This window comes from Natrix helvetica (genome assembly GCF_964273705.1).
Source record: "Natrix helvetica genome assembly, chromosome: 12".
NCBI lineage: Eukaryota > Metazoa > Chordata > Lepidosauria > Squamata > Natricidae > Natrix > Natrix helvetica.
Genome location: NC_138556.1, coordinates 16,620,573 through 16,906,967, shown reverse-complemented (window position 1 = coordinate 16,906,967; position 286,395 = coordinate 16,620,573). Strand labels below are relative to the sequence as shown.

At 45.6% G+C, this 286,395-nt stretch overlaps 5 protein-coding genes across 10 annotated transcripts in view; 3 read left to right on the top strand and 2 right to left on the bottom strand.

The window, feature by feature from the left end:
• The window catches only part of ADPGK (ADP dependent glucokinase), a 15,649-nt gene extending 2,534 nt beyond the window's left edge, over window positions 1-13,115 (top strand). The window contains exons 3-9 of one of the 3 annotated variants that reach the window (XM_081964658.1): window positions 623-848; window positions 3,390-3,452; window positions 4,070-4,190; window positions 5,079-5,275; window positions 6,467-6,565; window positions 8,091-8,683; window positions 12,977-13,115. In XM_081964658.1, the coding sequence (XP_081820784.1) occupies window positions 623-848; window positions 3,390-3,452; window positions 4,070-4,190; window positions 5,079-5,275; window positions 6,467-6,565; window positions 8,091-8,642 (1,258 nt within the window). In that variant the 3' untranslated portion in view covers window positions 8,643-8,683; window positions 12,977-13,115. Of the gene's footprint in view, window positions 1-622; window positions 849-3,389; window positions 3,453-4,069; window positions 4,191-5,078; window positions 5,276-6,466; window positions 6,566-8,090; window positions 12,398-12,976 lie in introns of those variants that run through there. The other 2 variants (XM_081964657.1, XM_081964659.1) reach the window with 2 other exon arrangements.
• BBS4 (Bardet-Biedl syndrome 4) overlaps window positions 1-45,992 on the bottom strand; it is a 303,820-nt gene extending 257,828 nt beyond the window's left edge. The window contains exons 1-16 of one of the 3 annotated variants that reach the window (XR_014176349.1): window positions 45,812-45,992; window positions 39,657-39,708; window positions 31,701-31,780; window positions 30,453-30,516; window positions 29,373-29,484; window positions 28,693-28,765; window positions 27,736-27,789; window positions 24,878-25,005; window positions 23,576-23,630; window positions 22,966-23,034; window positions 21,960-22,112; window positions 19,309-19,480; window positions 18,288-18,357; window positions 16,910-17,048; window positions 15,782-15,971; window positions 13,655-14,540 (exon numbers count right to left, since the gene is read on the bottom strand). Coding sequence is in view for 2 of the 3 variants with exons in the window: in XM_081964647.1 (XP_081820773.1) it covers window positions 14,395-14,540; window positions 15,782-15,971; window positions 16,910-17,048; window positions 18,288-18,357; window positions 19,309-19,480; window positions 21,960-22,112; window positions 22,966-23,034; window positions 23,576-23,630; window positions 24,878-25,005; window positions 27,736-27,789; window positions 28,693-28,765; window positions 29,373-29,484; window positions 30,453-30,516; window positions 31,701-31,780; window positions 39,657-39,708; window positions 45,812-45,835 (1,581 nt within the window). In the remaining variant the exon portion in view is untranslated. Of the gene's footprint in view, window positions 1-13,271; window positions 14,541-15,781; window positions 15,972-16,909; window positions 17,049-18,287; window positions 18,358-19,308; window positions 19,481-21,959; window positions 22,113-22,965; window positions 23,035-23,575; window positions 23,631-24,877; window positions 25,006-27,735; window positions 27,790-28,692; window positions 28,766-29,372; window positions 29,485-30,452; window positions 30,517-31,700; window positions 31,781-39,656; window positions 39,709-45,811 lie in introns of those variants that run through there. The other 2 variants (XM_081964647.1, XM_081964648.1) reach the window with 2 other exon arrangements.
• A 3,715-nt stretch (window positions 45,993-49,707) lies between these two features.
• Window positions 49,708-81,039, bottom strand: ARIH1 (ariadne RBR E3 ubiquitin protein ligase 1). Its single transcript, XM_081964642.1, has 14 exons — window positions 80,324-81,039; window positions 71,066-71,133; window positions 69,275-69,419; window positions 67,022-67,114; window positions 65,914-65,969; window positions 64,689-64,755; window positions 62,886-62,992; window positions 62,568-62,610; window positions 60,204-60,275; window positions 59,076-59,206; window positions 57,838-57,895; window positions 55,379-55,639; window positions 54,526-54,638; window positions 49,708-53,453 (listed from the first exon to the last, which is right to left on the bottom strand). Exons 1-14 carry the CDS (start codon window positions 80,726-80,728, stop codon window positions 53,369-53,371), a joined length of 1,704 nt encoding a protein of 567 aa, XP_081820768.1. The 5' UTR covers window positions 80,729-81,039; the 3' UTR covers window positions 49,708-53,368.
• Window positions 81,040-83,776: 2,737 nt separating this feature from the next.
• HEXA (hexosaminidase subunit alpha) lies at window positions 83,777-101,026 on the top strand. Its single transcript, XM_081964646.1, has 14 exons — window positions 83,777-84,116; window positions 88,092-88,184; window positions 88,945-89,010; window positions 89,110-89,156; window positions 91,509-91,619; window positions 92,911-93,012; window positions 94,224-94,356; window positions 95,341-95,521; window positions 96,964-97,050; window positions 97,433-97,505; window positions 98,909-99,089; window positions 99,759-99,849; window positions 100,254-100,358; window positions 100,896-101,026. The coding sequence occupies exons 1-14, from the start codon at window positions 83,801-83,803 to the stop codon at window positions 100,951-100,953; spliced, it is 1,644 nt and encodes a 547-aa protein (XP_081820772.1). The 5' UTR covers window positions 83,777-83,800; the 3' UTR covers window positions 100,954-101,026.
• Window positions 101,027-142,045: 41,019 nt separating this feature from the next.
• Window positions 142,046-273,097, top strand: CELF6 (CUGBP Elav-like family member 6; the record flags this gene model as incomplete). Of its 2 annotated transcripts, XM_081964651.1 has the most annotated exons (13): window positions 142,046-142,415; window positions 151,849-151,931; window positions 235,867-235,915; window positions 245,575-245,703; window positions 246,039-246,118; window positions 254,068-254,211; window positions 256,212-256,356; window positions 258,149-258,298; window positions 259,506-259,568; window positions 260,352-260,432; window positions 261,601-261,744; window positions 264,095-264,251; window positions 271,776-273,097. In XM_081964651.1, the coding sequence occupies 12 exons, from the start codon at window positions 142,046-142,048 to the stop codon at window positions 264,220-264,222; spliced, it is 1,566 nt and encodes a 521-aa protein (XP_081820777.1). In that variant the 3' UTR covers window positions 264,223-264,251; window positions 271,776-273,097. The 2 variants fall into 2 exon arrangements, with proteins under 2 accessions (XP_081820777.1, XP_081820778.1); XM_081964652.1 differs by lacking the exons at window positions 142,046-142,415; window positions 151,849-151,931 and adding an exon at window positions 194,940-195,043.
• Window positions 273,098-286,395: the final 13,298 nt, after the last annotated feature.

The following is a 286,395-nucleotide window of genomic DNA, read 5'->3' as shown; positions in this document are numbered from 1 at the left end:
TAATTAAAACAATTTTAAAAAAAAGAGTTGATTGCCTAGAATTATGGCACAAGGAAGGTGGTCTTTTTTTCATCATGGGGGATTTTCGGCGTGTGTGTGTGTAAGGCCTGGTCTTCGTTTTTCCAAAGTAGAACTGTCATCCATTCTAAGGCAGAAGACGCCGTGCGAATGGGAGGGTTTTTTTTTAATAAAAAGTTTTTTTTTATTTTTCAACTTATAAACACTCCATCTTTCCTTAAAGGGTGTGTCGTCTGGGTGCAAATACCTCTATGCAACAGCCTTCAGCATTCATAACATCATTCACATCAATATTAATTTTCTAATCTTAAAACTATAGTATATTAAGCAATTGAGCATCATTAATCTACTCCTTTTCCTCTTAACATATCTTCTAATAAAAATACAATAGCATTAAAGCATAGCTCTCCTCCTACTCCTACTCCTACTACTAACATCTTATTTATACCTCTATCTTAAATTGTTTTCTATTCTTCTTTCATCTCCTCCTTTTATTTCCATTTTCCCTTTTTGTTCTCTAACCATTGATAAAATTTCATCAATGAATGGGAGGGTTTTGTGTGGAGCCTTGGCCCGAGATGACCCCGTCTCCCCTTTTCTTCAGGGTCAACGCCTGCGTGGACGTGGTGCTGTCCGGGGTGAAGCTGCTGCAGGCCCTCGGCTTCCGCGGTGAGGTTGGGAAAGACCATTCGGTCTTGCGTTCCGCTGCTGAACTGGAAGAAGCCTTCCTCCATTTTATGGGGAAGGGGGCTGCTGCAGAACGGTTCTTCAACGACGCCGATGCCTTCCACCGCATCGCGCAAACGGCGTCCAGTTATCCTGGCGCACAGGTGAGCTCTTGGCTTGGCAAGGAAGTCCACCTGGTTCAGTTGGTATCTGTTGTGGCCTGCCAGAGGCCAGGGGAGCTGGCAGCAGATTCGGACAGTGAGGAGGTTGGGGAGGAAGATGGGCCAGTCTTGGAGTCTGGGGAAGGCTCTGATGGAGGCTCTGTGTTGGAGGCAGAGAGGGGGCCAGAGGCGTCTTGACAGTTATCAGCTGCCTTCGGAGTCAGACAGCAGTGAGGCAGACGAACAGCTGGAGCCTATTCCCAGAGTGCACATGCGCAGAGTTGCCAGACGAAGGGAACAGCTAAAGAACAGGTGCTGACTTGGGAGTAAGGCCACAGGTGGACGGTGAATGGCCCCTCCCAGAGGAAATAAAAGAGGAGCGAAAGGGGAGTGGAGTTTGCAGGAGAGACCATTAGTTCGCTTCATTGGTTCGTGACTCTCCGAGACTCCTTGCCAAGTTCTGCAGATGTCGGCCTGTCAGCTCTCCAAGCCAGATAAGGTCTGTGACTGTAAATCCTCCCTTGAAAGACTTTGCTGGATGGGAATGAGCAGAATTCACAGCAAATTAATAAAAGGGGATTTTGTCGGGACAAGGAGTTGCTTCCTGCTCTTGAGAAGCCTCGGTCAGAACATCCTATCCATACAACCAACACTCTGTGGGTATGAAATTGGTATCAGCAAATCAACTTTTTAAATTAAAACTTTAGCCGTTGTTCTGCTGGTTTAAAGGATGAAAATGTGAAACTGCCCAGCAGGGTGGATTTGATTTCAATCAACTCGCTTTAAATCATCATTTTTAAAGAGCGACTAACATCTCTGTCCCGCAGTAGCTCCTCCTCTGACCTGCTGTCGACTCAGCAACAGTCCCAATATTGCAGAATATACAGCCTCCTCATGCTACATAACTAAGCTCCACTTCATGCTGAATAAACTAAATTATTGATGTATCTTAAGTAGGAAACTAGATTTTTTTTTACTCCAAAAGCACTTTATTAAAATAAATTGGATAAAAATTTTAAAAATCTGATTTTTAAAAAAAAAATCCGATTTTTTGAATTATTTTTTTTATAAACATCGATTTTTATCCACCCTGATGCTACAGATCATGCTGGTTTTCCAAGGCTACCTTAATCCAGTGTTTCTTCAATAATTTCAGGCGGATAGTGAATCTTCTAAAATTTACAGCTACTGGTATGTAAATTTCTGCAAAGTCACGTTAGTTGGCGACTGCAAACTGCACCAGCAGCTCTAAATCCACTGAGTTGACAGTTTATCTTATCATTGCTCAATCTCACTTTGAATTTGGGTCAGGCTTTTAAAATTCTTCGTTTTTTCACACTTGCATTAATGAGATGTTTGAGAGGTTGGAGGGCTTTTGCACAAGCTTAAGGAACTGTGTGTGTGTGTGTGTCTGTTTTCCCCGGTTCTATACAAACAAGCACACAGTTGCCTCATTTGTACTTATTTTGGGGGGTTTAGTAGCAGACTGGAATTAGATGATATTTGATGCTGATCCAGAATGTGTTTCTGGAAGTAGGCAAAACTACTGGCCCTCTCTGGACGGTGGAGTGTTTGCTGTCAAGATTAGTTGTCTTTTTTTTTTTAAAAAAAAATTGAGTTTGCATTCTGTTCTTCATCAAAATAATATGCCCAGCAGATGAGAGAGCTAAAATAGAACTGAAAGCAATGAAGGACTGAAAATAGCTGCAAGAGTCAGCAAATATGTCAAGAAACAGAAAGCTTGAATAAAGAGATATATCCAGGAACTGAGAATTCATAATCAGGAGAACTTAGCAAACAATCTTGTCTGTTCTCACTATCCTCTCCCCCCCCCCCCCCCCCCGCCCCAATGTTCAACCCATTGCAAACCCATGGACAACGTTCCTCCAGGCCTTCCTGTCCTCTACCATCCTCTGGAGTCCATTTAAGCTCATGCCTTCTGCTTTGATGACTCCATCCAGCCACCTCATTCTCTGTCGTCCCCTTCTTCTTTTGCCCTCCATCTTTCCCAACATTAGGCTCTTCTCCAGGGAGTCCTTCCTTCTCATTAGGTGGCCAAAGTATTTTGAGTTTCCTCTTCAGGATCTGGCCTTCTAAAGAGCAGTCAAGGTTGATGATCTCTAGGACTGACCGGTTGGATGGCCTTGCAGTCCAACGGACTCGCAGGAGTCTTCTCCAGCACCAGAGTTCAAAAGCCTCAATTCTTTGGCGCTCAGCCTTCCTTATGGTCCAACCTTCACAGCCATCCATTGCAACTGGGAAAACCATAGCTTCGACTATCCACACTTTTGTTGGCAGGGTGATGTCTCTGCTTTTTTAATCTGCTGTCTAGATTTGCATCTTCAATGTTATGCCCTTGTAAAATTTCCTGTGCAGATATCTGCAGCACTGGGAAATGGCATTGACCAGTGAAACCTTATACTTGCATGCAATTGGTCAGTTTTTAAAATGCCACCTATCTCCTTGTATGCTGGTACCGGCCAAAGACTTAACAATGCCCCCTCACTGGAGAGTGAGGTCCAGTGACTTCTTACTCTCTTGCAGTTGTATGTTGGAGGAAATGCTGCTCTCATTGGCCAGAAAATCGCATCTCATCCAGACTTAAAGGTAAACTTCGTTCTTTTGCCTGTAACTGTACATTGTATTGTCCCACTGTGGTTTTTTCTACCCTGTTTCCCTGAAAATAAGTCCTCCCCAGATAATAAGCCCAATTGGACTTTTGAGCGCATGCGCTAAAATAAGCTCTCCCCCCAAAATAAGCCCTCCCTGAAAATATTGCAACGCAGCAGCAGCCATGAGGTGACCACGCTCGCCGCCTCCTGCACCTCAAAAATAATAAGCCCTCCCCGAAAATAAGGCCAGGTGCTTATTTTGGGGGGTCAAAAGAAAATAAGACCCTGCCTTATTTTCAGGGAAACATGGTGTAGTTTACCTGTATTATCGTAGTGTCTGTATTATCGTAATACCTGTCTGTATTACGATAATACAGGCAGTGACACCCGTCTGCTCACCAAATTTAGATCTTCAGCAACAGAACCCCGAAAGAAGAAATGTAGTTCTGCAGACATGCGTGATGGGCTTTTATGTCCTGTTTTTAATTCATCAATAGGGCAATGTTTTTGCCAGCATGCCCATCGCCTCGAAATGACCAGGATCGAAATGGGGGAATGCGTTAAGAATGCAGTTAGTTTGCGAGAAGTTATTACCGCTCTGTTTTCTTGTAGGTTCTACTTTGTGGCCCAATTGGGCCCAAGCTTCACGAATTGCTTGACGAGAACGTAATGGTCCCTCCGGAATCACTGCAAGAATTAGACGAATATCATCTTATTTTGGAGTACCAAGCAGGTGTGTGCTTGTTGAAGATCCCAAAATTGTCATTGGTGGAATAGCGTAAAGGACTATCGTTATTCATGTTTTATAACCACTAATGACCTTGGTTACCTGAAGGCTTAAGCACCCAGCTTCAAGTCCACATGTCTTCAAGTCGCCAAGGTTGAAAAACACAGCACTGATGTGTCCAATGAAAAACCCTGGTTGTAACCAGGACACCAACACAAATCCACTGTTTACCCATTAGATCTTAGGTTCATGTTTGATCCTCACATCACAGCTTGATTATAGCGATAGCAATCGCATGTAGACTTAAATACCGCTTTGCAGTGCTTTACAGCCCTCTCTAAAGTGGTTTACAGAGTCAACCGCTGTTGCGCCCAACAATCTGGGTCCTCATTTGAGCCACCTCAGAAGGATGGAAGGCTGAGTCAACCTTGAGCTGATGAGGCTCGAACTCCTGGCTGTGGGCAGATTGAGCAATACTGCATTCTAACCAGTGGGAAGGAAAGAAGATAGCAATAGCATGTAGACTTATATATCACTTCACAGTATTCTACAGCCCTCTCTAAGCGGTTTACAGAGTCAGCCTCTTGCCCCCAACAATCTGGGTCCTCCTTTTACCCACCTCGGAAGGACGGAAGGATGAGTCAACCTTGAGCCTGGTGAGATTCGAACTGCCAAATTGCAGGCAGCCCGGCAGTCAGCAGAAGTAGCCTGCAGTACTGCACTCTAACCACTGTGCCATGGTGGCTACATTATATTGAATTTCTAATAGGGAACTGCCCCTAGTCCTTCTTTTCTCTATACAAGAGTTGTCGCGAATGCAAGGGGTGTGTGCAAAGATTCCGCGTAATATGGGCTTTTTGTCTTTTTGGGTGTGTGTGTGTGTGTGCTCATCAGGTGAAGAATGGGGAGAGCTGAGAGCTCCCAACGCCAACCGATTCATCTTCTCCCACGACCTGTCCAACGGGGCCATGAACATGCTAGAAGTATTTGTATCCAGCCTGGAGGAATTTCAGCCAGATCTTGTGGTGCTTTCGGGCTTCCATATGATGGAAGGACAGACCAGAGAGCTACGCCAGAAGCGGCTCCAAGAGGTGAGATCCGAAGTGCTTTGCCTTCTCTTCTCAAAATTTCCCTATAACTATTTGGTTACTTAAAAGGACTACAGATATAGCTTTTATCGTCAGGATGCTGGGAGTGATACGTACTGCAGTCCAGAGATTGGCAAACTACGGCTTGCAGGCAAAATGTCGCCCATCCGGTTTTTATACGGTCCACGAGTTGGAATATTTGGGCGGATAGCAGATGGCCAAGCCTAAGCCTCAAGCAAGCTCCTAAGGTGAGGGGAGAGCCAGGATGGGGCAATTGGCCTGTCAGCTGCCTCCTCGCTGGTGCACCCATGCTGTCCAATGGCTGCCATGCTCTTTGGCCTAGGGATCTGTCAGCCATGCCCGCAAAGATGGAGGAAGGACAGGATCTGGTCCTTTACGGATAAAGCCTGCCGACTCCTGGTCCAATCCATTATCTTCCAGTTTGACTGACATGCTGGCGATGATGGGAGTGTGAATCCAGCATGATGGTCTAGGACAGAGGTCGGCAGTCTTAAACACTCAAAGAGCCACAAAGGTCCTAACCGGAAGCCCCCCGTTCAGTTCTGGAACGAACCCGAAGTCCGGTTCCCACACCATGGAGTCTCCTCCTAGCATGGCATTCTTTTTCCTCTGCCGACCGGAAGTCCCCACCATAGAGTCTCCTCCTAGCACAGCATCCTTTTTCCTCTTCTGACCGGAAGTCTGGTTTCCCCAACATAGAGTCTCCTCCTAGCGCAACGTCCTTTTTCCTCTTCTGACCGGAAGTCTGGTTCCCCCACCATAGAGTCTCCTAGCGCAGCGTCCTTTTTCCTCTTCTGACCGGAAGTCTGGTTTCCCCACCATAGAGTCTCCTCCTAGCGCGGCGTCCTTTTTCCTCCACCTGTCCTAACCGAAAGCCCTATCAATTGTGGAGCCGACCAGCAACAGGGAGCCGCAGCAGAGGGCGGAAAGAGCCACATGCGGCTCCAGAGCCGCATGTTGCCGACCCCTGGTCTAGGAAGATGAATCCAACCCTTTCTTTTGCTCCATAAGGAGATATGTTTGAATGTTCCCCAACCACTCATTGACGCAAGAGCCATTCGGTCAGAAAGAAGCTGACCCCATTTGATGGTTCCCCTCCCTCTGCTATCTTCCCACATGCCTTTGGTTTCTCCTAATCTGAATTGTTTTGGGTGTGTGTGTGTGTTTCTACAGGCCGTAACTTCCATTTCTGACATTCCCACCGACGTCCCGATCCATCTGGAATTAGCCGGTATGACCGACCCAGACCTCATGAGAGACATCATTCACCAGGTAAGCACAATGGTGGAGTCTCTTCTCACCTTCAGACGAGACGAAAGATGCGAGATGAATTTAAAGTAAATGGGATGCGGTAGACGGAGTTAAATTGTTTCATGTGGAGGGAAGACCTTGGTTGGGGATTACGACCTGCCTATTTTATACATGATGAGTTAGGAATCGGCATGGTCGTAGGTCGAGATGCAGGTGTACAGTGCCAAAAGGCAGGTCACCACAGACCCCACGGGCCCAAAGTCAATTATTCATTATTAGTCAATTAATTATTATTTGAACATTGGGCGCTATCTAACAAAACGAAATTCAGTGGGGAGAAAAATGAGGTTCTACAGTTAGGCAAGAAAAACGAAATGCACAGGTACAGTATAGGTTGTACCTTGATGAACAGTAGCAACTGTGAGAGGGGTCTTGGAGTCCTAGTGAACAACCATTTAAATATGAGCTAGCCGTGTGCAGCAATTGCCAAAAAAGCCAACACAGTTCTAGGCTGCATAAACAGTGGTTCTCAACCTTCCCAATGCTGTGACCTTTTAATACAATTCCACATGTTGTGGTGACCCCCAACCATAAAATTGGTGTCTCGGTTTCTAAGACCATCAAAAATATGTGTTTTCTGATGGTCTTAGGTGACCCCTGTGAAAGGGTCATTCGACCCCCAAAGAGGTCCCGACCCACAGGTTGAGAACCACTGGTATAAACAGAGGGAAAGAATCAAGATCAGGTGAAGTGTTCATACCACTTTATAAGGCCTTGGTAAGGCCACACTTGGAATACGGCATTCAATTTTGATCGCCACACTGTAGAAAAGATGTTGAGAGTCTAGAAAGAGTGCAGAGAAGAGCAACAAAGATGATTAAGGGACTGGAGACTAAAACCTGAAGAATGGTTACAGGAACTGGGTAGGTCTAGTTTAATAGAAAGAAGGACTAGGGGAGACATGATAGCAGCGTTCCGATATCTCAGGGGTTGCCACAAAGAAGAGGGAGTCAAGCTATTGTCCAAAGCACCTGAGGGCAGGAGAAGAAGCAATGGGTGGAAACTAATCAAGGAGAGAAGCAACTTAGAACTAAGGAGAAAATTCCTGACACTTAGAACAACTAAGTGAAACAACTTGCTTCCAGAAGTTGTGAATGCTCCAACACTGGAAGTTTTTTAAGAAGATGTTGGATAGCCATTTGTCTTAATTGGTAGAGGGTTTCCTGCTTAGGCAGGGGCTTGGACTAGAAGACCTCCAAGTTTCCTTCCAACTCTGTTCTTCTATTCTATTTCAGATGGTAAGGATATCCAGCTGTCTTTTGACATGCTTGATCCAAAGCTATGCTTTAATTTCCAGCATATTTTAGCCCTAATCAAGGGGTGTCCCACCTTGGACACTTTTTAAGGCTTGTGGACTTCCAACTCCCAGAATTCCTCGCCCAGCCATGCACGAATTCTGGAAGTCCAAGATTTGACACATCCTGCCTTAATCTTTAGAAGTTGGGATTCCTATCGTTGCCAACCTATCGCTTGGTCTGTCTGTTAGCAGATCTTCCCTCTCGTGAACTCCATCGGTTTGAACGAGCAAGAGCTGCTCTTCCTCACCCAGGCAGCCTCGGGTCCTCACTCCTCGTTGACTTCCTGGAACGGTGTCCCAGATGTGGGTGTGGTCAGCGACATCCTTTTCTGGATCTTGAAAGAACACGGGAGGACTTCGGCGAAGGCTTCGGACTTAACCCGGATCCACTTCCATACTTTGGCCTACCACCTCCTGGTTACCGTGGATGGGTATTGGGCCAACCAGGTGGCGGCGGTGGCTGCTGGAGCCAGGGTGGCGGGGACCCAAGCTTGTGCCACCCAGACCATTGACGCCGACAAGGTTTTCCTGAAGGCACCACTGGAGTTTGCCACTTCCAAGACGGACGGAGCCTCCAGAGTCTCCTTAAACCCAAAAGCGCCCATATCGGTGTGGCACCGCAATGACATCTCATTCCATTACACCCCCGTGCTGGTGTGTAAAAGCCCCCTGCGGACTGTGGGCCTCGGAGACGCCATCTCTGCCGAAGGACTCATGTATTCAGAAGTCTATCCTCACTAAGCACTGAAAGAAGAGATCACTCCAAAATTCGGACCAAGCAGGTAGAGACTGGACATCAGATGGGATCAGGAACCAGAGGGGGGAGGAAGGGAACAATCAATGCTATCCGGAACTTGGATTTATTCCCATAGGAATGTTTGTAACGCAACGGTCAGGGAGGAAGTTTCATCCGAAGGAGCCGGAGCGAGAAAGCAAAGTGGTCTATTTATTTTTGATTTAAGTCCATTTAATTTGCTATGATTTCTAAAAGGGAAGTTGTTTGTGGTGCCTGATTATTCCAGGTGGGATATAGGGATCCTTTTCAGAATACCCGAATACACCAAGACCTGTATATATATGTATATGTATATATGCTGGTCTTGTTGTATTCAGGTCTTTTCCCGTGTAAGATTGAGATTGTCGTGGCAACGTTTCGGCGAGGTCTCACTCGCCATCTTCAGGCTGGTGTTTTTGGCTTAAAGCGTGGTCGGAGCTGCCGTCTTTCTATAAATCTTGGTGGGTGGGTGTGGAGCTTTGTTTCAGTAAGTGGAATGACTAGTTGTGTGGTTGTATCATGATTGGTAGATTGGTGCTGGCTGTGTGTCCGTTGTTGTTTTGTGTTGTAACGGCCTGGGTGGTGGGTGGGGCTCGTTTGTTGACTCGGGCTGGTTTCCAGATGTCTGGTAGGCGGGAGGTATCGTCACATTTATTCATGTTGTGGGGGTGTTTCTCTATTTCGATAGCTTCCATAATTATTCCCTTGTTGAAGTGTTCAGTTTTGGAGATTAATTTGGTTCCTTCAAAATTAATTTCATGTCCTGTAGCTTTAAGGTGCTTAAAGCTTATTTTTTTCTTACTGCGTTCTTGTGTTCTGCGATGCGTGCATTTATTCTCCTGTTCGTTTGTCCTATGTATGTTGCAGGGCAGATTTTGCATGATATTTCGTAGACTCCTTGGTTTTCTAGCTGGATTTTGTCTTGGGGATTTCTTAAGATGTTGGCTATTTTTTGGCCAGTGTTGAAGGCTGTCTTAAGAAACAAAGCCAGCACTCCACACACACACCCCCCACCAAGATTTATAGAAAGACGGCAGCTCCGACCGCGCTTTTCTCACACAAACACAAAGCCGAAAACACCAGCCTGAAGATGGCGAGTGAGACCTCGCTGAAACGTTGCCAAAACAATCTCAATCTTACACGGGAAAAGACCCGAATACAACAAGACCAGCATACCTACCCATATATTTTATTTCTTCACGCATGCGCGGAGGTGATGCGTGTGCTCACATTTGCAAACTGGTAGCGAAGATAAGTAGATTTTTACTCCTGATACCACCTCTGGGCGTTGAGGAACTAGTAGCTGCAGACTTAGAAAACTTGAATATGTTGTGGGGTGTTTTTTTTTTGCACTTGTTCTTTTTTTACGAGAGAAATAGCGGCAGTTAAATGTGCAGCTTCCTTCTACGGATTCTGAGCTGCTTATAACGATGCACTGCTTTAATTCCACAGGGGCTACTATGTGGTGGCTACATGGGGGGAAAAAACACTCCCTAGTTGTCATTTCCGCTCCTTGTCTCAGTTCCTTTTAGATTTCACGTCTGTTTCATCTTGTTCAAACCTAGGGAGCGTTTTTGTTTTAGCAATTTAATCCTAGTTAAGAGTCATCCTGGCTAGATCACGAATCCTAGTTAGAGTCACCCATCCATCCTGTCCACGCTCACAATATTTCCTCATCTGTGGCCTTTCTGTTTCACTGCATTCCTTCCACTTTGGAATAACTAAGTTTACTGGAGATCTTTGAAAGTGTATTTGTTTGTACCCCAAATTGTTAAAACTAAAAGTGCCCATTTTTGGTAGATCATTGATAGCTTTCCCTACCCGTTCCACTGGAACTCTGCTTCTCAACGGTCAAAATGTGTAGACTTCAGTTCCTAGAATTCTGACAGAGGAATTTGACAAGGTTGAGAAACACCACAGTAGAGCAGAGGCTTCCAAAAATGGTCAACCTTTAAGACTCGTGGACTTCAACTTCCAGAATTCCACAGATGCTGGCTGGGGAATTCTGAGAGTTGAAGTCCATGAATCTTAAAAGTTACCAAGTTTGGTGAACCCTGCACTAAAGCAATACCAGCTGAAGATTTACACACCTCCTTCAAGTGTGGGGGAGTTAAAACTCCCAGCTGACACATGAGGTAGAAATTCCGTAGTTGCCCAAATATGTTTGAAGGGGAGAATTGAGCTACATGGTGATGACTCCTAGAGAAATTATAATGACAGATTTGGGAGCTTTTCTGAATCCCTGGAGGCTGCTCCCTATGGTTCCCTTGTAGATACCGTATTTGCCTGATCATTTTTCATTCAAATCAAAATTAATTCATTGCAATCATATTAGCCAAATTCTCAGGGAGTTGTTGGCTGGAGGTCCAAATGTCAGAGTGATTTAAACGGCGCAGATTCAATACAGTAGTGGCCAAAAGTTGTGGAAACCTTTTGGGAAATGCGTACAGTATTTTTAAGGGTTGATGGCTAATAACACCACTTTTTGGGGGGAGTAGTACAGAGGTGGTTGCTCCTGGATCAATCGAACCGGAAGTAGTGGCAGTGGGAGGATCCGCCCACCCACCCGGACGCTTCTGTGCATAAGCATCATGCGTTCCAGCGAGCATGCCTGAACCGGTAGTAGTAAATTGGCAACCCATCACTGGAGTAGTACCATAAAATTATATATCAGTGGAAAGATACTTTAATCAAGAATGTAATGCCATAACTTTTGTGAAGGATTTGCTATTAGAATAGAAAGAAGAAAAGTGAAACATGTAGAAAAAAATGAGATATACAAAAATTATCACCATGTCAGTTAATACTTAGTTGGGTAATCTTTAGCATGAATTACGGCCTTACAATGTCTTCTCATGGAATGAACCAAGTCTTTTAGTTCTGCAGCTGTTATAATATGAAACCAAAATTGAATGATTGCTTCTGATTTTATGGCTGGCTATATTTGGCTATAACTTTCCATAGAATACAGATAATTGAACAAACCTTGTTGCATTACATTCTTGATTAAATTATCTTACAATTGATGTATAATTTTGTGGTACTACTCCAAAAACAAAAGAGGTGTTATTAGCCATCAAACCTCAAAAATACACTTTTCCAAAAAGGTTTCCACAATTTTGGCCACTACTGTAGGTAAAATGTCCAACCTTGGCAACTTTTAAGTTAAGATGGGGACTTCAACTCCCAGAATTCCCCAGGCAGGTGGCTCGGGAATTCTGGGAGCTGGAGTCCATATGTCTTAAAAGTTGCCAAGGTTGGATCGCTCCCGGGGTAAAGCACTGGCATCCATTTTCTTGATGCCAGGCAGTTGTGAAATATAACAGTTGAAAAACTCAACTGTGACATGAAAACTGCATCTTTCTTTCAACTTCTTTCTTTCTTTCCTTCCTTCCTTTCCTTCCTTCCTTCTTTCTTTCCAATAAATGATAGCAGGGATTGAGTGGACCATATTAGAAGCCTTCTCTAAAGAGATGTCTTGAATTACTTTTCTTGCCAAAGTATTCTGCCTGCACAGTTCCTATGAAATAAGTATTTTTTTAATCATGTACGAGGTCTCTATTATATATATATATGGGCGTGAAACAAATCTTATGATGCTGTGCAACTGTGTTTTCAATAAATGTTGTTTTGCATTTAATGTACAAAAGTGGCCTCTTGGTTGTTGTTTTTTATACTTCACGGATACCCCAAAAAGCTAAGGGAACGAGATGCTGCTTCTCACCAAAATAGAGAAGCGCAATAGCATTTAGACTTATATCCCACTTCACAGTGCTTTACAGCCCTCTCTAAGCAGTTTAGAGTCAGCCCCTCAAATACTGGAATTCAGAAAGGTACGAGGGGAACCTTTACCTTTTAAGACAGTCTGGTCTCTGCTTTCCCTTTCAAACAGGTAGGCCAGATTTTCCAGGAAAAGCTTTGATCAAGGTAACCTGTATGGAAACTCTCTCGGCTGCTTCAGGAGTTGTAACTAATTTTAGGGGTGTCGTCAGCTGGATCAAATGTGTATATATTTCCCAAGGGTAATTTCTGTTGGCTGTTTTCCAGCCGTTTCATATTTCTCCGAGAGAGGTGTGGATAGACACAACCAAAGGATCTGATGCTTCTGTTAAAATGCCATCACACTGTGTACAAAAGGGTGTTATACACACCTGCCCCACAGCTACTTCTGGTTGTGCCCTAGCCTAATGACCATACTATATTCACAACTAGCTGATAACCTGGCGTTTTCCGGGTATTTATAGTGGGAAAATGTCTGGACCAAACGTGATTTCTAACGTTGGATTTTCCCCCTTACCAGAGGGAGCCCCCTTGTGGAGTACTGTGAAGCCGTTACCATGGCAACTCCACTGCGCTGTACAGCAGAAGCCATTTTACGGCAGTACGGTAGAAGCCACAACAGGCTGCATCTTAACAGAACACACACCCTGAGAGGTATTATAGGTCTTACCTCCACAGTATTTGTTTCCAGAGAGTAAGTCATCTGTGTATCAAGTTGGGTTGAAATTGCTCGAAGCGTTCCACAGTTATGCTGAAGCACACATACACACACACACCACACACCGAGCTGTTTATGCATGTATGTATGTGAGTTCAATAACATGGGGAAAATAATATATAGAAGGGATTTTAGTTAATTCATCACATTTTTTTATTTATACAAAACAATCCTTAACTCATCCGATACACATACTTCTCAATTTTAGTATATGTTCTGCTGAAGTGAGCACATACATATTTCTCTACTATGAATATCATCTAGCAGTAAATTCCACCATCAAGGGATTGGTGAAGGAAGATGAAATCTGCTCCTCTTCAGTGCTTCCACAGGGTTCAAAAGTGGCAGGAAACACAGAAGTCATACAAAAGCAGCTGGATCCTACCCAAAGTTATTTGCGGAATATACAAATAGATCCCTCTGGTTACCAGCCCTGTCTAAGCGGTTTACTATTGCCCCCAACAACCTCTTTTTACCCACCTCGGAAGGATGGAAGGCTGAGTCAACCTTGAGCTGATCAGCATCGAACTGTTGGCAGTGGGCAGAATTAGCCTGCAATGCTGCATTCTAACTGCACATCATGGATGGATGGATGGATGGAAGGAAGGAAGAAAGGAAAGAAGGAAGGGCAATAGCAATAGCACATGGATTTATATACCACTTCACAGAGCTTTACAGCTCTCTATAAGCAGTTATCAGAGTCAGCATATTGCCCCCCAACAATCTGGGTCCTCATTTTACCGACCTCAGAAAGGATGGAAGGCTGAGTCAACCTTGAGCCGGTCAGGATCGAACTGATGGCTGTCAGCAGAATTAGCCTGCAATACCGCATTCTAACCACTGTGCCACCACGGCTCGTAATGCAACCAAAAAGTAACTCGTACCTCACTAGAAAAATATTAGACTACAAAGAGCTTACTACTCTCAAAAATCTAAAGACATCTCGTAGTAGAAACTTAATAAACTCACTGCTCTTCCTGTTGGGAAGGTCCAATGGCTTCCAGGGAAAGCTACTCAAACCTTGCCCCTATCTTTCATTAGCCTTACGTGTGGAATGTTAAGGAAACCACCCAACTTCTGAGGATCTGCTCAGCTAATTGTGAGCGAGAGGACTGCTGCGCTCTGGTCTGGTGCAAAGTTTGTAGGACGCGAAATGCACTTTGTCTCTATGCATCCAATAGGTTGAATAGGCCGTTCCAAGTTCCAAGTTGGCCATCTCTTCAAGATTCCTCGGCTTGTGCGATGGGTTGAGTTTGCTCCTGCGGTTTTAGAGTAGAGAGTTCCTCAGGAGGAGGAGGTTCGTCAGGTTTAGGGGCCAAAGGTACGGAAGGAACCTTTGCCAGGTGTGTTGTTGAGCTTCCAATAACTGGAGAAGGAGAGAGAGCACAAAGCAGTGATACCAATATCCTTCGCTTCCGGTTAAAAAGCCGGTGAAATGCGTACTGATATTATCGCTTCTTTTATGATGCTGGAAGGTCAACATTCCTATCCTTCGTTCTTGATCTCCACCACTTATGTTTATATATGGCAAATGACCTAAATTGCCACAGATGTTTGCGACATCTGGCTGTCCCCTTAGGATTAGTTTATATTTTGCATTTCTTAACCGCCCATCACCCTCAGAGAGGGGGATGCACGGAAGGACACAATTAGGGCTTATTAGTCAGTGAAGAATTTTTCCACTTTCTCATTCTGTCCTGCCTCCCTTTTAAAAAAAATTTGCTTCCTTCTTTAATTAAAAAGTTCTCTTCTGCGAAGCCGAGATTTCATTGGAGGCTTTTCCCTCTTAGCCTTCCCCTTATTTGGGTAACAGCTCTGCTGCTTAATGTTTTTTTGACCCCTGTTGTGCTTGTGGCCCCAGTTGTGCTTAAACTGTTGTGGTTTTTAACATTTCTATGCTGCCGGCTAAGACGTTGAGTTTGTCGATCAGAAAGGTCGGCAGTTTGGCGGTTCGAATCCCTAGCGCTGTGTAATGGAGTGAGCTCCCGTTAATTGTCCCAGCTTCTGCCAACCTAGCAGTTCGAAAGCACATAAAAAATGCAAGTAGAAAAATAGGAACCACTTTTGGTGGTTCCGTGCGCTTTCGGCGTTTAGTCATGCCGGCCACATGACCACGGAGACGTCTTCGGACAGCACTGGCTCTTCGGCTTTGAAACGGAGATGAGCACCGCCCCCTAGAGTTAGGAACGTCTAGCACATATGTGCCAGGGGAAACCTTTACCTTATGCTGCCTGGAGTCACTTTTGTGAGATGGGAGGTGATGTGATTTAAATAGTTATTTGTTTTAAACACTTATATAGCCACCCATCTTTCAATCAACTCCGGGCAGCTCCCAACCGAAGTAGATAAATAAGTATCTGATATGAAGGAGAAGACACAGCTATGGAATCAAAGCAACTTTAAGACCTGTAGACTTTAACTCCCAGAATTCCCCAGATGTGCCAAAGTCTTAAAGTTTGCCAAGTTTGGAAACCCCTGGGCTAAAACCAGCCAACCAACCATTGGCAAGATATGTCAGGAGCCAAGCTTGATTGAGTAGGACTTCTTGAGAAGAATCGAGAAGGCAGGATGGATTATGCTTAAGTCAACGAGGGCCCGAAGACCTACCTTGACTCATGGTCTTTGCATAGCCGGCCGCAGAAGACATGGCCTGCCCCAGAGCTTGATTGGAACCCAAAGGCTGCGCACTGGGTGCAGCCCCTCGTGGCTTCGGTTTTGAATCTTTACCGGGTTTATTCCAGATCGCAACCTCTCCGAGCTGTAAGGAAGTGCCCAGTCTCTGGGCTATGTCCACCATCTGACCACGTAAGAGTAAAAGAAGAAGGAAAATTGAACGCCTGGTCAAATATGGCCGCTGTTCTGACCTAGGCTTCCCAAGAACCTGAAGGAAACTCCTGGTCCCAACAAAAACCCCTTAATTAATTAATTGTCTGAGAGTTCTGCTCCTTCACATCCTGCAAAGGCTTTTGAGGGAGGATTTACACCCACAGACCTTCTCTGGCTTGGAGAGCTGCCAGGCCGATCTCTGCAAAACCTGGCAAGGAGTCTTGGAGAGTCACGAACCAATTAAGGGAACTAATTGCCTCCTGCAAACTCCACTCCCCTTTCGCTCCTCTTTTATGTCCTCTGAGAGGGGCCATTCATTGTCCACCTGTGGCCTTACTCCCAAGTCGACCCTTGTTCTTTAGCTGTTCCCTTCGTCTGGCAACTCTGCGCATGCGCACACTGGGAACAGGCTCCAGCTGTTTATCTGCCAGATGCCTGACTCTGAAGGCAGCTGATAACTGGCATATGGCTCTGGCCCCCTCTCTGCCTCCAACACAGAGCCCTCATCAGAGCCTTCCCCAGCCTCCAGGACTGGCCCAGGTTCCTCCCCCAACCTCCTCACTGTCCGAATGTACTGCCAGCTCCAGTGGCTGCTGGCAGGCCACAATAGTGGCAGATTTTACCCAAGGCCTGTGCCAATTTTTGCCTTCACTGAAGGAAATAAGAGAACAATGAGAGATGCTTATATATCCATTCAGAAAAAGGTCTCAATTTATCGGCAGTTGCCAGAAGCCATTTTAATATTTGAGAGGGACACAAATTGAGTCCTCTGACGTGAATAAGGTACAGGTTTAAGATGCCCATTTTTGGTAACAGAGGTATCTTCTCTAACAGAACACCTCTGATATAAGTCAGCCACTCCGCTCCCCTGCTGTGGAAGTTCCCATTAGTAGTTTGCAATCAACATACCTCGGGGTCAAAATCCAGTGTGCTCCCTTTTAACGCATGGACCTTTCTTTGCATCTCGTAGTACTGGGCAACAGCCTCCTTCTTATCACCTTGATTGTATAGCAGGATTGCATAATTCAGACTGATGAGTGGGTTGACCCTGTAAAGAAGAAACACAGTCTTAACCTTGAAATAAGAAACCTCGGGTTTATTTGGCCAGTCACTAGCAAAAGTAGACAACTGCGTTGTAGTCACCAAATTTTTTCACACAGGAAGTATTACAGAGGCTTGATTTTTGTGATCAGGTTTGAGGCAGTGGATCAGAATAAGGATAGGAAGAGAGAGGATAGTAAAATAACAGAGTTGGAAGGGACCCTTGAGGTCTTCTAGTCTAACTGCGTTTGTTCTGACCCAGGCTTCCTTAAAAAGCAAGAAGCAGAGTCTTGGTCCCAGCAAAACCTCTTTGATTTAGACGACTGTGAATTCCTTACATTCACAGTCAGCAAAGCTTGACAAACAGTCTTTCAGAGGAATGTTTATGAACACAAACCTTATCTTGTTTGGAGAGCTGCCAGATAACTACTTTCCAATCGCAGGGCAAGGCAGAACTTGGCACAGAGTCTTTTATAGTCACAAATAGAACTTTCCACTCTTGAAACGACCGAAGGAATGAATTGTTTCCTGCAAAAGCCCCCTCCCCATTCGCTCCTCTTTTGTTTCCTCTGGGAGGGGCCAATCACCTCCAAGGTGTGGCTTTACTCCCAAGTTGGCCCTGCTTTCTTAGTTGTTCTTGTCTCCTGGCAGCTCTGCGCATGTGCACACTGGGAACAGGCTCCAGCTGTTCCTCTGCCTCACTGCTGTCTAACTCCCTCTCTGTCTCTGACGCAGAGCCCTCGTCTAAGCTTCTCTCAGCCCCCAGGACTGGCCCATGTTCCTCCCCAACCTCCTCACTATCCCACTCTGCTGCCAGCTCCGCTGACCACCGGCGGGCCACAACACTGGTCAAGTAGGAGACACTATACCATTCCAGACAAGCGGCTGTCCAGTCTCTTCTTAAAAAACCTTCAGTGATGGAGCATCCACCACTCTTGAAGGCAACTTCTGTTCCACTGATTAATTGTTCTGACTGTCAGGAAATTTCCCCTTAATTCTAGGTTGTTTCTCTCCTTGATGAGTTTCCACCCATTGCTTCTTGTCCTGCCCTCAGGTGCTTTGGAGAATAGCTTGACTCCCTCTTCTTTGGTGCAGCCCCTGAGATATTGGAAGACTGCTATTCTGGGAGTTGAAGTCCATAGCTCTTAAAGTTGCCAAGGCTGGACACTCCCTGCTCTAACAGCATCACTTTCCATTGAGTTCAGAGGACGCCCTCCCTAACAATAAGTAAATAGAGAAGACATACGTGTCCAGCGACAAAGCTTTCTGATAGGCTAGCCTCGCATTTTCAAGATCTTCAAGATTTCTCAAGGCAACTAAAATAAGGAAAGGAAGGGGGGGAAAAACAGAAGGGTTTATTATCTTCCTACTATGGAAGAGTATTGAATTATATTTTACATTTAAACCAATGACGCTTTCAATTTAAAGAATGAACCTCGTCCTCACTCGTACGGTGAAATGATCTTAGCACAATTGTTTTAAGAAGATCATTAAGAAGAACTGTATGTCTCAAATATTATTATCAATGCATCATCGTAGCAAAGCAGACATTTCTGGAGCCCAGGAATCAGAATTTTAAGTAAGGAGGCATGGAGGGCAGGTGCAGCATGGATACTGATACTGACCTAGGCTTCCCCAAAAAGCAGGAGGCAGAGTCCTGGTCCCGACAAAACCCCTTTCATTAAACGAAGGTAAATTCCTCTCATTCACATTCAGCCAAGGCCTGGCAAACAGTCTTTCAAAGGAATATTCATGACCACAGACCTTATCTAGCTTGGAAAGCTGCCATGTCAATATTTTCCAAATAAGATGCTGTGCAAGGAAAGACTTGGCACAGAGTCTCTGAGATTCACGGACAGATCTTCACACTCCTGAAACAAATCTAACGACTGAACGAACGAATTGTTTCCTGCAAAAGCCCACTTCCCTTTCGCTCCTCTTTTATGTCCTATGGAAAGGGCCAATCACCTTCCACCTGTGGCTTTACTCCCAAGTCGACCCTGATTTCTGAGTTGTTCTTTTCTTCTGGCAGCTCTGTGCAGGTGCACACTGGGAACAGGCTCCAGCTGTTCCTCTGCCTCACTGCTGCCTAGCTCCGTAGGCACCTGATCACTGCCAGATGGCTTCGTCCTCGTCTCTGCCTCTGACGCAGAGCCCTCTTCCCAGCCTTCCCCAGCCTCCAGGACTGGCCCAGGCTCCTCCCCAACCTCCTCCCTGTCCGGCTCTGCTGCCAGCTCCACAGGCCACTGGCGGGCCACAACAGATACCTGCTAACAACATATAAAGTTCTGCCAGTTTTGGCTGGAGATGGACAGCTGCGCTGATGAAGTGGAAGGCGGAGGCGTATTGGTGCATTGTCAGGTGGACCAGTCCGAGGTTGTACAGGGTCTTCCAATTAAAGGGCGCGAGGTAGTTGGCCCGTTTCAGGCAGCTGATGGCCTGTGAAAGAACATCATTTGGTCACTAGGGGAGAATCCCTGGATGTCCCAAGGCCCCTTCTGGGCCTTGGCTGCCTCTACAAAACATCACGGTCCTTCTCCAAAGGAAATCCTAATCTTCACTTGCAAACCGTGGCTAAGGTGAAGAGAAAATGAGATGTAATTCAATCTACTCTGATTGATCCATCCACTGAGAGACAGTTTGGTGTCGTGGTTAAGGTGCTGGCCTAGAAACCAGGAGACTGTGAGTTCTAGTCCCACCTTAAGCCTTAAAGGCAGCTGGGTGACTTGGGGCCAATCACCAGGAGACGGTGAGTTCTAGTCCCACCTTAAGCCTGAAAGGCAGCTGGGTGACTTGGGGCCAATCACCAGGAGACAGTGAGTTCTAGTCCCACCTTAAGCCTGAAAGGCAGCTGGGTGACTTGGGGCCAATCACTAGGAGACGGTGAGTTCTAGTCCCACCTTAAGCCTGAAAGGCAGCTGGGTGACTTGGGGCCAATCACCAGGAGACGGTGAGTTCTAGCCCTGCCATATCCATGAAAACCGGCTTTCCCCTTAAGAATCCCATCAGTGCCGAGAGTAAATCCAGGGGCATACAGAGGTACACGAGTGCCATGGAAGAAATACATGCCTTTCTGTCTTGTGCTGAACTGGAGAAGGGAGCAGGCAAGGACAATTTTCCTTGCTTTTCCTCTTCCCCAGTTCCAGGGTGCTCCCAACCCCAGCAACTGGGCAATCTGTGGATCTGAGTTTGGGTGGCACAGCAGAAGCTCCAAAGGTTATGTGTGACATACAGACCATAGTTCATTCATGGTTATATATATGTGTGTGTGTGTGTGTATGTTGTATTTGGGCTGGTAAATAAATAAAGGGAGACTAGTATAGATCTATTTCAAGCTATTTAGCTCTCATCTTAGCTCTCTCTTGGGCATACCAGGTGTTGTAACACAAATACATACATACATACATACATACATACATACATACATACATACATACATACTGCTGGAAAAGAGCCCCATCGAGTGTCGAATGTGGTCATGTAGCTAAATAGTTCAGATTTTTTTTAAAAAAGGAAAGAGATGTCAGAGTTAATTGCTTAGCGGGGAAAGGAATCCTCTTGCAACGCAGATCCTCGCTTGGAGCAGCTGCATAATCAAACGGTGCCTGTGCCCCTCCGAGGCGGATTCCCCCCCCCCCCCGAAGCCCTCAAGAACGAGGTTGGGGGTTCAGTGACTGAGAGGCTCTGGCGCCTGATCAAGTCTTCGCAAATCCTTCAAATCAGGAGACTCTGGAGAGGAGACGCCAGAGGCAGAAGGCACGGGGAGATGGAGAAACAGCAGGGGTCCCTTCCTTGTTGCTTCTCATTTTCTCCAAATGTCGGGGCGAGCAAGATATTCCCTCCTCCCCACCCTCTTCCTCTGTGTGTGTGTGTGTGTGTGTGAAGCCCACCCCCCCTTCCCCTCAGCCAGCGGCCTTGAAAGGAAAGCAATGCACCAGAAAACAAATGGGGTGAAGAAAGGGGACCCAATTTTCCCATGCCCAAGGAGTCCAGTCACAAGAGAAAAACAGGCAGGTAGTCCTCGACTTACGACCATTCGTTTAGCCGCTGTCAGAAGTCACAACAGCGTTGGGGGAAAAAAGGGACTTACGACCGGTCCTCACACTTAACGGTTGTCACAGCGTAGACACCGTCAGACGATCGACATTCGCTTGGCAAACCGGGGTGTTATTTAGGACGGTTGCAGCATCCTGGGGGTCAACATTTGAGCTTTTGGCAGGCAGGGTCAATGGAGGATGCGGGATTCACTTAGCAACTGCAGTGATTCACTTAACAACCATGGCATGGTGCGCAGTGGTTAGAATGCAGTATTGCAGGCTAATTCTGCTCACTAGCAGCAGTTCGATCCTGACCGGTTCAAGGTTGACTCAGCCTTCCATCCTTCTGAGGTGGGCAAAATGAGGACCCAGATTGTTGTGGGGCCAGAGGCTGACTCTGTAAACCGCTTAGAGAGGGCTGTAAAAGCACTGTAAAGCGGCATATAGGTCTAAGTGCTATTGCTATTTTCCTTCCTTCCTCCCTCCCTCCCGCTCTTCCTTTCCCTTCCCTTCTCATGGTTAGAATGCAGCATTGCAGGCTGACTCTGTCCACTGTCAGCAGTTTGATCCTGACCGGCTTAAGGTTGACTCAGCCTTCCATCTGTAAGGCACTGTGAAACGGTATATAAGTCTCAGTGCTTTGCTATTACTAGGGCAAAAAAAAAAGGTGTAAAATCGAGCACGTCTCCTTTAACTGCCTGGCTTGGCAATGGAAATTCTGTCCCCAATTGTGGTCGTAAGTCAAGGACTACTTATATACACCTCCCAGCCATAGAGGAGGAGAGAGAGTCCAATGGGAAACGGGAGGGAGAGCATTTCTGTTCTTCCTCCTATCGAAACACACAGGGAGGGAACAAGTCACAGGAAGGCAAGACCCTCACCGCCACATATTTCTTCTTGCCGAAAAAGCACATCCCGATGTTGTTCCAGAGCAGGGGGCTCTCGGGAACGGTACAAGCCACGATCCGGTACTTGCTGAGAGCCATATCGTAGTCCCCATGGGTTTGCATCATACTGCCAGCTGCCAAAATGGCCTTTGAAAGACAAGAAGCCCAATTGAAGTAGGCCAACAAGGGAAACCTTTAACAGATTAACAGAGTTGGAAGGGACCTTGTAGGTCATCCAGTCCTAGTAACACTGTTACCGTCCCACCAAAGGTGGTTCCTATTTTTCTGCTTGCATTTTTACCTGCTTTCGAACTGCTAGGTCGGCAGAAGCCAGGACAAGTTAACGGGAGCTCACTCCGTTATGCGGCCGGCGCTAGGGATTCGAACCGCCAAACCTTTCTAATCGATGAGCTCAGTATCTTAGCCACTGAGCCATCGTGTCCCACAAAATTATGCATATACCCACATATATTATATGCGTTTACTACCCTCTCGTTCTGGTTGTTTCGTTGTTACTGCATGCCTCAACTATCCCATTCTTGCTGTATCCCACCTACTTTCGCATTGCTGCTAAGATACTCAGCTCTGATTTTCCATGTAACAAAGGGGACAGAAACCCGTTTCACACATTGCCATTTTTCTGCTAATTCATCACTCTGAACGTTTTTACCCTCATTTGCACATGTTAATATTTCTCTGGTTCCCAATTTTTGTAAATAGCCTAGCAAGATAAATTAATGGACTTGTCATGTATGCATAACGGGCAGTTATTCATTCTCTAACCTCTAACAACCCATCACATTTGTACGTTTCATCATAAATACATTAAACCAACAAGGGGGTATAAGATATCTTAATTCCGTCTTCGCATCAAGCCATTTGTTAAGCAATCCATGCATTTTCATGCCTCCACCTTAGACTATTCCTCGGTGCACTCAACAATTTATGCATGTACAAAAACACTCATAACTTGCGCTTCTCTACCTATTCTCCAACTTACCTTATAGTTGCAGGGATCGAAAGTGAGGGCATTTCCAAGGTATTCAAAGGCCTTCTGATAAATCTCAAGCTAAGAAAAGGAAAAAAAATGCGTAAGGGACTTGACATATTTATCCCTGTGGATTATTCTACTGTCACTGCATCCGGAGAGAGGCATTCTGTTCTGACCAAGCCTTAATAGAACCACGAAACAGACTCCTTGTCCCGAAAATCCCCTCTTTATTTATCTACCGTGAATTAATGGCATTCACACACTAAATGTCCAGGCAATAATCCTTCAAAGGGTTAACTGCAGTAAGAGACCTTATCAGTTCTTTGGGATACTTGCTAGGCCGAGGGCATCCAGCCGCAAAGCTATAAAAAGGTTCTGGCAAGCAGTCTCTGAGGCATGAAACATGATAAGCAAATCTTCTGAAAGAAATCCGAACAGTTGTCTCCTACAATCACCACTCCCCTTTCCTTCTATTTATTCCCCAGCCAGGAAAGGCCATCCAATTCTGGACTTATCTGTGGTCTTCAGCTGAAGACTACCCTACAAGGTCCCTTCCAACTCCGTTTTCTATACTATTCTACTATACTATTCCAATCAATCAATTACCAAATTTTCATACCTCGAGGTAAAGCAAGCCCAGGATTGTAAGGAGCTCTGTGTTTTCAGGAGAGAATCTGAAAGACACAGAAATACAGATTGCAGGGTTTTAAAGTGTCTATTGCCATCATTACATCCAAACCATCATTCATTCTTCTGCAGGGGAAGGAAGAAGGTGACCCAAAATATCAGAGTACTTAAGGGATATCAATGTTTTCTATGCCGATAGTTTAAAGGACACCCCCCTTTTTAATGGCAACCGATAATTAGCCAGTCAAAAGAGGCCTGCCTCCGGGTGAAAGTCAATTTAATTGGCTTTGGATTAGAGGTTTACGGGCTTACCCACCCATGAGGGTGCCAAAGATTGTGCTTTGCTCTAGGATGGCAGATGGAGGAGGCTGTTGTCCCCCAAAAAATTTTTTTTGGGGGGGGGCGTTTTTCATAATCTTCAGGATTTAAAAAAACAACAACCCGTCTCCTCTCCTTTTCTCTCAACTGAGATATTGCGTTGGAAGAGAAAAGAAAAAAGTTGGCTGTGATTATTCTTCGACACATCTCATCTTTAGCGTGGAATATTTTGATGAAAATCCAATCCCAATTGGTTAGTTATTATGTGTATAACTATACACATTGCCTTGCCACAGTTCACTCCATTCGCCTGGTTGGGAGACCTCCAGAAGGATTTTTTTTCCTTTGGGGGATCTGTGGGACTTGGGCTTTGTGGCCGGTCTTCTCCGTGGTGGCCCCCATTAGCTCTGCTATTGAATTGGGGTATTGGGAAGGACTATAGGTCTGCAAATTAAGGTAAAGATAAAGCTTCCCCTTATACATATGTGCTAGTCGTTCCCGACTCCAAGGGGCAGTGCTCATCTCCATTTCAAAGCCAAAGAGCCAGCGCTGTCCGAAGACGTCTCCATGGTCATGTGGCCGGCATGACTCAATGCCGAAGGCGCACGGAACGCTGTTACCTTCCCACCAAAAAGTGGTTCCTATTTTTCTACTTGCATTTTTTACGTGCTTCGAACTGCTAGGTTGGCAGAAGCTGGGACAAGTCACGGGAGCTTACCCCATTACTCAGCACTAAGGATTCGAACTGCCAATGCTTCTGATCGACAAGCTCAGCCACTGAGCCACCAGTGTCCCTTCTGCAAATTAAATGTGAGGCTAAAAGGATTTCCTGGAGGATGGGAAGGCTCCTTGCTTCCTTGAATTAATAAAAATAACAACACAGCCAAAAGGAAGCTCTTAGCTGGAGCTGAACACTCATTGAAAAAGGAAGTCTCCCTCTAGCCCGTAGAAAGTAGAAACGAAGAAAATAGCTTACTCCACTGCTTTTTTATAGATTTCAATGGCTGCGTCTCGATCCCCCTCCATCAGGTGGATTCTCCCCAGTGTCATGTATGTCAGGTCATGTCGGTTGAGCTGCAAGGCGTTGTTCAGTTGATCTTTGGCCTGGATGCAAGTGAGAGGATGGGCTTGGTTTCGTCACTGTGACCCTGAGCCAGTCCGAACATGGGGCTCTTATTCTGGCTGGAGCTGAAATACCGTATTTTTTCGGAGTATAAGACGCAGCAAGGTTTTGAAGAATGAAAAAAAAAAGTTTTTGCACTCTGCAAACCTCCCAAAAATGCCACGTTTTTCGCAAAAATGGGCCCGTTTCCTCCCCCCCCCAAAAGGCATGAGTAGCCTTTAGGGAGCTCGCAGAGTGCTCCTGGAGGTGGGGGGACAAAAAGGAGCAAAAAGGAGCAAAAAAACGGTCCCATTTTTCGTTTTTAAAAAAAGGTATGAATAGCCTTTAGGGAGCTTGCAGAGTGCTCCTGGGGACTGCGGGGATAAAATTGAGCAAAAAGCGGGCAGTGTTTTGCTCATTTCTGCCCTCCCCAGCCCCCAGGAACACTCTGAAAGCCTCCTAAAGGCTGTGCACGGGCACTTTGGTGAAGGGGTGGAGTTTCGGGAGGCAAAAAATGCTGTATTCCTTGTATAAGACACACCCAGATTTTCAGGCTCTTTTTTTGAGGGAAAAAGGTACATCTTATACTCCGAAAAATACGTAGGTCTCTCCCTCCCCAACCATGTCAAGCAGCTGCTTGGGGGTGAGAAGGAAGGAACAAAATACATCAAATATATCTTCTAGTTCAACCCTTATCCCCCCAATCCTCCTGTAAAACTAATTAGGGGTGACATAGTATAGTCTTTATTGCCATTGTACAAAATCAATACAACAAAATTGGTGACATAATAGCAGTCTTCCAATATCTCAGGGGTTTCCATTTTTTCGCAAAAATGGACGTGCAGAAGGTTTGGGAGGCCTGCAAAGTATTCCTGGGGGCTGGGGAGGGCAAACGTGAGTGGAAAGGGGCCTGTTTTTCACAAACGGTGTGTGTGTGTGTGTGTGTTTGCCCTCCCAAGCCCTCAGGAGCACTTTGCAGGCCTTCCAAACTCTCTGCATGCCTCATTTTGGGCAAAACAACGTGCCCCGTTTTCATAAACGGTTTGAGACTAGAGCTGCAGCGAGTGTGAGGAAGAGACAAAAGATCCCAGCAGGGTTTTATAGGTCATCCTGCCCAAAAGTGCTGACGCCAGCATGAACTTCAGGATTGATGAAGGGCGCAGGGACAAAGCGGTTTCTTCCTGCTAAAAACTCTCCCCCATGGAAAGGCATCGATTGGAAAGCCTTCTTTGCAGACCCAGCTGGTGGGAAGGATGGAAAAGGTTGCCGGTTTTGATATTTCTCCCCCAGGCCCATTTAAAAAAATGGGGAGAGGGGGATGGAGAGGGAGAGCGAGAGAGCGAGAGAGAGAGAGATATGGAGACAGACAGAGAGAGGAAGGAGAGAGAGAAACAGAGACAGAGAGAGAGAGAGAGAGAGATGGAGACAGACACAGAGACAGGGAGACAGAGACAGAGAGGGGGGAGAGAGAGATAGACAGAGAGAGAGACAGAGAGAGGGAGGGAGGGAGGGAGACAGAGACAGAGGGGGGAGAGAGAGAAAGAGAGAGAGAGAGAGAGACAGACAGAGAGAGAGGAGGGAGGGAGGGAGAGAGAGAGACAGAGAGAGGGGAGAGAGACAAAGAGAGAGAAAGACAGAGACACACAGAGAGAGGGAGGGAGACAGAGAGACAGAGACAAAGAGGGGGGAGAGAGAGACAAAGAGACAGACAGAGCGAGAGACAGACAGAGAGATAAAGAGAGAGGGAGAGGGAGACAGAGAGAGCGAGAGACAGAAAGAGAAAGAGAGAGAAAGGATTATCATTTTCCTTTTCTTTCTTTTTTTAAAAGGATGACTTTATGTAACACAGCGTATTTGTTATTAAAAGGTATAAATAGCACAGCCCTCTGTAGACTTCATTATATTTTATGGGCTTGGTGTAAGTTAGCAAAAGAGGGACATAGAAAACTCCTCAGCCTGACAGCAAAATACACAAGAAGGCTTCCCTTTTAAAGGGTAAACAACACCCCAGAGGGAAGGGAGGGAGCCTGGTTTCCCCCCCCATGGCTCGAGTGACCCAAGCCAAGAATTCTCCCTTCATAAAATCTTGGCTTGGCCTTGGCAATTAGAACAAAGCAGGCAGGTTCTGACTCGGGGACCGCAACGTTACTGGAGGAGGCAAACCTCGGGACAAGGAACAGGGAGCATCATTTAACACCCGAAGGTCTGAATTGGGAAGAGACGGGAACCAGTCGGGCCCTTAAGAGGGACAGCTGAAGCTTCAAGACGGCGTAAGTCTCCCTTGGAGGTTCTCTTTCGCAGGGCAGCTTAAAGGCAAGGGTGAAATCCTCCCGGTTCGGCCAAACCGATAGAGACGGTTGTCCTTGGTTTTGCGAACCCGTAGTAAAAAAAAAAAGCTTCAGAGGATCGCGCTGCTCACAGCTGAGCCGCACGATCGTCGGAAGATTTCCCCATCCCCCCCAACACACACTTTTTAAAGCATTTTATCGTGCGAACCGGCAGGGGAAAAATGCGCTAAAATGAGACCTCCCCCGAAAATGAGACCTCCCTGAAAACATTGCAACACAGCAGCAGCCATGAGGTGACCACGCTCGCCGTCTCAACCTCAAAAATAATAAGACCTCCCCAAAAATAAGGCCCAAGCACTTATTTCGGGGGGGGGGCAAAGAAAATAAGACCCTGTCTTATTTTTGGGAAAACACAGGTAATATAGCTGAACGTGCGATTTTTACCTTGTTGAAATATTTCAGCTGCATGTAGCACACTCCCAGGTTATGGAAGATCTCCTGGTTATAAAAAGAAGGGAGGTTTACAAAGTGAGCGGAAACCATTTCTCGTTGTGTATCGCAAACTGCTGATGTGAAGCTGGCAATCGACCACAAAATTCAAGCAAGCACATGCCTTGCAAATCACTGAAAACCCAGGAACGATGCAGTTTCAGCCAAACGTGACCAAGACATTAAGATAAGCTTTTCCCAACCTGCTGCTCCCTTGAAAGACATCCTAGGTGAGAATTCTGGGTGTTGACATCCAACCTATCTGAAGGGCAGGAGGTTGGCAAAGATTGCCAGGACACAAATATAATGGAAAGAGCAACATAGTGAAGATTTAATCAAATAGGTCCATTAAACCTTCTTCTGAGGCCAGCAGCCTCTATGGTACAGTGGCAGGGGTGAAATACAGCAGGTTCTGACCAGTTCTGGAGAACCGGTAGCGGGAATTTTGAGTAGTTTGGAGAACTGGTAAGTACCACCTCTGGCTGGCCCCGCCCCCATCTATTCTCTGCCTCCCGAGTCCCGGCTGATCGGGAGGGATTGGAGATTTTGCAATATGCTTCCCCCAGGAGTGGGGAGGGAATGGAGATTTTACAGTATCCTTCCCCTGGAGTGGGGAGGGAATGGAGCCTGTTTTTTCAGGCCCGTCGTAACTTTGAACGGTCGTTGAAAACTGAAACGCTGTAAGTCGAGGACTACCTGCACAGCAGAAACTTTTGGGGGGTACTGAAACTGCATTTTCTCCTGCAAGCCACCCACCAGTTTCATCTGAGACGTTTCTCCACCCGAGTCATGTTTTTAAGAAGTGGCTGCCACTCATTTAAAGGAGGAGGAAAAAATGTGCATAAAAAGCAATTTGTCCCTATCCAATCCCGACAATCTCTTTCGCAGTAAGGAGAGCTTCTTCACACATACCCAGTCCTTCTCGTTGTGTTGAGCTGCGTCGTTGTAGACTTCAATAGCTGCTTTGTGCTTGCCCAGAAGGAACCTGCAACACATTTGTTCTTTCATATATTTTTCTTCTGCTTGTTTACTGGAGATTAAGGGTTTCTCAGAATGGGATCAAGGGAGCTTTGAGGGAGCCACTTGTATTCTCAGACATAACAGAGCAGCCAAGAGCTGCCTGAAGACTTATTTTCTTTTACCACCAGAAACGAGGGACATGGTGGCTCAGTGGCTAAGACACTGAGCTTGTCAATCAGAAAAGTAGGCGGTTCGAATCCCTAGCACTGAGTAACGGAGTGAGCGCCTGTTACTTGTCCCAGCTTCTGCCAACCTAGCAGTTCTAAAGCATGTAAAAAATGCAAGTAGAAAAATAGGGACCACCTTTGGTGGGAAGGAAACAGCATTCCGTGTGCCTTGGGCGTTGAGTCATGCCGGCCAGATGACCACGGAGACGTCTTCGGACAGCGCTGGCTTTGCCACACCCCGTTCACAGAACCGGTTGTAAAATTTTAATCTCACCACTGCTTTGGGCCTACATGCTAAGAAGATGATGATGCCCGTAGGGATGCCAATGCCACCGACACCCTCATGAGAAGTTCCATCCCACTCCGTATGACCTCTTAGATAAGGAAGAATAAAATGACACTTACAGGGAGCGAGCCACCTGCTTGAGGTTGTCGGCACATCGAGGCCTGAGAATAGCACAAGTCTGGAAAAACTCCAGAGATTCATGGATTTTTCCTTCCAAGCGAAAGATCAAAGCTGGAAGTAACATTGCCACAGCATGTTAATGAGGAGGCTCCGTATTCATATTTTAATGTTAATACTTTAATTTATGCTAATGCTTTACGGAACCATCCTGTCCTAAAGGACATCCTAAAAATGTTTCAGATCAGGGGTGAAATGCTACTGATTTGGGTGAATAGGCAGGAAAAAAATGCTTTAAAAAGGGGGGGGGAGCGTCCAACGATCGCAGGGATCAGCTGTGAGGCGCACAATTTTCGGAAGCTTCCACCCCCCCTTTTTAAAGTATTTTTTTCCTGCTTATTCGCCCGAACCGGCAGGAAAAAAATGCTTTAAGAAGTGAAAAAAAAAGTCCAGCTGTGCCGTGCGATCGTGGGTACCTTTTTTGCACTTTTTAAAGAATTTTTTTACTATCTATTCGCCCGAACCGGTGGTAAAAAAATGCTTTAAAAATTAAACAAAGTTGGCCACGTCCACTCAGTCACATGACACCCACCCCCATCAAGCCATGCCTGCCAAGCCACGCCCAGAGAACCGGTTGCAAAAATCTTTACATTTCACCACTGTTTCAGATGTATACGTGAATGAACAAGTAGCTCAGGTATCCTTCTCTTGGTTATACTTCTATTCCAAAATTACCCCTTCCCAGAACTATTTTTAATTTTGAAAACACACTGAAGTTGCAGCAAATAAGCTGATGAGTAACATATCAATTGCCCCAAAGCTGCATGGAGACGTGATCCAAGATTCTCTTAAGTCACTAGAGGTAAATCCATTTTTTAATTTTGAATTTCGTCTCTATCCTTCACCAACCAGCGAGACTTGTGCAAATATTCCGCTCTTGGGTTTTTCTATCAAACAGGAGGTGCTGGATTATTAAAGCACTGTAAACTCCGATGATCCCCCTAGAGGTGGCCGTGTCTTCTTACAAAGCACATCAAGGCACCTTGAAGCTTGTTTTAATCACGGAGTGGTTTATCACTTACCTTGAACGTAGACGGCGTATTCGCACATTCCTTGGGTTTCCTGCAGTTGCTCTTTTATGGCAATCTGAACCCCAAAAGGAAGAGAGATTCAAATCGTCAGCATTTAATTCCAGTGTTGGGGCATTCACAACTTCTGGAGGCAAGCTGTTCTACTGATTAATTGTTTCACTGTCAGGAAATGTCTCCTCCGTTCTAAGTTGCTTCTCTCCTTGATTAGTTTCCACCCATTGCTTCTTGTTCTACCCTCAGAGAACAAGAAGCACTACAATCATTAATCATACATTACGAACAACTTGATAAATCACAACAAACCAACAGGAGAGTAGGAAAGATGAGAAATAAGACAGTGCTGTGGGAATTAAGTGTTCAACAGAGTGATGGCCCGGGAGGGAAAAACTGATCTCTATGTCTAATTGTTTTGGCATGCAAGTGTTGTAAGTAAAAACAGCCCTTCGTCAGGAAAAAGGCCATTCGAGTGAAACACAACTTACGCGTCACATATTTCTTCCCCTCTGCCGTGACAGGTTTCATACTGCCACACAACACTTTGCAACTTGATGCCAGATATCTCTGACAAAGTGCTGGCTAGGGAAGACTTATTCCCCCCTCTTCCCTCCCCCCCCCCCACTGTATGGCATTACCCACAGATTTAAGAGTTATCCCAAAGAGTTTCCCAATTGACTTCAGAACATACACTGGCTGGCAATTCTGGTTAGTGCTAACCACACTAGTTAAGATTTTGGGGGGGGATGGGGGGGGGGGAAATGGATTGTGGATAAAAGAAGGAGGGGAAGCCAAATCCTGGTTTGGAGAGTCATGGGAAACGGAACTGAATGCCATCCTGGGAACAAGGACCTGGATTTTTTCCTCTTCTCTTGTTGAGAATGGTTGTTTTAAGGTATGACATGATCTGCGGATCACTGCTGGTCCGTGAGAACATTTTTGTGGTCTGCAGAAAAATTATTTATTTTGCACTAAATACTATTTATCTTTTTAAAAAAAAATCGTATTAGTGGTCCGCGGGATTTAAAATTATGAATTTAGCGGTCTCTGAGGTCGCAAATGCTGGTGACCCCTTGTCTAAACAACTCCCTGCGATCATCCTGGCAACCTTTTTTGCAAGTCATATTGTGGCCCTTTCCTTCTTTCTAGGGCTGAGAAAGAGTGACTGGCTCAAAGCCTCCCACCCGTGCCTAAGGCAGCGGTAAGCCCAGGAGATTTAATCACGTCGCCAAACTCGATCCTTACCTTACAGGCGTCGTAATCTTTGCGCACGTAGTACAGGTGGATCAGCCAGTTTCTCTTCTCCAGAATGGGAAGGTCGGGCACTGCGAAAAAACACGGGAAGAACACATCTTCAGAGCAGGGTTTCTCAAACCTTCACAACGTTTCAGATTTGGGGATTTCGACTCCCAGAATTTCCCAGCCAGCGATCTTAAAACCTGCCAAGGTTGCGATTGAAATAAGTCACTGACTCAGGCTTCTAACCAGGGCGACATGAAGCAAAATTTGCTTTTCTTGCTCCAACGTGGCAGAAGGCACCAGCAGGAGTCAGAGGCTGTGCTGCAGTATGTAGGGGGAGAAGGTTTTTGAAAGATTGGAGACCCAGTGATGCTGAAGATGTCCTGAAGTCATGATAACCAGTGCACTATTCCTATCAGAGACAGATTAAATACAGATTCAGAGTTGGAAGGGACCTTGTAGGTTATCTTGTCCAAGGGTCACCAACCTTTCGGACCTCAAGGACCACTCAATTCATAATTTTAAATCCCTCGGACCACTAATATGATCCGCCTAATGACTGGCTGGGTGGGCGTGGCTAGGTGGTCATGTGACTGGGCGGGCATGGCCAACTTGATGTCACTCACGTTGAGGGACACCATGTCGGTCTCTACTTGCCCCTTCCCTCCCAGCCACTCCTCGCCTGCCCGCCTGAGCTCCTTAGGACCCCAACAGGAAGCGGTTGCTGGAGCTAAGCAGCCACCATGAGAAAGAGTTGGCAGAAGAGCTCAGTTCAAATTGGATCTGACCGAGAAAGAGGCTCAGCAGAAACACCTCACAGAGGACTACGAGCATGGGCTTTCCAAGCAGAGGGAAGACCAAGGCCAGGTACCGGCGCCTGGAGGCTCAGCGGGCTGAGATGGTCAGCCAGTTCCAGGCCATGATGCAGTCCCACTGGAACGAGGCCCTCCGGCTCTTTGCCACCAGCGGCTCTTCCCTCCAGCCTTCGCCCAACGCCCCACACCAGGAGGCTGATGCAGACCTCAAGTTGGAAGGAGAGAGAGAGATGGAGAGAGAGAGAGAAAGAGAGAGAGAGAGAAGGAGAGAAAGAGAGAGAGAGAGAGAGAGAAAGAAAGAAAGAAAAAAAGAAAGAAAGAAAGAACGAGAAGGAGAGGGGGTGGAACTGTGGCTCACAATACAATCAATAGGCGAGAGAGCCCCCAGCAACTAATCCTGGTCCGATATGGCTTTTTTTCAACCACCTCTATGTTGGCTTTAAAGTTTTTAAGAAGGCGCCGCCATTCACATCCAACCAACATGACTCGGGAGTGCGCCAAACTCATCCCTGCATCCGAGAGGTTGATGAGCCAAGGTAACCATAGCAACTCACAGGGAGGCCAAAAAAAAAATGTGTGCAAGTGAATATGATGATAAAGGAGCTCAGCAGAAAACAAGGGGCCGGGGTGGGGGTGGGGGGGGGAGAAGAGCTGCTGAGGCCGCAAACGCAGAGGTGATGGGGAAGAAGGTCTAGGGCAGGTGTTGAAAGCAGGCAGCTCGCAATGCAAAAACCTTTGCAGAGAAGAGGAGGAGGGTCGAGCTGTTCCCCAAAACCCCCGAGGGCAGGTCAAGAAGCAACGGGAGGAAGCTTATCCAAGGGACATCCAACCTAGAATTAAGGAGAAAGTTCCCGTCAATGAGAACAAGGGGCTGCCCCAAAGAAGAGGGAGTCAAGCTCTTCTCCAAAGCACCCAAAGGCAGGACAAGAAGCAAGGGATGGAAAATAATAAAGGGGCAAAGCAACCTGGGATTAAGCAGAAATTTCCCGACAGATAGGACAATTAATCAGTGGAACAGCTTCCCCCCCAGGAATCGTGGATGCTCCAGCGTTGGAGGATTTCAATAAAAGATTGGACAAACCCTTCCAGTGAAACAAATATGTCAAAATATCCTTCGCTGCGTCCTTCTTCCTCAAGCCCGTTTCGGTCCTGCAGACGGGCCAAGAAATGCATCGATAAATCCCTCTAACGCGCAAAATCCTGGCAGCCTCCAGCTTTAGCAGCTCCAAATATGGAATCTTTGCTTTCCCGGTTTCAGAGAAAGCCAACTGTTGCTGCTTCTCTCCTTTTAGCTTTGCTTTGTTACGCTAAAAATGCGAGGAAATAAAATTTTAAAAAACAACAACAACAACGAACGTTTCCATTTTGTGCCGGCCTTTTGAGTATTCTAGGTCAGCGCGACTCGTGCTTCACCTTTCAAAGAAGCCAAGAGAACGGCAGGAACAAGGAGAGGGATGACAGCAAGAGAGGTGCGAAGGAAGGGTCCTGGCACACATTCAACCCAACCTCACACTTGTGTGAATTGGTCTTACGCTGACAGCCAGGTGCCTTTGATTCCCCGCAGCAAGGAACAAGGGAGAATGAGAACATGTGAATGTGTCGGTTGACATTTTCTTTGCAGACCATCATTTTAAAATCCCTGGAATATTGCATCCACTTTTGGACACCACCACGATGTGTACACAAGTGTGCAGAACAGAGCAACAAAGATGATTAAGGGACTGGAGGCTAAACCAGATGAAGAATGATAGCAGGAATTGGATATGTCTCTTTTCAGGGTAAAGAAGGACTAGGGGTGACATGAGAGCAGTGTCCCAATATCTCTGGGCTTGCCCCAAAGAAGAGGGTGTCAAGCGATTCTCCAAAGCACCTGAAGGCAGGAGAAGAAACAAATGGATGGAAGCTAATCAAGGAGAGGAGCAACCTAAAACGAAGGAGAAATATCCTAACAGTGAGAACAATGAATCAGCGGAACGACTTGCCTCCCGAAATTGTGAATGCTCCAAAACTGGAAGTTTTTAAGAAGAGACTTGGACAACCATTTGTGTGAAATGGCATAGGGTCTCCTGCTTGAGCGCGGGAGGGGGGGGTAGGACTAGAAAACCTCCGAGGTCCCTTCCAACTGTTATTCTGTTAAACCGATGCTTCTCTCAAAAGAAGGGAAAGTGGAAAAAAATCAATAAAGGTACCCAATATTACATCTGGCTGCTTTACAAGTGGCAAAGACCGGTGACTGGCGTTGCCGTCCAACATTTCTGCAAAGTTCCAGTTGGTAAGGGTGATTTATATGTTATTCCCTTTACCTAGGGCGGAGGTTAATCAGTGATGCGTAATCAATTCTCTAGCCGGAGGGGTCTTAGCTGCATCCCGCTGTATAATAATCCAGATACCGTATCCGAAGGTTAGAGGCATATTTCTTCCCTTAAGCACGCGGAGCAGGTAGCTTTGAAATCTCTGCATTCCCAAACCCCTGTTATTGTCTCCGTGCTTAATGTTCTCTTTGCTCACTTTTTTTCCCCCCCTTCCAAACAGCCACTGGAATCAACTCTAAATCAAACAATAAACCTGTATGGCTTACAGTTATTTACAGTCAACTGGGTTTAATAAAACCCGTCGTAAACAATTCTGAGGCTTGCACACAAAGCTGTAATTTATCGCGCTATCCTGTATTAAAAGTCCCCGTACACCAGAAAGGCAAAAAGTATGATTGAAATGGGAGCAGGAGGGAGGGGAGGGGAGGGAGAGAGAGAGAGAGAGAGAAAGAGCATTTAAGCAAACAAAGAAAAAGAAGTTATTTTCTGACTCTGTATCTCCCCTTAGTGGAAAACAAGCAGTGTGGCAAAATCTCCTTTTTCTTCCCAGGTTTCTGAATGACAGGGTACAGCAGGGAGACTTCCGCTGTTATTAGAAATCATTTATCTCTTAATATATGGCTGGTTCTCAACTTACACCCATTCGTTTAGCAACTGTTGGAATTTACAGCAGAACTGAAAAAGGTTATTTATGGCCGGTCCTCGCACTTGACAGTACGCACGGCACCCCCATTTGATCAGAATTTGGACGCCTGGCAACTGTCATGAATTTACGATGGTTGGAGTGTCCCCGGGACATGCGAGCATCATGTGCGACCTTTCCAGCCAGTTTGGGGGAAGCTGGGTTCCCTGTGAAGCGGTATATAAATCTAAGCGCTATTGCTATCTTCCTTCTTTCCTTCCTTCCTTCCTTCCTTTCCTCCCTCCCTCCCTCCCTCATTCGTTAGACTGCAGCATTGCAGGCAATCTCTGCCCACAGTCTGGAGTTCGATCCTGACTGGCTCAAGGTTGACTCAGCCTCCCATCCTTCCAAGGTGGGTAAACTGAGGACCCAGATTGTTGGGGGGCAAAAGGCTGACTCTGTAAACCGCTTAGAGAGGGCTGAAAAGCCCTGTGAAGCGGTATATAAGTCTGTTGCTATTGCTATTAACAACTAGGGTGACTTGCTTACAAGCTGTGGCAAAAAAAAAAAGTTGTAAGATTAGGTGCAATTCACTTAACAGCTGCCTTGCTTAGCAACTCCAATCCTGGTCCCAGTCGTGTCGTAAGCCTGCAGTTATACCAACAGCAGCATTTGCAAGTATCGAAATTATTTAGAAACATCCACCGTGGCTGAAAGCGAACTGAGCAGGTGGTCTTACGGTTAGAGCTACCCTTTTCGCCAGACGAATCACTTCCGTCTGACAGGGGCTCCTGTTCACACATCCCATTAAGCCTGTAAAAGCGATGGGGGCTTAGGGCGATATCTAAAGCCGTTTTACTCTGGCAGAAGATGGAGCATACAAATCATTTAAAGGGTTTCAAAACAGATCGGGGGGAAAAAAGGAAAAAAAGAACAGGATTTTCATGTAGGATTATACATTTATTTTCTTCTTCTTTAGGTCTGAGTGTTCCGGTAATATTAAGACAAATTTATAACTTCACATCTTGAATGGTGTTTTAAAAAAAGAAGGATAAAAAATATATATCATATAAACGGCAGTGCTTATCTACGCAACGGTTATTCTTACAAAGTCTCCACGAAGTTAAACAGCTTTCATAAGGCTTGTGTGGCAACATAAACCTCCCAAGTATACAATCCGGCCCGTTAAGCATACAGTATTTGTTTTCCACGGAAATCTGCCACTGTCTTAATCTTTCCACTGGAACAGAGTTATAAAACAGGCAAGCTCTACCCTTCAATGCTTCAAAAGGCCCAGAGGGTCTTTATAACAGAAACTTTTTTGTTGTGCTACAATCTCGCAAGACGAAGGTGGCAGCAGTTAAAATCCCCTATCACCGTTGGCCTTTTTTCGCTTGGCATGCTCCAAATCTCTCGGGGGGGATTGCTAACGCGTTGGATGTGGGAGATGCTATGAAATGCAGCTCTGGAAACGTATGCCAAAAAAATAAATAAAAATAAAACGCAGCAAAAAAAAAAAAAAGGCATTCTCATGAATAATTTTATCCACGGTGTCTGGGTTCACCCAGCGGGAAATTCGGTCCACCTCAACCGTATTCCATCGGAAAAAGATTTACTCCGCTCGGCTGTTCCGCATTTCTTTCGGTGAGGAAAAATTCAAACCAGCAATTCCATTGAGTCTTCTGCTTCTGTGTACAGTTAAAAAGGCTGGGATGAATCTGCCTGAAAACCCCGGATCCTTCGGGCTGATCCTTTCGTTGGGCTCTGAAACGGTTCACAGACTTTTATGGATAATGTCACCGTCTAATTGCCTTAGCCTGTGTTCTCCGACCGCTCTCTTACATTCATCTTTTCTTTCCACTGCAAATATCCAGCAAGGAAAATAAGGGACGTGTTTTTTCCCCTTGGATTTCTTTTGTTAATTTGTTCATTTCGGCACAGTCCATAACCTTTCTTATTCTTTCAACTTCGCTTGGTATTAATTTATTTTTGGGCCAGCCCTGGAGTCTGGGGAAGGCTTGGACGAGGGCTCTGTGTCGGAGGCAGAGAGGGGGCCAGAGCCTTCTGACAGTTATCAGCTGCCTTCAGAGTCAGACATCAGTGAGGCAGAGGAACAGCTGGAGCCTCTTCCCAGTGTGCGCATGCGCAGAGTTGCCAGACAAAGGGAAGAGCTAAAGAACAGGGGTCGACTTGGGAGTAAGGCCACAGGTGGACAATGAGTTGCAACTGATTATATGATCTTTTTTGTCCCCACAGTAGTTAAGCGAATCGGGTGGCCATTAAGTGAATCCAATGGTCGTTAAGTGAATCCAGCTTGCTCCATTGCCTGTTGGAAACTGGCTGACTACGGTGGTCGAAGTACTGGATGGCTTAAAGCAAGGCTTTAATACTGCATCCAGATTTTGGTCGCCATGCTGTAAAAAAGATGTGGAGACTCTAGAAAGAGTGCAGAGAAGAACAACAAAGAGGATTAGGGGACTGGAGGCTAAAACCTATGAAGAATGGTTGCAGGAACTGGGGATGTCTAGTTTAATAGAAAGAAGGATTAAGGGAGATATGATAGCAGTCTTCTGATATCTCAGGGTTGCCACAAAGAAGAGGGAGTCAAGCTATTCTCCAAAGCACCTGGGGGTAGAACAAGAAGCAATGGGTGGAAACTAATCAAGGAGAGAAGCAACATAGAACTAAGGAGAAATTTCCTGGCAGAAAAATTAATCAGTAGAATGACTTGCCTCCAGAATTTGTGAATGCTCCAACACTGGAAGTTTTTAAAATGTTGGATATCCATTTGTCTGAAGTGGTGTAGGGTTTCCTGCCTGAGCAGGGGGTTAGACTAGAAGACCTCTAGGGTCCCTTCCGACTCTGTTATTCTAATTCTAAGGCAAAATAGACTCCGAGTGATCTGAAGTTTTTACAGAACTTGGTTCCAGTTAAATTCTAGGCCACAAATGCCCAGAAGACAGAGTGGATTAGTACATTTCCCAAGCTTACTTCCAACAACTACGGTTTCCAATAAACTATTTCAGCCACAGTTATTTGCTCTAGCTGCTGCTAAGCTACAAAAACGTTATAACAGCAGAATCGCCCCCTCTTCCCCCCCCCTGCAACATTTGGTTTGAATTATTTCAAAGGGAGGAAGTTTATTCTTAATACTCAACTGCCTTTGCATTACTCATAAATTCCAGAAAGAGAGCTTTTCTCTGTTCCTCTTTGCCTGTTTGGATCAGCGCACAAAGCAGGCTATTGAGCTTCGAAATAAAACTGAGGTGGCCACCTCTTCCGATTGTGATACCGTACATTATGAAGGGATAAAACAGGCACTATTGCATCCTATCGCCCAATAAACCCATCTCACTGGGTTACTTATTAAAATCTTCATTTTTTTAAAAAAAAAATCATGTTTAATATACTGGAAAGGCAGGTAGGTAACATCACCGTTGTGAGTAATACAAGACCTTTAAAGCAGTTATGGACTTCAGTGAATAAATGGCTATAAAACTATACTGGCAATAATACCACTTATTAAGATTAACTGAAGCACCGACAAAACTAAGGGTTAAATAGCTCAGGATCATATGGCTGGGTGGGTATTCTGAGATTAAATGACCAAGCCCCTACCTCCTTGGTCTTGAAATCTAGGTCAGGGGTCACCAACCTTTCGGACCCCAGAGACCACTACATTCTAATTTTAAAACCCGGGGACCACTAATGTGATCTGACTAATGATCGTCTGGATGGGTGTGGCTAGGTGGTCATGTGACTGGGTGGGCATGGCCAACTTGATATCACTCACATCAAGGGGCATCTCACCAGCCTCTACTCACCCCTCCCTTCCCACTCTCTCCTCACCTGAACACCCGGGCTCCTTAAGGCCCCAATAGGAAGCAGTTGCTGGAGCTAAGCAGCCACTACAAGAAAGAGTTGGCAAAATAGCTGGCTCAGTTCAAATTGAATCTGACCGAGGCAGCGGCTCAGCAGAAGCACCTCACTGAGGACTAGGAGCATAGGCTTTCCAAGCAGAGGGAAGACCTGTGGGAGTGCAAGGCCAGGTACCGTGCATAAGCGTACCAGCGTGCCCACCGTCCCTGTCCTACTGTCCCTATTTATTTGTACTCCTTTCTTTTGTTCATGTCCATGTTTATACATATACCTGCTATCTTGTACATGTTTGACAAACTAAATAAATAAATGAATAAAATAAATCAGAACAAACCTCTTCCTGACCTGCCTCGGGGAAGTTCTGTTGCTGCTGGTAGGGTTGCAGTCTGAAATAATATTTAAAAAAAAGTAGCAAATGTCAGAATTATAAACTTTAAAGAAATCATCTTATTCACCCTCCATGAATTCCAAGCTTTAGATCAGAAAATAGAAACCACTATAGGAAATAACAAAGAGGAGAAAAGCCAACAGCCCATTCTCATGTCTATTTTTTTGTTGGAATTTTTTTGTGAGAATTTAAATGCATTGTAGTACTGCCTCTGGACACAAAGGTCCGATTTAGCTAATATATTTAAATTCTGGTGCCTTTTAAAAGTTATTTAACTCGAAGCGCCTCTTTTGCTCCTGCGACTTCCAAACACAGATGGCATTCTATATGAGACTGTATTTTATCTTGCCTCTTCTAAATCTCCCACATATTTGAATTTTGTTACTGGGAAGCAGAAACTCTTTGAACTACAGCAACTGAATTAGGCTACAAATTGTATCCAACTTTGCCATCTTATCACTTTATGTTTCCTTTTCCCAAATAACGTCCCCTTCCAAACACAACTATTTTCTTAGAGGGAAGATAAACAAACCCACAAGCTCAGTAATTGTGGGTGTTCTTTCCTACAGCTTGCCAGTTCTATAGAATGGATGCTTAGAAGCGCTGTAAGAGAACATACCGAAATGCGCTCTGTTAACAACAAAATTGCTGATAATCGGCTGGGTATTGGCTGATTAGCTATCATTAGCAATATAATAATTTAATTCCTTTCCGCTTGCTATCTTCCCTCTGTTATTATTAAATCTGAAGATTATGAGGTGCAGAATTTTCAAATGTGAAATAGTGTTTTTTCTTGCCTGGGGGCTACCAACAGAAAGGGCCTGAAAAAAATCCAGAAAAGTGTTGGGTTTTTTTTTTTCTTCATTGTGGAGAGCAGAAGTCATGTTTTCATGTGTTTGTGTGTGTGTGTGTGTGTGTGTGTGTGTGTGTGTGTGTGTGTGTGTGTGTGTGTATGCATTTGTTTGTGTATATGCACGTAAGATAAGAGTAGGATAGAATTCTTTACTGGCCAAATGTGATTGGACACACAAAAAATTTGTCTCCAACACATAAGCTCACAGTGTACATATAAATAGCAAGTAAAAGGTATCTCTTTCTCTCTCTCTCTCTCTCTCTCTCCCTCTCTCTCTCTCTCTCTCCCCCCACATACATTCACAACCAAGTTCCTTATAAAATTCATAATTGTAGAGCAGCTAAAAAATCAACTGCCAACTATGTAATTAAATATGCAAAGTGTCATTCTAGGCATCTACAAAACACACATCGAGGGGGATAACAATGAGATAAGATAAATGAAATGCCAAGAACACAGGGAGTGATAATTACCTAACTATTAATAAGGTAATTGTCACAGCCAATATTTCCTGCATTTCATGCCCTCTGACTTCGTTACTTTGAATAACATCTTGTATATATCATGGCACAATATAATCCTTAGACATTAAGGTGCCTTCGGACATTTCCTTGTTTGTTACTGCAACAACCTAATTCTGCTACCCGTTTGGAAATTGGGAACGCACACACACACATCTTAAGAACAGCCCAAAGTGCTGAGCTGCATTTCTTTTTAGCAAGCACATGCTGCTTTTTTAAAACCACCTCTGTTCTCCTCCGAAGGCTGAAGACCCACCAGGGATAAGAAGGGGCAGAACTGCTGATTAGGTTCAAAGCGAAGCGTTAAAAAAAAGAGTCGCTAATCTCTTTGTGAGCGAGTCTTCCTTTGGAGGCTCAGCATTCAGTTGAGGCCTGGCCATTTCGAGAAGAAACGGTGGCATTAATCACAGGCAGTGACGTCACTAACTCAGGAGAACAAAGCAAGCAGGAAACTCTTGTTTTCCTTTTCGGTTCAATTGATTTAGCCTTAGCCCCAAAGTTCCCATGAACAAGCTCTACCCCCTTCTCTAACAATACCTTGTTTTCCCCAAAATAGGACCTCCCCGGATAATAAACCCAATCGGGCTTTTGAGTGCATGCGCTAAAATAAGCCCTCCCCCCAAAATAAGCCCTCCTCTAAAATATTTAACCCAGGGGTGTCCAAACTTGGGAACTTTAAGACTTGTGGACTTCAACTCCTAGAATTCCCCAGCCAGCTATGCTGGCTGGGGAATTCTGGGAGCTGAAGTCCACAAGTCTTAATGTTCCCCAGTTTGGACACCCCTGATTTAACCGCATGCGCAGCTGGTCGCTATTTCCTGTGGGGGCAAGGGTGGGGGGACATACCTGGGATCCATGCGGAACAGCCTTACGGAGGCCGCTCCCACAAACTCTAGCTACTGCGCCCCTTCTCTTAGTGGCGGGTGCAAAAAGAGCGGCGGGCCCAGCCATGCTGCGGCTGGCAAGTGTGTGCCAGAAACAGAGACAGAACTTCCGGCTCTCTCTGAATCAGCTGATATGTGGGCTGCAGGCCGTGGTGAAGAGGCCTCCTGCACCTCAAAAATAATGGGACTTCCCTGAAAATGCTTATTTCAGGGGTCAAAAGAAAATAAGACCCTGTCTTATTTTTGGGGAAACACGGTGAAGGAACCATCACCTAGGTTTATAGCAGAGGTGGTATTTAGCAGGTTCTAACCAGTTCTGGAGAACCGGTAACAGGAATTTTGAGTAGTTCAGAGGCCTGGTAAATACCACCTCTGGCTGGCCCTGCCCCCATCTATTCTCTGCCTCCCAGTCCCAGCTGATCGCGAGGGAATGGAGATTTTTCGGTATCTTTCCCTGCCATGCTCACCAAGGTATGCCATACCCAAGCCGTGCCCGCAGAACCAGTAGTAAAAATTTTTGAATCCCACCACTGGTTTATGGGTGATATGTTTACCTAATAAAAAGTTATAGGGAATACACCTTGTCAACCACAAAGCAACTTCAGCTATTCCAAAAGCATTTGCGGTTTGCAGCTTGGTCTGCAATGACTGATTTAGATTAAAATCCTGTTTCGTGTGAGGCATCACCTTAAGGTGAGGGAGTGGAAGAATTCTTTTCAAAGAAAAGTTCGGCCTTGCAGTTTGGGGTGTGAAAAGGAAATGGCCTTATTTACAACCTCTCGCACAAACTTTCAAGATGCTTTCATTGCCGATGACCCCCGTAAAAGGGCTGCTTCAGTTGGGTTTCGCTGTCTATGGTGACATGATTTTTTTTCCTGGGCCGATTTTAGCTGGCAGCAATTCCATCTTCCATTTAAGACATTTTAAGAGGGCTAGTTTGGTGCGGTGGGTAAGATGCCAGTATAAAACCAGGAGACTGTGAGTTCCAGTCCTGCCTTAGGCACAAAAGCCACCTGGGTCCCGTTGGGCCATTCACTCGCTCTCCGCACAATCTACCTCACAGGTGTGCTCTTGTTGCTGGGAAAAGAGACCCGAATATTATGAATGTTCACTTCCTTGAACTATGTATTAAAAGGATGGGATGGGATAAAAATCTATAACCAATAGTAAACATTTAAAGGATGTTTCCCAGATTATTCTAAAATGTGAGATTTTGTAAGACTTCATATGCTGCTATGGTTTGTTGCTGTTTTACAAGATATATTCATTTATGATTAACATAGATTGATAGATCGATCGATAGATAGATAGAAAGAAAAGAATTATTTTCAAAATAGCTTGGAATTCAGGCAAAAGGATTTGTACCTAGGAAAGAACTCTGGAAACAAGAATACATTTTTGTTTAAGTAAACTGTTGCTTTGATTTCTTTCTTTTTTCAATTATATTTTTTTAAAATTTTCCAGTATGCTTTGATTTCTTATAGCCCATGTGTTTCAGTACTCAGAGAGGAATTTTTACATTTAAATTTCAACTTTTTTAGAATCTTAGCTGTTAAGCACTTCCGACTTAAACAGCACTCTAAGGTAATACAGAACAAATGAACAGAGAGATTTTTTTAAAAAAAAAGCAATTTGAAGCTTTTTCCATAATACCCTGAGATGCCAAATTAACTATGCTGGATGAGAATTGGTGCTCCAGTGAAAAATTCAGTCTAAAAATCTTACTCCAATTAAAATATCAAACTTTCCTATTGAGGCACCAAATATAGTCAAGCAGAAGAGATAATCAGTTGGCTCCTACATTGTAATTCTTTTGCCAAAGACAGCATGCTGTGCTGGAGCTTTTATTAAAAGAACTATTAAAAATCCTGGAATGTGTTCATGAAGAACCAAGATTCTAAGTACACTCTCCAACTGTGACCATCAGAAGAAAAAAAGGCACATCTATGAGTCATGTCTTTTGAAAAGAAATACCGAAAGAAATATTTTAACAAATTCTGTATTAAACCAGGTTGCCAAAACAGAGAGCAGAGTTTAAAAATTGCAAAGGTACAGATGGATTTGTGTGTGTGTGTGTGTGTGTGTGTGATCTTGTCTTTACTAAGGCCTGGTTTTTTATTCACAGCAGTGTAAAATGTAAAACTTCTGAAACTGTAGAATGGACTACAGTATTATCATTTTTGAAACACCACTGGAAAAGGGAGGGAAGATTTTTTAAAAAATTTACAGTACAGTACTGAGCACAGAGAACAATAAAAAGATTATCATCACCCTTCTGGGTATTACAATAGGAAAGCAGTTGATTTTTTTAAAACCATTTTTTGGGTGATTATCCAGCAACCCATTACATCAGATAGTGGGGAAAAATGAAATTTATGTAATACTGTGATTTCCCCGAAAATAAGATAGGGTTTTATTTATTTTTTTGACCCCCGAAATAAGCGCTTGGCCCGACTGCTCTTTAGAAGATGCTAGATCCTGAAGAGGAAACTCAAATACTTTGGCCACCTAATGAGAAGGAAGGACTTCCTGGAGAAGAGCCTAATGCTGGGAAAGATGGAGGGCAAAAGAAGAAGGGGACGACAGAGAATGAGGTGGCTGGATGGAGTCACCGAAGCAGTCAGCGTGAGCTTAAATGGACTCTGGAAGATGATAGAGGACAGGAAGGCCTGGATAAACTTTATCCATGGGGTCGTGATGGGTCAGACACGACTTCACAACTAACAACAATTGTTGAGATCCTTCCAGGAAAAGTGAGGAGACTTTGGCCTTTCCCTAAACCAAAAACTTCATTTTTAGGATACCACAGTACACTAATTTATCTATGTGCACATGATAATAAACAAATAAATACTACTATATATTAGTAGTATTCTAATACTCCACCAAATAAAGACTACTATATATTAGCTGTCAAAATCCAGAAGTCAGAACAGTGCGGCAGGAGGTTCACGCTTCTTTTCAGGTATCTGCCCCAAAGTCCACCTTTGTTATGAAGGCACACCTTTTCTGGCTGTAATGAGTCACAGTTTCCTGGTTTCTGGAACAGTCCCTTCACCACGACACCAAACTGACTCTCAAGTTTGCCAATCCCCCCACATCAATATTTCTCCTTTGTACTGTACTGCCACCAAAACAGAGGGTAAGCTTAAAGAGAGGGTTCCAATGGAATAAAACAAATAAAAGATGGAAAGGCTACTTTTTAAAAGACAGAGGGGCTTGGCAGGGGGACCGAGCAAAGAGGAAGCGTGTCTTTGAAGGTGTTGTAAAGAGAGAAGGAAAGAGAGAAAAGGGGGGAGACCCTCACAGGAATCAAGGGACCCCATAAAATCCCCCCCCGGGTCTTGCACCCCATATAAGCCCTAATCTGCCTACCCTGGGACCCCATAACATGCCCCACCAGACTCCTACACCCCACATAATCTCCTTAACCTAGGACCCCATAAACTGCCCCCCCAGGTCTTGCACCCCATATAAGCCCTAAACTGCCTAGCCTGGGACCCCATAACATGCCCCCCCCCTTCCAGGCTCCTACACCCCACATAATCTGCCTAGCCACGGTCTGCTGGAAAAGCCACAATGGGCCGACTTGGCACACAACGCTAAGCCACGGCCTGTAACTAAGAAACCATAGTTAGCCGGGATCCCACCCACCCAGAACCACCCCAACCCCAGCAGGGCAGGGCAGGGCCTGGTGGGTGAGGCAGCCCAGGAAGGCGGTGGTAGAAAGGGTGAGAGGCACAGTTAGGCCACGGAATCCCCGGGCAAAAGGGTCCCGTCCCTCCAGGGCCCTCCGAGAAGGGGAAAGAGGCGCAACAGTGGAGAACGGAGAATGCCGCTCACCGGCCGAGCTGTCACCTCCGCCATGGCGCCTCGGCTCCTACAAGCCTCCACCAAGAGGCCCCGTTGCCTAGGTGACCAGCCAGACCGGAAGTAATCGCTCCGCTCCGAGGACGGAAGGCCCGGATGTCTTGTTGCCAAGGGTAACCAGAACTTCCGGTCTCTCTGAGCCTCAACCTCTCTCCGGGTAGGTAGGTTCCGAACCCTGAAGGGGGCCGCGGCGGCAAGAACGGAAGTGACGTCGCGTACCTCGGTCTGGATTATGGCGGACTTGAGGAAGGGGAGTTTGGCTTCAGGTTTCTCCTCCCCCTCCGTTTTTGTGAATTGGACTCGCCCACCGTGATTGGTGGCAATGTGAGGGAATGAACTATTTTGAACAGCCAGAGGGGGAGGCGAAAAAAAAAGATCCAAAATCCCCTTTGAAGATAGAAACGCTTTGCCTTGCCTTTTGAGGATCCTGTTAACGTTTGAGGAATCGGAATTTTTTTTGTAGGCATTACTTTGCATTTTTATGGCTCCGTCTAAAATCCTTGCAAATGCCAAAAGGATTGCTTAAAAAAAAAAGAATTGCACTGGGATTTCCACACTTTTGCAAGAGTTTCTATAGCCACAAACACTGAGATGCCCTTCAAAGCACTTTTCCAAACTTGGCAATTTTTGAGATGGGTGGGCTTCAATTCCCAGAATTCCCCAGCCCGAAACCTCGGAGTTGAAGTCCATGTACCTAAAGTTTCTGAGGTTGAAGCCAGTTTCCATATATATTTTTTCAGTCTGAAAAGTCTTAGAATAGCCCTTTTAGGGGATCGCTCCACCTGGAGAGCTTTATATATATATATAAAGCTCTCCAGGTGGAGCGATCCCCTAAAAGGGCTATATATATGAAGAGACCTTGGAGGTCTTCTAGTCCAGCCTTCTGCTCAAGCAGGAGACATTCTCTCATATGTATGTGTGTGTGTGATTTCCTGCTTTTGGAAGGGGCTGGACTAGAAGACCTCCAAGGTCCCTTCCAGCTCTATTCTCATTCTGTATTGAAGTCAACCTGGTGTTTAGTCTGGATTTTTAACCAGACTAATTGGCATTTTTAACCACCTATTGAATCCTTCCCAAAGACCTGGGATAGGCAGAGGTGGACGTTTGATGGTGTGAAAGATATCGCTACAGGGTAGAAGTTGTTTCCAAGCAAAGCTGCCTTTGGCAATTGACAGACGGTGATCTCGTCAATGCTGCGATGGTACAATAATAATACAATAGCAGAGTTGGAAGGGACCTTGGAGGTCCTACAATGCCCATTGGTAAGCCTGGTGGTGGTGTTCAGCAAGGTATGTATTCAGTGCCCCCATTGCAAAATTGCATTTGTTCATTATTTAATAAAGTGATTAAAAATGTTCCAGCGTGTAAGGACGATGGAAACAATATTCCGATCAGCCCAAGAAAATGCTGCTGTTTCTATGGGAACAGGCCTGGACAATATGAATCACGCTGTCAGGGTTAAATTTGCTAGCTATTGAAAATTAAAAATATCCAAGGGCAGCTCTCAAAACTCAACAGCATTGCAAGCAAGGCAAGAGAAAAGTGAAGGCTCACTGAATATGGTTCAAGGTATCTTCAGATTCTTTCAATGCTGATGTAAAAGATTTTATGAGCCTTGAGAATTCCTCTTAACTGGAGACACATAGAAAATACAGGCTTTTTGAATTTGCCACAAGCGGATCCCATATCGTCATTCATAGTCATTATATTTCTTTTTCCTCAAAGTTCCTTGAGGTTTATTATAGAATGGGCTAGCTTTGGGTAAGTTTTTAAGAGTTGTTTACAACAGGGTTTGCCACAAGAGATATTTTAGATTTAGTCAAGTTACTTGCTGCATCGCTCAAGAGGCAAAATCTTAAAAAGCGCAAGATGTCCTGGCTGGGTGTCTAAGGGATAAATTATAAAATTTATCAAATGAAGCAGTAAGATGTATTGTAATGGTTGAACCGCAAAACGTAAGTTCCACGGTCTGTGAAGGTCCTCGATCAAAGCTTGTGCTAAGTTTAGTCTAGACTACAATTTGATTTTCTTTTTTCTCTCTCTTAGGATCCATATGGAACTTAAGATAAAGGTTCCCCTCGCACATAGGTACTAGTCGATCCCAACTCTAGGGGGCGGTACTCATTTCCATTTCAAAGCCCAAGAGGCAGTGCTGTCCGAAGATGTCTCTGTGGTCATGTGGCCGGTATGACTCAACACCAAAGGCACACAGAACGCTGTTACCTTCCCACCAAAGGTGGTCCCTATTTTTCTACTTGCATTTTTACATGCTTTCGAACTGCCAGGTTGGCAAAAGCTGGGACAAGCAACGGGAGCTCACTCCGTTACGCGGTGCTAGGGATTCGAACCGCCAACCTTTCTGATCGACAAGCTGAGCGTCTTAGCCACTGAGCCACTGCATCCCAATCTGGAACTTACAGGACCCAAAAAGAGTTTGTATATTTATCAATACATATTAAAATCATTGATTTTTAATCACTGCATTAAAATTAAAAGCGATACATTTGCTAGCATTTTTCACTTGTTTGATGGGATTTTAATATTGCATCATTTTTTGACATAGACTGGCAAATAATTCTGGCTCCCTGGGAGGGTCTTTGGGTCTTTTATGTCGAACCCCTAGAAGAAGAAATACCGGTTTAACCAAGATTGGGGTAATACTACAGGAAAAGTCAGCTACGCTCTTCTGAATTGGATGGGGGAAAAGCAGTTCCAAAATCATGTTAAGATAGATGTAGATAAAATGGAAGAGGAAATTGTGAAAGAACAAATCATAAAATGGGCACAGAACTTTGGCTATAATATTGAATTGGATAAATGGGAAAGACGTTGGGGAACAAACTTAAAAATGACACTATCAGTTGCATACAAGGAAAATCAGTACAAAATGTTTTACAGATGGCACCTGGCACCAACAAGGTTAGCTAAAATCTCAACAAACACCTCCCCCAAATGCTGGAAATGTGAATCAATACATGGAACATACTACCACTTATGGTAGACCTGTGAGGCGGCTAAATTTTTTTGGAAAAGGATCAAAAAGTGGCTAGAGGTAATAACAGGTGTTAAAATAGAATGGAAACCTGAAGTTTTTTTTTTATTAGGAATAATGACTGTGAAATATAAAAAAGAAATTCAGTATTTAATATTACATACAATCCTTGCCGCTGCCCAGAAATGGAAAAACAAATTAATTCCAAGCGAAGATGAAATAATAAGGTTATGGACTGTGCTGAAATGGACAAATTAACAAAAGAAATCCAGGGAAAAGAAGAAACAGAATACTACCAGATATGGGATAAATGGTGGATGGAGGAAAGAAACAAGGATCAATGAAGGAAGACAACAAAGCCCAAAAATAGTAGTTAAGGAGAATTAACACATATATATGTATCCAAGCGGTTTAAACTTACTAGAGGTAATCAGCCAATATAGCAGACAGAGGAGTAAGATAAGAGGGTTAAGAATGATGAAATACAAATGAGATATAATAAAAGGGGAAACAATATAAGGTGAGCAATATCGATTGGCAATTGCTATTAGAAAGAACAGGAAGCTCCTGTTTGTATTGTATTGTGTAAATGTGGTGCACGTCTAAGTTTTGTGTGCGTGTATTTTACATGTTTGTAAATAAAATTTAAAACTATTTTTTTTAAAAAAGATAGATGTAGGAAGGTGATGTGACTAAGGGGCTTATAGCAAAGCAAAAGGCAGATTAGGCTGCATGTGAAAAGCAATACATCCCAATGAGGTCTGGCATCTGTTTGTTTTCCAGCTGTTGACCTGCCCAAGATGTTTTTCCTTAAGGTGTTAAGGAAGATGCAAAATCACTGCAAGCGAACACTCTTTAAAAAAAAATACAAATGAAATAACAAAATAAAAGTTTATTAGAATTAGAACGCAGTTTCTCCCTCTGATTAGCTTTAACATGGAACAGTCCGCCAGTTACAATGAAGTCTAAGAACAGTTAATTCCACAGCATGAGAGATGGAGGGAGGGGGAAAAAAAAGAAATAAAAAATAAAAAAGAAACTTACAAGCCTTCAGTCATAGCCCAGTCCACTCATCCTATCAACTTTTCTTACATGCTGGATTACAGGAGCTTTCTATACAATGGAAAAGTTTGCCAAAGACCACACCACTCTGGTCTCACACAATAACTGATTTCTAATACAGCAGTTGTACTACAACACTTGTTGAGTTTAAATGGTTCTGAAAACTTTTTTTTAAAAGATGTTTTTGATACATTAGTGATAAAAACCCAAATGCGGTCACTTCAATGGGGTAGAAAAGAATGAGCATGCGATAAAAGGCCAGGATTGCCCATCTGGGGTGGCTTAGAGGAGGGGTCTCCAACCTTGGCAACTTTAAGGCTTTGTGGACTTCTGGGAGTTGAAGTCCAAAAGTCTTCAAAGTTGCCAAGGTTGGAGACCCCTGGTTTAAGAGGACTCTCACTCCATCTGCCCATAGGGAGGCAGCACAAGAACGTATCTTCAACCGTTTGCACCAACCAAGGTTTAAAAGTAGCCAAGAATGTCCTTTAACAAAGAAAAAAGTACTGTTTTGCTTTGTTTTCTAAAGGATCAGGAAGCAAGGAAGGAGAAGAGTATTCGGTCTTAGGAATAACCCTACAGAACACTGTTTCTCAGCAACGTGGAGATGCGTGTGCTTCAACTCCCAGAATTCCCCAGCCAGCATGGGCAGCCTGGGGGAATTCTGGGAGTTGAAGTCCACACATCGGCCCAAGTTGCTAGGGTCCAAGAATCACCGGGTTTAAACGATTTGCAAATCCCAATTTTAGGAAACTCCTCCCGTCCTGACCCCACATGGACACACCGGGTTATATGAGCTCCTGAAGTAGAAGATCCAGTGCAACAAATGCTTCTATAAACATTTCGTTAAAAACAACCATACTGTTATAATAATAGGAGGGGGGAGCAATGGCAAAAAAATATGGAGGAAAGGAGCCGAGCGCAAGACGCCACATTGGAAAGACAGATTGAGTTTATTCCATGATGGAGCCCACAAAGGAATGGACCACTTGTCCCGTCAAGCTAGTTCCAAGCAGGGATGATGATAAAAAGATCGATACACACACATATATACACACACACACACATTCTCATCTTAACTAGATTGGAAGCGCTTTGCCATGTCTTCTCGGGAGCATGCAAAGCACTGTAGGATAAAAATCATTCAAACAAGGGCTTGTACTTGAATGAAGACTTTTTTTGGAAGAAACCGTTGCACCTTTCCAAAACCGTGGACGAATTCCGAACTTTCATTCCAGGTAGGAAGTCACAAAGCAAAAACAACCTTCTTTCTCTCTCTCTCCCTCCCTTACATCGAAAACGATTATTTGGGGTTGTTTTGAGAATCCACAGGTTAAGCCAAAACCAGAACTTAAGTCTCATCCAAGGCAAAGCTGAGCTGCCGAAAACGGAGGGGAATTGAATCTCTACACATTTGCAGGAAACCCCTTAAAGATCCGATAGCGGGATTGTGCAAAAGTCTACAATTCCTGCACTATTTGGGCGAGCCGGACGTCCCTAACGCACAAACCACAAATGTCACTGGCACACATGGGTGGATTTAGCTGAATTGGAAACTTAACAATGGTTTCTTTTAAAAAGAGGGTAGGGGGAAAAGTATCAGAAAAAGCAGCCCTTTGGGAAATCAGCTAGAATTTGGGGGGTACGTCCAGCTTGTTCTCCCTCTGAATTTGAAAGTTAAGAAATACTGCCATATAAGCCGGCTGGGAAAACTCACAAGAAGCTCCCATACAGTAATAAACAGCTTGCAAAACCATGCTTGAAGGTAACTTTTATTACAAAAAAGAAAAAAAGACTATAAACGACTTGTATAGTTTGATATTCATGATTTCCTCCTCGTTTGGGGAAAAATAAGATTCAGTGGCTCCAGAAACTATAGATCAGTTTTTCAACCTCAGCAACGTTAGAGGTGCGGACTTCCAACTCCTAGAATTCCCCAGCCAGCAAAGCTGGCTAGGGAATTCTAGGAATTGAAGTCCGCCTGTCTCTTAACGTTACAAAGGTTGAAAAACACAGCTATAGGTTCTTGCAACTAGATGGAGTGTTTGCTACACCGAGCATTTTTTCCTCACCAACAACTCTCACGATTTTTCTCAGCGGTTGCCAAGAACCGACGCGTCAACAAGGAATGTTCTGCACAGACATTTTTAAACCCACGTGCCCAAAACATCCCATGAATGAATGAAGAGCCAGTCGTGGAAGAAGATAATTGGATTTTCGCACGGGCAAACGGCCGAGGTTTTAAAGAGGAAACGGGGCCCGTTCGAAGCCGAAAAGAAAAGGCAGCTGGAATTACACCACTTTTGATTTCCAAAACGGGGGAAACGCACACCAAGAAAGCTGGACGTGCCGAAGGGACGGTGTTCGTTGCCAGCAAAGAACACACCCGAAGCAGGGATCGGTTGCAAGGAGTGGGAGGAAGGAAGAGGAAACCCCCTCCCCACAAAATAAAGCCCCTCCCCATATCTATTTTATCTATTTTATCTATTTTATCTTGTTTGAGCCAGAGTTGTTTACAACAGCGCACACTGCCCCCTCCCTACCCACCCCTTCCCCGAATCAATAGCAAACTGGACAAAAAAAAAAAAAGAGAAAAGAAAGAAGAAATGCACGGCAAATAGACATCTTGAAGGTTTTTAAAGAATAAATATTTTTTTTTGTAATTAAACATTATGCAAACACGTGCCACGCTTGCTCCTTTTTTTTTTATCCATGCATATACGCTATTTACAATTTTGAAAAATACTGTGTTGTCCTTTTTTGTTTTTCATTTTTGTATTTTTTTTAAAAGTCATATACAAAGTGTTTTTTGTTTGTTTTGTTTTTCCTTGTTTGGTGCCCCTCCCCTCCCCTCCCTCCCCGCCCCCTCCCCAAAAATCATCTTTACAATAAGCCAAACAACATTCACCACCCATGAACTGGTGTGTATTTGTTACGGAAGGGTGGGGAGAGGGGGGGGAAAGGAGGGAAGGGGAGGGGGCGTGGGGGAGGGGGAAATCTCATATCAAAGTACATCGAAACGGCTGGTTGGACATGAACAGCAGCATCAAAAAAAACCGTTTTAAATTTCATCGGTCGTATGCAGAGGAGGAGAGAGAGAGAGAGAGAAGAAAAATAAAAAGTCAGCTCAGGGAAGGAAGCTACAGAGTTAAAAGTCAGAGGGGGGGGGGGCTGCTATTGTTTTTAGTGCGTCTGTCACACGTACTCTGGCCACCTAGAATACTGTTGCACAATGGTTTATCTACCTTTTTTTTATTACAATATAATTTACTTAATTTTTTTTCCATTAACAAAAAAGAGAAAAAGAAAAAAAAACGAAACAGAATTCCGGTTAACTACAGACCAGCGGTGTATAATAGGCGTGGCGCCCCTTTTGTATGTCGTGTGTGTGTGTGTGTGTGTGTGTTTTGTTTTAATGGTATGAGCACTCTAGATGGGAAAAAAGGTTTTGTCAGAGTTCGTTTTATGCAGGCCACTTTTCAGTCCTCGATATATTCCCACAGGTCCTTTTCATAGCCTTCATGCACATGTTGCAATAACACCCTTCGTCGACTCTCGCAGTATCTGCAAGGAAAAAAAAGAGAGAGAGAGAGTGTCGAGCGCCTTTAGATGCCAAGGCCAAAACATTTCCGGGCAACAATCAATTTAAAAGCAACGAGGTGGGAGTTGAGGAACTGGGCACATGGTCTTGCCAGTGACATGCAAATGAGTCCTCTCCCTGTGCAGTGAAAACGGTATATCTCAACCTTTAAGACTTATGGACTTCAACTCCCACAATCCTCCAGTCAGCCATGTTTGGCTCCAGCGCTGGGGTCTCTAAATTTGGCAACTTTTAAGATTTATAGACGTCAACTCCCAGAATCCCCCAGCCAGCATGGCTGGCTGGAGAATTCTGGAAATTGCAATCCATAGATCTTAGAAGTAGCCAAGGTTGAGAAGTACAGATTTAAGAGGCGCTGGTCCTGCTTTACAAATCTATTTTACTATTACTATTAATCTTCTCATTGTTCCTATCACCCAACTCCTCCCTCTTATGACTGTATGACTGTTAACTTCGTTGCTTGTATCCTTACAATTTATACTGATTATTTCTTAGTATGATTTGATTGTTTATGACTATCATTAAATTTTGTACCTTATGATTCTTAGCAAATGCATCTTTTCTTTTACGTACACTGAGTGCATCTGCACCAAAGACAAATTCCTTGTGTGTCCAATCACACTTGGCCAATAAAGAATTCTATTCTATTCTATTCTATTCTATTCTATTCTATTGACCTGCAAGAACAGACTTTCTGCAGATGCCCCCACAATGTATTTTATTCAGCCCAACAGAGAAGCCATTTTCATGATCAGCTTCCAGACTTATAGAATATAATCCTTCAGGAGCCAAACTGGCCCTTCAATCTCTCAATAGAGGAACAAAGCACTTCTTTCACCCAATTTTTAACTGTTAATTTAATTCCTATGTTGCACGTTTGGTTTTCTGTTTTCATTTCAAAGGGGTTTGAAGATTTGCTTGAATCAAAAGTTGGCCACAGAGGGAATATGTTTCCTGCCAATTCAAATGTTCTACAGGTGAATTCAAGATCAATGGTAAATATTTTGAGCCGTGCTGTCTGAAACAGAGGGGTACCTGTATTTATCTTGCACTTTCTGCTTTATATCCTGCAGTGAGTCTTGAGATATATCTCGTTCCAGATACCCAGAAAGGACCTCGGTAGCATTTTCCAAGTCTGCTTGATTATTCTAAAAATGCAAAAAATTAAAGTAACTCTTTCGGTTTAAAATAACACAGGCACACATCAGAATAACAATTTAAAAAAACCCTTAGTTTAATATTTCTATTAGGTAAAAGTAAAGGTTCCCCTTGCACACATATAATGCTAGTCGTTCCTGACTCTAGGGGGCGGTGCTCATCTCCATTTCAAAGCCGAAGAGCCAGCGCTGTCCGAAGACGTCTCCGTGGTCATGTGGTAGGCAAGACTAAACACTGAAGGTGCACGGAACGCTGTTCCCTTCCCACCAAAGGTGATTCCTAATTTTCTACTTGCATTTTTTACGTGCTTTTGAACTGCTAGGTTGGCAGAAGGTGGGACAAGTAACGGGAGCTCACTCCATTACGTGGCGCTAGGGATTCGAACGGCCGAACTTCTGATTGACAAGCTATATAAGTGCTATTGCTATTTTTTCCCCCTTCCTTCCTTCTGGGGTGGCACAGGGTTTAGAATGCAGTATTGCAGGCTTACTCTGCCCACTGCCAGGAGTTTGATTCTTACTGGCTCACGGTTGACAGCCTTCATTGCTCCTGAAGCCAATAAAATGAGGACCCAGATTGTGGTTGTGGGGCAAGAGAGACTGACTTAGGACTGTAAAGCACTGCAAAGTGGTATATAAGTCGAAGTGCTGTTGCCAATTTTTATTCTCCCAACCAAATCTCCCGGGTCTTCTGCCCGGGAGATTTCAAGGGTGCCGACGGGGCCTCTTACCTCAAAGATAATGGATTGGTTATTCTTTTTGAGGTAGAAGGCAAAGACGTAGGTGTACATGAGCGTGGCACGGCACTGGCAGAGGACGTCGACCGCTTTCTTCAGGAACTGGACTTCGATCCAGGACATGTTGTGCTGCTGCATCTCCTCCATCTTCTGCTTGACTTGGGCGTAGAGTTTGTGCTCAAAGCGCAGGCTCTGCATGTGGTTCATGTAACGGTTGCAGTAGAAGAGGTACCTCTGAAGGGCGGCTCTGGAGCGCTGCATTGGATTCCCCATTAGCGAAATGGAAGAGCGAGAATTAAAGCAGGGCAATCCCCAGGGGATCCCCCCGAGGGGGGAGGGGGAGGGATTCCCCCAGGCAATGGGGGACGGGGAGGCAAGCCTTGGCCTCGTTCAGCAAGTTCTCCAGGGGAAGCTCTGAACATGATACACCCCCTTCCCCCCCACCCCCGGGGCCACCACCACCGCCTGACCCAAAATCCCCTGCGGCACAAATCCAAAGTTAACAAATAACTTTTGAAGTGGCTCCAATTTCATAAGGTCAGAGAGAGACCCGAACAGATTTTTGAGCTTGCTTGCTTGGTGGCAAGATTTTATTTAGGTGCGGATGCAGAGGGGAAATCCAGCAGGTTCTGGAGAACCGGTAGCGAAAAGTTTGAGTAGTTTGGAGAACCGGCAAATGCCACCTCTGGCTGGCCCCAGAATGGGGATTTTGCAGTATCCTTCCCCCTGGAGTGGGGAGGGACTGGGGATTTTGCAGTATCCTTCCCCTGGAGTGGGGAGGGAATGGGGATTTTGCAGTATCCTTCCCCCAGGAATGGGGAGGAAATGATGATTTGGAAGTATCCTTCCCCAGGAGTAGGGAGGAAATGATGATTTGGAAGTATCCTTCCCCAGAAGTGGCGAGGGAATGGAGATTTTGCAGTATCCTTCCCCCAGGAGTGGGGAGGAAATGATGATTTGGAAGTATCCTTCCCCAGAAGTGGCGAGGGAATGGGGATTTTGCAGTATCCTTCCCCTGGAATGGGGAGGGAATGGGGATTTTGCAGTATCCTTCCCCCAGGAATGGGGAGGAAATGATGATTTGGAAGTATCCTTCCCCTGGAGTGGGGAGGGAATGGGGATTTTGCAGTATCCTTCCCCCAGAAGTGGCGAGGGACTGGGGATTTTGCAGTATCCTTCCCCTGGAGTGGGGAGGAAATGATGATTTGGAAGTATCCTTCCCCAGAAGTGGCGAGGGAATGGGGATTTTGCAGTATCCTTCCCCTGGAGTGGGGAGGGAATGGGGATTTTGCAGTATCCTTCCCCCAGGAATGGGGAGGAAATGATGATTTGGAAGTATCCTTCCCCTGGAGTGGGGAGGGAATGGGGATTTTGCAGTATCCTTCCCCTACAGCGCCCACAGAACCAGTAGTAAAAAATTTTTTTTTTTTTCACCACGGATTTATTTATGGGGTGGCTGAAAAAATGGTTGAGGCTGGGGAAAAGAGAGAAGGTGCTCCCTGCGTAACCCAAAAATCGTAGCAGGTGGCTCCCAGGGAGTCTGCCGCCTAGAGACAGTTTTCGCGATGAAAAAGATCTGTAAACTGCCAAGAATTCTTAAAAGATTGGGCGGTCTGTAAAATGGGAACAGAACAGCCTTTTTTGCAATGCTAAAGATTTAACAAATTAATCCCCCCCCCCCCCAAATGAAGATACATGAAAAGAAGATCTTCGGGGTAGAAGGGATGCAGCCAGAATGTCAAGTCATAAAAGAAGCCACATAAACAGCAACAACATCCAGTGTGCCAAGTCTACCCACAGCAAAAAAATCTCATTGCTTCAAGGAAAGAAAGGGGGAAAGCGTGACGGTCTTCAATGTCCTCACTGTACAGAATTAGCCAAGAACTCTGACATCAGGAAGCCATAAATACCGTATTTTTCGGAGGATAAGACGCACCAAGATTTTAGAGAGGCAAATTAAACAAAAAAGTTTTTGCACTCTGCAGGCCTCCCCAAAATGACCCGTTTCCCATGAAAACGGGCCCTTTTATTTGCCAAAAAAGGGGCGTGCATTGCCTGTAGGAGGCTTATCGAGTGCTCCTGGGGGCTAGGGGCAAAAAATGAGCAAAAACCAGCCCATTTTTTTGCTAATGTTTGCCCTCCCCGGCCCCCAGGAGCACTCTGGAAGCCTCCTAAAGGCTATGCACGGCCATTTTTGCAAAGGGAGCAGGGTTCCGGGAGGCCAAAAATGCTATATTCAGTCTATAAGATGCACCCAGATTTTCACCCCTTTTTTTGAGGCAAAAAGGTGCGTCTTATACTCCGACAATTACAGTAAATAGGACCACTTGTTGCGGGTTTCAGGCTGGAAGCTAAACCCTACTCCACAGTCTTCATCTGGTCAACCAGAGAGAGATCTAGCAAGCGGTCAGCAGCTTCTGGATGCAGAGGGTTGCCGAGAGTGATGAACTCACCTCTTGGGCATCTCTTGCTGCCTTGGCATCATCTTCGTTGTAGCGGTTGCAGTTGTACCTGAAAGAGGTTTGTGAATATGTAGATTTCTAAAACGATCCTTCTCGTTTGTTGTCTGTCGGGCCAAGTTCTGGGTTCATTCATTCGTCCGTTCAGTAGCATATTATTGTAAACAAGACAAATATCTCTTGTGTTGTCTTTGCTAGCCTTCAGGGCCTAACAGCTGACTAGAGAGGTGTTTCTCAACCTAGACCAGGGGACAGCCACCTGCGGCTCTGGAGCCGCATGTGGCTCTTTCATCCCTCTGCTGCGGCTCCGTCACTCAAAATATGCATCATAACCGCCCATGTGTGATACCTGCCGGCATGGGATTTACTGAGCTTTTCAACCCCAGGTAGGTCAACCATGGATAAATCCAAGAAAAGAAAACTTTCAGAAGAAAACAGAACAATTCGTTCAACTACATATGCTAGTTCTCTGGCCGCTCAGGAAATAGTCATGCACGGGAAAGATTTTGTGGCTCCCAGTTTTCTTTTCTGTGGGAAACGGGTCCAAATGGCTCTGAGTATTTAAGGTTGCCAACCCCTAATCTAGACAAGTGGACTTCAATTCCCAGAATCCCCCAGCCAGCAAGAAGAACCACTTCAGGTCCAAAGCATCCTTCTCAGGATGCCAAAAAAAAAAAAGACAGGAAACAGAAGTGAATTTCAAATCCCACCATGCTGAGTTGATCGTTCAGCATTTCTTCAGCTTATACGGAATGCTTTCTCCACGGAGGACTTTTGAATTATTCACGCCACACTTTCTTGCACGTGCTGGCTGGGGAATTCTGGGAGATGAAGCCCATGCAGCTTAAAATTGCTAAAAGGTTGAAACAAACCAGGCTAGGACTTCTCTGAAGATCCTATTGTCTCATCGCAGAGTTTTGAAAAATATTGTTTTCCATCAATTATGCAGCAATTATCTATTGAGGCTCACCCTTCAGACAGAAAAATGTTGCTAAGCATCCAACACAGTGGTGGGTTGCAGGCGGTACGCCCTGGTACGGGCGTACCGGAGCCTGCCCGGAGCACCGGATACCCACCCGCCTGAGCTCCTTACCTGTCCTTTAACGCCTTTGGCGCTTCCGCGCAGGCGCATACAACACCTGCGCGATGCTCCGTATCGGTTGGGATGGGATCCGGAACCCACCACTGACCCAACAGCTCCCAGACCCCCATAAGCATTTATTTAAACGTACCAGGCAGATCCATGCGGCTCCCATGGGCCGAGACACACCCAGCAAAACTCTGCTTTACAATTCTGGTTCCGACAGACCATGTGGTTGCAGCCGCCATCTTTTTCGATGGTCACGTGGCATTTGGGACACTCCTGCAGACAACAGGAAGAGGGGCGAGATCAAAAACCAGCAGGGCGTTATTTTTCTTATTAAAAAAAACCCCATTATTATTAATCACCCCTATTATTAGTGGAAGGGAGGGGCGAAATAAGACTTAAGGGAGATAGTCAGTGGAGGGCGGATGAAATTAAAAGGATCTTTGGATTGCAGATTTAGCCGCCAAACGGCTTCCCACCCACAAAAAGTTGCTCTCTTATAATGAGAACCCAACCAGTAAGAATTCCACTGCTTCCAGCTCAACTTTTATAGAAAAATCCTCATGTGGTATGCGCCTGTGTCAATTAGAAAAGGTTCCCCTTGCCTTCTCTTGAGGCCATTTTTCACCCTCCTCGGGTTCCAGAGGCTTTATAGGAGCATGGGGAGGGCGAAAACAGCCTCCCCCCCCTGGGAGGCTTCAGGAGCTGCCCTGGTGAATTTGTTTCTGGTTTGTCCGTAGGGCCATTTTTAGTCCTCCGGAGCCTTCAGAGAAGCCTCTGGAGGGGTGGGGGAGACTGTTTTCGCCCTCCCCAGGCTCCTATAAAGTCTCTAGAGCCTGGGGGAGGGCGAAAAAAGCATGCCAAAAATGGGGGGGGGGGTGTTGCTGGTCATGCACACTGCATTATGGGTGTGGCACACCCGCGCACGACCCCTCCCCCGCGCTCCCCCGGTTTTGGTACGCGAGCCAAAAAAGGTTTGCCATCACTGAGTTAAGACAATACTGCCTGATTTTTTTAAGCAATTAAAAACAAAACAACAACAACAATCCTCAAACCAGGCGCAATAGATATTGTTCCTTTTTTTTTCTTTTTTTTGGCTCTTCACTCCTTTGAGTTGGAAAGAGAGGAAACCAAAGAGCTATTGTTTACAGGGAAAAATGATCACTCCCTATATGCAAAAGGAATGGTCAGACTTCACAGAACGTTCCTGTAAGGGAGAAAAGAGACTCTGTTATTGTGAGGGGGGTCAAGCCAGAGAAACAAAATACCAAACCTTTGTGTTTGCCGCAATCCAATTCGAAGTTTCACTGTCATCATCACACTTCTTAATCCATTTCTTTAACCACTATCCGGGAAAGAGAAAGAGAGAGAAAAAAATCACAATTCTTCTAAGGGCACCATTCCTTAATTAAGAGTTTATCAGATGGAAGGGACTGTCACTGCGTTAATTGGTTTGCCTACTTGAGCTTATATTCTGAGTTACACTGTAAAAATGTTTTCTTATCTGACAATGACTTATTGCGCATGTTTTCATAATACGTCACACATTCTTGTACTTTCCTTCTGATCTTCCGTTTGCCTGCCGGAGGAGGGGGGCAACAATAGCTCTTGCCAAAATGTAAGAATTAGATAGTAAGATTTATTTTATTTTTATATGAAAAGTTTGTTTTCATTAGAACATGTTCTCGGGTTTTATTTTCTGCTTATTCGGAGATATGCTTCTTGGAAGGGCTGACGGTCCGCACCTCGTTAATCGAAGGTGGTGGTGGTGGGGAACTTCCCCTCCTTCACAGGGACTGCCTACAGAAATATGGGACATGCCCTCCAAGTTCTGTACATGACCGTCTAAAAGCAAAAGGAAGCAGGCAAGAAAGGGCATAGCAGAGTCTAAAACAAAACATCGTACAGAACGTAAAGTTTACAGCTGTCGCAAAATTCAAACTTCCTGGCCTCGTAGATGAAACCACTAGCTGAATATATACAAATAGACTCGTATCCTCTTGAGAAATAATTGTAAAAAAAAATATTTACCCTGTTTCCCCAAAAATAAGACCTCCCCGAATAATAAGCCCAATTGGGCTTTTGAGCACCTGTGCTAAAATAAGCCCTCCCTGAAAATATTGCAACACGGCAGCAGCCATGCTCGCCACCTCCTGCACCCCGTGAGACCTCCCCGAAAATAAGGCCAAGCGTTTATTTGGGGGGGGGGGGCTGTCAAAAGAAAATAAGACCCTGTCTTATTTTGGGGGAAACACGGTACTTATTCAAACCAATTCAGGTCGAAAACATCGCCAAAAAAGCAGTATGAAATAGTTAGGAGTGAGTTTCAAATCTCACCATGCGGAGTTGATCGCGCATTTTCTTCAGTTTATACACAGGGCTCTCTAAGCAGAGAACTGTGTGTTTGTTTGCTCACCCTGTTTTTGAATGGTTCATTCCAACTTCCTTGGAAAAGAGCTAGGGGTGGGCCATATAAACTATGACATGGGTGGGGCGATCTGAAGTGAAACCCTCTGGCTCTTGGCCTCTCCTTCGGAAGCCATATTTCCCAGTTATCCTATATTATCCCCTTTCGTGTACTGCTGCTGCTCTGCTGATCCCCTGAAGCAGGGGTGAAACCCAGCAGGTTCTGACGGGTTCTGGAGAACCGGTAGCAGAAATTCTGAGTAGTTTGGAGAACCGGTAGTAGAAATTCTGAGTAGTTTGGAGAACCGGTAGTAGAAATTTTGAGTAGTTTGGAGAACCGGTAGTGGAAATTCTGAGTAGTTTGGAGAACCGGTAGCGGAAATTCTGAGTAGTTTGGAGAACCGGTAGTAGAAATTTTGAGTAGTTTGGAGAACCGGTAACAGAAATTCTGAGTAGTTTGGAGAACCGGTAGTAGAAATTTTGAGTAGTTTGGAGAACCAGTAACAGAAATTCTGAGTAGTTTGGAGAACCGGTAGCGGAAATTCTGAGTTGTTTGGAGAACCGGTAACAGAAATTCTGAGTAGTTTGGAGAACCGGTAGTAGAAATTTTGAGTAGTTTGGAGAACCGGTAACAGAAATTCTGAGTTGTTTGGAGAACCGGTAGTGGAAATTCTGAGTTGTTTGGAGAACCGGTAGCGGAAATTCTGAGTTGTTTGGAGAACCGGTAGTGGAAATTCTGAGTAGTTTGGAGAACCGGTAGCGGAAATTCTGAGTAGTTTGGAGAACCGGTAGTAGAAATTTTGAGTAGTTTGGAGAACCGGTAACAGAAATTCTGAGTAGTTTGGAGAACCGGTAACAGAAATTCTGAGTAGTTTGGAGAACCGGTAGTAGAAATTTTGAGTAGTTTGGAGAACCAGTAACAGAAATTCTGAGTAGTTTGGAGAACCGGTAACAGAAATTCTGAGTTGTTTGGAGAACCGGTAGCGGAAATTTTGAGTAGTTCGAAAAACTGGCAAATGCCACCTGGTTGGCTGGCCCCCGGAGTGGGGTGGGAATGGAGATTTTGCAGCATCCTTCCCCTGCCACGCCCACCAAGCCACACCACACCCACCACGCCACGCCCACAGAACCGGTAGTAAAAAAATATTGAATTTCACCACTGCCCCGAAACTATAATATTTTTCTATACTGCCACAGGTGAGATGTACCCCAGAAAGCTGAAAAAGCTCACCTTGCATTTAACAGGATCATGCCAGTTTTCGCCACAGTTAAAACTGCAACAAATGTTTAAAATGGGTTTTTTAGACAGTTTTCCAGTTAAGCAATACTTAAAAACAGCGGAACGTTTAAGATACAGAGCTTTGCCCTAACCCTCAAACTTGATTTATGACCGGCAGTCAGCAAACAGTCTGCCTGTCCTCCCGAAAATATTCAGCAGCCCGTGTTCACTTGGGTTGGCTATCAGAGGAAGCCAAGGCTGATTTCCCCCCCACCACGCCAAGGTCCCAAAATCTAACCTTGGTGCTCTTTTGTCATCCAACCTGCTTACCAAAACTGCCGGCCACATTTACAGCGAACAGGCTTAGCATCAGGATACTGTACTTTGACAACATGGTGGCAATCTGGAGCAGGACACCATTTTAACAGTCGATTGCACTGCAAGAAACAAACCCGTTAGCACAGCCTCACTGCTTTCCATTGGGGAAGGGGGTGGGGGTGTTGCAGAGAAGGAAGGGACAGATTGTACTGAAAGATGTCTTGTTAAGAGTCCATCCTTCTCTTGCCAGAAATCCTTTATGCAAAGCTCCATCGCAGTGGAGGCTACCCTGCTGATATTTTCTCTTCGTATTCAATGATAATTGCACAGATTTAGTTAGAAGCAAAGCCATAACTTGTCCCAAAAGGTGCTTTTCCTAACGGCAACTGGACTTTCTCTGGGTTTTTTTTCCCCCCTTTGAAAACGTTTCACGTTTCATCCAAGTAGCTTCTTCAGTTTTACTTCGATGAAGCCTCGTGGATAAAAAGCAAAGGAAGGAGAGGGAAAAAAATAAAAGAAAGTCCAGTTGCCTTCAAGAAAAAAAAAAGTAAGTTAGTTCAGTTGCCTTTTGGAAAAGCGTCTTTGGACCAACCATGTCCTTGGATGATTGAGATTTTCCATAGACAAGTCTTAAAATTCTGGAATTGTTACATTTGGGTGGCACCCAGTTTAGAAAGGTTGAACCAATCATTTCATTTCTCCAGAAGCTTTCCAACTTCCACCTGATGTAATTCACAAGTAAACAATTTATCAGTTTACTCTTTGTTGGAACAAACTGGAAGTCAGAACGAATGCATGCACAGTGGGGAAAAAAATGAGGGAACCCTAGAGGTTCCTCCTAAAGACTTCCAGCCTTCTTCATGCTTCCTTACTTACTTAGGATTTAAATAAACGAATTCAGAACTGCAAGAAAGTTGCTTTGGAGAAGAATTGCTATAATCAATCAATCAATCAAAATAAAGCTGGAAGGGAGCTCGGAGGTCTTTTAGTCCTGCGTGATCTCTTGCACACCTCCGAAAGCAGGGGTCAGCAACCCGCAGCTCTGGAGCCGCATGTCGCCAATCAGCTCCACAATTGATAGGGCTTTCGGTTAGGACAGGTAGAGGATGCTGCACTAGGAGGAGACTCTATGGTTGGGAGGGGGAGGAGAGAGAACAGGACCGGACTTCCAGTTGGCAGAGGAAAAAGGATGCCACGCTAGGAGGAGACTCTATGGTGGGGGAACTGGCCTTCCGGTCGGCAGAGGAAAAAGGATGCCGCACTAGGAGAAGACTCTATGGTGGGGGGAACCAGACCTCCAGTCAGCTCCAGAATTGAACAGGGGCTTCCGGTTAGGACTTTTGTGGGTCTTTAGGTGTTTAAGTTTGCCGACCCCTGTCCTAGAGTTTTGAAGCAACCTACTTTTAGCGGATCTTATTAGCATCCACCTAGATCTAATGATGAATTTAACAGTCCTTTTGCCTCATTAAAAGGAGATGAGAAGCTACTAAGTGGTTTTTCCTCCAACAATCAAACAAACCAAGTGGCTAAAATACTTCTGTAAAACTGTGGCCTTCACAGGGACAGGGATTTTAGACTGGGAGCCCAAGCAGTATTGTGGCTTTTAAAATGCTCTCTCATTAGAGACAGTTAACTAAAGACACTCGCATCCGTGATGAGTACCTTGGCCATGAAACGCTGAGAGGGGAACGAAAAAGCGAACACATATTTAAACATATCTAGGCTTTTAACATATCAAGGATTCCTAAAACACATGAAAAAAAATTCCCCTATACTAAAGTCACCTTAGCATAGAGTTTTAAACCGAACACTCACCTCTACAAAACTATTAGTTATTAAATGCTGGTACTTTAATTTAACTTTTGAATCTGTGATCAGGCGCCTGCAAAGAGAAGAGAAAGATAATATTCCATTCAGAAAACCTTGTTCCCTTTTAAGTCCAAGCTTTTAATGTTTTCAAGGAAAACAAACAGTCTCACTTAGCAATAAAGCCTCAATATTTGAAGGAGTGGCTCTCCCCAAACTATCTTGCCCGTGCATTGCCCCCTCCCTGAGGAGATGCCAGCAACGACTCAAGTCAAATGCCAGGCCAAAAAAGAATGGGTTTGACTGAGGCAGTTTAAACTCACAGGGTTTTAATCAGACTATTTCAGATTAACGAATCAGGAAATGAATGGCTCCACTGTTTATATAGGAGTTACACGTGGGAACACCAAACTCCCCTGCAGTAATCTCCCCCCACCCCATTTAACATGCAAATGCTAGAATCATCGTTCCTATCACCCATCTCCTCCCACTTAGGACTGCATGCCTTTGTTGCTTATGTCCTTACAATTTATATTGTTTCTTGATTGTTTATTTGTCCCCTATGACTATCATTAAGTGTTGTTTGTACCTTATGATTCATGATGAATTTATCTTTTCTTTTATGAGAGCACATACATCAAAGACAAATTCCTTGTGTGTCCAATCACACTTGACCAATAAAGAATTCTAGTCTATTCTTTACATATTATATTTTATTTTATTCTTTCAATATTCTATTCTATTCTTTCCATATTCTATTCTATTCTATTCTAACTCCATTCTATTCTTTCAATATTCTATTCTATTCTATTCTATTCTATCCATATTCTATTCTATTCTTTCCATATTCTATTCTATTTTATTCTATTCTAATTCCATTCTATTGTTTCCATACTCTTTCCCTATTCTATTCTAATTCCATTCTATTCTTTCAATATTCTATTCTATTCTATCCTATCCATATTCTATTCTATTCTTTCCATATTCTATTTTATTTTATTCTAATTCCATTCTATTGTTTCCATACTCCTTCCCTATTCTATTCTATTCTATTCTATTCTATTCTATTCTATTCTGTAAGAGACTATTGGGAAAGGACCTCTGAAGTCACAAGAGTCCTGAGATGTTAACAACGCGGTTAACCCATCCCTCCACAGACGGTGGAGTCAAGCAACCGGCGTAAAAGCTCAGGAAAGGCAAGCATTACTGAAACTGCGTCAAGCGCAATACTTACATAACTGTATTGTCATCAACCAAGATATCACAGCCGTGAGCCGGGCATGAGATTGTCTAGCAAGGACATCCGAGAAACGATGGGAAGAAAGAGAAGACAGGAAAGAACACATCTGATTAGTTTAGGTATTGAGGTCTCTAAAAAAAAAAACCTCTAGAGAAGCATTCCCACCCCCACCCCCCAAAAAAATTCCAGACCAGTGCAAAACTGTGTTTTGTTTATTTTACTTATATTCCTCCAGTTTTCCCCACAACAACCCTGGGGATTTAGGTTGAGAGAGACTGGTCCAAAGTCATGCAACTGACTTCTGTACTTAAGGCAGGACTAGAACTCATAACCTCCTGGTGATTGGCTCAAAGTCATCCAGCTGGCTTTCACACCTAAGGCAGGACTAGAACTCACAACCTCCTGGTGATTGGCTCAAAGTCACCCATCTGGCTTTCACACCTAAGGCAGGACTAGAAATCACAACCTCCTGGTGATTGTCCCAAAGTCACCAAGTTGGCTTTCACACCTAAGGCAGGACTAGAACTCACAACCTCCTGGTGATTGTCCCAAAGTCACCAAGTTGGCTTTCACGCCTAAGGCAGGACTAGAACTCACAACCTCCTGGTGATTGTCCCAAAGTCACCAAGTTGACTTTCACGCCTAGGGAAGAACTAGAACTCACTGTCTCCTGGTTTCTAGCCTGGTGCCTTGACCACTAGCCTCACAATGCTTTCTTTCTAAGTATCTCCATAGACATTTAACCACTAGTCAAAACTGCCTTTCCTTCACCCGGCTTCCAGAGGCTCTCTGAGGTGGGCTTCGGTTCCATGCTTCCCTTCTCCCCATAGATCTTAATAGGAGAGGCCCAAGACATGCCAGCAAGACCCCACCCGGCTTTTCTCAGCAATGTCTCAAGTTTCTACTGCTGGTGATTTCTGAAAAGTGCCAACAATACAAATTCTCAGCTGCTTCCCAATATTTTTCTTTATTTGTGTGTGTGTGTGTGTGTGTGTGTGTGTGTGTGTGTGTGTGTGTTTCATCCAAGGAACAGTTGGAGGATGATGCAGCCCTTTCTTTAAAATCTTCATTTCTGTATAAACACAAGATGGGAGACTTTTACCTGTCCCATGCCCTCCTCCATTATTTTGGTAGTTAAATATTCACTCCAGCACTGCATGCAAAACTTATGTCCACACTCCAAGCCAGTGAAATACTGCAAAGACAAACCGTTGTTAGCGTTATTCGTTTTCACAGCTCTGAAACTGGACGGTAGCAGCATCTTTCTCAGGTCCAGAATAACACAGCCCAACCATTGAACCCCATGGGCTTCGGGGGAGGTCTCCCACCTCCCCCAAGGGTCTGCCCCAAATATTCATCCCAGCAGCCACTGACCAGGAAATGCACACAGAATTCCTGACCCCCTAGTATCCCAATCAGGCTGCCACCCTTCCTGCGCTTTTCGCACTAAAACAATGTAATTTAAGATGGCTAATGAACAAGCTGGCATATTTGCCAAAATCTCCCATTAAGGCAACATATTTAGAACATGTTCAGATGTTGGAACTTTTAAGCCCTGCTTTATATACTTAGAATAGAATAACAAGAGTTGGAAGGGACCTTGGAGGTCTTCTAGTCCAACCCCCTGCTTAGGCAGGAAACCCTACACCACTTCAGACAAATGATTGTTCAATCTCTTCTTAAACACTTCCAGTGTTGGAGCATTCACAACTTCTGGAGGCTGATTAATTGTTCTGTCAGGAAATTTCTCCTTAGTTCTAAGTTGCTTCTCTCCTTGTTTAGTTTCCACCCATTGCTTCTTGTTCTACCCTCAGGTGCCTTGGAGAACAGTTTGACTCCCTCTTCTTTGTGGCAACCCCTGAGATATTGGAACAATGCTATCATGTCTCCCCTAGTCCTTCTTTTCATTAAACTGAACATACCCAGTTCCTGCAACCGTTCTTCGTATGTTTTAGTCTCCAGTCCCCTAATCCTCTTTGTTGCTCTTCTCTGCACTCTTTCTAGAGTCTCCATATCTTTTCTACATCGTGGTAACCAAAACTGAATGCAGTATTCCAAGTGTGGCCTTAACAAGGCCTTATAAAATGGAATTAACACTTCATGTGATTTTTATTCTATCCCTCTGTTGATGCAGCCTAGAACTGGGTTGGCTTTTTTGGCAGCTGCTGCCCACGGCTGGCTCCTATTTAAATGGTTGTCCACTAGGATTCCAGGACACTTTATCCCTATCTACAGCATCTGCCAAACCTATTGGGCAATCCAGCACCTCTAATATTCTGGGGGTACAAGGATAGGTTGTCCTCGACTTACGACTGCAATTGAGCCCAGAATTACAGCTGCAAGTTGTTGCAGTCGTAAGTTGAGGCACACATGTGACCAGAAGTAATTTCCTGCGTTTTTTCAGTCGCCATTTAGAAACAAGTAAGTCATCTCCCAGGCTATAAAGCACTGATTCCGTGGCCATTGTAACTTTGAATACTTGTTTTCCGACTCTGCTGCTCCAGAAGCTCTGCAATCATTTTGAGGATCGCGAATTTCAACCATCTTATGTGAGCAGACCTACGTGCCTCTAAAGCCCCGTAGGTGGAGCATGTTTAAAGGTCTTTGAGAAGCAGAAATCGGATCACAAGACAGGCATGATAAGCAGAGAGAGACAGGAAAGGGAAACGAAATTAGGGAGGTATTTAACGAGGGGGGAAAAAAACCCAGAATCATTGGTATGTAATCATGTCTCTTTTACTGCAGAAGAAAAAGGCATTTGAACATCTCCGTTAACGGGTAGCTTCTCGCTGCATTCTTCTTCTTTCTCCCTCAAGATTTTAGAGATTATTTATCTGGCATTTATTGGTCTATTTGTGCAATCCTGGGTCTTACCTTTTATCTATAAGAGGACTGCAAATTACACACAGATACCGTATTTTTCGGAGTATAAAACGCACCTTTTTCCCCTCAAAAAAGAGGCTGAATATCTGGGTGCGTCTTATACACTGAATGCAGCATTTTGGGCCTCTCAAAACTCCGCCCCTTCACCAAAATGGCCGTGCATAGCCTTTAGGAGGCTTAGAGTGCTCCTGGGGTCCGGGGAGGGCAAAAATGAGCAAAAAACATGTCATTTTTGGCTCAATGTTCCCCCCAGGAGCACTCTGCAAGCCTCCTAAAGGCTATGCAGCCCTTTTTTATGACAAAAAGAATGGGCCGTTTTTGGGAGGTCTGCAGAGTGCAAAAACCTTTTTAAAAAATTTGCCTCTTCAAAATCTTGGGGCGTCTTATACTCCGAAAAATATGGTAGTTAAGGAAATATATCTATATGTATATATTCAAGTTATATAGGTTGCACAATTTGGAAGGCACTCACCGAATTCGGATAGTTGAGATAGCAGATCTGACACGGCATGTCCTGGGCAGATGATCTGGTATTCATCTGACGTGTTCGAGACTTTTTACTAGGATTAATGACGTGACATTCCGCAAAGAGCTTCTCCAGGTTGCCGTCAAAGTACCTACCCCAAGAAGAATGAAGCTTAATGAATAATGATGATCATAAAAAAACCCCACCTTAAAAAATAATCATGCTGAAAACAATTCCACCCAGCGATGCAGGAGCTCCGGGGCCTGTATATAAACTCAAACTTTCCTGTGTCTAAATTCCTCTGTTAGCTAGAAGAGGCAGAGGGTCTTGCTTATCTAAATTCACAAAACTGTTGCTGGTGTTTCTGTTTTTAAAATGGCAAAAATAGTAGTAGGCCACCCGGCTTCAAAGGGTCATTTCAGGGCACAGATCCCTGTTGCTGTGTAAGCAATCTAAAGCAGCGGTCCTCAACCTGAAGCAGCTTATGTCTCTATGCCAATTGTTTCTATTAAATAAAATAAAAATCCCCTTTATCTCATGTTACAAATATCTTAACTTTATTCCACAACCAATTCCAAACTGTTAGCATCTTTGGTTAAGGATGGGCCGCATAATGGTGCCACACACTTTTTAAAGTATGTGGTGAGAGATATGGAATTATACCACCCAGGTTGAATTTATGAATTGTGTAAGGAATTTTTCAAAAGAACCAAACCATGTAATTTTCCAATAACTGGCCCAAAGAAAGACACATTTTTCCTCCTCTCCTCCCAAGGGACCTCAATGGGCTTCTTTGATTTCTAAGTAGCCTCAAATGTCAAGGGCCTGGCTCACAAACATAGCCCATGTTCTACTCCTTATTTGTTTGAAGAATGTAAGGATCACGAGAGTTGAGTTCTTGCTATTCTGGCTACCCAGGAGAAAGACCAAGTGATTATCAAAGAGTTATTTTTTTTTCTGATCGAGTTTCTTTAACTATATTATTAGTCAGCTGCATCATTGCCTCATTGTAGCAGGATGGAGAACCAATTTTAGGAATGCATTTCTAACCAATAATGCATACGTTGCAATATTTATTGTGAAGCTTTCTTGATGGCTGCCTCCAAAGGAAGAAAATAAATAAACCCCTTACATATAATCGCTTGAGAACAACAAACTTCTCCTAGCCAACCCCTTGACTTTTCTGCCCATCCGGTCATCGACTACAGGACTGCAAAACTTGGCAACTTTAAGACCGATGGACTTCAATTCCCAGAATTCCTCTGCCAGCTATGCTGGTTGAGTACCGTATTTTTCAGAGACGCACCTTTCCCCCCGCCCCCCAAGAGGGTGAAAACCTGGGTGCATCTTATATACTGAATATAGCATTTTTGGCCTCCTGAAACCCCACCCACTCAGCAAAAATGGACATGCAGAAGGTTTGGGAGGCTTGCAAAGTGCTCCTGGAGGCTGGGGAGGGCAAAATCAAGCAAAAAATTGTTTTTTCTGCCCCAGCCCCCAGGAGCACTCTACAAGCCTCCCAAAACTCTGCATGCCCCCCCTCGTTTTGCAAAAAATGAGATGTGCAGAGGGTATGGGAGGCTTAAGGAGCGCAAAAACCTTTTTAAAAAATCTTCAAAATCATGGTGCGTCTTATACCTTGGTGTGTCTTATAGTCTGAAAAATACGGTAATTCTGGGAGTTGAAGTCCACAGGTCCTCAAAGTCGCCGAGTTTGGGGATTCCTTGACCAAAACCAACCTCCAGTCCATGTACACACAGAGGAACCCCCCCCCCCCCAAACACACCCAACACTTACCTCTCCATCAGCTTTTCTTTATCCCAGTTGAAATGGCTGAGGAGTATCCTGGTGATGGTGGCCGGATTCTAGAAGAGGAAGAAGGAAAGTCATTTTAAGAAATGGGAGCAGCAGCTCTGCCCTTTCTCCCAAAACTTCATTCCCACCCCTCCCAATTATGTCTGATATAACCGGCATAAATATTTCAAAGGCAAATCCAAGTTGAAACCAGTTGCCTCCTCAGCGCTGGTCAATAATGAGCAAAATCTAAAATTGTGGAACCTGAAAATTTTCTTAAGGCACTTTTCGCTGTGGAATATGTCTCACAGAATTCCCCACTCCGCTAAAACACACTAGAGACTAAGGATACTTGTGGGCTTTCTGAGCTTGGTGGTTTTCTTCCAGATGTTTCATGACCCAACTAGGTAACATCATCAGTGTCAAAAGGAAGTGGGATTTGCAGAGTGGAGAAGGAGGACTGCTGTGGGGTCCTTGGTAATCTCTGAGCTTGTTTTCCTTGCAGATTACCAACTAGGTAACCTCATCAGTGTTAGAAGGGGGAGGGGGGAGGATTGTGGGGTCCGTGGTGTTCCTGGGTGTTGTCTTGCAGATGTTTCATTTCCCAAACTAGGGCTAGAAGAGAGTGGGGGTCTGTGGAGGAGGAGGATTGTGGGGTAGCTTGGTTTTTATTCTTGCAGATGTTTCATCATTCATGTTAGGTAAGAAAGCTCCCCGTTAGGAGAGCGAGTGTGCAGAGAAAAGTAATGAGAGTGGTGTTGGAGAACACAAAAACCAGCATACAGGGACACCGAATAGTAAAAGGAATAGTATTTTACTTATGTGGAAAATAGAGATATTCAGAGTTCAATTTACACACGGTTCAGTCAGTCAGTTATCCATCGAACACAGTCCAGTATCATATAATCAGTTCAGCACATAAAGCAGCTAACAGTAGCAAAACTCACAGTAACTCACGATAGCAGTATTCACCGATCAGCATCTAACAAACAGAGAGCTAACAGTCATTCTGGCTCCCTCTTATGGCTGCTTGAGGTAACAGCAACCAATCACATTACAGCAGTACTTAAAAGCTACAGTACTACCATCATGGTTTATATATTGCTGACCCAACTGTTACATTCCTAACAATTCAGACTAGGCAACATTATCAGTGCTAATGCAACAATCTGCAGGAAGACCACCAAGCTCAGAGAGCACCAAGGACCCCCCATTTTAACCCTGAGCTACAAATAATTCTCTTTTATTGGTAGCTGGCTGGGGAATTCTGGGAGTTGAAGTCCACAAGTCTTAAAGTTCCCAAGTTTGGACACCCCTGCCCTAAATACACTAGATCTAGAATGCTTGGCTTTAATTCATTTTCTTTTTTAATACATTCAGGCAATGTTAAGACCAGACTCCAACTCAAGAATCTGACTACCATGTTTCCCCGAAAATAAGACAGGGTCTTATTTTCTTTTCACGACCCCCCCCCCCAAATAAGCACCTGGCCTTATTTTCAGGGAGGTCTTATTATTTTTGAGGTGCAGGAGGCGGCGAGCGTGGTCACCTCATAGCTGCTGCTGCTTTGCAATATTTTCGGGGAGGGCTTATTTTAGCGCATGCGCTCAAAAGCCCGATTGGGCTTCTTATCCGGGGAGGTCCAGGGAAACAGCTTTAAAAAAATAATAATCCAGATTTTAAGTTATTCTGAATGTTCCATGCTATTTACATACTCCACAGATCCCAATGAAACGAAAAAGGATTCCTAGTACAGATTTCCACAAATAGAAAGGCAGGTAAGACATATAAGTATAATCCTCTTAGCTATTAAATGTCAGTTTAATGTTTCATTGTGCAACTGGGCTTACTGTTGCATAAGTAAAGGACCATTCTCCAGGCACAACAAATAGCTCAGCCCAGCTGACACATACCAGGAACATTCACATCTCATCATAAACAAAATATCTGGGAAATTAAGGCTTAATGCAAGCAAAGCAAGCTCCTGCATGCAATAAGGTAGCTCCCACTTCGCTCCTCCTGAAAGAGGGAGCTGTAGAACCAACCAGAAATGCCTTCTCTAGTTTACCTATCCACCATGGTAATCTCTGGCAGAAGAATCCAAACCAAAGGAGGACACACCAGAAAACCAGAATTCTTGAGAGATTCCACCCAATCATGACTTACAAAGAAGCCCCAATATTTAGAGGATTGAGATTGAGGTTTGTACAGAGGAGAGCAACAAAGAGGATTAGGGGACTGGAGGCTAAAACATATGGGGAACGGTTGCAGGAACTGGGTATGTCTAGTTTAATGAAAAGAAGGACTAGGGGAGACATGTTAGCAGTCTTCTGATATCTCAGGGGTTGCCACAAAGAAGAGGGAGTCAAGCTATTCTCCAAAGCACCAGAAGGTAGAACAAGAAGCAATGGGTGGAAACTAATCAAGGAAAAGCAACCTAGAACTAAGGAGAAATTTCCTGACAGTGAGAACAATTAATCAGTGGAACAGAAGTTGCCTCCAGAAGTTGTGAATGCCCCAACACTGGAAGTCTTTAAGATGATGTTGGATAGCCATTTGTCTGAACTGGTATAGGGTTTCCTGTCTAGGCAGAGGGTTGGATTAGAAGACCTCCAAGGTCCCTTCCAACTCTGCTATTGTATTGTATTGAGATATAAGCAGTGTGACTTTGGTTTTTGTGATATTTGGCTTTATTTCACATTAAACAGCATTTACAATGTGAGTACAGGTAGTCCTGACTGCTCTTTAGAAGGTCAGATCCTGAAGAAGAAACTCAAAATACTTTGGCCACCTAAGGAAAAGGAAGGACTCACCGGAGAAGAGCCGAATGCTGGGAAAGACTGAGGGCAAGAGAAGAAGGGGATGACAAAGGAGATGGATGGAGCCACCGAAGCAGAGCTTAAATGGACTCCAGAGGATGGTAGAGGACAGGAAGGCCTGGAGGAACATTGTCATTGCCCTTTATTCAGAAAAAAAAGTATCTTTCAAGGATTTATTATTCATACAATAACGAAAAGCCTTCCCAACTTGGAAGAGTTTAACCTCTGCAATTTTTGACTTTATTCAGAGATGTAAGTATGTAAAAGTAATTAAATGTAACATCCATATGATGGGCAAGGATGCCACTATATTTGAACATCAGAGAATGCAAAAGGAACAGGAATACAGTCTGATTTAAATATAATTCGAGTCAATTTTTAGGATATGTAAGACAAATATGTCTGTAAAATCAGCTCTGGTGAACAAGTGGACATATCCGCATTCAGTTTTCTTGGCAAATATACAGAAATGTTTTGCCAATGCCTTCTTTGGGAATTTTGTTTATTACTTCTCAAAACAATGAACTGACCAGACAATCTTCCATCAAGTTTACATGAAAGATAAAATTTGGATGTTGAAACGATTTCATTCGATGCTAGCAACCGAAGCATTTTTTAAGAAAGATTCCCCCCCACCCCTTACAAAATTCTCTCCAGAATTCAGGACAAATGTCACAGGCCTTCACTAAATACAGCTAAAAGATCTGTTTAACTCTACTTGTTAACCAAAAGTCCTACCTATTTAGAAAATATTTGCAGCCTAAAAAAAACACATCCAAGTTCAGTCATTTTATTCTAAGGCAGCATGTTACATAACACTTCTTTTCTAGTTAGATCTGTGCTAGCATGATAATCTCTGTACTCTGTTGCTCTAAGACTGTGAGTGATTAAAGAGAGAGAGAGAGAGAGAGAGAGAGAGAGAGAGAGAGAGAGAGAGAGAGAGAGAGAGAGAGAGAGAGATCAGATGTCCAGCCCCCGCAGACAGCCCTTCTGAAGTTAAAAATATATCCAGGATCTGTAAGGCCGTTTGAACATTACAAGCGATAGCTTCAGTAATGGTATTAATTTCTGGGACGGCTGTCACAATTAGTTCCGGCTCTATTTTACAGCCACAGACACTAAGGAAAGCTCTGCGTGAGTGGAAGAAGCTTCTTGGGTGAGAAGCAAAATGTCTTCAAAGAAAAACCCAGAAACTCCAGTTGCCCCTTGAAAAATAGCACCTTTGGGACAACCCTGTGCTGGATGACCGAGAATCTCCATAGACATTTACCATAGAGGTGGTGGCTTTCCAACTTCGTTACAAGAGTTCTCCACTGTTCTAACGTTGCTTCCTCTCCCCAAAGAACATCAGCTGTTCACTTTAATCTCAAAATGTTCACTTTAATCTCAAAACTATGTGAAAGCCCAGTTGGCTCAAAGCCCACCCGTCACATCATAGCTTAATGAGAAACCTGCAGTTCAAGGCCAACCACCAAACCACCATTCCCCCCCCCCCCCCGCATCAACATATTGCTTTCCGATTCGCTACAAAATATAAATGTAATCGTTCTCACAGCCAATGCTATCAGAGGAGAGGAACGTTAGTCCACTTTCAACCCGCTGTAAGAAAAGAAAAGAAAAAAAATCCAGCTATATAAAAGGTAAATAAATTGAATGCAGGCTGACACAGAGGCAGCCACAGTGTTGCAATTTGTGCAAACTTGAGTGTTGCAATTTGCAGGACCAGGAAATCCTTCCAAATATTCAACCTAAATAATCAGGGTTATCGATTTCTGAGGATGTCATAGCAATAATGAAATCATAACCCCCTTTTTTTAAAAAAAAAAAATCAATACTTTCCCATTTGGGATAATATTTAGGCAGAGTAACACACTTGGTTAAAATCAAAATCTTTGATTTTGATACAATCTGCTACATACAGTAAATTGGCACACACACACACATTATGAATTAGTTCACAGCTGGATGGAATAATCTTCCACTGAGGGTCTTGAACCAAAACCAACCTCCCTGGTCCAGACAGATGTTTTTTTTCAAGTTTGCAATCTCGGGCAGAGAGTCAGCCAGCTTCCTTGCCTGCGGCAGAATTCAAATCTGAGTCTCTCGACTCCCAGCAACTCCAATGAGAATGGCAGAGAGAAACGCTTATTGCTCGATAGGGGAAAATTGCAAAATAAAAATCTCCAGTAGATTAAAAACACCCAAGTGAAAACAAATGGCTTCACATCAGCCCAGTAATAGTTTTAAGTGTTACTGGGTTGTTTTTTATTTTAATTTTAATTGGAAGAATTCCAAATGTCAAAACTTACCTCAAGTCACTTACGGAGCCTATGTACAAAATCAGGTCGTCCTCAACTTACAACAGTTCAAAGTTACAACGTCATTGAGAAAAGTGACTTGTGAGCGTTTCTCACACTTACAACCGTTGCAGCGGTCATGAGATGAGAATTTCAGATACTTCGCAACTGATTCACATTTATGGCGGTTGCAGTGCCCTGGGGCCATGTGATCACCTGACAAGCCAAGAGCCAGATTCACTTAACAACGGTGTTGCTAATTTAACTGTTGCAGTGATTCACTTAACAACCGTGGCAAGAGAGTTTGTAAAACAGGGCAAAATTCGCTGAACTGTTTTCACTTAGCAACAAAATCTGGGGCTGAAACTGTAGTTGCAAGTCGAGGAGTACCTGTAATGCCATTATTAATTAATCCTCTGTAGCCAGCATGTGGTTTTTACTTTCATACATACGGAGCAAAGAAAAATACAGAGAACCGGTAGCCCATCAAGCCACGCCCACAGAACAGGTAGTAAAATAATTTTTGAATCCCACCGCTGGGCACCAGGCCGTACATACCAAACAAACACACTTCATATTCAATTTTCTTCTTCTTTTCCGCAGCCTTTAAAAAATAACAATAATAAGGCAAATGAAATGTTCAGAGGCTTCGGTGTTTCCAAAATATTAAAACATGCTTTGGACTGCAAAGAGAAATCTGGCCCACATTTCATTTAGAAGGGCCAAAAACACAGGCTTAACTTAGCATCTTTTGCATTAGGTACTCCGGAAGACATTAAATGCCAGCTATTTAAAAGGAATGCACCTGCATTCACATATGAGGAGATAAAGCCACCTGACAATATTCTTTTCGCAGGGTTTCCTGGCAATATTTGAATCCTTCTCAAGCAATATAACATTTACAATTTAAGGACAAGTTTACCTAAATGCCACCCTGAAGTCCTTCTTGCGTGCCACCTCATTTGGCTAGAGTGGCAACTTGCTCCTCTCTCAATCCCAAAATGAACAAAAGAAAAGAAACAAAGAGACAAACCACGGAAGGGCCTTAATTCTAATGTTTATTTCGTGAATAAAATTTGACTACCCAGCAATCTGCAGCAAGGGTCAAAAGTTGAGAGACCCGTTCATATAAAGAAACAGCGTGATTCCAAGATAAGACAGTCCGTTAACCAAGTTGTCTTAACAAATAACGCCTTCTTAAAGCTGACCTTGGACCTGCCAGACACAAAGACATCCTTCACTGTCAATCCTTACACTGCGCCTCTGTATCGAAGATTAAGAGCAAGATAAGCTCTGGATTTGGGCCCGTTCAATTAGAACTGGGAAGCGGAAGGAATACGGCCCATCCACACCCACAATTACTCACCCAGCTTTAACTACCACTCAAGTTCTTGGCACCAGGGTCAAGCTGTTCTTCCCTTTCCTTTAGCAAATCTTCAGAGGATTAACGTCGCCTTGTTTGTGAGTTCCCAATGCAAAAGTAAATCACCGCCGTGTGTTTAGTTCAGTTGTTTTCCACCTTCCTAAAGTCAGAGCAAATCTCCAGGTAAGCACAAGGCTGTGAGTGCTATTAACCACAGAGGAAGACAAGGAAGAACTCATGTCATAGGAGAGTTCTTTAAAATACAGGCTAAAGTTCACCACCTCAGGCATTCTCGCCTAACACATCATGAATGACCCTTGGAAGTTTTTAAAATATATATATTTGGAGTTTCAGGGACATGAGCGCCAATGTCTGGGGCCATCAAGCCAATCCTGAAGAAACTTGGGATAGAAAGAGGGGGGGCTTATTGCAAGCCACTTCAACAGCACTTCAACAAGGTCTTAGGTATGCAATGTTACAGGTACACCGTGCAATATTTACATAGACAAGGATAGGAGCCCCTTGTGGGCTGTTTGAATGCTCACTCAAGAGAAGACCAGGGACTCTAGCTGCTCAGGTATTCTTGAGAACAGCTACCTGAATAGCTCTTGGAAGCAGAAATACAGCTTTCTCATCCGCTGAGCATTGATCGCTTACCTGAACTGGACATATTTGTGGAATGAAAGGATTACAGATTACCATCCTTCTTCGCAGGAAATGGTTATTTATTCCTGGAAGATGTAGACAACTATACGCACCACTTCCCCATCCTATTCTGACCTCAGTTTCTTGAACAACTGCTGAAAATGCTGCTAAAACAAGGAACACGTGTCCATGTTTCTATATGGACCTCTGTCTCAAAATAGCCATTATGCTAAACCAGGAGTTTTTCAAACAAAACCAGGAAATCAATTCAACCAAGCCTATCCATCATTAGCACTCAGCAATTGCCATTAGCCATGCAAATTAGAGGCAAAACTTTTGCGCAGCTTAAAATTTAGTAATTACAGTCCACCTCCCGACCGCGTTTGTCTAATTTGAATTGTCTTGAAGGCTAAGAGCACCTTTGATCCTTACAAGTCAACTTGACTATTCCAACCCATTGCAGGAGCAAGACTGATCTTTAGAGCAGACTCTTCTTTGGTCTAATTAACACCTTTGCTTACTTAGCAACAGGAACTGCAATTACACGCTTGTGCTAATAACCATTTTATTGTTTATAACTTGTGCAACTTTGGATGCCAATTTCAGCTGGAAGGTATAAAATGCCCAGATTATGAATAACTCAAGCCTTAATCTGGGATGTTCCTAGATTTGTTTTCAGAGCCGGCAATGTGATGTTTGGATGTGTGAACTGTAACCATATAATTGTAACTATAACCCTAATGTGAAATAATATTTATAAAGGCTAAAAAAATATTTGGTCCCCATTTATATCAATGACATCAACAGGAAGCGATACAAAATAGGCAGCCAATCCTATGCAAAATACACTTGCCCACAATAAGGGTTTGTTAAAAGTTCCAGGAAATAAGAAACACCGTCTCTCTAATCACATTTCTAGAATATTTTTGGTACCAATGGAAACGCCACTCCGTATTGGACTTCCCTTGTACCCAACCTGAGTCAATCCCTTTTAACAACTGGGTACACACAGTCCTGCCTCTCAAAAATGCCAAGACATAGGTACATTCCTGGGCCCTGCCCTTGTTGCCATCCTGAGCAGCTGCCCGGGGTCACCCAAAAAGGATTCATGCCAGTATCACTCAGCTGCAGACTGGGACGGCTGAGCCTTCCTACCGCACAAACCCTCCCAAGAATATGAAGTCAGATCCTACAAAGCCTGGGGTTCCCCTCTGGGTGATGCCAACAGGAGGGCGATGACTCTTGCCTTTGCCATGTTCCCATCCGGGTTGGCGGGGCGACTAGTCACTGCTCACCTGGCATGCACCATGAAGTGCCCCCCCCCCGGCCAAGCTCTTCTCCTTCCTGCATTTCTTGTGCAATTCAGCTGTAGGGTTATCCTTTCTTCTCTAAGGACCCCAATTCACCTCTCTGAAGGGGGGGAGGAGATCACAGTGCCCACAAAGCAACTGGGGGAGGGGCATGATTATCCTTCTCTGCTAAAGACCCCAATTCACCCCTCTGAAGGTGGGCGGCACCTTAGTGCCCACAAAGCATGGTTCAGAGGGGTGAATCGGGGTCCTTCTTAGTGGAAAGGATAGCCATGCTCCGCCCCCTAGTTGCTTTGTGGTTACTCAGATTTCCCCCCTCCCCTCTGAAGTACCCACAGAGCAACTGGGGGGGGGGCATGGTTATCCTTTCTCCTCTACTAATGACCCCAATTCACCCCTCTGAAGTGGGGGGGGGGCACTTCAGTGACCACAAAGGAGGAAAACAGGGCACCTTAATCCTTTCCTGGCCATCTCTAGAGCGCCCCCTCTCTTTCCAGGCAGGGACTGCAAGGCCGGAGATGTCTCCAGCCAGTGGAGTGGAGAGGGGCTGATCTCGGCCTGGCAATGCCGGGCAAAGGATCGCTCTGCCGCCTCCCCTCGCCCTTCCCTGCGGGGGAGGGGGAAGAAGAGAAGGGGGCTCTGGCTCCATCCAGCAGCATCGCCCCTTGAAGGCGTGGCTGGCGGGGTCCGCTCCCGCAGCTTCTCCCAGCGCCCCCTCCTCCTCTCCTTTCCCTCCCGCCGGGCCTGCTTCTTCTGTTCCAGCCCGCGCGGCCCTCTTTCTCTCTATCTCCTTTCCTCCATCGGCGGCGCGCGGCGGGCACGCGCACCTGGATGACCTCGTTGACCTCTCGGATGCACTCCACCATGTGCTGCAGGATCTGCTCGGCCGTCAGCACCTCGTAGCGGTAATCCTCCTCCTGCTCGTGGCCCAGGCCGCCTCCACCTCCTCCGCCTCCACCAGGGCCCGGCCCGCCTAACCCGCTGCCGCCGAGGCCTCCTCCTCCTCCACCGCCGGGCCCGAGGCCGCCCGTCTCGCCGCCCAGCAGCCCGTCGCGCTCGCCGCCCACGCCCAGCCCGGGCTCCACCAGCTCCACTTCGCCCAGGTCGAGGTTGTCGTCGTCGGGCTCGTCGTCGTCGTCGGGCTCGTCGTCGTCCTCCTCCTCGGCGCCGCTGTCCTCGCTGCACTCCTCGTCCTCGTCGAACTCATAGTTGTAGCCTTCGTCCGAGTCCATGGCGGCGCGAGGGCGGGGGGGGGGGCGGGCGGGCGCGCGCGCGCGCGGGGAGTGGGGCGGGGGGGCGGCAGCCGGAGCACGCGAGGCGGGCGGAGAAGGGCCCGCGAGCGGGGCGGCGCCCTCCTCCTCCTCCCCCCCCACTGGGATCCGAAGGCTTCGGGCCTTGCACGCCTCCTTTCCTGTCGGCGGAGCGATCGCCACACCAAGCCCGCCCGCCCGTCCGCCGCCGCCGCTCCTCACAGGCGCCGCTGAGCCAACAAAGGGACGCGTCCGGCCCGCTCCGTCACCTCGACGCACGCCACCACGCACGCACGCACGCACCGGCGCACGCACGCACACGGCGGGACGCGCCGCGACGAGCGCCGCGACGGCGGAGGGCGGGGCAAAGCCGCGCCCCGCCTTTTTTTCCCATCCCTCCTCCCCCCCTTCTTTCTCTCTCTCCCTGCCTCTCTCGCTAGGGCGAGTGGGCGGGCTCCCGCGTCCATCTTGAGCGTGGCTTGGGAGGGGATTTGGTCACGCGGGAGTCATCTCGGGAGGGTGCGCGCGCGCGCGCGCGTTCCCTCGCCCGCCTGCCTTTGCTCGCCACAAAGGGGGGGGGTAAAAATAAAAGAGGGATGGCGGCCGCCATCTTGGGTGTGTCAAACGCTGGTTGTGTGAGGGGGCGGGGGTGCGTGTTTGTGTGGAGGGCGGTTTGGTTTCCTCACGAGGCCCGCAGCTTAAATGCTGAGCCGGCTTGGCATGGCAGATTCTTTTATATATACAACATACATACACACACACATCCGGTTTTCTTTCGCTTCTTGGATGAGAAGATCTGGCAGAACTGAAGAAGCTTCTTGGATGAGAACCGAAATTTCTTCAAAGGAAAAAAAACAAGCTCTGACAGGATAGCGGGGATCCTATCCTATGAGAAGCCAAAGGTCTTCCAAAGGAAAAGCAAGATACTCCAGTTGCCTCCTGAAAAAGCACCTTTGGGACTTAATTCTGCCTTGCAAGCTGATCAAATTGGGTTATGGAGTAGTCTCGGGCAGCTTTTACCCATGAACCCAGAACATGGGGCTAAATAAACCATGGTTAAGCATCCTGGACAAATCTTAGTCTGGTTTGCTTCTCTCTCTCTCTCTCACACACACACACACACACACACAGCCGCTGCATTTATGCCCTGGAGTCGTTTTACAGTTTTCCTATAGTATAGCCTTTATTGTCATTATACATCATGTATTCAACGAAATTAGTTTTAGCCTCACTGGTGCAATCCGTGACAACAAATGCAAACAACATAAATCGTATAAGGAATAATCCTTATGCAAGTAATTAGAGGGAAAAGAACTAGACACGCATTTCCACATCTGCGTGGAGTGATTTGTGTTTAAGAGTATGACAGCCCAAGGATAGAAACTATTAATCTTTTAAGGGGCAGTCTGGATGTTTTTAAAGATCTTTTTCCTTGCTGATCCCCGTTTTTATTTCCTAATGGTGAGGTGACTTGTACATTGTCAAGAACTAAGCTGAGAATGTCAGGGATGAAGCTTTATTTACAAACCACGATGGCTGGTTTCTGACCATGCCTAGGTCAGGGGAAACTTTCACTCGGAATGTCCCTCATCCCACTTAAAAAGGACTCGCACGCAGCTTTTGGTTCCATGGGTTTTCTATTTATCAATATTTACTGCCCAAAAAATTAAAATGGACACTTTCATAGAACATTTATTTACTGAATCTGGTATAAATAGAAATGTTAAACCCGTAAGATATCAACCTCAATGCCTGTGTCTTAGACTCGTGTATGAATAAGGCTTTCTTGTATTTGTAAATTCTGCACCTTAGCTATGCATGTCAGAGTATTTTTTCTGAATTTTCCATTATATTGGTGTTTTAATACATATTCCTTCATTTTCACTGCATCTTAATCTTATTCATACAAGAGAAGATGTGGAATAAAAGAGACTAGTTAAGGCCATCAAGCCCACTCCCAATTCAATGAAAGAATCCAAAAATGGCAAGCGAGTAATGGCCAAAGTCTGAATACACACAGTATAGCAAAAAGAAGCTCACAGCACCACTTCCTCTAGTCAGTGGTCCTACCCTCAAAAGAAAAGCTTGTAGATAATGGTAATAAACTAGAGTGGGGTAATAAAAAAGCAACTTGGGTCTAACCGCCCACTTCCATCGGCTGCTACCAATAAAAGACAATGGATGTGTCTGGCAAGCCTAACCTGTTGCTCAAAGATCCTTCCTTTGATATGCCCTGCCATGCTGGTTTTTTACTGTCAGGATGGAGCTAGATTTCTACCTGCAGGGCCAGTGTCCTCTTAAAGCTTTGCTTTGTAGGGTGAGATGAATGGCACATAAATTGAAGAAGTGAGAGAGGAAGAAAGAGAGGAGAGGGGAAAGGGAAAAGAAAGGAAAGGGAGGAAGACAAAAAAGGAAAAGAGAGGGAGGAGAGGGATGGAAGGCAGGGAGTGGAGAAAAGAAAGGAACAAGAAAAACAAAGAAGGAAAGAGAAAAAGAGAAAAAGAAAGTGAGAAAAAAAGTGAGAAAGAAAAAGAAAGAAAAAGAGTGAGAAAGAAGAAAGATAGAGAAAAAGTGAGTGAGAAAAAAAGAAAAAAGAGAAAGAAAAAGAAAGAAAACAAAAAAGAGAAAGAAGGAAAGAAAGAAAAAAGAAAGAAGGAAAAAGCGAGAAAGAAAAGGGAAAAAGAGAAAGAGAAAGAAAGAGAAAAAGAAAGAACAAAAGAAAGAGAGAAAGGGAGAGAGTGAGAAAGAAAAAAGAAAGACAGAGAAAAAGAAAGGAAAGAGTGAGAAAGAAAGAGATAGAGAAAAGGAGAGTGAGAAAGAAAGAAAAAAGAAAAAGTGAGTAAGAAAGAAAGAAAGAAAGAAAGAAAGAAAGAAAGAAAGAAAGAAAGAAAGAAAGAAAGAGCGCAGGGAGCCAGACGGAGACCGATCCCGTTTCTCCGCTCCGGCCACCCGCGAAGCTTCTCCGGGGGGGGGCGCCACCCCCGAGAACGCGCGGGGGGGGGAGGTGGGTGGGTGGGGCTGCCCGCCGCCTCTCACGTGACCCGGCTGCGTCGCATGACCCGCGAAGCGAAGGCTTCTTCCTCCTGCCGTTCGTCGTCCCCGCCGGGCAGCCTCCGTCCAGCTGCTGCAGGGATGGCGGGCACGACGGGCGCGCTGCTCCTGCTCCTGACCGCCGGCTGGGGCGCTGCCGTGTGGCCGCAGCCGCAGTGGCTCCGCCAGGACCCCCAGAGCCTCTGCCGGCTCAGCTCCCGGCAGTTCCGATTCGCCTATGCCAACGACTCGGCGGTGGAGCCGGGCTGCGATGTGCTGGACGGGGCGTTCCGACGTTACTGGCAGCTGATTTTCCCGCCCGGGCTCCAGGAGAGAGCAGGTGCGGAAGGGGAGGGGAGGGGGCAGCGGGGCAGGGAGGGAGGGAGGGGGTCCTGCTTGCGCCCCTCTTTTTTTGCACGCGATGTTATGCGGGGCAGCAAAGATGCCGCGTTCCCACGATCTGCTTCCCTCTGCGGAGCTTCGCTAGGAATTTCGCTTGAAGGTGGGGGGGCGTAGGGGACTTCGCTCGGGGCTTCTGCAGCTGAACGAGTTGGGCGATCCTTTGCTTGGGTTGAGAACGTGTTGTTGGGCAGGCAAACAGGATAAGTTGAACCATGGCCCTAGCAGAACTTTTCCTTTCTTTTCCCCTACCCAAGAGCGGAGACCCTGAAACTGGGCACATAACTGTCCAAGCCCCCTTTCCCAAAACCCATTTGATCTAAGTTGGCGGGCTTTGAAATAAGCCAGATATTGGATAAGAACAGGGCAGCGCCTCTGGAACAAAGCAGAAGTCCCATGTCTGCTGAGTTGGAAGTAACTCCCATTGAAATTAGGGTGAAATTACTTACCCACGCCCAAGAAATGCAAGATTCTGTATCTCTCACAATTGTGATCTTAAGCATTTTGCTCTGGGAAGAAGCTGTCAGTCCTGACAGGTAAATCAAGGAAACAAATCCACAAGGAAGGTGAAAACCATTCCACCCCCCCTCCCCTCTAATAATAGAATCTTGCAAGCTTGATTGGTCTCCACCTCCCTCCCCTTATACTTCTGTGAATTGGGGAAGTGATTGTCTTTACTGCTTTCATATGCTATCACATTTGCCCTGGACATTAAATATTTCAGCCCCTTTTGGCTAGGTGAACAGGTTTGCGTACTCTATTTCCCCAAAAATAAGACAGGATCTTATTTTCTTTTGACCCCCAAAATAACCACTTGGCCTTATTTTCGGGGAGGCCTTATTATTTTTGAGGTTCAGGAGGCGGCGAGCGTGGTCACCTCGCGGCTGCTGCTGTGTTGCAATATTTTGCAGGGAGGGCTTATTTTATCGCATGCGCTCAAAAGCCCACTTGGGCTTATTATCCGGTGAGGTCTTATTTTCGGGGAAACAGGGTACTAGTAATTTTCAACGTATAGCTGTAATTGAGCCTGGCAATTACATAAGACATAAGTTGGGACGGTCAAAAAGCACACAACCAAACCGGTTCTTGCGAAATTTTGTTTTTTTTGGTGGCAACCATTAAGAAAACAGAACGAAGTAAATGCCAGTCATAAAATATAAATAAAACAGGATCACATTCAGTATAGAGCCATGTTTTTCCACCTGGATCATTTAAGTCATATGGTCTTCTTTCTAGCTTGGGAAATGCTGGGAGTTGGAGTCCACACTTCTTAAAGTAGCCAAGGCTGAAAAACCACGAGTCTTAGAGCAGGGGTGCCAAACCGCCAGTGTCATGTGACATCTCGGGACTTTCTTCCCCTTTGCTAAACTAGGTGTGGGTGTGGCCAGCGCATGATGTACCTGGCCCGCGGGCCACAAGTTTGACTCCCCTGTTTTAAGGAAACCAAATATTGCAAATACCCTATTTTTTGGAGTATAAGACTCACTCCCCCCCCCAAAAAAAGAGGGTGAAAATTTGAGTGTGTCCTATGCATCGAATGTAGCCCCGCCCGCCCACCAGCCCCCACCCCTTGGCCTCTGCCTCCCAGCAATTTACCTCCTTGCAGCAAATGGGGCTTGAGGCCTGCAATAGGCTATGGCAATCCCTGCAGCCTGAAACAGCTGATCATGGGGAGGCCCTGCTGAAACTGAAATTGAAAGAGAAATGGGCAGTGTGCTGTTTGCTGCAAGGAGGCAAATTGCTGGGAATCAGAGGCAGATTTTTTTCCCCCTTGTGCTAATCAGGCGAAACTGAAAGGCTGTTTGCTGCAAGGAGGTAAGTCAATAACTATAAATGCCTATAGAATGTCCAAATTATTAGACTTATTTTTTAAAGATTACTTTATTGTTGTTCTATCTAGACAACGTAACAAAATGAAGAAGCTTTTTAAAATAAATGCTTGCTCTGAAGGGGCCCAGTGCTATTGTATCTGCTTTTAAATGGCAGAAAATAATGTGTACTTCCAGAAAGCACATCATTTTTAACAACATCTGTACAAGTATAGTCTGAAATGTAACACCACAAACAATGTATATCGTCTGTACTGTTTGCTGTTTGCTGCAAGGAGGCAACTTTCTGGGAGGCAGAGGCAGATTTTTCCCCCCTTGTTTTCCTCCCCAAAAGCTAGATGCGTCTTACACTTCGGAATGTCTTATACTCTGAAAAATATGGTAGTCTGAATGACCAGAAAATGGCAGTTTTCAGGATCTCTTTGCTACCCATAATAGTTACCCTGGATTTTTGCACTCACCCAAAACATTTCTATCTTTAGTTGGTTCCATAAGCAAAGAATTTCCTAATGGTAAAAGGAAGGAAGTAATAAAAATGAGCTGTCACAAGGGGATTACAGCTGATCATAGTTCCTCATTCCTTCATTTTCTAGTTTTCTACCACTATGGCAATCTCTCCTAGAATATGCAATCTCAAAAGTCGATCTGTGTCTGCTGTCAGACCTCACACCTAACCTTCACCGTACAGGCACTTACTGTACTTTTTAGAATATAAGACACTTCCGCTCATAAAAGAGGGTGGAAATGTTGGTGCGTCTTATACACCGAATATGGCCAATTTTGGCCTCCCGAAGCCCCACCCGCAGAGGGTATGGGAGGCCTGCAGAGTGCTCCTGGGGGCTGGGGAGAGCAAAAACGACAGGTCTGGAGGGCTTGGGAGACCAAAACCGGGGCTGTTTTTCACTCATTTTTTGCAAAATACGGGGCACAGAGGGGGTTTGGGAGGCCTGCAGAGTGCTCCTGGGGGCCGGAGAAAGCAAAAACCGTATGCGCGGAGGCGAAAACTATATTTTTTTCTTGTCATTCTCTTTGAACTCTTGGTGCGTTTATACTCTTTCTCCGTGGAACTGGTTCCTGGTACCGAAAAGATGGGGGGGGGGGGCGGAGGGGGTTTGCAGCTTGTTTTAAAATGCCTTTAGGTCAGTGTTTCTCAACCTTGGCGACTTGAAGTCCCGTGGACTTCAATTCCCAGAATCCAGCTTTGCTGGCTGGGGAATTCTGGGAGTTGAAGTCCACAGGACCTCCAAGTCGCCAAGGTTGAGACACACTGCGTTAGGTGGTTATGATATCTTTACGAAACAGCCCCCTCTTGCCTTACCAGCCTCCCTCCGCCTGCTTACACCAGATGTCAGGCCTTCACGGTAGATAGGAATCACAAAAACTGGGATATTTGTTTTCACGTCTCGTTTTTTTTTAAATTCTAAGCTTCAAGGCTGCTTGGTTAAAAGGAAAAAAAAACCCACCCCAAGATGAATTATCATTATTATTATTTTAAATAAAGGAAGCTTCGTGTAACTGCTACTTGGAGAGAGATTACCTTGCTTTGGTAAGGCCACACTTGGAATCCTGCATTCAGTTCTGGTCGCCACGATGTAAAAAAGATGTGGAGACTCTAGAAAGAGTGCAGAGAAGAGCAACAAAGATGATTAGGGGACTGGAGGCTAAAACATATGAAGAACGGTTGCAGGAACTGGGTATGTTTAGCTTAAGAGAACGAAGGACTAGGGGAGACATGATAGCATTCTTCCAATATCTCAGGGGTTGCCACAAAGAAGAGGGAGTCTAGCTATTCTCCAAGGCACCTGAGGGTAGGACAAGAAGCAATGGGTGGAAACTAATCAAGGAGAGAAGCAACTTAGAACTGAGGAGAAACTTCCTGACAGTTAGAACAATTAATCAGTGGAACAGCTTGCCTCCAGAAGTTGTGAATGCTCCAACAATACAGGTTTTTAAGAAGATGTTGGATAGCCATCTGTCTGAAATGGTATAGGGTTTCCTGCCTAGGCAGGGGGTTGGACTAGAAGACCTCCAAGGTCCCTTCCAACTCTGCTATAGTATTGTATTGTATTTCCAATTGTCTATTGCAGGGAGCGACGGCAAGGACCTGTGTCCTAACCTCCTCGTCTCCGTGACCGAAGCAGGATGCAGTGGCTATCCCACCCTTGGATCTCCGGAGAACTGTAAGGAAATGGTGTCTTAATTCAATGCTGGTGGCCGGGTTGGCATCGCTAAGGTTACGGTTAGTAGGGTGCCTTTAAGACTGTGATGGCAAACGGTACCCTGCTGACCACAAGCTCAGTGATGGCACCTTTCTAGAGTCTTCACGTCCTTTTTGTAATGTGGTGACCAAAACTGGACCTCTTCTAAACAACCACAGACGGCCACCCAGGTTTTAGGGGAGCTTCCCAATTTTAGCCCTTGATGGCTCTGCAGGCCCAACGTTCCCAAAACAAGCCCTGAAATTATAAATTCTCACTCCTAATAAAAAGACGATGTCGGCCGTTTGCCTTGAGGAATGCCAACTTCTAAGCAGTGGGGTTCAGTGGCTAAGACGCTAGGAGCTTGTCGATCAGAAAGTTCGGCAGTTCGAATCCCTAGCGCCGCGTAACGGAGTGAGCTCCCGTGACTTGTCCCAGCTTCTGCCAACCTAGCAGTTCGAAAGCAGGTAAAAAATGCAAGTAGGAAAATAGGAACCACCTTTGGTGGGAAGGGAACAGCGTTCCATGCGCCTTCGGCGTTGAGTCATGCCGGCCACATGACCACGGAGACATCTTTGGACAGCTCTGGCTCTTTGGCTTTGAAACGGAGATGAGCACCGCCCCCTAGAGTCGGGAAGGACTAGCACATACTGTGTGTACGAGGGGAACCTTTAACTTTTAACTTCTCAGCTTTAAAATTTTTAATTCAGCTGCTTGTTTTGTTCCCCAAATGAACTTCCAGATAAGCTCAGCGTTTCGGTGGATCTGATGCTACTCACAGCCACCAACATCTGGGGTGCCCTCAGAGGTAAGACGAGGGGCAGGGACAGCTTTCCATCGCTTTCTTTGTAGCTTGGTACTCTGACTTTTTGTCGTCAAACTGATGTGATTCTGCCTTGTTCCCTAGGATTGGAGACCTTCAGCCAGCTTCCCTGGAGGGACGAAGATGGGACAGTGAGTACGGGATACTCGGGAAGGGTATACAACATCTGTGGTTCATTGCTTTGTTTGGGTGTGACTGTATGTGTGGAGCGACAGCAGGAATTGTGGTTTGTCAACAGAACAGTGGCTATAAACCCCAGCAGTGAGGCTTACTCAACAAACCATGTTTAACCAAAGCAGTGGTGGGTTGCAGGCGGTACGCCCATATCAGAGCCTTTCCGGAGCACCGTTCCAGTATGGTGCTCCAGAAGGCCCACCCTCCCAAGCTCCTTATCTGTCCTTTAAAGCCTTCGGCGCTTCCGTACATGGTACGTACAGCGCCTGCGCAAAGCTCTACTGAGCAGCTGGAGCATTGCGGAGGCTTGCGAAGGCGTCGCTGGCAGGTACAATGCAAGCGTATGCCATGCGCGTCCATGTACGCGACGCCAGGCGGGATCCAGAACCCACCACTGAACCAAAGTCATGGATTAGTGCTGTCATGTCAAGATTAAATAGGTAAAGGTAAAGGTTCCCCTCGCACATATGTGCTAGCCGTTCCCAACTCCAGGGGGCAGTGCTCATCTCCCTTTCAAAGCCCAAGAGCCAGCGCTGTCCAAAGACGTCTCCGTGGTCATGTGGCCGGCATGACTCAACGCCGAAGGCGCATGGAACGCTGTTCCCTTCCCACCAAAGGTGGTTCCTATTTTTCTACTTGCATTTTTTTTACGTGCTTTCGAACTGCTAGGTTGGCAGAAGCTGGGACAAATAATGGGAGCTCACTCCATTACGCGGCGCTAGGGATTCGAACCGCCGAACTGCCGACCTTTCTGATCGACAAGCTCAGCGTCTTAGCCACTGTTCCACCAATTAAGTAAGACCCAACTAATTAGATTCACCCAATTTGCTGAAGCGAAATCCAAACATCATTTCATGTGATCTGTGAGAACAGACAGACAGCGTCGTGCCGTGGTTAAGGCAGCAAGCCAGCAACTGGGAGACTGGAAGTGCTAACTCCCACCTTAGGGACAAAGTTAGCCGGGTGACGTTGGGCTAATTACCAGGCGATGGTGAGTTCTAGTCTTGCCTTAGGCATGAAAGCCGTCTGGGTGATCTTGCGCCAAGACCCTTCCAAGGAAAAAGGCAACAGCAAAGCATTTCTGAAAATGTTGTCAAGGAAACTGCACGGACTAGTCAAGGCTGTTGCCAACAATGAAGAATGACTCACAAGCAGACCCAAATGAGTTCATGTATCTATTCCACTTGGAAATGGGGGAAAAAAACAGTTGCAACCAGCTGCTTTCCCCTGAGGGTCTGTTTTCTGCCCAAACCAGAAAGAGGGCTGAGAAAATATCGACAGACCCCTCACATCCCGGACATAAAGCGTGTCAATGTCTCCCTTCAGGATGCCTCTATAGGGCATTGTGTACCAAAACAACTAGACACAAAGATAGTTTTTTCCCCCCGATACCATCCCTCTGCTGAACACCTAATTCCCACCGCAGTGTCTTAGGTCTAAAGGTATTTATCCATGTAGTAGGGCTGTATTGTTGTAATCCTTCTCATCTTCTCACCTTTCTTACTATTCTTCTGCTATTGGTATCTTACGACTGATGACTTGTTATTTGTAACTTAATGATGAATGATGCTATGATTTATGATCTATGGCTGATTACTTGCTTATATGTACATTGTGAGCTTCTGCACTGGAGACAAATGAGTTGTGTGTCCACTTGGCCTATAAAGAATCCTCTCCCTCCTCTCTTATCCCTTCTCTCCTCTCCGCTCTCCCCTCTATCCCTCTCCTTCCCTCCCCTCTCCTCTCCCCTCTCCTCTCCCTTCTCTCCTCTCCTTTCTCTCTTCTCCCTTTTCTCCTCCTCTCTTTTCTCTCCTCCCTTTTCTCCTCTCCTTTCTCTCTCCCCCCCTCTTCTCCCTTCTCTCTTCCCTCCCCTCCCCTCTCCCTTTTCTCCTCTTCTTTCTCTCTTCTCTCCCTTTTCTCCTCTCCTCTCCTTTCTCTCCTCCCTTTTCTCCTCTCCCTTCTCTCCTCCCTCCCCTCCCCTTTCCCTTCTTTCCTCTCCCTTTTCTCCTCTCCCTTCTCCCCTCCCCTCCCATTCTATCCCAGTCTGAAGCTTGATCTAATTCAAGCTGCCATTTGCAATTCACTTTTGCTAGCTGTTATTTGTTCTTCAAAGGACTTTGCAGCTTAACACGGGGCCAGGGAAGATCCCGTGGCATCTCATAAACCCTAGACCTGAATTCTTGAAGAGCTTGTTTAGTCCTCCAAGCACATGGCCTGATTTTCACTCTCATCGGAGAAGGCCAGATCCCTGGGGGGAAGTTTACGCTGGGCATTTGGGTCAACTGGGTCTTATCTTCTCCTTCATATAGTTCTACCTCAACAAGACAGACGTGGTTGATTTCCCTCGCTTCCCACACCGAGGTCTGCTCCTTGACACATCTCGCCATTTCCTGCCTCTGAGAAACATCCTGGAGACCCTGGTAGGTGAATCTGGAAGCGACCTAGAAGACCCTGGGAGATCTTACATCAGATGAGCACGTTATTCTACTGACTGACTTAATTCAAGTTCTTCACCACAACCCTCCCCTTACCTTCACGAGCCTTGGGGCCTTCTGACGTTTCCCTCTTAGGCTTAGGTGGTTCTGTGTGGTGATTGCAAGGAAGTGTCCTCATGTCCGCCCTTGAGGTGGGAGGATTGGTAGGGCAGCCAGGGTGGTGTAGTTGTTTAGGGCAGCGGTTACCAACTGGTGGTCCATGGGCCACTGATGATCCGTGAGAAAATTTTGGTGGCCCTCAGAAAAATTATTTGCCTTTTTTATTTTGCACTAAATCAGGGCTCCTCAAACGACGACCCCTGGGACGGATACATGCAATGAATGTTTGTGTTGCTGAAGAGACTCTCCCCCTTCGAGGTCTTTTTGTAGGGGTGGGAGGGGGGCAGAAATTCCAACTTGGGGTCTGCTTCAGCCTCTTGGGCGAAGGCTGGAGGGAAGCGCCGCTAGTGACGAAGAGCCAGAGGGCCTTGTACCAGTAGGACTACATCATGGCCTGGAACTGGCTGACCATCTCAGCCCACCTCCAGGCGCCGGTACTTGGCCTTGCACTCCAGCAGGTCTTCCTTCTGCTTGGAAAGCCTATGCTCCTAGTCCTCAGTGAGGTGCTTCTGCTGAGCTTCCTTCTCGGTCAGATCCAATTTGAGCTGAGCTGTTTTGCAAACCCTTCCTCATGGTGGCTGCTTAGCTCCAGCAACCGCTTCCTGTTGGGGTCCTAAGGAGCTCAGGCGGGCAGGCGAGGAGTGGCTGGGAGGGGAGGGGCAAATAGAGACCGGCAAGGCATCCCTGAACGTGAGTGACATTGAGTTGGCCACGCCCAGCCAATCCCGTGACCACCTTGCCACGCCCACCCGGCCAGTCATTAGGCAGATCGTATGAGTGGTCTGCAGGATTTATAATTATGAGATCCCTGAGGTCTGAAAGGTTGGTGACCCCTGGTTTAGGGTTGGGATTCATTCAGCCACAGAGAATGGGGAATTCTGGGAGTTGAAGTCCACCCATCTTAAAAGCTGCCGTGGTTGAGAAACCCTCCTCTACAGCATAAGAAAGAAGCTGTGCAGAGCAATAATTCAGAGCAAGGTTTGTTGGGCGAAGAAGGAGTAGCCACCTTTGCAATATCTGAAGGGTTTTCTGAGCCGTAGATGAGTCCTTGGTTCATCTCATCACGATTGCTAAGGAATGCAGGTTTTTTTTCCAAAACCACCTCTCCTTCCCTCAGGACGCCATGGCGTACAACAAATTTAACGTGTTCCACTGGCACATTGTGGACGACCCATCGTTTCCGTTCAAAAGCATGGTGTTCCCGGATCTCAGTTCGAAGGTGAGCAGTCGCATCTCCCACTGAACCGCTGACGTTTAGTCGGGAGTGGGTTGCTACAGGTTTGCCCAGGTTTGGGAGAGCCCGTAGCTAACGTTACGGCCGGTGCGGAGAACCTCCAAATCCCATCCCTGGCTGGCCTCGCCCACCACTCTCCTCCCAGGAGTCCCCACACAGCCCGTTTTGGATGCGAGGTACCGTATTTTTCAGCGTATAAAGAGGCTGAAAATCTGGGTGCGTCTTATACACGGAATATTGCATTTTTTGGCCTCCTGAAACTCCGACCCTTCACCAAAATGGCTGTGCATAGCTTTCAGAAGGCTTTCAGAGAGCTCCTGGGGGCTGGGGAGGGCAGAAATGAGCAAAGAATGGCCCATTTTTGCCCCCAGCCCCCAGCAGCACTCTATAATCTTCCTAAAGGCTATCCATTCCCTTTTTGAGGGGACAGAAAACGAGCCTGTTTTCGTGAAAAATGGGCTGTTTTTTGCTCATTTTTGCTCTACAAGCCTCCTAAGCAACAAACAGGCCTGATTTCATGAAAAACGGGGCGTTGTTGGGAGGTTTACAGACTGCAAAAACTTTTTTTTAAATTTTCCTCTTCAACACCTTGCTTCGTCTTATATTCCAGTGCGTCTTATACTCCGAGAAATATGGTAAATGCAGGAGACTCCGGGATGTTGGGGGGTGGGGGTGGGAAACGGGCCTCCCAGAAGTCCCAGAAAGCTGAAAACTCTTTGATCAGAGCGAGATCTCAGCCAGCAAGCCATAGTCCTCCCCTCGGTATAAGATTTGAAGGATGGAGCTCCTTGACGCGCCATTCAATAGGAGCCATATACTGTATGTATGTATGTATGCGGTGGCTCAGTGGCTAAGACGCTGAGCTTGTCGATCATAAAGGTTGGCAGTTCGGCGGTTTGAATCCCTAGCGCTGCGTAATGGAGTGAGCTCCCGTGACTTGTCCCAGCTTCTGCCAACCTAGCAGTTTGAAAGCAAGTAAAAAATGCAAGTAGAAAAATAGAAACCACCTTTGGTGGGAAGGGAACAGCATTCCGTGCGCCTTTGGCGTTGAGTCATGCTGGCCACATGAACAGGGAGACGTCTTCAGACAGCGCTGGCTCTTCAGCTTTGAAACGGAGATGAGCACCACCCCCTAGAGTCAGGAACGACTAGCACATATGTACAAGGGGAACCTTTACCTATATTTATATTTTTAGGGCTCCTATAACTCGGCCACTCACATATACACTCCTGATGATGTGAATATGGTCATTGAATATGCCCGGTTGCGTGGAATTCGAGTGATTCCAGAATTTGACACCCCCGGACATACTCTCTCTTGGGGGCCAGGTAAGAACTCTTTTGGGATGAGAAAACAATCTTGGGATTGAACCCGCATCGGTGCCGAGTTAGAATCTGGACAGACGCGTGTTATCCCTGGAAAAGAGGTGCTGAAACAAGCACCCCCAGAACAACCTGCTCACCAGGAGGGAATATTCAACAGCAAAAAGCAAGATTATGGTTTGCTTTGCTGGTTGAAGAAAAGAGGGAGAAGACAAAAGTAATGATTTCATGGCTTCCAGACTGGATCAGCCGTCCCCAACCTTCAAAGTGTGCTGGGTTGGAAATGCCCTGAGAATTTGTTGGGCTAAGGCCGTGTTCCCCAACTGTGGCCATTTTAAGATGCGTGGACTATAATTCCCAGAATTCCCCACTCAGCATGCCAGTAATGAGGAATCCTGGGAGTTGAAGTCCACACACCTGAACGTTCACAAGATTGGGAAACACTGTAATAGACGAACACATCTCTTTTCCTGCAATATTCATTTGCACTTAGTAGTTTTGTGGATGTTTTGTTCATTTATTCCCTTATCCATCCATCTTTCCTTCCTTCCTTCCTTCCTTCCTTCCTTCCTTCCTTCCTTCCTTCCTTCCCTTTCCTTCCTTCTTCCTTCTTCCTCCTTCCTCCTTCCTTCCACCTTCCTTCCTTCTTTTCCTTCCTTCCTCCTTTCTCCTTCCTTTCTTCTTTCTTTCTTTCTCTTTCCTTCCTTCCTTCCTTCCTTCCTTCCTTCCTTCTTTCTCCTTCCTTCCTTCTTCCTCCTTCCTCCTCCCTTCTTCCCTCCTTCCTCCTTCCTTCTTTCTCCTTCCTTCCTCCTTCCTTCTTTCTCCTTCCTCCTTCCTTCTTTCTCCTTCCTTCCTCCTTCCTTCTTTCTCCTTCCTTCCTCCTTTCTTCTTTCTTTCTCTTTCCTTCCTTCCTTCCTCCTTTCTGCTTCTTTCTTTCTTTCTTTTTCCTTCCTTCCTTCCACCTTTCTCTTCCTTCCTTCCTTCTCCCAGGTGTCCCAGGCTTATTGACTCCATGTTACGAGTCCACAAAACCCAGCGGGACCTACGGGCCAGTCAACCCCATCCTCAACTCCACTTACCAGTTCATGGCTTCGTTTTTTGCTGAAGTTAGCGCCATCTTCCCAGATTTCTACCTTCACCTGGGAGGAGATGAGGTGGACTTCACTTGTTGGTGGGTTTTGTTTTCCTTGGGGAATCTGGGAGGGGAAGGATGGAGAGAAGGCGAATATATGGTGGGGCAGAAGGGAAAAGATTGATAATGGTGATAATGACATCTTGGGTTGGAACTAGCAAAGAGATCGATGGCTATAAAACATACATTGGGAAACCTATTGTTACACTAAGATGGATCCTTAGGCAAAAAGAACGTGCCCCACACAAGGATATACTGTATTTCTTTGGACTATAAGACACACCGGTGTATAAGACGCACCTGTCAGGCCTGCAGCCGGTTCCTTTTAGGATCTTTGGCCTGCCACACTAATATTCTATTTTGCTATGCTGCTTCATCAGTGGACTTGTGGGTGTGGGGGCAAGATCATGAACTTTCAACTGGGTGGGAAAACCTGGGAAGCTTTCAGATTCAGGTTAACGTCAGCATTCCAAATAACATCCAAAATTAAATCAGAGTCCAAGGCAAAGTATTGCTCAAAGTTCCAATTTATGAAGAGAGCCACGTTGGCACATCTGGGAAAACCCGAATCTGAAAGCTTCCTGGTTTTCCCCCACCCAGTTGAAAGTTCAAGATCTTGCCCCCCACACCCACACGTCCATCCCATGGTCCAATCTCCCACTGCCATGCTGGCAGCTTCCATCCATCCAGTTGCCATCAGGTGCAGAGACAAAGGATGACCTTGGCTTCTAGAAAGGAATTTTATTTTGACAACAACACATTCTACTCCCTACTATCCCCCCTCCCAATTCTCCATTAATGAAACAGCATAGTAAAATAGAGTATTAGTGTGGCAGGCCAAAGATTCTAAAAGAAACCGGCTGCAGGTGTGACAACATCAAGATTTTGAAGAGGTAAGTACGAAAAAAAGGTTTTGCCTTCCTTTAGCCCCTAGCAGCCCTCTGCAGGCTTCAGCAGGGCTGAGGGGAGGCAAAAAAAACCCTGTTTCTGCCTTGCCCCAGCCCTGCTGAAGCCTGCAGAAGGCTGCTGGGGCCTGAGGGAAGGCAAAAACAAAAAAAGCCTCTCTTTTTGCAAAAAACAGGCCGACTCAGGGTCCCCAACTTTGGCCACTTTAAGACTTGTGAACTTCAATTCCCAGAATTCCCCTAGCCAGCCCTCCAGACCAGAAGTCTTAAAAGCGGCCAAGACTAGCCACTCTGGTGTGGCTGATGTATTTATAAAGCATGAGGAACGCTTCCATTTTTATTTTTGATGGCCTACCAAGGATCCCTTTGAGGAACTAGAACAGTGTTTCTCAATCTTGGCAACTTGAAGATGTCTGGACTTCAAATCCCAGAATTCCCCAGCCAGCGAATGCTGGCTGGGGAATTCTGGGAATTGAAGTCCAGACATCTTCAAGTTGCCAAGATTGAGAAACACTGAACTAGACTTTGGAAGTCTTGAGCATCCAACTTTGACCCAACTCTTCTGTTCCCACGTAGGAGGTCTAACCCAGACATCCAAGCATTCATGGAGAAGATGCAATTTGGCAAAGACTATTCCAAGTTAGAATCCTTCTACATTCAAAGGTAAAGTGATCCTTCCCCTCCATTGCTAAGTGTTTGTTTGGGGCAAGAAAACAAGGGCCACCCTCCCTCAAACTGGTCCTCCCCAAAGATCGTGCCCCACTTCCCATCGGCCAAGCCAAGGTGCAGATCATGTCAGTTCGTCAGGCGTGGCTTCTTGGTCGACAAAGGTAAGCATTGGGCCAGGAAGCTGTCTTGCTAAGCTTCCTGTTTTCCTGTTTTCTTTTTCTTTTGCCCTCAAATGGACTTCCCCTCCCATGTCAGGAGACTTACTTGAGAGCTACCAGATGAAGGCAGGGAGAAAAGGGAAGGTTTGATGCAGGGAAATTGAAACAGGGGCTTATGTGACGCTTTCTCCTTCTCTTGGCTCTTCTCTTTGCTCCAGGCTGCTGGATATCGTCGCATCTTACAAGAAAGGTTACATGGTGTGGCAAGAAGTATTCGATAATGGTGTGAAGGTAAGGATTGTGCTGGGAGAACTCAGGATGCTCTAGGCCGTGTGTGCGTGTGTATCAAACTCAACACCCCATGGCCGGATCTGGTCCAGGGGGTGCTTAGATCCAGGGCTCCAAATAGCATCCAAAAGTAAATCAAAGTCCGAGGCAAAGGATTGCTCAAAGTTCCAATTTATTAAGAGAACCATGTTGGCACATCTGGGAAAACCCGAATCTGAAAGCTTCCCCGGTTTTCCCCACCCAGTTGAAAGTTCAAGATCTTGCCCCCCATCCCCCACCCACAAGTCCATCCCTTGGTCCAATCTCCGACTTCCATGCTGGCAGCTTCCATCCACCCAGTTCTGGTCAGGTGCAGAGGTGCAAAGATAAAGGATGACCTTGGCTTTCTAGAAAGATGGTTGTTATGGCTATATGTCATCTAACTCCGTACAATCCCCACTCCCATTTTCCCACCATAGAAAATGCATAATAGAATAATAGAAGGTGTGTCAGGCCAAAGATCCAAAAGGAAAGGTGGCTGCAGGCCTGACGGAAGGATTGTGTGGGGAGAACTCAGGATGCTCTAGGCCAGGGGCGTCAAACTCAAGACCTGGGGGCGGGGGCGGATCTGTCCCACGGGGTGCTAAGATCTGATGCGCGGGGCCACCCTGGAAACAGCAAAGGACCGGCCTGCGGTGCCTCTGACAGCGAAAACGGAGCTCGGGAGACCTGGCCTCTGTTTTCCCTGGCAGAGGGCTGCAAGAAGCTGTCGCAGCTGAAAACGGAGCTTGCAAGGACCACAGGCGGCACTCCCAAACTCCGTTTTCACTGAGAATGTTGCAGGAGGCCGTCACAGACAAAAATAGAGTTTGGGGGCCCATTTTTTTCTGGCAGGACACTCGGGCCTCCATAGGTGCCCCCAACACAAGTGACGTCGAGCTGTTCCATGCCCACTCTAGCCACCCCCCCCAAGGTCAAACACAACGCTGATGCGGCCCTCGATGAAATCGAGTTTGACACCCCTGTTCTAAGGCTGCTTCTCTTCTCTCCCTTCCTGAATTGCTTCTCGCCGACTAAACTGGAAGGGTATGGTCCTCGAATTACGACTGCAATCGCCACTGGGCTTTGGGCCATAAGCTGTTGTCTTGCACAAGAATCTAGTCAACTAACTGTCAGCCCTCGATAAGTTAGGTCAACAGAATTCGCAGGCGGCTGGGCTTAGATCGTTTGTGGCAATGTAAGGATTCTAAGCTGATGACACTTTTAAGTCCGCCTTCCAGCTCAGCCTCTTCTTCTACAGTGCCGCTCTCAGTATTGTCAATATTGGAGCCTACTCACAACCACACATCCTTTGTTAAGGCACATAGACCTCCTGTAGATGTCTTCTTCTGGACTTCAGTCCCTCTTCCATTCTCTGTTTTGACCAGGTGAATCCTAATACAGTGATACATGTGTGGAAAGGGGCACCCGTCACTTTTCAAGAGGAGATGTCCCGTGTCACGGAGGCTGGTTTCCGGACCCTGCTCTCCTCCCCTTGGTACTTGAACGTCATCTCCTACGGGCAGGATTGGTTGGCAGCATATAAGGTGGAACCCCTGGCCTTCAAAGGTGGGTTTTCCCCCCGTGTAGCCCCATCAACAGTACAATACGTAATAGTACTAATAATCTACAGAGAGAACCACTTTGCTTTGGTGGTTGAGGCACTAGTTTAGAAAGTGGAAGACTTGAGTTCTAGTCCCACTTTAGGCATGTAATCCAGCTGGGTGACTTTAAGGCCATCACCAGGAGACGGTGAGTTCTAGTCTCACCTTAGGCATGAAATCCATATGGGTGACTTTAAGCCCATCACCAGGAGACGGTGAGTTGTAGTCCCACTTTAGGCATGAAAGCCAGTTGGGTGACTTTAGGCCAATCACTAAGAGACAGTGAGTTCTAGTCCTACCTTAGGCATGAAAGCCAGTTGTGGCTTTCTCTCTCTCTCTGTCTCTCTCCCTCTCTCTCTCACACACTGTCTGTCTCTGTCTGTCTTTCTCTCTCTCTGTATCTCTGTCTGTCTCTCTTCCTTCTCTCTCTCTCTCTGTGTCTCTCTCTCTTTCTATCTGTCGGTGTCTGTGTCTCTCTCTGTCTCTCTCTCTCTCAGCCCAACCCACTTCACAGGGAGGTTGTTTTGGGGGGAAAGAGGCGGAAGGTTTTGTCAGATGCATTTACATCCTTGAGTTATTTGTAAAAACAATAAAGGCAGGAGATAAACAAACACCTTTGTGTCTCTTCCAACAGGCAGCGCAGAACAGAAAAAACTGGTTATTGGGGGAGAAGCCTGCATGTGGGGCGAATACGTGGATGCAACCAATTTAACCCCCAGGCTGTGGTAAGAGTTATTCTCACGTTTCAACGGCAGACTCTTGCAAAACCCCCATACACTTCCCCTCTCCTTTCCTTTCTCTTCAAGGGAATCAAGGAGGTTTCCTTGAGACGCTTTCTCAAAATACATTTCTGCCCCGGGGACTCAAATTCCTCTTATCTGACTGCTGCAATGGGTTGGCTCGCTCCCTTCTGTTCCTCAAGGCTTTTCTCACAGCCCATTCACAGATAGCAAAAACCAGCCCAGTTGTGCAAAAAAAGGAAAAGTTTCTGTAGAAATGTTAGCCTGGCGACTGGCAACAGGGAGCCGCAAAAGAGGGATGAAAGAGCCACATGCAGCTCCAGAGCTGTTGATTGCTGACCCCTGGTATAAACTCTCCAAACTGAGCCACACTTGTTCATCTCCTCCAGGCCCAGAGCCGGGGCTGTCGCTGAGCGTTTGTGGAGCAACGAGACGGTTCGAAACCAGCAAGATGCTTACGCCCGCTTGTCAGATTTCCGGTGCAAATTGCTCAGGTAATGCCCGTTCTTCTTCTTCTTCTTCTTCTTCTTCTTCTTCTTCTTCTTCTTCTTCTTCTTCTTCTTCTTCTTCTTCTTCTTCTTCTTCTTCTTCTTCTTCTTCTTCTTCTTCTTCTTCTTCTTCTTCTTTTCTTCTTCCTCTTATTTCTCCTCGCTCTGTTAGGCCACATCAATCATTCCAACGTCTGCGTTTATTCCGGCATCTCATTGCCCGTAATTGGATATAGGCAGTCCTCGACTTACAGTTGGATTATAGTTCTGGAAATCCACGTGGATCAATCTTTGAGAAGCAGAAATAAAGAGTTGGAAATACCTTAGACAAGGTTAATTTTTGATAAAACTTCCATTTCTGGTCTTTTCTTGTGAATATTTTTTTTTAGCTTGGTTGGCTTTGTGAAAAGGCACAGGTGATGTCTTTGAAAAAAACTTAATGGCATCTCTACTTTTTATTTATATTCTTTTTTTAAAAAAAAATCTGCTAGACTCTTCCCTAAATAGCATCTTCTAACAATATTTTTCTTTTCTTTTTTTCAGGCGAGGTATCCAGGCCGAACCCCTCTATACCGGATTTTGTGAATTTGACGCAGTTTGATTTTACAATCACCTCTCCCCCCCCCCCCCCCCCGCAAATATCTGTACTAATATGTGCAGGGAGATTCTTTCTTTTTTTAAAAAAAAACCACAAATATTTCAATAAATCACTTCCCTATTATTTGAAGCCTTTTTTTCTTAAAGAAGAAGCTCATTTAAAATGGTCATTCTTTCTTTTTTAAGGCACAAGGCAAATTTGATTTTAAGGCACAAATCGCCTGCTGGCATTTCTACCAAAACAAACGCATCGCCAAGGAGAGACTCTCTGGCCCCGTGATGGCAAACCTATGGCACACCTGCCAGAGGTGGCATGCACAGCCCTCTCTGTGGGCACATGAGCTGTTGCCAGCTGCTCTTCTGGTTTCTGGAGCGCCGGCCAGAGTCCGAAAAGCGGGCTGAAAAACAGAGTGGGTTTTGGGCGTTTTGGGGCGTTTTTCTTTGCAGGTGCTGGACGGCCAAAAATTGGCCTGAAAAACGGCCTGAAAAATTGGCATGTGTACGCCAGTCAGCCGATGCTCTGGCGCGCGCCTGCCCACACATCACATCCATTCTAGTTTGGGCACTCTGCACTGAAAAGGTTCACCATCACCACTATATCCTCTCCCTTTCTCCACTGTTACTTCTAGCAGTTCTGCCGTTCTGGCTGGCATTTGGCATACGATACCAGCAGGTGGCAGTGCTAGTCTGGGGGATTAAGACCTCCCACCCACCCTCCTTCCCCTTCCTTTTCCCTCCCCCTTCGGAGGGAAAATTTCCGAGTTCCTAGGATGGCAGAAGGAGTAGAGTAATTACTATGCACCGCTATTCTTTTTAACAATCGCTGTCGCTTTGCTTGGCAGTGCAAATTGTTACCTTTTGCGTGAGCCTTTGTTCCTAGCAGGGTGGGCGACTTTGACAAGCACACACACACACACACACACACACACACACACACACACAGGGAGAGGGAGAGAAAAAGAGACTTGGCATTACACATTTTGCAGGTTGAGAGACGCCAAAAAGGAATTACAGCGCAGGGCTAAAACCCTCTTTGCAAGAGTCACTCTAAACATTTTAACCCCGGATAAAATTATTTAGCTCCCCCCCCCCCCAGCTTTGAAATTTGACCAGGAGAGACACAGAAAGAACGAAAAGCGTTGCCAGTTAGACACGTTTTTATTTCTATTCCTTGCAAATCTGAGATTCAGGGGGGGCCAGGGGGAGTCATTGTTATCGTTCCCCCTATTTTTGTGCCACAGACCTAACGGGCAGAATCTTCCCCACCATTGATCAGTGGACGTCAGCTTTACAAAAACACGATGCGAAGAGAAGCCTGTTGCTTCCTTCCTTTTTTTTTGGAACTCTGCTTCTTTCAAAAAAAAAAGAAGAAGAAGAAGAAGCAAAAATATTTGCAAATCATTCTCCTTCCCCACTGAGAAAATAAACACTTTGGTTCCACTCCCCAGACTTTTGTTTTCGGTATCTCTCCTGGGGTGGGGAGGAGGGCTGCCAGGTGGTCTTCAAACCTTGCAGGGCATGGGTGCCAGGTCTCTCTCTGGTTGGCCATTATCTCATCCACGCAAGGTAGTGCTTGCTGATTCCCCCAAGTGCAGGCAACGGGAGCAGGAAAGCTGAAGTTGGTCTCCTAGCAACTGTTTGCCCATTGGAGTAGCAGAGTCTCTTCTGGTTGCTATGACGGTTGCTGGGATACAGTTATTGCTCAGCTGGGGTGAGTTGCCAGGATAGAGAAGACGGAGGAAGAGGAGGAGGAGGGGGCTGGACAGGTTAGGCCTAGAGTGCATCAGACCCGAGGCCATCGGGAGGGGCCGTCTCCGGATACGCCAAGTAACCCCTAAATAACACACTTCGCACATGCAATCCCACTAAGGAGTTTGCTAGACACACAATGGATTGAATTAACTGCCCAATCCATAAACTAAGCCAACATGGAAGGTCAAAGCAGTGTAATGAGCCACCCATCATTTTGCAACCAAGGTGGTTAGCCAGGATGCGCCATCATGGTTTCGCTCTTAACTGTGATGGACCAACTTCGCTGTTGCGATGTGTACGGACTGCATATGATGGTTTGGAGTACTGCAAGCACTTGATCCTTATGGCAACTACTAATTATTAACTAATATTTCTACGACGTCTGTTGTTCAGCCCAGCTCATGATTTATAAGTAACTGTAATGTCGATCAAGGAGAACTCTTAATTTTCTCTTGAGTCCTCCCCGCTCCAACATCACCTCTCTAAATCTTTCTGCTTTGACCATTTCAAGACCGTTCTGTTGACAGGAACCTGTCTACCACGGTGGACAAGAGACATCAAACGTATTGATGGGTCAGTCAATCCATCATGCTATTTTCTAGCTACATCAGCAAGTGGGCTGTTCAGATGGGATGATATTTTATGTCTTTTTTTTAAAGAACCAAAATACAGCAGGCGAATCCTTGGAATTGATCTTCACGATTCCAAACTTAGAACCCACCACGGAAGGAAGCAAGCTATTCCATTGATGAATAGTTCTCGCTGCTCGGAAAATTTCTCCCATAAATGAGAATATTGGTAGCTCGGGGTTGGAATGAGGGTCCTCGGTGCTCTCTGAGTTTGGTTGTTTCCTTGTAGACATTTCAGTATCCAGGATAGTAAGAGCATCGGCAGTGATGATGTCACCCAGTTTGGGTCATGAAACATCTGCAAGAAAACAACCAAGCTGGGAGAAAATTTCTCCTTAGCTGTAGGTTGGCTCTCTCTTGAACAAGCTTCCATCCATCACTTCTAATCTTGCTTTCAGGTTGCTTTAGAGCAGGGGTCTCCAACCTTGGCAACTTTAAGCCTGGAGGACTTCAATTCTCAGAAAGCAAAGCTGGCTGGGGAATTTTGGGAGTTGAAGTCCCTTGGACTGCAAGGCGATCCAACCGGTCAGTCCTAGAGGAGATCAACCTTGACTGCTCTTTAGAAGGACGGATCCTGAAGAGGAAACTCAAAGACTTTGGCCACCTAAGGAGAAGGAAGGACTCCCTGGAGAAGAGTCTCATGCTGGGAAGGAAGAAGGGGACGAAAGAGAATGAAGTGGCTGGATGGAGTCACTGAAGCAGTCGGGGTGAGCTTAAATGGACTCCAGAGGATGGTAGAGGACAGGGAGGCCTAGAGGAACATTGTCCATGGGGTTGCGATGGGTCGGACACGACTTCGCAACTAACAACAAGGCTTAAAGTTGCCAAGGTTGGAGACCCCTGCTTTAGAGAATGTCAATCCCCTCTTCTCTGTGACAGTCCCTCAAGTACTAGAAGACAGTTATCATGTCCACACCCCAAATCCTTCTCTTCGATCAGGTAGACATGGCTTGCTCCCTCAACCATTCATGCTACGATTTAGCCTCCAGACCCTTCATCATCATTGTTGCTCTCCTCTGCACGCTTTCCAGGATCCCAACATTTTTTTTTCTATCATGGTGACCAGACCCAGATGTGGTATTTCATGTATGGCCTTGCCAGCATAGTATAAAGGGGTACGATCACTTGGGGGTGATCTTGAAGCTGTCTGTCTATTGATGCAGCCTGGGAACATTAGCTAGTCTGCTTTTGCTGAAAAATTAAGGACTGGGATTGAGTTTGTCTACTATACCCAATCATGATTTGGTGAATGCAGTCTTTATAGAAATCTTTAAACGTTTTGCAAGCTTCAAAAGACCTAACAGGTCAGATTGAAGACAGATCTTGGAAACAATCCATGTAGTCATTGAGAATTGACATCCATTTGATGGAATGTAATCAATTCAGCCTTGAAAAAATTCCCTTCCATGTACTTGCTTGCGGAGTGTTTCACTCCTTTCTCCCATTAAAAGGTAAAGATTCCTTTCGCACATAAGTGCTAGTCATTCCCGACTCTAGGGGGCGGTGCTCATCTCCGTTTCAAAACCGAAGAGCCAGCACTGTCCGAAGACGTCTTCGTGGTCATATGGCCGGCATGACTAAACGCCGAAGGCGCACGGAACGGCGTGACCTTCCCACCAAAGATGGCTCCTATTTTTCCAATTGCATTTTTACATGTTTTTGAACTTGCTAGGTTGGCAGAAGCTGGGACAAGGAACGGGAGCTCACTCCGTTACGCGGCGCTAGGGATTCGAACCGCTGAACTGCTGACCGTTCTGATCGACAAGCTCAGCATCTTAGCCACTGAGCCCCTGCGTCCCTTCTTCCTTTGCAGGAAATTTATTTATTGAATTTACTTGTCACCCAAGGCACCACGAGGTGACCAACAGACTGAAAGCATAGATTTATTAATATTGTTATTACTAGACTCATACTTTTAATGCCTTTATCCTATTGTCCTTTGCATTGTATTTGACTTCAAAGACTGCCTACGGCCCCTGGTTATAAATCTAATAAATAAATAAACCATCAGAAAAAAAAACTGAAAAAAGCTAAAGTGCAGGAGAAAAGGCTCCTTAAAAAGAAAAAAATCACCAGTACATTGTATTTCATTTTATTGAATTTATCCAACCGATACAGCCACCCATCTCATATAAACATGTAGCATGCATAACAGCATACAAACAAGACAACAGGAATGAGTGTTTGAAAGACCACAGTATACAATGTCAGCAACAAGCAAAACCAATGCACCACCAAATAGCAATCTCACCAACTCCATCTAACCATTCAGCCCTGTGCTTAGAAATGCACCCAATTTTTCCCCAAAAGTTTGTAAATACAAGACCAGTTTCATTTGGGAGGGGAGAGGGAGAAGGAGAGGATTATTATGCCCCCCCCCAAACAAATTCTATCAGAGCAAACAGGCTGGCTTAGAATAGAATAGAAGAATAGAATAAAGCTGGAAGGGATCTTGAAGGTCTTCTAGTCCAACCCCTGCCTACACCACTTCAGACAAATGGCTACTCAACATCTTAAAAATGTCCGGTACTGGAGCACTCAAAACTTCCGGAGGCAAGTTGTTCCATTGATTAATTATTCTAACTGTCAGGAAATTTCTCCTTAGTTCTAAATTGCTTCTCTCTTTGATTAGTTTCCACCCATTGCTTCTTGTTCTACCCTCAGGTCCCTTGGAGAATAGTTTGACTCCCTCTACTTTGTCGCAACCCCTGAGATATTGGAACACTGCTATCATGTCTCCCCTAGTCCTTCTTTCTATTAAACTAGACATACCCAGTTCCTGCAACCGTTCTTCATACGTTTTAGTCTCCAGTCCCCTAATCCTCTTTGTTGCTCTTCTCTGCACTCTTTCTAGACTCTCCACATCTTTTTTACATTGTGGCAAAACTGAATGCAGTATTCCAAGTGTGGCCTTACTAAGGCATTATAAAGTGGTATTAGCACTTCACGTGATCTTGATTCTATCCCTCTGTTGATGCAGCCTAGAACTGTGTTGGCTTTTTTGGCAGCTGCTGCACACGGGTGGCTCATATTTAAATGGTTGTCCACTAGGACTCCAAGATCCCTCACACAGTTGCTACTATTGAGGAAGGTACCACATATATTGTACCTGTGCATTTCATTTTTCTTGCCTAAATGTAGAACCTTACTCTTAAAAGCCATCTCAACAATGGCAGGCTGGGGAAGATTCTCAATCCACCTTTCTCAATCTCAGCTACTTGAAGAAGTGTGGACTTCAACTCCCAGAATTCCTCAGTCAGCATTCTAGCTGGGGCATTCTGGGAGCTGAAGTCCCCTGCCTCTTAAAGAAACACCGCTCTAAATAAAACTGCCCTTCAATGGTTTGGGAGGACTTGCCAGCGTACATTCCTGCAAGGAGAGACTTTAGGATGCCAAGTTGGTTTAGGATTTAAATTTCCCGCTGCTGCCGGTTCTCTTCTTTAGGGGAGTGGGGGGGGGAGGGAAATCTCCCCAGCCTTCTACCTCAGGGGCAGCTCCCCATAAAGGTATTTCTCTGGCAAGACAGCTGGTGCAGGAATCCAATAGATAAATAATAAAGCCCCATCCCCTTTCCCGCTGCAGAGATCAAAAGAACAGTGGGCTTTTAATGAAGCCAGCCTGGAGAAAGAGAGGCAATAAGAGGTCCAGAGCGGAAATCCAGGATCAATAACTGCAATCCAATTCATTAGCTGGCTTTTAAAAGACACAGTCGACCTGTCGATAGCCCTGTATTCATCCAAAGCCCATTAGCTCCTCACGGATAACCGTTTTCCTGGGGTTGACAGGCAGAGATTGGATTGGGAAGGAGCCTTCTTTCTTTTATTAAAAAAAAACTTTTTGAAAAGGGCACCAGGGTACCACGATGGACGTTCGAGGACGGGGGAGATATTGTCCTCCTCTCAAAATCTTTGGGGCAAACTGGAGGAGTTCCCCTCTTTGAAATGCCTGGTTGATCAAAATTTGAACTGTTCCTCTAGAAGAGGAAATATTTGTAGCTCAGGGTCAAACCGCGGGGTCCTTGGTGCTCTCTGAGCTTGGTTGTTTTCTTGGAGACGTTTCATGACCCAGCTAGGCAATGTCATCAGTGCTAGAAGAGAGTGGGGTTTGCAGAAAGGATGAGGATGAGGATGAGGATGAGGATGAGGAGGAGGAGGAGGAGGAGGAGGAGGAGGAGGAGAAATACGAGGTTCTTGGTGCTCTCTGGTCTTGCTTGTATTCTTGAAGATGTTTCATGACCCAACTAGGGAACAAAGTCAGTACTGCTGATGTTTCCTACTTGGCTAATGCAACATATGCAAGAAAATCACCAAGCTCAGAGAGCACCAAGGATCCTACACTTCAACCCGAAGCTACCAAGCACAGGTCCTCATCTGCATTTCAGGGAGCGCCTTGTGAACGCAGCATAAGAAGAACAGCCTTTCCAGCTCGCGGCCCTCCAGATGTGTTGGCACAAAGATTGCCCAACAGCCCAGGGATCTGCAAAATGTATCGGCGGGTCCTTCCCCTCTGCGGAGGATGGGCGATTCTGAGTCCCCCCCCCCAGTCCTGCCTAGCCCATCCCCTCTCTGCCAGCCTAGAGGAGCCAAGAGGATGATAAAAATGACCATCCTTCCCGTCCCTTCATCCAAATCCAAGCATCTTGTTCCGTTGATTGACACCCGATTGGCAGCCAACTGGCTCCCATCGGTGCGCTTCGCAGCCCGTGCCGACTCCCCGGCTCGCAAGGCTGGCTATTAACAGCACTATCGATTTGGCTGCTGTTCAGGCGTCATTGAAAACTCATCAGGAAAGGGGGCCAAATGTTGCCCCTTTGGCTATCTCTAAAACCAGGGATGGGCTTCAAAACTTTAGCAAGGCAGTTGTTAAACTCAGCCCAGATGCTGGGTGGGCGTGACCATTGTGGGCGTGGCCTAGTTGGCTTCCTGCATCACAGGGTCGGTGGTGTGTTTTTGCCTTCCTCTGGCTCCGGAGGTCTTTTTCCGGCCTCCGGGAGGGCAAAAATGGCCTCCCCAGGCTCCAGAGCCTCTCTGGAGGCCGGAAACTGGCCCAGCCTTTGCGAACTTCCGGTAAGCCCATTTTGTGCCCTCCTGGAGCCTCCATGTGCACCCTGCCCTTACCTGCATCCAAAACGGGCCATGTGGGGACTCCTGGGAGGGGTGGGGAGGGGTGGGCATGGCCAGCCAGGAGTGGGATTTGGGGGTTCTCCAAACTACACAGAATCTTAGCTAGAGGTTCTCCCGAACTCCTGCGAACCCCCAGCAGCCCCACCCCTGCAGTCAAAGCCAAATTTAAACCAAGGAAATGGGGGGAGCTTTTAATACCCAGGGATCGTATTGAACAGCTTAGAACAGAGGTGTCAAACTCGATTTCACTGAGGGCTGCGTCAGGGTTGTCTTTGACCTCAGTGGGCTGGTGTGGTTTGGGCAGGGTAAGTGTAGCCAGCTCAACGTCACTTGTCAAGGCTCTGTTTTCTGCCACGACGGCCTCCTGCAGCCCTCTGCCAGTGAGAATGGACATTGGAGGAGCCAGGCTCAGGGCAGGGGGCTCCATTTTCGCTGGAGGGGGGCTGTAGGAGGCCACTGCAGCTGAAAACAGAGCCTTGTGGGCTGCTGATTTTCTACTTGCATTTTTTAATGTGCTTTCGAACTGCTAGGTTGGCAGAAGCTGGGCCAAGTAACAGGAACTCACTCCTTTACGCAGCGCTAGGGATTCGAACCACTGAGCTGCCGGCATGACTAAACGCCGAAGGCGCATGTAACACTGTTACCTTCCCACCAAAGGTGGTTCCTATTTTTCTACTTGCATTTTTTACGTGCTTTTGAACTGCTAGGTTGGCAGAAGCTGGGACAAGTCACGGGAGCTCACTCCGTTACATGACGTTAGGGATTCCAACCGCCAAACTGCCAACTTTTGTGATCGACAAACTCAGTGTCTTAGCTACTGGGCTACCTTGTCCCTCCGAGCTCTAAGTTCGATCTAGGTTTTGAATCACCTTCCACTCAATGACACTCTTGTCCTGCCCTCAGAAGAACCTGAAGTCCACACGCCAAGCTGGCGAGATTGAGAAGCTCAGGATTAGAACCTTCAAGCTTCTCTGCCCTGCCACAGGCTCTGGACTTCAGTCCTTGCGCAAAGGGGCCAACAGTTGCCCGCTCGTGACACGAGAAGAACCACGATTCTCCCAAATCTTTGATCCATGAACATTTGGCAACAGTTCCTGGGTTTCCATCGCAGCCTAGGAACGAAGCTGTAGCCAGGAAAGGACCAGCCAATGTCAAAATGCAAATTGCTTCTCTCCGGTTTGTATCTTATTATTATTTTTTTAAAAAAAACAACAGCAACAACCAACACCACAAGCAAGCAGCCCTTTTTTTAAAAAGAAAAATCCCTCCAAAAATCGATGTTCTGCCAAGATCCGACTCAAGAACGAGAAGCTGCGTTTAGAATTGGCAGATGTCTTACGAGAGATAAGTCTTCCACCCCCCTCCAGTCGTGCACGACTCACAGAAGGAAAGAAAATTAATCCTAGTTTTTAAAAAAGAGAGTATGTGGTGTTTCCCACCCACCCCCTTTCACATCTAAGGGTGTTTACACAGTCCTCTTGAGTTTAATAACACGATGAAAAATGATGCTTTGAAAAATGATAATAATAAAGCCCGAATGACTTAAATTTGAAAGACCGAAATCTTTCCTGGCATCCTATCACAGGGTTATCTCTCAAAAAAAACAACACAATTTCCTTTGTATTTATCCTCCGTGGTTGAGCTAAGTAACCATGGCCAAGGTGGTTTGTTTTGTTTATTTATTTCTCTCTTTGCTGAGACAGCGTGCGAGATCCCCTTGTTACTAAGGTCCACATCCGAAAGGGCTCTATTTTTGATTTTTGATTTTTGCGTGCTTTGGCAACTGTTCTGCAGAGGGGCATCTTCCCATTGCAAGAAAGAAGAGGGCTAGCCTGATTGGGCAAGTTATCAATGGGAACAACGATTGGCCGGGCACAAACCCTGATTGGCCAGGTTACCGACGGGAGCCGTGATTGGCCGGGTTGCCGATGGGGAACCTCAGTTGGCCAGGTTACAGATGGAAACAGTGGATTGGCCCTTTCCCCACGAAGAAATCCGAACAAATCCCACCACAGTAACTCAGGTAGGTTGGCAGAATGAGCAATAGCACGGGGAGGGGGTGTAGAAGTTATCCTCCCCCCCTCCACCCCCTTCCCCGTGTTGCCATCAGTCTCCTGTTCAGAAGTGGCTATTTGAAGAGGTCTCTAAAGCGGATACGTCTGCCTTCCTTATGTTTTTCTCCATTCCACGGCATCGTCACTTCGACTATGAGCAAAAGGCATCGCCGTAACTTCACCCCATCCTACGAAGTTACGGGGCACCTACCTTCCCAAATAAAGATATAAACCAGACCATCCATTTCCACCGACAGATATCTAAGCAGGGTCTAAGAGAGCTGAACCCCCCACCCAGCCACCCCAAGGATTGACAGGTCTAGCAATGCATATCTGACACAGAGCCATCACCAGTGAATATCCTCTGCATTGGAAAAGAAATGATGGAAAACCACCACAAAGCCCAGGAGAAGATCTCTCTCTGTCTTTCTCTCTCTCTCTCTCTCTCTCTCTCTCGTCTGTCTCTGTCTCTCTGTCTGTTTCTCTCTGTCTCTGTGTCTTTCTGTCATTCTCTTTGTCTTTCTCTCTCTCTCTCTTTCTTTCTCTCCCTGCCTCTCTTTCTGTGTCTCTCTGTCTCTCTCTCTCTGTCTCCCTCTCCCTGTCTCTCTCTCTCTCTCTCTCCCTGTCTCTCTCTCTGTCTTTCTCTCTCCCTGTCTCTCTCTCTGTCTTTCTCTCTCTCTCTATCTCTCTCTCGTCTGTCTCTGTCTCTCTGTCTGTTTCTCTCTGTCTGTCTGTATCTTTCTGTCTCTCTCTTTGTCTTTCTCGATCTCTCTTTCTCTCTCTCTGTCTTTCTCTCCCTGCCTCTCTCTCTCTTTCACTCTCTCTCTGTCTGTCTGTCTCCTCTTCCTGCTGGAAATGAAATGAAATGGCCAGCCTCCTTCCTCTCAGCTGGACCACCTGGCTTTTCCCAGGATCCAAGGCAACCAATTGTCTCCCAAGTCAAGTGTGTTTAAAATCCAGGGGTTGCGACTCTTTTAAGTGCCTGGGATGCAGAAATGTGGAAAAACCGACTTCTCGCTATTCTTCTCTTTGACCGGGGCCTCTGGCCTTGCTTCTTTGAAGAACTCCGCACGGCCATCAACCTAACAAGGGCAAATTCTCCTGCTGCTGACCTTTTAAGGCTGCAGTAATTTATCTAAGTTTACCCATAGTGACATGTGATCCCTGCTGGGGATTTAATTATTAACCCAGATCGTGCCAATAAAGCTGCAGGGTGGCAATTACTGGGTGGTATTTATGACCAGGTAGAAGAGAGTGCCTCTCATCTCTCTCTCTCTCCCTCTCTCTCTCTCTCTCTCTCTCTCTCTCTCTCTCTCTCTCTCCTTTTCCTTCACCTTCTTTTATCCTTCCTGCTTTGTCCAAGTCCTGCTTCCAGCATCTTTATTTATTTATTTTGAACCCGCGTTTATTATTTTTACAAACAAGTTAAAGGGGTAAACATACCAGATCCTTCCTCCTCCTCCTATTCCCCCCCCCCCATGGCAACAATCTTGGGCAGTGGGCTGAAAGAGAGGGAGTGGTCCAAAGTATCTTAGCTGGCTTTGCATTTATGGTGGAACTAGAATTCACCGTCTCCTGGTGGTTGGCCCAAAGGCACACCCAGCTTCTTTTGTGCCTAAGGTGGGACTAGAACACGTGATCTCCTGGTGACAGGCCCAAAATCATCCAGCTGGTTTGCATGACTGAGGTGAGTCTAGAACTCACCGTCTCCTAGTGATTGGCCCAAAGTCACCTAACTGGCTTTCATGGCTAAGGTGGGTCTAGAACTCATCATCTCCTAGTGACTGGCTCAAAGTCACCCAACTGGCTAACCATTAGAAAGGTCTGAACTCCTCCTGGATAAAAAAATTCATTAAAGGTGTAGCTATTTCTATTCATGCTGATAACAGAAGAACGTAGGCATGAATTGGACTTTGTTAATATAGGACTCTGGTTTGCATTTCTGGTTGATTATTGGCTTGGTAACTTTGCTGTAGCATCTCATTTGTTCAGGAAGATAAAGTAGAGTTGGAAGCTTGAGAGATACTGGAGACCACATATCTGAGCTCCAAAGAGCAATCAGATTGTAACCATGGGTGCATTCATACGTAGTCCTAAGCCAAAATTAAATATATTTTTGGGCTTAGTGGGAGATGTGAACCTAGCCACTGTGACTTTTTAACCAACCAGGGTTAACAAACCATGGCTCCTTCTATAATGTGCAGCGCCAAAGCCAAAAGCTTGTAATGTATTTTCTCTCTCTCTCTCCACGTGTTTAATAGAACCGCACAATTTATTCATTTATCGGGTTATTTATATCTTGCCCTTCCTGAAATTTGGCAGTCCTATACCATCTGATCCTTGCGGCTTCGAGAATTGGGATTTAATGAAGGCGGTTCTTTCCTTTTTCTCCTCTCCCCCTCCCCAAAAATAGAAAGGAGGGAGGGATGGTTAATAAAGCTGCTCCATCACAATGTATGAGTGCACAAAGAGCGGATGGAAACATCTGTGCAAAAAAACAACAACAACCCCAATATGTTGGCTTTAATGTATTCCGCCCTAAAGTATGGCTGATGTGTTTAGATTTTGGAGACATTTTGTTCAAGGGCAATTTCAAATAATTCAGCCCTATGTTTGCCATCCTTTCTTTCCCTCCAAAGCATTGTTAAATCCGTCGTGAATCATAACTAGGAAGTGCCTGCTTATTTGAGTCGCACTTAGTGCTGGAACCTCTGATTAACAAGGACATTTAAGTTACCACTTAAATGTTGTATCAGGAGCTTTCTCGGCTCCGTAGGGTGCAGAGAAGTTCCTTTTTATAGAAAACTAAAAAGGGGGGGGGGGAGAAACAATTTTCCTTTCTTTAGTTCAGAATTGGCCTCCGTGAGAAGTCCTCCAAAGCTTTTCCACTTCAAAGCTTTTATACAGGGACAGAATCAAGATGAAGTGTTAATACCGCTTTATCACGCCTTGGTAAGGCCACGCTTGGAATATGGCATCCGGCTTTGGTTGACATGATGTAAAAATGATGTTGAGACCTGTGAAATTTATTTTTTTTTACTACCAGTTCTGTGGGGGTGGCTTGGTGGGGGTGGCAGGAGGCGGATATTGCAAAATCTTCATTCCCACCCCACTCTGGGGCCAGCCAGAGGTGGCATTTGCCGGTTCTCCAAACTACTCAAAATTTCCACTATCGGTTCTCCAGAACCGGTCAGAACCTGCTGGATTTCACCCCTAGTTGAGACTCTAGAAAGGGTTCAGAGAAGAGCAACAAAGATGATTAGGGGGCCGGAGGTTAAAACATATAAAGAACGATTGCAGGAACTGGGTAGAACAAGAAGCAATGGGTGGAAACTAATCAAGGAGAGAAGCAACTTAGAAATGAGGAGAAATTTCCTGACAATTAGAACAATTAACCAGTGGAACAGCTTGCCACCAGAGGTTGTGAATGCCCCAACCCTGGAAGTCTTTAAGAACATGTTGGATAGCTGTTTGTCTGAAATGGTATAGGGTTTCCAGCCTAGGCAGGGGGTTGGACTAGAAGACCTCTAAGGTCCCTTCCAACTCTGCTATTGTATATGAAGAACAGTTGCTGGAACTGGGTATGTCTAGTTTAATGAAAAGAAGGACTAGGGGTGACAGGATGCAGTCTTCCAGTATTTGAAGGGCTTCCAGGAATAAGGGGGGGGGGTCAACCTATTCTCCAAAGCACCTGAAGGCAAAACAAGACGCAATGGATGGAAACTAATCAAGGAGAGAAGCAACATGGAATTAAGAAGAAAGGTCTTAACAGTGAGGACACTTAACCAGTGGAATGACTTGCCTCCAGAAGTTGTGGGTGATCCATCACTGGTGGCTTTGGACAATGATTTGCCAATGGATTGGACAATGATTTGTCTGAAATCATATAGGGGTTCCTGCTTGAGCAAGGGGGGTCAGACTAGAAGACCTCCAAGGTCCCTTCCAACTTTTCTATGATTCTGCTCTAACCCTGCCAGAGGGAACATCTGCACACACAATCCCAATGCCTGTTTTCATAGCTTCCCACCCAACCTGGCCTTCTCCCCCTTCTCAAGTTTACCAACCAGAAAAAGAAGGACCTCCTCTCACCCCACCCTCCTCCTCCAGCTTCTGTCTCCTCCCAAAGGTCCCTACGGGTTTATTTTCCAACTGCAGAACCAAGAGCGGCTGACTGGCCATGTTGCAAATGGCAAAGAAACCTGCGCTTTGTTGGTGCCCACCGAAGTCTTCCAAGAAATACGAGGGAACTCTGACGAGAGGAAGTCCCCACGGCCATGGGTCCATGCGGACGGCTTCTGAAATCAGTGTCAATGTTTATCTCTATTGAAAAACAGAGAAGGACGTCGGGGGGACGACGACAATGACCAAACCCACCCCTCCCTGATTTGAAAAGCCTTTCCTTTCACTGGCTGTTGCATAGCAGCGTCCTCGCCTCCCCCCCCTTGCATCTCCCCGCTTCTTCCAAGTTGGCGATCTTCTGCCAATGGCAGGGAGCCCCACCGTTGACTGGAGGTTTGGGAAGCAGGAAGAACCGCCAACTTCTCCGATTGCCCCATTGGGGGCTGTATTGGAAGTGAACTGAAGCAACACTTAATAAGACTTTGCCGTGATGCTTGTTTATAGCTCTTAAGAGGCCCCTGGGAAGGCGAGGAATCCATATCTTTGTAATCATGACATAAAATCCATAATGGTACGTCAGTTTTAAAGTGCCCCTTTTCTGCTCCGCTCATGCATTTATTAATTCTCGGCTGGGGTTCTCTCCCCCCACACCAGCCTGACCGCAAATCAGGGAACTGCGGGGGTCAAAGGGCCAAAGCTCCCCCAACCCACCTCGTTTACTTCCCGCTTAAAAGAGATGGCTTGCTTTGACCGAGAGGGCAAAGGACGAGGGCGACTCCAGAGAGATGCTGCTGCGGTTGTACCTTTCTTTCTTCTCTCTCTGGTGGATCAGCGGAAGTGTCTGGAGGCTTGTGCTGTAGCTGAAGTCACCAGATGGCGCGCACAAGCCATTGCTCTTGGCTCTTGCTTGAGAACAGACCTGGGCTCTTGGAAGAAGCAGCGTCTCTGGGCTGCTGTGGTGGCTTTGTTCAGCTCGGTTGGGGAACTCAAAGAAGGCAGGAGAACTTGGCTCCAAAGTTGCTTGGAAGGCCAACCGAAAGGGATTTTTTTTTACCAACGGGCAAAAAAAAAATTGGACACGGCTGGCCATCGGCTACTGAAGGAAGATCATGGAAATGGACCCTCCTGGAAAATAGAAAGGGCCTGGCTGGCATGGTTGGTTAATCCTAATACAGTTGGCGGGCACCTTGTTGGGTAGGTCTCCAGTTTCAGAATGCTGTAGATGCAACATTGAGGCATTGCATTTTTTTCGTTTAACTGTGTTTTGATTGCCTTTGATAGAGGAAGCGTGCATGTTGGGTATAAGGAGGAGAGTCTTTCAGAAAAGTTGGACATGCATGTGGGTAATTCCCCTTCCCTCCCCCCTCTCATGTGCTTTCAATGTACATGGCGATAGGTAGCATGTGCATCCCCTAATGATGTATTTGAGTTTACCAAGTGTTTACAATTTATTGAGCCATGGATCAATAGACTATGAATGGTCTGAGTTCACCTTATGCTAAGTTGTAGATTAACAAGGAATAATAGCTAACCTAAAAGGCTAAACCGAACTAAGTGGTGTAGGGTTTCCTGCCTCAGCACTGGGTTGGACTAGAAGACCTTCAAGGTCCCTTCCAACTCTTATCCTATTCCTATTCCTATCCTACTCTCCTCTCTCCTCTCTCCTCTCTCCTTTCTATCTCCACTCTCCACTCTCTACTCTATATTTTATTCTATACTATTCTATTCTAAATCACACAGTGGCTTGGCATAGGGAGTAAACTATATAAGCTTGTAAATATCAATGTGATGATAATGATTATGATAGAATTATAGAATAACACAGTTGAAAGGGAACTTGTAGGTCTTCTAGTCCAACCCCCTGCTTAGGCAGGAAATACCATTCCAGACCAATGGTTGACTAATCTCTTGTTAAAAACTTCCAGTGTTGGAGCATTCATAACTTCTGGAGGCAAGTCGTTCCACTGATTAATTGTTCTAACTGTCAGGAAATTATGATGGTGATGATGATGAGCTATAGGACATTGACTTCTCTTGCCTGCCTCTTGCTGAGTCCCCTCCCACCCCACCATCTGAACCTCATTCTTGTGCATTGTGTCTTTTGTTGCTTCCTGGAGAAGAATGACTCTTGTGAAACTTATTTCTAAAATGACAATGTGGAAGCCGAGATTACACAAGTGACTTGTTGTAAATCAGAAAAAGGGCTCAAGAAAACGTTAAACTTGGTTTTATTCTCTGCTAGTGTGTGTGTGTGTGTGTGTGTGTGTGTGTGTGCTTGTTTGATTTATGATTGTTCCCCTGTCTGGAAATGTTCAAAATACACAACAAGATTTCCCGAAGGAGAGTGATCTAGAATTTAAGACAACTCTTCCATAAAAGCAGATTAGCTGCAAAACATACTCCGATCTACCTCCATTGCCCTAATCTTGGCAAGCCATGACTGTTCTCCTCTTTTAAAGTTGAATTATTAGCTGGTTAATATTGAAGCAATAGGCTTTCATGCCCAAGGCGGGACTAGAACTCACCATCTCCTGGTGATTGGCACAAAGTCATCCATCTGGCTTTCATGCCCAAGGCAGGACTAGAACTCACCATCTCCTGGTGATTGGCCCACAGTCACACAGCCGACTTTCCTGTCCAAGGCTGGACTAGAACTCCCAGTCTCCTGGTTTCTAGGCCAGTGCATTAACCACTACACCAAACTGCCTCTCTCTTTTTCAAACAATGCAGATTAAAGTTGAGCAGGGTGGATAAAAACAGTTACAAACAAGTCAACTCAAGTCAAGAGTGGCAGTGAAAGGGTTGGTGGTGGGGGATGGTTGGTAGGGGGAAAAACTCTCTGGTGGGTACCCTAAGCGCTACAATTCACTTCATACGACATCTGCTTTGTGCACCGTGCAACTTTTTCAAAAGGGGCTCCTTGCTCTCCAAAATTTGAAGAAGGACTAAGAGGGTGAGATTGAGAAGATCCAAGAAGACTACCAGCTTTCCCCCTGTTGAGCCAGGAGCCCTCCCTGCAATTCAGGGTGAGACTTTACGTCAACATATCTCTCATAGGTAAAGGTTCCCCTCGCACATAGGTGCTAGTTGTTCCCGACTCTAGGGGGCGCTGCTTATCTCCATTTCAAAGCCGAAGAGCCAGCGCTGTCCGAAGACGTCTCCGTGGTCATGTGGCCGGCATGACTCAACGCCGAAGGCGCACGGAACACTGTTCCTTCCCACCAAAAAGTGGCTCCTATTTTCCTACTTGCATTTTTGACGTGCTTTCGAACTGCTAGGTTGGCAGAAGCTGGGACAAGCCACGGGAGCTCACTCCATTACGCGGCGCTAGGGATTCGAACCGCCCGACTGCCGACCTTTCGGATCGACAAGCTCAGCATCTTCGCCCCTGAGCCACTGCGTCCCTATATCTTTTCCATCCAGGGGGAAAGACAGCTTCCCAGCCAGTTCTGGAAGTTCTGGAATGGAAACAGAGCAGGGACTTCCTCGGAAGTACATTCAAGCCAGTCCAGAATCTGGGGGAAAAGGGAGAAGCAGAGAGAAAGCAGAGAAGTCAAGAAAAGCTTCCAGCTTGCCCAGTTACAGGTGGTGGCCTGATCACTATCAGATGCTGCGGCAAGGCGGCGCCTGATTGGTAGTTGCCGTGGTGACAGGCGCTTTTCCTGTTGCTGTGAACAGGATCTCAGGTTTGTATCTGCTGTTTCCAGGGTGGGTTTGAAGACAGGGAGGGTGACAATTGCTCCCTTTGAGAGGCCAGGAAAAAAAAAACCCACAATGCAGGAACAGAAGGAGCAGGGAGGGTTGTGGTGTGTGTGTGTGTGCGCGCGAGAGAGAGAGAAAAGGCAACTTTTTCTCTCGCACAAACATTTGCAGGAACAACGCCTGTCTGCTGACTCACACCCAGTCCAAGCGGGTACACACAACTACCTAAAAGTATCTGAGGTTGTAGCTCTTCTCTGGAGCATCGGACAACCCTTTGCTCTCCCCTCTTTGCCTGTTTGGGGAAGGGAGGGGGGCTGCTAAGGTTGAAAGCCCATTCGTGCTTTTTCAGCATGGCTCCTGCCTTCCCTGCCACCCCCAGCCCCCCACCCCACCCCGCCATGGCAGTCAGACGATGGCTGTAGGGCAGTTTGCAATCCCTGCAATTCGAAAACAATAGCAAGCCCAAAACCAAAAACAGCAAGGCTTCAAAACAAAGGAAGCGCAGTGAAGTCGAGAAAGCAGAAGCAACAGGCAGAGATACTGGGGGGGGGGAGGGATAATAATAATAACGATTGAGCGAGGAGGCCGCAGACGGAGTTGAGCAAAGAGGAATGAAAAGGCTGCCTCTCGACTGGGACTCTTGTTCTGTCCTCCATTCATTTTTTATTTTTTATTTTTTGCAATGGGGCAATATATTAATTTTTTTTTCTAAATTTCTATCTAGAGGGAGAGATCCAGTGGAGTTTGCAAGGGTTGGTTTTTTTTTTGCATGTGGGATCATTTAGAGTTGGAAGAGACCTTGTAGGTCATCTAGTCCAACCCCCCTCGCCCCACCCAAGCAGGAGAACCTACAGCATTTCTGACAGATGGCAGTCCAGTCTCCTGGCAATTGGCCCAAAGTTTGCAAGCCAGCTTTCATGCCTATGGCAAGACTAGAACTTACAGACTCCTAGTTTCTAAGGCAGCACCTTAACCACTGGGCTAAACCCACGGGGCTGTCTTCTTTAGAACTTCTGAACAATCCTGTTTAGTTCCAGGACATTATTTGGCTATCAGGTGCTCTCCGTCCCTATAGGAGCACAAGTCTCTCTGTTGCGCTCTCTCTCTCTCTCTCTCTCTCTCTCTGTCTGTCTCTCTCTCTCTCTCTCTGTCTGTCTCTCTCTCTCTGTGTGTGTGTGTGTCTCCCCCTCTGTTTGTCTGTCTGTCTGTCTCTCTCTTTCTCTCTCTCTGTGTGTTTCTCTCTGTGTCTCTCTGTCTCTCTCCCTTCTCTGTCTGTCTGTCTGTCTGTCTGTCTGTGTGTCTCTCTCTCTCCCCCCCCCCTCTCTCTCTCTCTCTGTGTCTGTCGCTCTTCTCTATCTCTCTTCCTTCTCTCTGTCTCTGTCTCTGTCTCTGTCTCTCTCTCTCTCTCTCTTTCTGCCTCTCTGTCTCTGTCTGTCTCTGTCTGTCTCTCCGTCTGTCTGTCTCTGTCTGTCTGTCTCTCTCTCTGTCTGTCTGTCTCTCTCTTTCTGTCTCTCTGTCTCTCTCTGTCTGTCTATATGTGTGTATGAGTTTTAGGGGCTTAGAACATTGTGTAAAACTAACCAATTCGGTTAACCGGCAGGTCCATATCTCATGCAGGTAGAATTTGCAGCCAAGGTTTCGGTGTGAACGCACCATCGGCCTGGGCTGCCAGTCTCTTTTCGCCAGTTCCATCCTCTTCCAAAGAGAGGAAAAGAGCGCAGAGAGAGAGAAAAGAGCCAGAGGAGAAGACAAAGATCTCATTTGATGATCCTTTTTTTAAAAAAAATGGATTCATGTGAAGTTGCCTGGTGGGATGTTGATTGTGTAAGGCCGAGCAAGTGCATCAGAGGGCCGTGTCCCCATGCTTTGCATTCAGCCAGACAGCCAAGCTCAGCCATCTCGGTTTCAGCTTGCAAAGAAGATTGCCCGAGAATCTTATCTTGGCTTCTGTTCAGAAGTTACAATTGATTTTCCTCTTCTCCACAAGGCTCAAGTTGCGACGAGGCCGGGGTGGGGGAAACGTGACATGATTTCATAGGGCTGGGTGGCTATCTGGGTGACTGACAGATGTAACAAGTTGGGGATTACACATTTTTTCCCTGATTGTTACAATCCCTGTAGATCTAGTCTTTGGGAAGGAGCTGTTGACCTGCTGCCTGGGATGGGATGGGGTGGGATGGGACAGGACAGGAGTAGAGTAGAATAGAATAGAGTAGAATAGAATAGAACAGAACAAGAGAATAGAATAGAATAGGGGATAGAGTAGAGTAGAAGAGAAGAGAAGTAGAGAGAAGAGAAGAGAAGTAAATAGAATAGAATAAAAGAGAAGAGAATAGAATCAGAAAAGAGAAGAGAAGTAGAGAGAAGAGAAGTAGAGAGAAGAGGATGAGAAGAGAAGAGGAGTAGAGAGAATAGAATAGAATAGAATGAGAAGTGGAGAAGTAGAGAGAATAGAATGAGAAGAGAAGTAGAGAGAATAGAATGAGAAGAGAAGTAGAGAGAATAGAATAGAATAGAATGAGAAGTAGAATAGAGTACAATGAGAAGAGAAGAGGTAGAGAGAATAGAATAGAATAGAATTGAATAGAAGAGAAGAGAAGTAGAGAGAATAGAATAGAATGAGAAGAGTTGGGACCTTGGATAATGTGTAATTCAGAATCCAGCACCCAGAACTTCTGAAGGCAAATTGTTTCACTTGCCTTCCACCACCTGCATGTAGGTCTGAAGTTGTGAAAAAAACGCAATGGCCTCTGGGATTCCAACAGGCAGAATTGGCTCAGCTGAGTCCCTCTGGCTAGCTGCAGTTTCCAGTTAGGGGAAGCTAATTTGACGTGGGAAAACTGAAATTAATTTATACCGTATGAAGCTCCGTTTAATTCACACCAAAATCCAAAGGCAGGCTGGGATTATCTTTTATCATCTTAACCTGAGCATGGAATTATTGATTCTTGCTGCTTCTTGTGCTAAGAAATACATTTGTCCTTCGTTCCACACTTCAGTAATTACTTTTTTAATCTTATTTTTGACATACGAGGTTTTGTACAAGCATTGTAATCACTTCCCTCTCCCCCCACCCCACTTCTTTTGATTCCCATTTCCTGCCAGAGTTTGCACATGGGCACACGAAAATGTGAAGGTGTCACTTGGCTAGATGGGGAACAACCAAACTCTTTGTTTTGCTAGAACAATTCATCAATATGTAGAAGGGTTTAAACACACACTTGGTCACAGTGCCCAATTCACTGCACTCAAAAGCCTAAAGAAGGTGACTTCTTTCAAAAATTGGTGTTGTAGCCCACCAGCGGTCAGCGGAGTTGGCAGCAGATTCAGACAGTGAGGAGGTTGAGGAGGAAGATGGGCCAGTCCTGGAGTCTGGGGAAGGCTCTGATGAGGGCTCTGTGTCGGAGGCAGAGAGGGGACCAGGGCCGTCTGACAGTTATCAGCTGCCTTCAGAGTCGGACATTAGTGAGGCAGAAGAATGGTTGGAGCCTGTTCCCAGTGTGCGCATGCGCAGAGTTGCAAGACGAAGGGAACAGCTAAAGAACAGAGGTTGACTTGGGAGGGAGGCCACAGAGGGATGATGAATGGCCCCCCAAGAGGAAATAAAAGAGGAGCGAAAGGGGAGTGGAGTTTGCAGGAGACCATTAGTTCGCTTCATTGGTTCATACTCTCCAAGACGCCACGTTTTGCAGAGATCGGCCTGGCAGCTCTCCAAGCCAGATAAGGTCTGTGACAGTAAATCCTCCCTTGAAAGACATTATATTATATTATATTATATTATATTATATTATATTATATTATATTATATTATATTATATTATATTATATTATATTATATTATATTATTAATATAATTAATATAATATAATATAATTAATATAATTCTATTCTATTCTATTCTATTATTTTCTATTCTATTCCTATTCCATTCCATTCCATTTCTATTCTTTGCAAGATACATTGACTTGCTTCATGCAACCGTCTTGTCACAGCTGGTGAATGGACCAGTTGCGACTGGCTAGGTTTGTCTACCACATCAAACCAAAGTGGATGGTAGGCAAATTCTATTCTATTCTATTCTATTCTATTCTATTCTATTCTTTCCTTCTTTCTGCCTGCCTCTTCTTCTTCTTCTTCTTCTTCTTCTTCTTCTTCTTCTTCTTCTTCTTCTTCTTCTTCTTCTTCTTCTTCTTCTCCTCCTCCTCCTCCTCCTCCTCCTCCTCCTCCTCCTCCTTTTTCTTTCTGCATCTGGGGTAGCCAGACATCCTGCCTGCTGGATGCTCCTCTGGGGGCAGAGCAGCCCCAACGTGTCGGAAATATTGTCCAAGACAACATATTTATCCCACTTAATTACAGTCTATGGGATTGCCTCTGGACAGCTGTGCCAAGCGCAATCTGTGCCAAATATTCAAGTCGGGGGGACTGTTTGTTTGACTGAAATCTTCAAAGCCAACGGGCTGATGGACCAGATGGAGTGCTCCTCTCCCAGGCCAACATCACAGTCCTTCAGGAGCAGATCCCCCTCCCCTTAAAAAGCCAAGTGCCCCTTTGTTTCTCCGGGGTGGCTCCCTTATATCATACTTGCATTCCTTCCTCGAATACAGATAGTCCTCGACTTACATCCCAAAATTTCTCTCTCTCTCTCTCTCTGTGCGTGTCTCTCTGTCTCTGTCTCTCTTTCTCTTTGTGTCCTCTAGCTTGAGACAAAGAAACTATTTACTTTACTGTCATTGCACATGGGACAACAAAATTAAATGCCGTCTTCAGTGTACATTATAACTATAAAAATAAAAACACACACATCCTTCACATTCTATATCATTGAAATTGAAAAACCAATATTGCACTATACTGTAGAATTCAATATGGTTATTGCCCTGGGATAGAAGCTGTTTTTCAGCCTGTTTGTCCTTGTTTTTATTGTCCTGTACCCCCTGCCAGATGGTAATAGTTCAAAAAGAAAGGCTGCCCGGGATTAGATGGATTTTTAAGAATGTTTTGAACTTTCTTAAGGCAGCGGGAGCTCTAAAGCTCTTCCAAAGAGGGGAGAGGGCAACCACTGATCCTCTGGGCAATGACGTTGACCCTCTAGAATGTTGTCCTATCTGCCCCTGTGCAATTGGCAAACCAGACATGGGTGCAGTAAGTTAAAATACTCTCCATGGTGCAGCAATAGAAGGTCGCCAGCAATTTTTCATTCAGTTGTTGTTTCCCGAGAAGTCTCAGCTAGTATAACTTCTGCTTGGCCCTTTTGACCAGGGTTGCAATGTGAGTGCCCCAGGTCAGGTCCTCTTTTATGATAACACCCTGAAACTTAAAACTGGCCACTATTATAACCGATTTCAGTAGCAACTTAGGCTCCGTGGCTTATATTATTAGAACTTAATTAAAATAAACCATGGCTTAATGTAAGATTTAAACCTGGGTGTTAAAATTTACTTTGAAGTCATTTACATGGACTTTGTGGAATTGCTTTCCTTGAAGATGTCATCCTTAATCCGCCAGAGACAGAGAGAGAGAGAGAAAGAGAGAGACAGAGAGACAGAGAGACAGAGACAGAGAGAGACAGAGAGACAGAGACAGACAGAGAGAGTCATTTACATGGACTTTGTGGAATTGCTTTCCTTGAAGCTCTCATCCTTAATCCGTCAGAGAGAGAGAGAGAGAGAGAGACAGACAGACAGACAGACAGACAGACAGAGACTCTGACTGTGTGACTGCTGTCCAAGGTCCTGAATTCATCACTACTATTTTCCTTCTCTGAAGCACCACTGATCATGTTAGCCAAAATCTTTCTTTAGCAGGACATGGGCATGAAAGTGTGAGCTCTATTGAAACGATCTTCTATAGATATTATCCAGAGTTAGTTTTAAAAGCCACCTGACACCACACAACATACATTCCTGCAACAGCTCTGCCTGTTTCTTGCAACGAGTTGAATTTACGTGGAGTATGCAGTGAGGTGTTCCATAAATTTGTCTTTGGGATGCATATGCATCAGAAGTCAGGAAGATGTTGCTGAATTACAACCCCCAACATCCCCAGCAGGCACCACTGATTGCAATTCCTAACACCTTGCACCACTGGCTATTCTTTTTTGGGGGGGGGGAAGGATTCTGGTAGTTGTAATTCAAGAACATCTGGAAGGACAGAAGTTTCCCACCCTTTATTTACAAGATCTAGAATCAAGAGATGACCTAAATTTGTGGCTGACACTTAATTATTAGGGCTGCACAGCCAGTCTCTGATCTAATTCAAAATGTCAACTCAATTCAAGCTGACAGTTCAGTCCTCTTTGATTATTTGAATCAATTAAGAAGATCAAGTTGATGCAATGCTTCAGTCTGAAGTGTCAAATCAGGCTGATTCGATCCAGTTTTTAATCAACTTCAAAATGGGGAGGGGTGCTTTGCGTGCCCCCAATTGAATTTGACGATTCAGTCACAATCCTCAACTCGGTCCAGAAAGTCAGTTTGAGCCAGTTATTCATCTGAACTGCCTTTGAACTGAATCCCCAACCTGAAGCTTTGCGCAGCCCTACTTATTATTAATAGAGTAATAAATAATAGAAGTCAGTGAGAAAAGACTTCCTTAGTTATTGCCAAGAAACCCTGCGTGGCTGTGGCCATGCAGTCAACATGAACCAAAGTCAAGGGAAACTTCACCTTTTCTTACCAAGAGTGAAGATGGTGAATTAGATGGTGGCAAACCGAAGATCTCTCTTGACTGAGGAAATAGGCAGAAGGGACATACGAAACAGGCTCCGGTTGATATCAACACATCAAATTGTATTCTGTGATGATGGTGACATGATGATGATGAAGAGGATGAAGAGGAGGAGGAGGAGATGTTGCTGCTGCTGCTGGTGGTGTCTAGACCATTATGAAAAGTTGTCTCAAAATATTGGCGGTGGTTTGTTCCCCAAGCTTGTTGCTTACTTTCATCATCAGGCTAGGTAACATCACCAGTGGAACTTCAGTTGGAAGTTCCACTGATCTTAACTGTCTTAGTTCAGTTCTCTTCTGATTTTATAGGTCTTCCATGCTCAGTCCATCACATGACCAACTGACCCCGTTGTTGTTGTTAGTCACAAAGTCGCGTCTGACCCATCACGACCCCATCAACAACATTCCTCCAGGCCTTCCTGTCCTCTACCATCCTCTGAAGTCCATTTAAGCTCACACCGACTGCTTTGGTGACTCCATCCAGCCACCTCATTCTCTGCCGTCCCCTTCTTCTTTTGCCCTCCATCATTCCCAGCATCAGGCTCTTCTCCAATGAGTCCTCCTTTCTCATTAGGTGGCCAAAGTACTTGAGTTTCTTCTTCAGGATCCGGCCTTCTAAAGAGCAGTCAGGGTTGATCTCCTCTAGGATTGACCAGTTGGATTGCCTTGCAGTCCAAGAGACTTGCAGGGGTCTTTTCCAGCACCATTGTTCAAAGGCCTCCATTCTTTGGTGCTCAGCCTTCCTTATGGTCCAACTTTCACAGCCATCCATTGCAACTGGGGAAACCACATAAGACCTATAAAAGCAGAAGATAACTGAAACACTTCAACTATAGTTCCACTGATGATGTTACCTAGCCTGGTGACAAAGCAGTCAGAAACTAAACAAGAAACTCAGAGAACAAACCACCACCAACCTCGACCACCTAAGCCACAAATCTATTCCACCATTTCTGGTTGTCTCAAGAGCTATGGGAGAAAACAAACTGAAAGGGCTAGGAATTATGGTATTACAGGAGGAATGTGTACAGAAGCACTTGTGGTCACTGTAGCACACATTTTGAGTGATGTGCAAATCTATGCTGGGTTTCTTTGAGGACATCGCACCATTTGGACATTGTCCAGCGCAACTGGCACTATAATTAGCATTTCCTGCCTGGGAAGAAACAGATTCTGGCCTCAAAAGCTCATGTCACAATCAAGTCCATCTCTTCTCCCAACTGCCATTCCTCATCAAGCCATCCCGATCCCCACTGAAGGCTAAAGCATTCACAGTAAACCCACCATCTCACTTCTAAATATACCCTTTAAAGACAATTATCAGCCTAATCGACTCTTGGAAGATGAATTGGACTCCCTGGAGCTTGTCCTCCCTGAATTCCTCTGGGTACAACAGGACTGCTAAGAGCCTAATTTCTCACCCAGTGCTGTTGCACAGTTAAAGTGTGGCAAATGAGTCAGCTGGAACAATTCTAGAATGAGATAATTCTAGGTTGCTAAGTGAAGGTTGAAGAAGAGGACAGGTTGCCTTGGTCTAGCTAATAAGTAGAATAGAATAGAGTAGAGTAGAAGACATATAGAATGGAATGGAATATAGAATATAGAAGACTAGAGTAGAGTAGAGTAGAGTAGAGTAGAGTAGAGTAGAGTAGAATAACAGAGTTGGAAGGGACCTTGGAGGTCTTCTCGTCCAACTCCCTGCTTAGGCAGGAAACTACATAATTTCAGACAAATGGTTATCCAATCTCTTCTTGAAAACTTCCAGCGTTGGAGCATTCACAACTTCTGGAAGCAAGTCATTCCACTGATTAATTGTTCTAGCTGTCTGGAAATTTCTCCTTTTTCTGAATTGCTTCTCTCCTTGATTAGTTTCCACCCATTGCTTCTTGTGCTGCCTTTGGGTGCTTTGGAGAATAGCTTGACTCCCTCTTCTTTGGGGCAGCCCCTGAGATATTGGAACACTGCTATATATCTCCCCTAGTCCTTCTTTTCATCAAACTAGATAGTGTATCCTAAAGAAATATTGAAGGTACACCTGATGACTATGGGCTGCAACAAATCATTGAACAATCTCTATTTAGAATGAAGGTTTCCCCTGTCCAGTCGTGTCCAACACAATGCACATCTGTTCTTTGGCCAAGAGAGCCAGTGTTGTCCGAAGACAATTTCCATGGCCATGTGCCAGCATGGCTATATGACAAAGGCTCACAGAATGCTGTGACCTTCTCATCAAAGTGGTACCTATTTATCTACTTGCATTTGCATGCTTTCAAACTGCTGAAGTGGGCAGGAGCTGGAGCGAGTAATGGGAACTCACCCCACCATGCAGCATTGAAGTCTCGAACCTGCCTGTCAGCTTTCCAGCTGACAAGCTCATTGTCTATAATCGCTGAGCCATCGTGGCCCTAGAACTACATTAAGGTAAAGGTTCCCCTCGCACATATGTGCTAGTCATTCTTGACTCTAGGAGGTGATGCTCATCTCCGTTTCAAAGCCGAAGAGTCAGTGCTGTCCGAAGACGTCTCCGTGGTCATGTGGCCGGCATGACTCAACACCGAAGGCGCACGGAACGCTGTTACCTCCCCACCAAAGGTGGTTCCTATTTTTCTACTTGCATTTTTCACGTGCTTTCGAACTGCTAGGTTGCCAGAAGCTGGGACAAGTCACGGGTGCTCACTCCGTTATGCTGCGCTAGGGATTTGAACCGCCAAAATGCCGACCTTTCTGATGGAGAAGTTCAGCATCTTAGCCACTGAGCCAACGCATCCCTAGAACTACAGTAGACGATACTAAATGTTGAAGCTTCCTGCCCCCACCCTCCTATCCTTCTGCAAGAACCTGAAGGAAGGCCCAGGTCTGCTGGTTGGCCCTGGGGACCATATGAGAGAGTCCTACTCTGGAGGTGGTTGCTAGATTGATGGGATACTCCACCTTCACCCCATCTTGCTCTCGGCTTTCCACCCCATCCATCTTTTTGGTTATCCGATTGATGTTATTCCTTCCCATTTGTCATTGTTTATTTTATCGTTCTGTGATTCTACTTCTGTTCTGTTGCACTCCTTTCCTTTCCTTCTTCTCCCTTTCCTTTCTTTCCTTTCCTTCCTTCCTTTCTTTTCTTTTTCTTCCCTTCCCTTCCCTTCCTTTCCTTTCCTTTCCTTTCCATTCCTTCCCTTCCTTTCTTACATAAGCCAGGCTAGAGTATCCCCACAGTGAGACAGGCAGCAAATAAGTTTAACAAACAAACAAATAAATAACATTGCTTATTCACTAGGACTGTGCCGATAACTCTCGTCGTCCGACGGCAAGGAAGCAAATTACCTTCTCACCATAGCAATAGTTGACACTCCGTGGTACTGATTTGCTGAGCGTCTCCACCAGCTGGGACCGCCTCTCTCCTCCCATTTGCCTTTTGGCTCTGGGTACAAACCCCTTGCAGCTGGGGCTCCTCAAGCATACAGTTCTCTGGTTCTTCTGGAGATGTTGATAATCTTCTCTGGCCCATTGCCATCGGCTGAAGACCATTTGCTGGCATGTTCAATGAGCTTTGTCTGCCTCCGTTCCCTCCAGGGAGGAGAGCAGCTCCTCAGAATCCTGCCACTGATCGGATGCTCCCCAGTAGCTCTGGGTAGGGGAAATTAAAACCTTTGCTTTCTCAAAAGTCCGAGCTTCTCAATCATTTCTGCATTCGTGCAAATGTTAAGGCTCCTCTCTTCCCTCTTCCCACCATAACGCAACCCAGCTTGCTTTTAATTGAAGGTTTCAGCTATGTACATCTCAGCAGCAGGGAACTGAGTTCACTAATAAGCTTATTGTCACAGTAAACACCCCATCACGTTAAAAGCCAGGCTGCTCTTCTCACAAGGTTCGGGTCTTGTTTTCCTAAAACGAACTGGGATGAGTTGTTGAGCTGCCATCAGAGACGGCGCTCTGCAACGCCTCTTTCTCTTAAATGGGCATCCAAGCCAAAACACACCTCAAAGGAAGGTTTAGAATAAAGGTGAAGGAAAAGGTTCCCCTCGCACATATCTGCTAGTCATTCCTGACTCTAGGGGGCGGTACACATCTCTGTTTCAAAGCAGAAGAGCCAGCGCTGTCCGAAGATGTCTCCATGGTCATGTGGCCGGCATGACTAAACACCGAAGGCACACAGAATGCTGTTCCCTTCCCACCAAAGGTGGTCCCTATTTTTCTACTTGCATTTTTTACGTGCTTTCGAACTGCTAGGTTGGCAGAAGCTGGGACAAGTCACGGGAGCTCACTCCGTTACGCGGCGCTAGGGATTCGAACCGCCGAATGGCTGACCTTTCTGATGGACAAGCCCAGCGTCTGAGCCCTTGAGCCACTGTGTCCCTTGCATTATTGACTAGGATGAGATAAGGTGCTAATTAAAAGAAAGGCCAGGCTTTAGAAGTGAGGTTGGGGCTCCTGTTTTGGTTGAACTTTGGAAGCCAAGTGAGTGACCCTGGTTCATGGGGCTACTTTGTGATGATTGTGAAACCCTGGAAAATGGGTTAATCCAGTAATCACATTAAAAGTGTTGTGAATGCAGCTTGGCTACGTGTCAGAAGAAGACGATAATAAGGGATGAAGTCAATGTTGTTCTGAAACCGGCTTTGTAATTTCTCAAGAGATTCCTTCCCGGCGAAAGTGCCTTCTCTCTTTCCACCCTGATTCTCCAAGTATCTGAGAATTTAATTCAAATTTCCTTTGCTAGTGTTCTGGAGGTGACTTTATTATGCCCGATGATAAGCGGGGAGCTGTTGTTTCCCATTAGGTCTCTTTCTCTTATTCAGAAACTGGCCTGCCTGCCTGCATTTTTCTCACTGGGAAGAAAACGTCTTTTCCCTTGGTCTTTCCCCAAATGTTGATGACACCCAAGGAAGCCAAATCAATTCATGGTCAGAGAAGAGAAGTTTGGACTGTGAAAGAGAACATCATATACCACTTTATAAGGCCTTGGTGAAGCCACACTTGGAATAATGCATTCAGCTTTGGTCGCCACGATGTAAAAAAGATGAGACTCTTGAAAGAGTGCAGAGAAGAGCAGCTAAGAGGATTAGAGAGCTGGAGGCTAAAACGTATGAAGAACGGTTCCAGGAACTGGGCATGGCTAGTCTAGTTAAGAGAAGGACCAAGGGGGACATAATAGCAGTCTTCCAATATTTGAGGGGCTGCCACAGAGGGGAAGGGGGGTCAAGCTATTTTCCAAAACACCCAACGGCCAGACAAGGAACAATGGATGGAAACTAACCAAGGAGAGATTCAACCTGGAAATAAGGAGGAATTTTCTGACAGTGAGAACAATCACCCAATAGAATAGAAATTGCCTTCAGAAGTTGGGGAGGCTTCATCACTTGAGACTTTTAAGAGCGGTTGCTGGAATTAGGTGTGTCTAGTGTCTAGATGAAAAGAAGGACTAGGGGAGACATGATAGCAGTGTTCAGATATCTCAGGGGCTGCCACAAAGAAGAGGGAGTCAAGCTATTCTCCAAAGCACCTGAGGGTAGGACAAGAAGCAACGGGTAGAAACTAATCAAGGAGAGAAGCACCCTACAACAAATTTCTACTTAGAAGTTAGAACAATTATTCAGTGGAACAATTTGCCTCCTGAAGTTGTAAATGCTCCAACACTGGAAGTTTTTAAGAAGAGATTGGACAACCCTTTGTCTGAAGTGCTGTAGGGTTTCTTGCCTAGGCAAGGGGTTGGACTAGAAGACCTCCAAGGTCCCTTCCAACTCTGTCATTCTGTATCTTCACACATTTCTCGATCATTGTCGCTAAAGAAGTAAACTTTCTTCTCTTGGCCTTTCCCCAAACTTTGATGACACCCAAGGAAGCCTAATCAATTCGGGGTCAGAGAAGAGACGCTTGGTCCATGAAAGAGAGCCTCTTTCCTGGCTCCTTGTCACCAAAGAGGTGTGAGGTTATCCAAGGCCATTTGTGCAAAGCTCACCCTAAAACTGCCCCTTTTGAAAAGGGGCTTCCAAAACAAACTTTTATTTCCTCTCTCGGAAAGCTAGGAAAGAAAAATAAAAATGCAAGAGATTGTTTTTGCCTGGCCCTAATTGGAAAAGAAACACAACCAAGGCAAATATTTTGAGGGGAGTGGGGGAGGGGAAGGGGCCATGTTGGAAGCTGTCATATTAAAAGCAGGGAAACTTGCCCGCAGAACTGCAACGAGGCTGAAAAGTTGAAGACGACAATAAAGGCCAAGTTCTTTTGTTGTTGTTGTTAATTGCAGAAAACTTGAGAGGACACAATCATTAGTGAGACCGACCAATATTGACATGATCCAGATACGCCCCCATATTCCCCAAGGATGGCTTTATGGGGCGAGCGATCCAAGCCATATTTGGACTCTCAAGCCGGCCTCTGAAGCAGGCCAGCAGGAGGGCAGACCAAGCATGCCTCTTCCTTAAGAACCGTTATTCATTATTTTTTAATCCTCTTCCAATTAAGCTTTATTAAACTTTAACTAGTTAAATATTTCATTCTCTATTGCAGTAATAAACTGTTGCTGACTCTTGTTATATTTGCCAGTGTTTAATATCCTGCTTAACAGTCTCGGATTGTTAGCCAAAAAAATATTTAATAACCGAAAAGAATCTTCGGTTCCTTTCTTTGGCGCAAACCAGTCGATTCAGCACATCTTTTGGACAGGGGGGTGGGGTGGGTGGGCGGGCGGTGTTTTTAGGATTAGGTGGGATGGAAAGACCTAACCCTTTCCCCGCTAACCGTCTCCAAAGCCCACACGCCTAACGCAACCTCGCGAATGTTTGGCCAAATCTCTCGGTGGAAAACGTTTGGTTGAATGGATCGAGAAGGACGGGACTCATTTTGATCAGGTTATCATTTTGATCAAACCGTCTCCCTTCCAACCAAGAATCCAGAGTAAGGTGCAGTGATCCATTTCACAACCATCTCCAAAAGCACCTGAAAGCAGGACAAGAAAAACAACCGTCGGAAACTAATCAAGGAGAGAAACAACCTGGAATTAAGGAGAAGATTCCTAACAGTGAGAACAATCAACCCGTGGACAGAAATTGCCTTTGGAAGTTGTAGGGGCTTCCTCACTGGAGGCTTTCAAGAAGAGACTGGACATCCATCTACCCAAAATGGTATAGAGTGTCCTGCTAGAGCAGGGGGCTGGACTAGAAGACCTCAAAGGACCCTTCCAGCTCTACTCTGATTGATTTCCACTTCCTCCAAATCTTAGTGAATTACTTCCTATTAAGAGGAACATAATGGGACGCGGTGGTTCAGTGGCTAAGACACAGAGCTTGTTGATCAGAAAGGTCAGCCGTTCAGTGGTTCGAATCCCTAGCTCTATGTAACGGAGTGAGCTCCCATTACTTGCCCCAGCTTCTGCCAACCTAGCAGTTCGAAAGCAAGTAAAATACAAGTAGAAAAACAGGAACCACCTTTCCTGGCACAGTGTTCGGTGCGCCTTTGGCATTTAGTCATTCTGGCCACCACGGAGACGTCTTCGGACAGCGCTGGCTCTTCGGCTTTGAAACAGAGATGAGCACCGCCCCCTAGAGTCAGGAATGACTAACACATAAGTGCAGGAGGAACCTTTACCTTTTAAGAGGAACATTGGTGTAAACATGGAATTGCTTGGACAAGAGACATGCTGTTGAATCCTGCCTCCAAGTATTCCTCAACTTACAACCACAATTGGGATGGGAGCTTCCATTTCTAAGTGACAAGGTCATTAAATGAGTCACCCCTGACCTATTTTTAAAACGGCCACAAAGCAAATTGCTAAGTTTGTTAAGAGAACCACATCCAGCTTCCTTCCCTTCCCCGCACAATTGGCTTTGCTTGTTGGGAAGGAGACACACGATGCTTATGATGTGACCGTGGGACAATACGACCCCCAAGCACCTGTATTTTGGTCACGTGACCATGGGGATGCCAGAAGGGTTGTAAGCACGAGGACCAGCCATAAGTCACTATTCTCAGTGCCATCAAACAGGTGTTGAACGAACGATCATAAGTTAAGGGCAACCTACAGTCAGATTCTGCAGTGAGGTTTTGCGTGCATGGATTGCACAATCCCCCCCCTTGACTTTTATCATTCTTGGAATGAATAAATAGATAATCAAAAATGTGATGATTCTCCCTGGTCAACTGTGCAGTCTGATTAGGAGCACTTTGGTGGACAGATTCCCCCCAAGTGCTCCTTTGACATCTATCCAAGGGTTTTCAGTTCCATCGTTGGCTGAAAAAGGACATCAGACTGCGCGTACAGAATCCCTTGGAAATTGTAGAGTGTGTGTGTTTCTTGATGAATATTCCAGCACTAATGTGCCCTCATCTGAATAAGGGTCATTAGAGGTTCGAATGCATGAGGCTGATCCTTTTGAGTACCCCATATCAGACAAACGAGGCCAGACCATAGGATCTGTGGTCAGAACTGGGCACTCCCAAACTTGGAGCTTCCTATCGAAGTCTCCTGGCGATTGGTCCAAAGTCTCCCAGCTGCTCCCACTTGGGGAACTCTCGGGCACATTTACAAGCACCAGCATGATCTTGGAGCATGTAAAACCATTGCCCATCCCTGGCCACAAGGCCCTAACCTGCTGAACCCACATTTTTCAATGAAGCCTGCATTTTGGTAAGTTAAACTATTCTACCTTTTGGGAAGATGGGATGGAGACGGTCTCATCAAGATGACTCCATAGAACTCAAGATTTGACCAAGACATGATAGCACATCAATGTCTTCTCACAAGTGTTCTGACCTAGGCTTCCTAAAACAGTAAAAAGCACACACTTAGTCCCCCAAACCCACTTTTTTATTTCAACGGCTGTGAATTATGTTTATTTGCCGCCCGTAATGAGTCACAAGCAGTTTGTGAAGAGTCCGACAGAAGTCTGCCACAGTCCTTCAGGATAAGGCTGATAAGCACCCACCTTTATCTCCCTTGAAACGCTGCCAAAGACCTAATTGGTAATTAGTTTCGCAAGGCCACACGGAGCACAGAGTCAAAATGGAGCTTCAGAATTTAAACTGACCAGAACGAGCAAAGTTGCTTCCTGCAAAGGCTCACGTGCCTTTGCTCCTCCTTTATGTCTTATGGGAGGGGCCAATCATCTCCAAGCCTTACTCCTGAGTCGCCCCTTTTGTCTTAAATGTTCTTGCCTTCTGCACATGTGCGCACTGGGAACAAGCTCCCCCTGTTCCTCTGCCTCACTAATATCAGACTCTGGAGGCTCCCGAGCAGTGGTGGGTTTCAAATTTTTTTAGAACCTCTTCTGTAGGTGTGGCCTGCTTTGTGGGAGTGGCTTGTCGGCCATGTGACTGGGTGGGAGTGACTTGCCAGCAATGTGACAGAGTGGGAGTGGCCAACTTGTAAAATGTGGTGAAACTCACTTAACAACTCTTGCTTAGCAGCCAAAATGTTGGCTCAGAAACTCTGGCATTTGAAGCCCTGCAAGTCTTAAAGCTGTCAAGTTACAAAACCCTTGCACCTCTAACCCTTTAGAAAAAAACAAAACCCAGGGGTGTTCAAACTTGACAGCTTTAAGACTTGTGGACTTCAACTCCCAGAATTCCTCCTCTCGCTCTTCATCTTGATGATGTGCGGATGGGTGGGGGGAGGGAGCTGGAACCGGTTCTAAACGGCGCGGTAGATTTGTGGAACCTCTTCTATAAAAGAGGTTAGAACTGGCAGGAACCCACTGCTGCTCCGGAGGCAGCACATATCTCCCAGACGGCCCTGGTTCCCTCTCTGCCTCTGACACAGAGCCCTCATCCGAGCCTTCCCCAGACTCCAGGACTGGCCCATGTTCCTCCCCAACCTCCTCCCTGTCCAACTCTACTGCCAACTCTGCAGGCCGCCTGTGGGCCACAACAACAATCAGAAGACAAAACCTTTCTCTGTAGGACCCTTTGGATGACTTTGAATGCTCTTATTGAATTATTGACTGCCTGGATTCACCTAATGAACTAACCAGCTTTGCTGAGGGTGAGAGAGAAGACTGTGGTCTTGTCATCAGGGAGGGAGAGTCCTGTGTCGGCTTTGGTTTCCAGGCTGATGTATCAAATCTAAATTGGAAGGATCTCCTCTCGAGGCATTGGCTCCAAATCTTCCAAAACATCGGCCACAATGGCCACTGGAGACAGCGAATTGCAAATATACTTTGTCAAGTAGTCAGATCTGAAAGATTGGTCTGGCTGCGAATTCAATCAACTAGAGAACCAAACTTTTCCAGCAAAAAGCCAGATCCTTTCCTTTGAATCTTAAAATTCAACCCCAATTTAGGTTCTTATTTGCAATTAAAGTGTTTTGGTTGTGTTTCTTTTCCCTCTGGATTACTGGATACTTCTTGTGTTGAGAAAGCTGATGCCCAGGCGTTAGTAATCAGAGAATCCCAGCATGAGGCTAACGAAGCAATGGGGGTTATTTGTTTTAGTCCCCTTACGTAGCTTTTGTTGTTGTTGTTTTTTAAAAAAATCTTCATTCTCCTGAGGATGGGATTGTAATGCCAGCAAGATTTATGCATTTATATGTCTCATTTAGAAAGTCATCTTTATTATTTTTTTGTAAATAACTCCAGTTGAGGAACATACTTAATATTCCTTCCTCTTATTTTTCCACAACAACCCTGTGAGGTGGGGTGGGCTAAGGGAGAGGGACTGGCCCATAGTCAACTTTCATGCCTAAAATGGGACTAGAACTCACCATCTCCTGGTGATTGGCCCATAGTCATCCAATTGGCTTTCATGCCTAAAATGGGACTAGAACTCACTGTCTCCTAGTGATTGGCCCAAAGTCACCCAATTGGCTTTCATGCCTAAAATGGGACTAGAACTCACTGTCTCCTGGTGATTGGCTCAAAGTCACCCAATTGGCTTTCATGCGTAAGATGGGACTAGAACTCACTGTCTCCTGGTGATTGGCTCAAAGTCACCCAATTGGCTTTCATGCGTAAGATGGGATTAGAACTCACTGTCTCCTGGTGATTGGCCCAAAGTCACCCAATTGGCTTTCATGCGTAAGATGGGACTAGAACTCACTGTCTCCTGGTGATTGGCCCAAAGTCACCCAGCCAGCATTCCTAAGGCAGAACTATAACTCACCATCTTTTGGATTCCAGCCTGATGTCTTCACTTCTACACCAAACTGGTTCTCACACCATTTAGGGTCTCGCTTTATTTTTCTCCTCCATCCAACCTTCCCCAGTGGAATGATATTCCTTAATGGCTCAGGATGATCTTAAGCCAAAATCCTTCTTAGGATAAACACACCCCCTCTTCTTCTAAATCCAATGATCCCTGTAGCCTTTTCGCCACTCTTTCTTGGATCCTTCAGGACATCCCAACTGTCAGTCCATGTTTCCCTGGCTGCATTTTTAGCAACAACTCACTAAAAATACTTTTTTTCATTAACAATTGGCAAAAGGGGAGAAAAGCTACCATCAACCTGAGTGTAGTACTTAAGATTTGTTTTACTGGACTTGCTAAAGAAGACAAAACTAATGCAGCCCTGGAAATGACAGTGTTCTGAACTAGGCTTCCCCAAAAAGCACGAAGCAGAGTCCTGGTCCCGACAAAACCCCTTTTATTAAACGAATGTGAATTCCTCTCATTCCCATTCAGCAAAGGTCTTGCAAACAGTCTTTCAAAGGAGTATTTATGACTACAGACCTCATCTATCTTGGAAAGCTGCTGTGTAAATATTTTCCAAATGAGGTGCTGTGCAAGGAAAGACTGGGCACAGAATCTCTGAGATTCATGGACAGATCTTCACACTCCTGAAATGAACGAATGAATGAATGAATGGACGCATTGTTTCCTGCAAAAGCCCCCTCCCCTTTTGCTCCTCTTTTATGTCCTATGGGAGGGGCCAATCACCTTCCACTGTGGCTTTACTCCCAAGTTGACCCTCATGCACACACTGGGAACAGGCTCCATCTGTTCCTCTGCCTTACTGCTGTCTGACTCTGAAGGCACTTGATCACTGGCAGACGGCCTTGGCCTCCTCTCTGCCTCCGACGCAGAGCCCTCGTCTGAGCCTTCCCCAGCCACCAGGATTGGCCCAGGCTCCTCCCTGACCTCCTCCCTGTCTGACTCTGCTGCCAGCTCTGCTGGCCACTGGCAGGCCACAACACACAGCACAGAAAACCCCCAGTGTATTTGTCCAGTTTTTAGGAGTTGTCATCATTGTATTTCGCACATTCCATGTAAGGCAACTTCAGATCCAGCCAGAAATCGATCGATGGGAAGTCGCGGTTGATCTTTGCCAAGAGTTAGGAAAACAAAACTGGATAGACCTCAGAAGGAAGGTGGAGAAGGAAGTTCCTTTAGGTCTGGTGGGACTTTCAGCTCCTGTTATTCTCAACCAACATGGCACCAAGAATCTCAGTGCAACAGGGACACTGTCGCGCTGACCGCAGGGATGTCGTTGCATTTCAGAGCCCTGCTTTAGAGAAAGGACAGTTACAAGGAAGGAATGCTTTGGGAGAACAAAGATGTTTTCCCTCCATTTACCCTTAAGATGGAGCTGTGAATGTGCAATTATTAGAAATCACCAAATGTAACATGTTCTCCAAATGTTCCAGCCCAGCAAATCCGTTGCAGCATATTCTACAAATAGAGCCTCAGTGTTATTTGGCTCCTTCTTTTACTTTTCCCCTATAACCATGATGGCGAACCTATGGCATGCGTGCCAGAGGTGGCATGCAGAGCCCTCTCTGTGGGCATTCGTGTCATCACCAGCTGCTCTTCTGATTTTCAGTGCGCCAGCTGGCCTTTGCAGGTGCTGGAGCAGCAAAAAAACAGCCTGAAAAATGGCCCCAAACAGGCTGTTTTTCTGGCTGTTTTCTGGCCATTTGGGGGGCCAAAAACAGCCCAAAAATGGCCTGAAAATGGCCTAAAGACAGCCCGAAAATGGCCTGGAAAATGGGCCAAAAATGGGCCAAAAACAGTCTAAAAATGCCCAAAAATGGCCTGAAAATGCCCCCCAAACTGGCAAAAATGTCCCAAAAACTGGCATGCACACATGTCCCGGTTTGGGCACTCAGATGAGTCAACCTCGAGCTGGTCAGGATCAAACTGCTGGCAGTGAGCAGAGTCAGCCTGCACTACTGCATTCTAACCACTGTGTCATCATGACCCTCCCTCCCTCCCTCCCTCTCCTTGTATACCCCTTCCTTCCTTCCTTCCTTCCTTCCTTCCTTCCTTCCTTCCTTCCTTCCTTCCTTCCTTCCTCCCTCCCTCCCTCCCTCCCTCCCTCCCTTCCTTCCTTCCCACTTAGCAAAAGCACATAGACATATTCCGCTTCACAGAGCTTCACAGCCCTACACTAAGCGGTTTACAGAGTCTGCATCTTGCCCCCAACCATCTGGGTCCTCAGTGCTACACCGTCGTAAGAGTTGGCGAGGCGGCTGGCGAAAGAATACATGAAAGGAGACATAAGCAATGAGGAGACCGAAAAGGACTTGCCCTGAATCCCTGAGCAGGATTTCTTCCGTCGGAATCTCCCGGCCAATGTGGTTGCGACTTCAGAAGGTTGAGAGATGAGGATGCTTTTACCCCGCTTTGTGGCTAATGGCCTCACCCAGGAGTTTGTGCAAATTCATTTTCCTCTTATACCCAACACCACACACCCACAACACCGCACACCCACACCCAGTTGACGTCCAGTGCATTTGGGGCTTTGAGGATTCCCATGCGATCAGTTCACGATAACATCCCTCACTGGCAGGTAAAGGTTTGACATTTCCTATTCGCAGACGAAGGGGGTATTTATAGAGACGTGGGCAGGCGCCCTGAACAGGTGTGAAGGATGTTGAGATGAAGGAACACGTCGGCTGGAAGCGACAAACCCAGCGAGGCAGAGCTGTTAGGAGACAGAGAAGCAAGAAAAAGAGTTGGGCAGCTGCGCCAGTTGCACGTTCTTGGGGGGAGGGGGGGCAAGGTGGGTGGTGGCACGGCCCCAAGAAATCCCTTATAAACCGACCGATACACAAGATGGACTTCAAAAGAGATCAGCTGGCTCTCAAGTTTTGGCAGCAAACCAAGTTGTTGCGTATCAACAAGAACCCCGTGCTGAGAAATTTAGGGCAAGAAGGCTAAATTCCCTGGGAAGATCTCCAAGGCTTGTGGAGGCTTCTAGTCACCCATGGGGACATCACCTTGGCTGTGTGTCTGGCTACTAGAGGTACACGGAGGCAACCTTCAGCTCCAGATGGATCTCGTGAGAGTTGGCCACTGGCTCCTTGGAAGGTTTGAACGGGTGGCCTATTCCAGCTTGGATATTTTAAAACAAGACCATGTTAGCTCTCAGGGGAAAACACTGAGGAATCTGGTAGACTTTCTACCAGCTAACACATGTTCTTAAAATGCCTAAGCTACAGCTTCCGAAGGTTTCCGCCTTCCAAGAACATGTGTTGGTTGGAAAAGGTGCTACCAGATACCTGAACGTTTGAGCTTGGACACGGTCTGAAGAACAATCTCTCTTCCAGATGTTTTCCATCTCTGACTTATGGGTTGACCCTTGTCTTTGCCCCCGACAGGTCAACGGTGAAATCAGTATGGATTCTTGTTCCTCGGAGGAATTCATGCAGTGGTTGGACATCAATCATTTGGGTTAGTTTAATCTGGATACATGCACTGAGCAGAAGATGGCCAAAATGTCCCTTTCTAGATGAAGGAGTCTACTATTCTGTGGTATCATTCATATTTCTGCAGTTCTTTTTCCAAGTAGGTGTCTACAGAGCAGCCCAGCCCATGTGTTAATTATGGTTGGTTGCACAGTAAACCAGATGTTTAGATTGGATTTGGCATTTTATCCACCTATCAAATCCTTCCCAAGTGTCTGGGATAGGGAGATGCTGTTGTTTAATAATGACAATAATCCCTTGTGTGTCCAATCACACATGGCTAATAAAGAATTCCATTCCATTCCACTCCACTCCGCTCAACTCCACTCTATTCCTTATTCTATGTTGTTCTGTTCTGTTCTATTCCTTATTCTGTTCTGTTCTGTTCTGTTCAACTCTATTCTACTCCATTCCTTATTCTATTCTGTTCTGTTCTGTTCTACTCTACTCTACCCTACTCTATTCCCTATTCTATTCTATTCTATTCTATTCTATTCTATTCTATTTTATTCTATTCTATTTGACTCTACTCAAATCTACTCTACTCTGCTCCCTGTTCTGTTCTATTCTATTCTATTTTATTCTACTCTACTCTATCCTACTCTACCCTACTCTATTCCCTACTCTACTCTACTCTACTCTACTCTACTCTGCTCCCTATTCTATTCTATTCTATTCGACTTGATTCGACTCGACTCTACCCTTCCCTCCACTCCCCTTCTCTATTCCCTTTTCTGTTCTGTTCTGTTCTATTCTATTCTATTCTATTCTATTCTATTCTATTCTATTCTATTCTACACTGCTCTAGTCTAGTCTAGTCCACTCTACATTTATTGTCATAGATTGTAAGCTGTCCCAAGTCAAGCAGCCTTTTGCAATTGACTGATAGTGCTTTTTTCAATGCCAGTGGTGTTCAAGTGATCTCCAGAGGTGGTTGTTGTTGTTATTTCTGTATCACCGAACAACTCTCAGTAGTTCAGAACTTTCAACTTTCCCAGCATGGAAGATTTTTGTTCCTTCCCAACATCAAGCTACCCCACCCAGGCAAGTTTTGGGATGTCGGTCTCTCTGCCCAACAACATATTTGCTCAACCAGCAAAGAATGTGGCTGTAATGGATATGTCTTGGCATTTCTGTGTATCAATTGAACTACCAACACAGCCCTGAATGCGCACACTAGAACCTTAACCTGGGTCACATGTGCATGTAGACAATGATACAAATCGGAAAGGAGATCTTTTGTTATTCTTGGCCAGACACATCTAATCAATTATAATAAATTATGTCCAGAGCCTAAAAGCATTACTCCATCTCTGGAAAGAGCAAGCGATGGCAAGGAACTCTGCACATGCTCATCAACCAGAAGGAGTTATTTATCAATTGTCCATACATGCTGGTTGCCAAGCATCTGAATTTCGATCACATGACCCCAGGGATACCGCCACAGTCACAAGTGTGAGGAGCGGTTGTAACTCTCTATTTTTAACACAGTTGTCATTTCAAACACTCACTAAATAGTTGTAAGTTGAGGACTACCTCAACTTATCCGACCAGTTGCTGGCACATTGCTCTGTTCTGGATCCTGCCTAGATACCTGATGCAACCGAAGCGGAGATAGAGTAGCTTTTGGAAGCCCACCACTCTCAATTCCAAACGTCTTCTGCAAACAATGGTGTTAAGAGTTGGGGGGGGAGGCGGATGGACAAGGAAGGATGCCAGACCCCCTAAGCACTTCCTTAACTCTCCATCACTTGAGCCCCCGAGTAGTTCTCTCTTCTCTGGCACTCCCCCCCCACTTAACCAGGGGAGGGGGTGAGTTTTCCCAGGACCTCCCTCCTGAATCATGGGAAGGGTCCCTCCCCGCGTCCCTCTCCCCTGCACTCACTGCCTTCCCCGTTGGCTCTCCAGTTCCTCTTCGAAGAAACCCCCCCCCCGCCGCCGCCTCCTGCCTCTTGCCCGACGCTCGCTCGGCTTCCCTCCCTCCCTCTCCCACCCCTCTCCCCTTCCTCCCTGCCTGATTGGCCGAAGCCTGTCCTTATGCTAATCATATGCGAATAGTCCAGGGCTAGTCAGCTGACGTCACCGGGCCCAGTGGCCGCCGCCGCCGCCGCCGCCGAGGGAGGGGGAAGAGGGAAAGAGGGAAGGAGGGAAGAGGAGGAGGAGGAGGCGGAGGCGAAGCGGAGCGGAGTGGAGCGCCTTCCGTCGCCCAGGCAAAGCGGCGAAGATCCGGCTGAGCGCGGCGCGGGGAAGTCCGGGCTGGGCAGCCCCCTCCTTCCCCCCCCCCGCTTCCCTCTCGCCCTGCTCCCGCGCGGCGCAAGCAGGCAGGCAGGGCTCGCCGGGGCGGGGCGGCCGGGGCGGGGCAGCGCCTGCTGGGAACATCATGGCTACTCTGGCCAACGGGCTAGCGCAGCAGCAGCAGCAACAGCAGCAGCAGCAGCAGCAGCAGCAGCCGCCTCCCGCCGGGCCCCCCCAGCCGCCGCCGCCGCCGCTGCCGCCGCCGCCGCCGCCGCCGCAGGCGGAGAGCGCCGCTTTCAGCACCACGAACAGCGCCGCGAGGATGAACGGGCTGACGGCGCCGGCGCCCGGCCCGGGGGGCTCCATCGCCCTGAAGGACCACGATGCCATCAAGCTCTTCATCGGCCAGATCCCGCGGAACCTGGAGGAGACCGACCTCAAGCCGCTCTTCGAGGAATTCGGCAAGATCTATGAACTCACCGTGCTCAAGGATCGCTTCACCGGCATGCACAAAGGTAGGCAAGGCACGGCAAGGCAAGGCTGGCCCCGAGCCTGGAGATCGCTGGCTGGCTGGCTGGCTGGCTGGCTGGCTCGCCCGCGCGGACCCCTCCTCCGGCTCCGACGCCTCCCGAGACCCGCCACGCCTGCCCCGCCTGGCCGGGCGGAGGGGCCAACAAAGGAACCGCCGCCGCGCTCTCGCTCCCTCGCTTTCTCTCTCTCTGTGTGTGTGTCCGTGTGTGTGTGTGTGTGTGCGAGCCCGCCCGTGGGTGCGCAAGCGAGGGAGACGTGCAGCTCTACTCGGAAGCAAGCCAGCCAGCCAGCCAGCCAGCCAGCCACGCAAGCCCCACGGCTTTCGGGCGGGTGGGGGTGGGGGGAAAGCGCGCGTGGCCCGGCGGCCCAGGGGAAAGAAAGCTGACCTCGGGCCCCAGGTGGGCTGCCGCCTTGGGAAGATGGCACGGTTGTCACCCAGCGGGGTTTTTGTGTTCCTGGAAGGGTTGGTTCGGGCACAAAGGAAAGGGACCGGCTGTGCGAGAGAGAGAGAGAGAGAGGGGGGGGGGGAACCGGCCCTCCCCTCTGGGGCCCCCTCCCCTCCCCACTCTTCCCCTCCCCAGATCCTACCAAGAAGCCTGTTTACAAACTTGGGTGACAGAGAGGATGGCGCCAACAAGAGAGGATGGAGTTGTGACACGTGGAAGGGGAGATCTCTCTCTCTCTCTCAAAAAAAAAGCTCCCTACATTTTGGCAGGAAGAAGTTAACACCACCAGCAAAGCCCCCTTCTCCCCCCACTTCCCCTTCCCCAGCTTGTGTTGTTCTTCGCAATTCGTCGGCTAGGCATGGGGGCGCCTTCAGTTGGGATCCCCTCTCCGAGTAAACACACACAGACGTTTAGAGAGGGGCGCACAGCTCGTCACAACGCAGCCATGCTCAGGTTACAGACCAACCTCCATTCATCATTTTTGCAACTTGGCCCGGTCCTCCCAATTGTGGCAATTTATGGTCCGGGCGCATTGCACAATCCCCTTCCCTCCCCCCCCCACACCCCTCAGAAGAAGTAGCTTCCCAAGGTTGGGCCAATGCAAAGTTCAGCTGGGTGAAACATTGGGCGCCCACCTGCATCTCCCCATCAAAAGGCTTAGCTGGATTTGGGAGAAAAGAAGTGAATGAATCAAAAGTAGGTGAGTCTGCCTGCATGTGTGTGAAACGTGTGTTGTGTAGTGTGTGTGTGTAACACAGAGAGAGAGAGAGAAAAACGAGAGAGGGAGATTTGTAAACACAACAGGAAGCTCAGATTTGCTGAATGAGGACAGGGGATGCTGTACAGAAAGTGGCCCCTTGGCTTCACCGCAAAGTTTGTTGTGATGCATTTGTGCGTCATGGGGGGGGGGAGTGAGGCTGGGGAGGGATCCTGCATATGCTGATGAAGGAGCATGTGTATTTGCAGGGGAGGGGGTGGTCAGGAATCATGCATAAACACTCTGGATTTGCATAATCTGTTTCTTTACCAAATTAGCTGAGGTTGTTTTGCTTCCCGCCCCCCCTTTTTTTTCGAGTTCTTTGCAGTTGACTTAATCCCTAAAGACAACAAACCAAAGGCACCAAATATTTATTTGTTGCCTTATTACCTCGGCAAGCTTCATACGCGAATGTAGATATGACATCTTTGGCAGTCCTGGTGAAGTGTGTGGCGTGAAGCTAGCATTCTTTCCCCCCCTTCAGACCCCCTCCTCCCCAGAAAACGGTTTCCACAACAACTGGCTAAGGAGCTGAAAAGATCTACTATTGGAGGATTTCCTGCTTCTTGTTCCTCAGCTGACTTAAATCCAGTGTGAAGACTGGTGAGCGTGGAATAGGACGTGTCTTTCCGTGTGTGCACAGTGTATCTTCACACCAGGAGTCCATGATTGGGTCGTGGCGTGACATTATTTGCGTGCGTTCAAGTCAGTGTGGACTTCTTGCAATTGGCTGGACAGATCCTTGCAGGTTCCTTGGCAACCATTTCTTCAACTGGTTCATCGCCTTCTTCTTAGGACTGAGGAAAAGGGGCTGGCCCAAAGTCACCTTAGGTCAGGACGAGAATTCGTGGTCTTCCTCTTTGTAAACAAGGGCCTTTAGCAACTACACCACATAGGTTCTCTGTCTCAACAATGGACTGTCTACTTCTGAATGCAATCTCTTAGGAGATCCCATTGGGTTCCTACTCTGTGGAATTTCTTGGAGGCATCTAGTTGAGTAGGGGTAGCAAGATACTTTACCCATCTGGCACCGTGCTTAAGGCTAGACTAGAACTCCCAGCTCCCGGTTTCTAGTGGCTTTAACCCCTATTTGAAGCAGGCTCAATATCATCATACCCACCTAATCTGATTAGTATTTTAGTCTTTTAACAGGCAGCAAAGGATAGTGTGTGTGTGAGTGAGAGAGAGTGAGAGTGAGAGAGAGTGGGTGTATTCTGCAATCCACTTTCACTTTTCCAAAGAGTACCATTCTTCTTTGTCACCTCAAAGTTAGAAAGAGGTCGACTTGCTGCTAAAACTTCCGGATGTTAATTTTACGGAAGGTCAGAAATCAATTATCACGGAATGAGTGCATTCAGACAGGCAAAATGGGTCTGTTGAGGTCCCTGGGAGCGATTTCTAGGAGCTAAAATGGAGGATAGAAGAAGAAGAAGAAAAAAAAAAACCCGAACAGATACCATAAGAGAAAAAGTAGGCTCAGTGTTGCTTAAGAATGCTTGCATTTCCACTTTTTCTTCCCCCAAAATAGCAGGTTCTCCTACTCCACGTTATATTTTTAGCTCCACTTCTTGGAAGTTATCAGCAGAAGGCTCTCTGATGTCCATTAAACCCAGAGATGCGTTTAACTTCCTGCTACATGTATGATCAACTTTGGGGGCTTTTTAGCCGCGAGAGAATGAAAGCATTTGGTTAAGGCTGAGATCTTACAGCATGCTTCCCTGCTCTTTGAATTTTGAGCAAGACTTTTTTTCCCCCTAAGTAAACACGTATTGCTCTAATTCCTAAGGAACTGCAAACAACATTTTAATCAGAAGTTATAAGTCTGTGTTTAGTTATCTGGGGGGGGGGGGGGAAACCTCACCTGAATTCAGGGAGACTTATGGTGAGTGGCTGCATTTTTGAATTTTCAGCATCGTACGTTTCAGGTTGGTTCTTTCCTTGTGGGTAAAATGCATGATCAATACTTTTCCAAGGATGGAGATAAAGGGGCATTTTAAAACACATCTTAGGCCAATGGTCCCCTTTCCCTGGAAATTGTTTTAAAAAATCCTGCCCCAATCTCTGTTTTTATAACTTTCTCAGGATTAGCGACCGTATTTTCAAAAGTGTACTTTCCGAAGGAATGCAAAAACGAGATTTTTTGATGCCCGGTGTTGGGTTGGCGCTGCAGAATACATAAGAGTCAGGAAGAAGATTCGTCTTCGTTTTCTATCATCGCCAAGATAGATGGACGGGGACGTTCTTTAAAATAATATTTTTTTAAAAGGTAGCTTTTCAAAAAAAAAAAAAAGGCCTGTGGGTGTGATGGAAAGAGATCGGGAAATAGATAAAGCAGTGAAAATGGGGGGGGGGGAATGAACCCAGATTTCACTGGGTGAGAAACAAAACAAGCAGACAGGTGAATTTTTGCGTCTTGCTCAATAGGGATGAAAAAGGAGAAAGCCTGTCATTAAAATGAATATATATGAATATCATGTTTCTTGCTGGCCCTGCCATTTCTTTAGAAAATAATATGCAATTTTAGGGAAGAGGGAATCAGGCCGTTCTTTACACATTTGTAAAATGTAGCATTTTCAGAGCTTCGTGGTCAGCTCCTTCTCTCGTTTTATATCCCGAACTCCAATTTAATTGCCACTTGTCTTATCAATAAATGGCCACCCTCCTCGCCATCCACACCAGAAGCAGAAGCAGTCCTGTTTCTAGTTGTTTATCAGTAGGGGAAGCTTTGCCAACCGAAAAGAAAATCCAACTTTGCTTCTCTCTTTAAAAGCCATGCTTGAGCCATTCAATGAAATGCCATCCTTCATTTAATGAAGACTCTTTTTGATTCTGTTTATCTGTCAAGTACATGTCTTCTGTGGCTTCTATCTGCGTCAGGGTGATCCAGTAGGTCCTTCCTTCCTTCTCTTTCCCTCCCTCCTTCCTTCTTTCCTTCCTTCTCCTTCCCTCCTTCCTCCCTTCCTTCTCCTTCTTTCCTTCCTTCCCTTCCTTCCCCTCCCTCTCCTTCCTTCTTTCTCCTTCTTCCTTTCTCCTTCCTTCCTTCTTTCTCCTACCTTCCTTCCTTCTCCACCCTCTCATTTCTTCCCTCCCTCATTCCTTCCCCTCCCTCTCCTTCCTTCCTTCCTTCATTCTCCTTCCTTCTCTTTCTCTCCTTCCTTCTTTCCTTCCTTCTCCTTCCCTCCTTCCTCCTTCTTTCTCCTTCTTTCCTTCTCCTTCCTTCTTTCTCCTACCTTCCTTCCCCACCCTCTCATTTCTTCCCTCCCTCATTCCTTCCCCTCCCTCTCCTTCCTTCCTTTCTTCATTCTCCTTCCTTCACCCTTCCTTCCTTCCTTCCTTCCTTCCTTCCTTCCTTCCTTCCTTCCTTCCTTCCTTCCTTCCTCCTGCCATAAGCATTTGTCTGTCCGTCACCTGGTTTGTCCGCAGGATTCTTGTTCGGGCTTTAGATGTCTGTCACTCTTGATTTCTTTCCATTGGAAGACAAGAGGGTTGCACTTATTAAGAGTTATTAATACTTAATCATCTGGCAGATTTAATTGTGCCAATATTAAAAATGCATCAATGTCAAATTTCGTTCATTAAATATTTACATTTTCGAAGGGAAACTGTTTTGCTGCTGTTTTAATATCCTTTCAGGAAGCTTTATATAGGATTTAATTTTTTTTTAAAAAAAAGGGAGATGGGGGAAGCTCTGATGCGCCCGCTATCCTCTCAGTTGTGTCTTTCTCCTCTTTTTACCGATGGGTTAAGCAAAAAAAAAATCCCCCTTCTTCTACCCCACGGAAGCAAACAGCATCCCGCTCTGGTCACTTCTCCCCATCCAGCGGCCATGCGAAGCTGATGTAAAAATCCCAAGGTGCTAATCTCATTTGTGACTATTTAGCCATAACAAAATATCAGCTGAGCCTTCCTGGAAGGAAGAAGTTAAGAGGTGACTCAGTGCTGGGCAGCCTCTGTCTTGATTCACTACCCGCAGTGTGTGTAGGAGAAAAGTGAGGCACTTGCCCAGCTCAGCAGGCCCAAGAAAGTACATGCAAACAACTCGCTCGATACAACACGCTGATCTTTTTTAAAAATTTTCACGCCTTGGGCCAAGCACATTGGGCTACAAGCGTACGCCAACCGTTGCCCGGTCCACAGCTACGGTCTCCGCATCCTTCCATTTAACATTGACGTTTTTCAGATTCTTCCTGGTGCCCAGTTTTCTTTGGCCTTCCTCTTTTTTTCTCCGGCCAATTGATCGTGCTCCTTGCTGGACATTGTTCACTCATGCGGAAAACCTGTCCATCAAAGCCTGTCCTTCATTCAGTCACTATCTCAGAGAGTCCTCGGGAATTGCACTTCTTGGTAGAATGTCCTCGTCTGGGACACGGTCCCAAACTGTGATCGAGCTCAATTAAATGTGTCCTTAGCAGCCACACTTGGATCATAGGCTTCGGCCTGGTTAGTACGTATCTTGGTTTCAGCGGGCCAGGAGGTTGATGTTGAATTTGGGCGCTGCATGAAAGTTTGAGTGTTTGTTTGCTTGGGGTATCGATGTAGTGGGCAAACTTAGAAAATCAGTTAATCAGCGAGCAGGTTATGGTTGGTGTCTGAATCCAGGCTGCAAGGCAATGTACTGACAGCCATTAAGCCATCATGTGGCTTGGTGTGTAGAGTGGTTTGTTTGCTTGATGTATATAGCCACCCATATCACATACATGACTCTAGATAGCTCACATCTAATAAACTCAGGGGACACTGTGGCTCAGTGGCTAAGACACTCAGCCTGTTGATCAGAAGGTTGGCAGTTCACCTGTTCGAATCCCTAGAGCCACATAATGGAGTGAGCTCCCGTGACTTGTCCCAGCTTCTACCAACCTAGCAGTTGAAAGCATGTAAAAAATGCAAGTAGAAAAATAGGAACCGCCTTTGGTGGGAAACGAACAGCGTTCCGTGCGCCTTCGGCATTTAATCATGCCGGCCGTATGACCATGGAGACGTCTTTGGACAGCGCTGGCTCTTTGGCTTAGAAACGGAGATGAGCACTGGCCCTTAGAGTCGGGAACGGCTAGCACATATGTGCAAGTCTTTACCTTTAATAAACTCAGTTTGCTCGCCCTAGTTTATGACTCGGTTTTGTGAAGATAGCCAAGGATTTCTTACTCAGGAACACCAAAGTCCAGCAATAAACAAACCCATTTTCTTCATTCAATGTTTAGGGCTAATCCTGATTGGCCTAAAAATGAACTTTGCTAGCTACACCAACTATAATCGAGAATGTTGAACTCAAATATTTGGGACCCAAGTGAATAGACAACACTGACCAGACAGAGAGGTAAAGCACGGCTAATATATATACCTAATGAATATGGTGGGACATGGTGGCTCAGTGGCTAAGACTCTGAGCTTGTTGATCAGAAAGGTCGGCAGTTCAGCTGTTTGAATCCCTAGCGCCACATAATGGAGTGAGCCTCTGTGACTTGTCCCAGCTTCTACCAACCTAGCAGTTTGAAAGCACGTAAAATTGCAAGTAGAAAAATAGGAAGCACCTTTAGTGGGAGGGTAACAGCGTTCCGTGCACTTTCGGTGTTTAGTCATGCCGGCCACATGACCACGGAGACGTCTTCAGCTGGGTCTTCAGCTTTGAAACGGAGATGAGCAGCGTCCCCTAGAGTCGGGAACGACTAGCATATTTGTGCAAGGGGAACCTTGACCTTTTAATGAGCATGACTGATTATGGATTATTTGAAGATTCATAGCAATGAAAAAAATCTTACTTTTCCTTCACCCCTAAATGGTGCTCCAAGATTCTGTTTCTTCCACTCAAGAAGAAGGCTTCAGATTTGCATTCAGGAAAGGTCTACTCTCTCTCTCTTTTTAAAAAAAAACTTCATCCAAACTTCTTTATGAGAACACCTTAAAGTGCCAGCGTTTCCTGAGACAAGATAGATGAGTGACAGGGAAAGAACCTTGTGCTGTCCTTTGATATCTCTTTGTCATTTTGTGTGACTTCTGTTTGGCTTCCTTATCTCAGCTCAACCACCATTCAAACCATCAGCAAATCTTCCCCTGGGTCCTTTATTTTTTATTTATTTATTTATTTTCATTTCTTTATTTTGGTTTCTCAAGCATGTGTGAGAAAACAAGTGTAAGTATGAACATTAGAAACATATAAGTATAAACATGGACATGAACACACGCAATGAATACAAATAGATGGGGACAGTAGGATAGGGACAGGAGGCGTCCTGGTGCGCTTATGCATGCCCCCTTTACGGACCTCTTAGGAATGAAGTGAGGTCCACGGTAGACAGTTTAAGGTTGAAGTTTTGGGGTTTGAAGATGTAACAACGGAGTCAAGTAGAGCATTCCAGGCGTTGACCACTCTGTTGCTGAAGTCGTATTTTCTGCAATTGAGTTTGGAGCGGTTGACCTTGAGTTTGCATCTATCGTTTGCCCGTGTCTTATTGAGGTTGAAGTAGTTGTTGACAAGGTAGGATGTTGTAGCAGACAATTTTGTGTACTACGCTTAGGTCAGGCCATAGGATCTTTTGCATATAAAGTCCAGAAGCTCATAATACACTCTTTAGCCCCCCAGTGACGATAGCCTGATGTGGACTTTATGAACATCTGATGTGCTAATCGGGATGATTTTATTATTTTTTTGCACTGATCCCAAGTGTGTTGGCTTCTTCCTGCTGATGCCAATTAGCCAAGCCCTGCTAATCCATACCAACTGTGTGAAATCAAATTCTCACTGGGTTACACGTTGACCTGCTACCAAATTGTGCGCAACTCCCCAGCATGAGATATTTTCCCCCAAAGTATCTACTGGTAGCTGTTTCCTGACACTGCCCAAGACTGAATCTGTGCCTTTGTCATGCAGTCTTTTTCCCTAAAGAGAAAGTAATAGTCCCCTCCCTTTAGATGACTGAATAATAGCTTCTGCCATTTTGAATAAAGTAATGATTTAGAATAGAATAGAATTGAATTGAATAGAATAGAATAGAATAGAATAGAATAGAATAGAATAGAATTCTTTATTGGCCAAGTGTGATTGGACACACAAGGAATTTGTCTTTGGTGCAGATGCTCTCAGGGTACATAAAAGACAAGATACATTTGTCAAGAATCATAAGGTGCAACATTTAATGATAGTCACAGGGTACAAATAAGTAATCAGGAAACAATCACTATCAATATAAATTGTAAGGATACAAGCAACAAAGTTACAGTCCTGCAGTCATAAGTGGAAGGAGATGAGTGATAGGAATGATGAGAAGACTAATAGTAATAGCAATGCAGCCTTAGTGAATAGTTTGACAGTGGTGAGGGAATTATTTGTTTAGCAGAGTGATGGCATTCAGGAAAAAAAAACCTGCCCTTGTGTCTAGTTGTCTTGGAATAGAAATCTCCGTTGGCCAAATTGGACCTTCCATTCAAGAAGAGCAACATGGTTTGGGGACGCAACACTTGCTCAGGATTTAAGGCAGAGGTTTTCCATCCCTGTCTGGTGGTGCTGGGGATTAAATTTAGCATGTCTCCATGCAAAGCTATTGTGGGGTTCTAATTGGGTTTGGTTGTCTTGGTTTTTCCACTTTTATTCGTGGTTGTCCAGACACAGGTGGGCTCCCAAAGCTGTTCCCTACGTCTATATTCCACGCTTGGAATCCTGCATTCAGTTTTGGTCACCACAATGTAAAAAAGATGCGGAGACTGTAGAAAGAGTGCAGAGAAGAGCAACAAAGAGGATTAGGGGACTGGAGGCTAAAACATATGAAGAACGGTTGCAGGAACTGGGTAGGTCTAGTTTAATGAAAAGAAGGACTAGGGGGAGACATGATAGCAGTCTTCCAATATCTCAGGGGTTGCCACAAAGAAGAGGGAGTCAAGCTATTCTCCAAAGCACCTGAAGGCAGGACAAGAAGCAATGGGTGGAAACTAATCAAGGAGAGAAGCAACTTAGAACTAAGAAGAAATTTCCTGACAGTGAGAACAATTAATTAGTGGAACAACTTGCCTCCAGAAGTTGTGGATGCTCCAACACTGGACGTTTTAAAGAAGATGTTAGACAACCATTTGTCTGAAGTGGTGTAGGGTTTTCCTGCCTAAGCAAGGAGTTGGACTAGAAGATCTCCAAGGTCCCTTCCAACTTTGTTATTCTATTCTATTCTATTCTATTCTATTCTATTCTATTCTATTCACCCCTTTTCATTCCTCTTTCCTTCTTTCCAGGTTGTGCCTTTCTTACATACTGTGCCCGGGACTCAGCGCTAAAAGCTCAGAGTGCCCTCCATGAACAGAAGACACTGCCTGGGGTAAGTGACGGTTTCTTCTCTCATTGGGATCCATCTTCTGGGGAAGAGCTTTCTGTAGACATTTGCAAAGACATTTGGGTTCCAAACAGCAAGATCTGATTTAGATAGCAGTTCTAGGCCTGTCTTATTCTCCAAGTTCCTTGGAATTCTCAACTGGTTGTCTTGCATCCTTGAAAATACCGTATAAGATGCTCCAAAGTATAAGATGCACCTAGCTTTTGGGGAGGAAAACAAGAAAACAGAAATCTGCCTCTGCCTCCCAACAATTTGCCTCCTTGCAGCAAACAGCAAACAGCCAGTTTGAGCACAGCCTGATTAGCACAAGCAGCTGATTGTCGGTTGGATCATCCTCCCCACAATCAGCTGTTTCAGGCTGCAAGGACCACCTATTGCCACTTCCGCACACCCTATTTTTGGATTCCGCATCCCGTTTTCAGTAACTGTGCACTCCATTTCCAGCCGGGCTGCGGGGATCAGAATGGGCAGAAAACAGGGTGCGTAGAGGCCATAAATGGGGCACACGGAGGCCAAAAATAAGATGCAGAGGCTGAAAATGGGGCGCATGAAGGCAGCAATAGGTGATGGCAATCCCTGCAGCCTGAAACAGCTGATCTTTGGGAGGCTGATCCAACCGCCAATCAGCTGCTCGTGCTAATCAGGTTGTGCTGAAGCTGACCAGGCTGTTTGCTATTTGCTGCAAGGTGGCAAATTGCTGGGAGGCAGAGGCCAAAGTGTGGGGGCTGACGGGTGGGCGTGGCTTCGGCAACATTCATTTTATAAGACGCACAGACATTTCCACCCACTTTTGGGGGTGGAAAATTGCATTTTATACTTTGAAAAATACGGCATTTACTTTACCCCCAATGTTTTCATCTTTGGTTGGTTATTGGAAATTCGTCTTCCGTATACACAAACTCTTTCTGTAAACTTTGGACAAATCTTGCAACGAAGATTTTTAAAAAAGGAGGGGGGTACGAAAGACAACAAACATCTTGCGGCGATTTTGAGAAATAAATGTTGTGTCTTTCCGTTGAGCTGTGTTTGCATAATTTGGTTACTGAATGAATCCATTTAAAGGGTCTGAACAATTCCTGGGCACCAAAACTGGACAGGTGGACCGGTTTAAATCCTTCCTAAAACAAAACCTAACCAAGCTTAGCATGTGGTGGGAATAAAGCCACGGGATTTTTCACTAGACCTGGTTAATCGTGTCGTGCAAATCCTGCCCTTGTTTGCCATTTATATCCTTATCCCTCCTTGGGGTTTTGGCACCTTGTGGCTGGCAGGTGGCATTGGCAAGAAAATTGGATGGCGTGCTACCTTTTGTTTTATAATTCTGGAGCAGTGATAAGATGGTGGCTCTTTCGCCTTGTGGATTTGGAGATCCAGTTTTCTTTTGCAATATTCTGCGTTTCAAAGGTTACATTTGCGCTCGTTGTTTGGCATGGAACTGAAACCCTCTGGGAGCATATCCAAACTTTCCGTACGTAGGTCTGTCTTTTAATTGTTCCTGCTTTGTTTGCCTAAAGCCAAATAGCTCCCAGCAAAGAGCAGGGAAGTGCGGGGAGGGGGGGGGAGGAGAATGAAAGGAAATTAGCTGGAGTTGACAGCACAGCTCTCCTTCACAGCTCTCCTCCACTTATGACCATTCATATAACTAGGGGACGCAGTGGCTCAATGGCTAAGATGCTTGTCGATCAGAAAGGTTGGCAGTTTGTTGGTTCAAATCTCTAGTGCCGCGTAATGGAGGGAGCTCTCATGACTTGCCCCAGCTTCTGCCAACCTAGCAGTTCGAAAGCACGTAAAAAATGCAAGTAGAAAAATAGGAACCACCTTTGGTGGGAAGGTAACAGTGTTACATGCGCCTTTGGTATTTAGTCATGCCGGCCACATGGCCACGGAGACATCTTCAGACAGTGCTTGTCTTTGCTTTCTTTCTCAGAATCTCAATCTCAATCTTTCTCAGACCCGAATACAACAAAACCAGCATATGTATATGTATGTGTATGTGTGTGTGTGTGTGTGTGTGTGTGTGTGTGTATGTATTTATGTGTGTGTATATATATATATATATATATATATATATATATATATATATATATATATATATATATATATATATATATATATATATATATATATATATATATATATATTTGTGTTGTATGGGGTTGTAACTATATATATATATTCACATAGAGACATATACACATCGTAAGCTCTGCTCCCACAAACTCACACACTTGTGCATCATGCCCGCACAAAATAAGATTAAGATTTACAAGCTGAAAGTAAAAAAAAAACTGCAGTTAAAAATACACACATATACATCTGCATGATAGATATACACACCTATAGATTTGTTTCAAATTCTTATCAGTTTATCAAAATATAAAATACAAAGGTCAATAAAAATAGTGAGAAATGAGGGGAAGGAAAAAGGGAAAGGAAATATCAAAAGGTGAAAGAGGAAAAGTAGAAGACAGCAACGTTAGATTAGAGCCTCGGTGTTTTATTTTTACACGTGAATATACATTAGCAATAGGATGGCTCAGTGACTAAGATGCTGAGCTTGTCGATCAGAAAGGACGGCAGTTCGGCGGTTCTAACCCCTAGCGACGCCAAACGGAGTGAGTTTGGCGTTGAGTCACGCCAGCCACATGACCATAGAGACATCTTTGGACAACGCTGGCTGTTCGGCTTTGAAATGGAGATGAGCACCCCCCCTAGAGTCGGGAACAACTAGCACATAGGTGCGAGGGGAACCTTTCCCTTTACCTTGTAACAACTGATGTATCTAATGAGCAAAATCAAAGTTTCGCAGTTGTTGTTTTTTTCATCACAAGCACACCATAGGCAACTGTTTCATGCCATTTGCTTCGCAAGCACCCCCACACACCACCCTGCAGTCCAACTGCCTCCCTTAATTCAGTGGGACAATGTTTCCCTGGGGGAGGAATTTCCCCCTATTTCGAAAGCTTCGTCCCGATGCTTCTTAGCCAGCCGGTTGCCACTGAAGCCCTCCGAGCTGACTCACACTGGCGGTTGCAACACAAACCTCACAAAAGAGACTAGAATTCAACCTCCCCCGGAAAAAAGATTGCGGGCTGGGGGTGGGGGTTGAAGGTCTAGATTATGTAACCGAATCGCTCCCCAAACCCAACGGATGAGTTTCCCTGTCCCCGGAATATGGATGTCGTTCTACCTAGATTTATTTTTAATTGGAGTTCCTTACTATAATTGGGATCGGAGTTGGTAAACAACCGCGTTCTCCCAGATTTTAACCAGCCTGCTGTCGTTTGGACGGTTACTTGGGAGGCTGCCAATTATGTGCCATCTGAAACGTGCCTCCCCGTACGATCCCACTGTACCATCGTCTTCATAAAGCATCCAGGGAGTTTGGGGTTCAAATGCATCGTTTGAGAAAGCATTGGTTGCCCCCCAATATATTGGTAGTTCTAATTCAGTGACGAAAAAACCTTTTTGGCACAAAGAGCGCCAAACTGGAACTTGCTTGCATGTCCACACCAGTGGTGGGTACGGCCCAGTACGGACATACCGGTGGCGGCTGGGAGCAGCGGCCACCGTACCGGAATGGTGGCTTGTTGGGACCGTCCGCTCACCCGCGTTCCTTACCGCTTTTCGAGGGAAACAGGCCAATTACGCACACGCGCAAAGTGTATGGCACCTGCACAGCCTCCGCCTACCAGCCGGGAGCATTGCAGGGCTCCCACATCCACGTGCATCCATGCGCAGCGTGCATGCCCAAGGTGGACGCCCTACCTCGTCGCAACATACTGGTTGCGATGGGATCTGGAACCCACCACTGGTGTATGTGCACCTGGCCAGCAGGTTTTTGCATGCGCTGAAGTACCAGAAATCCAAAGACCAACTGTTTGGTGCGTGCATGCCTATTTTTGGCCAATTTTTTAACCGTTTTCCAGGGTGTTTTTCAGGCCATTTTCAGGCTGTTTATCGGGCTGTTTGTGGGCCAGAAAAAGACCTGAAAAATGGGCTGTTTTGGGCTATGTTGGAGGCTCTTTTCAGCTGTTTTCCGGTGCTCCAGCGCCTGCCCAGACCAGCCAAGCAGCAAGAAGAGCTGGTGACGGCGTGCATGCCCACTTACAACCATGGCAGCATCTCCGTGGGGTCTCACGTGATCGAAATCCAGACAATTGGCAACTGTCTTACATTGATGATGGTTACCGTGTCCCTGGGTCCTTTCGCGATCTTCCAACCAGCAAAGTCAATGGGGAGGCCAGGTTCACTTAACAACCATGTCACTCACTTAACAACTTCTGCGATTCACCTAACAAGCTGTTGCAAGAAAGGTCATAAAATGGGGCAAAGCTCACTTAACCAAGGTTTCACTTAGCAACATAAACGTTGAGCTCCATTGTAGTCATAACTCGAGGAATACTGGTGGGAGAAATAGGCCTGAATATCGTTACTGGATCCCTGCAGGTAGAAAAGTAGGAAATCAAGAAGGAGGAGGATAGTATCTGGAAAACAAATGTTAACATCCTTCTCTTTTTTTTCCCCTTTTCATTTTTAAAAGGTAATTCCTTCGTACCCATATCGCACCTGATGCAGTATTTTTTTTTTATTAAAAGAGTTTTGTACAAACAATTTTTCCCCCTTTTCACCCCCCCTGCCATACAATATAAATCTCATACAAATGCTATACCCCCCCAACCCCCCCACCAAAATTCACTTTCAAATATTATACCAAATACTTTGCCCCCTCCTCTCCCCCCATCTTAAAATAGATTACTCGTAACCCCTCTCCTCCCAACAAACACAATATAAATTTCTCTTAGATTAATAATAACACATTGATCCCATTTTCTAAGCTAATTTAACATCTATAACTCTTAATATAAATTTCTCCTAGCATAACAATGTTTCATTAATCCCATCTTCTAATTTATTCATACATATATATTACCCCACCCTCCACCCTAACCCTCCCCCACCTCCCACACAAACCCACCCCCCTGACTTCCGCTGTATACCACTCTAACAATTCCAAACATCCCATATACTATTTACTCTGATCATCTATCGGTCTAAACCTGATGCAGTATTTAATCTCTATTGGGTGAGAGTACATATTTGTCTACCTTAATTATTGCAATGGTCTTTGGCTTTTTAAAAACCAATGTGCAAAATTAGTGGGTGACTTCCTTAATCAAAGCAATTTTCATATAAATTTCTGTGTTTTGATTATTCGGAAGATCTGAGTGAATCAGTCAGGGACATCCAAACAATCAATAAAATGCCTATAATTTACTTTTTTTTGCTATTTCTAATTGACGTTACCAGGGTATTCATCACACACACACAACACCTTTCTCTGTTACACACACACCAGAGATACAAAGTGAGGATGAAAATTTCAGAGGACAAGCCTTTTTCAGCAGGAAAATTACTTTGCAAGGATGAGTGACCTAAAATTTCCAACATGCAGGGGGGTGGGGGTGGCAAACATAGTTTAAAAACAGATTTCGGAGCCCATCCTGAAATTGCCAACATCTTTGAAATGTCTTATCTGAGGGTGGGGGGCGGGAAGGGATTATAATATACCTGGGAAATTTTAAACGTATTCCAAGCCGTTATTGATATCCAGAAGCCCATGATGGCCTTTTTGCTTTAGGAATAAAATAAAAATGATTTTATGACTTATGGTTTTGATGAGTAGAAAGAATAGTTTAAAGAAAGAAGGGAAATACAATAGAATCTTAGAGAGAAAGTTTTGATAGGATTGTTTTCATAATGGGCAAGAAGAAGATTGGAAGATAGAGAGATTGAAAGGAGAGAGAGAGAGAGAGAGAGAGAGAGAGAGAGAGAGAGAGAGAGAGAGAGAGAGAGAGAGAGAGAGAGACCGTGTTTCTCTGAAAATAAGGCAGGGTCTTATTTTCTTTTGACCCCCCGAAATAAGCACTTGGCCTTATTTTCAAGGAGGTCTTATTATTTTTGAGGTGCAGGAGGAGGCGAGCGTGGTCACCTCATGGCTGCTGCTGTGTTGCAATATTTTTGGGGAGGGCTTATTTTAGCACATGTGCTCAAAAGCCTAATTGGGCTTATTATCCGGGGAGGTCTTATTTTCAGGGAAACACGGTAGATAGATAGATTGAGATGATAGATAGATAGATAGACAGACAGACAGACAGACAGACAGACGGTAGGTACGTAGGTAGGTAGATAGAATTTTCTGTTCTTTTCTGTTCTTTTCTCCCTATCGCCTTTTCTATTTGTCTCTTTCTTTCTTTTTTTCACGGACTTTGATACTAGAGGGATCATGTAGGCCTCAGCAATTACTAGATGTAGTAGATGACCTTCTCCGTCTCCTTCTTCCAAATTCCTCCCCAACGGGACCGCAAAAGACATTTCCTTTCATTTTTAGCCATTGCACCAACAACATCGAGAGCCGGTTGTGGTGTTTGGGCGGTTAAAGAAATCCGAAGCAGGAGGTGCCGAGTTCGCATCCTGACTTAGGATTCCAAAGCACAGCTGGGTGGCTTGAAAGCAAGCCACTCTCTTCCTTCGGGCCTTAGGAAGGAGGCAACGCCAAATTACTTCTGGAAAAGGTTGTGAGGAAAAAAAACCCGCACGAGCTCATTTCCGTAGTCACGGCCTTCCTCGGAAGGATTAGAACCACGGCCAGTATTTCTTCCTCCGCTACTCCAATTACATCATCTGTTGAGTTAGATTTATTATCATTTTAACCTGGCGGTATGGTAACGGCGATTAGCAGCCAAGGGTGTTTCCAGGCAGATACGCATTCCCATAAAATAGCCCACCGTGTATTAGAAAGGTTTTACGAGAGGCAGACCACTTCCTCGCGATTAAAGATGTATTCGTTTTATCAAATCAAGAGAAGGGTTGGGGGATCGCCTTTGCTGGACTTTTTACACTTCAGCCTCACTGGCAGCATGCATCAAGGAGAGAAGCAACCTAGAACTAAGGAGGAATTTCCTGGCGGTGAGGACAATTCACCGGTGGAACAGCTTGCCACGAGAAGTAGTGGGTGCCTTCAACAGTGGAGATTTTTAAGAAGAGATTGGACAACCATTTGTGTGAAATGGTAGAGGGTTTCCTGCTCGAGCAGGGGTTTGGACTAGAAGACCTCCAAGGTCCCTTCCCACTCTGTTATTCTGTTGTTATCTGAATCCTCAGAGGGTTTTAAAAAAATGAGGCAAATTTTATAAAATGAAACAGCTTCTCTGGAGATATCAGAACCTGGAGGCTAGGAACGGGAACTTTAAGTCCATGTATTTATTATTTATTATTTAAGGACGCAGTGGCTCAATGGCTAAGACGCTGAGCTGGTCAATCAGAAAGGTCAGCAGGTCGGCGGTTCGAATCCCTAGCACAGCGTAACGGAGTGAGCTCCCGTTACGTGTCCCAGCTTATATGAGGAATTCATATATAGTGCATAAATTGCATATCTCGTATATTGCATATAGTGTGTGTGAGAGTGTGTGTGTGAGTGTGTGTGTGTGTGTGTGTGTGTATATAGTGCGAAAATCGCATAAATTGTATATTGCATATATTGCATATATATTGCATATAAATTGCATATGTATTGTATATATATTGCATATATATTGTGCATAAATTGCATATATTGTATATTGCATATATATTGCATATATATTGTGCTTATATATTGCATATATATTGCATATATATTGTGCATCAATTGTATATGTTGCATATATATTGTGCATATATATATATATATATATATATATATATATATATATATATATATATGTGTGTGTGTGTGTGTGTGTGTGTGTGTGTGTGTGTGTGTGTGTTGTATTTGTACTGATAAATAAATAAAGGGAGACTAGTATAGATCTATTTCGAGCTAATTAGCTCTCATCATATATATATGCTATATATATATAGCATGTATATATATTGCATGTATATATATTGCATGTATATATATTGCATGTATATATATTGCATGTATATATATTGCATGCATATATATTGCATGTATATATATTGCATACATTGTGCATACAACATATACATTGTGTAGGCATAACAATTTCCTGAAATCTCTTTAGTGGCTGACTTTAAAAGCGTAGATTTCTTGAATTGCAAAGCATCCTTTTCTTTCTCTCTGAACTTCCTGAACACAAAGGATGAGGTCACCCACCCAAACCATCAATCTGCTCTTTGGAGATCAGGGTTTTTCAAGGCCTGAAGTTCAAGATTGAGAACAGACTCTCTAATAACTGGCAGGCGTCTTAGACGAACCGTGTTCAAAGTCTTTTGGCCACCCGTGTTTTAATTACTGCAATTCTGCAGCTTTGGACTACAGGGATTAAAACAGTGACAGGATAATATTAGTGGGTGGATGAGAATTGTTGACTCTTCTTTAACTACACTGAGGGCCTTTTTAAAATGGGGAAAAAACCCCCCACTCCTTAAGCCTACCAGAAGCTTAAGAGAACGATCTAACTTGTCCTTTTGCCCCTAAATTTTGAGAAATGATATTGCCACGCTTTGGTCCTTCGCGGCTGAATTTTAAGGAGCATGAACCTGAGAGTGGTAGGCAGCCAAAATAGAAAAGATCAGAGATAAGTGAAATGCCAGTTTTTCAAAGCTCAAAAATGAGGAGGAGAGGGAAAATGGGAAGCTGAATATTGTTTTTCTTCCCAGCAATTTCTCTGGGTTCTCTATGTTTTTCTTAACACTTCACCTCAACCAAAATAATTCATTCATTCATTCATTCATTCTTTCTTTCTTTCTTTCTTTCTTTCTTTCTTTCTTTCTTTTTTCTTTCTTTTTTTCTTTCTTTCTTTCTTTCTTTCTTTCTTTCTTTCTTTCTCTTCCTTCCTTCCTTCCTTTCCTCCCTCCCTCTTTCCTTTCCCTTCCTTCCTTCCCTCACTCACTCCCCTTCCTTCCTTCCTTCCTTTCCTTCCTTTCTTTCCTCCCTCCCTTCCTCCCTTCCTTTTCTTCCTCCCTCCCTCTCCTTCCTTCCTTCCTCCCTCCCTCCCTCCCTCCCTCCCTCCATTTCTTTCTTTTCCTTTCCTCCCTTCCTTTTCCCTTCCTTCCTTCCTTTTTACCTTTCTTTTACTTTCCTTCCTCCTTTCTTTTCCCTTCTTTCCTCCCTTCCTTCCTTCCTTTCTTTTAAAAAAGATGCTGAATAACCAGGTCTTACTCTCCCTCTATAAGGGGGTGGATGGAGGATAGGAGTCAGAAGGCTAGATGGAGGTGAACCAATTATTCTCAAGAGCCACAATTCGACACTGCTAGCTTCATACGACCATTCGTGTAACAACTGTTTGAAATTACGACACTAGAAAACATTGACTTACGACCACCTCTTGCACTTACAACTGTTACCGTATTTCCTCAAGGGTATGATCTTGAGGTCACGTGATCACCATTCGTGATCTTCCCTGCCAGCTTCCAATAAGCGAAGTCAATGGGGGAAGCCAGATTGACTTAACAGAATAACAGAGTTGGAAGGGACCTTGGAGGTCTTCTAGTCCAAACCCCTGCTCAGGCCCTACACCACTTCAGACAAATGGCTATCCAACATCTTCTTAAAGACTTCCAGTGTTGGGGCATTCACAACTTCTGGAGGAAACTTCTGTTCCACTGATTAATTGTTCTAACTGTCAGGAAATTTATCCTTCGTTCTAGGTTGCTTCTCTCCTTGATTAGTTTCCACACATTGCTTCTTGTTCTGCCCTCAGGTGCCTTGGAGAATAGTTTGACTCTCTCTTCTTTGTGGCAGCCCCTGAGATATTGGAAGACTGCTATCATATCTCCCCTAGTCCTTCTTTTCATTAAACTAGACATATCCAGTTCCTGCAACTGTCCTTCATACGTTTTAATCACTTAATTACTGAGTGACTCACTTAGCAACTGCGGCAAGAAAGGTCATAAAATCAGGCCTGATTCTCTTAACAAATGCTTTGCTTAAGAATGGAAAATCTGTTCCCCACTGTGGTCATAAGTCAAGGACCCCTTATAAATGCTTTTCAGGCAGATGTTCTTCATTTCAATCCACAAGCATCTCTCGTTTGTCGGTACTCTAAAAGGCTGCTGTAAAACTGGGCTGAAGGAAAAAAACAGATTGATCTAACATAAGACAGATTTCTTTGATTCGTACGGTTTCAGGTTTTAAGTCCCTCTCATACCGTAATTCGGGAACACGGTGGTTCAGTGGCTAAGACACTGAGCTTCTCGATCAGAAAGGTTGGCAGTTCAGTGGTTCAAATCCCTAGCGTCGCGTAACGGAGTGAGCTCCCGTGACTTGTCCCAGCTTCTGCCAACCTAGCAGTTCGAAAGCAGATAAAAAATGCAAGTAGAAAAATAGGAACCACCTTTGGTGGGAAGGGAACTGCGTTCCGTGCACCTTCGGTGTTGAGTCATGCAGGCCACATGACCACGGAGACATCTTCGGACAGTGGTGGCTCTTCGGCTTTGGAATGGAGATGAGCACCACCCCCTAGAGTTGGGAGCAAGTAGCACATATGTGCGAGGGGAACCTTTACCTTTATACCGTAATTCCCAGGACAGGACATAAAAATGGGTCCCTGCTTAAAGCAATTTTCGTTGGTTAATAGTGTCAGTTTTGGTCAATTAGTCAATTAAATATGTACATAAATAAAAATTATACATATGAAGCGACAAGGAAATTTCCCCATACTTTTTTTTTAAAAAAAGCATGATTGTATTTGTGAAATCACCCAAATCTTGTTGGTTTGCTTCTCTTGTTATCGTCTTCGGCTGCCGAAGTAGCTTGTCTAATTGATGTTTCTGTTTGATGTTTTATTGTTTTAATGCTTTTAATACCGGGAGTCCCCAGATAGACAAAAATAGGGTAAAAATAATAAATTCAGCCAAGTTGTGTTGTGTACCGTTTTTCAGACTTATTGACAGATGGTTTATTAGTGTTCTTAAAAGCAACAAAGCAATGATTGGAAAATACACTTGCATTTGCCCAGAGTGCTCTGATGGTTCACTGGGGTGTAGTAGAAAGCTGGATGAGCAATTATCAGAAATGTTTGATCTACAAGATAAGAAGATTGGGGAGAAGAACAAGGATCGAGGCTGGGAGGCTGTACAATTCAGAAGGCCAGGCGTGCCTGAACTACAATTCCCAGCATTCCTCACCATTGTCCTAAGAGGCTTCATTTCCTTCCTTCCTTCCTTCCTTCCTTCCTTCCTTCCTTCCTTCCTTCCTTCCTTCCTTCCTTCCTTCCTTCCTTCCTGTCTTTCTCTTTTTCATTCTCTTTCCATATTTCATTCAGTATCTTCCTTTTTCTTCCTGCCTTCCTTTCTTGTCTTTCTTGTCTGTCTCTCTTTCCTTCCTTCCCTCCTTCCCTCCTTCTTTCTTTCTTTCTTTCTTTCTTTCTTTCTTTCTTTCTTTCTTTCTTTCTTTCTTTCTTTCTTTCCTTGCTGTCTTGTCTTTCATAATGCTTCCCATTGCTTATCAAATTGCCATCCTTACAATGGTCCTGCCAAATCAATTCCGTCCTGTAAATCGATTCAGTCAGTATTATTTTTTTCTTTCTTTCTTTCCTTCCTTCCTTCCTTCCTTCCTTCTTTCTTTCTTTCTTTCTTTCTTTCTTTCTTTCTTTCTTTCTTTCTTTCGTTCTTTCTCTGCCTAATGATAGCCAAGGTAGAAAGCCTTCAAGAATTCATAACGCCTCCCATCTCTTATCAAATTGCTTTTCTTACAATGGTTCTAATTGATTTAGTCAGTATTATCATAACGTCTTTCTTTCTTTTTCTTTCTTTCTTTCTCTCAGCCTCCCTCCCTTTCTTTCTTTCTTTCTTTCTTTCTTTCTTTCTTTCTTTCTTTCTTTCTTTCTTTCTGTCTCTCTTCCTTCCTTTCTTTTTCTATTTATAATATAAAATAAACTACAAAAATATGAAAACAAATAGAAAGAGAAACTGGAAGGAGAGGGGAAGGAAGAGTGCAGAGAAGAAGGGAAAAAGAAAGAAAAGGCACTGACTTCTGACTCCCTTCAGTGCAGTAGAATAAGATAGTAACACCCAACCTCAACTTTCTACTTTTAAATTGTAGCATGAACTCTCCCTTTCTAGTTCTGATCTGAAGAAGTTTCTTGGATGAGAAGCAAAACGTCTTCAAAGACAAACCAAGCAGTCCAGTGGCCTCTTGAAAAAAGCAGGTCACTTTGGACAGTCACTGAGTGAACTGTTGAAGGTCAAGGACTCTCTGTTTTCATGGGCCAACGCATGGACAATATTCATCCAATACCCTGTGGCCTTGTGGGACAAATGTGGCATCTCCGCTCCAACCAGTGATGAGGTGGTGTGTCCACCTTCCCTTCCTCTGCTAGGTTGCCTAGGGTGCCTTTGCCCTTGGACTGGCTTTCCTGCAGGAGGGCTCCCATCTTGCCTTCAAAGAGGTGACATGGAAAGCTATTGACCTGCTGTTCTAATTGCCTGACATTCTGTTTAGTAAACCCTAATTACTGGAGCCAGGAGTTAAATCCAAGGCTGTTAAACGAGGATTGACAGCTGTGGCCGTAGATCTAATTACAAGCATCTCTAATGCTTTGCTGCTTCGGTTACTGTGGAAACACGGAGGCTCATGGCATGCAACATGTGGGGGCAGCCCTCGGCATCAGGCAGGCCTACTCCACACCCCGGAGATGAGGGGGAGAGTGGCTTCTCCAGAAAGCACACCCAAGCCAGAAACTTGGGAGTCTACTCCTACCTTGGAAGTTTACTCCTACCATGGTTTAGAAGTGACCTGGTGCTCCAAATGGAAGATGGAGACGTTTTGCTTGGGCATGAAATGCATAAAAGAACATTGCCTACCTCGTGGGTGGATGGAGACCAAGTGTAGGGTAGTGGTTAAGGGGTTGAGTTAAGGGGATGAGTTAAGGAGTTGGGTTAATGGGTTGGGTTAGGGGGTTGGGTTAAGAGATTGGGTTAAGGGGTTGAGTTAAGGGGTTAGGTTAAAGGGTTGAGAGTGGGGAGATCGAGATTCAAATCCTCCCTCGCTCCCTGGGTGACTTTGGGCCAACTCCTCCTTTTCAACTCAACAGCCGGTATGGAATGATGGTGTAGATGCTTGGACTAAGAGAAGGAAGACCTAGGTTGTAATGGTGAAAGACCTTGGCCAAAAGACAATATTCCAGTCAGAGGAGAGAAGATATAGCCACAACCAGATGATGGACAGGCAGAAGCTCAAAAAGAAACTCTCCCTAGTTTCTGTAAAGGAGACGGGAAGATGGTTGTACTTTTGGACTTGCAATATTCTGATGCAATGGATCAAGGGCTAAGACGCTGAGCTTGTCAATCAGAAAGGTCAGAAGTTTGGCGGTTCGAATCCCTAGCACTGCATAACAGAGTGAGCTCCCTGACTTGTCCCCTCAAGGTTGACTCAGCCTTCCATCCTTCTGAGGTCAGCACAATGAGGACCCCGATTGTTGGGGGCAAGAGGCTGACGCTAAACCGCTTAGAGAGCGATGTAAAGCACTGGGAAGCGGTATATAAGTCTAAGTGCTATTGCTAAGTGCTATTGCTAATTCTACCCACAGCTTAGAGTTCGATTCTGACCAGTTCAAGATTGACTTAGCTTTTCATCCTTCTGAGGATGAAAATGAGGAGCAAGATTGTCTTGGGGGCAATAGGCTGACTCCGCAAATCACTCAGAGAGAACCGCAAAGCACAATGAAGTGGTACATAAGTCTAAGTATTATAGTTCGGCCAACTTCAGGGCTGACACTAAGTGCTATTGCTAGACAACCATGGTTAAACTTGATTATCTTCACCTGGCTGAGATATTTCTCTTCTCTGATGTTCTCTCGTTTTTTACCCCCTGGCCCTAGTGTCGATTCAACTCTTGGATTGCTGGGTGCAACTGCTGATATGAGAGAGAGGCCGGGGTGGAGTGGTAGAGGGGAAGAACAGGCAGCTTTTACAAATACTTCTTTGCAATAGGCTGACAGATGGCTTCTTTATGGAATGAGGGAACGATCCATAAATTACAGATGAAACATTTATCTGTCCCCACAAGCCCAGCTCCAAGCAGAGAACATCAGCAGCTGCGCTTGGACCCATGCTGAGAATTGTTCTCTCTGCTGCATTTCAGATTCTTCTTCGCTTAGATTCTCAAAGGAATAAGATAGATTGGATTCGAAAGGTGAATGGATGGAATGGATGTTGGGTTGGACAATGGTGTAGTAGACGTGTAGTAGACGTCATGCTCCACTTACCAACAGAGGCTGCTGCACTCGGTGTCCATCCACAATGATCATGGGCATGGTCTGAGTAGCCAGAAGGTGGCCTTGGTTTAAGAGCCTGTTCAATTATTATTATTATTATTATTATTATTATTATTATTATTATTATTATTATTATTATTATTATTATTATTATTATTATTATCTACACAATAGTAGTCACCACACTAAAAATGTGGTGCCTACTTTAAGCATCAAATACAATTTTCATCTCTTCATCACCTCAAAGGGGCAGGAAACTCCAGTCCATAATGAGTTGTAAGATGTAGAGAATCCAGAGGGAGGTTAGCTCTTAGAGATGGTAGATTCCAATTTCTCAAACATGGCCAGAAGAAGCTTCAAAGGTCACCTGAAGTCTCATGTCTTCTAGGACTATAGACTGCCCGACATTGCATTATCTAAAACCCCAATTTGGATTGTTTCCTTTGTATCTATAATGTCGTATGAATACACCCACTATAATGTGTAAACCATGGTTTTAAAGCTCAACACAATAGGTAAACAAACTATGGTTTGTTCCATCATTCTGCATTGTAAGGGGATAGTACTCTTCGGGGGAGCAAGTGTGTTGAATAGGAAGCACTCTTGCTAGTCCAGTTCAGACTAAAGATGGCTACCAAGGTTTGGAAACCTGAGTTAAACCATACCAGGTAAAAGCAGCATCATAGCTGGCTGGGTGAATCCAAGTGAATCAGGACCTTGGACAGTTCTCTGATGGAAGCTTTAGAGCAGTGTTTCTCAGCCTTGACAATTTTAAGATATGAGTGGCCTTCAACTCTCAAAGTTGGAAATCTGGGAGTTGAAGTCCTGACATCTTAACACTTTTAAGGTTGACAAACAGTGCCTTGGAGAGTTATTATTTGTCCCGAGGGCTTCCGAATGTTGAGTTTTTGTCCCTACAGCATAGTGCAGGGGTCTCCAAACTTGGAAACTTTAAGACAGGTAGACTTCAACTTCCAGAACTGGCTGGGCAATTCTGGGAGCTGAAGTCCACCCGTCTTAAAGTTGCCAAGTTTGGAGACCCCTGACATAGTGGGTTGCTTTCATGGAGGCTGTCTGAACCCATAAGGAAGACCCATAATCCTTGTAAGTAACCACTGGCTTCTTCAGTGGAGAGAAGAGTAGGGCCAACTTGATGATGTGGGGGCTTTTCCCCATCTCATTTATCCTTGGAGGGGCTGAACCTGAAAGTACACAATACCAGCTAGAGGGGAGGTCAGTTCCTATGTTCTCAATGTGGATTTTTATGATATATGAAGCAAAACAACAGAAATCCTTGAGTTGCAACTGAATGCATTGCAGCTACACTGAATAATGCTCCTGGTTAGCCTAGTTCTGTTTTTAAATAAATCTGTAGCTAACACTTCCCAGATGGCCTTAAATGATGCATTATGCTCCAGCTGAGTTCCAGATGAAGAACCGGTTGGCCTCTGTTTTCAATCTAATTTCTAGCCTCCGATCTTTGAGATCACAGTGAGAGTCAAAAGTAACCTCACTTTGTTAAACTGATTTTTTTTGAGTGGGGGGGAGAGCAGCAGTTGGCCGATAAGTTGAATCAGACTGTTTTTGTCTCCGCCTAAAGACAGTCATGGTAGAGTTTATAACGCTTCCCATCTCTTATCAAATTGCCATTCTTACAATGGCCCTGTAAATTGATTCAGTCAGTATTATTATAGGGGCTTTCTTTCTTTCTTTCTTTCTTGTCTTTCAATCTTGCCTTTCATAATGCATTCGATCTCTTATCAAATTGCCATCCGTACAGTGGTCCTCTAAATCGATCCAGTCAGTATTATTATAGGCTGGCTGGCTGGCTGGTTTCATTTGTTCCTTCCTTCCTTCCTTCCTTCCTTCCTTCCTTCCTTCCTTCCTTCCTTCCTTCCTTCCTTTCTTTCTTTCTTCCTTCCTTCCTTCCTTCCTTCCTTCCTTCCTTCCTTCCTTTCTTATAAAGGGCAGAAGGGCAATCAAAATGACTTTTGAGACAAGATCCTACTCAGGGTTTTCCCTCATTCGTAGCTCTTTCTCATAACCACGGTGCGTTCCCAGTTCATAGAGCTGCCAAGATTTATTTCTCTTGATAGTAGAAAACATACTTTATAATAGGTTTTCAAAACTAGCTTCAGGAATTCTAGGCAGCTGCCAATATCACTTATGTCCATAGTGAAGCTGGATCGTTATCTCCTCTGCCTAACAGGAGAACAGACTTAAATGGGAGAGAGGTAGGAAACCAGCTTTTATTGTCCATCCAACACAATATTCTCCACCCTGATTGACAGAGGTGATCCAGGACGTTCAAAATAAACTTTCCCTCTTCCTGAAGCTCTATCTGGAGATTTGCAAGGACTGGGTTGACAAAATTGGGGTCTTAAGCCAAAAACACTGTGTTTGTGTGTGTGTGTGTGTGTGTGTGTGTGTGTGTGTTCCTATGCCTTTTCCTCGGATCTCATTGCAATTTAAAGCTGCCTTTGACTCAGACGATGCCTCCGTCTGTCTTCCTTGCTATGGCCTGTCCTGAATGACAGATGTTGGCAAATGTTTTTGGGCTGTTTGGGGGGGCCTTTCTCAGGCAGTCTTTGGCCTGAAAAAGGCTGAAAATGACCCCACAACAGCCTGAAAATGCCCCAAAGATGCCAAAAATGCCCCCCAAATGCTCAAAAAACAGACGTGTGTGCCAGCTAGCTGGTGTTTGGGTTTCCAGCACTCCAGCTCAGGCACAAACATGCATGCTCATTCCGGTTTGAGCGCTCGGTACCAAAAAGGTATAGTTTATGCTTGAGCAGGGGGTTGGACTAGAAGACCTCCATGGTCCCTTCCAGCTTTGTTATTCTGTTATTGTGCATTGTCGGTTCAACGTTGCCCAAGCTTGTGCCTTTAATCCTGGTGCCCACAAAATGTGTTGGGATGAACAAGACACAATTCCCAGATGACCGCACGCATGAGGTCCTGGGAAGGCCCAATCTTTTCCAGCCCTCGTGTCACCGATCTCCTCTTCCTTACGTGTTGCTTGGCATTCTGTGGTCTTCCACTTCCCAAGCTTAACAAAGTGAAAATAAATTTTTAATTATTCTCCTAAATAAAAAATCGATAGTACTGCTGGTTGGCTAAGTAAATCATGGGACCCATAAATTTTCCCTTCATGCAGCATGCAGTTTCCTCCATTAATAGCTATTTTAAAGGATGCTGCATAGAAGCAATAATTAAAAATAGGAAAAGGAGAGGCCCACAAGGCATCTGAGAAACTGAACCGCCTTTGCCCGGGAAGGCCTAACGTCTCACTGCTGGTATCCCTAACTAAAACAACTTGCCTCCAGAAGTTGTGAATGCTCCAACACCGGAAGTTTTTAAGCAATTGTTGGATAACCATTTGTCTGAAGTGGTGTAGGGTTTCCTGCCTAAGCAGGGGGTTGGACTAGAAGACCTCCAAGGTCCCTTCCAACTCTGTTACTCTACTTTACTCTACTTTACTCTACTCTACTCTACTCTACTCTACTCTACTCTACTCTACTCTACTCTAACCATTTGTCTGAAGTGGTGTAGATTAGCACATATGTGCAAAGGGAACCTTTACCTTTACCTAACCCTTGAACTGAAAACCACAACTGAGCCCAAAATTTCTGTCGCTAAGCAAGCCATTTGCTCAGTGAACTTCAGCCCCATTCTACCACATTTCTTGCCGCCGTTGTTGAGTGAATCATTGCAGTTGCTAAGCTAACAACACCGTCATTCAGTGAACTGTTTCCCCCATGGATTTTGCTTGTCAAAAGGCTCGCAAAAGTTGACCACGTAACCCCGGGATACAACAACTGTCATAAAGAGGAGTCAGTTGCTAAGGGTCTGAATTGTGATCACGAGGCCAAGGGGTTCAACGGTCGTAACTCACTTTTTGCAATGCCGTTGTAACTTTGAACAGTCGCTCAATGAACTGTTGTAAGAAACACCTGTACATTGTTTTGGTGCAGATCAGGCTTGTCAGTGGTAGTTTCTAAACCAAACTTTGCTATAGCACAGACAGAAGCATCCATTCATTGCTTTTGTGTAGCTGATTTCTCTACCTCCATTTCAGCCCGTTCTTCATTAAGCGCTTTTGTAAACACCGTTACGGTGTAGAAGCCTCAATACTTCAGATCTCAACATCTGAGCTGGAATACCGCCAGAGAAAGCGGCTAGCATGGAAAACAATGAATGCAAACATACAACGAAATAAGGACCATCCAGTATTTCATCACTGGGAATTATCCATGCAGGTTCCAGAGAGGGGGTGGGGGTGGGGGAAAGAAAGAAAAAGATAGAAAGAAAGAGACAGAGAGAGAGGATAGGCTAGGAAAGGAAGGAAGAAACAAATGAAGGAACAAAGGGAAGAAGATAGAAAAGGAGGCAGACAAGAAGGGAGGAAAGAAGGAAGGGAGGCAAGAAAGAAGATAGGAAAAAAGGGAGGGAGAGGAAGGAAGAAAGAGAGAAAGAAAGAAAGAAGAAAGAGACAGAGAAAGAGACAGAGAAAGAGAGGATAAGCTAGGGAAGGAAGAAAGAAAGAAGGAAGGAACAAATCAAGGAACGAAGGAACGAAGGGAAGAAGATAGAAAAGGAGACAGACAAGAAGGGAGGAGAGAAAGAAGGCAAGAAAGAAGATAGGAAAGAAGAGTGAGAGAGGAAGGAGGAAAGAGAGAGAGAAAGAAAGGAAGGAAGGAAGGAAGGAAGGAAGGAAGACAACTAGAAAAAAAATTAAGTGTCTGCTGATTGTCTCCATACTAAGGGGGGTCTCTGTGCCTCTCCTGATTTCTGAAATTGCCACTCCTTATTCACTCATGGAGATATTGGGTGATGTCATTTCCAGCCAATCATACGCGAGTCTTTCCCATGTTGTCATCCTCTTTTGTTGGATTTGATTTTGGGGAAAGAAAGAAAGAGAGAGAGAAAGAGGGGGAAAGGGAAGGGAACTTTCGAATGCAGTTGGAAGGCATTGAGGCTCCTCGCGATCACTGTTCTTCCCTTACCGAAGGGGGTTTCTGCTCTTGTAATTAATTGCTTCCTGTTCACTCCGGCAACTATGGCAACTTGAATTGCCTCATCGTTAGCCTGTGCCTTTCTGTTTGCAGCCGGACAATTTATCTGGAGGATGTCAAGTCATTGGAAATATCCAAAACAATAAAAATATAAAAATTCGCCAGGTCCCTACAAGCAACAGCAGAGAACAGATTGAAAGAGCTAACTCAGGAAGTTTGTAGTTACGTAACTCAAGATACCCTGTTTCTCCCAAAATAAGCCGTCCCTGGATAATAAGCCCAATCGGGCTTTGGAGCGCATGGGCTAAAATAAGCCCTCCCCTGAAAATAAGCCCTCCCCCAAAATATTACAACACAGCAGCAGCCAAGAGGTGACCACGCTTGTCACCTCCTCAAAAATAATAAGACCTCCCCGAAAATAAGGCCAAGTACTTATTTTGGCGGAGGTCAAAAGAAAATAAGACCCTGTCTTATTTTGGGGGAAACGCGGTAGTAACTAAACCGTAGTGGCAGGGCACTGTTTTCACAGCAATGGGCAAGGCATTTGCTCTTTGGAGTCAACCTCACGAGGCTAGCAAAGGGAAGGTGAATCTTGACAAAATAGATTCCTTTCCATGCAGATGCGTCTCTAGTTGAAGGAATGAGAGCCAAACTGATTCCTAATAAGACTCAACTCTTTTGGATAATGTACGTCTGCCTCTTGGGAGTTTCTCTCCATCTAATTTTGCAGGTTTCTTACCTGTAGCTTTTCTCGGAGAGGCTTAGCGTGTGTGGGGGGGGGAGGGGGAAGGAGTTCATCACTTGTATCTTTTTAGGAGAAAGACTGCCCCAATCTATATTCCGATAATGTCTAAGGTTAGATTACCCGAATGTGTGTGGCATAGAAGTTGCCCTTGAAGGTTGTCTGGGAAATTCATCTAGAGATGAATCAATGCCTCTCATTCTGTGTGCTTGAATAGATGAAGTTCCAGACCATTGCAGAATTAATTACTTTCATTCACCTAGGTTTGGGTGCCGATAGTTAATTTTTACACACTGCAGGGCTCCCGAATTCAACCATGGGTAGTCACACTTTAACATTCTTTCAAATTTTGCCAGTCATTGATCAAATAAATGTGATTGATTGGTTGATCGATACACTCATCTGTCTCCTTTTCCTTTATCCCTTCCCTTTTTTCCTTAACTTTTCTCACATTCTCTTTTTTCCTGCTCAAAACTTCAAGGAAGTTTTACCTCTGATGTGTTGAATTTATATTTTTTAGTGACAAAGAAATAAAGGGAGACTAGTATAGATCTATTTCAAGCTATTTAGCTCTCATTAGCTAGCCATACCCTTTCTGGGATTCGAACCCAAGTTACTTGAATCCCAGAAAGAGTATGGCTAGCTGACGAGAGCTATATAGCTTGAAATAGATCTATACTAGTCTCCCTTTATTTATTTGTTGGTAGATATAAATTCAACACAAAAAATAGTTTGTCACTAAAACAACTGCATGCAAAGGCTCCTGAATTGGGGCTGCAAGGCGAAAGCAGAAGCTGTATGCTCCATCCCATATTTGGGTAGACCAAGTTGCCCTGATAGACCAGTCCCACCAGAAAAAACACTTCAACTCTCCCCTGGTATAGCTGACAAAGTGAGGATAGCCTTTGGCTTAGCAGTTAATACATCTACCTAATATGCCAGTAGCCCAGGTTCGAATCCCAGAAAGTTATGGCTAGCTGATGAGAGCTAAATAGCTTGAAATAGATCTATACTTGTCTCCCTTTATTTCTTTGTTGGTAAATATAAATTCAACACAAAAAAATAGTTTGTCGTGAAAGCGACTGCCTGCGAAGGCTCCTGGATTGGGGCTGAAAGTGGAAGCTGTGTGCTCCGTCCCATATTTGGGTAGACCAGGTTTTCTTGATAGACCGATTTCACCGGAAAAAACATTTTTCCTTGATGGAAAACCCAATCCTTCTTCTTACCATCAGACTGACAGAGCAAAGGTACATTTGCTTAAGACGCCGCAGGCCTTGCCAATCTTTCAAATCACAGTTGATCACAGGCTGTTGATGGAGCAACGGCCCTCCTGTTGAAAATTATCTCAACCTGAACAGTTTGTGGGGAGCTCTCCAAGGTCCTTCTATTCTCGTTCATAATTCTTTTTCGGCGAATTTCCAATCTCTGGTGCCTTCCTTTCCATGGCAGGCTAGTACAGACTATATTGATGACTGTCATCTGTCTATTTATTGAATTTACCCTGCTTTTCTTCCTTCGTGGAAGTGAAGGCAGCATACACCTTGCTTAGGACTGACTCCCCCCCCCCCCGGCTTAGCTTCAAGAAGGTTGCTGCAGATCCTTCTTGCTGGAGACCTTTTAGCTGGTCTGATGACGTTTTCCCCCAGGTGGTAGCCCACACCCAACTGGGCAAAGGCTACATGTTGAAAGGAAACACGCCAATGCATTTAAAAATAATTCTTTGGGGCAAACAAAGCAGCTCTGCTGAACATAGAATAAGGCAGGGCAGGGCAGAGCAGAGCAGATAGAGTAGGAATAGAGTAGCGTAGGAATAGAGTAGGGTAGAGTAGAGTAGAATAGGAATAGAATAGAATAGAATAGAATAGTTGGAAGGACCTTGGAGGTCTTCTAGTCCAACCCCTGCTTATGCTGGAAATCCTACATCACTTCAGACAAATGGATATCCAACATCTTAAAAACTTCCAGTGTTTTGCGAATTCAGCCTTGCGAATCCCCACATTTTTTTCTTTCTTTCTTTCTTTCTTTCTTTCTTTCTTTCTTTCTTTCTTTCTTTCTTTCTTTTTTAAGCATTCCACCCTACATCCCGAGCTGCCGTGTAAACTCTGGGGTTCCAATAATCTGGTGCATTTTAACATTTCCCCGTGAAGTCAGTTTATGTAAATGTGACATTTGTATCAAGGAGCCCTCCGTAAGCTTCTCAGTTCCACCGAGCCAAAGAGAAGTGGATTCACATCTCAAGCTCCCCCCCTGCCCACCCTCCCCTGAGTACCCAGGGGGTCCAGAGTTATTCTGCAACCTATTTCCCTTCCTCCCAAAACTGCCTTTCTTGTCTTCTTGGCTCCCCTCTAGCTTCGTGGCGCTGGGGTTTACAGAAGCAAAGCAATCTAGATTTTAAGGTCATAACCCAGGAGGGACTTGCCATTTTAATTAATAGTGACAGAATCGTAGTTACTGTTTCTTTGAAGGGACGGGACAGGAGCTGGAAAGGCTCACACGCGTTTGAGTCCGGCTGATCAAAAGCTAAATTTTATCAGTCATATATTCAGTCTTAGGAAATGATACCATGTTTTTCCCAAAATAAGACAGGGTCTTATTCTCTTTTGACCTACTCCTGAAATAAACGCTTGGCCTTATTTTCGGGGAGGTCTTATTATTTTTGAGGTTCAGGAGGCGGCGAGCATGTTCACCTCATGGCTGCTGCCATGTTGCAATATTTTCGGAGAGGGCTGATTTTAGTGCATGCACTCAAAAGCCGATTGGGCTTATTATCCGGGGAGGTCTTCTTTTCGGGGAAACAGGGTAGGTAGTTCTCAACGGACAACCGCAATGGAGCCCCAAATGTCGGTTGCTAAGCGAGACATTGGTTAAATGAGTTTTGCCCCATTTTACAATCTTTCTTGAAGGGATGTGGTGGCTCAGTGGTGAAGACGCTGAGCTTGTCAATCAGAAAGGTCAGCAGTTCGGGGGTTCGAATCCCTAGTGCCGAAGAGGAGGAGGGGGAGGAAGAGGAAAAGGAAGAGGAGAACTGTGGCTTCGTTGATACTCTCTGAGTTGATTGTTTTCTTGAAGATGTTCCATGACCCTACTAGGTAACATCATCAGTGTTAGAAGGAAATGGGGTTTGGGGACAGAAGGAAGAGGAGGAGGAGGCAGCAGCCATATTACTGTGCTCTGCGTCAGGTAGAGTTTGCCTGTCCTGGAATATGGACTTTGCTTTTCATTATTTGTACAATGTCCTGACACAGGATATTGCAGGAGAAAGGAGAAGGTGCTGGCTCCCTCCCTCCTTCCTCCACCCCGAGCAGATGAAGATGCTCCATGTTGTAGCTTCGGTGGGTATTCGCAGATCTAATAACTAAGCCTCCACCGGAGTGTCTCCCTGTCACTCATGTCAACATCCTGGGCAAATGTTATTAAAGGGAAGGTCAGAGCAATCTGGCACTGTGTACTTTGTCAGGAGGAAGGAAGAGGTGATGAAAGCCGCGCCAGTCGTATTAATTTCTTAAGGCTACAGCAAGACGTGACAGAACTGCACCGAGAGGGTGGAGAGAGAAGGAGAGGGAGGGAGGGAGAGGGAGAGACAAAGTGAAAGAAAGAGAAAGAGAAAGAAAGAAAGAGAGAGAGAGAAAGAGAAAGAAAGAGAGAAAGAAAAAAAGAAAGAGAGAAGCAGAAAAAGAGAAAGAAAGAGAAAAGAGTGAGAAAAAGAGAAAGAGAAGCAGAAAAAAGAAAGAAAGTGAAAGAAAGAGAGAGGCAGAAAAAGAGAAAGAAAAAGAGAGAAAGAAAGAAAGAAGCAGAAAAAGAGAGAGAAAGAGAGAAAGAGAAAAAGAAAGAAAGAGAGAGAGAGAAAGAGAAAGAAAGAGAGAAAGAAAAAAAGAAAGAGAGAAGCAGAAAAAGAGAAAGAAAGAGAAAAGAGTGAGAAAGAGAGAAAGAGAAGCAGAAAAAAGAAAGAAAGCGAAAGAAAGAGAGAGGCAGAAAAAGAGAAAGAAAGAGAAAGAGAGAGAGAGAAGCAGAAAAAAGAAAGAAAAAGACAGAAAGAAAGAAAGAAGCAGAAAAAGAGAGAGAAAGAGAGAAAGAGAAAAAGAAAGAAAGAGAGAGAGAGAAACAGAAAAAAGAAAGAGAAAAAGAGAGAAGCAGAAAAAAGAAAGAAAAAGAGAGAAAGAAAGCATTCCGTGCACCTTTGGCGCTGAATCATGCTGACCACATAACCACAGAGACGTCTTCGGACAGCGCTGGCTCTTTGGCTTTGAAACGGAGATGAGCACCGCCCCCTAGAGTTGGGAATGACTAGCACGTATGTGCGAGGGGAACCTTTACTTTTACCTTATCAAGGAGAGAGGCAACCTAGAACGAAGAAGAAATTTCCTGACAGTTAGAACAATCAGCCGGTGGAACAGCTTGCCTCCAGAAGTTGTGAATTCCCCAACACTGGAAGTTTTAAAGAAGATGTTTGATAGCCATTTGTCTGAAGTGGTGTAGGGTTTCCTGTCTAGGCAGGGGGGTTGGACTAGAAGACCTCTAAGGTCCCTTCTGACTCTGTTATTCTATTTTATTCAATACACAAAATTTGATCCTGGGTGATCTCACCAAACATGGTAAAACAAACGGTAACTTAACGTGATGTGCAGCCTCATCTTAAAAGCTCTGTTCGTGCTAGCGGCCATTGGATTTCAGGAAAGGGAGCCAAAATGCCAAATTTTTCAAAACCCCGTATTAATGAAATAAATTGCTGCTGCAAATTTATTTGGCAAGATAAGGTTATGCAGGGACACAAAAGAAACACCTTCAAATCAGCAAGATGGTTTTTAAAAAGGAGAGAGAATATTGTTTGTTAGAACAACGGTGAAAACAACTGATAATTTTTTTTTTTCTGGAATCAGAAAACCATTCTCTTGCACCTTCTATAACATTATGCACTTGGATGGAACAACACAATTTCTTAAAATGATCTTTTTTTTAAAAAAAAATGCCACTATAATAATAGCAAAATAATGTTAGATGTAAACTTTTGTGTTTTGATGCAGAAAAAAAAGCAACGCTTGAAACAAGAGGCAGAGCTAAATTAGCACTTGTTAGCCACGCGGTGGCTCAGTGACTAAGATGCTGAGCTTGTCGATCAGAAAGGTCGACAGGTTTGTCAGTTTGAATCCCTAGCGCCGCATAATGGAGTGAGCTCCCATTACTTGTCCCAGCTTCTGCCAACCTAGCGGTTCGAAAGCACGTGAAAAATGCAAGTAAAAAAATAGGAACTGCCTTTGGTGGGAAGATAACAGCATTCCGTGAGCCTTCAGGGTTTAGTCATGGTGGCCACATGACCACGGAGAATGGCCACGGAGATGAGCACCGCCCCCTAGAGTCGGGAACGACTAGATCTGGATATTTAGGTTTTATAGTTATGAAGACTGGGAGATGCTTCCTACCACTTTAAGTTGGCAAAAGGTGTACAGTGCTAGGTTTGTCCATCTCTTCATAACTCGAAACCTGGCCCTCCGAGGTCTCTTGGGATTTCTAGAAAGGCTTCCTTGCAGTTCTCCATGAGCTTCAAAAGTCATGTCCAAGTGTCAATTTTAAAGCACGTGACTGAAGTGTCTCCCTATTAGCTATATTTGATTTTTTAATAACTTTCAAGGTCAATTAAAGCAGAGTTAATTTAATTCTGGTGCCACCCACTATATTTTGAAATATAGAACAGAACTGTTCTTGATCTGAGGGTGTCCCCTGACCTAGCAGATGTTGTGCGCTCTTGTTCTACTTCCAGTCTTCCTTGGTTTGGCATCTTACAATACAATACAATACAATAGCAGAGTTGGAAGGGACCTTGGAGGTCTTCTAGTCCAACCCCCTGCCTAGACAGGAAACCCTATACCGTTTCAGACAAATGGCTATCCAACATCTTCTTAAAGACTTCCAGTGTTGGGGCATTCACAACTTCTGGAGGCAAGTTGTTCTACTGATTAATTGTTCTCACTGTCAGGAAATTTCTCCTCGGTTCTAAGTTGCTTCTCTCCTTGATTAGTTTCCACCCATTGCTTCCACCCACGGCTCAAGGTTGACTCAACTTTCCATCCTTCTGAGGTTGGTAAAATGAGGACCCAGATTTTTGGGGGCAAGAGGCTGACTCTGTAAACTGCTTAGAAAAGGCTGTAAAGGACTGTGAATTGTTATATAAGTCTAAGGGTTATTGCTAGTGGCCTTCCTTCCTTCCTTCCTTCCTTCCTTCCTTCCTTCCTTCCTTCCTTCCTTGTGGTTAGAATGCAGTATTGCAGGCGAATTCTGCTGACTGCCAGCAGTTCCAGCCTCACCAGGCTCAAGATTGATTCAGCCTTGCATCTTTCGGAGGTGGGTAAAATGAGGACCCAGATTGTTGGGGGCAAAGAGGCTGACTCTGTAAACCACTGAGAGAGGGCTCTGAAGCGGTATATAAGTCTAAGTGCTACGTATTACTATCTTCCTTCCTTCCCCCTGCCAGTGCTTAGAATGCAGCATTGCAGTCTAACTCTGCCCACTGCCAGCAGTTCGATCCTGACTGGCTCAAGGTTGACTCAGCCTTCCATCTTTCCGAGGTAGGTAAAATGAGGACCCAGATTGTTGGGGGGCAAAGAGGCTGACTCTGTAAACCGCTGAGAGAGGGCTGTAAAAGCACTGTGAAGCAGTATATAAGTGCTATTGCTATTCTCTTCCATGGAACCTTGGCTTCCTGCCTGATAGCAATATTGCCTCTCCCTTCCCCTACCGACTCTTATTTCGGTTCTTGATCTACACCGAATAAAAGTCCTTGAAAGGCTATTCCCCACTCTGAAATATTTCCTTAGTCTTTTTTTTTTTAATAAAATATTTTTTTTCAGGCATGATTTATGCTTGACACAACCACCTCCAACATTTGCTCACCTCTAAGATCCAAGCAGCGGCATCCACAAAGTTTCCCCAAGACTTGGGGATGCATGGAAAATTTATTTGCAAACTCCGCCACCCTCTTTATTCTCACTGTCATTCCTACACAGCTGCTCCCACTGTGCGGTGAGTGGAAGATGTTTATGACCTTAAGGCTGGCATTGCCTTCTCCTGCTTGCGTAGCCAGGAGCTCGGCTAAGGAAGGGAGCTGAAATGGAGGAAAAACAGCTTCCTGACACATGCCTCCCATCCAAGTGTGAAGGAAGATCAACTGCTCTAGGAAGCTTCACCCACCCGCCCCCAACCGAGTGTGTGATTACAGATGTTTAGTGAACAGCTGGATTGCTGCATCGTTTGGAAAAGCCCATGGCCCACTTGGCCACGTGTCAGGTTTCACAAACCAAATATCCAGGCAAATCCCCTTTCCTTTGGGTGGAAAAAATCATTGGTTGGGATTGTGACAACAGAAGTTATCACTCTAAATACGACATGTTCTGTATATATTCTATATGTATGAGGGGAGACCCCAAAACTCAGCATTAGGATCCTTGTCTGAGAAGAAGGTGCCAAAGAACCGTGGTGGGGCAGTATTGAAGGCTAATTCTACTGACTGTCAGCAGTTCAATCCTGATCAAAGTTGGCCGGCATGACACAATGCCAAAGGCGCATGGAACGCTGTTCCCTTCCCACCAAAGGTGGTCCCTATTTTTCTACTTGCATTTTTTACGTGCTTTCAAACTGCTAGGTTGGCAGAAGCTGGGACAAGTAACAGGAGCTCACTTCATTACGTGGCACGAGGGATTCCAACTGCCGAATGGCCGACCTTTCTGATGGACAAGCTCAGCGTCTTAGCCCCTGAGCCCCTATGTCCCTTCTTTCCATTTTTTTTAAAAAAGCAAAGATGGTATCTTAAACCTAGCATTCAGACCCATTTTAAGACTTCTGTTCATCTAAATATGGGCATATGTGCAAAGCCCGACTTAACTCTGAAGTTAACATAAGCTGTATACTAATCTCTATATCAAAAAGCATATCAAAAAAACTGGTTTACCTTAAAGTTGAAACATATCCCCCCCCAAAAAACTGGTTTTCATTAATGTTGTGGGAAACGCAGGGGTGAAATCCAGCAGGTTCTGACAGGTTCTGGAGAACCAGTAGTGGAAATTTTGAGTAGTTAGGAGAACCGGCAAATACCACCTCTGGCGGGTCCCAGAGTGGAGTGGGAATGGAGTTTTTGCAGTATCCTTCCCCTGCCACGCCCACCAAGCCACGCCAACAGAACCGGTAGTAAAAAAAATGCATTTCACCACTGGCGGAAAGTGGGACCAATAAAACACACACACACACACACACACACACATACACACATATATATAAAGTGGATAGAGAACCTCTTTCTTCCAGCCTTTCAGAATAGACTTTGGCATGACTCAATGAAACAGAGACGGCACAAAAGTAGAGCTTCTCACTCCATGCATTTATGGCATTTAATGGAAGGATGCTGCTATTCTTTTCAATTATCTGGAAACCATATTCAGAGTAATTGTGTGTTCAAGCATCACAAAACCAGGGAAGTTTAAAAGAATTGCGTTGAACAAGCCGTAATGGACCAGCTCTCACAGTCTGCCCATTCAAAACAGGTCCACACATTATATTAAGCCCTCCCCCCCCCAAAAGCCCAGCAGATTACACATAGTATATGTAGGTTCCTCACACAGTGTGTCATTGAATTGTATTTCCTGCCTTTTCTCGTGTCTTTGGGACAACTGATGTGAGGATGACCAAGAAAATGGAGTTTTGATTTGATTCAGTAATGCCAGCCTGACATTTTTATGCGGTTCAGATTTTTGCTTTGAAACATATGGTCTTTCAAACGGTAGCCAGGGTTAAAAGACAAAGAGATAATTGGAAAAAAAATGCCGGGTGGTACAGCGTAATCCATCTTCATCCACGGATTTGGTTCGCTATATATTTGTGTTAGTAGCATCATTTTAATGCTAAAAGGCTGGCCATGAGCTCAGGCTGAATCCTGTTTTCAGCACCACGGACAGCAGCCTCGTTTCCAAGCCCTTTTCGGAAACCAACTTTGGCCAATTTCAAGGGACACCATGGACAAATCGGTTTGTTTAATGGCTGTAGCTAGATTCTGGTGCACAGCAGTCGCTGTGGTATTCTAGTGGATGCGTACCTTGGCAACTGATTTTAGGACTCCACCAGGTTGGTGGGAAGAGTCACGCGTTGGCCACCCGTTTCTCCGTGGAAGCTAAGACTTAATTGAATGCCTTGTTTTCATCAGAAGCAACAAAGACTCTTGTTTTGTGGTTTGTCTCTAAGATGCCACGGGATTGTTCCTGGATTAAGGAAATGTCAGGCCGCTGAATGTTGTGTGGATCTAGTCACCCTTACACTAATTACAGCGGCAAAGAATTCTTACCCTGGCCATGCTAATGAATTGGAAATGGGACTTGCTGTACCATGGAGTGACTCAAGCAATCATTTCTGGAAACAAAATTCAGCCTGGGGATACCTCATTTTGAGCGATGCACAAGCATTGAAGGTTAGGATATTTTTTTAAAAAAAATACACATACAGTAAATAATATGTAGCCCAGGTTCAAATCCCAGTAAGGGTATGGCTAGCTGATGAGAGCTAAATAGCTTGAAATAGATCTATACTAGTCTCCATTTATTTATTTATCAGCACAAATACAACACACACACACACACACACACACACACATATTCTCCTCTTTTTTTTCTTTAAAAAAAGGACAGAATGAGGAAAGGTGAATTGATTTTTCTTTAAATAAAAAAAAATCAGATGCAACGTGGACAAAGGCCATCCCCAGTTGGAAGCAGTAATAGGATGGCCTTCTTGCTCGTGATTAAAACATGTCTTGTTAGTAGGGGATTATGAAAAGACGGCGACTGTAAACCTTGTCTGCTGATGATTAACTACAATGGAGATTTCGCAGCGCTGCCAAAGGGGACAACTGTCTGTCTCATTAGGACTTGCAAAAGTGCTTGTTTTTACTGTAGCATATCCAAGGCTTCCACTAATTAGAATTATTGTTCATTTGTTTATATAACCGCCTTAAATGCAAGCACTTCATCACACCGTATAGATGGCAGGATCCTGGCTATCCGTATCTACATCTTCCAGTAATCTTTTTTTTCCTTTTTTGTTTAAATGTACTCAAATTCCAGCCAGGAATTAAGGCCTTCCTGGCAACTGGATCAGATGAGAGCTAGGCTTTGCCAAAAAGGAAGAGAAGGAAGGATTCACGAATGTTACGACTAGAGGCCAACTTCCACGGATGGGGCTATTGTTATTCTCTAATCCCGTCCACTGTAAAAAAAATTAGACAGAAGAGCCTAAAATCAATAATCAATCATGAGGTTTTGAAAGAGCTGTGGCAATACAGGTTTAGGCTTAAAATCTATTCACCTGCTTTAGAGTTGTTCTATTTTGGAAGAGGCACACATAGAATTCTACTGTTATTTTTTTTTTATTTACATAATTTTTCCCCCACCTGTATTATTTTTATAAACCGCTCAAAACTGAGAACATACCTAACACTCCTTCCTCTTCTTATTTTCCCCACAACAATAACCCTTTGAAGTGGGCTGGGCTGAGAGAGATTGATTGGCCCAATGTCACCCAACTGGCTATGATGCCTAAGGTGGGACTAGAACTCACAGCCACCTGGGGATTGACCCAAAGTCACCCATCTGACTTTCTCAAGGAGGCAGGACTAGGACTCCTTATCTCCCGGTGATTGGCCCAAAGTCACCCAACTGACTTTCATCCTAGCCTCATTTCAGTGGGACTAGAACTCACAGTTTCTTGGTTACCAGCCCAGTGCCTTCGCCATTGGACCAAATTGGTGTACACAATTTTAAGAATCATTAGTAAAGATACAAAGCTTTCATTTCCTGGGAGCGTCTGTTCCAACTCTTCTCTAACAGTCAATCTATATTTGCAGTATTGGGTGCAGTTCTAAGTGCCCTATAGTGAAGAATAGGGGTGAGGCTAAAAGCTATCTCCAACTGGCATGTTGTTTTGACCCGCCTAGTACCCACCTAGTACCTAGGCAAGTGAGATGGAAACCAGCAGACCTCTGGCAGAAAAAGACCATTCTGCACCCAGCCCAAGGCCACCAAGTTACCCATCAGTTAATTTAAAAAGATGGGAAGAAGATACCTAGAGTTTAAGTCCCAGAAAACAGGCTCTGATTTCTATGCACTGCTGTGAGTGATCACACTGTTGTGTATTAGGTTTTATTCTGGTCTGCAGTAAAGACTCTAATCCAGTCAAATCATGACTAGCAGTCTTCTCCCAGGTCTGTCCAAGAACTGAACTGTGGCTTAAACATCTGGCAATCTGTCATTTATTGTCATTTGCTGGGTGTGAAGTCTGACTTCGGTGGGCTGCTAAAATGAACTGTAAGAGGATTTCACTGGGTTAATAGCTCCCCGGTTTAAATCTATTGTGTGAAGGGGACCAATCAGACTTAGGATCGAAGGGGGAATGTAAACCCATATCTCTTCTGTTCTCTAACCACTACACTCTGACCACGGCTGAGTAACTCAAGCTACTAGGCCGTTCTCAGCTGCACAATAAAGTCAACACAGAGACCCTTGGCTCAGCAGAAAAGAAAATTGCTGTAACAGATGGACACCATATACATTTAATAAAAATAAATAAATACGTAGGTTGCCAGATGCATTGGAGATCCATTGCCTGCCCTTTCAGAATGACAAAATGGCAATGCTGGAAAGGACTTTGGAGATCTTCTAGTCCAACCCCCTGATCAAGCAGGAAGCCCTCTACCATTTCAGACAAATGATTGTCCAATCTCTTCTTAAAAACCTCCAGTGATGGAAAGCACCCACAACTCCTAGAGACGTGTCGTTCTGCTGATTAATTGTTCTATGTGTCAGGTGTTTTCTCCTTAATTCCAGGTTGCTTCTCTCCTTGATGAGTTTCCATCCATTGCTTCATCCCTGGAGGTTTTTAAGAAGAGACTGGACACCACTGGTCTCAAATCGCATAGGGTCTCTTGCTTGAGCAGGGGGTTGGACTAGAAGACCTCCAAGGTCCCTTCCGGCTCTATGCTGATTGAATTCATCTAGCCGGCTCCCTTCCGTTTCCAGACGGCTCAGAAATCTCCATTTGGAAGCAACTTTGAGCAGCCTTCTTGGGAGGAGCAATCCCAAAGCTTCCCCCCCCCCCAATAAAACAGTTTGTAAGCAATGCAAATCCAGCCCTGTTCGGAAATCACTCGAGATAGATCAAACCCAGCAATTGCTCCCTCTCTTCGCAAGGCAAGGAAGGCCTTTAATTGACTAGACAGTTCAAAGAGGCAATTAGAGCAGCGGTTACATTTCTGCCTCTCTCGCAATCATTTGCTGATTACATATGCAAAATATTTAACCCGATTTATAAGACAAGGCCAGATTGGCTATTACGGGATTGTCCTCGACCTGCGACCGTAAATCGAGCCCCAACATTTCCTCTTGCTAAAAGCGAGATGTTTCGTTAAGGGAGCTTTGCCTCCTGTGACGACCCTGTCTCGCAACGGGCCGTTAAGTGAATCACTGCCATTGTTAAGTTAGCAACACGGTCATTAAACGAATGCGCTCCTCGGAAGGTCGCAGAAAGGGGATCATTGGGACACAGCCAACCGTCATAAATAGGAGTCAGTGGCCAAGGGCCTGAATTTTTATCACTTGACCCTGGGGATGCTGCTACAGTCATAAGTGTGGGGAATGATCCTGTCACTTTTTTTCAGTGCTGTTGTTACTTTGAATGGTCCCTAATTGAACTGTTGTAAGTCAAGGACCAGCTGTATTCATCTTGCTTTAGGTTGGGGAAAATGAGGTGTTGTGCTTTAACTTTGGACTTCTTTTCCTTTTTATCTTCTTCTCCTGTCTCTGGGCTTTCCTAAACTTAATTTCCTCTTTAGTTCGCAGGAGAATTGAATCCGTTTTGTTCTGTTTTGTTTTAAATTTTTGGATTATTCTGGCTGCTTCAGATCTCCATACTTACCAGTACTGTATGAAAGCAGTGATGTCGTTGCGTTTCCCCCCCCACGAAATAAGTTTTTATTCAAAGTTGTTTTTTATATATAAAAGAAAAATAAAAGACAATAGGAAAAAAAGGGTGATAATTATTTTATATAGTTTGTCAACCATGTACGTGATAACAGGTAGCCGTGTTCCAATATCTCAGGGGCTGCCCCAACGAAGAGAGAGTCAAGCTATTCTCTAAAGCACCTGAAGGCAGGACAAGAAGCAATGGGTGGAAACTAATCAAGGAGAGAAGCAACTTAGAGCTAAGGAGAAATTTCCTGACAGTTAGAACAATTAACCAGTGGAACAGAAGTTGCCTCCGTAAGTTGTGAGTGCTCCAGCACTGGAAGTTTTTAAGAAGAGATTGGATAACCATTTGTCTGAAGTGGTGTAGGGTTTCCTGCTTAAGCAGGAGGTTAGACTAGAAGGCCTCCAAGGTCCCTTCCAGCTCTGTTATTGTATTGTATTGTAAATACTATAAAATCTTAAACACCCAAGGAAGACTAAAAATCACCTCTGTCGTGAGGTTAGACCAGCCAGCCATGGATTCTCCAGTGGGAGGAGCTGAAGCTATTGATGGGCAGGGCCAAACCCAAAGTGGGCGGGGCAGACCAGCCCTTTCTCTCCCCCTCTCCTTCTCCTTCTTCCTCTCCCTCTCTCTCCCCCTCTCCCTCTCTTCTATTTCTCACGCCTTTTCTCTTTGTCTTCAAACTGACCGCCTGGACGTAGAGGCCTCCCCTGCATGAAGCCGAGGGCTGGAGCTGACCCATCCTGAGGCTATTCCTCCGAGGGCCAAGCCCTGGCTAATCTTCCCTTCCTGGCAGCCCCTGGTCAGAGTAGCCACGCTTCTTTCATCCCTCTGAAAAATTGGTAGAAAGAGGGTTATATAAGAGGCTGTCCCGATGTGTGCGAATGTCTGCACACAAGTGAACGTGTGCCCCAGAGTCGCCTTGAGCAGAAGCTGTCTTCCGCGGTCCTGCTGGATGCCTCCGTTGCTGGGTGACGCCGGAAAAAAAACGGCATTTGCCCTGCCCCGACCTCTCTGTTTATGTAATGGCCTTACTTCCCCCAACCACTTCCTCTCCCATCCATCTTCCTCTTTCAGACCAAGCCACCAGACCCTGCCTGAACCCCCACCCCCACCCGATGGGCGAAGAGGAGGCAGGGCAGGGCAGCTCAAGCAAAAAATAATAAATAAAAATAAAACCAGCCCTTCAGTTGATCGTGACTATAAATTGCAGAGCGATTCCCTGGAATTCAGCAAGGAAAGTCAGATGCACTTGTGAGGTTTTCATCTCCTCCAAATCCTACCGGGTGAGCAGTAGAAGACTTTAAATGGACTTAGAAATACTAAGTCTTCCTTCCAACCCGCCACCTCCCTTTCCCTGGTGCTTCACCAGGGGTTCATGCTTTATTTATTTTATTTAGTTTGTCGACCATGTATGTGATAACAGGTAGCAGTCTTCCAATATCTCAGGGGCTGCCCCAAAGAAGAGGGAGTCAAACTATTCTCCAAAGCACTAGAAGTCAGAACAAGAAGCAATGGGTGGAAACCAATCAAGGAGAGAAGCAACTTAGAACTCAGGATAAATTTCCTGACAGTTAGAACAATTAATCAGTGGAACAGCTTGCCTCCAGAAGATGTGAATGCCCCAACATTGGAAGCCTTTAAGAAGATGTTGGATAGCCATTTGTCTGAAACGGTATAAGGTTTCCTGCCTAGGCAGGGGGTTGGACTAGAAGACCTCCAAGGTCTCTTCCAACTCTGCTATTGTATTGTATAAAAGTATAAACATGGATACGAACATCGGAAATGGGTACGAATAAATGGGGACAGTAGGACAGGGACGGAAAATACGCTGGTACACTTATGCATGTCCCCCTTACCGATCTCTTAGGAGTGGGGTGAGGTCCACGGTAGACAGTTTAAGGTTGAAGTTTTGGGGGTTTGAGGATGTAACAACGGAGTCGGGCAGAGCAATCCAGGCGTTGACCACTCTGTTGCCGAAGTCGTATTTTCTGCAATCGAGTTTGGAGCGGTTTACCTTGAGTTTGTATTGATTGTTTGCCAGTGTATTATTGAGGTTGAAGCCGAAGTAGTCGTTGACAGGTAGGACGTTGTAGCAGGAAATTTTGTGTACTACGCTTAGGTCAGACCGAAGGTGGCGTACTTCTAGGTTGCCCAAGCCCAACATTTCAAGCCTGGTGGCCTAAGGGATTCCATTGTGAGCAGAGGAGTGGAGGACCTCCTCTACTCTCCATGGCCATAGCTGTGTCTCAAAGTCAGGCGATTCCCCCTTTTGCGACCTCCTGACCAGCAAAACCAATGGGGTTAAGGGTTGAGCCAGATTCACCAAGCAAATGCATTTCTAACTTATCAGTTGCAGCGATTCACTTAACAACGGTGTCAAAGCTCCGCCAGCGTTTCACTCTGCTCTCTTTGTAATGTGGTTTGTTTAGCTTTGGCTTCGAAAGGATCTTCAGCCTTCTCTGAGCTGGGCTGTTTCCTTGCAGATGTTTCATTACCCAATTAGGTAACATCGTCAGAGCTGGTGATGTTACCCTAGTAACCACTGCGCAGTGGTCAGAATGCAGTATTGCAGGCTGACTCTGTCAACTGCCTATGGTTTGATTCTGACCAGCTCAAGGTTCATTCCGCCTTCCATCCTTCCGAGGTGCGGACTCAGATTGTTGGGAGCAATATGGTGACATCGTAAACAACTTAGAGAGGGCTGTAAAGTACTAGGAAGCTGTATATAACACTGTATATAACACTGGACGTCTTTAAGAAGAGGTTGGATAGCCATTTGTCTGAAACGGTATAGGGTTTCCTGCCTAGGCAGGGGGTTGGGCTAGAAGACCTCCAAGGTCCCTTCCAACTCTGCTGCTGTATTGTATATAAGTCTAAGTGCCTATTGCTATTGTTTGTTGGGTCATGAAATGCCTGCAAGAAAACAACTGAGAGTACCAAGGACTCCACAGTCCCCCTCCACTCCGCAAACTCCGCTCCCTTCTAGCATGGATGATGTTCCCTAGTTGGGTCATGAAATGTCTGCAAGAAAACAACGCAGCTCAGAGTGTCTCAAAGACCCCGCATTTCAACCCTGAGCTGAAAACAATATTTCCTTGGTATTTTTCCATCCTGTGGAAACCTCCTTAGGCATCTGGAAGGGGTGGGGGGTGGGAAAAGGACCTTCCTAAAAGAGAAGATTGGACGATGAAGGATGGGTGATTCACATATAACCCCCTGCGTGCCCCCTCTCTCCTTTCATCCCTTATTAAGCACAAAAGCGCCCCCTCCCCAGCAGGCTGGTTTTCCTCTGATGCCGAAGCACCAATTCTCTTGCCTCCGACTGAACGAGAAAAGATAGTGAGGAGGGGGGGGGAATCATTGTTTGGCTTAGCAGCGGGTTGTTTTTTTTTTTCCATAACGCGGAGCTCCTCACTTTTCTCCTGCTGGTTCAAAATTCCAGGCCTTTTCCTTTGGATGACAATGCAGCTTAAAGTCACATCTCACACACACACACACACACACACACACACACATACACACACACACACGTGTCCTGCCCAAGAGAGACACCGTGTTTTTTTGAGACCTTATGGAGGATAGAGGAGGGGGGGGGGGGAGGGAAATAAAAATAAACGAAGCTGGCATTCACTAGCCCAGTTTTCTCCCATTTTTTTTTCCTTGGCAGAGAACCAAGCTCCGAAAATGCTTAACATCATGATTAATTTGGGAAGGGAGGTAGGCAGTGATTAGGCATGTACTCGGTTTCCTAGGATACTGGGGAGGAATTTCATTTTAATCTTTATTTTAGAAACCCGGCTGGTGGCATGAAGTTTCCCCCCTGGTTGTTGTTGAGTTCTGGGGGCTTGCTTGTTTTTTTGGCCACGTTTCTATAAAACAGACTCTCTCCATCCGAAGCCTCTCAGGTGGGGCTTGGGGGGTGGGGGTTTGGAGCTGCTTCAGTAACTGTCTGGGGCTGGTGAACCCCCCCCCCAGTCTGCCGTTTGCAGAATTCAGGCAGTCCTTGACTTATGACAGTTCGTTTTAGTGACCGTTTGAAGAGATGGTGACATTATCAAAACGTAGCGCCTTCGGCCCCTTGCGCTAAGCCCCTGTTGCTAGCAACGGTTTTGGGAGTTACGGTTTTTGAGCCGATGAATAGAATCATCTTGAGAGTGGGGGGGGGGGTCAGCAACCTACAGCTCCCGAGCCGCATGTGGCTCTTTCGTCCCCCTGCTTTGGCTCCCTGGTGGCTGAACCCACCACTGGCTGACCCCGCCCCTCACCCTCCCCTTCCAGTCACTCCTCATCTGGCCTGAGAGAGATGAGAGAAAGCAGGAGTGGGTTCCAGCTTCTTCTACTGCCGGTTCGCTCAGCGACGCACTTCAGGGGCATGCGCATGTGCAGAACCACAAAACAAGATGGCGATGCCATTGAAGTGGTTCGGGTGTGTGTCTGGCCGAGTTACTACCTACTTGGCCAAAATGGTCCGAACTGGTAGACACCCACCTCTGAGAGAGAGAGAGAGAGAGAGAGAGAGGGAGGGAGAGGGGGAGAGAGAGAGAGAGAGAGAGAGAGAGGAGAAAAAGAAAGAAAGAGAGAGAGAGAGAAAGAGAGAGAGAGAGAGAGAGAGAGAGAGAGCGCCCTGTTCCACACAGAAAACACTGGGCGCCACAAAACCTGGGTAGGCGTGGCTTGGGGGGGTCATGTGACTAGGTGGCCGTGAATGAGGTTGAGCTGGCCACACCCACCCAGTTTTTGTGGCTCCAGGTGTTTTCTTTTCTATGGGAAACGGGGCCAAATGGCTCTTTGAGCGTTTAAGGCAGCAGACTCCTGCTTTAGAGCAAAGGCCAAGAACGTCAGCACAGATTAAATCCGGACATGTTCCGTGACGACTTCCACGCATGTATAAACCAGGAAATGGAGTTTCTTGAGGCATCTTTGGCCACGAGTAGTTTCCAACTGAAATTCTTGCCAATGCCCAGATCTGAGATTCTACCACTTGGCCTGACGACAACGGTTTGAAAATCACCGTGTCTCTTATGTCCAGCCGTCCTTATCAAGACCTCGCTCCCAACCCATTACAGGGCATATGAAGAAAACAGCGATGGGAAACACGGTTTCTACCTCCTCCCCCCTGAACATACTCCAGATTCGAGCCAGATATGCTCCGTGCCAGGAAGCGTCGTTAGACAACTGCCTTCTGTCTCAGAACTTCCTGCTAAGGCTGGGTGTATCAGAGATAATTTTCCATACTGGGATCCTTCACTTCCTTTCAGGATTTTCTCTGTAGTTCATCTTTTCTGCTTGTCTAACAAAAGGATCTGGATTTTTCAGGCTGGGTTTTGGGTTAAACCTCCGCAAATTTAGGGGAGGTGGCGGGGGGAAACAAAGCAACTCTGGATATTATGAAGGATATTGCTAAGATTTCCCCAAGGTGTCAGAGGAGATCTGGTGGCGCATTAATGAATTCAAATGACATCTATTTCATGATCCGCGTGCATCTCCTAACTTCACTCCTAACTTGTGGGACATGGTGGCTCAGTGGCTAAGACGCCAAGCTTGTCGATCAGAAAGGTCGGCAGTTCGGCGGTTCGAATCCCTAGTGCTGCGTAATGGAGTGAGCTCCCGTTACTTGTCCCAGCTTCTGCCAACCTAGCAGGTAAAAAATGCAATTGGAAAAATAGGAATAGGTATCGGAACACTGCTATCCTGTCTCCCCGGTCCTTCTCTTCACTAGACTAGCCACGCCCAGTTCCTGCAATTGTTCACTGTATGTTTTAGCCTCCAGTCCCCTCCTCATCCTAGTTGTTCTCCTCTGCACTTTTTCTAGAGTCTCAACAATGTTTTTATAGTGTGGTGACCAAAACTGGATGCAGTACTCTAGGGGTGGCCTTACTAAGGCCTTATAGAGTGGTATTAGTGCCTCCCTTGATCTTGAGTGTATCCCTCTGTTAATGCAAGTTGTGTTGTTTCCCAAGGCTTAGATCATAGATCAGCAGAAGCTTCCAAAGTTTGTTTGAGGGATAGGTCTTGGTGCTGAACTCAAGTTGATTGACTTGACTTTGAGAAGGCAGGCAAGATCTTGATTTGGTTGCTTTGTTGATTTTTTTAAATTTTTCTTTTTGCTTAAGAACCTGATTAATACTCCCTTGATTGAAGATTCCCATTTCAATAACTGTGGATGGAGGCCAAGTAGAGGTAATGTTGGCCTAAGAGTGGCCTAAGTCCAATTCCTTCTGGTAGATGAAGTTGGCTCTACTCTGATTGTCTATGGGGATTCTCAGTCATTCTGGTCATGGCTGTCCCAAAGGTGATTTTTCAAGAGGCAACTGGACCTTCTGGTTTTTTCTTTGAAGACCTTTCGCTTCTCATCCTAGAAGCTTCTTCAACTGAAGAGCCTTTCCATTACCGACAGTCCTTGACTTACAAATGTCCATTTAGTGACCGTTCAAAATTAGAATGGCACTAAAATAACAATTTTTCACACGAATGACCGCTGTTGCATCCCCATTGCTCACATGATTTATATTCAGGCACCTAACAACCGACTCACGTTTATGACAGTGGCAGTTTCTTGGAATCATGTGGCCCCCATTTGTGACCTTAATACAATAATACAATAGTAGAGTTGGAAGGGACCTTGGAGGTCTTCTAGTCCAACCCCCTGCCTAGGCAGGAAACCCTATACCGTTTCAGACAAATAGCGATCCAACATCTTCTTAAAGACTTCCAGTGTTGGGGCATTCACAACTTCTGGAGGCAACTTCTGTTCCACTGATTAATTGTTCTAACTGTCAGGAAGTTTCTCCTTAGTTCTAAGTTGCTTCTCTCCTTGATTAGTTTCCACCCATTCCTTCTGACAAGCAAAGTGAATGGGGGAATCCGATTCACTTAACAACCATGTTACTAATGTAAGAAACTCAGCGATCCACTCAACACGCATGGCGAGAAAACTCGTAAAAATGGGGCCAAACCCACGGAACAAATTTCTCACTTAACAACATGCATTTTGGGTTCAGTAAGTTGAGGACTACCTGTATTTTCACTAGGAATACTTTTGGAATGGAAAGGGATTTCCCATCTTGGCTGCAAATTGAAATAAGGACTAGGGTTCGTGTTGAGATGAAACTGTAATGAAGGCTGCGATTCCTGCATTAAGCAATGCCAGGGACCTACAGGCAAGGTTAAAAGCATTAGAGGTGCACCAGTTCAGGGCTGGGCAAACGGACAATGTGATCTGATGCCTGCATTTAAATCAAATAGCAAATAGATTTTCCCCCCCTCTTTAGATAAAGTGGCCTCTAGAGGAAAGAAAATGGTTCTGGAGTGTAGAAAAATAAAAACAGCGAAATTCTAAATTTGCCACCAAGGTTTCAGGTATGAATGCCTGTCTGTCAAGAGTAACTCTGTGTGTGTGTGTGTGTGTGTGTGTGTGTGTGTGTGGGTTGATTCATCTCTAATGGATTTTTAAGAAGGAAGAAAAAAATATGCAAAAGAAGTGATGGAAACGTGAAGATATAAAGAGGGGATGAGAAACTTCTGGCCCTCTTGGAAAAAGAAGGATCACGTAGCTTTGCCGAAGACACACAACAGCGTTGGTTAAAGTCTTCAGAGCTGCGTTCCTAAGACGTGTTTTGCTGAATTCATTTTTTGTGCATGTGGGTGGCTTAGGGTGTGTGGTTGTAGGAGGTCTCTTTGGCCAGTAAAAAACAAGAATAGAATAGAATAGAAATAGAAATAGAATTGAATAGAAATAATAGAATAGAATAGAAATAGAAATAGAAATAATAGAATAGAATAGAAGAATAGAATAGAATAGAAATAGAAATAGAAAGAATAAAATAGAATAAAACTAGAATAGAGATAGAATAGAATAGAATAGAAATAGAATAGAAATAGAATAGAAATAGAATAGAAATAGAATAGAAATAGAATAGAAATAGAATAGAAATAGAATAGAAATAGAATAGAAATAGAATAGAAATAGAATAGAAATAGAATAGAAATAGAATAGAAATAGAAAGACTAGAATAGAATAGAAATAGAAAGAATAAAATAGAATAGAAATAGAAATAGAATAGAAATAGAATAGAAATAGAATAGAAATAGAATAGAAATAGAAATAGAAAGACTAGAATAGAATAGAATGAATAGAATGGAAATAGAAATAGAAGAATAGAATAGAAATAGAAAGAATAGAATAGAAGTGGGAAGAGAGAGGTACCAGGAAAGAGATAGGTACAAGGAAGGAAGAGAAGAATAATAGTAATACAGTCTTAGTAGGTAATATGAGAATGTTGAGGGAATTAGGTTAGCAGAGAGATGGCATTCGGGGGGGAAAACTGTCTGTGTGTCTAGTTGTTCTGGGGTGCAGAGCCCTATAGTGTCGTTTTGAGGGTAGAAGTTGAAACAATTGATGTCCAGGATGCGAGGGGTCTGTAGATATTTTCCCAGCCCTCTTTTTGACTCCTGCAGCGTACAGGTCCTCAAAGGAAGGCAGGTTGGTAGCCATTGTTTTTTCTGCAGTTCTAACCATCCCTTGAAGTCCGTGTCTGACTTGTTTGGTTACAGAGCCAAACAAGGCAGTTATGGAGGTGCAGATGACAGACTCAATGATGCAAAGGAACACAGAAACCAGGAAAAAGGTTGAGGGCCACAGAAATCTTGCGTTCTGCTTCTGCCCCTTCGGATGCCCCATCTGTTCCCATCTTCCAGGTCTGGTCTCAAGCCCCACACCATCCTCCTCCCCTTCTGCTAACTGCAGAATTCCCAAAGAAAACCAAATGGTCATCTCCGTATGGTAGTCTCAAAGCATAGGCAGGCATAACATCTGCCGAGCACATCTCACGTTTCCCAAATGGGCATTTCCTGGAACCAGAACTGGGAGAGGGGAATAGATTTTAAGATTAGGGATAGGAGCCAAACTGTGGTTCTCAGCCCTTCTAATCTAGATTTGAACCATCTCTGGTAGGTTTAGGTCTAGCTAGAAAGTTAATTGTGACTCAGGGAGATCATGTAGGAACCAAGGATAGAGAGAGAAAGAGTGTGAGGGAGGAAGACAGAAAGAAGGAGAGAGGGAGAAAGAGAGAATGAGAGAGAAAGAGGAAATAAGAGAGAAAAAGATGGAGAAACAGAGTGAGAATATGAGAAAGAAAGAGAAGGAGAGAAAGAGAGGGGGAAGGAGTGAGAGAGAGAAAGAGGAAGAAAGAAAGAGAGAATGAGAGGAAGAAAGAGAGTGTGTATAAGAGACAGAACAAGAAAGAGAGAGAGAATGAGAGAGAAAGAATGAAAGAGAGAGGAAATGAGAAAGGGAAAGTGAGAAGAAAGAGAAGGAGAAGGAGAAAAAGAGAGTGTGGGGGAGAATAAGAGAGAAAGGGAGAGAGAATGAAAGAGAGGAAATGAGAAAGGGAAAGTGAGAAGAAAGAGAATGAGAGGGAGAAAAAGAGAGTGAGAGAGAATAAGAGAAAGAGAAAGAGAGAGAATGAAAGAGCGGAAATGAGAAAGGGAGAGGGAGAAGAAAGAGAGGGAGAAAAAGAGAGTGTGAGAGAGCAAATAAGAGAAAAAGGGAGAGAATGAAAGAGAGGAAACGAGAAAGGGAAAATGAGAAGAAAGAATGAGAGGAAGAAAAAGAGAGTGAGTGAGAGAGAATACGAGAGGGGGATGTGCATGAAAGAGGGAACGAGAGAGAGGAGGAGGGGGTCTTTCTCCCCTCCATCGGAGCCAGCTGCTGCTCGGGGCTGGGCCACGGCGGGTGCGCTCTTCCCCACGCCCACCTCTCCCCCCTCCCCCACCCCTGCCAGGAGCTGACACTGTGATGTATTCAGCAGCACAGCCAGCTCACTGTCTCGGTCTGTGTGCGCGTCTATGTGTGAGCGTGCCTGCGCTTGTGTGTGTGTCTGTGTGTCTGTGTGCCTGCGCGCGTGTGTGAGAGAGAGCGAGAGCGAGAGAAAGTGAGAGAGCGAGCGAGTGTGTGTGTGTGTGGGCGCCGATGTGCCTCTGTCTCCTCTCGCTGACTCCGAAAAGCAGCGGTGGCAGCCGAAGGAGCTCGGGACCATGCAGCTGCCCCAGCTCGTGGTCCCCCCTCCCAGCCGGGTCCCCCTTGTTTGGATGCCCGCCGGCTCCAACTTCCTCTGTGTCGAGGTAGGCTGAGGCTTTTTTGTGGCTTCCTCCTCCTTTCTGCCTTTGTCTGTCTCTGTTGTGGCCTTTGTCTGGAATCGGAAGGCGAGCTCAGCCAACCCAACCCAACCCAACCCAACCCAACGCAATCTCATCTTCCTTTCCCTTCTTTCCCTTCCTTCCTTCCCCATCTCTCTCCTCTCTCTGTTACTGGAGCCGCCTGCCCTCCGCCTGGCACCGGGAGGAGATCTGCCGGGTGGCACAGCCCCTCTGGAGAGAACCTTGTCCAATTGGGGCGAGAACCACCCTCTCATGGGTGGGTGAGGGGGGGGGGAGGATCCCACGGAACGAAGAGGAGGAAGGTTGGGGAACGGGACCCCCTTCCTGGCAAATTGGCTGGTTGCTTTTGTTTTTAAGGATAGGAGGAGATTTTCTTTGGTTGCAGGGGAGGGGGAGGAGGATGCTAACTGGTATTGCCCCCTCCCCTCACCCTCCATGAGCGAGGGAGAGAGGGGAGGAGGGGTTGCCTGGCTGTATGGTGGGCCACATGGCTTCCTGGCTCTGTCTCCAGCTTGAGAAGGGGCAGATGTTTTGAATGCATGCTGGATTTGCCACTGAGTATTTGTTTTTTGGCACAGAGGTGGAGATCAGGCAGGTGTGGACGATGGCAAGCAGCTCGGGGAGCGGGCGAGGGGGGGGGAAGGGCATGTGGTGAAGCAAGCAAGAAGGGTCTTTGGGCTCTGCTGGGCGAGGGGGACAAGCCCCCTGATGGGTGGGTGTGGCTGAGGCCAGGTCTATCCCTCCTGGGTTAAAATGGAGGCCTTGGGAGTTGAGATGGTTGAACCAGAGCTGCCACTCAGCTTCTCCTGGACCACTCTGAACACCTCCTCCTCCTCCTCCTCCTCCTCCTCATCAGCTGGCATCTGCTGCCAGCCCCACCCCCTGCCAGCCAGTTCCACAGGGAGAAAGAGCTGGGGAGCTGGGAGGGAGATGTGCCTTGAAGATGGAAGGGAAACGCCGGGCAGGAAGTGGGTGCTCCAGAATAGGAAATCCCTCCCGCGCATCTGATCCATGGCAGTAGGGTGAGATCAGAAGAAGAAGCTTTGGGAAAGGGGGACAACTTTGGGGCCGAGTGATAGCAAGGAAGAGGAGGGTGAAGGATTCATTTCCCACGATGGAATTCTCCCTTCCATGTCTCCTGATTCAACCCACAAGTCGCTCCTTTTCTCTCCCCGTCTTAACGTCCATCCGTGTTGGATCCCAACTTGGTGGCCAACATCATCAACCACAAAATGAATAAGAATGAAAAGACCGGGAAGATTGAAATCTGCATGATTTCCCATTGAGTTTAGAACCTCTCTTCATTTTCGCCGTTGCCTCCACGCCTTCATCCGTCTCCGTTGAGGTTGTCCAAAAGGCCACACTCGGCTAACAGAACGTTTGGGTCGATGGTACTTCAGAGTCTTTGGTACCAATCTTGGTGGGTGGCATGAAAAAGGTTCATGTCTTTGGGCTGAACTACAATAGGATTTATTTATCTGGGTACCTCACGTCTGTGAAGAGAAGGACTGCGTTTAGGAATTTCAATCTTGTGTGAACCCGACTATGAATACGAATGCAGGTAGTCCTCGACTTACGACCACAAGGGAGCCCAAGATTTCTGCTGCTAAACAAGACATTTATTAATTTTGCCCCGTTGTAGGAATTTTCTCGCCACATTGATTAAGGGAATCCCTGCAGTTGTGCAGCTAGTCACACGGCCGTTAAGTGAATCTGGATTCCCCATTGGTTTTCCTCGTCAGGAGGTCACAAATGGGGATCGCTTGACCCCAGGATGTTGCAACCGTCATAAATGTGAGTCGATTGCCAAGCCCCTGAATTTTGATCACGCAGCCGTGAAGGATATTGCAACGGTGATAAGTGCGGGAAAGGGTGATAAGTCACTACATCCAGTGGCGTGGTAATTTTGAACAGCCACAAAATGAACGGTTGTAAGTCGAGGACCGCCTGTAAGGTTTCGTTTGGGCGTGTTGGTTTGATGAATGTGCCGGAGTCCCTCTGGCTTGTGATTTATGTGCTTATAAAAAAAAACAACACGAGATATTCCAGCCGTCATTTATATTGGTGATCCCTATAACTACTCTATCGATCTGAAAAACTACTCGTGTTTCATTTGTCCAAATATTGGCCAGAAAAGCAATGCCCTGTATAAGCTATTCCTCATAAACAATGACATTACGTTCTCCGTAACCTTGCGAAGCTTTGATATAAAATTGGCACCACGTTTCACAAACAATAGCTTCTCTTCCCCCCCTCCCCCTTCTTACTGATCCTCGCGTCAAACTTTAGGTCGATCTGTCCTAGACATCCCTTCTCGCGCACGCGGGCATGCTATGATGAGCCAATTTTGAGTCCAGTGGCTCCTACGTGACACTTGCTCTCTTCTAATCACTGCCCAAGATTGTTGGAAGATTAGAAACCCAATTCCAAGGTAGAGACGCTCTGATGAGGTAGGTCAGCTAAGGAAGAAGATTTGGGGGGGGGGGTGTCTTTAGAGAGGTGCGAGATTCAGGAATGAGATTGGGTCAGTCAAAGAAGCAACTTGTATAGGTAAAGGTAAAGGTTCCCCTTGCATGCATGTGCTAGTCGTTCCCGACTCTAGGGGGGCGGTGCTCCTCTCCGTTTCAAAGCCGAAGAGCCAGCGCTGTACGAAGACATCTCCGTGGTCATGTGGCCGGCATGACTCAATGCCGAAGGAGCGCGGAACGCTGTTCCCTTCCGACTAAAGGTAGTCCCAATTTTTCTACTTGCATGTTTTACGTGCTTTCAAACTGCTAGGTTGGCAGAAGCTGGGACAAGTCACGGGAGCTCACTCCGTTACACAGCGCTAGGGATTCGAACTGCCGAACTGCCGACCTTTCTGATTGACAAGCTTAGCAGTCTTAGCCACTGAGCCACCATGTCCCTAGCTTTACGTATAACTTAGCTTAATAAGTGTACAGGGAATAACTCAGGGGTGTCAAACTCAAGGCCCACGGGGTATTTAGATCTGGCCCAAGGGGCCGCCCTGGAAACAGTGAAGGACTGGCACACAGTGCTTCTGCCAGTGAAAATGGGCTCCCGAGCTCCATTTTCACCGGCAGAGGATTGCAGGAGGCTGTGGCAGCTGAAAACGGAGCTCAGGAGCCCGTTTTCGCAGGCAGACTACTCAGGCCACTACAGGTGCTGCCAATAAGAATGATGTCGTAGCTGGCCAAGCCCACTCTGGCCATGCCCCCCCCCCCGAGGTCAAACACAACCCTGATGCGGCCCTCAATAAAATCAAGTTTGACACCCCTGGAATAACTGTTTCTGGGGGGTCCTTGGTGGTCTCTAAACTTGGTTCACCAACCAAGCTCAGAGAGCATCAAAAACCCTTCGTTTGCACTGTGAGCTACAGATGTTCTCCTTGATAGATCATTTTCTTTCTTTGATTCATGTGGTCATTCTTTTCTCTTTTATGTGCAAAGTAAATCCATACAGCCATCACAAACCTTGAGGTACGGAAATCACAGCCTTTATACAAAAGCAAAGCATGTGACTTAAATTCCCAGAGACAATGGGGCTGGGTAGTCTTCTGACAAATGGAAGGCTGGAGTGAATAAAATAGGAATGTTAGCCTATCCAGTTCTCCTTGTGTCCTTTAAGCTTTCCCTTGGCTCTGGAGACGTCAAAGAAAAATGGCTTTGGAGAGGGAAAGGATGGTTCTTGGTCAACGTCTCCTCATCTGTTCAGTCTCTCCCATCCACAACTCATGATGTCTCCAAGATGAGGCTGCCTAAATGAGTCAGGTTGTCTGCAGAGGAACATCTGGAGATAAGGGTGTGGGCTGAGGCCAGGTCTATCCCTCCCAAGTTAAAATGGAGGCCCTGGTGGTTGAGATGGTTGAACCAGAGCTGCCACTCAGCTTCCCTGGACCACTCTGAACACCTCCTCCTCCTCCTCATCAGCTGACATCTGCCAGTCCCGCCCCTTGTCAGTTCCACAGGGAGAAAGAGATGGGAGCTGGGAGGAAGATGTGACTTGAGGATGGAAGGGAAACGCTCAGCAGGAAGTGGGTGCTCCAGAACAGGAAATCCCTCCTGTGCATCTGATCCAGAGCAGTAGAGTGGGATCAGAAGGTTTGGGGACAACTTTGGGGCTGAGTGATAGCAAGGAAGAGTAGGGAGAGGAATTAATTTCCCACGATGGAATTCTCCCTTCCTTCCATGTCTTCTGTTTCAACTGTTCCATCACATTTGGACCTTCTAGATAAGCGACAGAGGAGTAGGATTTGAGAGACCCACGATGAAAATACTGAGTCCATTATGTCTTCATCACGGATGTATTTTCCAGAAAGAAACATAGCGGTAGAATAAGTGGAACAGCTTGCTTCCAGAAGTTGTGAATGCCCCAACACTGGAAGTCTTTAAGAAGATGTTGGATAGCCATTTGTCTGAAACGGTATAGGGTTTCCTGCCTAGGCAAGGGGTTGGACTAGAAGACCTCCAAGGTCCCTTCCAACTCTGCTATTGTATTAAGTCATGGTGAAAGGGGGGAGGTTACTAATAGAGGGTAATGATGTCTGGACTTCCTGTAAAACAGGATGAAGAAATATCTGGTCTGCAAGCAGCCAGAAGAAGTTGCATGGATACAGAGATAGAAAGGTATCCTGATGCTTTGAAGGAGTGGCAGAATCTGGGGGCAGAGTTAAAAGAGGGATTAGCCTAGACTCTCGACATAGTCACAAGTGACTAAATCCAACCTCCCTTGAATTATGTTGACCCTTGTCTAACGTTTAGCAGGTCTTAACCATAAATTCTGTAAAGACTGGGCCGCGGTGGCTCAGTGGCTAAGACGTTGAGCTTGTCGATCAGAAGGTCGGCAGTTTGGCGGTTCGAATCCCTAGCGCCGCGTAACGGAGTGAGCTCCCATTACTTGTCCCAGCTTCTGCCTACCTAGCAATTCGAAAGCAAGTAAAAAATGCAAGTAGAAAAATAGGGACTACCCTTGGTGGGAAGGTAACAGCGCTCCGTGCGCCTTCGGTGTTTAGCCACATGGCCACAGAGACATCTTTGGACAGTGCTGGCTCTTCGGCTTTGAAATGGAGATGAGCACCGCCCCCTAGAGTCGGGAACGACTAGCACGTATGTTCGAGGGGAACCTTTACCTTTTGCCTTTAACCATTGAAATTCCTATCCACAGAAATCAGTTTAATTGGAGCTACATGTGTGGATCTGATCTTTGGTGCCCTGGACAATACTGTCTAGTTCAAATGAACACCTGGGCTGGAAAAAAAATACCATGAACTTGCAGCTTGTGTCTCTGGCAATGAAAATTATTTAATGTAGATTAGTTATCCATTACAATAATGCCCTTGTTAAGCACGTATCATAATAGCCCTGGAAAAGAACAGCAAAGAAATCCTGGCTCTGCATGTTTGCAAGTGACAAGGTCTTTGTTTTACTTAGTATTAATGCCCATCTTAAAAATCCACAGAGCTGGGGGGGGGAGAGGAATAAGGAAAGGAAAAAGCAGCACAAGACTTTGATAAGCGAAGATGTCAGAGGCCCCTTCGAGAGAGTCTCGTTACCAACCGTTGTATATTTTACATCAGCCAGTTTGAAAGGAAGTGCGAAGAGGTCACCGTGTTCTTTGCCTTAACTCTAAAAGCAATCTAACCAATTTTGGCTGATTGGAGAGGGGAAAAAAACCTGGCTCTAATGAGATGGGAAATCACCAGGAACTGCCACAATTAGATTGGAAAAATAGCCCGGAACACAGGACAATTTCTGCAGCATTGCTAAGAAAAACATGGACGCGTAGAAGCAGTCGCTCCAAGTTGAGTTGGGCTGAAAAAGGCTTGACGTCATATTTCAAAAGCTACAGCACTTAGACTTATATATCGCTTTGCAGGGCTTTACAGCCCTCTCTAAGGGGTTTACAGAGTCAACCTGTTGTTCCCCAAATAATTTGGGTCCTCATTTTACTGACCTCGGAAGGATGGAGGGCTGAATCAACCATGAATTTAGGATTGAATTCTGGACTGTTGTAGAATGCTGCATTCTAACCACAAGGAAGGAAGGAAGGAAGGAAGGAAGGAAGGAAGGAAGGAAGGAAGGAAGGAAGGAAGGAAGGAAGGAGGGAGGGAGGGAGGGAGGGAGGGAGGGAGGGAGGGAGGGAGGGAGGAAGGAAGGAAGGAAGGAAGGAAGGAAGGAGAGGAGGGAGGGAGGAAGGAAGGAAGGAAGGAGAGGAGGGAGGGAGGGAGGAAGGAAGGAAGGAAGGAGAGGAGAGAGGGAGGAAGGAAGGAAGGAAGGAAGGAGAGGAGGGAGAGGAGGGAGGGAGGAAGGAAGGAAGGAAGGAAGGAAGGAGAGGAGGGAGGGAGGAAGGGAGGAAGAAAGGATCGAACTCCAGGCTGTGGGCAGAGTTTACCTGCAATACTGGATTCTAACTACTGTGCCATCACTGCTCCTATAAAGTTTATTAGACAACCCCTGACCTGTTGGGTCATCCTTTCAGAGATATCTCCTGGCCAAAAAACGACCAGAGTGGGAATCCCACAACTGGTCCCAGATTTTGGACAGATTCTTTAAGTTAGCCCATTTTAAATCACTTGATTCAAAAATGATTGTTCTATGATGTACCATTTTGCCCAAGTGAACAAATAGGAACAGGAGAGTTTTAATAGTAGATATAGATGATTGATTGGATGGATGGATGGATGGATGGATGGATGGATGGATAGATAGATAGGGGTAGCTGGAGAGAGAGAGATGATGATGGAAACAGATAGATAGACAGGCGGACAGGCAGATAGCTAGATAGCAAGATAGAGATAGATGGATAGTTAGAAAGAGAGAGATGATACACACAAGCATAGATAGATAGGTAGATAGATAGATAGATAGATAGATAGATAGATAGATAGATAGATGATAGATAGATGATAGATAGATAGATAGATAGATAGATAGATGATAGATAGATAGATAGATGATAGATAGATGATAGATAGATAGATAGATAGATAGATGATAGATAGATAGATAGATAGATAGATAGATAGATAGATAGATAGATAGATAGATAGATGATAGATAGATAGATGATAGATAGATAGATATAGCTGGCTAGCTGGAGAGAGAGATGATAGACAGAAAGAAAGAAGGATGGACGGATGGACGGACAGGCAGGCAGATAGATGAGAGAGAGGGGGGGAAGAGGGAGGGAGATGGACTCTGAATGGGGATGAGTTGCTATGCCCTATTTTTCCTTTAGCATATGGTTGGAGGTGGCTGTGCTTGTTTCCCAAACTCAACCATCTCGAGCTCTGAAATTGTGCTGAAAGGAAAGGCAGGAGATATTTTGGATTGTGTTGAATGTCACGTAATTCTCTCTGCTTTGAGAAAGGGCTGCTCAGAATAGGAGCTGTGAAGATCGGGTTCATCTCTGTTTTTCCTCCCTCTTCTTCGGTATGGGCAACTTTCATTCTTAGTACCTTCATCTTCAACGGAGGGCGGGGGTATTTTATTTTCTCTGAAGGGGGGTATAGAGGCGGTCGGAAAAAAACGTCACCTCTACATTTATCAGTTGCCTGGGAAAAGAGCTGTTCCCTTCCCACCGAAGATGGTCCCTGTTTTTCTACTTGCATTTTTTACCTGCTTTTGAACTGCTAGGTTGGCAGAAGCTGGGACAAGTCACGGGAGCTCACTCCGTTATGCAGTGCTAGGGGTTCGAACCGCTGAACTGCTGACCTTTCTGATTGACAAGCTCCGAGTCTTAGCCATTGAGCCACCGCATCCCTTGAATTAGAGCTCTCAGCTTCAGCATAGTTCTTCTCCCTTTGATAGCCTCCAACTGTATGGCCATCAGTACAACCATCCTTCACCATTCATAGCTAGTTGTTAATAGTCCTGCTTGCCAATCACAGCCACAATTTGACATGTTAGGAGAAGATGCCAGCCAAACATCTTGGGAATGGATGGAGTGAAGATATCCATCTACTCTTCTGTAAGACATCCACGATGAAGGATAAGCTATCATTTCTCTTGATTCAAGTAACCTTTTGGGGGGCTTTTCAGGAAAACATTCGCTTCGGGTTTTGCTAAACAGAATAACCAGAGTTGGAAGGGACTTTGGAGGTCCTCTAGCCAACCCCCTGCTTAGACAGGAAACCCTACACCACTTCAGGCAAATGGTTATCCAACATCATCTTAAAAAACTTCCAGCGTTGGAGCATTCACAACTTCTGGAGGCAAGTTGTTCCACTGATTAATTGTTCCAAACTGTCAGGAAATTTCTTCTTAGTTCTAAGTTGCTTCTCTCCTTGATTAGTTTCCACCCATTGCTTCTTGTTCTACCCTTAGGTGCTTTGGAGAATAGTTGGACTCCCTCTTCTTTGGGGCAGCCCCTGAGATATTGGAACACTGCTATCATGTCACCCCCTAGTCCTTCTCTTCATTAAACTAGACATACCCAATTCCAGCAACCAACTTTCACCCAACCCTCAGCCTTCCTGACAGATTATTGTATTCCTGTGGTTTTGATGCAAATGATCCAGATGTTTTACTGATGGCCTGTTGAACAGGTCATCTATTCAACCTGATTTAGATTCTTTGGAATATTTTCAGGGTCAGCAACCACCAACGGATCTGTTAAATATGACCACAGTTAAAATACTGAAAGGGGAGCTGGTGGTTCAGTGGCTGAGACATTGAGCTTGTCGATCAGAAAGGTCGGCAGTTTGGCGGTTCGAATCCCTATTTCCGCGTAACGGAGTGAGCTCCTGTGACTTGTCCCCACTTCTGCCAACCTAGCAGTTCGAAAGCACGTCAAAAATGCAAGTAGAAAAATAGGAACCACCTTTGGTGGGAAGGGGACACCGTTCTGTGTGCCTTCGGCGTTGGGTCATGCCGGCCACATGATCACAGAGACGTCTTCAGATAGTGCTGGCTTTTCGGCTTTGAAATGGAGATGAGCACCGCCTCCTAGAGTCGGGAACAACTAGCAGATATGTTTGAGGGGATCCTTTACCTTTTACCTTTAAAATGCTGAAAACAAGTTTAGTCATCTTTTTTCTTTTGAATGGATTTGAATAATACGTCCAGTAGCAACTCTTCAGCGCTGATCCCTAGAGAATTAATTTGGCTAGTATATTTTGAACGGCATGCAGGGTTATTCAACAAGGCTTGGCCATTTTCTGATCCTCTCGTGGCTAGTCTCCTTTCCTCGCCCGACATTCAATACTCCAGCTAGAAGAATTATGAATAGGCGATGTCTTCTCCTCCCTCCCTCCCTCCCTCTCTCCCTCCCGAGAAGGGATTGTAAAAATATCCCGGAGATACAGATCACAATGAAAACATAGGATCTCTCTAGTAAATGGCTGTGGAACAGCTAGTTCCTTGCCCCAATTAAAATCATGCCATAAAGACGTCCGTCGCTTAGGAACTTAAGTTCCTTCTCGCTGCTGTGCTAATCAGAAATGAGAGATTTGCTCTCTGCTCTCATCTTGTTTGCAGCTATCTGTGGCTGAAATGCTGCTTGCCAAAGCCGTGTAGATATGGCTATCGGTATAGATACTACTAAAAGGGGCACGGTGGCTCAGTGCCTAAGATGCTGAGCTTGTCGATCAGAAAGGTCGGCAGTTTGGCGGTTCGAATCCCTAGCACCGCATAACGGAGTGAGCTCCCGTGACTAGCAGTTCAAAAACACGTGAAAAATGCAAGTAGAAAAATAGGAACCACCTTTGGTGAGAAGATAACAGTGTTCTGTGCGCCTTTGGCATTTAGTCATGCTGGCCACAGGACCACGGAGACGTCTTCGGACAGTGCTGGCTCTTCGGCTTTGAAACGGAGAGGAGCACCGCCCCCTAGAGTTGGGAACGACTAGCACATATGTATGAGGGGAACCTTTACCTATAGATATCACTAAAATGAAAAAGGGGAAATTGATGTCTTCTGTTAAGAAAATGGGTGGAATGGGTGGGATGGACTAAAATAAAAGAGGGCTTCTGCCACTCACATTTTCACACTGGGGAAGGATTTAGGCTTCAAAAGAAAAGAGATCCCTGTTTAGATTTTCTTCAGGTCTTCTGTTCTTCTTCTTGTAGTTTCTGTTCTGCATTTACTTGTCATCTGTGAATGCTTTTCAAAGGTAGCCAAGAATGGTTCTTTCTGGAATGGTCCTCCTTATCTGTGACCAACTGATGAGTGACAGGCTGGGTTGTTTGTCTAGAAGTCAAACCAAGTCAGAATAAGAAACATCATCCATGTAGGTTAGCTAGCCATCTACCTCATATTGGTGCTGGCAACCTGTCCCAAGATCCTGTCCTTGATGTCTTGAACGTTGGCACAGGAAATAGTAGGATCTTGGCACCATTGACATCACTCCATTGAGGGCTAATTTATTGGCCCCTAGCTGATATCCCGGCATTGCGCCCGGGTATTTATTTATAGGGGGAAAATGTCCGGACCAAACGTAATTTCTAATGTTGGATTTTCCCCCTTACCAAAGGGAGCCCCCCTGTGGAGTACTGTGAAGCCATTACCATGGCAACTCCACTGCGCTGTACAGTAGAAGCCATTTTACAGCAGTACAATAAAAGCCATTTAAAGGCACTACAGGCTGAATCTTAACCAAACGCACACCCCAAGGGGGTCTTACCCCCCACAGTATTTTTCTCCAGAGAGTAAGTCATCTGTGTACCAAGTTTGGTTGGAATTGCTCAAGGCATTCCAGAGTTATGCTGGAACACACACACACACACACACACACAAACAGAGCCATTTTTTTAATACATAGAAGACTGATCTCTAAGTCTTCAGAAAAGTTAACCTTGTTTTGATGTCTCTTCCTCCTCTCTTCTTTAGCTGGGGTAGAAAACAATGGATGCCCAACTTGTGAGCCAACTTAGAACTCACTATTGTACATTTGTTTTGCTACAATACAATACAATACAATACAATAGTAGAGTTGGAAGGGACCTTGGAGGTCTTCTAGTCCAACCCCCTGCCTAGGCAGGAAACCCTATACCGTTTCAGACAGATGGCTATCCAACATCTTCTTAAAGACTTCCAGTGTTGGGGTATTCACAACTTCTGGAGGCAAGCTGTTCTTGAGGTCAAGAGGTCTTATACAATTCTGATAGGTATGATGTAGGGGGAGAGGGGAGACCATAAAGAAGAACAAATCTGTAGTTGTTCTTCACCCAACAGGATTAATTATTTGCACAATTGCACCATGCATGAAACAAATAGGCTCACGCCTCAAGATGCAAATGGACCATTGTTTTACCAACCTTCTAGGTTTCATACGGGGAGTGCAAATGCCATCGCTGGGTTTGTAACTGACCTGGTTAAGGCAAGCCTCTGGTTTTTACTGCTTCAGAATATGGAGATGATCGTCAACCAGAATGGCTTTTAAAAAGGGAATTAGACAAATTGATGGAGGAGATGCAATTAATCCCTTGCCGCTCAGATTTAATGGCAACGTGCTATCCGCAGAACGCCTCTGAATGCCATCTGCTGGGGAGCAGGAGTAAGAAGTTACTCTGGTTCTGTTGTAGGCTTCACAACAAAGCCAGATGTGGCTCCCCCACAAACTGGGAGTCCAACCACTGTGTAGGAACCTCTGGCCCGACTGCATCTGCTGAGCTAAAGCTTCCAGCATCCCTAACCTTTGTCCATGTTGCCTGCAGATCTGGAAATCATACCGTGTTTCTCCGAAAATAAGACAGGATCTTGTTTTCTTTTGACCCCCAAAATAAGCGATTGGCCCTAAATAGGGCCAATCGCTTATTTTGGGGGAGGTCTTATTATTTTTGGGGTGCAGAAGGCAGCGAGCGTGGTCACCTCATGGCTGCTGCCGTGTTGCAATATTTTCAGGGAGGGCTTATTTTTTGGGGGAGGGCTTATTTTATCGCATGCACACAAAAGCCTGATTGGGCTTATTATCCGGGGAGGTCTTATTTTCAGGGAAACAGAGTAGTTCGTGAACCTTTGGAAAGATGTTTAGAGCCTTGTAGACTGAAAACATTTGAATGGTCCCTTAGTGAATACTTGCAGTCCTCAACAGTTAGTTTAACAACCAATCCAAGTTAAAACTACCGAAAAAAGTGACTTAGGGCTGGTTTTTTTTCAGACTTATGACTGTTGTAGTATCCCCATGGTCATCTAATCAAAATTCAGACGCTTGGGAACTGAGTCCGATTATTTATGACGGTCGCAGTATCCGAGGGTGGCATGGCGACAAGCAAAGTCAACAGGGAAACCAGATTTCCTTAACCACCGTGTTCTTAACTGGCAGTGATTCACTTCGCAACGGTGGCAAGAAAGGTCGTAAAACGGGGCAAAACTCACTTCACAAATGTCTCCCTTATCAACAGAAATGTTGGGGCTCCGTCGAGGACGATTCGTAGTGATCAAACCTATTTTCAACCAACCAAAAACAGAGTCAAGTAGACGCTTGCACGAGAGGCTGGGTTTCATTGATTTTTTTTTTTTGAATGCCCTCTGGTTTGCCTTCAGATATTTGTTTTAATTTATTTGACATTTTCCAAACATTAAAATCACAATTACACTTTTACAGCTTTCTGTTATCGGTATTTCTTTTTTTTCTGATTTCGGGTTTCCCATTTTCCTTTCTATTATTTTATACATATTCTTCTTTGTTTACTTTCTTATTTTTACAATATATGCATCTATCTGCAATATTTCCATCTCTATTTGCTTTCTAAATATACGCCATCTCTTTTCATTGTGTTTGCTACGTGTTCCTTATGCATCGGCTTTACATCTCTTTTCAAGCCCGTTGCACCACCTGTTCCATATCTTGTAGTACTCCGTTTCCTCTCTGTCTCTTCGTTCCATCGTTCGTTTGTCCATTTCTGCACATTCTAACACCTTTTTTAAAAATGGTTTCTGCATTTTATTTATTTATTTATTATTCATATTTATAGACCGCCCCCTCTCCCGAAAGGGACTCGATGGAAGGAAGGGACTCGATTTGATGGAAGGGTTTTTAGTTTCCAAGTTTGGGCATATGAAATTCTGGCAGCAGTGATTATATGAAGCATTGAATATTGGATATCCTTACTAATGTTTTTTTTATTATTATTCCTAAAAGAAACAGCTCAGGGTTCTTGTCAATTTTTTGTTCTATTATTTCTTCTAAGCATTTGGTTTTTCCTCCAGATTTTGTTCTAAGCAGGGTGGGGGGAAAGAGACACAAACACTGTTTCTTCTGATCAAAAGACAGGAACGTAATATAAACCACGGAGAAGGGGAAAACATGAACAATGGGGCATCAGGGAAGGATGGCAAGACAATGTCTAGACAACTGCTTGTTTCCAAATGGGAGTTGGCATCGTCATGTGTTCAGCTGGATGCCCAAGGATTCATCCTGGGTGTTTTGGCAGTTTTTTCCCCGGATTCTCTTCCTTGTGCTGGAGTGAAAAATACATTTTCTGCTCTACAGCAACCTAGCCTTATGGATATTTATCTTCCCTTTCAGAAGCTAGCCAATGCTGACCTGTGTTTCTTGGTGGTGGTGTTCTTTGTGAACAGAGAAGCATGGCAATCTCTGCTTCACAATGGGAGGAAGAGAGAGAAAGAGGGAGAGAGATGGAATGGAAAAGAAAGAGACAAGAAAAAAAAGGAAAGGAAAGGGAGAAGAAGAAAGGAAAGATAGAAGGAAAGGAAAGAACGAAAAGAGGGGAAGAAGGAAAGGAAAAGAAAGGAAAGGGAGAAGAAAAATAGGAAAGGAAAGGGAGAAGAAGGAAAGGAAAGGAAAAGAAAGGGAGAAGGAAACAAGGAAAGGAAAGGGAGAAGAGAAAAAGGAAAGGAAGAAGAAAAAAGGAAAGGAAGAAGAAAAAAGGAAAGGAAGAAGAAAAAAGGAAAGGAAAGATAGAAGGAAAGGAAAGATAGAAGGAAAGGAAAAGAAAGTAAAGGGAGAAGAAAAAAAGGAAAAGAAAGGAAAGGGAGACGAAGGAAAGAGAGAAGAAAAATAGGAAAGGAAAGGGAGAAGAAAAAAAGGAAAGGGAGAAGAAGGAAAGGAAAGGAAAAGAAAGGGAGAAGGAAAAAAGGAAAGAAAAGATACAAGGAAAGAAAAGGGAGAAGAAAAAAAGGAAAGGAAGAAGAAGGAAAGGAAAAGAAAGGGAGAAGGAAATGAAAAGAAAGGGAGGGGAAAAAAGGAAAGGGAGAAGAAAAAAAGGAAAGGAAAGATACAAGGAAAGGAAAGGAAAGGGGGAGCAAATGAAAAGAAAGGAAGAAAAAAGGAAAGGAAAGGGAGAAGAAAAAAGGAGAGGAAAGATAGAAGGAAAGGAAAAGAAAGGAAAGGAAGACGAAGGAAAGGAAAGAGAGAAGACAAAAGGAAAGGGAGAAGAAGGAAAGGAAAAGAAAGGAAAAAGTCATGGTTTGCATCTTTTGGCTTCAGAGGCTAAGTTAACGGGAATCTGGTCGCTTTTGAAAATATGCTGTGGCCACCTTCCTTGCCTCCTCTTAAGCCGAGGCGAAGCGGTGGTTTGCCCACTGGCCCCTCTTTTTTTCCCCCCTTGTAAAGAAAAACAAGCCATTTTTCTGCATTACAGATAATCCGGCTGCTGCTAAGTGAGCAACGATTTGGGGGAAGCAAATAAACGGCATGCATCAGGCTTGCCAGAAAAAGAAAAAGAAAAACAAGAAAGGAAGGAAGGAAGAAAAAAAAAAGAGGCCCCTTGTTTGGATTTGGAAGGAAGGAAGAATGGCACAGAGCTATGACTCAGAGCTGCGGTGTCCAGCTCTGCAGTGGAAAAAGCAGTCTTTGGGACCAGGAGCCTTCCAAGAACGGCTCCTCCGTCCCCGGGATTCCAGCCAGGGGTGGCACCCTGGGCATGCGGTCTGGCAGCCGGACCAGCCCCCCCCACCCCCTCTCTAGGACCAGTGCTTCGGAGCCCAGGCCACATCAGGGGATTCCTGCTGGGATAAGGAGCATTCTGTGCAATGCAGAAAGGGGGGAAGACGTAGGAAGCCAAATGAATGAGATAAGAAAAAGAAAAGGAGATGCACAATTAAATTGGATGCTGATTATTCTATTCTCTCTCTCTCTTTCTGTCTGTTTGTGTGTCTGTCTTTCTCTGTGTGTTTCTCTCTCTCCTCTCTGTTTCTCTCACTTGTTCTCTCTCCTCTCTCGCTTTCTCTTTCTCTCTTTCTGTCTCCTCTCTCTCTGTGTCTCTCTCTCTGTGTCTCTTTCTCTCTTTTCCCCCCATATTTCTTTTTTTTTCTCCTTACAAAACATCTTAACTTCCATCCCATTCATGCATTGCTTTATATATGGCCTTTCGTTCCTTAATGATTTCATCAACTCCACCCAATATGGGTCCTCATTTTACCCACCTCAGGAAGGATGGAAGGCTGAGCCCACCTTGAGCCTGGTGAGATTGGAACTGCCACATTGGAGGCAGTAAACAGAAGTAGCCTCCGGTACTGCAGTCTAATCACTGGGAAGGAGGGAAGGAAGGAAGGAAGGAAGGAAGGAAGGAAGGAAGGAAGGAAGGAAGGAAGGAAGGGAAGGAAGGAAGGAGGGAGGGAAGGACAGACTAGCAACTTATATACCACTTCACAGTGCTTTTACAGCCCTTTGTAAGCAGTTTACTGAGTCGGCCTCTTGCCCCCAACAATCTGGGTCCTCATTTTACCTACTTCGGAAGGATTGAGCCTGTTAAGATTTGAACTGCCAAATTGCAGGCAGCCGGCAGTCAGCAGAAGTAGCCTGCAGTACTGCACTCTAACCACTGCGCCACCGTGGCTCATCCTACAGTAGTAGTGTTCAGTTTGTAAGCTGATTGTAAGCAGTCAGAGCTGAGTAATGTAAAAATCCTTTCTGTACATTAATAACACAAACCAAATTGGTGTCTGCTCAATTTGTTGGATTCACACACGGTGTTGAGCCAATTGCGGCTGTATATTCAGAATAGTGCCTGACCGGAGCTGAAGACCATCAAGGTTGAATTTTGACATGGAACTGGTCATCCAACTCTTGCCGCCTTAGACCAACCAACCAACCTCCCAGATTCGCAATTGGTGCAAAATAAGAGAAGATGATAACAATTGTAATAAAAGCTTCCAGCTCTGGAGGGAGAAAAATGGGCGGTTTAAATAATAGCAACAAAAATATTAAACTAAACTAGTCAAATTCGATTTCCTTGAGGGCTGCATCAGGGTTGTGTTTGACCTCAGGGGTGGGGTGACCAGGGGGGGCATGGCCAGCTTGATGTCCTTCATGTTGGGGCCACCGCCCAAGTGCTCTGCCAGTGAAAATTGGCTCCCGATTTCCGTTTTCAGCTGCAGCCGCCTCTTGCAGCCCTCTACCCATGAAAACAGAACTTGGGTGGGCCGCATGTGTCCTGTTTACAGCTGCGACTCCCTCCAGCAGCCTCTGCCGGTGAAAATGGAACTCTGTGTGGCCCTCCTGTGCTCCGTTTTTGCTGGGAGAGGCACCTCAGGTCTGTCCTTCGTTGTTTCCAGGGTGGCCCCCAGATCTAAGCACCCGGCAGACCAGATCTGGCCCCCAGGGCTTGCGTTTGCCATCCTTGAGCTGGCCTTTTGAGTGATGACAGGGCTTCCCAGAAAGATATCTCAATTGCCCCCTCTCCAAGATCTGAAGGGGGAAAAGAGAAGGGTTTTGTGTAGCAGCCACGACTGCAATGAAATGTGTGTGTGTGCGTCTGTGTGTGTGTCTGTGTTGGCAGCTGGCTGTCCTGTCCGTAACAAGCCACTGGTCAATTGGTATTCAGAGGATGGAACTGGACAAGAGAAGTGTCTGGCTACTTTGCTACAAGCTGTTGCAAGAACACAGAAGGAAACCAGAAGAATGCCTGAGTTGGGCTCAGCGTAAGGGCCAATCTGAAAGGAAGGTCCAGCAAAGTCAGAGCTGGGCAGAAGGGAGGTGAAAGAGGAAAGGTCATCATCCAGTAAGACTTCAAGGATACTTCAAAGCGAGGCTGGAAGGTCAACTTCTGTGGTCCCTAAACGGCTTGTCCATCATTGATGGACATTCAAGAAGAGATTGGACAGGCTAGGACAGGGGTCGGCAACCTATTTCTTTCTCAAAGAACCACAAAGGTCCTAACTGGAAGCCCTCCATTCAATTCTGGAGCCGACCGGAAGTCCGGTTCCCCCACCATAGAGTCTCCTCATAGCGTGGCATCCTTTTTCCTCCACCTGTCCTAACTGAAAGCCCTGTCAATTGTGGACCTGACCGGCGACAGGGGGCTGCAGTAGAGGAATGAAAGAGCCACATGTGGCTCCAGAGCCCTGGTGTAGGACAGTGTTGGTGAACCTTTTCGGCACCAAGTGACGAAACGGGAGCCTGCGCCCACACGGGGAGGGAGCACCCAAAACCGGAAGAGTAGTCCCCTCCTTAATTTTTCCTCAGCTATCCCCAAGGGAGCAGAAAAGGAGCTGACCTACGTCAGGATTCTAGCTAGAGCTGTATTTCTCACCCTCGACCACTTAAAGATGTCAGGACTTCAACTCCCAGAATTCCCAAGCTAGAAACACTGTCCTAGAGAGTGGGAGGACACAAACACCCTCCCCCCTCCAGAATGACCCTGAGCATTCTGGGATGCTGGAGGAGTAGAAGCTCACCCCCTTCCCCCCCCTCTCTCTCTCTCCAGCTGCCCCATCTCCCAGCCTGTTTTCCTCCCTCGTGCCAAAAAAGTTCGCCAACTCCCAAAGTCCAACACGCGCCCGGCAGTTTGACATTTATAAACATCAGACAGTCCCAGAGAATCAATAGAGTTTAATAACCGGCAAGCAAAGCAGAGAGAGGGAGAGAGAGAGACACACACATCAAAATGACATTGGCCTGTTCAGTAAATGTTATTCTAAATCATACTCGCTGGAGTTTTATTACATTAAGCATATAGGGTGGGAGCTGGGGAAACAGATGCCATCAAAGGCCATTTTGCTCATAAAGGTGATTGGCAGCTTGGCGAAGGGGCCCCACCTCTTTCACACACCCTCCCAATCAAAAAGAGAGAGGGAGAGAGAAAGAGAGAGAGAGTGGGAGGGAGAGGGGGGAGACGGAGGGATGGAGGGAGAGAGAAAGAGGAAGTTGGAGGGAGGGAGAGGGGGAGAGGGAGGGAGAAGGAGAGAGAGAAAAAGGGAGAGAAAGAAGGGGAGAGAAAGAGGGAGGCAGAGAGAAAGAGGAGGGAGGGAGAGAGAGAGAGAGAGAGAGCGAGAGCTTACTATTTGTTTCCACCATGCTAGGAGAATCAACACGGCTCTCCAGGATTTTCCACCCAACCTACTCCCAGTTCCCTGAAGGAGATTGGTGTGTTGCGCAATGTTGAGCTTCAGAGCATCGGCTTGGGTTTACGTCAAGAAAATGGGGAGATTAGACTTATTGATGTACTTAATTTTTTAAATCAAATATTTAAAACTTCTTTTTGATGGAACCAGGTGGCTTTTTCTGGACCAACTTGATGTTTATCTGGATTAATTTATTTCTACATCATAGAGTGATTTGATAAAGATCCTAGGGATGTAGAGAGTTCATTAAAATTACCTGTTGTATATTTTTTCTCCCATTGGAAATTTCATTAGCAAAAATACCTTCCCTTCCTTCCTTCCTTCCTTCCTTCCTTCCTTCCTTCCTTCCTTCCTTCCTTCCCTTCCTTCCATTTCTCCTTCCTTCTTCTCTTGATGTGCTTAAAATATGGTGTTAGATACTTGCTCTAACTACAGTGTTAGATTACCCAATCTAACTTATAGCTTCATCTATAAAGTTCTCACTAAGCAAACTTCATTTTTTTTCTGTCCTTTTTCTTTTCCAGTTAAACAATATCTTTTTTTTCCTCTAGCTTTTATTTGAAATGCTAAACTTCCCTTTATACATTTCCTGACCCTCTCTACTCGATCAATATTTACTTGACATTAATTGGCTTATATTACATTAATTTTTTTAAAAACCTCCAAATTTTTTACAGTTCCCAGCCACATATGATCTTCTATGGAAAGGAGCACAGCCTGTTTCTGGGTGGGGGATGTTTTTATAGTCGAGGGCAGAGGTGGATTGCTCCCAGTTTGGCCCACATCAGGCGAACCGGTAGTAGGGGTGACAAGAGGCTCCGCCCTCCCTCCTGGACGCTTCTGCACATGTGCAGAAGCATTGCACGCCTGCGGGAGCGTGCCCGAGCTGGTAGCAAAAACAAATCGGTATTTTTCAGAGTCTTGGGGTGGGGTGGGGTTACAATACAAATAGAGCTGTATCAACTTCTGTAGGTAGGACTTTGGCTTGGGGAAAAATGACCAGAAAACAAGCCATCGTAGTTTTAAAGCTCCAATGTGGTAGAATGTAATCAGGAGGTGGATTCCCAGGAGGGAAGGGGGGAATTCCCAAGAAGGAAGAGGCAACTGAGCCAAGATATCATGTGTGAGAGAAAGAGGGTGAAGACAGCCGCTCCTTAATAATTCCCAGAGCATATTGTAGATGCCGATTAGGAGAGTTTTCAGTCTGGCAAGATTCCGTCTATTGGCGTGGAAACAATAAAGATCTTGGCTTGGAAGATTCACGATGGGTCTTTCTTGGTTTGGGGCCTGACACACGGTGACTGAGGTATTCTGGGATTTGAAGTCCGTACACATTGACTGATGAATTCTGGGAGTCGAAGTCCACACATGATTTGATGGAGTGGAGCAAGGAGGTGGATGCCCAGGAGGGAAGGAGAAGAGGCAACTCAGTACAGATATCATGTGTGAGAGAAATAGGGGGAAGACAGCTCCTCTTTAGTAGTTCCCAGAGTATATTCTAAATACAGGTAGTAGAGGTTTTAGACTGACAAGGTTTGTAAGTTTGTTGTAAGGAACAACAAAGAACTCAACTTGGAAGAATATCTCTCTCTCTCTCTCTCTCTCTCTCTCTCTCTCTCTCTCTCTCTTTCTTTCTTTCTTTCTTTCTTTCTTTCTTTCTTTCCTGTCATCCATGGTCCAAAAAGGCAACACAAAGGAGATGTGGAATTATGAGCTGTTACCTGCCCATTTTAAAGAAGACATTGGATAACCATTTGTCTGAAGAGTTGTAGGGTTTCCTGCCTAAGCAGGGGGTCGGACTAAAAGACCCCCAAGGTCCCTTTCAACTCTGCTACTCATCCCTGATGGTGCCATAGTTTCTGGTGGGAATCCAAGCGCTGCAGGTCCCCAGCAATGGCTCTTCTACCCAAGCGGTGCCTGCGAAATCATCCCATTTGTGGCTTAGCCCAGGAAACCGGGATGTAAAATAAGCCTGCATTAGCATGATTTGTACAAAAGTACTGCGCATTTCAGTTCCAATATTAGCGGTGAGTAAATATTTACTTCGACTCCTCCTCTTCTCTTAGCGACTGTTGCCCGTACCGTTTCAGAAGAGACATTTTGCTGTGAAAAGGAGAAAAGCAATCTTCTCCTGCAAAGGTGCCTTGGAAAGCAAATAGCCGAAGGAAAATGGAGTCTCTGGATGTTGTGCGATGCGGATATGAAAATTCGCAGAGGGAGAGAGAAAAAACTGAATATTGTGGGCGAGTATTCTCTGTGGGCGGGGATGGCTAACCTTTTCGTTGTCACATGCCGAAAGCACGTGTGCCCGCACCCATAATACAATGTGCGCATGACACACACAGACACACCCTGCCCCTGTGCATGCCTGCACATGTGTGCATGGACCACCCCATGCCCCGTCTTGGGCCTACTAGGCCTTTCTGCACTCTCTTGGGGCCAAAAACAGGCCACGGGAGGGTATGCTGCACCCCCTGTGCTCCCCCCAGGCATGCTCATGTGAGGGGCCCCCTGCACATGCGCACGCATCTCCTGCATGCACCCCGCCCCCTGCGCATGCATGGTAGAGACCTGAAAATCAGGTGCCTGAAGGGAGGTGTTCACACTTGCACGGTGGAGCTGAGCTGGGGCGACGGCTCGCGTGCCGTCAGAGAGAGCTTTGCGTGCCACCTGTGGCCTGCGTGCCATAGGTTTGCCATCATGGTGCTAGGGCACTCTGATCTCTGGATTAAATCTAGTCAGGTTGTCTCCCCTTTCTCCTTCCCCCATCCAGCTTTTCCAAAGCTTCTAGTTCAGAGGCCCTCGACTCCCAATCTGCGGACTGTTCCCAGGCCATGTCGTGCCAGAAACCGGGCCCCGCAAACAAGCAAAGCCCCATCCGAAGGATGTAGGCAGCACGTGAAACGAGGCCCTCGCCGGTCTGTGTTGTGGCCCAACAGTGGCTGGCTGAGCTGTTGGTGGAATCTGACAGCGATGAACACGATGGGACTGCCCTGGAGGCTGAGGAAGACTCTGGGGGGTGTTCGGAGAGAGGGACTAGAGAGGCCTGTTGGCCACCAGGTGGCGTCTGAGTCAGGGAGCAGTGAGGAAGAACAGAGGGAGGCTGTCCCTGACGTCTGTATGCGTAGGGCTGCGAGGAGGAGGGAGCAGCTTTGGAAAAAAGGTCACAGAAGGAAACAGGAACAGGTGGCTACTGATTGGCCCCTCCCGGAGAGCTTATAGGTGGGGCGACAGGAGGGGAATTTTGCAGGAAACAATTTACTGATCCAGCCGTAGAGAAAGATTGGGAGAATTTCGTGAGTTCAAGCCTTGTTTCGTAGAGATCGCTTTCTGGGCTTCCAGCCAAGGGGTTGCTTATCTCCCTCCTTAGTTGTGGCAGGCAGCCAAGTAGAAGCTTGGGACAGAACAGTCTGGGGGAAAATCCTCTCTCCACAGAAACCGGTCCCTGGTGCCCCCCAAAATTGGGGGGCACTGTTCTGGTTCATGCAGTTCTTCTGAAAATACCAGTCGAAGTGAATATTTGCAGTTCAGGGTTGAAATGAGGGGTCCTCGGTGCTCTCTGATATTGGTTGTTTTCTTGTGGATGTTTCATGACCCAACTAAGTAACATCATCAGTGCTAGAAGGGAGTGGAGGTGTAGAGTGAAGGAGGAGGACTGTGGGGTCCTTGGTGCTCTCTGAGCTTGGCTGTTTTCTTGCAGGTGTTTCATTACCCAACTAGGGGACATCATCAGTGTTAGATGATAGCACTGATGATGTTACCTAGTTAGGTAATTAAACATCTGCAAAAAAAAACCAACAACAACAATCAAGCTCAGAGAGCACCAAGTACCCCACTGTTCTGAAAATATCCCAAATTAGCCCAGATCCCGATAGATTGTCTTTCTTTTCCATTCCTACAACAGCAGTAATCAAACATCTGTTCTTGCTTGAGGTCCCCAGCTTCCTTTTGCCATTGACATCTATCTACAAGGACTTTTCTCTCTGTTGTAATTATGTCATCCCGATTGCTCAACAAAGAGCTTGAGAAAGTATTTACATTTCTTCTTTGTTGTCTTCGAAGCTCACGCCCACCTTGCAAAGATCCGATGGGTCAAAAAATCCTCACCTTCTCATACTTGTTCAGGAAAGCTTCATCTAAGACCCGTGGTCATCGGGGGTGGAGAGGGTTATGTTTAGAAAACCTCGTCATCAGGAGAAGCTGTAGGCGTCTACCCAGTGGGTTTAACAACCGGTTCGGGGATTGTGCGATTTGCGCACGGATGCGCAGTTTGAAAAAAATCTTCACTTCCGGGTTTCTTCGGGGGACTGACACAGCTGATTTGTGTGGCAATGTGTTCTGCCACGCGAATCCGCTGAGAAGAAAAAGGTAGGAAAATAGCGTGGACCACCCGTTGTTGGGGCGAACCGGTTCACTCCTAGCTGATCGTCGGAGCTACCGGTTCACCCAAAAGGGTCTGAACTGGTAGAATCCCACCCCTCCTTCTACGTAGGCCAGGGGTGTCAAACCCAATTTCATTGAGGGTCACATCAGGGTTGTGTTTCACCTTAGGGGGCTGAGGGGAACATGACCAGGGTGGGAGTGACCAGCTTGATGTCACTAATCGAGGCTTCGTTTTCGCCCACGACAGCCCTCCCGGGCTCTGTTTTTGGCTGTGACGGCCTCCTGCAGCCCTTTGTCAGCAAAAAGGGAGCTCGGGAGGTCTTGCGCAGCCTTCCCGAGCTCCCTTTTTGCTGGAAGAGATACTGTGGGCCGGTCCTTCACTGTTTCCAGGGTTGGCCCATGGGCCAGATCTAAGCACCGCATGGGCCGTGTCTGGCCCCCGGGCCTTGAGTTTGACATCCCCTGAGCTAGGCAGACAATCTGTGCTTCGCTTGTTCTTATGCAGTTCAGATGACGCCAATGGGATCACCTCCCCCGCAGCACCACCAGAGAGCATAGGATGGTACCTTCTCCATGGACAACCCATTGGTGCCAAATCGTCTGCTCTGACAGTTGCGACACTTAACGCTTTCCACCAGGAGTTTTGCCAGCCCCACCTAGAAGTGTTGACCTGAAAAACGTGTCATTCTCCTGCATGCAAAGCATGCTTTCCGGAACCACAGTTCCCACACCTTTCTTCCACCCAGGGAGGAAAGTGCGTGCGGGCTTCCTCGATGTGTGTGCACTTCCAAGGCTCGGTGGGGATCGTTTCCATCAACGCCACTTTCAGCAAAGCACCCCTTCTGAAAGCCACGTGAAGCAACGCCACCCCACTGCTTCTCTCCATGGGCTCCCAAGCAGTTCCTCCGGCGGTACCAGGCGCCGACCGAGGCTTCCACGCACGCATTCTGCTTGCACGGCAGCCTCTCCTGGCTCTTTTGTCAGCCATGGGAAAACTCTGGGAGAAGATTTCTGCATCTGGGCAACAACAACGCACAGAGAGAAAACCCCTGGCATTGTGAGGACTGGTTGGGCGAGCGCAGTTCCCTTGCACACTTCCAGTCTGCAACTCTGCCACTAAGGGAGGGATGCTATCTCCTCTCTCATTGGCACATGCGGCGAGAGGAGATTGGCCTGTGATGGGTGGTGTTTTCACACCTCTCCTCCTTCCCACCGCTTTCCAGAGCAGGCTCTTCAGAGACAGCCCTTGCTCGCTTCAGCTCCTTCGCTCAACCTCCCCCAAACTACGATCAGCTGGCAGAGTGAATTGTTCATCTGTGTCCGCCTCCCCCAGTTGCCATGGTGACTCTTATCAAGCACATGACACATCTCCACGGCGACACTCGGGGAAGCGCTCGCTGTTGCCTGAGTGACAGATATAATGGTAGTGTTTGTAGGATGGGGAGGGCGGATCCAATGGGGAGGAAGGGAGCTGGGGAGGAGGAAGGAAAACAAGGTGACAAAGCACGAAGGGTTGGACAGGAGCATCAGGAGAAAGTGGGAGAGCCGCTTCTCCTTTGTAGCATGTTCTGCAGAGCAAGACGCAGGCCGAGTCCCGTTGGATGTGAATAATGCAATAATGCCACGCAGCAACTCTCCCTTTCCATGGGGACGTGGCTAATTTGTTTATTGGGTCTTCAACGATGCGTCTTTCAGCATTACATCACCGGAGCAAAGTTCTCAAGTCTTGCAAAGAGAAAAACTCCAGTTCATTCTTCTCTGCATCCTCCAAGGGCAGAGAAACCCACCTGACATGAATGAGAGGCAGGACAAGAAGCAGCGGGTGGAAACTAATCAAGGAGAGAAGCAACCTAGAACTAAGGAGAAATTTCCTGACAGAGAGAACAATGAATCAGTGGAACGACTTGCCTCCAGAAGTTGTGAATGCTCCAACACTGGAAGTTTTTAAGAAAGAGATTGGACGATATTGATCTGAAATAACAGAATAACAGAGTTGGAAGGGACCTTGGAGGTCTTCTAGTCTGACCCCCTACGTAGGCAGGAAACCCTATGCCATTTCACACAAAGGGTTGTCCAATCTCTCCTTGAAAACCTCCAGTGTTGGAGCATTCACAACTTCTGGAGGCAATTTGTTCCACTGATTAATTGTTCTCGCTGTCAGGAAATTTCTCCTTAGTTCTAGGTTGCTTCTCTCCTTGATGAATTTCCATCTGTTGCTTCTTGTCCTGCCCTCAGGTGCTTTGGAGAACAGGATGGACCGCCTTCTTCTTTCTGACAGCCCCTCAAATATTCACCCCTGGTCCTTCTCTTCACAAGACTAGACATCCCCAACTCCCGCAACCGTTCTTCCTATATTTTAGCCTCCAGTCCCCTAAACATCCAGTGTTGGAGCATTCACAACTTCTGGAGGCAAGTTGTTCCATTGGTTAATTGTCCTCCTTGTTAGGAAGTTTCTCCTTAATTCCAGGTTGCTTCTCTCCTTCATTAATTTCCATCCGTTGCTTCTTGTCCTGCCCTCAGGTGTTTTGGAGAATAGCTTGACCCAGTGGTGGGATTTAAATAATGGAACAACCGGTTCTCTGCCCTAATGATTTCTTTCAACCACCAGTTCACCCAACTGCTAAGAAAGTTAACAACCAGTTTTCCCGAAGTGGTGCAAACTGGCTGAATCCCAGCACTGGGTTGACCCCCCCTCCCCCTCTTCTTTGGGGCAGCGTCTCAGATATGGTGTAGGTTTCCTGCCTGAACTAGGGGGTTGCATTGGAAGACCTCCAAGGTCCCTTCCAAGTCTGTTACGCTGAATTCCTGCGTCCTGTAAAGCCAAGGATTATTTAAGAGTAGTTATTGACTAAGTCATCATTGACTGGTAATAACCCATCTAAGCCACTCAGCACAAGCAGAGTTTCTAAAGCAGGAGATTGGTTTGCAGAAGCTGCTGAGCCAAAGCAAAAGGCATCCCATGATGCTTAGCCCGGAAGAGAAACCTGAACAAACCAGGAAGGCATAATCTAGGATCAGATACACACAAACGTGTAAATAAGACCTTTCATGGTTCCAGGTCTTTTAAATTGGCTTTAAAATAATAATAGTAATAAATAATAATAATAATAATAATAATAATAATAATAATAATAATAATAATAATAATAATAATAATAATAATAATACCACTGATAATAATAAAAATTACTAATAATAATACCACTGGTAATTCCAGTGGTAATTGGCACACTGGGTGCTATTCCAAAAGCACTGGAATTACATTTAAAACAGTTAAAACTTGACAAAATCACCATCAGTCAAATGCAAACAGCTGCACTGCTTGGATCTGCACGTATATTACGAAAATACGTTACGACATCCTAGGCCCCTGGGTGGGGCCCGACTAGTAATCAATGCCAAATCCGGCGAATCAACTGGCCACTGTGATACAATTCTGATGATGATGATGATGATGATAATTATTATTATTATTATTATTATTATTATTATTATTATTATTATTATTATTATTGCTTGTAATTAATGCCAAATCCGGCGAAACAACTGGCCACTGTGATACAATTCTGTTGATGCATAATAATAATAATAATAATAATAATAATAATAATAATAATAATAATAATAATAATAATAATGGGAAAAGAGGGAGTTTATTTGTCTGCTGCTGAAAATTGATGGGAAAAATAAACAAACAGGTGAATGGAATGAATAGATGACCAAATGCCCTCCCGTGGTTTGGGACTTCTTTTCAATTCAGAATAGAGCTGGAAGAGACCTCGGAGGTCTTCTAGTCCAACCCCCTGCTCAAGCAGGAAACCCAACACCATTTCAGACAAGCGGCTGTCCAATCTCTTCTTTAAAACATCCAGTGTTGGACCATTCACAACTTCTGGTGGCAAGCTGTTCCACTGGTTAATTGTTCTCCCTGCCAGGAAGAGAGAGGCAGAGAGAGAGACAGAGAGAGATGGACAGAGACAGAGAGAGACACACGCACACACAGAGAGAGAAAGACAGAAAGAAAGAAAGAGAGCGTCAGAAAGAAAGAGAGGGAGAGATGGACAGAGAGACAGAGAGGGACACACACAAAGAGATACAGAGAGAGAGAGAGAAAAAGAGAGACACACACAGAGAGAGAGAGAGAGACAAAGACAGAGAAACACACAGAGACAGAAAGAGAGAGGCAGAGAGAGAGAGAGAGAGAGAGACAAGAGAGAGCTGGACAGAGAGACAGAGAGACAGAGAGACAGAGAGAGGCAGACAGAAAGAAAGAGGGAGAGAGAAGGAGGGAGAGAGATAGAGGGAGAGAGAGAGATGGGGGCTGGGGGGAGCAAAGCAAACTATTCTACCACTGGATTAAGTAAACAAAGCCATTACAGAGACAAACTTGAGCCAGGCTGAAAAATGAATCCTTGGACCAGGCGTGAGAGGCACTTCGCACGGTGGTGGCCGCAGACCTTCCTTTCTTGCGAAATACATTGGGCCCATTCATCTCAGAGTCATGAGATCCTGGGGTCTTGGGGGATGATTGGCACAAGACTGTTTTCCGATCACTGAGGTGGGTGTGCTGCTTCTCCGATTTGGTCGTTTTGCTGAAGGCTCTTCTTAACCTTTACAGCTCTTGGTTCTGTTCCGGTGAACAAAGAGATTAAAGATGGGATGGAGGAACGTGATTTTTTTAGAGTGTCCTTTTTCCTTACCCCCCCCCCCAATGATTGGAGAACCTCCTTCCTTCCTTCTTCCATTCCCTTCCTTCCTTCCCTCTCTCCCTCCCCCTCCTTTCTTCCTTTTTCTTCTCCTTTCCTTTTTTCTTTTTCCTTCCTTTTTCCTTCTTTTACCTTCATTCCTTATTTCTTTTCCTTCTTTCTTTCCCTCCCTCCCTCCTTCCTTCCTTCCTCCTTCCCTCCTTCCTTTTTCTTCTCTGCTCCTTCCTTCCCTTTTTCCTTCCTTCCTTTTTTTCCTTTTTCCTTCCTTTTTTCTTTCCTTCCTTTTTTCTTCTTTCTTTTTCCTTCCATCCATCCTTCCTTCCTTTCTTTCTTTCTTTCTTTCTTCCCTCCCTTCTTCCCTTTTTTCTCTCCTTCCTTCCTTCCTTGTCTCCTTCCTTCTTTCTTTTTCCTTCCTTCCTTCCTTCCTTCCTTCCTTCCTTCCTTCCTTCCTTCCTTCCAAGCAAGGGCCGTTCATGAGCTCACGACTTGAAGATATTACTGTGACAAAGCACAGTTGGATGGTGTGTATCAAGATTTGAACATTCATTGCAGCTTTTTTTTTAAACTGTGCTAAATGTATCCAAACATTATCTACCACTCGCATAGCTTTTTGCCTGATTATCAGTGGGGAAATTATGGCTCTGCCATATAGTGTTTTTCTAATGATTTTTGGACAAAGCGAGATCCAGGGACTCCGAAAAGAGATTCAGGCACCCCAGAGAGTCCAAAAAGGGTCAATTGATTTGTTTAGGATTCCCTCCCCTCCACCCTTGTGGACATGTTTAAGAAAGGAGCTGTACCAAATGTAGAATTATTTATTACATCTTGCTCTGGGGTTGTCGTGTGGTTTGACACTCTTATCCTGCCTCATGTCGGCTGTTGTATTTCCACGACTGAGGAACCCAGGAGAAACTCATCCTAGCTGCCCTGAAGAAATTGTCACACTGGGCTCGCTCATTGGAGAGCAATTTATCTAATTTCACACAGGGCTTTGCACGGCGAGAGGGGCAGCTACAAGAAATTCAGAACAGACACACCCTTCCAGGCCTACTTTCTGAAGGGCGGGAAATGTCCACAGTGCTAAGTGTACCACTGACACCAAGACAGAACAGCCTTGCTTACTTTAGTGCAGTGATGATGGCTAACCTTTCTGTCCTTGTGTGCCATGTACTACCACTTTATGATGCCTTGGTAAGGCCACACTTGGAATACTGCATCCAGTTTTGGTCACCAAGAGGTCAAAAAAAAGATGTTGAGATTCTACAAAGAGTGCAGAGAAGAGCAACAAAGAGGATTAGGGGACTGGAGGCTAAAACATGTGAAGAACGGTTGCAGGAACTGAGTCTGTCTAGTTTAATGAAAAGAAGGACTAGGGAAGACATGATAGCAGTCTTCCAATATCTCAGGGGTTGCCACAAAGACGAGGGAGTTAACCTGTTCTCCAAAGCACCTGAGGGTAGGACAAGAAGCAATGGGTGGAAACTAATAAAGGAGAGAACCAACCTAGAACTAAGGAGAAATTAATTGTTAGAACAATCAATCAGTGGAACAATGTGCCTCCAGAAGTTGTGAATGCCCCAACACTGGAAGTCTTTAAGAAAATGTTGGATAACCATTTGTCTGAAGTGACGTAGGGTTTCCTGCCTAGGCAGGGGGTTGGACTGGAAGACCTCCCAAGGTCCCTTCCAACTCTGTTATTCTACTCTATTCAGATGAGGACCCCTCACCCAAAACATTCCTTTAGGCAAGCAATCTGGTTTTTTAGGAAATAAACTTTCCACAAGGCAAGGAAGTCTTACTTTCCTCTGAGTTGCATCTGAATAAGGATTGCTTTGGGTTGTGTGTGTGTTTTTTTTAAAGGAAGTGGGCTTCAGTAAACCATGGAAAGTTTCTACTGCATTGGACCGATCAGTCTTCCAAGCATTACAAAGCGCTCTGCTGTTTTTATGACTTTGGGGAGACAGAGGAATGTTGGGTTTACTGGCAAGGAAAAGGTGCTACTTCTAGAAAATTTCAGAGACCACTTGATTGTCTCTGGCTATAAACCAAATGCCAAAAGGCAGTGTTATTAATAACACAATAATATTGCGTTTTAAGAGCAGTTTGGTGAAGACACTTGCTTACCACTCGGAAAGTTGGGAGTACAATCCGAGATAGCAGCGGATATTTCCATCCTGAGGCGCAAAGAAAAAATATCTGCTGTGAGCTCCACGAGGCATCAGGAAGGGCATTCAGCCGGTAAACTCTCGGCTCCATCCAGTTACCCCGACTCTACCCCAAATTAAGAGATTAAAGGTAACGGTTCCCCTCGCACATATGCACTAGTCATTCCTGCCTATAAGGGGCGGCGCTCATCTCCCTTTCAAAGCCGAAGAGCCAGCGCTGCCCGAAGACATCTCCGTGGTCATGTGGCCAGCATAATTCAACACCGAAGGTGCACCGAACGCTGTTACCTTCCCACCAAAGGTGGTGCCTATTTTTCTACTTGCATTTTTCCCGTCCTTTAGAACTGCCAGGTTGGCAGAAGCGGGAATAAGCTCACTCTGTTAAGCGGCGCTAGGGATTCGAACCGCCGTCCTTTCTGATCGACAAGCTCAGTGTCTTAGCCACTGAGCCACCTTAAATTAAGAGATTACAAAGCTGTAAAAAGACAGATTTTTTTTAAATTCAATATTATTAATCTTGGGCTGAACCTTCTTAGTCAATGCTGATAGACCTATCGTATTGGGATCACTACTGCTTCACCAACTTCTGCTCCTGCTGTTAAAACAATAGCAGGAATGACATTAGAGAGAGAGAATCTGGGTGAAAAGTGTTCAATATACTGGCCAGATTGAGAGTTTGGTGTCAGAATTCCTGAAGTGCAGTAAAGAACAATATACTCGTAATGGCAGCTCATCCCAAGTCACCCTTGGGGTTTGCAAAAAGTAATTATCTCCCCCTTCTGATCCTCCACTTTGCATTTCCCCAGAGTTTCTATTTTATATCTGCTTCTGCTTTGTTGTTTGTTATGGTTCAGAGCAAACCCCTAAATAAACAAGCCTCTCAATCCCTCCCCAGCCTACTCCAGAAGCGTTTCCCCCCAATTCTATCCCAGACGAGCTTGCAGTTCTGTTACCAAAAAGGGGGTCACTCTAGCAACCTCTCCCCAGAGCCTAAAGCTACTCGTCTTAAGTTCGAGAAGGAAGCCATAGGTCCGTGAGGGCGAACCAATGGCAGGCATGCCAGAGGTGGCACACAGAGCCCTCTCGGTGGGCACGGGCAGCATCACCAGCTGCTCTTCCGTTTTTTTGCTGCGCACATGCACACCGCCCAGCAGGTCTCTGCGAAAAACGGCCTGAAGACGGCCTGAAAAACAGCAAAAAATAGGCTGTTTGGGGGCCATTTGGGGGGCCATTTTCAGGCTGTTTCCCCCCCAAAAAACAGCCTGAGAAATGGCCTGAACACAGCCCCAAATAACGATCTGAAAAAGGCCAAAAAACCCAGCTAAAAACACCCATAAAAGCAGGCATGCACATGCGTTCCAGTTTGGACACTCGGTGCCATCACTGCCATAGGTCATCCAACTAAGCCTTCTTCCTCTGTTGTGATAGGTTACAAACCCCATCATCCTCATCCTCATTGGGCAAGCTAGCTGAGGTTCGGGATGATGCACAGCCCCAGATGTCTAGGAAGAACTAATTGAGGGCAAGTGTCCTTGTGTGAAGTAGTTTAAGATTGGAAGATATGGAGAGGCTTGGCCCATAGAATCGCCAAGAGTCGGACACAACTGAATGGATAGCATCATCACCCATAGCAATAGAAATAAGACTTGGACTTATATCCCGCTTCATAGGGCTTTGCCATACTCTCTGGTTAGTTTACAATGTCAGCCTGTTGCCCCCAAGAATCTGGGTCCTCATTTTACCGACCTCGGAAGGATGAAAATCTAAGTCAGTCTTTAGGCGAAAGGAAGGAAGGAAGGAGGATAGCACTTGGACTTACATACCACTTCACAGTGCTTTATGTCCCTCTATAAGTGGTTTACAATGTCAGCATATTGCCCCCAACAATCTCGGTCCTCATTTTACTGACCTCAGAAGGATGGAAGGCTGTCAATCTTTAGGAGGGAGGGAGGAAAGAAGGAAGGAAGGAAGGAAGGAAGAAAGGAAGGAAGGAAGGAAGGAAGGAAGGAAGGAAGGAAGGAAAATAGCACTTAGACTTATATACCACCACAGTGCTTTACATCCCTATCTAAGCAGTTTACAATGTCAGCATGTTGCCCCCAACAACCTGGCTCCTCATTTTACTGTCTCACAAGGATGGAAGGCTGAGTCAACCTTGAGCCTGGGGAGAATCGAACTGCCAAACTGCAGGCAGCCGGCAGCCGGCAGAAGTAGCCTGCAGTGCTGCACTCTAACCACTGCACCCCTGTGGCTCATCATCAATCACCATCATCACCTCCTCATGCTGTGAGGCTCCACAACAAGAAGAATCTAGGACAGATTTTCCCAACCGAGTGCCCCTGGATATGTTGCCAGGCTGGGGACGATGGGCACTGCGATCCATGGCAGATTTTCTCAACCTCAGCCCCGTTAAGACCTGCGGACTTCAACTCCCAGCATTCCCCAGCCCAAAGCTGCCAGATTGAGGATGATTGGCAAAGAGCGAGCGATCAACGGGGACAATTGAGCTTTGTCGCTGGAGTAAGTGGGCTAGCCGTCGTGCTCCCTGCTGACTCGGTGCACCTGGATCTTCCCCGTGGTTGGCGTGTGCTGTCTTGCATTGTTAACGGGCTGCCTGCAGGCTGCGTGATCTCCTCAGAGACTCTCTCCTGCTGCCCATGTAATCTCTGTCAACAGGATTTAGGAAACGTCCTTTGGGAGCTCCAGAACCGGAGAAACAAACACCGAGAGAAATAATTATTCCTGATTAACCATTAGCTTCATCTCCACTTGAAGAAACAGGGGAAGCTTCCAGAGAGAGGGGGTGGGTGGGCAGACTCTGCGTTTGTGTGTATGTGTGTTTTTGGGGCCGAGAGCTTCAAATACATAATACTCAGCCCTCTCAGGAGCTGGGGAAGAAGTAGCTTTCTCTGATAATGTTTGGTGGGCTTTTGACGCAAGGGATATGGTCCTATTCCTTTCCAGGAGATACATGCACCCCAGTGGTGGGTTACGTCGGGTACGCTCTGGTACAGGTGTACGGGTGCCTGCTGGGAGCACCAAGTACCGTTCCGGCACCCATGTGCAACAGGGAAAGAGACTTCATTTCCCCACAGAGACTTTGATCTCCACAAAAGACCTTTCTTCACTCAGGGAAAAATGAATTCTTCCTTCCCACAACAGAGAAGCAAGCTTTTCACTAAAGCCGGGTTTCCCAATCTTAGGAAACTTTAAGACGTGTGGACATCAATTCCCAGAATTCCCCAGTTGGAGTCCCCACGTCTTAAACTTACCCAGGTTAGGAAACCCCGTGTCAGGCGCAAGAAATGCAGAACCCAGGTTGTTCCAATGAGTACCGGTTTTATTCCATGCTAGCTCTCTACAGGAATCTGAACTACTAACAGCCAAGAGAAATTAGCGGAGATAAGAATCTACGGAATTCAAGGCAGGCTGCGCCTAGATCTCTCTTGTTGGAATGAAGTGACTCCAGACTGATCCCTCCCCTACAACCTGCCTTACAGCTTACAGCATCAAATAACACCCATTCTGCATTACAATAGATACAAATTCACCGAAAAAAATATATAAACATATTTCTAACAACAATAACGACAGCTAACACAGATTCTTAATAGCATGAATGATGTCCTCAATTTATAATATAACATCGAGCACATAAACGCACACATTTCTCATTCTCCAGACCATGGAGATATTTTAAACCGATTCTGGCATTGTTGTGGCAAAACCAAACAGCCTATTTCGCTCTCCATTCTTCCTGAAAAAGCCTAATTTCATTGATTGATTTCACTGTTGCTGGAGCATAGGACAAGCAAAAGCCACTGACTCTCTCTCCCTCGGTCTGTGTGTGTGTGTGTCCATGAAATCTCTTTTGTTCTTCCTTTTCTGTCTTTAATCCTTTCGTGGCTGCTTCTGGACCAGGATTCCCCTATCTCAGCAACTGGAATATAGTTAGATGCATGCTGGCTGGGCGTTGAAGTCCCTCCGTGATGCTGAGCTTGAGAAACACAGTTTCTAAACTTGATATTTTGGAGGCTTCCACCTGGAAAGATTGATTTCCCAAAGTCCTTGTTATCTTTTGCTTCCTAGGCAGCCTTTTGTTCCATTACATCTAGACAGGGAGACCAAGTTTTTTTAAAAAAAATACGCTGTGGCCTTCTTTCAATTTTGAAAGCTGCCTGGAGACACCAACCTGCGTGAGCTAGGTAGCCATAATAAATTTGTTTAATAAATAACTCAACTAGCAGCTCCATCTCATCTGGGGAAGCACATGCGGGTGAAAAAGAGGAGTGCCCTTTTTTGAAGGAAGGCTGGCACAGCTGGGTTTGAATCAGTGGTGAAATTCAGGTTTTTTTTTTTACTACCGGTTCTGTGGGCATGGTTGGTGGGCATGGCAGGGGAAGGATACTGCAAAATCTCAATTCCCACCCCACTCCAGGGGAAGGATACTGCAAAATCTCAATTCCCACCCCACTCCAGGGGAAGGATACTGCAAAATCTCAATTCCCACCCCACTCCAGGGGAAGGATACTGCAAAATCTCCATTCCCTCCCCACTCCAGGGGAAGGATACTGCAAAATCTCCATTCCCTCCCCACTCCAGGGGAAGGATACTGCAAAATCTCAATTCCCACCCCACTCCAGGGGAAGGATACTGCAAAATCTCCATTCCTACCCCACTCCAGGGGAAGGATACTGCAAAATCTCCATTCCCACCCCACTCCAGGGGAAGGATACTGCGAAATCCCCATTCCCACCCCACCCTGGGGCCAGCCAGAGGTGGTATTTGCCGGTTCTCCGAACTACTCAAAATTTCTGCTACCGGTTCTCCAGAACCTGTCTGAACCTGCTGAATTTCACCCCTGGTTCAGATCCATTTTTGGCCCTACGCGTGGCTCCCTAGACAAAGAACCAGGGCTGGTGGAGTTAGGCTGGAGCCTGGCCTTGTAAAAACTCCCCTCGGTGTCAGTTTGACTAATTTGTTAGTCTTATCGCTGGCAGGATTCAACGTGCCCATCAAGGGTGCAGGGCCATAAAACTAATGTAGTGAGGAGGCCGCCTGAGGGATGATAGATACGGCCCGCCGCTTGGAACAAGCATTAGCTTTATGAACCAGAGGTAATTGAAAGGAAATATTTGTCATTGGTCTCCGGCGGACAAGAAGTTCACGGCAAACTTTCTTGACTGGCTGTGGTGGGTGGGTGGGTTGCCCATCTTCATGCTGATTGATCAGCTGGGATTTCTTGCTTTTTCTCCTTGAAAACGTTTCGTTTCTCACCCAGGAAGCCTCTTCAATTCCTCGAGGGAAAGCAAAAGAAGAAAGTCCACTTGCTATTCAGAAAGCACCTTTGATCCTTCTTTACATGGCTCATTGTGAGGGCTGACAAAAGAAGTGACCCCATAGGTGCTTTTCAAAAGGCAGGTAGATGTTCGTAGCCTTTTCCTTGAAGACGTTTTGCTTCTCATCCAAGAAGCTTCTTCCGTTGCTTCAGAACTGTAGGGGATTCTTGGATGAGAAGCAACATATCTTCAAGGAAAAAAACTTAACAACGTCCAGTTGCTTTTGGGAAAAGCACCTTTGGGAACATGACTTCAACGATGTAGAATCTCCATGGACATATTAAAACTAGGTTTCCCACCCTTGCAAACCTCCAGGTGTGTAGGCTTGAATTCCCAGGGTTCCCAGCAATGGTTCTCCTCCTTAGGGATTTCTGGGATTCGAAGTCTAATATCGAAGGAAGGTCAGAATAGAGAATTCTGTATTAAGCTATAGTAGGTGACCTAGAAGGCTTCTGCTTGTCAGGAACAACTCCAGATAGTTGAGAAGCGATAGATTTCCAAATGAAGATGGGTTCAGAAACAACCTTGGGACAATGTCCTCCTTGTGCTCCTGTTCTGGATCTCCCAAAGCATTGAAGTGACATCTCAACAAGCTGGTCAAAATGGATCTGTCATCTCCTACAGGCTCTTCGGTATCATCCCACCAACTCTTCTCAGGTTCTTTGTCGTCATTTTTAATTTGGGTGACAAAAAGGAAAGCATGAGAATGGTTCTAGAAGGAAAGGTCGTGAAGCAAACATCAGGTAGACTTCTGGCGAAAGGAATCATTTGTGCCACATCTGGAAAAAGATCTTGTGTTCCCTCCACATGATACAAAGAGGATGAGATACAGAGCCAAATGAAAGTTATTATCTGAGGTTCCCGCTTAGTTCTCTTATAGGAGAGAATATACGTAGCTCGGGGTTGAACTGTGTGGAGTTTTTGGTCCTCTCTAAACTTGGTTGTTTACATGGAGATGTTTCATTACCTAACTAGGTAACACCATCAGTGTTAGTGGGAGAGGGGTTTGCTCCTTGTTTATATACAGTAGCTTGCTCTTCCAGTGTTGCTGAGGTGTGTGGTTTTCTTCTTGGCAGTTCCTTGATTAGGGTATTGTTTTCTGCTTGTTTGTTTGTCTGGTGTTAATCCCTGCTTATTATCTTAGGAATTAAGAAGGAAACAACACCAGGACACATCCTCTCCAGAAACCAACACCCAGATAAACAAGAATTAAGACCTTACCAACGGAAAAATAGCTGGCCAGGGCAAAACATTTTTGCCAACATTTTTTTTCCCTTTGGTATCATAGTTTGCTATGGGCGAGGTGTGAAAAAAAAATGGGACAGCATCCAGCCAAGTCATAAATATACCCATAATTCCCAGAGGGTGGTTGGTGGAAATGAGCTTATAATGAATACATGAATTTTCTGCATTCCAAATGTGTTATCACTTTAGTGTGATGAAGAGAAGGCACGAAGATAGGTGTCTTCAACTCTCAGAAACGTTGCCAGTGGAGAAGGATATTCCCTTCCATTCCAAAGTCAGGAGGAGCGATCGACGTGACAAATGGTAGAAGGCCAGCACCTGCGAGAGAAGAAGCTTCCTGACGTTATGGAAGATCAGACGCTGGGAATAAACGGAGGCCAATTTTGCAGAGGTACTTAGGAAGCAATTTGATCGCCATCTGTCAGGGAGGCTGTCGTGGAAGGCTACAAGTGGAATCTGCATGGAGCAGAGGATAGACCAGCCGGACACCAAGACACCTTCCAATTCCAACCGTATCATTGGATAACGCTACATCATATCCCGTTCCGCCACCCACTCCCCACCCTGACTATTCTGCACGCCACATTTCCCAGCCTCCCGACAGATCCAGGTTCAGCCGACCATTCCCTTTTCCAAACCAGACAGAACGAGTCCTTCTTGTTAAGCTTGGCAAAGCCCAGTCATTAAGAGAGGAATCGACTCTTTATTGAGTCGTTGACTCTTCCCAAGAGAGGGAAGCTCGTCTGCCAAATCGGAGCTTCCCTTGCCAAGATGCATCAGAAACGTGGCGGTGCCAAAGAATTAGCTTCGAAGTTTGCAACTTAACTTGTCGCTGGTATTCCTTCACCAGTTGGTTCATTAGCCTCGGGCAAAAGGGGAAGAGCTGGTTGTGTGAAATGCTAGGAAGCACGTTAGGAATCTGCAAAATCAACAAACGTTAAACAAGCCTAGAAAGCAACTTAAAAAAACATGTTCTGGTTACTAGAGATTTGTTACTTCCATGTACTCAGGTGGGTATTTGTGGTGGACTGTCTGATTTTTAGACATACCCTTAGACTGGACCAGGAAATCAACATCACAGCTAGGTTAAATCTACTTTAATAGAGATGGGTATAATAACATAAGGGGCGTGGTGGCTCAGGGGCTAAGATGCTGAGCTTGTCGATCAGAAAGGTCGGCAGTTCGGAGGTTCAAATCCCTAGCGCCACATAACGGAGTGAGCTCCCGTGACTTGTCCCAGCTTCTGCCAACCTAGCAGTTCGAAAGCACGTAAAAATGCAAGTAGAAAAATAAGAACCACCTTTGATGGGAAGGTAACAGCGTTCCGTGCACCTTCGGCGTTTAGTCATGCTGGCCACCATGACCACAGAGACGTCTCCGGACAGCACTGGCTCTTTGTCTTTGAAACAGAGATGAGCACCGCCCCCTAGAGTCAGGAACAACTAGCACATATGTGCAAGGGAAACCTTTACCTTATAATAACAGAATCTTGCAAGTTGTTATTATGCTGGACCTCATACACTCCAATGAATCAGGGAAGAATCTGCCTGACTTCTGAATGTTATGTGGGTCTTCTGGACTTAAACAATGTTTCAATCCCTTTTACCTAGGCAATAGTTCTCGCGTATCTTCGTGAAGTTATCTTCCTTACTCTCTACACAAAGTTTCTCAACTTTGGCCTTCAACTCCCAGCATTCTCTGGCAAGCATGGGAGCTGAGGTCTGCATAATTTTTGAAGTTGAAGTCCACATAATTTGTGGAGTTGAAGTTCATCCTGGGAGTTGAAGTCCTCACTCCGATTCTGGAAGTTGGAGTCCATCATATGCCGCCTGGGGAATTCTGGGAGCTGAAGTCCTCACATCTTCAAGCTACCAAGGTTGAGAAACACCGATCTGTAGAAAGTCAGGCGGTGGTGTCCATGTCCTGTAGTATCTAATCTTCTGAGGCTACTAAGCTAGTTCTTAACTAGTTCCTGAATCCAAGGTCCAAAGAACTGTTTCCAGCACTGAGTACAGCCAGAGACCCCGTGTTCCATCCATGCAGGGTTTATGTGTGTGAGTTTCTTTTGAGACGGTCAGATGTGGAGTGTAGGACATACGTAGACATATAGCTGTCTTAGTGTTTGTATGCAAACGCCGGATAGGCTGCCTCAGTATCCATTCATCTGTCACCCCAATCAAGCGAAGGAGCTTTAATTGACTTTAATAGCCATCGAATGCCATCAACAATGTCTCTTAATACACAAATCAATTAGCCAGTCTGATTGGCAGGAGGAGACTTGTCAGGTGGCGGGGAGAGGCAAGAGAGGAGCTGCAGGCAGCCGGTTGGTCCAGGGATGCTGGGAAAGGCTTCCTTCACCGCGGCAACAGAGGCGGCTTTGCAAACAACAGCGTGATACCCCTGGAGGCTTCTGTATTCAGTTCATGTTACTCTCCTAGCTCGATGTTCCAGGCTATAAATGTAGCATTTATCTTTTTAGCTCGCTCCAATCCTGCCTCCTTAGGAAGTGGCTTAGATAGAAGCAGTCATCCTTGCATGAAGTGTTGACATGAGGACCGTTTTCTGGTTCAACATTCTGGCCAGCTCTTTAGACCAGCCATTTTTCAGGAAACCTTTTCCATTATTTTGATTTTGTAACCCACCCATCCACCTGCCCTGGGACTCGGTTGTATTTTCACACGACCTCCAGACTGGCTCCAGTCATTTCGATAAGCCTCCGTATGCTTAAGCGTGGTTTGCATGCTTGGATTTCGGTCACACACACCCTAAGCTATGAAGCTCAGCTCATAAACCACCATGGCTGATTTCGTGTGGCAGGCTAAGCCGGAAACAAACAGATCTCATATTGTTGTGGTGTGGGGACCTCACCGCAGTCAACACACTGTGGCTGTTTTCTGTCCATACTAATTTTGTTTCTGAGTTTTCCTGTCTTGTGTTGGCTAAACTCCAAGCCTTTCCCCAACCTTTCGAGGATCTTCCTCTTGAATCTAGGACAGAGGTCTTCAAACTTGGCAACTTTAAGACTTGTGGACTTCAACTCCCAGAATTCCCCAGCCAGCATAGAATTCTGGGAGTTGAAGTCCACAAGTCTTAAAGTTGCCAAGTTTGGGGACCCCTGATCTAGGATGATAATGCTTAATCGATCCAAAGCCATGTTTCTCAGCCTTAGCTACTCTGAGATAAGGGTGATCTTTCAACTCCCAGAGTTCTCCAACCAGCATGCCAGCTAGGGAATTCTGGGAGTTGAAGTCCTGACATCTTAAGAGTTGCCAAGGTTGAGAAATGCTGGTTTAAAACGTCACATTGGGGGGGGGGGAAATTACGTTTGGCGATCGAGACAATACTCCTTGTGCGATGAGTAGCAAAACAGTTAGTTTCCATTGAGAAAATTAAGGTCAGTGGGCCATCCTTCTGAAATTATGTTGCATGCGTAAAGCTTGGTAGAAAAGCTAAAAACTGGAACAGATCTAGAATAATTGCTGGTGTAGGCTGAAATATGTGGAAGCCAATTCCTTGATGCAAGGCTTAGGGGGAAAGGATCCTGTCGGAGGGTTAACAAAGGTTCTTTTCATGATGGCAGTCTGGTTTATTTTATTGTTGATCTTCGCCAGGTGATCCAAAACATATCCTGTTTGTTTTGTGCTGACACTACCTGGCCACTATGGGTCCTAGCATGGAACTACTGAACAAAACTAATATTGTGTTTCTCCCCTCCCCCCATCATGGTGTGCTCAGTCCATTTCCCTTTTGTTCTGACTTAGGCTTCCCCCAAAAAGCACGAGGCAGAGTCCTGGTCCTGACAAAACCCCTTTTATTCAACGAATGTGAATTCCTCTCATTCACATTCAGCCAAGGCCTTGCAAACAGTCTTTCAAAGGAATATTTATGACTACAGACCTCATCTATCTTGGAAAGATGCTGTGTAAATATTTTCCAAATGAGGTGCTGTGAAAGGAAAGACTGGGCACAGAGTCTCTGAGATTCACGGACAGATCTTCACACTCCTGAAGTGAATCTAATGACCGAATGAACGAATGGTTTCCTGCAAAAGCCCACTCCCCTTTTGCTCCTCTTTTATATCCTATGGGAGGGCCATTCACCTTCCACTTGTAACTTTACTCCCAAGTCTACCCTGATTTCTTAGCTGTTCTTTTCTTCTGGCAGCTCTGCGCATGCACACACTGGGAGCAGGCTCCAGCTGTTCCTCGGCTCACTGCTGTCCGTAGGCACCTGATCACTGCCAGGCGGCCTCGTCCCTGTCTCTGCCTCCGACACAGAGCCCTCATCAGAGCCTTCCCCAGCCTCCAGGACTGGCCCATGTTCCTCCCCAACATCCCCCCTATCCGACTCTGCTGCCAGCTCCGCTGGCCACTGGCAAACCACAGCACCTTTCAACTAATGCGTTGCCAGGAAAATGAGCTGCATTTCCACCCATGGGCATATACATACATATAGATGCCTCTGTCCCAAACGGGCTTTTTTCGGGATGCAACTGGCCTTCCATTGCTCTTCCTTGAAGGCATTTTGCTTCCCGTGCAAGATGTTGATCTGAAGAAGCTTCCTGGATGAGAAGCGAAATGTCTTCGGAGAAAAACAGGGAAGTCTAATAGCCTTCTGAAAAAGCACCTTTGGGACAATCGAACCACGGAACGGCTCTACACAAACCTGGAAGCTCACCAATCCTTCTTGTGTTTCCTTTGGCAGATGAATCGTCCAATCCAAGTGAAACCAGCAGATAGTGAAGGCCGGGGAGGTAGGTGGCGCTGTTTTTTGCATTTATTTATTTACTTATTTATTTTGAAAGCCATTCTTTGCATGCTCAGCCAGTTTCTCCAATGGGTGGTGCAGGCGTCCCTTTATGATTTAGATCAGGGGTGTCAAATTCAATTTCATGGAGGGATGCTGTTTGACCGGAGGGGGGGGGCTTAGTGGGCGTGGCTGGGGTGGGCATGGCCAGCTCGACATCATTCGTGTCGGGGGCATTTTTGATGGCCTGAGCGGGGCTGGGGGGAGGTGATCCTCCTGCAGCCCTCTGCCAGCGAAAACGGAGTACCATTTTCACTGGCAGAGGCACCGCGGACTGGTACCTTGTTATTTCTAGGGCAGCCCTGCAGGCCAGAACTAAGTATCCCACGAGCCATATCCGATCTGTTGGCCTTGCATTTGACACCCCTGGTTTAGACCATCTTTGAGGATGATGTGATGGATGTGTTCTTGATGTGGTTTAGAGATCATTGGTGAGGGATGGTCCCTATGGAGGGGGAAGACTGTGATGGACCACAGATGTTTTCCCAAGAAGAAGGGAGCTATAATCCAAGGAGGGAGGGGGGAGCCAAGAGCCAAGACAGCCCAGAGTTAGATCAGAGAAGGAAGATTGCTAAGAGAGTCATTCCTTAGACTCTCCCAGGGTATATCTGTTAGGGTTTAGAGTAATCTAGGTTTATCCTGGCAAGATTCTGTCTCCCTGACGTGAGCAAATAAAGAACTAGACTTTGGTTAGATTGTTCTATGTCATTCTTGGGTTGGGACTGACATCATCCTTCTCAGACAAGAAACACAATTAGAGGAGCTAAATCTACTTTAGGCTACAAGACACACCAGCATCTTACATGTTTGAAGGTACAAACTTCCCGCCATCACATTTAACCATCTGACTAATTAGGACAAATCAGTGGTGAAATTCATTTTTTTTTACTACCGGTTCTGTGGGGTGTGGCTTGGTGGGCATGGCAGGTGAAGGGTACTGCAAAACCCCTATTCCCTCCCCACTCCAGGTGAAGGATATTGCCAAATCCCCATTCCCTGCCACGCCAGGGGGGAGGATACTGCCAAATCCCCATTCCCTCCCCACTTTGGGGCCAGCCAGAGGTGGTATTTGCCGGTTCTCCAAACTACTCAAAATTTCCGCTACCAGTTCTCCAGGATCTGTCAGAACCTGCTGGGACAAACCCTAAATTGCTTTCTCTGACCGTGAAAGAAACTATGGGCTCTTCCTTTCCTTGTTTGATCCTTCCTTAGGCAGTGTCTCTTCCCCTCTCCTCCCCAGATTTTCATTCCATTACAAATGTTGAATCAGACCGAGAGGAACCATGTTCTCTTAATATCATCCTGCCTGAGCCCCTCAAATCAAATTAAGGTCTCGGGTCTCCGTTCTGGGCCACTGAAGTCATCCTGTCTCTAAGTAGCTGCTCTTCCCTTAAAAGAAACAAAGCGAAACGAAATTGGAATTAATTAATCGGCAGGTCTTGGAATGATGCCCTTCGTTTCCCAGAAGGCAGATCCCATTAGAGCTTCAGGAAGCACCTACTCACGTTGAAGGTCGTTCTACTCTGGGTTTAAACCCACAGAGAAATGGTGGAGATCCCTTTTTGCTATTTGTGTGAAAGAAGGGCTCAGGGAATATTTTGGAGGAGTAATTTTGACACTGGCTCTAGTAGGAAAGTAGAGTCGATGACTTTAGTGGAGCCTTCAAGTCTTCGATTGTAGGATTCTGAGTAACATAGGACTGTTGCAAATCTTTGCAATTTGCAGAGTGTTGCAGTTTGAGTAAGAAGGGTCCAGTAAGAAGGAGACAGTTGAGCGAATAGAGAGGCAGAATCCTATGAAAGTCCAGGCCTGGCATCTGACAACTTCTTCTCTCTAGTTGTTGTTAGTTGTGAAGTCGTGTCCAACCCATCGCAACCCTACAGACAACGTTCCTCCAGGCCTTCCTGTCCTCTACCATCCTCTGGAGTCCATTTAAGCTCACGCCTGCTGCTTCCATGACTCCATCCAGCCACCTCCTTCTCTGTCGTCCCCTTCTTCTTTTGCCCTCCATCTTTCCCAGCATGAGGCTCTTCTCCGGTGGGTCCTTCCTTCTCATTAGGAGGCCAAAGTACTTGAGTTTCCTCTTCAGGATCTGGCCTTCTAAAGAGCAGTCAGGGTTGATCTCCTCTAGGACTGACCGGTTGGATGGCCTTGCAGTCCAAGGGACTCGCAGGAGTCTTCTCCAGCACCAGAGTTCAAAGGCCTCCATTCTTTGGCTCTCAACCTTTCTTATGGTCCAACCTTCACAGCCATCCATTGCAACTTCTCTCTTGGAAGACAGGGGTTTGTGGAGCTTGAGCTGCTCTTTCGTGCTTTTCTGTTCAGACCGGTGGCATTTTTTTTAAAAAAAAAGCAATCTCTCCACTGGCTACATTTAAATTGGCACTTTTGATACTTGGCCGTTGACCTTAGAGGCAAGAACACAGTTTGCGGTTTACACAGCAGTGAGCATTTCAGCAATTAAGCCAACCCATGTAGGAGAAGAAGGGGGGGGGAAACTCGTTTGGAGGCGGGAGGCTCAGTGGTGTGGCTGAAACCCATCAGGCTGAGCCCTGAACAATGCCTGCTGCCTCCCCTTGATGTGATGGTAATATAAAAAAAAAAAACCAAAATGCAACCAGAAAAGGACTCACCAATAGGTGTTCTTTGCAGCGCAGACAATTCGGTCTCTCAACTTTCCAGGCACCGAGGAACACAAAAGCTGGACTCTATTATAGAGTTGAGTCCACTCACCATGTAAACCGATACGCTGAATCTTAATTAAATTTAAACGAGATTTAGCTTCCCCCCCCCCTCTTACACCACCCTTTCTGGAAGCTTTAAAAGTTTCACCAAAGCTGCCCATTAGCCTTCGATCCAAAATGGTGAGGGATTTACCGTTTACTTAATAACATTTGGTGGCCGCAATTTTTTTGTAGAATAGAGTAGAGTAGAATAGAATAGAATAGAATAGAATAGAATAGAATAGAATAGAATAGAATAGAATAGAATTCTTAATTGGCAAAGTGTGATTGGACACACAAGGAATTTGTCTTTGGTGCATATGCTCTCAGGGTACCTAAAAAAAAAAAAAATAGAATACATTCATCAAGAATCATAAGTTACAACACTTAGTGATAGATTACTAATAAGCAATCAAATCATACTAGGAAACAAATAAAACAATATTAATCGTAAAGATACAAGCAACATGGTTATAGTCATACGTGGGAAGAGATAGGTATGAGGAAGGATGAGAAGAAGAATAGTAATACAGTCTTAGTAAATAATTTGATGGTGTTATGGGAATTAGTTGTTTAGCAGACTGATGGCATTTGGGAAAAATACCTAGAAATATGTACAAATCCACATTATATTCAATTAGACATTTGAATGAGAATGGAGCATTGACAGAAAAAAAAACCCAAGCATTCTGGGCACACCTGAACCAAATTCCATCTTGGTTTGGGGTAATTTGGCCATAATACTTTTGGACATAACACCTAAGCTTAACGCACAGTGGAGAGAACATCTTAAAAGGCTTCAGAATTGATGTTCGCGGCTTACCAGCGCCCTCTAGGGGAATGTGCTTGAATTTAAAAAATAAAATCCCAAATAACCGTAGTAGCGTTTACAACCAGATTGAAGTTTTGCCACAAGCTTCAGGTCTTCAGGAGAAGCCATAGGAAATCCTCAACATCACAAATCATGAGGAGGGTGAATTATTAATGCATCCCCTAAGCTATCGACTTAAATAAAGACACCAGTACCTTACCCCCTTGCCAAAAATAACATAAGATCATTTCCATTTTCAATTAGAACAAAGCAATCAGTGTTAGCAAAAGGAAATGCAAATTGGCCAGGTTTTGCTTGGATCTCTGGAAAGGCTACCATCGGTATTATTATGACAATGGGCTGAACCTACAACCAGCCAGATGTTTGGATTGGATTTGGCATTTTTAGCCACCTAGTGAGTCCTTCCTAAGGACCTAGGAGAGACAGATGTTTTTGATGATAGTATTAGTGGTATCTTCATATATGTAACGATGTGAAATCACATTTTCTTTAGTTGGTGCTGGCCTTCACACACAACATTACAAGTAGGATGTTGCAAAGTATTGCTGCAATACATGTGTGGCTATTTTAGAATAGAATAAGAATAGAATAGAATAGAATAGAATGGAATGGAATGGAATGGAATGGAATGGAATGGAATGGAATGGAATGGAATGGAACAGAATTTAGAATAGAATAGGATAGAATAGAGTAGAATTGAATTTAGAATAGAATGGAATGGAAGAGAACAGAATTTAGAATAGAATAGAATAGAATAGAATTTAGAATGGAATGGAACGGAACAGAACAGAACAGAATTTAGAATAGAATAGAATAACAGAGCTGGTAGGGACTTTGGAGGTCTTCTAGTCCAACCCCCTGCTTAGACAGGAAACCCTGCACCACTTCAGACAAATGTATCCAATCTCTTCTTAAAAACATCCAGTGTTGGAGCATTTACAACTTCTGGAGGCAAGTTGTTCCACTGATTAACTGTCAGGAAATTTCTCCTTAGTTCTAGGTTGCTTATCTCCTTGATGAGTTTCCACCCATTGCTTCTTGTCCTGCCTTCAAGTGCTTCGGAGAATAGCTTGACTCCCTCTTCTTTGGGGCAGCCCCTGAGATATTGGAAGACTTCCATCATGTCTCCCCTAGTCCTTCTTTTCATTAAACTAGACATACCGAGTTGCTTCATATGTTTTAGCCTCCAGTCTCCTAATCACCTTTGTTGCTCTTTCTGCACTCTTTCTAGAGTGCACACTGGCTAAGATTGCTATGAACCCTTTCACAAACGCATCCACATCCACCCACAACTCTCCTTGAAAATCATTAAAGAAGAGAAGGATTTGTCTGTAGAGGTTCTAGAGCCTTCATTGATGTTCCTCACCTCTACATCCACCCTTTGATCTTACTACACTTGCAGACCTGGTTATTCCAGAATACCCTTGGCGTTAGCTATCACCCCACAATTTTGATGCTTCTGAAATGTCTTCTTGATATTTCTCCAGGAAACACCCCCCCCCCCTGTTGCAGGATGGCTCATGTCTAAACATTGGCAACCATGGGCTGAAAGATGGAGCGGGTTGTCTCCCTAGGAAGGGTATTTTTTTTCCTCCTCCTTCTCCGAAGAACCTGGCTAAAACTGCTATCTTGTTCTAGCCATTGATTTTTAATCCATCACCAATTACATTCTGTAAGTGGGTAATTTATTTCCTAGTTCCCTCTGGGATACCTGGAGCTTTTGCTGGCACTAGCTGAGTTGTGTTTAATAACTACATCTCTTTTGGAAGAGATTGTTATTTACCCTGCTCAGGCATCAGAACATGGGAATAAAAAGAATAATCCTTCTATACATTCGACTGAAGGCAGTCCCCTGGGGAACAAGGTGCAGAGACCGAGGAGGAGGGGAAGGAGAAATTTCAGATGAGAAGTCAACCAAGATACATCTTGGATACAAGCTATTTAAGTAGCAAGAGTAGCTGGGAAATTAGGACCTTCCACTTGTGGATCAAAACTATAACTCCCAGGAGCTCCAACCAGCTCCGCTGCAGTTGATCAATGCCGGGAACTGTATTTAGCAAGACCTAGAGCAGGGGTCTCCAAACTTGAGAACTTTGAAGACTTGTGGACTTCAACTCCCAGAGTTCTGGAAGTCCACAAGTCTTCAAAGTTCTCAAGTTTGGAGACCCTTGATCTCGAGTGCCAAGAGGTTCCTCATCTCTGCCACTAAGAGATGATTTTCTGCCAAAAGAGGTGGAACCCAAGAGCTTCAACAAGAAATAGACCTTGGATGTGTCATTGGGAGGTCTTCTACTTTGGGATTCTGTAATTCCCCCTCCTCATTATCAGGCCAACAGGGAGACTTTTGGAAGAGTGGACAGACTGTGTTAACCCATCTCCAACTAGCTGCATTGCATTGCATTTTATTTGCTCCTCCGTTCAACAAATCTATGCAGCTATGTAGGGAGGGATCAAACGTGTCATCAGCCTTGAATCCTTTCGTGCCCACAAGAGATCTAGGTCCGGCCCTCTTTTAATTCCGTTCATTCTTATCTGCCGCCAATTTGTCTTGGATGTTAGTAGTTCAGATTCTTGTAGAACACTAGCATGGAATAAACCTGTGCTCATTTTGACCAGCCTTGGTTCCCAGATTGGGCAAACCCTGCTTCAAAGTCTTATCTGCTGCCAATTCGTTTTGACTGTCAGTAGCTCAGATTCTTGTAGAGAGCTTAAGCCTGTGATAAACCCTTGTATTCTTTTGAAGTGCCCAGACTCCTGATTTCCTGGCCCTGGCTGCCCATTTCATGTGAAGTAACTCTGGACGGTGAACAATAGTTGTCGCATTTGACGTGCATACTCGCGTCAGGCGTCAAGGCACAAGCCCACGCAGGCTGCAGTTACACAACGACACCATGACACGCGTATCATTCTTTTTGAAGGCCAGCGTGTTCTCCGTGAATCCCTGCGACCACATTTCACCGGGGATTAAATCAACCCTGCTTTCCGAGTTTCAGACACGCAGCCTCATGCAACTGGGTTGGGTTTGTACAACTCATTAAGCCGCGTAGGAACGAACCAAAGGGTAACCCCGGAGCCTCAAAATCTTTTGAGGAACCTCCCTGCCTTGGCGTTCTGTTTCCCACGGGTGTATTACTTGGAACCCTGACGCTAAAGTTAAGGCGAACTAAGCAAGTCAGAGCAGCCTCCCCCCTGCAAAAAAAGCAGGACATCTCTGGAGGGTGTGTGTTTAAAAAATTCCAGACAGCACCTGCAATTGTGCAATGGCCGTTCCCCCTTTGTACATGGATGCAGCATTAAAAGTCGGGGTTGGCCTCGGATTGCACGGTTGCAGACCCTCGTTGTCGTTTTTCTCGACCTGTAGATTTCCACAAGAAAGCGGGTCAAATAAATTGAAGCTACCTCCCCCACCCAGTCTCACACTCCAAGAAAACACAATTGTTGCTCCTGGGGCTTGTTCCGATTTCCAAAGAGAGTGGCTTTATATTTAAGGAGAGGATGGATGAAACCCGATCCCTTAACTAATTTTCTCAGCCTCTCCACGGACAAAGCCTTCCGCCGTTGCCGCACGGTTATTTATTTATTTCCCGGCCTGCAAAGAGAGGCCACCTTATCTCCTGTGTCAAATGCCATTAAAGCCGGAACGCTGGCGGGGAGCGCGAGAAGAAACAGATGCTGGCAATAATCATGAACGGGTCATTATTTACAGCGGCTCCATTGAGGTTTTTGGTTATTTATGACCCTTGAGAAAGCCAGGAATGGTAGCTTATTGGGGAAGTCAATCATAACCACGTAGGAGCTTGTTACGTTATTTAATAGTCTCTTCCTCTGGCGTGCGCACATATGGAGACGTGCTTCCCTGTAACCTTCAGATCTGCCAGTCTTCTTCTAGCTGTCCTATTTATTGCTCCACCGTGAGTCGATTCAGAATGTGACCTCCATGCTCTACCTGTTGCTGTCTTACGTAGAATGTAGAATCATAGGATTGTAAGGAACTTCAGAGGTCTTCCAGTCCAGGGCTCAGCAACCCATTGGCTCTGGAGCCGCATGTGGCTCTTTCAGCCCTCTGCTGCGGCTCACTGTTGCTGGTCAGCGCCACAATTGATAGAGCTTTCAGTTAGGACAGGTAGAGGAAAAAGGACGCCGTGCTAGGAGAGACTCTATGGTGGGTGAACCGGACTTCCAGAATTGAACGGGGGGCTTCCGTTTAGGACCTTTGTGGCTCTTTGACTGTTTAAGGTTGTCAACCCTTGTTCTAGTCCATCACACACACTCTGCTCAAGGCATACTATCTCAATCAAATGGTTGTCCAGTCTCTTCTTGAAAACCTCCAGTGATGGAGAACCCACAACTTCTGAAGGCAAGCTGTTTTCCACTGGTTAATTGTCAAGAAGTTCCTCCTTAGTTCTAGGTTGGATGTCTCTCGAATGACCTCCCACCTGTTGCTTTTCGTCATGGCTTCAGGTACTTTGGAGGCCAATCCACCCTTCTTCTTCCTGTGTTGGGCTCTGCCGCAACATGTCGCCATCTCATGCTTACAGTTGGGAGTCCAGATGTCCAGGATATTCTTCATATTCCTCTTTTGCCTCTTCCCCACCTTAAAGAGTGACTCAAGTACCCTTCCCGTCTCAAGCGGAGGCATTAGGTGAAGTTCTGCAAATGCAGCTACTGTGATTTGTAAAGCAAACATTATGTTGTAGTGGGTTGTGGGAATTCTGCCAGGGTTGGGGTATTCAGAAAACCACTGCCACATAAATCAGAGCTTAATTCTGGATAAGCCCAGATTCCAGGTTCTATGGCCACATGGCATTCTTCCTCCTCATTGGTTTTGGAGGGCAAGCCAGGCAGGCAAAAATAAGGGGAGATAGGTCATCCATCAGATAACCATGCCATGAAGGCTTTGTAGGTACTAAGTAGTATCTTGAATTGTGCCCAGAAACCAGCTGGGAATCGATGTAGCTTACATAAAGACAGATGGGCATAACAAGAAAATACCATTACTACTCACACCGCTGCATTTCGAGCCAGCTGTAATTTTGAGTGGTTTTTCAAGGGCAACTCCATGTAGACTACATTGCAACGGTCCCATCATGAGGTGACCATTGATAGAAGATAGAGTTGAATTGTGGAATTCTTGGAGCAAGCAAGCAACAGAGCCCAGAAAGCCCCAAGGACTTCTTGGTGACCAATTATCTCTAGACCACATCCATGTGGCCTACTTGACCACTAAAGCAGAATGAAGTGTGCCGTTGCCATGTCAGACTCTGCCAGCTGATGGAAGACTGTAGGACAGCAATGTCCTCTGTGGGTTAGTTAAGTAAACAAATGCAGAACTGGGGGTGCAATTTGTTACGGTGAAACATTGAGCTCTTGACATGATGAGAACAATTCTAGTGTCTTCCTAACGTTGACTGGCTTTGCTCCAGGGGTGAAATCCAGCAGGTTTTGACAGGTTCTGGAAAACCATTAGCAGAAATTTTTAGTAGTTTCGAGAACCGGTAGCAGAAATTTTGAGTAGCTTAGAGAACTAGTAGCAGACATTTTGAGTAGTTCGGAGAACCGGTAGCGGAAATTTTGAGTAGTTTGGAGAATTAGTGGCAGAAATTTTGAGTAGTTCAGAGAACTGGTAGCGGAAATTTTGAGTAGTTCAGAGAACTGGTAGCAGAAATTTTGAGTAGTTTGGAGAACCTGTAGCAAAAATTTTGAGTAGTTCAGAGAACAGACAAATGCCACTTCTGGCTGGCCCCAGAGTGGGGCGGGAATGGAGATTTTGCAATATCCATCCCCTGCCACCCCCACCAAGCCACACCATGCCCACCAAGCCACGTCCACAGAACCGGTAGTAAAAAAAAATTGAATTTCACCACTGCTTTGCTCCTTTTGAAGATCCAGAGGCCGTTTCAGCTGAGCAGGTCCTCTGGCTGGACAAGTCAGATCCTCACTTCTAGGGCGGACCTGGTCGTCAACGCCATCCTCCCCCCAGCTTTCTTCCAGGTGGCTCTGATCCTTGCATTTTTCTATTACTCCGACTAATGAGAGGTGGCTTGCTTTTAGAAGACAGGAAGCTCTTTGTAGGCATGTTGGGGAAGCAACAAAGCGAGGACGACGTCCGGCGACTCTTCGAACCCTTCGGACAGATCGAAGAATGCACCATCCTCCGAGGTCCCGATGGAGCCAGTAAAGGTGAGAGAGGAAGATGCAATGGGAGGGTGGGTCAAAAATGGAAAGAAGGTAAGAGAGTTGATATGTATGTCAACTAGGAGTCTACATGGCAGGCGCTACGCAAGGGGGACCAGTCTGGAAGGTTGTTGGATATTGATGGGATGTCTAAAGAAGTATCCAACCTGGGTCAATCTGATCTACGTAATCTGTTGATGGACTTAATTGCTTTTCTGGGTTTGCATGACACCTTGGACCACTGAATGGCCAAGGGTGATTTCTTGACCTTTTGTTCCAACTGAACTGAAACCTGAACGGAGTGGAATTGAATCAAACTGAGTTTTTCTCTCTCCTTCCAGGATGTGCCTTTGTCAAATACGGAAGCCACGCAGAAGCTCAAGCCGCCATTAGCACTCTCCACGGGAGTCAGACCATGCCGGTAAGTGTGGGCCAAAACCCACATCCAGAGAGAGGAACAGCATAGCGTACGACTTCAGACACTCAAAAGGGAAAAGTGCAAAGGCACCATTATCCACTGGGCAATACCGATAGTTCTCGATGGGACCAGAATTTCCATAGTTCAACAAGGCAGTCAGTAAGTGGTGTGGTGGCCTGGCGGTGGGGCTCTCGCCTCACAATCAGGAGGCTGTGAGTTCGATCCCAGGTAGAGGCAGATATATTTCTCTCTCTGGGCATAATGAGAATATATCTGCTGAACAAAACTCCGCATTGGCAACAGGGAGGTCATCCGGCCAGTAAACATTCTCCTAGCTCCAATCAGTTGCCCAGACTCCATCCTGCAAGGGATTATGGGGCCATTAAAAGAAGATGATGAACGAGGCAGTTGGTAAAGGTGTCCTGTCCAATTTTATGACCTTTCCGAGAATCGAAATGGGATTTCGACTTGCAATAAGACCCAGATACCTGGCAAAACTTTCATGTGCCCAACAAATCACTGCGGTGGTTAGGCGAATCACAGCAGTCATTAAGGGAATCACGCGGTCGTCAAGTGAATACAGCTTCCCATGTTGACTGTGTGCTTGCCGGAAGCTGGCTGCCAAAGCCGTAAATCAGAGGTGGGTTCCTACCGGTACGGACCAGTATGGCCGAATAGGTAGTAACTCAGCTGGACATGTGACTATACCGGTCCTATCCTGGGGGCCACCATCCTTATTTTCTGCTCTGCACATGCCCAGAACAATCTTCATTGAAAACATGTAATTTCCCCCCTTTTTTTAATGGTGTGCGCATGCGTAGACCTTTTGAAGTGCAAATGCACCAAACCGGTAGTAATGCCGGCAGGAAACCACCTCTGCCGTAAATGATTATCACACACACACACAGAGGATGCTGCAATTGTCATAAATAACATGCCCGTTGCATCTGAATTTTGATCCGATGACCGTGGGGATGCTGTGACTGTCCTAAGTGTGAAGACTCCTTGTAAGTCGCATTTTCCCAGTATCGTCGTAACTTTGAACGGTCGCAAAATAAATGTCAGTGGAGGACTATCTGTGCAGGAGGGACCGCAATCCAAAGCGCAGCCCATCCAAAGCCGTAGAATCCATTTGAGTTCATCAAATGAATTAAAATTATGCGGAATTGCAATTACGTTATCTTAATGTGATTACTTTCCACATATTTAATAATAGCCTCACATATTAAGTTAAGCATAGGATAGATTTGCCAGGCATCTGAGTCTCACTGCAGTCAAAATCCCATTCAAGTTCTCTAACAGTATATTTTGCATTTAACTTTCCTGTCCTAATCATTCTTTCTTTTCTAAAGCAAGAACGTTTAAATCCTTTTGTACCCTAGACTACTTTAAGCGGGGTCGGGGGAATAATGCATTTAAATCATCATCTTTTAACAACCCCATAATCCCTTGCGGGGTGGAGTCTGGGCAACTGAATTGAGCTAGCAGAGTGTTTTCATGGCCAGATGCTCTCCCTGTCACCACGGCGGAGTTTTATTCGGCAGTTACAGTCTCATTTTGCCCAGAGAGAAATGTCTGCCTCAGTGGTGAAATTCAATTTTATTTACTACTGGTTCTGTGGCCGTGGCTTGGTGGGCATGGTGGGTGTGGAAGGATACTGCAAAATATCCATTCCCTCCCCCCTCTGGGGCCAGCCAGAGGTGGTATTTGCCGGTCAGTGGTGTGTTCCTGATTCTGTCGCAACCGATATGCTGTGCATGGGGCCGGGCATCCTAGTCAGGCAAGCCACTGCCCTATGACACACCATACCGATACGGTGGCCGCTGCTCCCAGCTACTACCGGTATGGCCATACTGGGCCGTACCGCCCAGAACCCACCACTGTTGCCGGTTCTCCAAACTACTCAAAATTTCTGCTACCGGTTCTCTAGTCAGAACCGGCTGAATTTCACCCCTGATCTGCCTCTACCTAGGTTCAAACTCCCAGTCTCCTGATTGTGAGACGAGAGCTCCACCTCCAGGCCACCGCAACCCCTCCAGAATAATGCATGTAAATACATAAAGTAAAATAACATGGCTATCGATCGTATGGCAAACAAACCGTTTATGCTCAAAAGGTGCTTCTGAATGAATCCATGAAATCGATAACAAGGCAATGCACCCTTGTTTTGCTATGATAATTTTAGAGGGCGAGATTTGTGGAAATCCGGAGTCTAGCGGTCGTGTGTTACTTTGTGGTCCGTATACAATCTTGGAGGAGAATTTAAGGTTGAGTTTGCTGAAGATAAAGGTGTATTTCCCTCCATCCCCCCCTGCATCCAAGTTTACAAATGCCTTGACATCTATTTACAGGTTAAGAGCCTCTCAGATTAGAGGGAGGTCAGCAGCCAGGCGAGAGAGGAACTGGGTGTAGTAGTTCCTGGAAAGCTTCTTTTCCTGACTTATGGAGTTAGGAATTTCCAAACTGAATTGAAAGTCAGCAGGCTCCAAATAAACCGGCATTATTTGCTAAACTTGGGTTGACAGTTTAGGGAGAAGTGCTGGGTGAAAGATTTCCATCTGTTGAAGGAACCCAACGGCCAACTTGTCTTAAGATGAGGAGATACTTGACCTTTTGCCTTCCGTCCCTGCATCTCCTCCTGATTTCTGCCACCAGCACCCTGAGAATTAGTGTGGAGTTACACCAAGGCTCTCCATAACTGAGTGCAGACTATTCGTTTTGTCATTGGGGGGGGGGTCTCTATAAAGTGCCCGCCAAACCAATCTCTAGAGGTGCTAAAATTCCCATGTACAGCAGTACATGTCCCTTCATTTTTCACAAGCTTCCTTCCCTCTTTCTTTCTTTCTTTCTTTCTTTCTTTCTTTCTTTCTTTCTTTCTTTCCTTCCTCTACATCTACCTGTTTTCTTCCTTCCTCTTTCTCCTTTCTTCCCTCCCATTTCCCTTTTTTCCTTCCTTCCTTCTTCCTTCCTCTACCTTTACCTCTTTTCTTCTTCTTTCCTCTTTCTCCTTTCTTCCTCCCTTCCTCCCTTCACCTCTACTTCTACCTCTTTTCTTCCTTTCTTTCTTCCTCTCTCCCTCTCTTCATATACCGCTACTTCCTTCCATCCATCTTTCCATTCTACCTCTACCTCTTTTCTTCCTTTCTTTCTTTTGTCCTTCCTCCCTTCATCTACCTCTCCTTCCTTCCTTCCTCTACCTTTACCACTTTTATTCCTTCCTTCCTCTTTCTTCTTCCTTCCCTCCCTCCTTCCTTCACCTCTACCTCTTTTCTTCCTTTCTTCTGTCCATCCTCCCCCTCCCTTCATCTATCTCTCCTTCCTTCTTTCCCCTCTACCTCTTTTCTTCCGTACTCCCTCCCTCATTCTACCTTTACCTACTCTCTTCCTTCTTTTCTTTTCTTTTCCTCACCTTCCCTCTCTCACCCTAACACACATTTTCTCACCCTTTGTTCCGTCGTCTGCTAATTTATCATCTCGGTGATTGGATCAGATTCTTGGGGATCAAATCACTTGTTGCAAAAAATAACTCTTTGCTGTTTATTCTAATCAGCAGCTGTGTTCTCCAAGCAGGTGTCAGGAGGTAATTGAATCACCGGCTTGAGAAAACTGCCATTTAATTAACAATGAAGGTCATCGTTCTAAATGAGAGAGAGAGGCAGGAGGAGGGGGCAGGAAGGCCCCAGGAGTCGTGGTGATTATAGGAGAGGATTGAACCGATCAGCAGTTGCAAGGAGGTTGGGCTGACAATGAACTCCAATGGCCCCAGATGAGGTTGGAGGGGGACCGAAGAAAAGAGGGAGAGAGGAAGGAAGGAAGTGGGGAGAGGAAGCGAGGGAGGGTGGAAGGACAGAAGAAAGAAAGGAACAAAACAGATCAAGGTAGAGCGGAAGGGAGGGAGGAAGGAAAAGGAAGCAAGGAGGGTAGGAAGGAAAAAAAGAAGGAGGGAGGGAAGGAAGGAAAGAAGGAAGGAAGGAAGGAGGGAGGGAGGGAGGGAAGGAAGCAAGGAGGGAAGGAAGGGAGGGAGGAAAGGGAGGGAGGGAGGAAAAGGAAGCAAGGAGGGAAGGAGGGTCAGAAGGAAAGAAGGAAAGAAGGAAGGAATGAAAGAAGGAAGGAAGGAAGGAAGCAAGGAGAGACAGAGAGTAGGTAGGAAGGAAAGAAGGAGGGAAGGAAGGAATGAAAGAGGGAGGAAAGGAGGGATGGAGGAAAAGGAAGCAAGGAGAGTAGGAAGAAAAGAAGCAGGGAAGGAAGGAAGGAAGGAAAGGAATGAATGAAAGGAAGGGAGAGAAGGAGGGAGGGAGGAAAAGAAAGCAAGGTGGGTAGGAAGGAAAGAAGCAGGGAAGAAAGGAAGGAAGAAAGGAAAGAAAGAAGGAAGGAAAGAAAGAAGGAAGCAGGGACAGAGGGTAGGTAGGAAGGAAAGAAGCAGGAAAGGAAGGAAGGAAGGAAGGAAGGAAGGAAGGAAGGAAGGAAGGAAGGAAGGAAGGAAGGAAGGAAAGGCTTTATCTATTGACTGTTGACATCCTAAACAGAAGACAAATTTCCCAAGGCCCCCCAAAAGCCCCCCCCCCCTTTCCAAGCAATCATCCCAGCTTCTTAGAGCAGCCCATCCCAAAGCAGAAGTGTACAAGCATCTTCGGATTGCCCTAAAGATTATAACCCCAAGTCTAAGGTGGTAGAAAGGGGGAACTCTCAAGTAAATGACCGATGCGTAATCAGGATCGCTCTGTTTGTCGTGAAACTTAAGTGTAAATGAGGCCCCAAATTATTATTATTATTATTTTTTTAAAAAAATCAATCCTGGCCCTGGGAAAAAATAACACGCCCGGATCCTGGGATTAAAAAATGCATTTCAGGAAATGGTCGCTGCAAGGATTAGCACGTTTATCTCCAACCCTCTCTCGGCCCCCAAACAGACGGTGGCCGTTTCATTACAGGCACAAAATCAATCCCGTCCCTTGTAAATAAAGATAAGGCTTGTTTTCTTAAATAAGGCTAGTTAGCTGGAACCCATGGAGAGCCAATTCTGGTTGAGATAGCAGGAGTCTCCCATCAATTGTTTCCATGGTCACCACGGGCCAGGCAGAAAAGCTCGGAATCCTGGGGATTTTTTGCAAATGTCAGGTCCGTGGCCGCTGGACTCCAGAATCTATTGTGGGCAGTAGAACTGGGTGACCGGCAGGCGTGAAATGCTACCGGTTCGGACCGGTTCGCCTGGACCCATAGTAAAAAAATATATGCTACCAGTTCGGACGAACTGGTAGTTCCAACGATCAGCTGTATGAAAGGCAACTGTGCCCCGCGGGAAAGCAAGATGCCCCCCCCCCCTATGCCATTCCCTCTCTATGTCACTATGCCATGCTTATGTTCAGACTAAACAGAGCGTCTTTATGGTCTTTTTTCTTAAAACATGCACAGGCACAAATACAAATCAATAAATGTATTAAATCCTTTAAAAAAAGAAAGAAAGAAAGAAAGAAATAAACACAACCTTGAATATCCAAGTTAAAGCCATTCCTTCCAAGGACAAGTGAATTTGCATGTTTACCTAAGAGGAGGGTTGGACTAGAAGACCTCCAAGGCCCTTCCAACTCTGTTATTCTATTCTATTCATTTTCTATATTCTGTTCTATTCATTTTCTATATTCTATTCTATTCATTTTCTATATTCTACTCTATTCTATTCTATTCATTTTCTATATTCTATTCTATTCTATTCTATATTCTATTGCATATTCTATTCTATTCATTTTCTATATTCTATTCTATTCTATATTCTATTGCATATTCTATTCTATTCATTTTCTATATTCTATTCTATTCTATTCTATTCTATTCTATATTCTATTCTATTCTATATTCTATTCTATTCATTTTCTATATTCTATTCTATTCATTTTCTATACTCTATTCTATACTCTATTCTGTTCTATTCTATATTCTATTCTATTCTATTCATTTTCTATATTCTATTCTATTCTATATTCTATTCTATTCATTTTCTATATTCTATTCTATTTTATTCTATTCTATTCATTTTCTATATTCCATTCTATTTGTCTGAAATGGCATAGGGTTTCCTGCCAGAGTAGGAGGTTGGACTAGAAGATCTCCAAGGTCCCTTCCAACTCTTGTTATTCTAGTCTATTCTAATCTCATCGGCATACATCGAAATGAATTTTTGTTGTTGTTGTTGTTGTTGTTGCGTAAGGGCTCTGTAAATTGAAGAGATGTGGCAGGAAAACACGGTCCACTCTGGATCTGCAGTCTGGCTTGTTTACCAGCGAACCAGCCTTGCGTGAGAGCATAGTATGATGTAGCAACCGAGACATGGTGTATTTACTTCATGTTTTTATAAGCCCCACTTCGGGTCATCATTCTCGCAGGGTGGGGTAAAACAGGGAGAGGAAACGGTCTACTTAAATTGTTGTGCTTAGGGGTGACTGTGGTATTTTCAGGAAAAGACAAAGTATAATCGTAGATCCGGGATCTTAAAACCCAGCTCAGTTTGGTCGCCACGATGTAAAAAAAAAAAGGTGGAGACTCTAGAAAGAGTGCAGAGAAGAGCAACAAGGATAATTAGGGAACTGCAGGCTAAAACATAGGGAGAACGGTTGCAGGAACTGGGTATGTCTAGTTTAATGAAAAGAAGGACTAGGGGAGACATGATAGCAGTCTTCCGATATCTCAGGGGTTGCCCCAAAGAAGAGGGAGTCAAGCTATTCTCCAAAGCCCCTGAAATCAGGACAAGAAGCGATGGGTGGAAACTAATTAAGGAGAGAAGCAACCTATACAAAGGCGAAATTTCCTGACAGTTGGAACAATTAACCGGTGGAGCAACTTGCCTCCAGAGGTTGTGAATGCTCCATCACTGGGGTTTTTTAAGAAGAGACGGCCATTTGTCTGGAATGGAATAGGATTTCCTGCTTAAGCAGGGGGTTGGACTAGAAGACCTCCAAGGTCCCTTCCAACTCCTTGTTATTCTGCTAGGTTAGGACATGCACGAAATTTGCTCCAGGTAGTCCTCAACATACAACCGCCATTGGGATCAGAATTTCCATTGCTGGACAAGATGGTTATTAAGAGAGTCACGCCTGATTTTACAACCCTTTTTTTTTTACCATGGTGGTTAAGCAAATTGCAGCAGTTGTTAAACAACTCGTGAGTGGGTGGCTTCCCCCCCCCCTGCTTATCCGACCTCCGCTAGGAAGCTCACAAAGGGTGAACATAGGACCCTGGGACATTGCAACTGTCGTAAATGGCATGTTGGTTGCCAAGAGACCGTGATTACTTGACCATGGGGAATGCTGGGACTTTTGGATGTGCAAGGAGCAGTCCTCAATCACATGTTTTCAGTGCTGTGGTGACTTCAAACGGTCCCTAAACGAGTGGTTGTAAGTCAAGGACTACTTCTAGCAGATACCAAAGGAAGAGAAGCTCCCAAAGAAAGGGGCAATCCTTGTCAGGGTGGAAATTCAGCCTTGTTCCCCTCCTGGGGTAATTGTATTTAATGAGGGATGAACCGTGGTTTTTCCTTGAGGTATACTTCATAATTAAGAAAAATAAACCCGAGATATATTCTAAGAAACACATTTTATTGTAAAGAAAATGAAAACAAAACTTACTAGCTAATGATTACATTTTTGGCAGTGTCTCTGCCTACCTTCTTGGCGGGCGAACAAAGAAATAATGATGCGGAAAAGAACGTGGACATGCGTAGTGAGCTTAGTGATAAGAGTCAGATCAGTCTACCGTAGGTCTTAGAGTTTAAGCACAGCTGGCAAACCAAAAACGCAGCGACAACCCTAACCTTGCAACATTGTTCCTCTCTGTTGCAACTGCCTTTTCCCGTAAGATTCATTTGCAAGACTCCTCCGTTCGCACCGACGCACCAGCGACGGGTACAATCTGCCCCACTCTCTCTGTTTCTGCCTCTGCTTCTCTCTTCCCTCTGCTAGGGCGCGTCCTCCAGCTTAGTGGTGAAGTTTGCCGACACGGACAAGGAGCGAACTCTGCGGCGGATGCATCAGATGGCCGGACAGCTGGGCATCTTTAATCCCATGACGATCCAGTTTGGAGCCTACGGAGCCTACACACAAGCGGTAGGAGATGCTGGGCGCCCCAAAAAGGAGGGCGTCGTCATTATTTCCCATAAAAGGTGAAGCAGGAACGCTTGGTTGCTAGTTGGGTGAGGAATCAACCAAGGCTCCCTGGTTTTCTCCGTTCTTTCTCCTTCACCTGAAGGGAGGCACCATTTGACCTAGATCAGGGGATCAGCAACCTGTGGCTCTGGAGCTGCGTGGGGCTATTTCATCCCTCTGCTGGGGCTCCCTGTCACCCCAAATACCTGTCACAACCGCCAGTGTGCGACACGCGGTTTATTGAGCTTTTTGACCCCCAGTAAGTCGAACCGTGGATACGTTTAAGAAAATAAAAGTTTCAGAAGAAAACAGAACTTTTAATTCAACTACCTATGCTGGTTTTGTAGCCGCTCAGGCACGGGAAGGTTTTTGTGGCTCCTGGTGTTGTTGTTTTTTTCTGTGGGAAACGGGTCCAAATGGCTCTTGGAGTGTTTAAGGTTGCCAACTCCTGGCCTAGATGGTTTGGGCTAAGCAGGACAGTTGTTATATGGGAGATTGCCCCAAACAGCTCAGCTGGGAGGAGAATTTTATCATCAAGCGATGCACATCCTTGCTGGAGAAACCAGCGATGGGCACTGCCCTCCACTGGCCAAGGCAAGCTTCTGCATTGCTAACTGGAAAGAGACAAACATTGATGGTCTTTGCCTGGAGATAGAACAAGCATATATGATACATAAAAAGGCCAGTAAAGTTGGTTCAAATCTCATCTCAGCTGTGATGGTTTTGGAAGGAAGTTGACCACAAGGTGGGAAGGTGAAGGTAGCCTTCGTCTGTTTTCCATTCCAATCCCCAAGATAGCATGGCTGGAAAAGAGAGGTGCCAGAAGTTCTAGAATATCTGGAGGAACATTGGTTTTCCACCCTGGCTTCAGCACTCTTGGCTGGTTAGGATGGACTTTCTTTTCGTGGCTCACTGTGAGGGTTGATGAAAGAAGTTAGCCCATAGGTGCTTTTCAAAAGGCAGGTAGACTTTCTTAGCTTTTCCCTTGAAGGTGTTTTGCTTCTCATCCAAGAAGCCACTTCCGTTGCTTCAGAACGGTAGAAGGTTCTTGGATGAGAAGCAACATGTCTTCAAGGGGGGAAAAAAAAAGAAGCTATATCAAGACTGTTGTCCATCTGAAGACATCATTTCAATGTCCTTTGAAGTTCTAGGCTGCATCAACAGAGGGAGAGAATCAAGATCACATGAAGTGTTAATACCACTTTATAATGCCTTGGTAAGGTCACACTTGGAATACGCCATTCAGTTTTGGTCGCCACGATGTAAAAGAGATGTGGAGACTCTAGAAAGAGTGCAGAGAAGAGCAACAAAGAGGATTAGGGGACTGGAGACTAAAACATATGAAGAACGGTTGCAGGACCTGGGTATGTCTAGTTTAATGAAAAGAAGGACTAGGGGAGACAGGATAGCATCTTCCAATATCTCAGGGGTTGCCACAAAGAAGAGGGAGCCAAGCTATTCTCCAAAGCACCTGAAGGCAGGACAAGAAGCAACAGATGGAAACTAATCTAGGAGAGAAGCAAACTTGAACTAAGAAGAAATTTTCTGACAGTTAGAACAACTTGCTTCTAGAAGTTGTGGGTGCTTCAACACTGGAAGTTTTTAATAAGAGAACCATTTGTCTGAAATGTATAAGGTTTCCTGCTTAAGCAGTGGGTTGGGCTAGAAGACCTCCAAGGTCCCTTCCAACTCTGTTATTCTATTGATGCTGGTCCTCACAGGACTAGAACCTCCTCAAGAAGGCCAAGAGGCCAGTCTCCACCTGGGATGGGGGGGAGGATGTACCTTGGAGGTTGTCCCTGAGTAGAAAAAGACCAATCTTCACCAGCGACGTCCAAACTAACGTTGCCCTTCTTCCCACCCACCCCCACCCCCATCTTCCTTCTCTCCTGTCCTCCACTTTCTCTCCCTGGCTGTTCTCCTTCCTCCTCTCTCCCCACGTATCTCCTTCTTTCCTTAAGATAATGCAGCAGCAGGCAGCACTCATGGCTGCCGCGCAAGGAAGTTGTCTCAACCCCATGGCAGCCATTGCAGCGGCACAGATGCAGCAAATGGCCGCTTTCAACGTGAGCGGCTTGGTGGCAGCTCCGATGACACCCTCGTCAGGTATGAGAGCCCCTCCCCCCTAGGGGATCTTCTTGGGGTAACCAGGAAGAAGAGACGGGTGGAAGTCCAATAAGCCTCAGAGCAGGGGTGAAATGCTAATGGTTCGGGCCAGTTCGCCCGAACCGGTAGCAAAAAATACTAAAAAAAGTAATTTTTAAAAAAAGTTCCGACTATCGCACCTCACTTTGGAACTTTTTTATTTTAAACTTTGGAAGCATTTTTTTTTACTACAGGTTCTCCAGAAACACGGAAGTGGGGGGGGGGGTCCATTTTTGCTCCCAGCAGGCTTTCCTGAAGCCTGCTAGGCCAAAAACAGGGGGGGGGGCGTGCTGAGAAAGGAAGGAAAGAAGGAAGGAAGGAAGGAAGGAAGGAAGGAAGGAAGGAAGGAAAAAGAAAGAGAAAGAAAGAAAGGGAGGGAGGGAGGGAAAAAGGAGAGGAAGGAAGGCCTACAAACCTGGCACTACACGCAGCTTCAGAGGACAATCCAGGGCTGGAAGGGACCTGGAGGTCATCTAGTCCAACCCTGCTCCAGCAGGACATTGTTAAAGTGAGTGTCTGTCTTTTGATCCCCCAGTTACATGACTACATAACCACATGACACACACCCCTCAAGCCATGCTCACCCAGCCACGCCCACAGAACCGGTAGTAAAAAAAATGTAGATTTCACAATGCCTCAGAGTTTGCTCCACAGAAGATCCCTTGCTCAGCATCTTCCCCTCAGGGAAGATAGGTGCTGAAGGTGGATTTACCTGATCCTTCAGCCTCCACTGAAGGTGTCAGAGTTTGTTGCAGAAATCAAATCCAGAAAGCACACCCAGGTAACTGATTCACAGGATTCATTAGCTTCTCTTTATATATAATTTAACAGATGAGACATATATACAATTTCAAGAGTGATTCTTCCAACATGGTAGAGATGAGAGATTGGTTTCCATTCCAGCAGCAGACCAGTCCTTAGCTTTTGCACAGACTCAGAGCTACAGAGCTAAGCTACGCCCAGGCTCCAAAAGTGTTTCAGCTCCCATTGGCTCACCTTGTTGCTATGCCCTATTCCAGTTCATGAATATACTCTGATTGAGGGTCTCTTGTTTTATTTTAGCAATAGCAATAGCACTTAGACTTATATACCGCTTCACAGTGCTTTACAGCCCTCTCTGGGCAGTTTACAATGTCAGCATATTTGCCCTCAACAATCTGGGTCCTCATTTTACTCCAAGGGTAATAAACAAGCAAACAAACTTCCACCATAGAAAGAACAGTTGCTGGAACTGGGTATGTCTAGTCTGATGAAAAGAAGGACCAGGGGAGACATGATAGCAGTCTTCCAATATCTCAGGGGTTGCCCCAAAGAAGAGGGAGTCAAGCTATTCTCCAAAGCACCTGAGGGCAGGAGAAAAAGCAACGAGTGGAAACTAATCAAGGAGAGAAGCAACCTAGAACTAAAGAGAAATTTCCTGACAGTGAAAACAATAAATCAGTTGAACAACTTGCCTCCAGATATTGTGAATACTCCAACGCTGGAAGTTTTTAAGAAGAGCTTAGACAACGATTTATCTGAAATGCTTCCTACTTGAGCAGAAGGTTGGATTAGAAGATTCTACAAGGTCTTTTCCAATTCTGTCATTCTGTTATTCATTCTGCAAGACTTTCCCAGTTTCATCGGGAAGCAAACCATATTAGCCATATTCGTTCTTCCTTCTTTTCCTTTCCTGCTGGGTCTCAATTTAGTGGCTTCATCTGCCCTAAACCCTTTGCCTCTCTGTTTTCCTCCTCTCTTTCATGTGCTTCAGGTACAAGCACACCTCCAGGGATCAGCACAGCTCCAGTCCCCAGCATAGCTACCCCCATTGGCGTCAATGGGTTCAGCCCTCTCCCACCACAGACTAACGGGCAGCCAGCATCGGAAACCATTTACACCAATGGGATCCATCCGTACCCAGGTAAGATTTTCGACAAAGAAAGGGCCATCAGTGGCAATGGGGATGGATCGGGGGTGAAATCCAGCCGGTTCTGACAGGTTCTGAAGAACCGGTAGCAGAAATTTTGAGTAGTTTGGAGAACCAGCAAATGCCACCTCTGGTTGTCCCCAGAGTGGGGAGGGAATGGGGATTTTTCAGTATCCTTCCTCCAGGAGTGGGGAGGGGATGGAGATTTTGCAGTATCCTTCCCCCAGGAGTGGGGAGGGAAAGGGGATTTTGTAGTATCCTTCCCCTGAAGTGGGGAGGGAATGGAGATTTTGCAGTATCCTTCCCCTGGAGTGGGGAGGGAATGGGGATTTTGCAGTATCCTTCCCCTGGAGTGGGGAGGGAATGGAGATTTTGCAGTATCCTTCCCCTGGAGTGAGGAGGGAATGGAGATTTTGCAGTATCCTTCCCCTGGAGTGAGGAGGGAATGGAGATTTTGCAGTATCCTTCCCCTGGAGTGAGGAGGGAATGGAGATTTTGCAGTATCCTTCCCCTGGAGTGAGGAGGGAATGGAGATTTTGCAGTATCCTTCCCCTGGAGTGAGGAGGGAATGGAGATTTTGCAGTATCCTTCCCCTGGAGTGAGGAGGGAATGGAGATTTTGCAGTATCCTTCCCCTGGAGTGAGGAGGGAATGGAGATTTTGCAGTATCCTTCCCCTGGAGTGAGGAGGGAATGGGGATTTTGCAGTATCCTTCCCGTGGAGTGAGGAGGGAATGGAGATTTTGCAGTATCCTTCCCCTGGAGTGGGGAGGGAATGGGGATTTTGCAGTATCACTGTGATGGGTGTATATCCGTCTTTGCTAAAGCAGGGAAGAAATACCTTCTCTCCCAGTCCTGCAAGTCAGTTGAACTACTGGGACTGTGGACTGTAAACAGCGATTTTTCTAATTATGGAGGCGAGATAAATAACGATCTTCTTAAAAAGGAGATCCACTCTTCCTCCAGATGTTGCTAAAAGCTTTCTCCCACTTGCCTGACATGGGAAAGGAGGATGGGAATTGCCACCACATCTGGATGGCTGCAGGTTTTCTCTGCCAGGCTCTTTGCAGGTTGAAGAGGAGGGACCCACTTCCCCTCCTGGTAGCTTTGACCCCTGATTGCACTGCGCCGACGGGACGGGACGGGACACTCTCTGATGGACTCTGCTTATTCTCGTCCTTCTTCCTTCTGTTCTCTTCCCAGCTCAAAGTCCCACCGTGGCAGACCCCTTGCAACAAGCCTACGCAGGCATGCAGCACTATGCAGGTCTCAACATTGCTTTGGCCCTCTCTTCCCCTCCCCCACCCCCACCCTCCCTGGGTCTCTTCCTCTTGGCTTCCGTCCCCTGGCAACCTTTGTGATGCAAACAGGGGTGGGAGGGAGGGAGATGCAACCGGCATCCCTTTTTCCACATGTTTGAAGAGCAGGATGAACTTAGGGATGAGTGTGTGTGGCCAGTACCTTGGCTTACAAGCCTAGATCAGCGGTCACCAACTGGTGGGAAAATTTGGATTGTCCGCAGAAAAATTATTTGCATTTTTTACATTGGACTAAATCAGGGGTCCTCAAACTACAGTCCCTGGGCTGGATGCAATGAATGCTTGTGTTGCTGCAGAGAGTCTCCCACTTCTGGATCTTCCTGTGTGGGTCACAGAGGGGCAGAAATTCTTACTTGGGGTCTGCTTCAGCCTCCTGGTGCGGAGCTTTAGGCGAAGGCTGGAGGGAAGCACCGCTGGTGGCGAAGAGCTGGAGGGCCTCGTTCCAGTGGGACTGCATCATGGCCTGGAACTGGCTGACTATCTCAGCCTGCTGAGCCTCTAAGTTCCGGTACTTGGCCTTGGTCTTCCCTCTGCTTGGAAAGCCTATACTCCTAGTCCTCAGTGAGGTGCTTCTGCTGAGCCTCCTTCTCGGTCAGATCCCCCATGCAGGACAGGACATGATCACATTCACATGGGAGCATCTTCCTTGGCTTGCTGTGCCCCTTCCTCCCCATCGGAAGGAGAGCGTTGTGCTCGCTTGGGGCCTGATCCTTCTGTTTTTGTGTTTTAGCAGCATATCCAGCCGCCTATGCACCAATCAGCCAAGCCTTCCCACAGCAAACTCCCATCATCCCCCAACAACAGAGAGAAGGTGAGGAGGAATGCGAAGGTTGGGTCTCCTGGAGGTGTGTGTGGGGGGACCCCATTCCACAAGGCCCACAAGCAGTGGTGGGATTCAGCCAGTCCAGACCACTTGGGGGGGGGGGACCAGTTGTTAACTTTCCGAGCAGTTTGGTGAACTGGTTGTTGGAAGAAATAATTAGGGCAGATAATTATTAGGTTGTTCAATTATTTGAATCCTACCACTGCCCACAAGGTCTTCTTCTGAGCAACTTTCTGTTTTGGAGGGGGCTTTGGAGAAATGAGAAAGAGACCTGTCTAAAAGTTACCCCCCCCCCCAAGAAAAGATGTTGAGACTTTGGACAAAGAGCAAAGAAGAGCAACTGAGACAATTAAAGACCTGGAGACTATAAAACGTATGAAGAACGGTTGCAGGAACTGGGTATGGCTAGTCTAGAGAAAAGAAGGCTCACTAGGGGGACATGAGAGCAGTATTTCAGAATTTGAGGGGCTGCCACAAAGAAGTGAGGTCCAAAACCACAGAGGGCAGGACAAGAAAGAACGAATGGGAGATAATCAAGGAGAGAAGCAATCTGGAATTAAGGAGGAATTTCCTAGCAGTGAGGACAATTAACCAATGGAACGGTTTGCCTTCAGAAGTTGTAGGTGCAACATTACTGGAGGTTTTTAAGAAGAGACTGGGCAACCACTTGTCTGAAATGGTATAGGATCTCCTGCTTCAGTAGGGGGCTGGACTAGAAGATCTCCAAGGTCCCTTCCAGCTCTATTCCGATTAGGTTTCTCAGTAAAATAATAGTAAGTGTACAAGAAAAGAATAAAAAAAAAGTATGTAAATGTTACAGAAGTTAGTCTGCCTTTCAGGAGAACAGGCAGTATTGAAAACGTTGTAGATTATGTCTTATATGACCGTTGGCCATTTTAACTAAGGATTCGGTGAATTGAAAATCCATTCATTTGGAAGGCATCTGAGAGGGGAAGATTTACTTAACCAATCAATGGTGGGGATTAATTACTTTCTAAGTTCATTGACAAAACCCAACACATTGAGGATTCAAGTGCAACAGCTTACAAGAAAAGTTGGTCGATACTCGGAAGCGGGAACGTTGTCTACCCTTGGTCTCTTTTGCTCTTACGCAACATCCTTTCCTCTCTTTGGTGTCCCTGTGTTGCCATCCTAGGTCCTGAAGGCTGTAACCTCTTCATTTATCACCTGCCCCAAGAGTTTGGCGATGCAGAACTCATGCAGATGTTCCTACCGTTTGGCAGCGTCATCTCTGCCAAAGTCTTCGTTGATCGTGCCACCAACCAAAGTAAATGCTTTGGTAAGTTCCACCAGGCTTCCTTCAAGGTTCCTTGATGGGTTGGTTTGATTTCACCTTTTAGACAAGCTGGGCCAGTGATGGTGAACCTTTTCGGCACCGAGTGCCCAAATTGGAATGCGCCTGCGTGCGCCAAGCACTGGAAATCTAAAGACCAGCTGGCCGGCGTGCGCATGCCTCTTTTTGAGCTGTTTTAGTTGTTTTCAAGCTGTTTTGGGACCATTTTAAGGCGATTTTCAGACCTGCAAAACATCCCAAAATAGCCTGAAAACAGACCAAAAAAGGCCAGTTTTGGGGGGCATTTTTGGCCATTTTGGGGGCTGTTATCAGGCTGGTTTTGGGGCCATTTTCGGGCCTTTTTTTGGACCATTTTCAGGCAGTTTTCCAGCTTTCCAGTGCCCACGAAGACCAGCTGCCGGAAACCAGGAGAGCAGCTGGCGAACACGCACGTTCCCACAGAGAGGGACCTGTGTGCCATAGGTTTGCCATCACGCAACTAGGCCAAAAGATGAAATACCAACAAAGGAGCAAGCGGGGGACCAAATGCTGATTAAAGTTGAGAATTCACACGAGTCGGATCCAGGAAGTGGATCCAGGTAGAATTGGCATTCCAAGTTAGAAATTGGGAGAAGAGGCAAGTGGGGAGACTAAGACAGGGATGGCAAATCATTTTCTCCCCCCCCCCCGTGCCAAAATCCTGCAGGTGCATGCTATTGCATGCGTGCCCACGCCCAAGATGCAATGTGCCCGTCCACCCACTCACCCATGTGCATGTGCGCCCTCCCCCCACTCTTTGTGGCCTCCTTGGCCTCCTGCACCATGGCGGGGAGGGGGGCATTTTCACCCTCCCCAGGCTTCAGAGACTTTTATGCATTCTCCGGGAGGGCAAAAATAGCCTCTCCGGGCCTCTTCCGGTAGGTCTGTTTTTTGCCCTCCCCAGGCTCTGGAGGCTTTCCCTGAAGCCTTCTGGCATCAAAAATGGAACACGTGGGGGGGGGGGTTGCACTCCCCGTGCTTTCCCACCCCCCACGCATGCATGTGGAATCCCTGAGCATGCGTGCGGGTCTTCCACATATGTGGCAGAGACCCCAAAACCAGCTGCCTGGCGGGAGGCATGCTTGCATGCGTGGTGGTGCTGAGCTGGGCGGCAGCTTGCCTGTCCACAGAGAGAGCTCTGCATGCAGGCTTTTTTTTTAAGATTAAAGTTTTTTATTTTTTTCCATTTTCATAACAAATAACCACATGTATATTATTACATAACCAACATCATATTGTATTATTAAATATTTACATCACTTCATCTTACCAACAACTCCCCAAAACCAATTATTGGCTCTTCTGTTCTCCATACACCATATTTGTACCCTATCCATCACTTTCTTCTCCCTCTCTCCTCCTCCTCCTCCCTACCTCCTTTCTTCCCTCTGTCACCTTTCTCTTCTCTCCTTCTCCTCTCTCCTTCTCCTCTCTCCCTTTTCCACTCCTCCTTTCTCTCCTCCTCTTCCCTACCTCCTTTCTTCCCTCTGTCCTTCTCTTCTCTACTTCCCCTTCCTTCTCCTCTCTCCCCTTTCCACTCCTTCTTTCTCTCCTCCTCTTCCCTACCTCCTTTCTTCCTTCTGTCCTTCTCTTCTCTACTTCCCCTTCCTCTCTCCTTCTCCTCCCTCCCCTTTCCACTCCTCCTTTCTCTCCTCCCCCTCCCTACCTCCTTTCTTCCCTCTGTCCTTCTCTACTTCCCTTCTCTCTCCCCTTTCCACTCCTCCTTTCTCTCCTCCTCTCCTCCCTACCTCCTTTCTTCCTTCTGTCCTTCTCTTCTCTACTTCCCCTTCCTCTCTCCTTCTCCTCCCTCCCCTTACCACTCCTCCTTTCTCTCCTCCTCTTCCCCCACTTCCCTCTCTCCTATCCCTCTCTTCTTCCCTTACCTCTCTCCTCTACTTCCCACTATTCATCTCATTTAGTTGTGTATTTCAGCTTCTGAGCAAGTTCCCTTTTAGGCTGATGGCATTTATAATTCTTTTTCAGTATGCATATTTAATTTTTCTCCTCTTTTTTAATTAAAAAAGTGATATAACAGAAAAGTATGCATATATAGTCAAAGCACAATGCATGCAGGCTTTTCAAAGCCTCTGCACGTCCATTTTTCCGGGAAAATATCCACTTGTGGCTATGTAGAGATTCTAGGGCTGATCCCTCTTTTTAACTCCACCCTCCAGTCCTACCATTCCTTCTCCTGCAAACGGGCAACTTATGGAACCCGGAGCCAAGGAATGGGCCCTCTTTCATTTTTCTCTTCTAATCCTTCGCCCGACCCCATCACCCCGTCACTCACGCCTTTGGCTGGCGGCTCCTTCCCCAGGTTTCGTCAGTTTCGACAATCCAACTAGTGCCCAGGCAGCCATTCAAGCCATGAACGGCTTCCAGATCGGCATGAAGAGGCTAAAGGTCCAATTAAAGAGGCCAAAAGATGCAAATCGACCCTACTGATCCCCTCTTCACCCCGGCTCGGAAAACAGGTAAGGCATTGGCAAGCGATGCTTCGGCCAGGTAACCCAACTCAGGAAGGTAATAGCAGAGATCAGCCTTTCCTTCCAAGGTAGCAAAGGGGCAGAAGGACCAGCTTCTAATCATGGGTGTCCATAGCCAACCAGCAATAATGAAAGCCATGCAATGACTTGACTTACCTACTTGGGTCAAGGCGCATCAGGACACATGGACATTAGGGTGGCAAACCGAGGTCACCAAGGGCAAGTCGTTTGGGCCACCGTTGCAATTTGCTACAGGATCCTTTGGGGAAATGAAGGCCTGATGGGAAACTTCACCCCAAAGAGAAACTAGCAAGAGTTGGAGAACCATGAAACGGGTGTCCCGTTTAAGGTGGAGGATCTGAAGGAGTTTGGCGGTTTGAGCCCAACTATATCTTGGCAGGGAAATATCTCACTTTATGCATTAATTTCCTCTTTGGTGGGTTACCTAGAAAGAGGAATCCTTTCTCAGCGGGAGCGTGTGAGTGTGTGTTTGTAAAAGAGAGGAAGAGAGGATCTGTGCCCCTGAGTGCAAGCGCCCATAGAAAGAAGTCCAGAAAGAACTTTGTAGGTGAGCTCAAAGGTCTGTCTACTCCACTGTCTGTTGACCTAGCAAATGCCCCCGGGAAGCCCCTCCAGGAAGAGATCAGTAAGAAAATTGATATTCAAGCTCATAACTATCTCTGGTACGGTTGGGATTACGATGCCATCATGATTAATGGTCATCAACCTCCTCCTCTTCCTCCATGAATCTCTTCAATGCTTTGAAAATCCATCCAAGTCGGTTGCCATCACCAATTTTATGGGACTTAATTCCATCTTTTGATGACCTGTTGAGTAGCAAAGTACTCCCCTTTCTCTTCCCTAAATCTCCAACCCTTCGGTTTCACTCAGCTCCTCTGGGGTTCAGCTCATTCATGAGGCAGCCCCAGGCCTTCAAAGGTATGTTGGGGGACAAAATTGATTCTTACACTAGTGTAGTTCCTGAATACGCTTAGTCCGGTAGGGCAGTGGCTTCTCAACCTTGGTAGATTTAAGACATGTGGACTTCAACTCCCAGAATTCCCCAGCCAGCTTAGAATTCTGGGAGTTGAGCTCCATGGGTCTTAAACTTGCCAAGGTTGACCAACACTTCAGTATAGGAAAGAGGAGAGCAATTACTTTGTTACTCAGTTATTACCGCTACAAAGTTAGCACTTATGCATAGAAACATTTTGGAATAATTTACTGATGGAAGTTATTGCTGTATTTTATGTCAGGGTTCCAAATAGCATCCAAAAGTAAATCAGAATCCAAGGAAAAGTATTGCTCAAAAGTTCCAATTTATGAAGAGAGCCATGTTGGCACATCTGGGGAAACCCGAATCTGAAAGCTTCCCGGTTTTCCCCACCCAGTCAAAATTCAAGATCTTGCCCTCACACCTCACAAGTCCATCACATCGTCCAATCTGCCACACTGGCAGTTTCCACCCATCCAATTCGGGTCAGGTGCAGAGGTGCAAAGACAAAGGATGACCTTGGCTTTCTAGAAAGAATGTTGTTATGGCTACATATCATCTAACTCCGTACAATCCCCACCTACCATTTTCCCACAATAGAAAAATGCATAGTAGAATGATAGAAAGTGTAGCAGGCCAAAGATCCAAAAGAAAAGAGGGCTGCAGGCCTGACATTTTAATGAGCACATGGGAGGGGGAATCAGTTTGGTATAGCTATCCAATTAAGGGGCAACACTAGAAGATCTTGCCCCAAAATTTAGCAAGATTCCTTGGGTGAGAAATTCCAGAACTGGATCTAAGGACACCGTTCTGGAAAGCTGTTGGTGAAAAATATTTCCATGCTGTTGCCAAGGCCATAATGGAATGCAGGTCATCACCAGGAGAAGCTCAGTTTGAGGGAACGTTTAGTTCTACTTTTAACATATACATAAAGGTGGGCACACAGATGGGCATAGATCCACCCTTTCAGGTTTGTGCATTGACACCTTCACTTCCCTCAGCTACTCCATTGCTCTGTTTTTCTCCCAAGTGCCCTTTTTCTTGAACCCCACTTATTGGTGAGCCAGGTCAAATGAAAAGAAGAGGGATGAAATCTGATATGGATGCAACTGATTGTAGATCTGCCTTTAAAGTCTTGTTACTACAGCTCTCTTTTTACGACCCTACAATCCCTTAATTCAGGGTAGAGTCTGGGCGACTGAATAGAGCTGAGCATTTACTGGCCGGATACCCTTCCTGACACCTACAGGGAGTTCACAGCAGATTTCCCCCCCCCCTTTGCGCCCTAGAAGAGAAACATCTGCCTCCACCTAGGATTGAACTCCCAGCCTTCTGAGTGAGAGGCCTGTGTCTTCCCCACTAGGCCACCCCACTGCTCATTGTCTTGTCACTATAACAACATCTTACACTTCCGAAGGGCCACTGGAAACCTTTCCGTGACATGGAGATACCACACTGATAGGGACTTGTGTCTTCTCTCCCCAGTTCCCGCCCCTCCAAATCAACTTTAATCTATAGGAATCTACTCCAAGATATCAAGATTGGAAAGAACGTGATCTGATGAAGTGAAAGGGCTTTCCAATGAGATGGGATAAATGTAGGAAATGATTCCTTGCCGATTCAAGTTATGATCTGGACAGAAGATAGAAGGAAAGGAAACTTTCTCTTGCTCGTAACGTCATCTGAGCCCAACAGATACGACTTCACAGCTCAGGGAATCTGGGGGTTCAAAATAGATATGGGGGTTCAGACAGCCAACTTTGGCATTCCCGAGCAGCAGAGAGTGTTAGGGTTCCAAACAGCATCCTCAATAAAAATAAAAATCCGAGGCTAGAGATTCCTCAAAGTTCCAATTTATTAGAAGAGCCATGTTGGCACATCTGGGAAAACCCGAATCCGAAAGCTTCCAGCTTTTCCCCACCCAGTCGAAAAAGTTCAAGACCCTGAGCTTATTCATCAGAAAGGTCAGCGGTTCGAATCCATTTGGTGGTTTGAATCCTTTGCACTGCATAACGGAGTGAGCTCCCGTGACTTGTCCCAGCTTCTGCCAACTTAGCAGTTCGAAAGCATGTAAAAAATGCAAGTAGAAAAATAGGGACCCCCTTTGGTGGGAAGGTAACAGCGTTCCATGCGCCTTCGGCATTTAGTCATGCCAGCCACATGACCACAAATATGTCTTCGGACAGCGCTGGCTCTTCAACTTTGAAACGGAGATGAACACCGCCTCCTAGAGTCGGGAACGACTAGCACATATGTGTGAGAGAAACCTTTACCCGGTGCTCTCTTAGCTTGGTGGTTTTCTTGCAGACAGTTCATTACACAATTAGGTAATATCTTCAGTGTACTGATGCTGTTACCTAATAGGATAATAAAATGTCCAAAAGAAAAACACCAAACTCAGAAAGCACTAAGGACTGGGCAATTTCAACCCTGAACTATAAATATTCTATTCAATTGACAAACCTCTGCTTACTTTAGCCAAGGAAAGCTCATCACAATGTGGGTAAGTAGGGAAGATGCCCAATTAAGAAGGCTTACTACAAGACCAGTGCTTGAGGGTGTTAATAGAAGTGTCATATTTACGATTGGAAAAGTACATTTACAACTCAATGTAGAATTCCTTGTGGTAATCTACATATGGCCTCCCCAGACTTATATTACAAGACCAGTGCTAGAGGGTGTTAATAGAAGTGTCATATTTACGATTGGAAAAGTACATTTACAACTCAATGTAGAATTCCTTGTGGTAATCTACATATGGCCTCCCCAGACTTATATTACTGAATTGAGATGAGCAATCACACAGTTTCATCTCTTTCTTTCTTTCTTTCTTTCTCTCTCTCTCTTTCCTTCCTTCTTTCCTTTTTTCCTTCCTGCTTTTTTAACCACCCCGTTTGTATTACAGTCTGGGACACGCTTCTTCTAAATGCGTCACTTGGTTATAATGCCATAAGGACTTTTTTTGGGGGGACAATTTATTCCACTTTTGAGTTCCATGGTTCCAAACCAAGCTAAGAATTTGAAGAAGAATGAGGAGGAGGGGGGGGGGAAAGATTCCAAAGTGGAAAAGTGATGTTGGGGGGAAGGATTTGTCAGGCTTCTATCAACTTTCTATGGACAGGAAGGTTTTTTTTTTAAAAGCAAAGAAATCAACTTATTATCAGAAGTAATGCTGTTTCATTGACCCATTATTTTAACCTCTGGGATACAAATTCTGGAATCCAGTATCCTACTTTCTGCTTTCCTACGATAGCATTTCTGCCTTCAACTAAAAGACAGGAACTAGGATGTCTACCTACCCATTGCTAAAAAAAACAAAACATGAAACCCATCGCATACGAAAACAAAAAATGCAAGTATTTGTCCTGCATACAGATGACATCCCTCTGCATTGGCTAATTAATAGGTAGAAATGCAAATTTAATTGATCCTGCTTGATTGTCCATCCTGGAGAGGATGGTGACTAGATGTTCACCAGAAGAGTGTCCCAAAGGTGTTTTTTCGAAGTGGACTTTGGAAGTCTTCTTTCCTTGAACACGTTTCGCTTCCAAACCGAAGGAGCTTCTTGGATGAGAAGCAAAAACGTCTTCAAAGAAAATGAAAGGAAGTCCAGCTACCTCTTGAAAAAGCACCTTTGGGACAACCACGGATGATGGAGAAGCTCTATAGACATCTCACCAGAAAGCTATTATAGAGAAGAACATCTGGTCTCCCACTTTGGACTGAGCCAGTTCCATGAAAGGGATATGGGATGGACAGTTGGGTGGGGGGAACTTTAGAAGACAATGGAAGAGGAAACCACCAGAAGAAACAATGAACAAAACCTGGGAACTCTATCAAACCGATTCATATTTTTTTTCCTTTATATTTTTGTTTCCTCCGACCCGCTCACTACTGTGTATCTCTAACCAGACCAGGCCAATCATAGCTCCAAGGATGACCCCACAGTTGCCTAGCAAACCTCTAGCTGTTATGGGAGATTCAAACACAAAACTCTCCCTTCCAAATTATCTGAAACTGTAAGTGACTTCACTCATGTTGTCATCGACCTCTCTCCGATGACGCCATGTGGCCAGTTGTAATCTTGTTGCATGAACTTGATGTTGAACTTTCTATATCTCTGCTTTATTTTTTTTAATTTGTTCTTATTATCAGTTCTTCTTCCCACCCACCCCTTCCTCTTCTCTTCTGGCAGTTGTGCAGTGCCATATTGATGCCCATGATGGATAGTTTTTGGAGTGCTGATTGGTCAGTCTTTTACTAGTTGTGGATTCTTTGAGCCCATAAATTCCACTTTGTACCTCCTTTGTACCTTCTTCTTTTCCTCTCTGTTGTGACGTGACAATGATGTACGTGCCCTTGATGTATGATCATGATGGCTGGATAAAACGGTTGGGGTTGGTCTAAGAAATCAGGGTTGTAGAAGAAATAGCAAGATATGCGACACATTTTTCCTATCTAGCTTCCCCAGGTTCTGACCCAGCTCCCCAAACACGACAAAGTTGAAGCCATGATTCCTTTATTAGTTTCTCTAAACGTTTCTCTCTCAATGCAGGCAAACAAGTCTGTCTGGCAGGGAGATAAATAGTTGTCTGCCACATCTATTCATCTCCACCCCCTGGCTTTTATCCCCAGAGCTAGGGTGGGGCTTTGCTAGCAGCGGTGGCAATTCCTTCCCAAGGACCGGCCCATAGATTTCCACTGCTCTCCTCTCCTCTGCCTTCTGTGCATCTGCGCGACAGGCACTGGACCCAACTGTTCCTCCTTTTCCTCATCAGCCACCTCCAGACCTGGGGGCTGTTGACTCTCCATCTGAGAGGTGACTGACGACCCAGGCTCCGCCTCTCTCTCTGTGTGTGTCTCTCTGCCAGCTCCATTCCCTCTTCCCCCTCGGAGCTCTCAGGTTGCCCTGATGCTGACCCTAACTCCCATGCTGCCTCCTCCTCCTCCTTTGATTCAGCTGCTGGGGGGACCGGCAGCCAACAGGCCACAACACCCTGTTTTCCTCACGCAACTTCCAATGTGTTGGATCTGAACTTTCATAATCCTCTTTTCTGGGGTATTCAAGCAGCACCTACAGAACTATCTCAGAGAGGCACTTTCATTTGGATTTCTACTTTGGAGGTTTGGCTTAAAAGGCCTCCTCCAATTCCTAAGATTCCGAAAGTTTATGGAAACTCAAGTCCAACATATCTGAGGATCGCCAGGCTTGAAAATTATAATTGTTTAGATTGATGCATTACCCCCCCCCCTCAAAAAAAGGACTATCATTGCACAAGCTCAAGAACTTAAAGATCTCCCTTTGGTTGATACCCGATGCTCTTTTACAGCAGAGAAGAGCAAGCAAATGCTCTTTGTCTGCATAAGCTTCAGAGTCAATTCCCTGCATTTCCAAAGGGTGCTGGAAAGAACTACCTGAAACTTGAGTGAACTTGAGCCAATAAGCTCACTGTACTGGATCAACAGATCAGGGATCTGATGGGGTATATAAGCAGCTCTGAACTGTGATGTTTCAACAGCAGCGTCAGTTCCAAATAGAATTTTGATGAGACACCCCCTAAGACCAGAAGCTGGACAAGGAGGTCAAAAACCAATCCACGAGGAGGCCATGCTATTGCCAAGATCATTAAGATGATCTTTTAGATCAGGGATCTCCAACCTTGGCAACTTTAAGGCTGGGGGTTAGGAGTTGAAGTCCTCCAGGCTTAAAGTTGCCAAGGTTGGAGAGCCCTGCTTTAGTTGACTAAATCCCCCCAAGTCAATCTCATCTCAAGGGAGATTTTATTTTATACTTTAATGTAAATATATTTAATAGACAGAAGTGGGGGGGAACCTGAAACCTGGCCTAAAGGGACATGTAAAGTCCATCCACATCTCTTGACAATCTCTTGGACGTAAATGGAACTGAAGAACTTTGACCCATTCCTACATTTAAAAGTCAGCTGGGGAACATTTAGAACCAATTCTTTCTTTTTTCCCCTGCGAGATGGAGTGACACCAGTTTAGAGTCCAGGATAAGAGAGATCCTAGAGCAGTGCTTCTCAACCTTGACCACTTCGAGACGTGTGGACTTCAACTCCCAGAATTCTTCAGCCAGCCTTTCTCAAATCTGGGAATTGAAGTCCACGCATGTCCAAGATGGGAGAAGCTGAAGTCCATTTCTGGAAGTTGAAGTCCACACCATTCCAAGACTCTTAACCCAGCGCTTCTCAACCTTTGCGATTTTTCAGGCAAGTGGACTTCACCTCTCAATTGGAGAATTGCCTGGAAGCCCACATGTCTTAAAGCAAGCAAGGTTGAGGAACGCTATCCTACAAACTAGCCAGATTTCAGAATCCAGCTTTTCTGGGGGCAGACATTGAATGCTGCTGTCCTCCGGAGGCACCCCAATTAGGACACGGTTCCCTCCCCACCCCCTACCCCATATCAAGATTTTTGGAGGTCAGAAGATATTCCTCAAAGGACAACGTGTGTGCCCCTCTCTTCGCTCTCCTTCACCTTCTCCCTCTGTCTTGCAGATTGGATGCCAGGCGGCATAAGAAGAGTATTTCCCCTTGTCCCATATGCCGTATCGAGAACTTGTTAACTTTCTTTGCAACATATCACGGCGGAAAAGAAAGCGATGAAGAAAAGAGTTCACCGCAGTGGCGAAGCAGAGGTGCTCGGGAAAAGAAAGAGCTCGTTTCGTTCTATATATTTTTTCTTTCTCTCTCTCTCTCTCTCTTTCTCCTATTTTTTTTTTTTGCCCTTTCTTTTAAAAGGTTTCAAATCGGTTGGAACTCGGTTTTCCTTTGGGGTTTGGTTTCGTTTTAGACGATGACGATGATTTTGGTCTCTTTAAGGCAAGAGAAACAAACAAACAAACACCAAGGAGGTGATTGTGGCCAAAAAACTTGGACCTGAAGAAAAGAGGCTGTGATGCTCTTTGCCGACTCAAAACTCCATGGACGGGAATTGGGGCCGCTGTAGAAGACATTTTTTTTTTCTTTTGGGAAAAAAAGAAAAGAAAATTATAACGAGGAAGGGCGAGAGGAAAAAAAAAACAAGCGTCCCTTGCAGCTGAAGGGTGGGACTTTGTGAGAGAAAAGGTTGTGGGTATGTAACACCTGTGGCCGGGACCAACTCCTCTCAAAAGCATTGTCCGATTTTCAAGATTCAGAAGGAGGGAAGGAACGAAAGATCTAAACCAAAGCTGATGGGTTTGGAGCAGGGAAATGCTTTTGTTTTCAATGGAGAATGGAAAAAGAAAATAAGGGAGTTTGTTTTTCTCCGTGTCTGTTTGGGAAAGAAAAGAAAGAGGAGAAGAAGAAGAAGAGGAAGAAGAAGAAAACCCCAGTTAACTAAGAGGATGTTGAACCTAACCGAAGAGAGAAAGAGAGATATATATAAATAGGTCTATATATCTTTTATCCCATGGATTGAGTGAGTAAGAGTCACAGGATTTTGCCCCAGTCCTGGGAGATTGGATTAACTTCTTTCAAAGTCATATCATTCCTTAGAGTTTAGGGACCAAAGGACTATTGCTTTTTTAATATATATATAAATATAAATATATATATATATATATATAAATTAATTAATTTAAAAAACAAAAGAAAAAACTCAAAGAGGTTTAAAAAAAAGAAGCAAGCAAGCAAATCGAAAAAAATCAAAAAAGGAAAACAACAACAACAACAATAACACACACACACACACACACAAAAAAAAAACCCTGCTTCAAATCCAAGCTATGAGTCATCTTCAAGAGAAGGAAGCCAGCAACAAGCAGAAGTCGCTTCAGAACAACCTGGCTTAATAATGCTGGTGGCTTTGTGACTGCATTGAATGCTGTAGGGTTTCAAGGAGCAAAACTGGGGTGCGGGTGGGGTGGGGGTTTTATGGGTGGGTGGGTGGGTGGGACTATTTATCCCAGTAGCAATTTGTGCTCTCTCTTCCCACCTGCCCCCCCCAGATAGAGGCTTAGTTTTCAAGAAATTTTGTTGGGGAAGGAGAGAAGAGGAGAATAGGGCAGCTGCCCCTGATCTGCATCTCCCGTGTTGGAAAGGAATACTGGATCAGTGCCAGAAGAAACACAGAACTAACGTGAGCATCCGTAGTGGTCTTCTGAAGACCGTTAGACCTTGGGGAATCTACCTTCCTACGCTGAGGCTGCTCTCTTTGAGACCCAAGAAGGCCACCTTGGGCCTCGTAGGGACACAGGAGAAACCCTGCTCCAAAAAAGTAGGCAGAGTTATATCCAGAGCAAATCTAAATTTGATTTAACTGACATCCAAGTATTGTTTATTTCCCATGTACCTGAGAGCGTTCTTTGGCCATTAAATGTCACTCATGGTGGCAACTTCTGGAGGTCTTCGGAGGATGAACTCAAGACTTTAAAGGGTGTCAGAAGATCCTGGGGACTCTGTACCCCAATGTCCATGGACCAGGAATAGCTGTCTAGGATTTAGAGGACTCATTCTTAAACTGGGGGTATTTACCCCCAAAGGGTTACTTTGGGCCTATCCTGGGGTTGTTGTTGTTAGTTGTGAAGTCATGTCCAACCCACCGTGACCCCATGGACAACATTCCTCCAGGCCTTCCTGTCCTCTACCATCCTCTACAGTCCATTTAAGCTCACGCCTAATGCTTCAGTGACTCCATCCAGCCACCTCATTCTCTGTCGTCCCCTTCTTCTTTTGCCCTCCATCATTCCCAGCATTAGGCTCTTCTCCAGGGAGTCCTTCCTTCTCATCAGGTGGCCAAAGTACTTGAGTTTCACCATCCTGGGGTAATGGAGCAATTTGTAATCGCTGAGTTGAGTTGTATTTTAGGATGACTGTTCTCAAAATACTTGTGTAAGACGAGAGAGTCTGGTGGTTTTGTTTTGTGTGTGTGGGGAGATAATTACAGTACATTATTCAAGACTAGAAGAAGGAATTATTGGATCAAAGCATTTAAAAGCCACTGATTTACTCTCCATAGTAAGAGCTGCTTAGAATTAAACCTGGGGTGTTCTTTGTGTTGTCTGCTCAGAAAAATCCCCAACCTGTTCTTCTATTCAGAATTCCTGCTTGTCCAGATTAACGCAACTTACTCCCAAGTAAGAGTGTGCAAAATTTCATCCTTACTCTCTTATTTGAGACCTTCAGGTTGCCCCACATTCCAAGAAGAAAACCAGGAGTAAATACTTGATCATCAAGTCCCCATGACTAACCTATTTGAAATGCATAATGCATCTTGCTTTTTCAGTTCACTTTAGGATCCCCTCAAAAATTAAAAGGGGTTTAGGCTGCAGAAACTGCCTTCATGCATGAATACCCCAATCCTTCTGGAAATTATCTCTTTTCTATGTTAAAAAAAAAAAAAAAAACCACGAACCCAGATTCAGGGTGAATCAATAAAAGCCCATAGCTGCGTAACATCTGGCCACAGTTTTACTAGTTTTAGCCAAAATAGAAAGTTCCCACTTTAACTAGTGCACTCTTAAGAAAACTTTACGCGTTCGCTGCATGATTTGCCAGAAAATAAATAAATAAACAGGAAAGCGTAATGTGGGGGCCCGACTCTCTCCCGATCAACGGAGAGTCAAAATGGTGGAGATTACGTTTCATATCTGTCTTTAAGCCCAAGGGCCAATTTTTGAGTAACTTTTCAGTCTTTTTTTTTTTGACTGAAAGGGCAGCTGGTAGATTGGAGGTGCCTCTGTCCTTACTTACTGCCAGTTATCATATTTTTCACTGAACGCCCCCCCGCCCGCCCCTCTCAAAAAAAAAAAAAAACCACAGACCAAGCTTTTGAATTTTCTAGAGCCACCAAAGGTATGAGAGAAGCTTTTCCAAACTCTATCTCAAGGAGCGATGCTTGGTCTTAAAAGTTTAAAATGTCTAAAAGAGGAAAGGAAGCTGTTTCCACCCATTACAAGGCAAAATCAAGAACTGTATTAAAATAACATCTTCATGAGGTATATGTAGTATGTGTGTGGGTAAACACTTCCATGCATACATAGATTTCCTTTTTATCCTTCACATGAAGGACAATTCTAGACACCTAGAAGTCAGTTCTAGGCCCTGTAGCTGAGCAGTAGTCTGTAAGGGACAACCCTATAGAGGCTTCCATGAAAGACAACACCCCAGAATGACAATGTCAGTTTCCATCACCACCTCTCTTGGACCACTAAACATCTCCTCCCCGTGGCCATGCTCAGATGAGCCATAATGTGAAACCTGGATGTAAGAATGCAACCTCTTTAATTCCTTGAGTAAGCACCTTTTCAGGAGTCAGGATTGCATCCATACTTATCTCCTCTCATCCCTGAGACTATAACTCTTAAATTCCTAATGAGTGTTGGAGAAGAGATGGTTGTCCTCCTCCAGCAGCTGTGGGTAACCTGGGAGACAGCCTTGAGAAAGATATGCCTGGAATGGGCTTCTGTTTGTGGCTGCCCTAGTCAGTTCCCCATTCCCCTTGCCTATGGCAACTCGAGAGCAGGCCAGGGATGCTTTGCGGGTTGACACTCATCATTCTACCGTGCTGAATTTTGCTCCAAGAGAAGCTTTTGGTGGTCTTTTAGAAAAGCATCTCCGATCTGGCTTTTGCGGTAGGAGTCCTGGCCTTCAACAGGAGATTCTTCAACAGACATATTGAAAAGACGCAGTCGTTGTTTCCAATATATTTTGCATTTGAACACCTCTCGATATAGGCTGATTGTAGATGGGCGAGAAAGAGGCAAGCAGGTCCTTTTGCATTTGTAGAACCTTATCTCTGTGTCTCTTGTTGCACTGGTATGATCGCAGCCAAATTTAAGACAGCTTTCCAGAATCTTCTGGAGAGGAGGAGGTCAGGGGAGGGGTGGGAAGGAGGGAGGGAGGGAAGGGGAATTCAATTAAGGAAGTGCCAAATAAGAATGAAAGACAGATAAGAGTCATGAAGGAACTGGAGGTTATCTGTCCTTCATGAGTCACATTCCCCCAATGCGGTCACTCGGCCACTGGACTTCTTCGAATTCTTCTCTCGTATTATTGGTTTTTTTTTCTCCTCTCTTTTCCTTTTATGCTTTTTTTTAAAAAAAAACTTTTTGTGCTTCACTGTTAACATTGCCTAGTGGTTTAGAACAGAATGCTTTTTTTGTAGTGTGATTTAGCATCGAACATAGAAGAGCCCCCACCCTACCCCACTCCCACCCCATTCGAAACAAATGAAAACAAAGCAAAAAAAAAAAGAATCAAAATGAAAAAAAAAAGAGACAATCGATTTTAGTGACCTTGGGAAAGAGGACTTTTTTTCTAAGAGAAAAAGAAATGGCACACACACAACACACACTTCCCCACACACACACACACGCGACGCACCCCATATGTGCACTCACAAAAATACACATTCACGGGCGACTGTTTTAAGGACGGGAGTGGTGTTGACACTCTTATTCATTCATGGCAGGGTAGATGGTTGAAATGCAGGCTTTTGCCCCACTGGCAACGAAGAACGGGAGGTCAGACATATACGCTGAAGCCCCATGCGTGAAAGGGGGGCTGCTTCTTTGGAAAGCAGCTCAGGTGATCCTGTAAAAATAAGGAAGTGGGATCTGCTTGCAACCGGATCTCCACATCGGCTCATTTCTTGGGATCCGCTGTACCAGGGCAGGGCAAGTTTTTTGAATGGCCAGGATATCTATAAGTAGCATTCCTTTGGAGACACGGAAAACTGGGTGGAGTTGTCTCATATTGGGGGGGGGGGAGGTAGGATTTTGGGGAGGGGGGTTGCTTAAGGTTCATGGGAAATTTGTAGGTTTTTTTTTTTTAAGTGGATGGGGTGGGATGCTAGGTTGAGCCAATGAAAAGACCCGAGAAATTCACCTTTGAGAATAGCTTGACTGGCATACTTGCTTGGAACGAAGAGCTGGCTGGACTTTGGACGGAGACCAAAGCAAATGTGGTGGTTTAGTTTTGTCCATATTTCCTTCATCTGCTGATCGCTCTTCATCATTTCTTGAGGTAGCTTCCCCAAAGCTGGTGACAGTTGATAGAATCCAGAGCCAACCATCAGGCTGGAGAAGCCAACCATCACCTTGAAGAAGACCTGTGCGGCTCAACCTGCAAGACGCTTTCAACGGATGCAACTTTCCTTGCTGTTTTTGTTGCCAAGCCTTGGGCACGTGGCTTGAGGGAGGATGCTTGGAGTAACGACAGAAACCTAGAATAGATAGCTGGCAGTAGATGGAGGACTTCATTTCGGTCTTTGACTAGCAGTTTTAAACCATTCCTCACTTCTGAAGGGAAGGAAATACTTAGCTCACCAAGAACATGACATGGTAGGAAATCGTTCTGTAGGAAAGGGATGGACACATCATCATCTGAAGACTTCTCTCAGCTTCTTCCTTAGCCTACTAGGACCCCATGTTTCATTTCCAAAGCTTTCTTTGGCCAACCCAAATAGTAGGTCATTGTACACAAGCAAGGAAGCCGTCATCGCGTGCTGAAGGTCTCTTTCTCGTTCATTGAACCATCATCAAAAATCTCTCATTCACGTACGAGACTAGGCCGTGTGGAAAAGACAATGGGCAACTCACTTGTGAGACAGTTCATTGCCTATCTTCATCACAAGGTCAGGACTTGAGAGAAGATATTCACTGAGATGGCTCTTTTTCTCCAAGCTCTTAACATGGAACCGATCGTTCCCTGCAGGGAATGGAGGCCGAGGGTCTGCAGTTTTATTAATCCCAGGGGATTCATGGAAGCTCTTAAGTGCTGTGGGGCCTTTCACGTTCTTCGGTGTCCAGGCCAGTGTTTATCTGCCTTCTTTTGAACCAACCATTGGGCCTCTTGAAGGACACGTTCTTGCTCCTTCTTCTGTAACCCTGTTCATCTGAGGGTGATAGACCCTGCTAAACTCATGTTTGTTCATGGCTCTCTCTTCATAATTGTTTGTTCAGAGGTATAGAACATAGAATCTTAGGGCTGGAAGGAAGCTTGAAGGTCCTCTAATCCAATCCTCTGTTCAAGCAGGAGACCCTATACCATTCTAGGCAAATGGCTGTCCAGACTCTTTTTTTTTTTTTTTGAAAACCTCTCACAATGAAGCATCCACAACTTCTGTACGTAAGCCATTCCATTGATTAATTGTCCTCACTGTCAGGAACGGACTACTTAGTTCTAGATTGCATCTCTCCACTCTTTGCTTCTTGCCCTCCCCGCTGGTGCTTTGCAGACTAGATTGACTACTTTTTCTGTGACAGTCCCCCAGGACTGCTAGCATATCACCCCCTCGATTGTTCATCGTATGATGTAGCCTCCATACCCCTGATCCTCTTTGGTACATTTCTATGCCTTCTTTCTGTATCTCTTATTATTTTTTGGCATCATGAATTGGATGCAGGATCCCAAATGTGAGATCGAGGAAGAGAGCGAGGAAGAGGAAGTTGTTCCACGGAAACTCTCCTTAGCATTTCAGTCTTATCCATCTCATCCGCTATCTTGCCACCCACCACCTACATAGCAGCCTGTGGTTGTTACGCTGGTAAGAACTCTGGTAGGCATGCTGATCATAGACAAGGGAGGCTAGAGAGGCTTCTTTCAAGGCCAGCTGTCTCCAAAGCCATCCAAGTTCCACTCTACAGTTTTTTCCAGATACATTCACAAAAAAGAAGACCATGTTACATCTATAAAGACAAATCTGTACATTAGATTTATGGACAGTCCTGGTTACTCTCTGCCAGATAGGCCTCTGTAAAGGGTAACTGGGGTGTTACAAGAAAATCTGTCCTTTGTCATGCTTGAGTTTTTATGCCAAGGTCGAGGAGGGTGGGGAAGGACAACGTCGAAGGGCTCTTTAAGAAAACCTGTCAAGGAAATCTGTCATATATATATTTTTCTCCATTATATTAAAAGCACAGAAAGATGCATGCCACTTTCAGTAATATCCCTTCTTTGCCAACCATTTCTTTTTCCTCCCAGATATTTGATCAGGAAAATATGAACACTAAACGGTGGAATATATTGGATGCACATCCAGTGGTGGGATTCAGCCAGTTCGCACCAATTCAGGGAGAACCGGTTGTTAACTTTCTAAGCAGTTGGGAAAACCGGTTGTTGGAAGAAATCTCATTTTGTGTTTTCCCCCCACTTTGCAGGGCTAATCCTGTAAGGGAGGCAGGAAGGAAACATTCTGGTGCTGTTTCTAGCTTAATCTTGATTGCCCTGCTTACAGAAACCGTAACAGAAATTGTAACAGCTAAGGCGAAGAGCCCATCAACATGAGTGACGTTGAGTTGGCCACGCCCAGTCAGTCACATGACCACCGAGCCACGCCTACCCAGCTGGTCATTAGGGCAGAGAACCGGTTTTTCAATTATTTGAATCCCACCACCGATGCCCGTATTGTGCCGTTGCTAATGTTGCGGGTTGCTTTTGACGGTACCCATTCTCTACCGCTGCTTGAATACCTTGAAACAATGATGAGAAAGATGGATACCTCTGATTTTGTCAGCTCTCTAGCCTTGTCAGAATGAAGGGATCCGAGTTTTGCCTTACAGCAAAGCATTTTTTTTAATGTAAATAACATTCCTTTTAGTTTTAGTAAAAAATAAAAGAGACAGAGAAGTCCAGGGATGGGTGGAAAGAATATCCTTGCAGGGTATGAGGTGAAGGCAGAAAACTTAAAAGTGCCAAAGCCTGAATGTGTCCAGTTCTGTATATAAAATGGAAGAAAGAGAACATATTGTGGTGTATCCTTGTTATTTCTGATTTAAGGACCTTCTGAAACATAGGGACCCCTCTAGATTAAGGGGCCTTCAACTTTGGAAACTTTTAAGGCTTGTGGACTTCAATTCCAGGAATCCCTCAGCCAGAAATTCTGGGAGTCCACAAGTGTTAAAAGTTGCCATAGATGGAGACCCCTTCATCTAGATCAGGGGTGTCCAAACCTGGGAACTTTAAGACTTGTGGACTTCAACTCCCAGAATTCCCCAGCCAGCTGGGGAATTCTGGGAGTTGAAGTCCACAAGTCTTAAAGTTCCCAAGTTTGGACACCCCTGATCTAGATGGATTGACTTTCAAATTCAAGAGTTTTCAGCAGTGGTGATGCCACTCTGAGCATTCTGGAATTTAAGTCCACACACAACTGAAGAGTGTAAAAGAATGCTATCCATTCTGTTGGCTCAACCCCCAGTGTCCATAACTCCTGAGGGAGTGATGAGTGGTGGTGTGTGTGGGTCAGAGGTGGCCGCCACCTCCTTAATTTTTTTTTTAATGCTAAAGCATAAAAATTGCAAGCGCAAAATTGCGATATAATGCTTCATTTCGGCTTGACGCCTTCTAAAGCATTGCAAAGCACGCAACAGGGGGGAACTGGGCCAGCGGCCCTACCTCGTGCATGCCACCACAACCTGGTCAACTGTGGGTCTGTGGTGCTGGTGGACGTGGGGTGGTGGGATTAGCTGTGTCCTGGGAAAAAGGCGACAGGGTTCATGAAGGGGTTTAACTCTCTCTGGAAGGAGGCGAAGTCATAGAGTAGCTCTCCTCCTCGCTCCCATCATCCCACAACCATCTTGAGGAAGGGGGTGAAAGGAAACATTGGTGTTGATCCTGTTGTAACTACCCTGTTTTCCCCAAAAATAAGACCTCCCCGGATAATAAGACCAATTGGGCTTTTGAGCACATGCGCTGAAATAAGCCCTCCCCCAAAAATAAGCCCTCCCTGAAAATATTGCAACACAGCAGCAGCCACGAGGTGACCACGCTCGCCACCTCCTGCACCTCAAAAATAATAAGACCTCCCAGAAAATAAGGCTTATTTTGGGGGGGGGGGTGTCAAAAGAAAATAAGACCCTGTCTTATTTTTGGGGAAACATGGTATTCATTTCTAAGCTTCATTTCGAAGACTTTTTTTTTAAAAAAAGGAAAGAGCTGGCCTGCCATTTTTCCAGCCACTGAAATTCAGGCCATCCCGTGGCTTCTAGATATGAGGGTCCTCCTCTCCTTACCCAGACTAACAGCTGACTGGATCAGCTGAGGTCATTAGCCAAACCTATCCTGAAGTGAGGACTCAAGGCACAGACGCATCCCACCGAAAAACGGTTGCCCGCTACTGCCATAAAGCACAAACCGCTTACATCTTTTAAGGGCTATGTTTTTGCTATTATGGTCTAGACGTTAGATGGGACGCAGAGCAGGGCAGTGGGTCTTACTGCAAAGCTACCTCCGATACATCCTCCTTTTTTGTGTGTGTAGCCAAGTCTTTGCTGAAGATTTTGTTTACTCATCGTTTCCTAGAAAAAGCGTGACGGTTTTTGAAGGAGGTGACTTTAAGAGATTTTTTTTTTTAAAAAAACGTACAAGGGATACTGTAAAAGAATATCCATGAAAACAAATATTTTCGAACTCGAGGGGTAACTAGGCTATGCCGTGAATTCAGATGGGATCCAGTATGAATTCTAGCAAAACTTGCCCTTGCAACTTAAAAGAGTAGGCCTATTAAAACGTACTTTGCTCAATACCCATCATCAGAAATAGCGCCGCAAAATTAAATCTTCCTTTCTGGTTTCTTCAGTAACAGTAAGAGCCTCCATATAGCTGGAGTTAAAAGATCTTTTGGATCAAAGATTAAAGCTCTCCAGAGAGCCACTTTCCCTACATGGGATACGAAACCAGATCTGGGATGCTCGCGTTGGTTACATCATTTTAGGTGAGCAAACGCGAATACTTCTGATGTTAATATGTCTATCCTGATGAATGGGAGTTGGCCAACTTGGGTTTCCATGTTGTAGAAGCCCCTAAGCAAGGTGTCAGAGAGGCCACCTGGAATGAGACTTTGCAGTTGGCAAATGATTCTCTGCATCATTCCTGGAAAACAAGTAGAAGGGATTTCTACTTTTGACACCAGGCTGGTGTTCGATCTGCCGTTCTAACCTCCTCCCTTTCCTCCAGCTTCTGCTTGAGTCAATGGGTCAAGGCCTACAATTCCCCCTGCTCCCTTGAAACATCTTCCTTGGTTTTGGGATCTTCTTGGCCACGGTTGAAGTCATGAGGACCCAAGGGATGAAGTCTATGCCAAGTATAGCCGTAATCTTTCTTGACCACCAAATGGATGGGGGAATGTAGCGATGACCAACTCACCCACATGTCTATGCACCTCTAAAGAGGGAAGAGGGCTTTTCATTCACAGCGTGTGTCTAGAATTAAGCCCACCAACAGAGGGTGTGGGGAAAGAGGCCGCGGTTTCTAATATGATGTTTGAAGGCTGCCACCATCGAAGCGGTCAGTTTATGTAAAGGAATGTGTTGTGGGGCGGGGGTGAAATGATCCGTTTCAAGCAAACTTTCCACAATTGTTGTTCCTTTAGCAAGATCATGGTATGAATTGTAAGTTTGGCTTTCTGTATGCAAGATATTTCTGTTCTTCTCTCCCCCAAGTCCTTGAATGACCATCGGTTTTTTCCATCCAGATTACAAGCACAGCAGGGGAGTGGAAAATTTTGGTTGTAAATGCGGTTATATTGCTGAGTCAAAAACCTTTTTTAAGGAAATCTGTACCTCCTGCATTGTTTCCCCCCCTCCCCCCAATCGGGGTTATTTGAAAGCTGCCAACTCGAGTGGGCACGTGGGATTTCAATAAAAATCACCCCCCCACACACTCCACTCCCTTCTTCTCATGCTCCTCCGCATCCCTTCTTAATTGTATTGTTTTCTTTCAGCCCCACCAAGATTTTAAAAAAATGTCAGCAGCAGGAAGTGGTCAACAACTATTCCCCACTTCCTCAAATGTAAGGTGTGCAGGAATTATATGCAGGAAATGGGGGGGGGTTGGGGAGGTAAGAAAGGGATGTAAGGAAAATGAAAAAAAAAAAACTTCAGTCATCATTCCCCAAGGTGGTACCTGTTTACAGGCTGGTAGAAATTCAAAATATCTCCACGATGGGGAAATCTGAATTAAATGAGAGTTGATAAAACAGCCAAGTTAAGGTCCTCATCCTTCAAAGTCTACTGCTTGGACCAACTGGTGAGATTCCCCAGCCCAGTAGTGAGTTATTCATTTAAAAAAGATCTTTGGCTATGGAATTCTCATCCTACATAGCCAGATTGATGTCTCATTGAAGGTCTCCATGCAATGATAGTTTGTCCCTCGTTTGTTTCTCTGAAGGGCAATGCTCCCAATCTGAAGTCTCTTTTTCTGCCCTGCCCCTCCCCACCCCACTCCTGAATTTTGGGAAGAGCACCTTTCTTTAGGCCATCTCCCCCGCCCGTCCATTCCCATTCCCCCCCACACACAAACACACAACTCATGAGCTTTCGGTTTCCATCCTCCAAAGGAACACTGCCTCCCAACAGCGGGGAGCATTTTTTTGGCATTCCAGTGGATTATACAAATTCTTTTCGACTGGTCTTTCTTATGATTTCCTTGTAGTATAAATAATAAAGACAGACAAATGGGCGTTGTGATCTCTGTAGCTCTGTAGTTAAAAATGATATTCTGCTTAGACTGAAATAAAGCACAGTCCAGTGGGAATTTGACCGGATGGCTTGCCTGAGTGTTCTTGCTGGGCGGAAACAGCACTAAAAACTTCAATGGCCTCCTGTTTATGCTTCATATCCAGTCTCTGGGAAATTCTTCAGCAAAGCCCAGTTGAAGCTTGGCAGCCGTCACCGACTGGTGGCCCGCGAGAAAATGTTGGTGGTCCGCAGAAAAATCTTTGCATTTTTTTATACTGCAATAAATCAGGGTGACACGGTGGCTCAGTGGCTAAGACGCTGAGCTTGTTGATCAGAAGGTCGGCAGTTTGGCAGTTTGAATCCCTAGCGCCGCATAACGGAGGGAGCTCCCGTTCCTTGTCCCAGCTACTGCCAACATAGCAGTTCCAAAAGTATGTAAAAAATGCAAGTAGAAAAAAATAGGAACCACCTTTGGTGGGAAGGGAGCAGCGTTCCGTGCGCCTTTGGCATTTAGTCACGCCGGCCACATGACCACGGAGACGTCTTCGGACAGCGCTGGCTCTTTAGCTTTGAAGAGATGAGCACCGCCCCCCTAGTCGGGAACGACTAGCACGTATGTGTGAGGGGAAACTTTACCTTTAAATCAGGGACCCTCAAGTTACGGCCCTTGGGCTGGATACGGCCCGTCAAAGCAATTACTCCCGTTCACTGACGGGATGGGGGGGGGGTCCTTCAGGCACTTAGTTCAGCTGCCTGTTTAGTAGCCCCAGCCCTTCTCCTCCCTCCCTGGGAGTTCAGGTGCTTCAGCGAAACTTCGGGCGGGTTCCTCAAAAGAAAAGTTTGCAGGGGGCTGATCTAGCCAGCTACAAGGCAAACATTCGTTCTTGGCTGTATTTGAGATTCCTAGTTGCAATGGACAGCAAAGCCAGGGGTGACCCCAGGTGCTTCTCTCTGCTAACAGGCGGCCAAGCTAAGTGCCTGAAGGACCACATGGCGTCACTAATTCATATTAGTGGTCCACGGGATTTAAAATTACAAATGTAGTGGTCCCTTAGGTCCGAAAGGTTGGCGACCCCTGAATCTTGAGATAGGAATCTCCTGGCTCCACAGGATCATAAATATGCTTTTGGGTTGCTGCAGGGTGGATCATTTGTTTTGAGTCCAAGACGGAAACTCCCCTAGCCCCAAAGGAAGCAAGCAGGTGAGGCCACAATCTGCCCAGGTGTAGAGAATCCGAAATGCACCTCCTCCTCAATAGCAGCTCACGGGACAGGAGGAGGCCCCCCCATTCCTAGTTATTATTATCTGATAAGCGCACAGGACCAAAGTTTGGAACATTGATCGGTCTCCCAGATGACAAGATTGTCCAGACCGTTCTTCCTCAATCGTGACCACTTGAAGATGGGTGGACTTCCAAAATATCTCCAGCCAGCATTCTGGGAGTGGAAGTCCACTCGTCTTAAAAGTAGCCCAGGTTGAGGAAGGCTGGCCTAGAACCTCTTGTGCTTGACTTCAACTTTGTCCCTTATTTTTTTGCTCCACGGTCGGTCTAGGGTATGAGGACTGGAGTCCAGGTTTCTACCCCACAAATTCCTAACACCACAATTCCCCCCCCTCCTCCCCGAGAAATCTGAATTATTATCTCTTCATCTTTGATTTTCTTTCCCATCGGCCCTTCCTAAGACAGCACAGAACACAGCAGACCACAGAAAGTGGGAGGGGGGAGATCCAGGAGCCAAGGGGGGCAGGGACCATAACTGCATCTTCCATTAATCCAAAAGTCCAAAACATATGAAGAACAGTTGCCGGATTGGGGTTTGGCTAGTCTAGAGAAAAGAAGGACCAGGGGGGACACGATAGCAGTATTCCAGTATTTGTGAGGCTGCCACAAAGAAGAGGGGGTTAATTTATTTTCCAAAGCACCAGAAGTCAGGACAAGAAACGAGGGAAACTAAAGAGAGAAGCAACCTGGGATTAAGGAGAAACGTCCTAACGGTGAGGACAATTAACCAGTGGAAAACAGCTTGCCTGAAGACGTTATGGTGCTTCATCACTGGAGGTTTTTAAGAAGAGACTGGGTAGCCATCTATCTGATACGGCATGGAGTTTCCTGCTTGAGCAGGGGCTGGACTAGAAGACCTCCAAGGTCCCTTCCAGCTCTATTCTGATTCTGAAGTGGACCACCTGCAGCCCCAAAGAAGCATGCTAATTATGTTGGCTATTGTGTTTTTCCGCCATTTGCAGCAAAGAATCAATGACAACTCAACACAAGTTGTCACAGTTCAGAAACAAAGAGCAGCCACAGATTCCCACCTCCCACGTTGATAGGTTCATCAATATATGCGATACAGCCACTCCTCCCTCCCTCCCTCCCTCCAACCTGCCACAAAAAAAATGGTTAAACGCGGCCTTGGGTTTCCCAAAGATGGATTCCCCAGACCACCTGGGCAGAGGGAGGTAGATTTCTATAGGGGGGGGGGGAGAGAGAGAGATGTGAATAGAGTCCTTTTTTCACGCACTCTCAGAAAAGTGGAGAATAACAGGAATCCAAATCTTGGCACACCCTAAATCTTAATCTGAATGAAAACTGGATTGTTCTGTAAAGGACCCGAAGGTCTGAAAGTACAATTGCCATAACAACAAAAACACCTAGTACCACTCTACAAAGCCCTAGTAAGGCCACACCTAGAGTACCGCATCCCGTTATGGTCACACCACTATAAAAAGATGTTGAGACT

Excerpts from the sequence above, each read along its gene's own strand:
- ARIH1 (XM_081964642.1), bottom strand. The coding sequence starts at position 80,728 with ATGGACTCGGACGAAGGCTACAACTATGAGTTCGACGAGGACGAGGAG. Across the intron at positions 54,639-55,378 it reads ACCAATCCATTATCTTTGAG|AATAATCAAGCAGACTTGGA; the intron begins GTAAGAGGCCCC and ends TTGCATTTTTAG. Across the intron at positions 53,454-54,525 it reads AAAGTGCAAGATAAATACAG|ATACTGCGAGAGTCGACGAA; the intron begins GTACCCCTCTGT and ends TTTTCCTTGCAG.
- HEXA (XM_081964646.1), top strand. The coding sequence starts at position 83,801 with ATGACCCGCGAAGCGAAGGCTTCTTCCTCCTGCCGTTCGTCGTCCCCG. Across the intron at positions 84,117-88,091 it reads CGGGCTCCAGGAGAGAGCAG|GGAGCGACGGCAAGGACCTG; the intron begins GTGCGGAAGGGG and ends TGTCTATTGCAG. Across the intron at positions 97,051-97,432 it reads GAATCCTTCTACATTCAAAG|GCTGCTGGATATCGTCGCAT; the intron begins GTAAAGTGATCC and ends TCTTTGCTCCAG.